General features: G+C 44.2%; 3 protein-coding genes across 5 annotated transcripts; 1 reads left to right on the top strand and 2 right to left on the bottom strand.

Moving 5' to 3' along the window:
- Nucleotides 1–62,192: 62,192 nt before the first annotated feature.
- LOC146197818 (uncharacterized) lies at nt 62,193–63,319 on the bottom strand. The gene has a single exon (XM_084593050.1). It carries the CDS (start codon nt 63,075–63,077, stop codon nt 62,496–62,498), a length of 582 nt encoding a protein of 193 aa, XP_084449176.1. The 5' UTR covers nt 63,078–63,319; the 3' UTR covers nt 62,193–62,495.
- A 362-nt stretch (nt 63,320–63,681) lies between these two features.
- Nucleotides 63,682–193,632, top strand: LOC146197819 (uncharacterized). 3 transcript variants are annotated; one of them, XM_084593053.1, is made up of 7 exons: nt 63,682–64,107; nt 64,722–64,870; nt 74,243–74,408; nt 136,080–136,234; nt 136,922–137,082; nt 139,668–140,024; nt 193,508–193,632. In XM_084593053.1, the coding sequence occupies exons 5-6, from the start codon at nt 137,007–137,009 to the stop codon at nt 139,979–139,981; spliced, it is 390 nt and encodes a 129-aa protein (XP_084449179.1). In that variant the 5' UTR covers nt 63,682–64,107; nt 64,722–64,870; nt 74,243–74,408; nt 136,080–136,234; nt 136,922–137,006; the 3' UTR covers nt 139,982–140,024; nt 193,508–193,632. The 3 variants fall into 3 exon arrangements, 2 of the variants coding, with proteins under 2 accessions (XP_084449179.1, XP_084449178.1); XM_084593052.1 differs by lacking the exon at nt 193,508–193,632 and having other exon boundaries at nt 139,668–142,844; XR_014704899.1 differs by lacking the exons at nt 139,668–140,024; nt 193,508–193,632 and adding an exon at nt 156,902–156,980 and having other exon boundaries at nt 63,684–64,107.
- On the bottom strand, nt 177,720–232,296 carry LOC146197820 (sodium-coupled monocarboxylate transporter 1-like). The gene is made up of 16 exons (XM_084593051.1): nt 232,071–232,296; nt 212,537–212,903; nt 204,924–204,989; nt 204,771–204,822; nt 204,071–204,138; nt 201,115–201,269; nt 199,961–200,101; nt 198,851–198,980; nt 198,145–198,233; nt 189,352–189,467; nt 189,130–189,197; nt 188,349–188,435; nt 186,681–186,871; nt 184,411–184,511; nt 183,261–183,373; nt 177,720–179,387 (listed from the first exon to the last, which is right to left on the bottom strand). The coding sequence occupies exons 2-16, from the start codon at nt 212,900–212,902 to the stop codon at nt 178,737–178,739; spliced, it is 2,394 nt and encodes a 797-aa protein (XP_084449177.1). The 5' UTR covers nt 212,903; nt 232,071–232,296; the 3' UTR covers nt 177,720–178,736.
- Between the last annotated feature and the right edge of the window lie 16,191 nt (nt 232,297–248,487).

Here is a 248,487-nt window from a genome sequence, read left to right on the forward strand (position 1 = left end):
ACCAAATCTCGGCGACCCTTTATTTTTTTTTTCAATCCTCGCAGCCTCTATCGTGCCATATGGGGGGCAAAAGATCGACCGAACCCCCAGTCTTCCGGAGGGAAACTGCAGGTTCTTTCCGCCAGCGGCTTTCGTTCAAGCTTCCAGAGCTATATCTGGGCTTACCGGTGAAATCTTCTGGTTTTTACCGCTCCCGGGACGGCTATAAACGAAGTGTAGTTTTTTCCCGCTTCGCAGATAACATTGCCTTTTTCTTTTTTCGACACTTTCCAGCGACACATATTATCGTTTTTGCATTCATTTGGACACGGGCCCCGAGTGTCCCTGCCTGCTGCGCCGGTTTCTCCGATGGCGCGCGCTCTGTCTTTGCGCGCTAACTGCCGACGCATGCATCGGTCGCTGGCGAAGACCACTCGATTGAGTCACCAGCATTATGCGCAACCAGGTGTTAATGTCCGCGACTGGAGCAATCTGTTTACTTGGCACAGGGCCACGACGGCGGTCGGTCATGCCTGGACGCGCTGCCTTACGCACTTCTCTAGTTGTGCGACTCCTTTCTTCATTACGCCTCCTTCTGAATAGAAACGTGCAGCGCTTTGAAAGCCACCATGCAGCTGATGCTTCAGCTAACTGTCAGCTAGCAGTTAGCACGATGGAGCGAATAATGATTCGCTGCAGGTGAAATATTGGCTGTCGTCATTGGTCTCTTCACTGCAAGCCGGAGGATCGTTGCACTGCAAGCTTAGCGAACGAAGCTGGTCGCAGGAATTCAAGTACCCTGACGTCCAGTGCAGTGCACTCTATTAATGATACGCGTGCAGGAGCGAGCCAGTGTGCCAGGCTATTTAGCCGTGCAGAGTGGCACTCGAGGAACCGATAAATTCGCGCTGAGATGGCGCCTGTTACGCATGTGCCGGAGTGCACGGCGTGTGCACATACACGCTGAAGCCGTAAACAATGACGTGCTGTCTCTGCACGTGCTCAGAAACGATAAAGTTCAGTCCGAATCGTTGGCGCAGACCTCTGTATTGCGCCAGCGCGGAAGAAATCACCGGACTTGGTTTTTGCGAACAATAAAGTTGAATCGTCTCTTTCTTAGTCAGTGGAATGTGTGTGTATATCTATTATTGGTCAGCTACCAGTGATGGAAGTATTTGTGTCGTTCCTCACATGGCAGCAGTGTCGGAGCCACGTCTTTTGCCAGAGTTTATAGATTTTTCGGCTTTTGTATGACTTAAAGATTTTGCACCAAAGAAAAGGTCAGAGTTAGCTGTTGTAAACTTTCCAGAATTTGCTCTCAATTCCACTTCTTTGAAAGCTGGTTGTATACCAACATGCTCGTTATTCGCAGCTAAACCTAGATATACCTGCATCCGCCGCGCTGATGTAGTGGTTAGGGCGCTCGACTACTGCGTCCGAGGATGCAGGATCGAATCCCAGCTGTGGCGGCCGCTTTTCAATGGAGGCAAAAAGCAAGGCGCCCGTGTGACGCGCGTTGTCAGTGCCCTTAATGAACCCCCGGTGGTCGAAAAGCCCTCCACTAAGGCGTCTCTCATAGCCTGGGTCGCTTCGAGACGTTAAACCCCATAAACCAGACTAACCTAAATATGCCTACTTTGCCATCGTTATGAGGGAATGTCTAAATATTACCGGTCTTGAAGGTGGGCTTGCCTGTATGTTGGCACAGCACTGATGAGCAGGCAAATGCACTTCTTCGACAACAGGTACGCAGAAAGGAAGACAGGCGGAAGGGTTAAAATGGCGCTGCCATTCGCGTTCGGGTTCCTGCAATAAAAATTAGCTGGGGTTTAGCTTTAGTTAAACCCATTAGGTAAGCAAAGCCAACGTAGCTTCTCTTTCTGTTCTTTCTCCTTCTTCGTTTGCTTCTTCTTCTGCGGCGCGACGTGGCTGCCAACCGGGTTTACCCGATAGGACCCCATCTGCGGTCGCTCTAAAGGTCAAACGTGGCTACCGGCCAGGTTTACGCGACGGGCTGAAACCTCGCTTACGCAATGAAACAATCTTTGCCTTTTTGTACAGTGTCCTCGATGCACTTGGCGAAAGCCCACAAGTGTTAACACATCGGTGCAGTGAGCAACATATATTTTTGTTGGTTCGTTTTAATATTATTACTGGGCAGCCAGGCATTGAAGAAAGACCATGACTTAGACAATCTTTTAATGAATTTCAGCGGACCGAGTGCAGCGCTTTTGCCTGCACCACTGCCCGCTTCTTCTTCCTCGTCCGTAACAACCTGCACCGAACTCTCCAATGCTGTTCAACTTCATCATGCAGGCGATTAATGTGTCATAGCTCGTCACGTCAAGTTACCGCCCGCACATTATTGGTTTAAAAGCCTAAACTCTGAACCTGGAGACCACCTGAGACAAGTATTATCATTTTAAACTTTTGAACGACTTAGGGCAAATTATGATTGGCTTTTATAGACAAGGTCACAAGGCTGAACGGAGGCCCGTTGCAAATAGCGTCTAGTGGCTCTCTGCAATCAGCTCAAGCTGGTGCACGTGATGTAGAGCTTACGAGACTTATCATTTCAGTGAGCTGTTACGCTCACGCTTCCCATTTCCCTATAGCTATAGTCAGGAGCCTTCGTTTTTATTGCGATAGCAATACTGCGCCAGGTTTCGGACCGTCGCGCCGTCCCAGGAAGGGCCACGTTTGACATTGAACAGAAGAAGAAGAAGAAGAAGAAGAAGAAGAAGAAGAAGAAGAAGAAGAAGAAGAAGAAGAAGAAGAAGAAGAAGAAGAAGAAGAACGCTCGGTCCCCGGCAGCTAATGCTTTCGCTCCACAGAACCCTTCTTATATGTGGGCTGGCAGCTTACGCTCTCGCGTCATGCCCTTAAAGGATGAGCTTAAGTGTCCCCAATAACGTAGCACCTTACACTGATGGAACGTGATAGGGGAATAATGTAGCAGGCAAAAGAAGCTTCCGCCGTTGCTATCGCAATACAAATAGTGTTAACCAGAGTTAAACCAACAACTCTTTTTTTTTGGTTGTCTCTCCAGACCGCAGCTGATCATTTGAAGGCACAGCTCAGTGCACGCCAAGCAGTGCGAGAACAGTTGCGTCGCTGAGCCTGCTCCCTTCGTTTTTTCTTTCCTCTCACTCTGGAATTGGCTGTCTCCGTCGCACGCACGAACAATGGCGTGTATATACCGAAAGCTGCGATGGAAGGGGCCTTGCGCGCGATGGAAATCACATCCGGCCAATGCCGAAATACTTGCGGCTATGCCAGCCGTTGTTCTGGGACGCCGTCTTGTCCTGTCTCGGACTCCCCTCCTTCTCTCAGCTCCGGGCCGCGATGTCGATGACACATGCATCTAGCGCAGATTCAGTCTGGTGCGATAGGCCAAATGAGCGAGTCTCTCGGTAGCCCGGACTCCGCGGTATGCGCTGTGATTGATGGCTGATATCGCGCGCAGGTGATGCAGTCGACTGATGCGTCTCTCGAGGCTCCCTCAGAAGAACAATGAGCGTTGTCACTGCAGCCGTGACTATATCCGCACAACCAATGGTCAGAATTACCCGCCATGCTGCTGATTCTAAGCGATACACAACGTTTTGTACGTTGTCATCTTAGGTACAAAGCGATCATGCAAACACGTCCCCCCCCCCCCCCCCCCCGCTTTCCCCAAAGAAAAACAGAAGCAAGCACAAACTGAACGAGAGAACTTAGCGAAAAGATGCAGAGAATCTCACTGCAGGCCTCAACAGCTATTTTCTTTCCTTCCCAAGGCCAGAGTGTTCTCCGTGCAGACTAAATGTCGTTATATCAGCTACCGCAGGGAGACTTCGTCATTAATAGAAAAGCAGACTGAGTGATTTATTGCTCCAAGTACACGTGTGGGCCCGCTCTGTTCTTGCTCTAAGTTTGCTGTGTGGGTGCAGTTGTGCCTGTGAGGCTTAGATAGATGCACCGGGGGAAAAGAAAAAGGAAGAGGAAATGGAACAGTTTTAGGCCGAGAGGATTCCGTAGGATAATAACGAGTTTCGTGTCAACCACCCGGTCGCTGACGGCTGTGTGCCACTCATTGAGGGGCGCGACCTTTCCAAGGACGTCTCCATCTTCGGGCCTTAGACTACAAAAAAGAAAAAAAAAAGAAAGGAAGAAAGGACGCCGCGTATTCGAAATTCGACGAGGAAGGGTGGTTGTGGATGCAGACGGCACTCCGGCTCTATATATGGTCTGCAAAGCCGTCGACAGAGGTTCTAGACGTCGTGGAGTAACTAGCAAGTTTTAGTGGTCTCGAAAGGCGGGTATTCGTGAGTAATTTTTTCTGCTTTTTCTGTCCTGTGCTTTTACTCCTTTTTTTCCTGCGCATTGCATAATTATTATCGACTGCACTACCGCTTTGGGCAATTTGTCGCTTCGCGTGTTAGTAACGTCCGAATCCTCGATGCGATTGTTCAGCATGGCTACAGCATAGCGGAAGAAAAAGAGCAAATTTATGCAGGCTTATGATCAAACACAACTGGATTCCGATATCCGCGGTTCCCATGAGGTGGTAAGCATGCATGCATGCCGGTTTTTGTTTTGTTGTTTTTTGCCAATGAGGCGCATCACCGTAGGACCCGAAGCAGCAGGCGCGCACTTTCTTTACGTTGAAATAAATGAAACTTTCAATTACTCATGTTACAAGTGCAAATTTTAAAATGTGCGTGTTTGTGAGTGTGTGCGCGCGCGCGCGCGCGCGTGTGTGTGTGTGTGTGTGTGTGTGTGTGTGTGTGTGTGTGTGTGTGTGTGTGTGTGTGTGTGTGTGTGTGTGTGTGTGTGTGTGTGTGTGTGTGTGTGTGTGTGTGTGTGTGTGTGTGTGTGTGTGTGTGTGTGTGTGTGTGTGTGTGTGTGTGTGTGTGTGTGTGTGTGTGTGTGTGTGTGTGTGTGTGTGTGTGTGTGAGGTGGCTGCCACATTTGAGCATGAAATTTTCTTTCGAATAATCATACTGCCCTCCGGATAAAGCTGAAAAAAATAGCAGGGAATCATAGTCTGGCGGACAACGACTCGTTGTGGCTTGGCAACAGTTTCGACTTCTTTACTCCTTCTCTTCGCGCTCCTAACTACATGTAAGTGTGGTTTAGAGAGCACAGATGCACCCTGTACGTTTCCTCGGATCATAAACTATTTTTATACGAGAACTATCAATGAATCGAAAACCTGGTTGAGGAAGGAGTGCAAGTGCGCTTTCATTTCAATTTTTGCGTGAATGCTTCGCTGAAGCCCGTACAGTTGACGTTGCCAGAGTCGTACGTCGATTTTCGTTACCTTCAGGTTGCGCTTTATATGCCCTTGAAAAAATAAACTTGTCGATACTCGCCTAACAACAACGACGCCTTTACGAGGCCAAGATTCGTAGAAACGAATCGCGGCGAACGAACGTACAGTCTGTACTTTACGCTAGTTGCGCAACCGTAAAAGGCCGCGCCCAGTCTTACCCGGAGAAATAATAGCTGGGACATTTTTTTTTTTTTTCCTCTAACGCTTCTGAATTAACGCCGTCTCGATCTATAGCAATGCGACAAGGGCAGTGACGCAATCGAAGCGTGATTCATGTTCCGGCGATTAAGTGTTATATACAGGGCGCACGAAGCGATTACTACGCTCTGATAGTTAGGCGGCATACTAACCTACTACTGGGTTAGTGTTTTTGCGTTTTCATTTGTATACTTGGGCCGCAATATGTATAGAAATCGACTTTTTGGTGTTGCGTGGGGGACGCTGCATTTGTCACCTGCTTTCCAGCACACACGGTTACGACGCGTTGCATCTCATCCTATGAACACGGAAGGCAATCGGCCATATAATAATCATGGCACTGAATCAGAAGCAATTGAATGGCAGCTCAGTTAATTTTGCAGTCTTTAGAAGACGCAGGTACCATGATGGTAAGAGGTAGGAGCCGTAGCCTTACACGTGGGTCATAGGCGGAAAGATTTTCTGTTTTCTGCATCTAAACATCTCCAATCTCCACCGCAAGATGCTCGTCCACCTGTAAGGAAAACTTCAGCGGTACTTCTGTTGATAGCGAATAAGCACCCGTTAAAACATTATTGCCGGCCAAAAATATTTTATCTGGACAGACGCGGTGCATAAAGCCTGTTGATTGTTGCTCGTACGGGCACGGAAAGCGTGCAACCAAGCTTTTGTAGTTCTTTGGATACGTGCGCTCTCTCCAGGTAGCGTTGGTACGCGCTGGAGTGTGCACAAAAACACGGTGTTTTCAGCCTGCTCAATCAAAGCGTAGTGCACGACACCATATTCCCGGTCCATCCTCCGGTGTCTTTGGTGTTGGCATGAAACGTAAGCGTTAAAATAAGCCACTCACTCGAAATGTAAACATCTAACGTGTAGATCTTTCTTTTCTTTAAAAATCAAGGAGCCAATTATTTTACTTCAAAAGATTCCCCAGTTCCCGTACGTTACTGCCCTGCCAGAATGCGCAGTATTTGGACCCACACCGCATGAATGTGTTCTAATCCCCTGTCATTTCCTTACTGACTTGAGCAGTTTTGTTTTATATGCATAGCTCATTATTCGTCTGATATGCTCATGCGTGCCTCCGATGACTCTGCAGTCGCGCATCATTGAGGTTGCTGCGCAGTCCGGTTGTTGTCATTTTCTTTTTCTCAATTCTGAAACTCAAACTTCACATGCAAAGGAAGAAGCGCTAACCCCTGCTTGTGCGGGCACCATAAAACGGCCGAGATGTAACAGTCAGGCAAGTATTCCAGTAGCTTCCGAGCGCTGTTGCTGCCAGCAGTGCCACATATAGCAGCGTGAGGAGACGATTGAGAGTGCGGTGCACCATGTGGCATCAAGTGAGGGCCCTTAGCTCCATCTGGCTCCGTGCGAGAGTATAGGCGACAAGGGGCCCGTGGTCCACGAACGATGGTGGATTTCGCGCTGGATAAAACAAAACCCTTCTGGTTTCAGATGCACCAATCGTATCATATACTTGTGCTCGTCCCTGTTCGAAAGCCGCGCCCAACACTGCTTTAGAGTGTTGTTCGCCACTGAGGGTGAAGGGACGATTTCAGGTTTAATCTAGTGTCACTCATACGCCTATAATTGCTCAACGAAATTGCCCGTAATAAACTTATACATCAATTCTAAGAGAGAAAGAGAAACAGTACACGAGTGCTTTCCAAACGTTACGAGAAGCGACAAGGATTAATGCGGACGCTCGGTAAGTTCATGACAGACGCAACGTATAAATGATGGTCACGGTGGTCAGATGATTTAGGGACAGTTCACGTGTAAGCAACTCTGCAATCATCAAGTTTACGTGAATGCTGCAGACCGCACCGGTGCAACAGCACAGGAGACACAGTTCAAGACTTTCCCACCACCCTGATTACGGCGGGGAGGAGGAAACATTTCGGTATTGAAAACGAAAGGTGAGTCAGTTTCATTGAAACTCGAAACAAAAGTGAGATTACATTGTTTAGCCTTTCTCGAATGCTGCTGATATCAAAACGAGCGCCCTTCAAGCTCTGCAAGGCGAGTCAGGGCGAAAAAGAAAAACAAGCAATTAATCCGAAAAGCAGCAACGCATGAGTCATTTTAATTACGTATGCTAAATGAACGGCTTCCGTACGTCAGTGTTACGGCGAAAAGGGAAAAAAGAAACTGGTACTTGACGTACTGTTTCAGCAGGACCTAACCGTAAGGAAAAAATAAAAAATCTAGTGAAACACAGCTGCGCCGCGACATAAAACAAGATATGCGAGGCATGAAACCTCCTCACTTTCAAATATTTAGCTCCTCTCACGCGGCTGCGAAACACACATCGTCCTACGTTTCAGGTTTTGTTGCATTTTTATTAGTAGGACAGGTCGTACCTGGTTTATCGAGTGCATTGGGGTGGTGACGTCAGCAGAGCGCTCACCCTCTTGCGTGAACGTTGAGAATTCCCACAGACCCCGAGAAAGGAGGCTACACGAACGCAATCTGTGAGAGCGCGTTCCTAGAGGCGTCATTTGGAGGTATGCATTTGCGTACTTGGAGTGAAGGGAAGCGCTGTCGTTTTTACCTGAAGGATCGCAATAGAGGAACCTGGACTGGTTTTGACTACTGATCGCCTCTATTCAAGTGTACGTAAATATGATGGCATCTGGGGCTCGGTTTCGTTAAGCCGAATGGAAATTCGGCTCTTGCATTGCAGCCTGCTCACCAACTCTCCTCGATTAATCAGCGTTTACATTGTTATGAATTTTCACGGGAACATATATAGTTCAACTTCTCGTTATGGGGCATACGGCAAATGCCTTTTCATGGTATATAACGGTCATATGACCGGTATATGACGATATATGACCGGTAGAGGGCGTTAATCTTAGTTAGTCACGGTGCAGTGCCCTACTTTTTGAAGTAAGATAACAGTGCCTTATAACACGCAGCTACAAAAAGAAATTTAACAATGGAGATGACGCATGTGCTGTATGTGGTAACTCCAGTGAAACAATTGACCATATTATACTGGAATGTAATGGTATCCATCCGGAAGTTGATGCAGGCGCAATCACTGTTCCTGAAGCCCTGGGGTTTAGAGATACCAGTGGCCGGGGGAATAAACCGGCGGTGGAAACTAGCAAAAAACGACTGGAAGATTGGTGGCTTAAAAGTAGAGAAGTGACATAATGTTAGTAATGTAGAAACAAAAATGTAATAAATAGAATGATGGTTTAGTGGATGCAGTTCATAGACAGTGCATGAAAGTGCGCACCTTACACAATATATATATATATATATATATATATATATATATATATATATATATATATATATTGTAGCGTGTGCAAACCCAACCTTCGACAATATATATATATATATTGTCACGTAGCCGTTTAGGCCCGTAACCAGAAGGTTGGGTTTTAACGGGGGGTTGAGCAGCTAGCAGGCGCAGAAGAGCAGATTCGGAGAACCGAGAGACGGCGGCTAACTTCAGCTTCTTCTCGAACGCCACGGGGCCACTTCTTCGAGTCCGCGCACGAGACTCTCGATGAGCAGCCGCCTAGCGGCTGCTGTTGCACACGATACATTACCCCCCTCTCTCAAAAAAAAATAAATGTCAACTTGATGAATTCGAAAGCAGAGAGAAAAAAAATAAAGCAAGAAACATGCGTTAGGCGGTGCGCTAATTTTCTCGCGAAAAGTACGGCTTCATGCGCACGACATGGACAACCTCGGATTTCTGCTGGCGACGAGTAGAAGAAAAGCCGTCCGGAAGCACTTCGTACGTGACGTCGCTCAGCTGACGACGCACTTTGTATGGCCCAAAGTACTGCTTCAAAAGTTTTTCAGATAGTCCCCGACGTCGAATCGGAGTCCAGAGCCACACTCTGTCGCCCGGTGCGAAAGTCACTATACGGTGGCGGTGATCGTAACGCTGGGCGTCTCGACCTTGCTGGTTCCGGATGCGTGCCCTCGCCAGCTGTCGCGCTTGTTCTGCGCGTTGAGTGAACTCCTCGGCGCCAACTTCGAGGTCACGGCCGTCGTGGGGCAACATGGCTTCGAGCATTGTCGAAACTTCGCGGCCATACAATAAGGAGAACGGCGTCATTTGCGTTGTTTCCTGCTGCGCCGTGTTGTACGCAAACGTGACGTACGGGAGGACGTCATCCCAAGACCGATGTTCAACATCCACGTACATGGACATCATTTCGGCGAGAGTTTTGTTCAGACGTTCTGTCAAGCCATTAGTTTGTGGATGGTAGGCGGTTGACCTGCGATGGGTAGTGCCGCTTAGCTGCATGACAGATTCCAGTAGCTTGGCAGTGAAAGCAGTGCCTCGGTCCGTTATTATAACTGTCGGGGCGCCGTGCCTCAGGACTATACGTTCGATAAAAAATTTCGCTGCCTCGATTGCCGTACCACGCTGGAGGGCCTTCGTTTCAGCGTAACGGGTGAGGTAATCTGTAGCGACAATTATCCACCTGTTGCCGGAATCAGAAATTGGAAAAGGACCCAACAGATCCATGCCAACTTGTTCGAATGGGCATCTTGGCACTTGAACAGGATGCAGTAAACCGGCTGGTTTCACAGGCGGTGTTTTCCTTCGCTGGCAATCATGGCATGTTCTCACGTAATGTCGTACTGCGGCCGCAAGGTTTGGCCAGTAATAACTCTTCGTAATTCGGGCCAGAGTTCGAGCATACCCCAGGTGACCCGCGGTGGGCTCGTCATGACATGCCTGTAAGATTTCTTCGCGAAGAGACTGTGGTACGACGAGGAGGTAATCTCTTCCCGTCGGAGCGAAGTTGATCTTGTATAAGACATTGTTTCGCATGCAAAACGATGAATGCGTTCTGGCGAAGAGACGGGGAACTTCTGTAGTGCGCGCTTCCAGAAAATCGATAAGTGGTGCGAGAGCCGGATCGTTACGTTGCTGCTGCGAAACAGTGAGCGCGTCGACGGCTGCGATAAGGGGAAAGTCTGGTTCTTCGTCTTCCCGCGCAGCCTCGACAGGTGAACGGGACAAGCAGTCAGCGTCGTTGTGCTGACGTCCAGACTTATACACGATGGTCATGTCGAACTCCTGTAGCCGTAAGCTCCATCGTGCAAGGCGTCCGGAGGGGTCTCGCAAATTCGTTAACCAGCACAAAGAATGGTGGTCACTCACAACCCGAAAGTGCCGGCCATAAAGATAGGGTCGAAATTTCATCACCGCCCATACAACAGCCAGACATTCTTTTTCGGTGGTGGAATAGTTCGATTCGGCACGGGACAAAGTCCGGCTGGCGTATGCGATAACTCGCTCGGCACCGTCTTGCCACTGGACGAGTACAGCGCCTAGACCCACGTTGCTGGCATCTGTGTGGACCAGAGTCTCGGCATTCGCATCGAAATGGGCAGCACAGGTGTTGTCTGCAAGCGGTGCCGTAATTCGTCGAATGCCTTTTGCTGTTCGTCCGTCCAGGTGAAGGTGACATCATCCCGGGTGAGACGTGTCAACGGAGCGGCAATGCGCGAAAAGTTTTCAATAAATCTGCGGTAATAGGCGCAGAGGCCCAAGAAACGGCGAACTGTCTTCTTGTTACATGGAGTAGGGAATTTGGTGACGGCTGTTGTTTTAGCGGGATCGGGACGAACTCCCCGATGGCTGACGACGTGACCCAAGAACAGGAGCTCTTCATAGCCAAAGTGACACTTTTGTGGTTTTAACGTGAGGCCCGCAGATCTGATAGCCCGTAGCACAGCGGAGAGACGTTGGAGGTGTTCCTCGAACGTTGGTGAAAACACAACAACGTCGTCCAGGTAGACTAGACACATCTGCCATTTAAGACCAGATAGAACTGCGTCCATCATTCGCTGAAATGTCGCTGGAGCGGAGCACAATCCGAAAGGTAGGACTTTGAATTCATAAAGTCCATCGGGCGTGACAAACACTGTCTTCTCGCGATCACGTTCATCGACTTCGATCTGCCAATAACCGCTCTTAAGATTAAGCGATGAAAAGTAGCGCGCATGGCGCAGCCGGTCTAATGAGTCAACAATGCGTGGCAGCGGGTAGACGTCTTTTTTTGTGACCTGATTGAGCTTACGGTAGTCCACACAGAACCTTAAACTTCCGTCTTTCTTCTTAACGAGGACAACAGGCGAAGCCCAGGGACTCCTCGATGGCTGTATGACACCGTCATTTAGCATCTCGTCTACCTGCTGGGCAATGATTTCGCGTTCCCGCGGTGACACTCGGTAGGGGTTCTGTCGGACTGGTCGGGTGCGGTCGTCGGTTATTATGCGGTGCTTAGTCAAGGGCGTCTGTTTAACCGCGGAGGCGGATGAGAAGCAGTCTTGGAACTGAAAGAGTAGCCTGACGAGTCTTTCCTTCTCTGCCGGTGATAGAGCGGGATTCACATCAGGGTCGAAGTTGGGCGTTTGGCTGGCAGACGTGTTGGTCTCAAGAACAAAGCAGTCGTGGGCAGCTTCTGCGACACCTTCAAAGTAAGCTACCGTGGTGCCTTTAGCGGTGCGTTGCCGTTCGTTTCCAAAGTTCGTAATCAGCACGTGAGCTAGACCATTAGTCAGATGAACTATACCGCGTGCAACACAGACTCCATGATGTAACAGAAGCTCTGTGTTCTGTTCGGCAACACCGGCAGCACAGGACTGGTCGTCGCACCTGACTGTGACGAGAGCAGACGAACGTGGCGGCATGGATACATCCGTGTCAACGATGCGTAAAGGTGCGTGGCGTCGTTCTGAGTCAGCGGTCATCGTTGAAGGCGTCGAAAACGTTACAGTACGGCGAGGAACATTAATAATGGCCCCATGCTCACGTAAAAAGTCCATGCCGAGTATGAGGTCCTTGCAGCAGTGCGGCAGGATAACAAAAACGGCTACAAAGGCTGAACCGGCGATGGTTACTCGGGCAGTGCATCGTCCGATCGGCGTCATAAGGTGACCGCCAGCAGTACGAATTTGCGGCCCCAGCCATTCAGTCTTCACCTTGGAGAGCCGATCTGCGAAATTCTTGCTTATTATTGAAAAGTCTGCTCCGGTGTCTACCAAAGCGGTTACTGGGTGTCCGTCGACGAGAACGGAAAGGTCGGCGCTAACAACGTGATCGGCTTGGGGTTGATTGGGAGTTTCGGGTTCATGGGGCGGTGGAGGCATCGTAGTCACAGCATCGGGCTGAGTCGTCACGGGAGGGTCTTCGGGACATCGATTCCGTTCGTCAGCAACCTGCCCTCCTGAGGTCGCCGCCTTCAGTTTCCCCGGTGTGGGCTTGGCGACCGGCGCCTCGGCACATGATTAAACTCACGGCGGCCGGGTGACGAGTAGCGCACAGGAGAAGACTGTGTACTGTCGCTCGAAGAGGTTGCACGGGTTGCCAGATATTCTTCGATTTCTGGAGGGCGTTCGCCGACCCGGGGACGCGGGGAATCACGAGCAAAACCCCAAAGACCGAGTTCACGGTATGGACAACGACGGTACAAGTGGCCGGGTTCTCCGCAGTGGTAGCACAGCGGCCGCTGGCGAGGAGTGCGCCAGACGTCTGCCTTCCGAACCGGTTGCTGCATGACGGGGCTCTGCTGGGATGGCGGCTGGTAGAACAGTGGCTGAGGAGCGGACGGCTGCATGACGAGGCTCTGCTGAGATGGCGGCTGGTAGGACGGTTGGTACAACGGTGGCTGCAAAGTGGGCGGCGGCTGTGCTTCGAAACGAAGCTGTTGCGCAGGAGGCACTGCAGGCCGACGAAGAGCCGCTGCGTAGTTCATAGAACGTGGCTCCGACAGTGACTCAGGCGGTGACAACGTTTGACGTATTTCTTCCCGCACGGCTTCGGTGACAGCCACGGCAGTCGGTTTAGGCGTTCCAAGATTGAACTTGAGGAGCTCCTCGCGAACTACCTGGCGGATCAGCTCACGCAGAGAGTGACCGTCAGTGGACCCGTTCAATGTGGCCACACTGCTGAAGGGCTGACCACAGGCAGACTCCGTGCGCCGGTATCTTTGCTGCAGGGCTCGCTCAATGAGGGTAGCTTCATTGATGAAGTCCGCGACGGTTTGAGGTGGACTCCGAACCAGACCAGCGAAGAGGGGTTCTTTTACGCCCTGCATCAAGTGGCGCAACTTCGCCGATTCCGTCATGTCGGGATCAGCCCGTCGGCAAAGACGCGTCACGTCCTCGGCGAACATGGCCACACTTTCGTTCGGTAGTTGCACACGAGCTTCTAGGAGGCGGCGTGCGCGATCACGGCGGTCGTGGTTGGCAAAGGTTTCCCGCAGCTGTTGGCGAAAGGAATCCCAGTTTTGAAGACTGGCCTCCCTATTCTCATACCAGGTTTTAGCACAGTCTTCAAGCGCGAAATATACATTGCGCAGCTTCTGAGCCGGGTTCCACTGATTAAATTGCGCCACTCACTCGAACTGGTCGATCCAGTCGTCGACATCTTCCCCAGTACCACCATGGAAACTGGGGGGCGTACGAGGCTGCTGAAGCAGCAACTGATGCTGACTTGCCTGGTCCATTGCAGAAGTCTCTAACTGCTGGTCAGCTGGCGTCGGTTCAGGTAGAGGAGCGAATTCCGGCGCCAGACCCCGGAGGCGACGGCTGCAGCGATGAACGGGTGTAGATACTAGCGGAAGCCGGTTGGGACTCGACGATCGGCTGCGAGAGGCCCGAGACATGTAGTTCAAGGCCTCACCTCCACCAGTGTCACGTAGCCGTTTAGGCCCGTAACCAGAAGGTTGGGTTTTAACGGGGGGGGGGGGGGGGGGGGGGGTTGAGCAGCTAGCAGGCGCAGAAGAGCGGCGGCTAACTTCAGCTTCTTCTCGAACGCCACGGGGCCACTTCTTCGAGTCCGCGCACGAGACTCGATGAGCAGCCGCCTAGCGGCTGCTGTTGCACACGCTGCAATATATATATATATATATATATATATATATATATATATATATATATATATATATATATATATATATATATATATATATATATATATATATATATATTGCCTCGTTAAGCGCTTGGAACAAATGTTTGTTGTCAGTGCTATATTGTTTGTGGTCAGCAAACATTTTGAATATTTCAAGTTGTCGTCTTTTCTTAAGATATTTGTTATAAGTTGTGATCTAAAAACTACGTGACGTTGGACGACGTTAGGGAGGCATGTTCTGCGTATAAAAACATCCCCATTATGGTATTGCATAATGGCGGAAAGGCTAAAGGCAGAAAATGCCTTTAGCTGTTTTTCTCAGTATACATTTTGCATATTTTGTCCTAAATAAACTTTCATGCTTCTGCTTTCTAGTTTCTGATGCCTTTTGGGTATTTAACGACGTAATAAATTTTAAAGGAATTGCGGTATTATTCTCCTATTCTCTGCTTCGCCACACAAAATAAAACTTTTCCCTGTGTGTTTACTACAGCTATAGAGTAGCTGTTAGCTGCAAGTAATTTTGTCCTTGGTTGTGTGGTTCGTAAACGCCGAGTGGTTGTTTTTGTTACTGGCAGAATATTATATCCCAAAATCTAATTCTGAAGATACCAAATGAGGAAAAGAAAGGGGACAAATCACCCTTTACAACTCGTTTAAGAGAGGTTTAACTCAGGCCTGTCTCCACAATATGTTATACATTTTATTTCCTGTCCTGCCTACATTTCTTACACTTCCCAGTCGGAAAAAACTACAGGAAATTTTCTGATGTTACGACAGAATTTCTGTGCGGTTTCTGACGGGAAACTGTTGTGACAACAGAACATTCTGTAGTAACATAAAAAATTTCTGTAGTTACAACAGAAACGTGCTACAGAACTACAAACAATAGAAATATACTACAAAAAATACAGAACTACAGAAAGGTACTACAGCACTACAGAAACGTTTGATGGTTATGACAGAACTACACGATATTTTGTTGCATTTTTGACACAGTTCTGTAGTTTTTTTCGACCGGGTTATTTCTTTTTACACTAGTGATTGTAATTTTTGTGAAGTTTCTGTCTTATTCTATGCCATAATTTGCTATTTTGTCTTTCATTACGTCTATTTAATATTTTGTCTTTCCATTTTAGCTTAGATATATTTCTGTACATTTATTTCATTGTATTTGTTTATTTATTTATTGCGGGCTGCATTAAAGCTGATGTTTTTATCCTAAGTACTACTGGTCATGTGAGACGTTATAGCTTTGCTGCTGCTTCATCAAATGAGAGTTAAGGGGTCGGAGACGGATTATGATAAGATTCACGTATTGACCCTGCCATTTTTCTTTTCCGTGCATAATACTAAGGTATAGAAACAGCTACAAAGGATATACCCAAAGGGAATAAATAAGCAAACGTAAGGTAGGCGCCGTTAACATTTTCTATTCTAAAATTCCTGCCTCGAATGGCAATCTGGGATATCGCACGATCAGTGTTTTACACGGTACGTGTGTATGCTGCAGTTTGAGCAGTTTTGTTTGTCAGCTCAGCAGTAGCGTTGGCTTTGGTTTTGTGGTGAGTTATCTTAAAACCGACATTTAGGCCTGAATAGAAAATGAAGACATAGCGAGGTCTCAGGGTTGAATTACGAATGACTAAAAAAATAAAGAAGAAAGAGTACGGCATAGCTCGGCTATAAGTCCGGCTATGCAAGCGAAAGATTTGTTATGCCTGGTTATTCTGTATTGCTAAGCCAGGTTAGACTCACACAAACTTGAACCTAGTAGAGAGAGAGAGAGGTTTTAATGGCAACAAGAGATGTCTGTCTGGTGGTGAGCCTAGCATGCTACTTCTGGTGAGGGATGAGGGTGACAAAGCGTCAGAAAGGAGGGGAAAATGAATGAAAAAAAAAAATCGTCGCACACTTTTACACACACACATAATCACACACAGGTGAGTTTTAAAGGGTCTCGATCAACCCCGTGTCCTTGAGAAAAGTTAATAAGGCCTTTGTAGCTCGCGCAGCCGAAGACCCGTCGCACCAATGACCGAGGACATGTTCAAAGCGCAAGGTTGTGTCCTAGTATAGAGAGTGGAAGCTCGATTAGGCATGGTCAGACACTGTTTGCTATGGCTGAACTCCTCCGTAGCTGCCTGCGAACGTCAAGGGAAAGTAGACGAAGCATTGATTCCAGCACGAGACTCTTCCATGGCTGTCTTCAAACCTTTAGGGCACCACAGACTGGTCTCGATGAAACGAAGGGGTCGAAGACATTTTGAAAGGGGAGATGCCAGGAGGTGAGCGAGATGGGCAGCGGTGGCGGCGGAGGGACTTGAAAGCTGCGTGGCGTTGTGTGAAACAGTTGTAGATTTGTGGGGACATGTACAGGTACAAGTGAAGTTCTCTAAGTGTGCGAAGTAGAAGAAGAAGTGAGCGCAGAAGTGCGAATAAGAAGCGCTGCGTTCGCTTCTCGCGCAGAGGTCATATTGCTGGCGCCGATGACCTTGGCTCGGAGAGGTTAGTAAACGTTTCGCTTTAAATGATGGCCTCCATTCGATGACATGGCTCTGTTCGATAGCTTATGTTCAAGAAATTGCAGAGAAGAAACCACCTGTTTAGCCTCAGTGTTTGCTGCCATACCGGTGGTCGATCATGACTATCTGGGCTAGAAAAGTTCACAGTATCAAACTGTATCGGCTTTCCAACAATACACGAACTCTATGCAGCTTGATGTACGGCTATGAACTTAATGTTTATTACGATTTTTATCCGCACCAGTCGTTTCGCGACGGGAAAAACGATTACAATGCCAACGCGGAATGTTCGCCAGATAATAGTTTATTGAGAGTTAAGACAAGAACAAATTGCAAAGTGCAGTAACGGGAAGAACAGAAACGTCAGTATTCGTACTCTCACCACTTAGATATTTCAGGGCCGTATAGCGGTATAGGGCAGTACGTCCACATGAACTAGCGTTTTCCTGACTGCTTCCTGACAATTCGTGGAGTTCTTCAGTTCTGTGCGTTATTGCTCTACTGCGCAGAGTCATTTCTTGATCGGCAGTGATGAAACAAGCGGCGCATTTTATGCTGCAACATCTTGCCGCAGAAAATGCACACGCGTGCAATGGTGAATAATCTATGTGCGCATGATAAATTTGCGCCAGCGTCTTTCGTCAAGATCGCCCATCCTTTTCGTGCATGGAAATAAAGGTGCAAGAATGTCGGTACCAATTTCAGGTCCAGTACGCAAGAGAAACATGGATGCATGAGTTCGAGGTGGTGCAAAAAGAACTTTCCCAATAACCTGCCGGCTGAGAGTTGCACTCGTCACCTGATATCAGAACTGAGAAGGAAGGAAGGAAATGGAACGAGGAAAAGATCGGACGTGCCGAAAAGCCGCGAGGCACCAAAAGCTCGAAGTCTTGAAACAAAGTATGCGTCGACATGGACTACGAGTGAGGAAGCCGGTGCTTCGAAACTGCAATGATTGCCCACTGAACAGCCAATGATGGGCATACACTATCTGACGCGATTTGAAGATGATGACGTTAAGCTTAATCTACTGCGACTACAGTGTTGTTACTGGACCTATAACTGTCTGCTTCATAAGTACCCGTCGGCTGCATATGTTGCACATATCGGTGGCGTGCGACCCCAACCCCCTTCCCATTTAACCCTTTATTCCGAGAGCGCCTGCCATATTCACGTGTCAGCTTCACCGTCAGATTTCTTTTCCAACTGAAATCAACCAAAAGGTCTCGCCCTGAGCAGCTGTTCTTTCTTTATGGAAAGAAAAGAGGCAGGGCCCTTTCAATCTGCATGAACTTCATAAGAACGTATAAGCTGCTTTTAAATGACCCATAAGAAGCAAGGCGTGCTAGAACTCTCCCTTTCCTTGACCCTTAATGCTCCCTAACCCTGAACTCTCCCTTTTCTGCCTTTTTTTTCCTTGGGGGTACTTTCAGAAACTGTGTGGCCGATCGAGCTGTATCCTTAAGTGGCTGCTACCGTCGGAATTTTGTGGCTGTTCAATACCGTGAACACATCACATAGTCAAACATTGTTCTGGCGCTCTTTGACCTTAGCTTTTCTTGCGCCATTGAACTTCCAACAACCAACCATAGAAAAATAAAACCGAAAAGAAAATTAAGTCTTTAACCCAACAATGCTCCGGAGAGAATTACTGAGATGAGGCACGACATAGTAAACGCCATGGTGAAACGAAGTCGGGATTTCTAAGATATTTTTCTAGCTGCTCAGGAAAGCATTGCCATTACAGGTAATGCCTAGTCTGCGATTCTTTTGTTTAGTGGTAAAGACACAAACATCAGCGTGAGAGAACTATACAGAACTTGTCTCGATGAAAGGCACATGCGCGGGTGCGGACTTCATTTCGGTGCTTGAAGGAGTTGAACGCACCGACTTGTAGTGGGAACAGATGGCGTGTATGGAAAAAACGACGACGCAGCATCGGTGGTCGGGAGCAGGAGCACTCTTTTTGGCCATTTGTATACGAAATGTAGTACAGGGCTCCTGGTAACCGGACATTTCGTCACCGGTCACTGAAGCTGCGCTCCTTGCACCAACATGCACTGCGCAGAATGATCATGGTATATGAAACATGCAAAGGCCATTTTGTTTGGCACAGTGAACCTCACTCGCTGAAGAAGTCATCCACTTTCAGCATTCATTTATCTTACAAGCCGCTGATAGGCGCAGGTGGGACCTATGCCACACAGTTGAAGCACGGAAAAATGCTTAATAGATGTTTCGACGCGATAGAGATAATCGACAGCTTCTTATTGAGAAAAATCAAGGAATTGCGGAGCTGTCGAATAATAGGTTTCGCTCCCTTGCATTTCTCAAATACATACGTAATCACGTGAATGTCGCTGCCACAAAGCTGTAGGGAAAAGGAAAACGCCATGACGAGAATGAGCAAGGACTCTCGCTCACTTGAGGTCAAACTACAACTCTGACAACGTCGAAGTAGCACCATTTTGCAGCTCTCACGGGCATGTTGCCCAAGAAATTTAAGATCTTTGCGCAGATTTGCACGTAATCACAAGGAAGAATTTGGAATGCAGCCTCTCCGAACAGTTCGAAAAGTTTTGTTTAGCTTTTGCTGTGGGAGTCGGCGATATTGTGTACGGGCTGCTAATGAAGCCTATATTGAACTTAATGCAAGTGCCATATTGCGGCACAGGTTTGAAGGCTTTTCTGTCCAGATGTGCTACACGTTCTATTTTTTTTTTTCATAGGGAGGGGGGAGGGGGGCATGAAGGGGGGGGGGGGGGTACGATAATTTCGTAACTTTGCGGCACTATGCGAGAAGAATCATATGTTCTATCGAAGATACATACACTTCTGAGGGTACCTTTCCTCTTGTCTAGAAGTGAATAGGTCTGCCCTTAGTTCAAGGATGACAGAGGAGAACCTCGGAGGTCAGGTGAATTATCTTCGCACAAGGGCTAACGATATTGCTTATCTTTTCGCTGCTAAGCATGGTCCAACCTCAAGGCAGCGACATGCTACGGTTAATTCGTGCGATTAAGTAAAATCTATTTTTGATGATGACAATTACTTTCGTTTAATTAGTGTTTAGTGTTTTCATCACTTTGTTCGTCGCGCAGTTGCCCCCTTTAGATGCATGTTTTTCATTCCGCGTTATCACTTGTGTCGTGTTATTTTCTTCATTTTTATGTATTTTATCACTGGCGTTCCCAGCAAGATTACTTGTCATGTCCCCCCCTGCAATAATGCCTTCGGGCGCTGCGGGAACTTGTAATAAATAAATTGTAATAAATAAAAATGTAGCCTACTGAAAGGTGCTCGCCTTTCGCAGAAAAAAAAAAAATCTCGATTGCCAGTGGGCCATTCCCCATCCCTCTTTTTTATTTTTCGGCTCCTGGCCTGCGTGAGGCAAAAGTTTCTCAATCCGGCCCGCATAGCAATACGGGTTTGAGACCCTACCCTAGACATTTAGAAGGAGTAAGTCACAATAGCACAACGAAAACAATTCACAGAACGGCTACGCGCCTGTAACGTGAATGTTAAGCCCTGGTACTATGGAGAATGGGCGAATTTCAGATATTAACGGCCTTCATTGGGGAGAGGAGGTGAGAGTATTAGTCGTTGTCATCTTCCTCATCTTATTATCGCGAAGTCACAACACCTTAAAGTGGCATGTAACATGCCTTTGTAGTGACCTTACACGTCACTACACTACATGTCACCATGGCAACGCACGGCACAGCACGCTGCGTGGTATGCATGTAGTAATATAACCCGTAATGCCACTACGCGCTGGCCAATCAACGGGGCTAGGGGTCTGAGCTATGTGGTGCGTGCGACAACAATAACGCACCGGGGTAAAAGCTAGCAATAGTTTAAGCTGTAAAATTTGCGTGCCCTGTTCGGCCGAATGATTGGACTAATTTTAGATTGTGTTACGCTGTATAGAGACTGAGGACGCGTTCATTCGCACTGAGTCGCACGAGCTGTGCTTCGCTTTCTCTCATTCACTACGAGGCTGCGCGGGGGAACGGCATGACTGGACTACAAGGCCGGAATGTGGTTCGCTTCCGAGAACACCAGGCACTCTATTATGATGCCTTTCCCATGCAGCCAAGGAGATACGAGGGACGGCGTTAACGAGAGGGTGACGCCACCTTGCGTGGGCCTGCGGCCCACGATGTTCGGCCGCTCGCCGAGGACGCACGCGGAAGAACCTCGGCAACTTGACTTCTCACCCGTGCAACTGTCGGGGCGTTCTCCCCGTTAGTTTGCGGGAAGTCAAGATCAAGTAGTGGGTGCCTGTTTGTTAACTGCCTCGTGCCCTTTCCGCACCTTTCGCTCAGAGAGTTTTTAATGGCCAACGGGCGCCAACTTAATGCTGCTCGTATTTACCCTCGTATTTATCTCTTTGCAAGACAAGACGACCACACAGAAGAAAACAGACTGACCGCTTGTGCATCTGGCGCTTGCCTTCATTAGCGCTGTAATATTATATGTGATCTATTGCATTCTTAACAGCGATGCCTTGTAAACTTTCCTTCTGAACAGAAACATTAGAAACGACCAAGATGTTCTTAGCTTTTCGTTACACTCAGTAAGAAAAGGCGCCAGTACCCTTAGTCAGAGACGCGGTATATGACTTCACAGAATGAAGAATGACGTATAAGTAAGCGAATCTAAAAACGGAAGGTGGCACTGGAAAGTGCTTCCATATAGATTCCGCTTCTTGGTCCTCGGTGTTATCTTTGTCATCTGTTGTTTCCGGTGCACTGACGCAGACGTCCAGCCCGCTCCGCAGGGGCCATTGACCGAACTGCTCATTCATGTATTTGCTACGCACCGGGAAATTTCATCTCGCGTAGCTGTGAGCATGCATCTATGAATCAGAGCACACAGAGCCGAGCCCTTTTTCGTTCAGCGCGGGCTATAAACACACTGTCACGGAAGAGGATATCTATTGTTCCCACGTAAGCTCTTATCTGCTATGATTCATAAGAAGAGCCAGCGAGGGATGCTGCATTGCCTCTAGTCGGCTAAAACTACTGGCAAGTTACTGCTGGCTCAAGGGCTCGAGTCACCATCTTATATATGTCAATAACCGGATGAGTGCCCGGAACGCTTTGCGAGAAGGGTGTGGACGGAACTTTCGCCCGGCTCTGGACCTACGCTGCGCGCAATGTAGATTTCAAGCAGACTTCATTTGATGACCCCCGATATATAAGATTTTCAGCTGTGGACATTTTGTAGGGGCGAGATTAGAGCGGCAGTGATGTTTGCAGAGCCCGGAACTCGTTACATCTATATATTGCCGCCGCGACAGAGCGATAGAGAAAAATAAATACAATCAATGTGCACGCTGACATTAGCTATTATAGGACGTGGGCTTACAGGTTCACTGGATTATCATACCCATAATAGCAGCGCAACGAAGACAACACGAAGAGAGAAACACAACACCAGCGCACATTACCAACGGTATAGTTGTTGTTAGCCTCTTGAAAAATGGCACGTACCCACAATGGGGGATTGGCCAATGTGTGGTATTTTCCACAAACCCAATTACAAACACAAGCTTGTCGCAAAGCGAGAATGTAAAGAATTATATCAATGCAGCTGTAAGAATTGCGGTTATAAAATAATAACAATCATAACACTTTTGATTAAAAAAAAAAAACAACTTAGAAGAATTTCGAGACGGGTTAACAGGTTAACCTACCAGTTGCTAATATGTAGTCATGTATAATTCCACAAATAGTGTCCAACGCAACTCCCTTGGCATTCGTACCGAACGACAGCTAGTAAAAAAGGTAGTGACAAGGGGAGCCCAAACCTAGAAAGGGGATCTCTATGTATGTCCTTCTCTAAAGTGTGAACCGCCGGCATTAGAGGAAAGATGGTTTATGGATTCCACTTCACCGCATGATGCACATAGGTTTGTTGGTTCCTCCCCACATCTGAATAGATATAAATTCAACCCCGGCATTTTGCACCGCCACAAAGTCATTGTTACCTCGCACTGCCTGGTTTTATATAAACGGATATTTCAATTATGTGATAAATGTTGATAATCCGTGGTATTCAGTAAGAGCTCCCGCAACATGGCTGATATATGCTGAACCGCTTGAACTTGGAAATCGCCATTGTACTAAAATTAGGGACTGGATATACTACAGACGCTATAAGGGCCGATCTCGCTAAGTAATCAGCCACCTAGTTTGAATGAACACTTGCATGACCTGGGACCAAGACCAAACGGACTTCTTTCAAAGTACACGTGTCATCAACCCATTGCAAAGAACTCAGGTGGACACTGTTTAGTGCTAAAATTAAGTTTCTGTATTACCGTAACTTGTGGCTGTTTATAGCGTGGTCAATGATCAGATAAGAATAAGGTCGGTTGGGATGCAAAAATGAGAGGAGGGACTTCGGAGGCCGGGTCTAACGACCCGATGAAAGTTTGTACCGTGAGTAGTCGGAAGAGGGAGGTTAGTTTGGGAATATGAGCTTCCAGATAAAGCAGAGCGGTTAAAACGAATTTTGGAAGACCAAAACACAGACCGTAGAACACGCTGCCTAATAATAGTAAATGATGAAGTTTGTAGTTTGCGCTCATAAACTTTCAGCGTCACGCAAAGACCAATAATTGTGTGGACATGATCAGTCATTATAGCAGAGATATGAACACTGACCGCATGGTGATTCGGAATAACAGCTTGTGGGGTCGAGTTGGGGTGTGATACCCAGAACAGCAGCGCAACAAAGACAACACGAAGAGGTTTGCGAGTGCGATGTACTTGGGTGTAGAGCAGGATGTTGTGCTTGGATGTGAAGGAGGAAGTTCTGGTTCCGTTTTGTGCTACAGTTGGTAATACAGTTCATATCTGTGCTACAATCACTGATCACGTCCACGCAGTTCTTCGTCTTTGCGTGACGATGGAAATGTATGAGAGCAGAGGCTACTATGAAAAAGCAAACGGCTTGACTTCATTCTCGTTGCTAAGGGCTAGTCTTGAAGCCACTAAACTTGGGGCCTTGATCGAATCACGGGCGCTTCCTCAAGGAGAATGTGCTCAACCCACGCCGCCGTATCGATTTGCTGTCGTGTTCTAGATAATGCGCAACGACTTCCGCCCTAAGCTTGACTCATACGCTTCTTTGCAGCGGCTGGCAGCACCGTCTTGATGAATCACGGGGAGATGACCGTAAAGATATCATCCGCATTAAAATAAATTAGCGTTCTTCAGGCGCTGCCGGAAAACGACTATTCAATCGTGGCAGACTAATGCGCTTCAGAAGCACTGTTTGCGTTTCTCTGGTCCGAGTACGTTCGGCGGCTGAATTGAAGCAGGATAAAAAAAAGTAATCTGCGATTCGGTGATGACATTGGCTTGCTGTATCACCCAGAGCCAAATTGCGAATGATGGTAAATGAAATTCACAAGCAAAGCAGGAGAGTGGGCCTAAACTGCAATATGCAGAGAACTAATTAATCTATGGTAAAACAACCCTGGAAAGAAACAGCAGTTTACGTTACCTAGCGAAGTGACGGTAACTATAAGAGAATGCATCTGCTTAGGACAAGTAGCAACCGCAGACCCGAACTATGAATGTGAAATAGCTAGAAAAATTCGATGCCAAGTACTATATCAGATCATGGCATCAAAAACTTGGCATCAAAAAGGCGACCGCAGTATAATAACCAATCACCGTCCCATTACTATACTACAATTTTTCAGTAAACTGATTGAAAAATTAATTGTCATTCATATAACAAATTATCTTCTTAAATTCGATCTCTTAACTCCCCACCAATTTGGATTCAGGCCGAAATACTCCGCCGAACTTGCATTAATAGGATTCACTGACCAAATTAAGCGTTCCCTTGATCGTGTTTTTTTTTTTTTTTTTTTTGTTGTTGTTGGCGCACTTTTTATTGTTTTAACAAAAGCATTTGACACAATTACCCATAACATTCTCTTTCAAACATTAGAATGCCTTGGTGTTTGTGGTCCTGCATTTAGCCAAATTCGTACTTATCTCACTGACAGACTTCAAGTTGTTGAATTTGGTGGCATATTTTCAAACCTAATGAACCGCGGTGTCCCACAGGGATCCATTTTAGGCCCTCTCCTGTTCCTTATCTATATTAATGACTTGCCAAAATGCCTCAACTACTCTAGTTCAATTTTTTAAGCTGACGATACTACCATATTTTCCTATATACTAACCGCCAATTTGAACACTGACCTTCTGAGTATTCATACCTGGTGCCATAATAATCATCTACATATTAATCCAAAAAAGACCACCTTTATAGTTTTTCATTCATGCAACAAGGAGATAGTTCCTACTCTTCAGGTGCATTTAGGCATGGACGTAATCTACCCTTTCAGAATCCACTATATTTCTTGGTGTCGTTTTAGATAATCAATTAAAGTTTCATCAGCATACAAAATTCAATAAATCTAAAGCAGCTTTTGGTATTCACGTGATAATTAAAGCCCGGCATTACTTCGACCTACCTACACTTCGCATGTTATATTTCTCCTTCGTACATAGCCACTTCTCGTATTGCATATCATATTGGGGTAACTCATACAACACTCACCTTTCATGTGTTCGCCACCTTCAAAATCAAGCGCTCCGAATGATTACTTTCAGCCGTTACCGTGCATCCGTTGTCAATTTTTATCGCACACTTAACATAATGCCATTATCGCTACAGCTTAATTTTAGGTTGGCATCAATTATCTTTAAAACGCGTAATAATCATGTCGTTCTTAGTGGTTTTGAGTCCTCCAAGCTCTTTAACAATAATAACACCAGATTTGCTGAACATCATAATCTACTATTACCCAAAATCAGGACTAATTATGGCAAACAAACTGCATACTTCTCAGGCATATCTGTGTGAAATTCACTGCCTTCCGAAATCAAATCACAGTTTACTCTTCATTCATTTCATCATTCTTTAAGGACTTACTGATTTTCTACCTTGTTTTGTTCCTCCGACTAAATATGTTTCTCTGGATCATAGGTCTCGGTGTTTAGATTATTTCATTATTTGTTTCAGCAAATTGCATTCTCAGATCTCAGCAATTAGTGGACTTTTGTTTTCAGTTCTTGATTATTTAGAAGTTTCTATACTGTTTGTAGTTTGCATTGTATTATATATTATTGTTAGTATTATAAGTTGTTCTCTGCACGGCTGTATATTCTTTTCTTATAACTGCCTAGTATGTTACCCGCGAATTTTATTCATTTTGTCATAGGAGGTCCCCCTGACAGTTTTTACTTCGGGACCTCCTTCTGTAATACTGATAACCATGTATACATGTATCTAACATTGAAAATAAATGTGATGATGATGATTGGCAGCTTGCCAGGTTCACTCAATAGGAAAGCATGTAACAGCTGTATCTCACTGGGACTAACCTATAGGGCAGAAACGTGGAGACTAACGAGAAGTGTTTAGCGCAGGACAACGCAAATACCTATCGAAAGGAAAACGGTGAATGTAACGCTAAGAGACGGGTAACAAACTCTAAATCAAAAAGAAGAAATAGACATGGACAAGCGTGAAAAGAGGTAACCGATGGTCGCTATAAGGACAACAAATTGGATTTCGAGGGAAGGAAAGCGTAGCAAAGAGAGGCAGGAAGTTAGGTGGGGCGAATGAGGTTAGGAAATTGGCATGAGCAAGTGGATACAACTAGCACAAGACTGGATTAATTAGAGGAGCAATGGGGAGGCCTTTACCTTGAAGTGGGTGTACGTATTCCGACTGATGATATGATTAAATGACATATCCTCACAAGATCATGCTGCTCGTAGGCAAATTAATCGAACGAAAAGATTTTTTTTTCTTCAGAAACACCCCACTTCAGATACAGCCACACTGGGTCCCAAGTAAGTAGTTGGTGATGAAATGCACGCATGTCTTCCAAAGATCTGATCTCATGCATACGCAAGAAGATAACGAAAAATGCGGTCACCAGAGATACATTTGCGCTCTCTTTTTATTATGCCCGGACTTGTAAGTACTCACGTGCCAGGAGTGATGACGTAGCATGTATAGCATAAATTCCTCGCCTGTTATCGGCGTCTCTGCGCAAGCGTTTGTCTTCTTTTTCTTTTTTTGCTTTTCTACAACCCGATATTGTCACTAGCTCCAGGTCATATAGGCCCCGCGGATGCAGGCAACGAGGACGCCATCGTTGGCACGTGCTTACTCCCAGACATTTTATGCACGCGACGAACCAAGCAGGCGCGCAAGGCACGTGCGAGCTCGGACAAGAACAGACGCGAGGGAGGTTACGAGCGCATGTTCGAACGCAACACGAGGGTGTTCCAGAATGTATTAAAAACCAACATTTTTGAGGCGTTTCAATTTGGTCGAGCCACGAGATTATTGTGCGGACAAACGTTATCTCCCGTATATGGCGTCTTTTTTTTTTTTTAATGAAAGTTATCCGAAGGGTTGAACCTGATTGCGTTATCGGGTCTCTCCCATTCTGATCGCGCGTTCATTAGGTGCAACTCAGATTCGACCAAGGAACCCCCGTGGCCGGCGGCGGGTAGTGTGCTCGTCTATCAGTCCGCATGTTGTGGTTTTGCATCCCGCCCCACTGAAATTGACGTTTTATTTTCAGCTAACACACTTTCCTTTGGTTAGAGGTGCGGAGTGAATGCGAATACTTTGGCCTGCCCTGAATTTACAGGACAGAGTGCATTCAGTCGTTTCTTCGCAGTGTAAACATATTTATTCATGCGGTGGTGTCATATAACCAACCGGCAAATCAGATATGTCATCTGACAGCTACCGGTAGTCAAAGACGTGCTTATGATTTTTCGAGCATAACGCCGACGCTGGAATTTTCGTTGAACATAGACCACGGCTGGCTGCGTCGAAGCGACAACGGCGTATGTCGTTTGGCCATGGTTGGAATCGGACTATACTATGTAACTCTTTGCTTGAGTTATAGAGTTTTATATAGTATAGTCCGATTCCAACCATGGCCAAACGACATACGCCGTTGTCGCTTCTAGAGTTATATAGTATATTCCCGGTTGGTTATATGACACCACCACGATACCTCTCTGTTTGCTTGAGACCCCGCCGGGGTGGTGCAGTGGTTACGGCGCTCGACTACTGTTCCCAAGGACGCGGGATCGAATCCCGACCTCGGCGGCCGCTTTTCGATGGAGGCGAAAAGCAAGGCGCCCGTGTGCTGTGCGATGTCAGTGCACGTTAAAGAACACCAGGTGGTCGAAATTTCCGGAGTCCTCCACTGCGGCGTCTCTCATAGCCTGAGTCGCTTTGGGACATTAAACCCTACAAACCAAACCAAACCAACCAATCTTTGCTTGAGCTCGGCTTTTTAGTACAAGGCTTGCGAATTCGTAAGCATGGCTTCATTACGGGCCCGCAGATGTTGCTCAAGGCACCCACGGCATAAACATTGCGGTGCGCGCGAGACATCTTGTCTGCAGGGATGTCTAGCTGGGACAAGTCGCTTCCGTTCAAAGAAAGGGCAAGAATTGGGCAAGTCCGCGAGGCGCGTGACGCTGGTTGTCGAGCTCACAACACGCGCGCCACATGCAAATCCAAAGAGGGCTGATCTCTGTTCACGCGCGGCAAGAACTCCGTTCCCAGGATCTTGCCTGGACGCCTGGTGCTATCAACGTGGAGTGTCTTCATCAGACTGCCGCAAGCATGTCTCGTGGTGGTAATTAAACTCTTATTCGGTTCCGGTGTTTCTACTAATCAGATGACTTGAGGTCGGGAATATAGCGACACTTTCGATAAAGACGCAAACACAGCTTTATATCTGCGCCTGCGACAGTATGTTATTGAGTACGTGTGGGATAATAGAGGAGCAGGTCAAGAGATTAAAGATTAAGCGAGAGGCGAATTGAATCGGCGCGGACCGGAGAACGGGAGGCGTACCATTCAAGATGTACCCCCCCCCCCCCCCCCCCCTCCTTTCCTTTTATCGCTTTATCGCTATAGCTGCTTAGACAGCACCTATAACAAAATCACGTGCTCAAGTAGTAATTAATTTAGCCCGAATGGTCAGCGGTGCCCGCAGGCATATGATTTATTAAAAGAATATGGCGCCGACTTTGTTGACACCACGTCACAAAGAACATTAGTCAAATTGCGGGCGATTCCGCGGGGCAGTACCACCGGTACCACTGCTTCCGTAATAATAAAATGACACACAAGCACGCTCACCTCACGCAAGAAACAGGGCATAATTTCCGGAAGACTGGTTACAGGCGAATAAGAGAACACACATATTAGCGTGTCAAAGCCCGCCCAAAGAACTCCAGGTCCGCCACACGTGTGGTCACATTGACTTTTTAATGCATGAAGGGGATGACAGCGGGTGACGCCGCGAAGCACGTGCGCGCCGGACAATTGGCAAAATGAAGCTGCGATAGGCTTGACGGGATTTTAACGAAGGTGTTGAGATTTGGCATGTATAGATCTCATTGTAGTGAACACCATCCTCGTTTTCAGCTTGCTCACTCCAAATCTCCCACTTTTAATAATTCGCGAAAGCAATCTTACTTGTAAGGCAGGCAATCAGAACCTGTAACTCTTCGTCTTTTTTTCTCTTCTTTCTCTCCCTGAATTATCTTAAGGGATGTCTTGCTTAGCTGAACTGTCACTTTTCCAGTCGCTAGAAATCTGTGAGTCGCCCGTTGGTCCATCTGGCGCCTGAAGTGGGCAACAAGCGCTCGCGATGAGACAGAAATAAGGCAGCCGCGTCTGCCGCAATGCCCTTGGCGCTGTTGGCGTCACAAATCACCGATGTTAGGCAATCTCGTCCCACGTCAGGAGACGCAGCTCGTCAGCGCCAATGGCCTAACTTTCGTGTATCGCTTGCGCGCCACGCGTCGGCAGCTCGCGCAACGCGACGTACATAGAAAGAGGCACCCCACAACTCTTCCTGCGTAACAAAATTCATAACGGCGCGGACTGCCTGTCACGATGCCAGCGCCATGATCGCGAAGCGTGCCACACGCGAAGTGCTTTAGGTTGAGCGGTGGCCACCACACCTCGCGCATCGAGTGACACGAAGTGAACCATTTAAGTTTGGTGGAAGACAGCGGCGTACACGTATACTCTCACTTCATTACTATACCTTCTGCTCGTTGCTATGGTGGGACTTGTTCCCGAATGAAGACGTAAACGAATTCAAGTACTGCGGGGCAAGCGTGGGTAGCAAGTGTTTACCTCTATTCGCTTGAGAACTCACGATGGACTCCATTTCACGTACACGAATGCACACTGCTAACTCGCGTGGGGCGATAGCAAATTACTTTGTCCTTCTTTCGCCGTGCTACTTGCTGCTTCGTTAATTTCCTGATTAGACGAGAAAAGAGATGAAGTGACGAAATGTGGCAGTCGTTGCCTTGCTATTAGTATAATTTTAAAAACCTGCTTTATTGCTTACGTGTCATCTGTCACCGATTGCGCGGAAGAAGGGATTTATGACTTAAGAAAAAAAAATGAAATAAAAAACTATGTCGACCTCTGACATTACGCGAAATGATCAGAGTATGTAAAGTATGTCTCGTTTTATGGACGCTCATATATTGGCGTTCGAACAGCGTTCGAACAGTGTTCAACCTAATTAGAAGTAGATTTTAAAAATGGTACAACTTACGAGGAGACAGTTTAATGTCATCATGTGTAGAATTGGTTCCTACAGAGATGTTCTATTTCCTGCCAAGTTTGTCAGATTCATCCAATCTTATTGACATCATTATAGCAAAAAACACATAAAGCGAATAAATTAAAATGTCGCAAGATGGCCAAAATAATCAATTTTCTGAAATACAATTTCATTCCGAAGCGCTTCAGCGCTTTCTTCTCTCTCGCATATATAGCGGATCGTGTCGCACGCTGACAGTGACTGCCTCCACATAGAACTCGCAACGGCAACCCAGGGTGACAAATTCCGATTAAGAAAGGTGTTAGGCAAGAAGAGCTTGCTTGGATGAAATGGAAGTTCAGCATCATGGTCGGTGGAGAATATCTCAGTAATGTGCGATTCGCTGATGACGCTGTCTTGTTAAGTCACTGAAAGGAGCAATTGCAACTGATTATTAATGATCTAGACAGGAGCAGCAGAAAGGCAGGCCTAGCGATTAATATCCAGAGGACTATAAGGTAATGTTGAACAGCAGTTTACAATAGGTAGCGAGGTGCTAGAAGTCGTAGGCGATCTGACCACGAAAGGAAAATGACTAGGATAATATGATTGGGATGGAACGCATTTAGAAGCTACTCAACATTATGACTAGCAGCTTACAGGTATATCACTCTTAGAGGAAAGTGTGTAGCAGTTGCGTCCTACCGGTACTGACCTATGCATGGGGCTGAAACATGGAGTCTAACGAAAAGGGTTCTGCTTAAGTTGAGGACCACGCAGAGGGCTATGGAACAGAAAATGGTAGGTGTGACGAGACAGGAAGCATGCGGAGAGGGTCAGAGAAATAACTCAAGCGACTAACATTCTAGCAGAAGTTAAGAAGAAATGTGCTTTGGCAGGACATATAGGGCGAAGAGAGGATAACCAATGGTCGCTTAGGGTAACAAGCTGGATTCCAGGGGAAGGAAAGCGTAGCAGGGGGCGGCCGAAAATTAGGTGGATGTATGAGCTGAAGAATTGCGCAGAGGTCAAGTGGATGCAGCTTGCACAGGGCCGGGTTAATTCGAGGAAAATGGGAGAGGCCTTTGCCCTGCAGTGGGTATAGTCGGGCTGCTGTTGATGATGCTGCCCCTGATGCAATCTCTAAAATAATGTTACTATACTTGATAACCTTGGGTTCTACCAGCCCGAGAAAATTCTCCCCTTTCGACGTACTTGAAATCGAGCGTGAAACAAATTATCGTATTTATCATCACTTTATACGGAGGCACCGTGAAACGACCTGTAAACAAGAGCGCTCAAGCGCGTGATGCTCGAGCCACGTGCTCACTTCGCAAACGTTTTAGTTGAACGCTTCGGAGCGTGAAAGAATGTTGCGCAATGAAACGGCGCTTACGAAAATTGCACCACAGCGTCTTTTTTTGTGTGTGTTTGTGTTTAACTGTCCAAGCAAGAGCGCTTGTATGCTATTCGAATTTGTTTCGCGACGAATAAAAGCGGTAGCTTAAGATGCCGCCTAGCTGCTCGAAACTACGCCACAAGAAAAGCGTCATAAAAGTGCTTGCAACACAGAGAAGAGAGAAACTTCCCGAGCGAAAGCGCCTTACTCTAATTTTGTCCACTAGGCACGATTTGTATTTTTTTTTTTTTTTATCTACATGGTCGTATTTCTGCCCAGCATTTCGCTGTGTACCTGTTTTACAGTTTGCAGTATATGTCACCTCTAGCGGAACTTGTCTTCTATGACAGGGTGGTAGTTTTTACTTTGCATCCTTTCTTCGCTTTCAGAGTTGTTTCCCTTCATAACAAGGTTCCGTGAAAGTTTTTGCTCCTACGCGGCGGTTCCTGCTTACCGCTCGAATACCATTCCAGAATTTTGAAAAAAAAAAAAAATGGCGATCTCTTTATGAAATAGATCGTCGTACAATTTATCGCGGATGCTATTTACGTAGAACTCCTTCCAGAGCCATTACACGAATAGGCCTTTAATAGCGGTTCTCGGCAACTCCCTGCCCTGCCGTCGCTTCAGCAGTGCGCACCGTTCCGAACTCCAAACGCAGTAGTCGTTCAAGCGTGTCACTTCTGAGTACATTGTGGTCGAACGGTGGAAGATGTCATTAATGAGTGCGCCTGCGCGCCGCCTTGCTCGCCTTATAATTAAGCCTGCCGTTCGCGCCCACTCAACGGCATGCGTGCACACGCAGCGCCCGAACCTGTGACGCAACGCCTGCCGTTTCAAGTTGCGTCAAGTCTGCTTTGTCAGCAATTGTTGACCTTGAATTGAAATAAACGCGCGCGTGAGCTCGCCTGCGCCCGCGGTATCGAATGTACCTGCGTATTCTTCTTTCTCTGTTCATTTACCCTTTCTTCAAAATTCACCAACGTGAACGCGATTGGGAATCGGTGTTTTTGAAAACAACGGCGTGCGCGCTTTGGGCGTTCTGCGCTCGCTCGTGATTGCGCGTTTCCGCCCGGAACCATCTTCCACAGCCGACGATTACGACGACACGCTTGTTGTTCGGCAAGAGGCCGCGTTTACAGCTGGTAAAGCAGCGAGCTCGTGTCACCGCTGCACGAGGATCCGATGGAGTGCAACGACTCGAGACTATATGTTGGCACATACTGGAGATCGGCCAGCCTTTCCCCACTGTCTGTTTATAAACACGGCGTTGCAGTCTCAAGGCGGGCTCGGCAGCGTGCAAACGACCCGGACCACTTGGATGAGCATACCAATGCCTCTCTTGCGAATGGACGCTTCCGGTCAATATTACGACCTAGGGCTTTGCCCTATACAAGCCGAGGCAACTCACTAGCTTTGCACGGCAAATGGGTTGCTGAACACGAGGCTTTCGATTCCCAAATTTTTAAGGAGATATTGAACCGCTTCATAGCAGCGAATGTTTCTGAATTTCTAATAACCTTGTGACATTTCGTCTGCTCTAATATGTTTCGGATAATTTGCACTTATGTAGCGCTTACAGCTGAAATTCACGCCCGATTCTTGAGGCGGAGTTGAGGAGCGCCGGTCATTTCAATAAGTGCCCGCTGAAGGAAGCTTAGAAGTGTCAAAGACCGACAGCATTTCATTACTTCAATACTCTACCTTGCGCACTCCGACCTCTGTTGTAACCTCTTTGCCAAACGTAACCAAGCAAAATGCTCTGTTTCTCATATATATTGTGGAGCCCTTGCGGCGAGTCTAAAAATAAAAAGTTTTGAAGTGCCAGGACATCTTATCCTACAGAGCTATGAAGCGTAAATGTGCCATATAGAAGTTGCACTACACGGCTATTAAACAGACCGCGTTGCCTGCAGGTTACTTTTGGCAAAGAAGAAACATAATGTAATGCGCACTGCTTAGCCCTTAGTTCGTTTATGACAGAAAATAATCAATACCTACATTCACTTCAACGCAATTACTGCGGCTAAGTAGACAGCCGTACGCTTCTGCAATTTATTCCCTTATTAAATAATTGCCTGTCTTCGTCCAGGGAGATGCCGCGCAAACAGGCTGTCCTGTCAGCTTAGCCAACCGATGGCACCTCGCTGAGAACTTAACAGCTAAGGCGGAAGTGATACTGGCCTAACGTATGCCGGGGGAATCCCCTGGCCAGGTAAAATTGGTTTGTAACGAGGGAGTAAGAACAGTTAACGTGTCGCCGAGCGCTGCGTATAGATTTTGAATTGCATTCTTCGTCCGCCAAGTCGCTCTTATGCAGATTCAGTTTTAGTTGTAATTCAGAGTTCCGGCTGACCGGACTTAGACTCTTATATATCCTTACTCGTGTACCGTGAACGTGCATGAAGTGACTTACCTTTCCAGCACGGTAGATGCGGATGCAGCGCGCTATCTTGCGCCTTGACAGCTGCACGTTGTCGTAAAGGAGTTTCACTAAATTAAGCATAGATTGCCCAGGATCCCATACACAAAGAAGTACAGCGAAAAATTCACTTTAATGCTGATAATATTCTTCAGGATAGCTTGAATATAAAAACAGTAGGAATCGTCCTTTAAATAACATAAGCTCGACGTATCCACTTAAATTCTCACGTTTATTAACACTTCTTTTTGGGCGAGTTGGTTCATTTTTGGAAAACTTTGAAAGAGCGCAAACACACGCTTGCGCTTGTGTCTCGTCCCTTGTCCTTAGTGGTCGTGTGTGTTTGCGCTCTTTCAAAGTTTTCTCACGTTTAATGCGGTTATATGCGAAAAAGAAAGTTTCGGTCATGTTTAAGCATCATGAGTTCGCGACTTCTCAGAGAATACAAACGTCCTAAAAACAGCGATAATTAGACGCAATATTTGTATAAACAAGCAAGCAAAGCAGATCAGAGCAGGTGAACAGAAGCAGCGGAACAGAGAACCAGCACAGATGAGCAGCACACATCAGCGGAAAAAGAAAAAAGAGGTGCCGAACGTAGCCGAAAGGGCTGCGGGCATGTTCTACTTAGCGATGTTGATGCTTTCTTTTCCTATACAGACTACTTTCAGCTGGCATTGTTTCGTGAAAAAAAAAAAAAAAAAAGGTATGTATGTATGCACTCTAATTCCTAATTATCTGATCCTTAACTTTTGCTGCTTGGTTTAGTACTGTTTAATGTTTTTATTTTTATTGATCGATATTGATAGCGTCAGTGGCTACCTTGCTTTCACGCAATGCTGATGTTGCTCCGGTATTACATTTTTGCATTTGTATCGATTATGTAATTTTTTTTTGACTTGTGCGATTTCGTTGACATTGTTTTCTTTTCTTTTTTTTTTCTTTTTGTCGTGATGCTCACAAGTAATATAATTCTGCATCACGCCGTTGTTGCTCCTATAGTAAGGAGTGAGATGCCTTGTCTAGCTGCTTAAATGCTGCTCTTTCCTTTATCACTCATATCCTCATGGATACAGGAAATAAATTATACAAGGTCACCAAAGCTTAATAATTTCAGTGGTGTCCCGCAGATATCTACAAATCGAACATAATTATTTTTTCATTACATAAATGACCTATTTGATATATAGAGCTCCCCGTGTCTACAAATACGATGGGAGCCAACCGCCGCTGACAAAAAAACAAAAACAAAATTCTCTATGCCTTCCTTGGTTGCATGATATGATGCAACCGCGTTAATGCCTTCCATCTGCCGACTCCCCCTGCTGATACTCGTTCCTGTGCATGCGGTTCGGTATTCAATGAATGATCACTCGTTTAATTTGTGCCTCCATGACCCCCGCATGCTCTTTAGCGTTCAAACGTAAGTTACCGCATTATATGAAAGATCATGAAAGTTCCGCTTTATTCAAGCCGCAAAAATGTGCCTCTTCTTTTTTTTTTCGATTTCACGCATGTCTAGCTTGAAATCAAAATGTCTTAAAAAGCTGGATTATGATCTCACCCATCTGCCTAAAATGAGAAGCCCGGGTTGGCAGCGCCTGCCAGCTTGTCATGTCATCTAGCCCGTGACGGCACACAACCCGACGACCAGTAAGTGCAGAGCCCGCTCACCTGGTAACTATTTCCCACGTGTCAGAGACATGCCCGTGATATTTTCGCCTAGAACGCAGACAACGCCGGTAACAGGATTTTTAACACCGTCGCGTTAAAGTAAGCAGAAATGGTTTAGCTATTTGGTGCGCACTCGTCGCTGTTGACGTTATGCATCCTCTTTGCGACAAAGTAATCCCATTTATAACCCCATGCCAGCTGATGACTGAACAGCAACGAAAAGTTGTTTATGCCTGGGTTTTACCGATATAGTTTACGGCACTTGACCTACCGAACGCGCGTTAAGGGGTTTTTGCTGCTAACAGGCTCTATAGTACAAATACTAGGTGAAACAGGGATGAGAGTTTCTGCAAAAATGGAAGTAATTAGTATTTATGAAGTCAAATTAATTAAATATTTTATTAAATGACGACCCACTTATTAAATAACACTGCATGCCTCACTGCCCAAGTATTGCCTTCAGATAAAAAAAAAAAAAAAAACGAAATTATTTTTTTTTTCTGCGTGCAAATTAGTGGGTGACGACATAGCGTGGGGGAGTAGTATCAGCCTAGTCGGCGGAAGGGAGCATGTTGTATGGTGTTTCTAAAGTATAGCCTTTAGCTTTCGCCATCGAGCAGATCAGGAGTTCAATCTCGTTCACAAAAACCTGGCACGAGACAAGAAAAATCTCTTGTGTCCTTCTTATCCTGAACACTCGGCTGGGAAAGCATACGAGAGCGGCCAACAAGCATTCCCTGTCTTGACCGTGGTATTATAGGATGGTGTCGTCTCTCCGCGCTGGGCTACTCGCCAAAATAGCCAGCGTTGAAGCCAATTGTCTAGTGCGGAAGGCGTACGTGCCGCTTTTGTATGCAAGCGCAAATGATGATGTAAAGGCCGAGCAACGACAAGGACAAAAAAAAAAAAAGTGAAGAAAGCATGTCACACCAACGGTTATGATTCTACCGTTGCACGAGTCGGGCTTTTCCCCCATCGTTGCACAGCGTAGAAAGAGTCAGACGAAGGTGAATCGACGACGACACCAGTTTACCCTTCAATTCGAACCTGCGTGCCTCACTGGTGGAGCCTAAGTTCGTGTGTTTTCCTGGCGATTATCTGCTGCGAACAAACAAAAAGAACTACGCTAAAAACCCAGAAGGCAATTCGCAAATAATAAAGTTTCGTCTTTCTTCTGCACACTATTATGACTACGAAAATTTGGCACGTTGCGAGGAAAGTCTCTCGCCAGAATGTCCTCATAAATATATACGTCATCTGTGTTTTGGACTTTACATTTGAAAATAAAACATAGCGTTTTGCGTCTTGCACGATGGAATGCATCGTTGGTTAGGGAGTGGGGAACGAGAAAGCAGTCAGACTATATCATTTTAAAACTTCACATTTATTTCCGATACTGATTCGATGAAAGTCACTGCGTATTAACCTCACTTAAACTGTCTCTTTGGCTGTATGGAAACGCCATACACGAAAATGTATAGTTGGTCATTCGGCGTTTTATCTCATATTTGTTTTCTCAGGACCTTATTTGTACTGCATGCTTCCTGCAAGTAAAGCTCATTTCACTTTCAATTATCTAGAAGTTCACAGTTTCGATTCACACGCATGGGTCTTGATCTCGAGTACTACGTTCAGTTTCACAAACAGCTGGCGGCACTACAGAAGGTGAGTGCGATAAGAGTGGCTCCATTTCACAAGCTTTTACAGTAGTGCAGAAAGTAAGGGCGATCTGCGCCATTAAGGGTGGCTTTATTTCCCAAGCTATTTGCAGTACTGCAGAAATTAAGGGCGAACTGCGCCAATAAGAGTGGCTTCATTTCCCAAACTTTTTGCAGTACTGCAGAAAGTAAGGGCGAACTGCGCCAGTAAGGGTAGCTTTATTTCACAAGCTGTTTGCAATGCTGCAGAAAGTAGGGACGATCTGCGCCAATAAGGGTGGCTCCATTTCGCAAGCTGTTTGCAGTACTGCACAAAGTAAGGACGATCTGCGCCAATAAGCGTGGCTCCATTTGCCAAGCTGTTTGCAGTACTGCAGAAAGTAAGGGCGATCTGCGCCAATAAGGGTGGCTCCATTTCACAAATTGTTTGCAGTACTGCAGAACGTAAGGACGATATACGCCAATAAGGGTGGCTCCATTTCGCAAGCTGTTTGCAGTACTGCAGAAAGTAAGGACGATCTGCGCCAGTAAAGGTGGCTTCATTTCCCAAGCTGTTTGCAGTACTGTAGAAAGTAAGGGCGAACTGCGCCAATACGGGTGGCTCCATTTCGCAAGCTGTTGCAGTACTGCACAAAGTAAGGACGATCTGCGCCAGTAAGGGTGGCTTCATTTCCCAAGCTGTTTGCAGTACTGTAGAAAGTAAGGGCAAACTGCGCCAATAAGGGTGGCTCCATTTCGCAAGCTGTTTGCAGTACTGCAGAAAATAAGGGCGATATACGCCAATAAGGGTGGCTCCATTTCGCAAGCTGTTTGCAGTACTGCACAAAGTAAGGACGATCTGCGCCAGTAAGGGTGGCTTCATTTCCCAAGCTGTTTGCAGTACTGTAGAAAGTAAGGGCAAACTGCGCCAATAAGGGTGGCTCCATTTCGCAAGCTGTTTGCAGTACTGCACAAAGTAAGGACGATCTGCGCCAGTAAGGGTGGCTTCATTTCCCAAGCTGTTTGCAGTACTGTAGAAAGTAAGGGCAAACTGCGCCAATAAGGGTGGCTCCATTTCGCAAGCTGTTTGCAGTACTGCAGAAAATAAGGGCGATATACGCCAATAAGGGTGGCTCCATTTCGCAAGCTGTTTGCAGTACTGCACAAAGTAAGGACGATCTGCGCCAGTAAGGGTGGCTTCATTTCCCAAGCTGTTTGCAGTACTCTAGAAAGTAAGGGCAAACTGCGCCAATAAGGGTGGCTCCATTTCGCAAGCTGTTTGCAGTACTGCACAAAGTAAGGACGATCAGCGCCAGTAAGGGTGGCTTCATTTCCAAAGCTGTTTGCAGTACTGCAGAAAATAAGGGCGATATACGCGAATAAGGGTGGCTCCATTTCGCAAGCTGTTTGCAGTACTGCACAAAGTAAGGACGATCTGCGCCAGTAAGGGTGGCTTCATTTCCCAAGCTGTTTGCAGTACTGTAGAAAGTAAGGGCAAACTGCGCCAATAAGGGTGGCTCCATTTCGCAAGCTGTTTGCAGTACTGCACAAAGTAAGGACGATCTGCGCCAGTAAGGGTGGCTTCATTTCCCAAGCTGTTTGCAGTACTGTAGAAAGTAAGGGCAAACTGCGCCAATAAGGGTGGCTCCATTTCGCAAGCTGTTTGCAGTACTGCAGAAAATAAGGGCGATATACGCCAATAAGGGTGGCTCCATTTCGCAAGCTGTTTGCAGTACTGCACAAAGTAAGGACGATCTGCGCCAGTAAGGGTGGCTTCATTTCCCAAGCTGTTTGCAGTACTGTAGAAAGTAAGGGCAAACTGCGCCAATAAGGGTGGCTCCATTTCGCAAGCTGTTTGCAGTACTGCACAAAGTAAGGACGATCAGCGCCAGTAAGGGTGGCTTCATTTCCAAAGCTGTTTGCAGTACTGCAGAAAATAAGGGCGATATACGCCAATAAGGGTGGCTCCATTTCGCAAGCTGTTTGCAGTACTGCACAAAGTAAGGACGATCTGCGCCAGTAAGGGTGGCTTCATTTCCCAAGCTGTTTGCAGTACTGTAGAAAGTAAGGGCAAACTGCGCCAATAAGGGTGGCTCCATTTCGCAAGCTGTTTGCAGTACTGCACAAAGTAAGGACGATCAGCGCCAGTAAGGGTGGCTTCATTTCCAAAGCTGTTTGCAGTACTGCAGAAAATAAGGGCGATATACGCCAATAAGGGTGGTTCCATTTCGCAAGCTGTTTGCAGTACTGCACAAAGTAAGGACGATCTGCGCCAGCAAGGGTGGCTTCATTTCCCAAGCTGTTTGCAGTAGTGTAGAAAGTAAGGGCAAACTGCGCCAATAAGGGTGGCTCCATTTCGCAAGCTGTTTGCAGTACTGCAGAAAGTAAGGACGATCAGCGCCAGTAAGGGTGGTTTCATTTCCAAAGCTGTTTGCAGTACTGCAGAAAATAAGGGCGATATACGCCAATAAGGGTGGCTCCATTTCGCAAGCTGTTTGCAGTACTGCACAAAGTAAGGACGATCAGCGCCAGTAAGGGTGGCTTCATTTCCAAAGCTGTTTGCAGTACTGCAGAAAATAAGGGCGATATGCGCCAATAAGGGTGGCTCCATTTCGCAAGCTGTTTGCAGTACTGCACAAAGTAAGGACGATCTGCGCCAGTAAGGGTGGCTTCATTTCCCAAGCTGTTTGCAGTACTGTAGAAACTAAGGGCAAACTGCGCCAATAAGGGTGGCTTCATTTCGCAAGCTGTTTGCAGTACTGCACAAAGTAAGGACGATCAGCGCCAGTAAGTGTGGCTTCATTTCCAAAGCTGTTTGCAGTACTGCAGAAAATAAGGGCGATATACGCCAATAAGGGTGGCTCCATTTCGCAAGCTGTTTGCTGTACTGCACAAAGTAAGGACGATCTGCGCTAGTAAGGGTGGCTTCATTTCCCAAGCTGTTTGCAGTACTGTAGAAAGTAAGGGCAAACTGCGCCAATAAGGGCGGCTCCATTTCGCAAGCTGTTTGCAGTACTGCACAAAGTAAGGACGATCAGCGCCAGTAAGGGTGGCTTCATTTCCAAAGCTGTTTGCAGTACTGCAGAAAATAAGGACGATATACGCCAATAAGGGTGGCTCCATTTCGCAAGCTGTTTGCAGTACTGCACAAAGTAAGGACGATCTGCGCCAGTAAGGGTGGCTTCATTTCCCAAGCTGTTTGCAGTACTGTAGAAAGTAAGGGCAAACTGCGCCAATAAGGGCGGCTCCATTTCGCAAGCTGTTTGCAGTACTGCAGAAAGTAAGGACGATCAGCGCCAGTAAGGGTGGCTTCATTTCCAAAGCTGTTTGCAGTACTGCAGAAAATAAGGGCGATATACGCCAATAAGGGTGGCTCCATTTCGCAAGCTGTTTGCAGTACTGCACAAAGTAAGGACGATCAGCGCCAGTAAGGGTGGCTTCATTTCCAAAGCTGTTTGCAGTACTGCAGAAAATAAGGGCGATATACGCCAATAAGGGTGGCTCCATTTCGCAAGCTGTTTGCAGTACTGCACAAAGTAAGGACGATCTGCGCCAGTAAGGGTGGCTTCATTTCCCAAGCTGTTTGCAGTACTGTAGAAAGTAAGGGCAAACTGCGCCAATAAGGGTGGCTCCATTTCGCAAGCTGTTTGCAGTACTGCACAAAGTAAGGACGATCTGCGCCAGTAAGGGTGGCTTCATTTCCCAAGCTGTTTGCAGTACTGTAGAAAGTAAGGGCAAACTGCGCCAATAAGGGTGGCTCCATTTCGCAAGCTGTTTGCAGTACTGCAGAAAGTAAGGACGATCAGCGCCAGTAAGGGTGGCTTCATTTCCAAAGCTGTTTGCAGTACTGCAGAAAATAAGGGCGATATACGCCAATAAGGGTGGCTCCATTTCGCAAGCTGTTTGCAGTACTGCACAAAGTAAGGACGATCAGCGCCAGTAAGGGTGGCTTCATTTCCAAAGCTGTTTGCAGTACTGCAGAAAATAAGGGCGATATACGCCAATAAGGGTGGCTCCATTTCGCAAGCTGTTTGCTGTACTGCACAAAGTAAGGACGATCTGCGCCAGTAAGGGTGGCTTCATTTCCCAAGCTGTTTGCAGTACTGTAGAAAGTAAGGGCAAACTGCGCCAATAAGGGCGGCTCCATTTCGCAAGCTGTTTGCAGTACTGCACAAAGTAAGGACGATCAGCGCCAGTAAGGGTGGCTTCATTTCCAAAGCTGTTTGCAGTACTGCAGAAAATAAGGACGATATACGCCAATAAGGGTGGCTCCATTTCGCAAGCTGTTTGCAGTACTGCACAAAGTAAGGACGATCTGCGCCAGTAAGGGTGGCTTCATTTCCCAAGCTGTTTGCAGTACTGTAGAAAGTAAGGGCAAACTGCGCCAATAAGGGCGGCTCCATTTCGCAAGCTGTTTGCAGTACTGCAGAAAGTAAGGACGATCAGCGCCAGTAAGGGTGGCTTCATTTCCAAAGCTGTTTGCAGTACTGCAGAAAATAAGGGCGATATACGCCAATAAGGGTGGCTCCATTTCGCAAGCTGTTTGCAGTACTGCACAAAGTAAGGACGATCAGCGCCAGTAAGGGTGGCTTCATTTCCAAAGCTGTTTGCAGTACTGCAGAAAATAAGGGCGATATACGCCAATAAGGGTGGCTCCATTTCGCAAGCTGTTTGCAGTACTGCACAAAGTAAGGACGATCTGCGCCAGTAAGGGTGGCTTCATTTCCCAAGCTGTTTGCAGTACTGTAGAAAGTAAGGGCAAACTGCGCCAATAAGGGTGGCTCCATTTCGCAAGCTGTTTGCAGTACTGCACAAAGTAAGGACGATCTGCGCCAGTAAGGGTGGCTTCATTTCCCAAGCTGTTTGCAGTACTGTAGAAAGTAAGGGCAAACTGCGCCAATAAGGGTGGCTCCATTTCGCAAGCTGTTTGCAGTACTGCAGAAAGTAAGGACGATCAGCGCCAGTAAGGGTGGCTTCATTTCCAAAGCTGTTTGCAGTACTGCAGAAAATAAGGGCGATATACGCCAATAAGGGTGGCTCCATTTCGCAAGCTGTTTGCAGTACTGCACAAAGTAAGGACGATCAGCGCCAGTAAGGGTGGCTTCATTTCCAAAGCTGTTTGCAGTACTGCAGAAAATAAGGGCGATATACGCCAATAAGGGTGGCTCCATTTCGCAAGCTGTTTGCAGTACTGCACAAAGTAAGGACGATCTGCACCAGTAAGGGTGGCTTCATTTCCCAAGCTGTTTGCAGTACTGTAGAAAGTAAGGGCAAACTGCGCCAAATAAGGGTGGCTCCATTTCGCAAGCTGTTTGCAGTACTGCAGAAAGTAAGGACGATCAGCGCCAGTAAGGGTGGCTTCATTTCCAAAGCTGTTTGCAGTACTGCAGAAAATAAGGGCGATATACGCCAATAAGGGTGGCTCCATTTGCCAAGCTGTTTGCAGTACTGCAGAAAGTAAGGGCGATCTGCGCCAATAAGGGTGGCTCCATTTCACAAGTTGTTTGCAGTACTGCAGAACGTAAGGGCGATTCACGCCAATAAGGGTGGCTCCATTTCACAAGCTGTTTGCAGTACTGCAGAAAGTAAGGGCGATCTGCGCCAATACGGGTGGCTCCATTCCAAAAGCTGTTTGGAGGACTGCAGAAAGTAAGGGTACCTGGGCCAGTCAGAGTGGCTCCATTGCACAAGCTGTTTGCAGGACTGCTATATAAGGGACGTCTAGGAAAATCGGGGAGCCCCGTTTCACAACCTGTTTGCACCATTGCGAAAAGGGCGATCTGGGCCAATCAGGATTGCGCGCACTCTGTGACTGCTCTATGCGCTCCTGGCCGTCGGGCCGTGGCAGTGCGAGCCACCCTGATGGACCCAGATCGCCCTGAGGTTTCGCAGTGCTGCAAGCAGCTTGCGAAACGGAATATTGTTAATGTATATGCTTTAAATGTGCGGAGGCAACTACCTGACCAAAAAAAAAGTAGGCAAGGCAATGCATGAATTTGCTTGCCTTGCTCTGTCGGTCAGGTTTTTTCACGCTGTTAAAAAGAAGGCGAGACTGTACAAAAAGAAACACTCACTGAAAAGTTTTTGTATTTCGCTTTGGTTTCGCAGTTCTGGTGGATTATTTGTCTAGTTGAAGTTTTGTGAGCTTGACTGAACTGCTTCGTAAAGTTGTAGTTAGGGTCAGCCGCACAGCCGTGTGCGGAAGCAAAGAGAGATTTCTTACGCCTTATTTTGGTAGTGAACTTTTCTATTTTGGGATCTGAGTACGGGTGAGCAACCTCATGAGGTGGCTCACGTTTATTCAGCGCTGTATCAAGGGTAGGTTTAAGTATAGCTTTAAGCATTCTTCCTTGATTCAGCGTTGAAGGCAACATAGCGCAGCAGGTTGGCAAACGTCTAGTGTCGTTCTGTTTGTCAATGTCCTGCAGCTGCAGCACCTAAGCTGGCAAACGGATGGCTTGATCTGTGGGAACCTCATGAGGTTAGGTTGAAACCTCGTATGTTGCCCTTTTTTTTTTTATGTAAGCCGGGTGGTCTGTTCTCGTAGCAGCGCTTTCTTTTCTTGGCTATTAAATTTAGCCCCGCCTTTTGTGAGTGCGCGTTCTTGTGAATGCAAGCATGCGTTCTTGGATGCCTCACCAGTTACAGTAGAACTGTTTTGCGTGACCTCGGCAACATGAGACGAACAATGAACGAACCTGAAGGTAAAGACAGGAACAGGCGAGGATCGGCTGCTTTGCTTTGAATTTGCAAAACGGCGAGCATTTACCGGGTGTCAATAGACCACTCAGAGCCTGCGCAGCGGGATTTATTTTGAGGTAAACTTACTGCTCAGTGCACTACACAGTTATAGACACATTTATTTTTATCCTTCTCTTCTCATTAAAGCTGATATTACGGCAATATCGGCTCAGTCGAACGGGCCTATTGTGTAACCACTAAAGAGGAAAAAGCTCCTGCGCATTTTTCATAAAGCACCAGCAGATGGCTCATGCATAATCTTTTTTTATTCTTTCTTTGACAACGGCCCCGCCCCTGCTCAAGTGAACCTCTGTAGTGGGTAATGGGCGCAGCCTTCAGTGCATGTGCGGTGCGCAGCATACGTTTCAAAGAGAAGGTGCAAGCTGTGTGTGGAAGGCGGTACCAGTTTCGGCGTTGCCATCTTCTTTCGACAGGCCGCGTGGCCGGTCCGGCAGGTACCCTCGCTTGGCGCCAACGTCCATGGCGATCGAGGATTCACTGGCCGTAAGAGGTTCGGGGAAGGAACACAAGAACACGTAATCACGAAGAAGACTATTCCTTTGAGTCACCGATACTTAGGTTTGCGGACTTCCTGAAGGGTAGTGGTTAGTTTCGTAAAAGAACTATGTGTCAGGCGATGTTTCTAATGCTGACACGGAGCTATATGCGATACTGAAGTGGGCATGACGCGCTTCTACGTGTTGTCCTACGCTGCAGCATTCAGGCTTACGCGTAGCATGTAGGAAATATTTTTATGTAGCCCTCTATGTGGTAGGTGAATTACTTTCAAAAAAAGAATAGCGTTCACTCGAATAAAATAGGTACTCTTCTTTCCTCTGACAGTAGTTTACAGTAGTTAACTATACTACCAGTCAAACTTGCGGTTGCTTTGCCGCAAAAAGTAGATGTATATGCATAGTTAGTATGCGACGAATTTTGTTCTTCTCCATATGAATGAACGCCATTCAGTGGACTACTATTCACTAAATTATGGAGTACTGAACAGATCTTCACTGAATAGTGTTTTCCGAGCTTTTATTTTCAGAGCTGGTTTGTGCTCTAATTGAGCGCCGCCTGTGTTCTTTATTTGTTTAACAAGCGTCAATCACTTGCTATAAAATGGAACAAAAGTTAATCGCATCGTCAATGCGACTGCGGCATCTTTATTTATTTGCGAACACTAGATCGCCACAAACAGCATCCTTGTCTATGTGGGGGTCTACTATAACAGAAAAAAAAAAAAAAAGAGCCAAATGTCAGATGTGCGTGACCTACTAGCTGCCATAACCTAATATTTTAGGTGCGGTGACGTGGTGCCATAGATGTAATAAATAAAAATAGATGTAATAAATAAGGAATAAAGTAGTCTGGAATTGGGCAGTTGAAAAAAGTATCTGCATCGATTCTTTTAGGAAACAGTATTTATAATTATCGCGCAGAGATTTTCTGACAAAGCAAAAAGTATTTTTCACAGTGTTTTGTGAGCCAACACATCTAGCTTATTAGAAAATGCACGTGCCTCTGCAGAATGTCGGATATTGGCATCCATACTTTTTGGTAATCAGCTTGAATTTAATTCGAGAATTTCATTTTCGTTGTGATCAAGCGGTGCCTTGTGATATGTGTACGCGATGCAGATATGGTCTGAACTTCTATAGCGATTACACCGCCACCATGATGCCTGATGTTATTGAACTTTACTGAGCTCTCTTTCCGCAGCTGCAACCTACGCTTCCTATTTCTGAATACTACATTTTCACCTTTACACAGCCACTCATTTCAGAGCTCCCTCTTTGTTCCCTCTTGGTATGTTTACGTGCACCTTCTTCAAACTTCTGTTAGCCCCTAATTATTCACTGTTGTAATTACAATTTTTCACGGTTCTGACTTATCTGTCGCTACTTGTCAAAATTTCGCAACCAGATATATTATTATTCCTAACTATATTCCTTCGCTTCCTCCTACGACTGCATTAATTTTTATGGCGTGCTATCGCTCTTTTGCTTTAATGCGATGAACCGAGCAGCCTGACATATTACCCTAATCTTATTCCAATCGGTATCTGAAATCAGCAGTCATTCGAAATTTTCGCTCAATTCGATTAAACATACTGTCGTTCAAATACCGATGATTTTATTACATACAAATGCAACTTTTCCAATCTGAACACTAGAAACGAAGGGGGGGGGGGGGGGGGGGGGGAGGGAAACATGAAAACCTAGTTCATTATCGTTCAAGTAAAATTAACGGTTTCTGACTCTTCCCTTTCAGCAAATCACAGTTTGTGTATTTCTGGCGTCCTGAATGTTGTCCGTGTTCGTGACGACGTGGGCGTGTAATGATGGTATCTTAACACAGGCTAGATGCTCGTACACAGAAACCCAGACAGCTAACACACAGACGTTATTGTAATCAAATTGCATTCGTGAAGTACAAACGAACAACATAACTCGTGGAATTAACAAAACACCGCAACATACAAAAATGTATCAAGAAAAACCTTTGAAGCGTTTTTGAAAGATCTGCCGAAATTCAAGCATGAGTTGTATTTCCTTAGAGCCCGATGAAGTTGCATGCGAATTTAATGAGTAATTTTAGTAGTGTTATCACGAAGAAAACATCACCTGTTCCCTTGTATTGACTGTGTCACAGCCCCGCCATGCCTAGCGTTACAATAAACGTTTGAACGGTTGTCATCGTCCTGCAGTCCCGGGCCCCACAATATCGCTACTAAGCTACTAAATATTATAAAATACATCCCTGCACAAATTCTTGCTTGCATTTTCCGACAATATCTTGATTGAATCGCATTTCCAGATGATTTGAATATTGCTTATGTGGTTCCTAATATAAGGCGGTCGATAGTAATGATAATACTAATTATAGGCTCATGTACCTCTAACAACTATAGCTTGCAAATTACCTTAGCGCATGCTATCCTCCCAAATCATGAACTTTCTCATTAACCAGAACATATTTTTGCTAACCAGAGTGTTCTTCAGCGTGGCCGGTCATGTAAGCCCAGATCTTTGAATTAACCACAGATATTCGCTACACTGTACAGAATTTACAACAGACTGATGCCATATATATTGGCTTTGAAAAAGTCTGACTGCGTTAACACAAATGAAAAATGTTTAAAATGAGATAAAATAACATTGATAGCATAGTAGTTAAGTAGGTTGAGGACTACCCAAGTATTAGGCAAGAGTCCGTTAAAATAGCCAATGCCGAATCTTCATTTCAGACATAAAATCCGAAGTACCCCGTAGCTGCGTCTTGAAGCCTACATTATTTTCTTATCTGCAAAAATGATACCTTCCTTAATATCACTTCTTTGCTCATATTATTTGCAGGCGATTGCGTCATTTACTACACTGTGACTAGCCTCAGTGACTGTTCGCCAATCGAAAAAATAAAAATTCTGAATCAATGGTGTTCTGATTGGCATATGACTATTAATAATAATAATAAAAAAAACCTGAACTTGTGCGCCTCACAGCACGTATTGTACCACACATATACGATCAATAAATCAATAATGTAGCCTTTGAGAGCACACACATTCACAAGTATCTAGGAATGTACTTCACAGTCAACTTGTCTTGGAACGCACATATTGACTACATATCATCCAATACTTACAAAGCGCTGGGCTTCTTTAACTGTTAGAAACTAAGCGGAAAGTTCATCAACTCATGTTTTATTTTTTTCTTTTGCAACCTTTACTATAACCTTTCAGGTACATCGAGAAAATAAAACTTACCGCTCAAATCTTTCCTCGCTACGATCATAATCATAAAATGGAACCTGCTTTCGCGACAGGTAGGTCACCACTGCTTGCGGTGGGGGCTAGCCTGCTACCGAATTTTTATTTGTTGTAGGCCGCCATTGCACCCGCCACCGCTTTGGTGGTGGACGACGGCTGTTGTTTCGGCGCGCGCCTTTCTCTCCCTCTTCCTTTTCTTTCTTCTTTATTTTCTCTTCTGTCTGCACGAGGCAGCGGAGGTGGCTCATCGGCAGCGCCAGTAGCAGGCCCGTGCATTTTATTTTCCTTCTTCCTACAGCCACAACAACAACAACAACAACAACAAACTTTGCATTTTAATTTCTTTATCTGGCGATTGGGAATGGAATGATCTCAGCAGAGGTACTGTTTGCATTAAGAACGACGAAAACGTTGTGGAAGCTTTGGTAATGTTACTGAGTGACCGAAATACCCCCTTGGCACATACCCCCTTCGTGGGTATGTGCCAAATATCAAGGAAGAAGAAGAAGAAGACCGAAATGAGAGCTGCGTCTCTTTCTCGTATTTTTACTCTTCCCATTTTTTTTTTCGTACTTGTGTTCTAGTACCCACTGTTAATACCATCGACCTGCATGAACACCACATTCTGTATTAGTTTTGTGGACCTCGTTTTCTATTATTTTACTGTTATTATTTGATACATGTAATGTTTGACTATGCTTTGATTATTCATAATGCCAACTTGGGCCTTTAGGGTAATAAAATAAAATTTCATGTGAGTGTAATGATGTTATCGGTACACACGCTTGATGCTCGTACTAAGAAACCCAGACAACTAAAATGCAAATGTCAGTAAAATCAAACTACATACCTGAAGTAGAAAAAAGGGGCATCACTCGTGAATTCAGCAATACACCGGAACATATGAAAGGTAATTAGACCTGCGCGTACAGCCAAATTAATGTTAACATCCCTCCCACCAAGAAAATTACGTTATAATTAATTACTATTTTCCTTTTCGAATAACCTAGTTAATCAACTGTCATTGACGCAACTGCCTGTATTTCCCATTTTTATTTATGCTTTCCTGTATTCGAATTCTTTTTGGAACATTCTTTTTTATTTTATATTTATTTGCACGTGTCTGGAACTCTTTATTTGTGGCGGAACCGGAACTTGTTTTCGTATGGGCGAAGACAAGTCCTCTCGTCGAAACGTTCGCTTTCGAGCTGAGGACCCACCCCTTGCCCCTTGTTCGGTTATCTTTCATAATGTTCGGCCTTCTTCACCTCGTTCTATCCCTTTGAGAGTAAGAACATTTGCTATACAATAGGGCTTCATGGCTTTCGCTTTAACAACATTTAAGGCACTTCGAAGGTCCTCAGTAAGATTTTCTACTCAAATTTTGTTTTTAATAAATCACCGCCATGCTAAAACCGAACATGCACTGGGCACAGAAATTACGATCAGCGCGTCAGCGCTGATGTTTGATACATGGAGCGTACATCTGGCCTGCACAGCAATCCTATACCGAGACGGGAACAGTGCAGCCAAAACGCTGCCGCGCCTACTTCCCGGCAGGTATTTTCCCGGCTAGTTAGAAATAGCGGTCTTGTGATGCGTCAGTTTCGGCAGCGAACGCTGCCCACATAATCGCGTCTCAGTCTTGTTCCTGCCGAGAGTTTCCATTTCCTTTTTTGTTTTTTTGTTTTTGATTTTTTAGAACTCGGTGAACTGTCACCGCGGTGTCTACTGCCGCCAGCTTGGGGTCGAAAGAAGCGCGCAAGGACATCGAGGTAGATTGATTGCGGTTGGCAACAACTGAATTGCGACTAGCTGCCGTCGAACCTTTCAAAGATATATCCGCCCATCAAAGACACGTAAGACTAACTTGGTGCGGACAGCCCTCGCGGATCGAAAGTTCTTCACGGACCTTAAAATACAAGCGGCTGGGCGTCGCCGCTGATAATGATTACAGTACAGCGGCACGCTTCTAACGTATCCTGTTGCTGTCCCACTGTCAGGCCAACTGAAGTCGCTTCAAGGAAGACTCTCCCGGGCCATCTCCTCCACTGTGATTCGACCGCGTAGCGCATCAAGACGATCAGTGGCCCCCTAAGTAGTACGCGCGTGATTGTTTCCGAAGAAACCGCGAACGGTTTCATTGGCTCTGATTGCACAGCAGCTATGCATCCCCTGCTTTGCATGACTTTCTAATTGCCTGTAACTGGCGGTACCGGCTACGAGGTATATTCAGGGGTTGTTTTCCTCCATTCCCCACTTCCGGTCATTGAGTCAGGCTGAATTCTGTTAGGCAAAAGTGCCTCATAGTCGTGCAGCATACCACCGGTCACATATGCTTGAAATAAGATGGAGTTCAAAGGCTGTTCGCACATTCCGTCTGCGTGAGCTTGTGCAAAGCGCAATTTTCCTCCAATAAAAGTACCCTAATTGTCCAATATGTTGGGTCTCGATTTCCTCATAGCCAGCGCTAAACCGACTTTAGCAATTCGTGGCTGCATTTTCCTCTGAAAGGCTGGCAGGCATTCTGTGCCCCAAGATGATCTCTCAGCTCTCTCTTGAGCGAAACGAACTCCTTTAAGCACGTCTGAGCACGCCTACAGGTGTCTTTATTGCGTTAGTTTTCAGAGCTTCTTTTTAGCATGTCATCTTACAAAGGGTGAGGGCCGAAAGGGCGTAAGTACACTGCGCAGAAGAGAGATGCTCAAGGGCGCTACCAAACCTATTACACTAAAATTTGTGTAATAAGGCCACCTAAAAATGCGATCTAGTCCATGCTAAACCTGGGATAACACACAGCAGGAATGCATGCGATTGGTTCAAAGCTGCAACCCCATGCATAGGAAAGGAACAACACAAAACAGGGTGTCACTAAAGGAACCTTTGTGCACTCTTCATTATGTCACTTGTAAGCACCCACATAAAAGCAGCGATGACGTAACGCGTACTTCATAGAATCCTCGAAAACAGGGTGTCACTAAAGGAACCTTTGTGGACTCTTCATTATGACACTTGTAAGCACCAACATAAAAGCAGCGATGACGTAACGCGTACTTCATAGAATCCTCGCCTGAAAACCGGCGTCTCAGTGCAAGAATATGTTTCCAGTGCGAAAGCACTATTTGTCGATGTCTCACAGGCTTGTCTTCGAAGTGACTTTGTCCGTCTGGCATAGCATAGCTGCCGAGGCCAGGACAAAAAAAAAAAAGAAAAAAAAAATCCCTGGCAGTGGAACGGATCCGAACACAGAAATTTATCGCAAGATGAGAATACGGAACTTCGTAGCTATCGCTTCTTTTTTTTCTTTATTGCAGCATAAACAGACATTCTAAAAACAACAACCACACTTTGGATATCGTTACATTACTAAAAGCGCTTGAGATTAGTCAACTCTTCTAATACAGAACACCATGATGGCGGCTCTTTTTGAGCCTTGAAAACTTCTCGAACTTCTCGACACCCTCAATAAAGTTAACTCTTACAGATCGAATATCAACATCAGCGTAGTGCACAGCCATTTGCGGTTTCCACATAGCATGTAAAGTCAAGGCCATAAACACGTCGTATGGCACGCTCCTGTCGTCATCCACGGACAGGAAACGGATACCATATGGCGTCATGAGCAGTTCTTTCATTAAAGTACGGTTTAGGAAGTCCCAGCGAAAAACGGCATTCCAACAATCGAGAAAATATGATCGGCTGTTTCTGGCTTCCGACAAAGGAGACAGTGTAACGTCCAAGGAACAAAAAACCCTTTATCCTGGAGCCAAGGTTTGAAGGGGAACGTGTCACTATGAAGTTGAAAAAAGAAAAAAAAATGATTTGATAGAGGGTCGAACAGGCATCATTTTAATACTTTTCAAAACGTCATTAGTGGCGTACACACAGTATCTCGAGCAGTATAGGCATTGGCAGCATGCTATCAACATGATCCCTGTAAAGCTTCTTTCTGGAAACAGTACACAGATACTTCCATGAAATGCGCACCCTTAGTATATTAAAAGCGCCAACCATATCACGGAGATAACCCCTCCTTAGTCTTGTCCTTTTAACGCAGTACGATGGCACGGCAAAACAGATAGGTATTCACAGAGCCTGACTTGTTTGCACTGTATACGCATGAACTCATCATTCATCATTCTGGTCTCTCAAAAAGAAAAGAAAAACGCGATACAGCCTGCCTCAAAAAGAAATTGACGACGACGAGACCACCAGCCCTTAGCGGCCGAAACAAGTTTGTGCGGCTCGTTCGCTCCCATGTTGACCCCCACGCAAACGCAGCGAAAATCATGTGTAATTTTTGCACATTTATTCTAGCCATGCATAAAGCCTGAAGTACGTATACCACACTTTGGCCACGACAAACATGTTGAAAACCTTTGCACGAGCAAACATGGACAAATTTTTGCCACCCTATATTAATGTTTTCTCACGCACTCTTTCTATCTCCTCATTCCAGTAGTGCGCAGGCTTCTCGTAATACTGAAGCGGAACATTCAGGTAATTTGTCGGTGTAAGTGACCACTGTATGCTTTAAAAACAAACTGGCTTATTGGACCAGCCTGTACACTTATCCCAATTTATGGCACTGCCTGTCATCTTACAGAAAAGTCGCGCAACTTGCACGGCTTCTCTGACGCTTTCTTTGTTCCGGAAAAATATGGCTATATCATCTGCGTAGGATAGTATATTTAATTCACTGGGCAATAGACTTAAACCTTCAATCCTTTCATTTTGCAAAGTTTTTATACAGAAGGGCCCCAGATATAGGGCAAAAAGAAGGGAAAGTGGACGTCCTTGTCAGACAGAACGGTTAATCGTAATTGTTGTGGTGAGCCTTTTATTTATTATAATCCTAGCACCGCAATCTCTATAAGCTAGGTTTATTCCATCGAAAATGATAGTGCCCACATTGGCCTGCTGCAAAGTACTAAAAAGAATGCTATGCACAACGCGATCGAATGCCTTTTCTAGGTCTAATTTCACCAAGGCTACCCGATCTCTCAGATCCTTACAGCATTCAAGAATGCTTCTTGCAACGTAGACATTTGTAGTAATAGTCCGACCTTTTATACCACCCGTCTGGTGAGGTCCAACTAAACATTTTATAACAGATTGAACTCTTTTTGCTAAAACTTTCATGAATATTTTGTAATCGACATTTGTAAGTGTTCTGGGGAGATAAGCCCGAACGGAATGAAGCTTGACAGGGCCATCACTTTTCGGGATCTGTACTATATATGTGCTCAGCGGAATGATGGTGGCCTTTCTTCTTTATTATATGCTTCGGTTATAAGGCGATGAAGAGCCTCGGCAAGTTCTAGCTTAAAAGCATTGCAAAAGGCTGCGCCTAAACCACCAGGCCCAAGTGTCTTCCCTGAACTCAGTCCATCAATAGCATCGCGTTTGTGAAATATTACAGTGAACTGTTGGGCAGAAAGGGATTGAGCTGGGATTGATACAGAGTTTTTGCCGTTGATGCCACGTTTAGACGATGATACTAAAGCGAGACTGGAAGCACTGATTAATACCACTGCAATTGCAGCTATCGCCTCAGCCGAGCACTCCGCGTGCAGACTGCAATGCACTCTCGCGCTGTGCAATGCAAGCAGTCGTCTCCATCAACTTCCATGTGTGGCGCGCAAAAGCTTTCGCACGCGCTACTCGGTTGAATTACGCTAAGTGCTAATAAATAGCCAAGATCGAGCAAGATCGCTGACGACGGCAGCGCCACCTCGATCGCCTTGCTTGTTTATAGTCATGGAGGAGGTATAGACCAACACCGTGTTTACAAACAAAGGGGGCGCTCGCGGCGTTGCAGCCGACCGGGGGTGAAAAATAGGGTTAGCGCCCATAGGAATACATGGAACCTAAATATTTCTAAGCAACTTTCTCATTTCAAAGGCACCTGTGATGTCGTTATTCAGTACAGAGCAACCATGAACCTCCTAGAACAGATCACGAAAGTATCAAATCTCATTAACGAGGCGAAGTATATTTAAAACACCGCGAAACGTATGCGGGTGCGAGTTGGGAGGGTGACCCATAGAAACACATGTAAACACAACTTAACGCAACAACTTACTCGGTTCAGCAGCGTTGAACCCTCCTCATTTTTTGGTGAACGTCTTGTATCACGCCCTGACATCATGTTGCATGGCACACTACATTCCCTTGCAAGTACTGCAAGTCTGACGACTTGCGGGACAGTTCACAGCACGATAAACTGACCGCGCACAGTTGCAGACGGCAATGCGCCACCGGAGCTGTCGCTAGCAGACGCTCCGGAGCTGGAGGCGGCCGCGGTGGGTATCGCCAGATACGCTGTCGTCTGCTGCAATGCGCGAATCTCGTTTGGTTCATATTGTCGTATGGCGTTTGACAACTGCTTTTTAAATGTAATTCTGTCTAGCACGTATCACTGGAGCGACAGTATTATCAAGCTTATTTACCCTAAGCGGCAGCATATCAGACTGTAAGCAAAACTGCGCGATTCGCTACACCCAGCTTGCCTTTTGGCGGTGTCTGGATTCATAACACAGGTTATTCGGGGAGTTTTAAAAGTAGACTGCCTCCGCAATGACGCACCCTACTTTATCACACACTTCTTCAAAGCGCTGGTCAACGTTTAACGACCGGCCACCACTTCTGATGCTCTGTGAAATGAAAAAAATGTTCCGGTAAGTTGTGTTTACATGTATTTCTACGGGTCACCCTCCCAACTTGCACCCCCATACGTTTCGCGGTATTTTAAAAATACTTCGCCTCGTTAATGAGATTTCATACTTTCGTGATCTGTTCTAGGATGTTCATAGTTGCTTTGTACTGAATAACGACATCACAGGTGCCCTGTGAAATGAGAAAACTGCTTAGAAATATTTCGGTTCCATGTATTCCTATGGGCGCTAACCCTATTTTTCACCCTCAGTCGGCTGCGACGCCGCGAGCGCCCCCTTTGTTTGTAAACACGGTGTTGGTCTATATACGGTAACAGGCTGGAAAGTTTTCACCACTACACAAAAAAACTGTCCTCATGAGAATACAGACCAACACATTTCTTAATCTTCATATTTTAAACAAAATTAGTCCCACAATATAACAAAGTTACCGCCCTTGGTGCAGAGCAAGCGCCACGTTCTACTAGACCTTCTGCGAATTTCAGGAGAAGCCCGATTAAAACTTAATAGTGCGACACCCGAAACACGAGTGGTGGTAGGCGGCGCTGACCAGCGACAGCATGGATCATCATGCATGGATCATCCAGTCAGCTAGTCCGGAAGACATCTGCCGCCAGCGGAACCCTGGACTGGGCACTATCTATGTCCTGCAAAAAATTATCTTTAATAAGTTTCCTTCCTCTCTCGGACCCTGGCGCTCCGGTGCTGGACCCGTACACGGACACCGCACCCTGCTATGTAGATTGTCATCTCGCTAAGAGATCCATCGCATCCTATTTGTTTATTTATTTGCACCTCCCAGACCCCGAAGAGCACTGAGTTTTGGGACAGCGACAATCGCAAGAAGAGGAATATAGAGAAATAGCAAACCACAAAACGACACAACCTAAATGACGAATCGAACACAAAGCTAATTCAAAAATGAAGTAAAAGTGACATAAACACGAAAATGCTAAAATAAAAAAAAATAGTGAACCGGGTGCAAATGAAACAGTGGTACACCAGAAAACCGCAATAAAAGCAGCTGGAACCACCGTACATTTGGAACGATAATGAAACGATAAAGGCATGCATAGGAGTTTATCTCTTTAGCATCATATGAGGAAATTGCGATGTCAGAAGGCTCATTCCAGAGATTAATTTCTCCATATTACGCAGAGGAATTAAATGAGAGTTTTGCCAGTGAAGCGCCATTATGGCGGTGATCGATGAGATTCCAGAGACAATAACGATGGGCGTGTGCCAACGTCTTTATGAAATAAACACAGAAGTGAAACTTTGGCGTGGTTCCGGCGCTGAAGTGGCGTACCTATGGAAGGCCACCTCGACCTGGATTCGAATACCAGGCGGGTAGAACCAAAGCATCGCTTTGAAATTAATCTTCACAGCTGAGTTAGCTACTGTATACCAGCTGGGAAGGTCTTTTTGCCCCATATTAAAAAAAAAAAAAATATGGGTGCATTGTCTACCGTCCCCCATGCGACGTTCGCTCCACGATAGAGAGGCAGCCTTGTAAGCATTCAAGCATATTGCCGTGGTCGATACGGCGGCTGCAGCTTCTAGCGTTGCTAGCGGCTCCTCGCGGCCAGTGTTCGAAAGATTAGGTTTCACCTTAAGGCCGCAAGGTGGTAGCACTCGTGAAAATACGTTTTCATGAAAAGTACGATGCAAAAGAAGAAGAAAATTCCTCCATGCTCTCAGCTCGCCTATACTATTTAGTTTCATGTTTGGTTCCTTAGTATTAAAAAAGGCGCAATTGAGGATGAAAGCCGTGAAACGATTTACGTGCTTTACAGAAGATCTGGATATCGTGCACAAGCGGTGCGAAATAATGGAACATGAAATTAAACTTCCAAATAATGGTGTGTGTGTGTGTGTGTGTGTGTGTGTGTGTGTGTGTGTGTGTGTGTGTGTGTGTGTGTGTGTGTGTGTGTGTGTGTGTGTGTGTGTGTGTGTGTGTGTGTGTGTGTGTGTGTGTGTGTGTGTGTGTGTGTGTGTGTGTGTGTGTGTGTGTGTGTGTGTGTGTGTGTGTGTGTGTGTGTGTGTGTGTGTGTGTGTGTGTGTTCTACAACTAAACAAGGATGGACTTTATTATACCTGCAACAGAAACGACACGTGTTGCAAACTACAGTTGAATCCCGCTATAACGAAATTCACGGTGCACGAAAAAAAAATCGTTCTCGCGGAACTTCGTTATCGCAAAAATTTGACGTGAAACGCAGAAAGAATTGCCCAAGCAGCAGCAAAGGCGTTTAATGCCAAAAATCTGTAAGCTTGGTTTGCTTACGCTTCACGGCGAGCAACGCCGTCACGCGATTTTCGCACTCGGTCAGCAAACCCATTGCAACATCGTCGTCTCGGACAGCAACGAAATTCCTGATGACATCAAAAGCGTCCATCACCTGTACGGCGGTTGCCGCAGCCGGCGCTTCCTGTACGTCGTCGTCTTCTTCATCGGAAGAGTCCTTATCATTCCGGGCAGCTTTTATGATCTGCTCATCACTCACATCTTCGTGAACAACAACACAAGCGTCAGCGCCGATGTATTCGTCGAGCTCGAGATTAGGCGGCACGGTTCCTATTTCTCCCAGCGTTTTCCAGGCGGCCGCGATCCCCGGAGCCGGTGACGCCACCTGCCGGGTGACGCCTCTTCGTCGTCGTCTGTAACGCCTGGTGTTAGGCCAGCAGAGTGTACGGGTCGACCTTCGGCAAATCCGGCGTGCCTGAAACAGTTCACAATTACTGAGCGCCCCAGTGTGCTCCAGGCAGCAGACATAATCTGCAGTGCCACGTACAAGTCCACCTTCGTGTCTCGGCCGGTTTCAGTGTTAAAAAGCAGCCGCTGAATTAACCTCCCGCGGTAAGCGCGCTTCAGGCTAAGAATCACGCCCTGATCGAGAGGCTGTAAGACAGACGTGCAATTGGGAGGGAAAAACCTCAGCTCCGTGTTAGTGAGCTTGACTTCGTCGGAGTGATGCGCTGAACAATTGTCCAAAAGCAAGCAAACTTTACGGCCCTGCCGCTTCATGTCGTGGTCGAATGCCATCATCCACTCGGTGAAAATAGCGCGGGTCATCCATGACTTGTTGTTCGCCTTGTACTGCACAGGTAGGCTACGAGTTCCCTTAAAACAGCGCGGCTTGGCACTTTTGCCTATGACTAACGGCGGACGCTTGTCCGAGCCATCCATGTTTGTGCAAAGCAGCACTGTGATGCGTTTTTTGCTGTGTTTGCCGCCGTGACAGCGCTGCCCCTTGAAGTCGAGCGTCCTAGCCGGCAACATCTCGTAGAATAGCCCGGTCTCGTCGGCGTTGTAAATGTCTGCAGGCGCGAAGTTGCTTAAAATTCCGGCCATGTTACTCGCCTTCCAAGCAGCTGCTCCGTCCACGTCTGCTGACATTGACTCGCCGCACAACACTTTTCCAACGATGTTATGGCGGGCCTTGAAACGGTTTAGCCAGCCAATGCTGGCTTTAAAATCATCAATGCCAAGTAGGCATGCATAGTTCAAGGCTTTCTGCTGGACGATGCTTCCGGACAGGGGGACGTTGCTGGCTCGTGCTTCCACAAACCACGCATGCACTGCTTTGTCCAACTCTTCATGGAGGGGCCGCGTCACCTTTTTGTGCTTCGAGGATGTGCCTGAAGCAAGTGCCATTCTCACGCTGTCCTTATTGCCTAGAATCGTTGACAGCGAACTTGCAGGAATTCCGAAGTCTTGAGCAATTGCCGCTTTCTTCCTTCCGCTTTCTGCTTGGACGATTATTTGAGCTTTTTGCTCAAGGGAAAGAGTTTTGCGTTTTTTCACTTGCGTTGCCATCGTGTCCTGCGGATGAAAACTCGTCGTTGTCGAAGAGAAAGGCAGCGAGTGAACAACGCGACCACGACACAAAGCCAAAATGGCGGAACTGCAATCACGTGATTTCATGCTTAATGTGGCTTTGGATTTGACTTGGACTTCTCGCCAATAAAACTAGTTTCGGTTTCGATTTTGAACGCGAAAATTTCGTTGAAGCGGAAACGCTCTGCAAAAATGGTTCGTTGTGCAGAGAAATTTAGGCCATTAATTCTTATAGGATACTCGCGGGGAATAAAAAATTATTCGTTGTCGCGGAAATTTCGTTGTGGCGGTATTCGTTGTGGCGGGATTCAACTGTATCACTAAATACAGGTAGATCTGCCGGTCAATTCGAAACTGTTGGCATCTAAACAGACCTAGTCAGTTTGTCCAACCTCGGCCAGGTGGCGTGATTCCGTATTCTTGCTTTGTTAATGCTTCGGGCTTGTCATAGCGCTCACTTTGAAAATAAACTATGCGGCTCACATTCGGATTTGTTGCGGCGCGCAGTGATCACAGTCTGTCGGTTATTCTTAATTTCTCGCCCTCGAGAGCTCAGACAAAAACAAAGTTTTCATCTAATTTCTACGTAAGCTGAGGAACTGAAAAATACGAGATTGAGAAATCCAACTTTTTTTGGCAGAAAGCTCATATATACTTTGCACGCGTCTCCCCTCAAACGCTCCTCCTCCCGTCCTCCGTGTACACGCGCCTCGCCGCGCTCGCCCGCTGCAAGCAGCTTCGTGTGAAAGTACACAGCTTCTCTCTAGAAAATAAGCGCTAACGTCGCGGAGCAAGGTATCTTCAGCTCGGATTCCCTATTCGCTAGCATTGCACGGATGGCCTTTCACATGTTCAGATGTTCGAGAGGGCTTCTTTCAATTTCTACTCTGAACGAGAAATTTTCCACGCGATTACTTTCCCACTGGCACCACTTCCATCGGGCAAATAAAACTCAAGAAATTGGTTATACAAATGGGACCCCCCCGCCGTCACCCATTCCCACCACTTCCTTCATGAGCTACTCATAAAACCATCCTTTACTTTAATGACTTCATTGAATGTCTTCTGCGGCTTAGTCAGTCTGAAATAAATGTCAGGTGAGGGCAAGTAAAGATGCATTCTATTCTACCACTATTTTCTTAGCATTTTAGCAGAACACCGTACGTAGTTTGCATTTGTGGTAATTTGTCGCAGTTAACAGTGTGTTTAAACAACGTGCTTTTAAAAACACGACTTAACGCTAATTAAGAGTGCTTTGGCCCTGGGCTCGTTGGAAAAGCTCATTAACGCTCAGTGTCGAATTTGTTACCTCGATAGCTACATTGATTAATTGTAGGTGACAATTGGTCACTTCAGCTTGCTAAATTGATCACAGCTGTCCATCCTATAGTTTCTCTTAACCACGTCTACTCTTAACTGGTTTTGGGAAACTCGTGAGCAATTCCTTCATACGCTTGCTAATGTCCTGGATGATTTCAGGCGAGATCTTGCGGAAATCTTCGATTTATTCAATATTCTTTATATCATAAAGTGAAGATTCAAAAGGAGTAAAATGGATTTATTTCTGTAAAGAAAAATATATTGATGCACAAAATTCTTAAGCTGGAGGAGGGGGACATCGTCGCTTGTACGTAAGTGCGGTTTTTGCACTTTTGGCTGCGAGTAATTGGAAATATTCAACGACGCCAAAAATTTCGCTTCTGAAATTTATCGCAACCATAGAATGCGCCGAGTTATTTGTAGATTCTAAGTTTCTTTCTCTTTTCAAATAGTCAGGATTCGAACTTGGCGCACGGAGACGCTTAATTTCTTCTTTATTTTGAAAGTTTTTGTTTGAAAGCAGAAACAAGCTACAACAGCAAGCATGTAAGGCTTCATTCCAAACAAGCGTGCCCTCCAAGTAATTTAAATTCTCCAATGCAACTTTTACGGTAAGGAAAATGCTTGCAGAAACTTGAATAAAGCAAAGACCTGCAACCACCCTAGATGACGATCTATATACTTTTAGTACATTTAATCTTATGGCCAGATTGTGCGCGCCATATGCATGTTTATTTATAAGCGTTGAAATATCTTGGGTAATATTACATGCATATAATTGAGGGAGCACGCTTAAATGCTCCCTTTGGTATAGTCACTTTCATTTTTACCGAGTTTGGTTACCAACTTGCAATGAATAACAATTAATCTAAGGACATCCTTGAACATGTGTGTTTATCTTCGTGATAATTACGTAGTGGAATGCTGTAAATTTATGAACGCTATGACTTGCGCCAAGTTATTTTTGTTCACTTAACATATAGAAAAATAACTTAGCGCCGTTCATAGCATTCATAAATTTGCGGCATTAATTTTGAAGCTTGCCTCTCCTCGTGGGATTTCTGTAGTTTGTTTTTTTAAAGCTCTATACAGTTTCATTAAAAAAAAAACACTGCAGAAGTTCCACGAGGCAAGGCAAGCTTCAAAATTAATGCTGTAAATTTATGAACGCTGTGATTTGCTCCAAGGTATTTTTGTTCACTTAAAATATAGAAAAACAACTTAGCGCCCTTTCTAGCATTCATAAATTTGCGGCATTAATTTTGAAGCTTGCCTCTCCTCGTGGGATTTCTGTAGTTGTTTTTTTATGTAACTACGGGTGCCTACATCTTCGTGATAATTACGTAGCGACGTGTGCTTTCCAGAAAAAAATAATTTCACCTTCCTTCTTTCAAATTACCGAGTAATGACATTATATAAATATTAGACTCATCAAAATTGCTGGCCGAATACTATACGATGACGCTGAAATAGCTGTTCAGCTTCTGCCAGCTCGTCCCGCAAAATTTCATCATTACAGAAGAATAGTCAAATACATTTATCTCGTCCAATTCTTGTCGCTACAGACGCCGCTGGACCCTCAGCAAACTATTTGGCATATAAATCTATGGGAAATGTTGCAAGTGATGTTGTTTCAGACCTGTTGTACGTGTATTGGATTGGTCTATTGGCAGCGACAATATTGGATGCCAGGCATATATCCTGACATAGCATTTGGTGATGGTCTTGAGAGGTGTACCAAAAAAAAGAAAAAGAAAGGAGAAATATCTATAGGAAGTAGAACAAAAAGTTTATACTAAGGACGAACCACCTAAGGCAGAGCATTGTTATTTTATGACGAAGGTCCATCAGGCTCACATTCAATCTTTGCGTCGCAATCCACTACCAATTTGAGAGCGCACGTGTCACAGCAAACCTAGCACAGTCGATCCTACTGCTTGCCGAACGCTTCGCGAGTGAATATTTCTAATAAAAACCAGTTAATTTTAATGTCCGGTAGGTACATTTTTCGAAACAACTTGCACGTAGTATATCCATTAAGTTCACTCGACTGTATAATAACGAGCTCAATTGATCAGTAAGTCATCGACTGAATGTGTAAAAGCGTAAGAACAAATTATTTTGCACGATGCCGAAACGCAGGACAAGTTTATTTATTGAACGTATGCCTTAAAATATATGCGCCATACATCATTCGTTTGCTGTAACAGTCGAACACATTCCATGCTGGTCAGGTCCGTGCAGATGAATTCGAGGAGGTAGCGGAGGCTCGATCTAATGCCCTTGTATACGCCTATCTGAGAACGTTGGTCTGGACTGCAGCGTCTCAATCTTCAATCGGCGTTTACCAGCGTCCATAAAGGTCATGTAAGAATAAGTTACAAAACATATATGATCCACCAGATTCGAAGGAGATACGTCGTTTTTAGCAGTTATTTTTTTATGCAGTCAATAAACCATATCTGGGCGCTCGCACCACCAGAGTTCCATTTTTGGTCAGCGTGGAAGTCACCGAGTCTGGCCGAACATCATTCGGCAGCGTGAAACGATGGGTGTACTCCCGCCGCACGAAGTCTGTCTCCTCCCCAGACGAAGGCTTCTCGAGGTGACCCGCATAGACTTCCAATCTGTTTCCCACCGTCTTGACGGTGATCTCTTCGGGAGCGAAACCCGAGACGTCGAGGGTGCGAGTGAACTCTGGAGACGAGCTGTGTACAGCACAGGCGGTCGAGGCTTCTGAAGGCTCTTCGTTGTTGTCGCATGCCCGCGGGTCTGCAGGCTGCATACCGCAATCACTCGGCGCGGTTTCTTCCTCCGGCGAAGCCTCACGACTTTCCGATGCTTCCGAGCAGCATGTTTGTTCTGGAGCGCACATATTAGCTTGCAGTGACACAAATGCCTCGGCGAACATGTGATTGAGAAATGAGCTCGCCAGCGGTGGTAAGCTATTCGTTATCCATGGGTTTGCCTCAGCAAAACTGAAAACATCAGGGTAACTGGGAGCAACGGGGAAGAGCAACATTTCCGGCCGATTTTCTTACAGAAGTTACACGATACAGAAACACAAAGCTCCTTCTTGCGCTGGCAGCTTCGTGCGAGCAGCGAACGGCTCCTCGCAGTAGCCGCATTTATATAGTGCGTGGATTGCCACGCATTGCGGTAGAACCGGCCTTCGAAGTGACGAATCCCATCGCAATGCAACGGTGCGCTTGCATTTAAGAGCAGGGCAAGCGGTGAATGACGCGCGACGCACGTTTGTTTCCTTTCGGCGCCTCTCGAGAACTTTCTCGAGCGCCGCAGAAAACCGGCTGGGTGGAAAGCTCCCCCACAGATTTCTTTTTTGCGTTGTTGCTAGGAGACAACATAACCATGACAGAAACCTATGGACACAGCGCGCCATCTGCCGAATGTTATGAGAACTACAATATCCGCTTCGCAGAATGCAAGTCGCTAGGAACTGTGGCACAATGCCGCTTGACTGCAGTCTAATAAGTACGCTTAATAATCTTACGTGCATCTTTCGTAATGTGGGGCCTTGGTAGACAACAAATAATTCTCGAAAACGGCGCAGTTTTCTTACTGCGCAGCAAGTACTGCAGGCAGCTGCAGGCGAAAACAACGCTGCAGAAAATGCCAGATCCTTCTGGAAATTTCGGAGAAGAGCGAACCAATGGGAGCCCAGCTCTCGCTGCGGTTACCGGGCCCTCTGCTCTGATTGGTCAGAGTTTGTAGGGCGTCGTCGATTTTTCGAGAACGACGCGGGAAGGGTATAAATGGCCAGGTCGCGCGGCTATCCTGCAGACTGCGGCGTTACTGGGCGGCCGAAAGCGACGTGGGAGCTGCATGGCTGCTACTATACGGAAGACCGGAGCATCTACACCAGGGCTTGAGTCTGGCATGCTGTTCACAGCAATGCAGGTGGAAGTAGGAGCGGCGTTCGAAAACGTAACATGATATTAGACCGCTATATTTAGCTTGCCTAATATTCAACGTGAGGTGAAACTCGGCGTACCTGCGCTGTATGCTGCTGGGTCAGGAAAACTACCTCGCAGGTAAGAAATAACTTTGTGTGTGCGTAGTCTGTGTTGTCGGGTTAATATATAAATATTTCGCTAAAGCTGTGTACCATTTTTCGAGACGCATCGACTATGATGTTGCCTGCGCTTTTGGCGCTGCATTGAGCGTCGTTTCGGGCTCCAGGAAGTGGCAAATTTTGCATTTAGTTGGCGACTTCATTCGTAGAAAAGTAAAATAGTAATGTAGCGATTCCGAGATGCGATGAACTTAGACGAAATTGAGTAATCGTAACGCTTGAGTACAAGTCGATGAAAGGAAATTTAAGACGCATATTGGGGTGGGCTTTTTCGTCCATCATCGCAGTTCGTAAATGGCCAGTGCTCAATGTGTTGAAATTCCGACCTCTGGGCCCAGGTCATAAGTCACGCAAGGCCGCGTGACTGTAACGGCCTGTGTGCAAACGCTTTTGTTCCTTAGTAGTTAGTTAACCTAATAACTGTCGCAGCTAAGTCATAAGGGTTGAGCAAACGCGTCTTATTTTATCGTGGCAGCCTCCAAGTGCGCTTGAATGTTGCCGAAACGGCAGAAGTGATTACGTCCACCACCCTTTGGTATACCAGACCTGCGTCTTTCTTTCCCCCGTCCGCAGGAGGTGCTATGTAGAGCAAGTTCCTGGTGAAATATGAGACTCCATCAATTCTCAGCACAACGACTACTGGACCTCGACATAAAGATTGCGATCCATCTTGCAATGTATAAATGAGTCTCGCATGGACTAAAAAGTCACTGTGACAAGAGGTAAAGTAATAGCAGTCTTGAGCGCAGTTTCGATAGTGTGTTTGGGGTGGGACTAAGTGGCTCAAAGGATTTAGTAGAGTATTATGTACAGGGTATATCAAAGCCTATTCGCAGCTGTGATAACTCGCATTTCTGTACAGCTAAAGCCACAAGAATTTCCCGAGTTGTAAATTTTGATGACCACGAGGATTAGTGCAGATACGAGTAAACAAAAGAACGGTTCCTTACCGCCCTGTAACTTACAAATAAGCATTAATTTTGTGCTCCCAATACTAAGGGAAGTTTTTCGCCTCGGCAGAGAATGCACCGAGCTAGCATGTGGTGACGGAGTTTACTGGTAATATTACTTTGTAAGCATAGAGATTCCTCCATGGGTGTTCTGAATTACTGTGCTATCTGTCGTAAGGATCAGTCTTGCGGTTGGTAAAAATAGCTCCGAAGAAGTGAAAGGGTGCATTGACTTAATGTATACCTACTATTAAAATTGCTTTGGCAAAGCAGCGAACGCGATGTGATGCGCAAGTTTACGTAATGAGAACCTCATGTTTGAGGCTATTGTAGGAATCTCTTTTATTTATTTTATTGAATGAATTACATCGTGATGCAAATTGTTTTGGACTGCTGGGTGCACCGGGTCCCTATATATTTATATGTGTTATATATTATATTTGACTATTACAGACAGTTACAGATATCGCTACAGCTGCTGTAAAATTAGAAAATTAGCTGGTGTAACAGAAATTCATGCTGTCGGTTATAGTGTCTAGCACAGGGTCTAATTACGGAACAGTGCCAAGCATATCCTGTCATACTCTTGAATCGCGTGAGCGAGTAGATTTAATAATATACATACAAAAAAAAACTGAACCTCGACCAGTTATAGTAGGACAAATATAGTTGGCGTTGCTATCATATAGAGCAAGAAAGGGCATATGCGAGAAAAGAAAAAATCAGGACCTGATTATTATAATCATTTTTAAGCAGATGCTTATTAATATTACGCTCACAAGACTGCACACGAATGACGACGTAAACGTTATGGAAAGTGTGCCGCGTTCTTGTGTCGTGGCTACGTGTGAGTAAACATATTTAAAAGAAAATAAAATGTGTTTATTTAGGCCTTGAATACTTGGCAAGGAATGGAGAATGTTATTGCAGGTGTAGCAATTATTCCCCGAACCTGAAATAATCTACCCGCTTTCGTGCATGTCATGACCTTAATGATACATTTACAGCATCTAAGAAATACAGCTAATCCCGGTCCTCTGCTGCCCTTACGCAGTTCTGGGCATGCGTTCGTTTTTTTTTTGCAGCAGGAAAGACTTTTTTATAGGATTCTGGAAGATTTTTGAATACTTGTGACGTTTCCAAGAGCGACTGTTGTGCCGATTTAGTAAGCGCAAGAAAACATTTCTTCCATTGTACTGCAAGTTTATTAGGTTCGCGGTTCTTTTGCAGCAGGATAAATTGCATCGCATTCCGGAATATTTCCTATTACGTTTAACCGTCAATTGCAAAAGTGTCTGTACCACGTTAATGAATGCCAAACGAATGCCATTTCTTCCGTGTCCTGCTTTGAATTATTTAGGCGCTCTATCTTCTGTGAAAGTGCATTTCATTTCACCATATACTGTTTTGCGCTTGAATTCGTTTTCTTTCAGTTGGTGCTCCTGTTGCAGATTTCTGAGGACTGTATCAGTATTTGTACTGATTATTGAGAAATTTTTCCTTGTACGATTTAGATAGACATTAAAATAAACCTCGGCATACTTTTCATGACCAGCGCCTAGTTCCTGCAATATATGCTCCAATTGTTTTGTTTTTGCCAGTGTTCTTGCTTCAGATGTGTTTTGTTCCAGTACAAGAGTATGCAGCGTATAGTTGATTTTTCAGAGATTTTGAATTCTTAAACGAGCAACGTGAAATTTATTGTGGCCGAATAAAAACACAGTTGTGGCAACAGCTTTTTTTTCTGCGTAGAATTCCTTTCTTTCTTCCCTCCGCAGCCGCCAGAGGCGTTTGCAGTGTTGGTGCTGTTTACTAGTCAGTCGCAATATTTGTACATATATGTGACTATATTCAAGTGCCTCCGAGATAGTATATAGGTTGAGGTGTATACTATTTAACGCCGCAGCTAACTTGACAAGTAGGGCCGCGTAGAAACATGCCTGAAAAATCCAATAAGGAAGAATTCATTGAGATCGCAGGATAAAGTGGATGAATCCGGGCGGGACTAAGGGGGTATTGTAATGTTGCAGTTGCGAGGCCAAAGTAATGCTTAATTTAGCAACGATGTGTTTTTATTTCAACGACACTAGTGCAAAGTTTGGCGAGGTTGGCTAAGAAAAAGGCTTTGAAATTTGACCACCGGCGAAATTTGGAGGTACATAGTCTTTCATTCTTAACATTCTTTAAAAACAGCCTTTAAATAGTTAATTCGCCATGGAGTAAACAGAGTGCAGTGTTGTTTTAATGGACATGAGGTTGACATGGCACTGAGGCACTAGCACATCTAGGGAAAAAAGGTACCACCATTAGCTTGTGGCACTGAGCTAGAAATAGTGATATGCACTTCATTGGCTAGTAACCAACCGCACCATCGTCTGCGCACACCTGTTTACCACCGCTGAAAAAAAAATATATATATATATAGTACCAGCTCCAGATGGTAAGTGGTACGATAACAGTTGAGTGTTTATTATTATTTTTTTACCATGCAATTCGCAATGTTACTCGCTCGGTTTTCAGTCCTGTATTTGAACCTCCTGTCACACAATATCTGTGCAGACCAGTGGTTTTGTCTCAGAAGAAACAGCGCATCCCTTATAACGTTTTTTTTTTTTTTCTTTAACATCGAACAAGTCACCCAATATAGTTTCGAGCAGTTATAACCCGCTGTGGAGTTCTAGCGTACAAGGCATCAATATTTGAGGCCAGGCTTCCATCGCCATTGAACACCATTTCCAATCGCTAATTTCCCGCCTGGAGGTCGGCTCTGGTCATTTAATAGCGCAGCTTGAACGAAACTAAGCGCATAGTAATGAGTAGGCGTAAAATGCCCAACTAATTAGTCTTTACTGTTATCGTATAATGTCAGGCCAATTAGCTTCCTCGCTATGCCTCCGTAATTTATGGTGGATGCCTTGATGTCTCGTCCATGGAAATTTTCTGTAATAACGGCCGCGGGTTTCGGTTAAAGGTCATACATTTTAGGAACTTTCGTCTGATTTCTCTCTGTGAAGTCTGAACTCCGGCTCAGCAACCAGCTGGCCCGCGTGAGATGCTGCATCCTTTAGCGAGTGTCCTCTAAGTGACGCGGAGTGGTTGCTTCTTGATGCACGTTGTAGAAAGAGTATTTAAATATGCAAGAACAGAATTTTCCATCGTAGTGATTTCTAGTGCCCAAATAAAGAGGAAGCGCAGTTACATGAGCTTATTCAGCTTGTCTAGATACTGCTGCCTACACATAATTTGTTCTGCACTTACGTTCGTTTGTCGCCATTTGGTAGCCGGTTTTCATTTCAAACCTGCAAAATTTTCCACTCATAGAGGTTGAATAAAGGATTGCTAGGGCTACCATCGGGATGATCTTACCATATTCGTCTGTCTGACTTGACGCATGCCCCCCCCCCCCCCCCCCCTTTTTTTTTTTTATTGCTTCGAACTAACCAGCACTATTTAGAGTCGAGTGTTTACTCCGGTACGAGCTTCACGCACAGCCGAACAGTCTCATGAAAATTCGGGCGAGCAATGGGGCTTCGTCAGATTTATTCATCATGATGAACGTTAGAAAAATGGGCTCATAATTCGCAATTATCGAATTTGAATTACGCTTCAAACCGAGGAGACAGCTTCAGGCCAACAAATAGCTGCATGGGTTTTCAGCTCGTTTCTGTTTTGAACGGAGTGACAGTGGCGAGTGTTCGACCACGCTTGTTTTTTTTTTTTAATCGTTTGGTTGCCGCTCTCTTAACTTGAACTTGCGTGCGCTGTAGAAAAGAGGGAGGAAATAATTAATTGCCTGGAATGGAATTTGGCGGTAGGACGAAAGAATATGTGGGTCGCGTCCGCACGGAGGTTGTTTTGTCTACAATGTGTCCTTGTTTTTTTTTTATGTGTGTATGGAAACCAGAAATCAAATAAAAAGCAGTTGCATTGCTCCGCAGAGGTAACCGTAATGTAATGTCATTAATTATGAGAGCGGTAATTAGGAATATAATTTATTTATAGTTTCGCGGTTTTCAGGAAAGTAATTAGTAATGTAATTCCTCCTTAAAGTAACTTTGCCATGCCTGGTATACTGTGAGACGCTTACAGTATAATGCGAATCATCAGCGAAAAAAGAAAAAAAAAAAAAAACGCCGTGAGGAATCACAGAAATTCGTTACCTATCAGTGGCGGCAGTTTTTATCAGTGCGAATAAATTATATTTGCCCAAAAAATTAATGCCGTGCTACATATAAAACAATTTCGAGGTAAATGTCCGACGTCACTGATTAAGGACGGACGTTATGGGCTAGAATACATGTTCCCTGCTTCCTTAATTATCACAGCAAGGTGATAAAGTGTCCCTTATTTTATACGCCAATCCTCAAATAGTGAATGTGGGTAGATGAAGATTAAATACCTTGAAGACGGTTTTTGACATTTGCACGACATACAACGATTTTAATGCACGAAAGTTGTAGATAGAACAATTATACCGTAATAATCGATTAAATTTTAAGTCTTTTCCTCAGTGCTCCGGAGCAGTGTCGAGAAACTCGTAATAACGTCGTTGTTGCCAAAGTTTGATTTCCGCTCGCTCCGCTCACATGCTGTCGTGAGTCGTCTGATGATGCCAAACAACTCTTAATGAGCTGTCATCTCTGAAAGCCGTTTGTTCGGAAACCTTTCTTCACATTTCTTACCCTAAATCTCATTTCTCTAGCCCGTGACATATTGATAACTTTCCATAGGAGCGGCAAACGCACCACGATTGTTATTTTCCGTTGCACTGCTAAAGCATATTGATCCGCCAAGAGAAGGAATCGAAATTTATCGCAGCTGTGATCAAACCACAAAAGCATTAGCGCTAACAGCATTGCGCTGAATCACACTCGCCCTGGTGCTTTTTTTTTTCCTTCGCCGGAATTAAACGAAGCCCGAAACCGCACAAAATGAATATATATAATTTTTCGAACAGTAGCCTTTGGAACGGGGAAAAAAAAGTTATCCGCTCAGCCGTCAGTACACTGAAGACAATCCCAACAATCATTATTAAATCGTGCTCGCAATCATGCTGTACTAGACGTACGATATTTTGAAGACGTACAATATTTCAGCACCGGTATAGAATCGCAGCGAATACGTCAGACACATAATTTATAATGCGCCACTAGCCACGGAGGAGTTTCCAGGGAGGCTCTGGCCGCTACGCATTAGCAAGTGACCAGCAGCTAGATCTATCCTTTCCACGCGAATTATACTTCTCTACGCATACACAGATGAAATTCTGGCACTGCGGGTATGGACACGCTCCTTAATACGCTGTGAGGCATGCTGGTGTAGCTTTATTTGGCGACGTCCGGGTTGGATGGGGATAGTGACGTTTCCGTGCTACAGATTCGTCAGGGTCAGGTCAACCCATCACCGAGGTCATGTGGCTGGCTTAAAGTGAAAGGCTCCGATGCTATTGCACATGGTCACGGTCAGAGAAGTCAGTGCGCCAATGACAGCGCCCTGCGTGAACAGGCGAGTCAAGTAGGATCGTAGCAATAATCAAGGAAATACGTAGTCAAGCAAACTGTTAAAAGGCTTATATTTGGCAGGAAAATTTCTTATATTCGTTTTAATTGTTCCTAGTCGTTACTTCCGAACACTGAACTATGGCGCGTGAGCATATTTTGGGAACAGAATTTAACTTCTTCCAGCGTTTATTTGTAACGGCCGTAAACACGTTTTTATGGTGCAGACTTCCCACTCAATCGCTGTGGGGTGCAAAATGTTTAACTATTATTACTTAAATCAAGCCACTAGAGTATGTCTGTAACTAATGCATCTGCAGAAAAGTCAGCTCCGCTTAATCTTGTTAGCGATGGGGAAGAATATGCCAAGGGTGAAAATGAAGGATGAAGAAAATGGGCAAAGCTGCCTGAAAGAAGTACGAAAGCACAGAAGCGTCAAGTGACATGGATGGTATTCGCGATTTGTCGTTAGCAACAAGCCTTAGAGGGAATGCTAATTTGGGTTCTTACCTTTGAAACGTTCCCCCTGATTTTTTTTTTTTTTTGTTTTTTTCTGCAGCTTAGAATAGCCCGATAGCGGCACTCCCGTATGTCGGGGCTATGAGGAAGTGAGAAAAGGGCGAATGTATTGCGCTGAGAACTATAGGTTCGCTTTTCGCAGGGGCATATTTTTCTCATCAACTTGAATCGAGACAGTGCTTGTGAGGTGACGTTTTCAACGCAACTATAAAGTGGGCTTTTCTCAGCCTAAGCAGTGAATGCAGAAATCTGATTTAGCACTGTGAACAGCGCGTGAAGCAAGCGGCAGTCAAATTCAGCCACACAGGCATTACTCTGTGAGCTTTTCTTATATTTTTCATCTGCTATGCCTTGTGTTTTTCTGCTTGTAAAAAGAAATAAAATTGCGTAAAGCTCCATTTTCTGTCAATGAAGAGCATTTTTGAAGCGAAAACATTCTGTCTGTAGCCGCTGGCTATACTCGATGCCATCCATAAAGTTGGCCTCGCAACATACGAAACAACAAGTGGAACGACGGCATGCGTAACAGATACTTTCGCAGCGGGGCGCCAATCTCTCTTCTCGTTCGGCCCGCGGTACGCTCGTAGCCACTAATAACGGGCCTTGATGTGGCGCTGCGAGTTATCATTTTTTCGTGTCAAAATTATTAGGCAGCCGCTCTCCGGACAGGGCCTTCTTGGTAGTCATATCACTTCGCTTCCTATTCAGCATACATCTACTATTCAAGTAAGAATCGGTTTGCTTTTCGCCTTCTAACCAAGGTTTGGGCTCAAAAATCAGAAAAATAGTCCTTTTTTTTTCTTTCGTTTTTTTTTTTTTTGCGAACGTTTTTTGGTTAATGTCGTATAACAGACATTCTCTGTACGGGGGCATAAATGTTCTTTAGTAATACCTGCAACTTCAACCACATCTTTTTGCACTGTACTTATGATACCATGAACCGAGCTCTGCGGAAAACAGCTTTGATGTCTGTACAATCCACAGCGCATCGTTAAGTATAACCTACCTGATAACTAAATCTTTTTTTTATTTTTTTTGTTAGAAGAGCTTGTCGGATCTGTCGGTCAAATTGCATACAAATTGGCTGATTTTCTGAAGCAATATGGATTATCTTAATGGATTGCCGTACATAATTTTTTAGTGATGAATTATTGGTCCCATACCAAGCGTGTGCGTCAGGTTGGTGGCAGTGCGGTATCGCCTGTGAACGTTGTCCACAGTAGCGTCGGCAAGTCAATTAACTTCTGCAAAGACGGCACTGTGGAGCAGAATAAATAACGAGTGATCAAAGTTGTTATCGATGTGATAGGTTACCAGAACTTCGCCTTGGCCTAGATGGTACTTAAGACGCCATATTTAGCCAAGTTTTTCCCATCTATAAGGGCTCTTCTGACCAAAATCTTGAAAATGTCGTTGAATTCTTTATGTCCGAGGTCTGCAGACATAACTCAAGCGGTAAAAATAATTACTGCCTATACGTATTTTCCTTTATTTATCTTTCTTCCACCTTTATACGTACCTCGCTTTTGTAAAGCCGCGCACTCATTCTCATGTCGGGCACAAGTCATTTTACTTCAAGGCTGCTCGCGCGCCTAAATGCGTTGCTCCAGGGACAAAACTTGTGATCTGAAGCGCTTAAACCGCTTGATTTAGGAGCAGTACAAGCGCAAGAACTCCCAGAGTCCGAATAACATTTCACCATCCCTTATATTTCTCTTTATTAAGTTAACCAAGAGCCGCAGCAGTAAAGCGTCAGAAACGGTGTACTGCATGCGAAGACTGCCGAAACACTTACTTTCCTGGAGTCATCTGGCGAGAAATAATACAGTAATTTGCCTGTTATAATGACGTAGCATGAGTAGCATTAGCCTGGTTGCACCGGCTACAGGGACGAGAACTCTCCCAATCAACGACTCGCTCCTGTGTCAAAAGCGACCCACTTTATACCCGCAATGTTCTTAATTTCATCCAACCCCTTAAATTTCTGCCGCACTCTGCTACCCTTGCCTTGTCTTAGAATCTAGTCCGTTATTGCTAATGCCTTTCCATTACATGCCGTGCAAATGTCTTTTATTTTTAAATTTCAGCTACGACGTCATTAACTCGTGTTTGTACCTGGACTAACTAAACTGTCTTCCTGTCTGCATAAACACCATATAGATCCAGTTGTTAAGTCATTTAAATTTAACTAAAACCTATACCTGCGTGTTGGATGTATTGCATTGTAGTGCCTGGCTACATTAATGGTTATGAATCTTGGGCGGACAAATCATGTGTGCAGCAGATTACAGCTGGTCTAAGAAGTGTTAGTGACCATTGTGGAATCACTGAAACCAATCATTTAAGTTCAAATGCTAAAGAATACCAAGGACACAATTTATAAGGTGGGCTGCACTCAATTTATCAGGAAGACTATGCGTAAATTAGGCACTATGCATGATGCCACGGTGCAAATAGCTGACGACACTAGCGCAGTCTTTTAAGGGGTCTTTGCAACCACGGAAGTGTCTTAATGGGGTTGTCACGGCTGTGAGGACAGTGCTGATGAGTGATATGCAGAAACAAGTATATGCGTCAAAAGACGTCTGTGAGCAAAAACCTCCGGCGTGCACACTGCACCTTAAGGATGCTTATGTAGTGTTACCATCGGCATCAGTGTTACGTCAGGTATTTTAAAGGATAATATTCTGTCAAAATGTCATAAAAGGCATGCTGATTAATTTTGACCTCATGCCAGCATTTCGCTGAAAAGGCCCAGAACGATAAGACAAGAACCCATGCATTCCCCAGGGCTTCCGTAATGTAGAATGGCAGAGGCCGCCCATAAAACGAGATGCAATATTGAAAACGCGATCATGCATGAGTTTATCCTTGACGTATTCTTGTTTATAAAGTCAGACGTAAAGACATCTGATGGCCACGAACTAATAACTGGAGAAAGCAGCACTGCAGAAACAGTTAGCGCGGTTATCTTACAGACTTCTTCAATTTTTGTTTGCCATATATAACCGGTTAGGGTACCACTGGAAAACTCATGCCTACGACCTTTCATGTCATTCAAGGAGTCAACATTTAAATGACCCTGTGGAGTTTGTTCACTTCTATAGCGCCTTTTGCTCGATTTTAGGTCTCGACGGCACATACATTTGAACCACTAGCATGGCACCATGAGACCAACATGAGCTTGAAACGCTTCACTGAACGCTAACACGAGTTGCGTCAACCGTCAGCGAGCTTTCGATGCACGATGATGAAATAGAGCGGGCCTAATCTACTCCGAGATCTTCACTTTGGTAAGTTACGTCACATCTATGTCACTTTGAGAAGTGCCTTAGCCCTATGGCTGCTCTATGCTCTCACATGCTTATAGTCTGCCAATGTGTGATGATCAACAATAAGAATGTACATAACTGTACCTACTACTGGGACGTTTGTAGCCATGGGCCACAGACGTAGTAGTGGGCCCCGCCAGAGCGCAGGTGAACATCACGAAGGGCAGGCCAGGTAGGCTGGTCCAAATATCTTTACGCGTCGAGGGCATATGACTATTTAGAATACGCCAAGAAAGATTGTAAGGCGGATATTCAGATCTGAGGACAAAGTTATTTGCAAGGCTGTTTGAGCACAGACACGGAGGAACGATGTTAAAGCTGTTTTAGTTGTAATTCAAGCGCTAAAGAGGTGGGACAGCGCTTAGCGAAGACCTGGTCCAAACTGTGGTATTGAGGGGCCGAAGAAGCTGATGACTGCGCATAAAAGGGGTGGTGTAAGGTTGGGATTAACGTATGCAGACTAGTAAAAGGAAATTGAAGATTCCTCGGTTGGTGGCGAAGAAGCAGGGTGCCAACTGTTAATTTAGAAAGCGTTATGGCAGCTGCATAGCGTTCGAGATCATGAGATATGCAAGACAGTCGCCATATAACGCAGCCGGATAGGCTGGTTACCGAAATTTGTTGCTTTCGCAGTGTAAATTAATTTACCTTAGCAACGTTTTGCGGTCAAGTATTGAGCAGAGGTAGTTCATCGAGATGATATCGCAATAGCCATTTTTTCTCGGCGTAAGCAGAAACGAAATATCATATTGAAACCAGAGCAAGCTTTATCCTTTGTAACCACAAGTCCAGCTTAGCTTTAAATCGTGTAATCATATATTTTTTTAGAGAAGCGCAATAGAGTAAACCGGCATACGAAGCTTCAGAAAAAAAAAAAAAAGAAATCGGTCATCTGCACTCCTTCTCTGTCACAATCTTATTTCAAGCAATGGACTCAGATCATGTTAAAAAAAAAAAGCATAATCTCAACGCGATGCACGCGAAATAAGATATTATTTAAAATAATTTTGCTTAAAATATATTTAAAATAAACTTATTAAAAATAAATGGTAATAAAAGAGGAAAAGAGATGTAAGCCGGAGCATTCCATTCCTTCTTCTGCGGCCACCTTTTTTGTTTTAAGGAACATTCTGCGGTCAACTAGTAAACATGATACTCCATCGAGATGCTTTCACAACAGGCATTCGTACCGACGTAACCACCAACGAAATATAGTATTCAGGTCGGAGCACTCCATCCTCTGCAACTAGGAGTACAGCTTAGCTTTAGGTCTTGTGCTAAGATATTATTTTAGCAAAGCGACATAGAGCCGGCATCGAAGCATCAGAAAATAATGGCTCATGTGCACTTCATCTTCTGTCACAATGTTTTTGGGCTCAGATCATGTTTGGAAGAGGCATATTCTTATCGTGATATAAGCACTGGAGTAATTTATTTGCAATAATTGGTAATGAAATCCCAAAACTGATGTAAGCAGGAGCACTCGATCCCCTTCTTCTACGGCCACCATTTTGGTTTAAGGAATGTTCTGCGATCAAGTATTAAATGTAGATACTCCATCGAGATGCTTTCACAACAGCCATTCGCACCCGACGTAACCACCAACGAAATATAGTATTCGGGTCGGAGCACTCCATCCTCTGCAACTAGGAGTACAGCTTAGCTTTAGGTCTTGTGCTAAGATATTATTTTAGCAAAGCGACATCGAGCCCTCATCGAAGCATCAGAAAATAATCGCTCATGTGCACTTCATCTTCTGTCACCATGTTTTTCGAGTAATGGGCTCAGATCATGTTTGGAAGAGGCATATTTCATCGTGATATAAGCACTGGAGTAATTTATTTGCAATAATTGGTAATGAAAGATCAAAACAGATGTAAGCAGGAGCACTCGATCCCCTTCTTCTACGGCCACCATTTTGGTTTAAGGAATGTTCTGCGATCAAGTATTAAATGATGATACTCCATCGAGATGCTTTCACAACAGCCATTCGCACCCGACGTAACCACCAACGAAATATAGTATTCGGGTCGGAGCACTCCATCCTCTGCAACTAGGAGTACAGCTTAGTTTTAGGTCTTGTGCTAAGATATTATTTTAGCAAAGCGACATAGAGCCGGCATCGAAGCATCAGAAAATAATCGCTCATGTGCACTTCACCTTTTGTCACGATGTTTTTCGAGTAATGGGCTCAGATCATGTTTGGAAGAGGCATATTTCATCGTGATATAAGCACTGGAGTAATTTATTTGCAATAATTGGTAATGAAAGATCAAAACAGATGTAAGCAGGAGCACTCGATCCCCTTCTTCTACGACCACTATTCTGGTTTAAGGAATGTTCTGCGATCACGTATTAAATGTAGATACTCCATCGAGATGCTTTCACAACAGCCATTCGCACCCGACGTAACCACCAACGAAATATAGTATTCGGGTCGGAGCACTCCATCCTCTGCAACTAGGAGTACAGCTTAGCTTTAGGTCTTGTGCTAGGATATTATTTTAGCAAAGCGACATAGAGCCGGCATCGAAGCATCAGAAAATAATCGCTCATGTGCACTTCATCTTCTGTCACGATGTTTTTCGAGTAATGGGCTCAGATCATGTTTGGAAGAGGCATATTTCATCGTGATATAAGCACTGGAGTAATTTATTTGCAATAATTGGTAATTAAAGATCAAAACAGATGTAAGCAGGAGCACTCGATCCCCTTCTTCTACGGCCACCATTTTGGTTTAAGGAATGTTCTGCGATCACGTATTAAATGTAGATACTCCATCGAGATGCTTTCACAACAGCCATTCGCACCCGACGTAACCACCAACGAAATATAGTATTCGGGTCGGAGCACTCCATCCTCTGCAACTAGGAGTACAGCTTAGCTTTAGGTCTTGTGCTAAGATATTATTTTAGCAAAGCGACATAGAGCCGGCATCGAAGCATCAGAAAATAATGGCTCATGTGCACTTCATCTTCTGTCACAATGTTTTTGGGCTCAGATCATGTTTGGAAGAGGCATATTCTTATCGTGATATAAGCACTGGAGTAATTTATTTGCAATAATTGGTAATGAAATCCCAAAACTGATGTAAGCAGAAGCACTCGATCCCCTTCTTCTACGGCCACCATTTTGGTTTAAGGAATGTTCTGCGATCACGTATTAAATGTAGATACTCCATCGAGATGCTTTCACAACAACCATTCGCACCCGACGTAACCACAAACGAAATATAGTATTCGGGTCGGAGCACTCCATCCTCTGCAACTAGGAGTACAGCTTAGCTTTAGGTCTTGTGCTAAGATATTATTTTAGCAAAGCGACATCCAGCCCTCATCGAAGCATCAGAAAATAATCGCTCATGTGCACTTCATCTTCTGTCACCATGTTTTTCGAGTAATGGGCTCAGATCATGTTTGGAAGAGGCATATTTCATCGTGATATAAGCACTGGAGTAATTTATTTGCAATAATTGGTAATGAAAGATCAAAACAGATGTAAGCAGGAGCACTCGATCCCCTTCTTCTACGACCACTATTCTGGTTTAGGAATGTTCTGCGATCACGTATTAAATGCAGATACTCCATCGAGATGCTTTCACAACAGCCATTCGCACCCGACGTAACCACCAACGAAATACAGTATTCGGGTCGGAGCACTCCATCCTCTGCAACTAGGAGTACAGCTTAGCTTTAGGTCTTGTGCTAAGATATTATTTTAGCAAAGCGACATAGAGCCGGCATCGAAGCATCAGAAAATAATCGCTCATGTGCACTTCATCTTCTGTCACGATGTTTTTCGAGTAATGGGCTCAGATCATGTTTGGAAGAGGCATATTTCATCGTGATATAAGCACTGGAGTAATTTATTTGCAATAATTGGTAATTAAAGATCAAAACAGATGTAAGCAGGAGCACTCGATCCCCTTCTTCTACTGCCACCATTTTGGTTTAAGGAATGTTCTGCGATCACGTATTAAATGTAGATACTCCATCGAGATGCTTTCACAACAGCCATTCGCACCCGACGTAACCACCAACGAAATATAGTATTCGGGTCGGAGCACTCCATCCTCTGCAACTAGGTGTTGCGTTGGTACTGCTCCGGTAGCGGACCAACGGGTAGCGAAAAGCCGAGTCAGACGTCGGGCTGCATGCACTTCAATATTGGGCGGTGGTCACCCAAGCAGAGACTGGCCGAGAGTTAGAGAGAACTTAACAAAGGTTTATTTACATGGTGTAATTATTTTAGCAAAGCGACATAGAGCCGGCATCGAAGCATCAGAAAATAATGGCTCATGTGCACTTCATCTTCTGTCACAATGTTTTTGGGCTCAGATCATGTTTGGAAGAGGCATATTCTTATCGTGATATAAGCACTGGAGTAATTTATTTGCAATAATTGGTAATGAAATCCCAAAACTGATGTAAGCAGGAGCACTCGATCCCCTTCTTCTACGGCCACCATTTTGGTTTAAGGAATGTTCTGCGATCAAGTATTAAATGTAGATACTCCATCGAGATGCTTTCACAACAGCCATTCGCACCCGACGTAACCACCAACGAAATATAGTATTCGGGTCGGAGCACTCCATCCTCTGCAACTAGGAGTACAGCTTAGCTTTAGGTCTTGTGCTAAGATATTATTTTAGCAAAGCGACATCGAGCCCTCATCGAAGCATCAGAAAATAATCGCTCATGTGCACTTCATCTTCTGTCACCATGTTTTTCGAGTAATGGGCTCAGATCATGTTTGGAAGAGGCATATTTCATCGTGATATAAGCACTGGAGTAATTTATTTGCAATAATTGGTAATGAAAGATCAAAACAGATGTAAGCAGGAGCACTCGATCCCCTTCTTCTACGGCCACCATTTTGGTTTAAGGAATGTTCTGCGATCAAGTATTAAATGATGATACTCCATCGAGATGCTTTCACAACAGCCATTCGCACCCGACGTAACCACCAACGAAATATAGTATTCGGGTCGGAGCACTCCATCCTCTGCAACTAGGAGTACAGCTTAGTTTTAGGTCTTGTGCTAAGATATTATTTTAGCAAAGCGACATAGAGCCGGCATCGAAGCATCAGAAAATAATCGCTCATGTGCACTTCACCTTTTGTCACGATGTTTTTCGAGTAATGGGCTCAGATCATGTTTGGAAGAGGCATATTTCATCGTGATATAAGCACTGGAGTAATTTATTTGCAATAATTGGTAATGAAAGATCAAAACAGATGTAAGCAGGAGCACTCGATCCCCTTCTTCTACGACCACTATTCTGGTTTAAGGAATGTTCTGCGATCACGTATTAAATGTAGATACTCCATCGAGATGCTTTCACAACAGCCATTCGCACCCGACGTAACCACCAACGAAATATAGTATTCGGGTCGGAGCACTCCATCCTCTGCAACTAGGAGTACAGCTTAGCTTTAGGTCTTGTGCTAGGATATTATTTTAGCAAAGCGACATAGAGCCGGCATCGAAGCATCAGAAAATAATCGCTCATGTGCACTTCATCTTCTGTCACGATGTTTTTCGAGTAATGGGCTCAGATCATGTTTGGAAGAGGCATATTTCATCGTGATATAAGCACTGGAGTAATTTATTTGCAATAATTGGTAATTAAAGATCAAAACAGATGTAAGCAGGAGCACTCGATCCCCTTCTTCTACGGCCACCATTTTGGTTTAAGGAATGTTCTGCGATCACGTATTAAATGTAGATACTCCATCGAGATGCTTTCACAACAGCCATTCGCACCCGACGTAACCACCAACGAAATATAGTATTCGGGTCGGAGCACTCCATCCTCTGCAACTAGGAGTACAGCTTAGCTTTAGGTCTTGTGCTAAGATATTATTTTAGCAAAGCGACATAGAGCCGGCATCGAAGCATCAGAAAATAATGGCTCATGTGCACTTCATCTTCTGTCACAATGTTTTTGGGCTCAGATCATGTTTGGAAGAGGCATATTCTTATCGTGATATAAGCACTGGAGTAATTTATTTGCAATAATTGGTAATGAAATCCCAAAACTGATGTAAGCAGAAGCACTCGATCCCCTTCTTCTACGGCCACCATTTTGGTTTAAGGAATGTTCTGCGATCACGTATTAAATGTAGATACTCCATCGAGATGCTTTCACAACAACCATTCGCACCCGACGTAACCACAAACGAAATATAGTATTCGGGTCGGAGCACTCCATCCTCTGCAACTAGGAGTACAGCTTAGCTTTAGGTCTTGTGCTAAGATATTATTTTAGCAAAGCGACATCCAGCCCTCATCGAAGCATCAGAAAATAATCGCTCATGTGCACTTCATCTTCTGTCACCATGTTTTTCGAGTAATGGGCTCAGATCATGTTTGGAAGAGGCATATTTCATCGTGATATAAGCACTGGAGTAATTTATTTGCAATAATTGGTAATGAAAGATCAAAACAGATGTAAGCAGGAGCACTCGATCCCCTTCTTCTACGGCCACCATTTTGGTTTAAGGAATGTTCTGCGATCAAGTATTAAATGATGATACTCTATCGAGATGCTTTCACAACAGCCATTCGCACCCGACGTAACCACCAACGAAATATAGTATTCGGGTCGGAGCACTCCATCCTCTGCAACTAGGAGTACAGCTTAGCTTTAGGTCTAGTGCTAAGATATTATTTTAGCAAAGCGACATAGAGCCGGCATCGAAGCATCAGAAAATAATCGCTCATGTGCACTTCACCTTCTGTCACGATGTTTTTCGAGTAATGGGCTCAGATCATGTTTGGAAGAGGCATATTTCATCGTGATATAAGAACTGGAGTAATTTATTTGCAATAATTGGTAATGAAAGATCAAAACAGATGTAAGCAGGAGCACTCGATCCCCTTCTTCTACGGCCACCATTTTGGTTTAAGGAATGTTCTGCGATCAAGTATTAAATGTAGATACTCCATCGAGATGCTTTCACAACAGCCATTCGCACCCGACGTAACCACCAACGAAATATAGTATTCGGGTCGGAGCACTCGATCCTCTGCAACTAGGAGCACAACTTAGCTTTAGGTCTTGTGCTAAGATATTATTTTAGCAAAGCGACATAGAGCCGGCATCGAAGCATCAGAAAATAATCGCTCATGTGCACTTCATCTTCTGTCACGATGTTTTTTCGAGTAATGGGCTCAGATCATGTTTGGAAGAGGCATATTTCATCGTGATATAAGCACTGGAGTAATTTATTTGCAATAATTGGTAATGAAAGATCAAAACAGATGTAAGCAGGAGCACTCGATCCCCTTCTTCTACGGCCACCATTTTGGTTAAGGAATGTTCTGCGATCAAGTATTAAATGTAGATACTCCATCGAGATGCTTTCACAACAACCATTCGCACCTGACGTAACCACAAACGAAATATAGTATTCGGGTCGGAGCACTCCATCCTCTGCAACTAGGAGTACAGCTTAGCTTTAGGTCTTGTGCTAAGATATTATTTTAGCAAAGCGACATAGAGCCGGCATCGAAGCATCAGAAAATAATCGCTCATGTGCACTTCATCTTCTGTCACGATGTTTTTCGAGTAATGGGCTCAGATCATGTTTGGAAGAGGCATATTTCATCGTGATATAAGCACTAGAGTAATTTATTTGCAATAATTGGTAATGAAAGATCAAAACAGATGTAAGCAGGAGCACTCAATCCCTTTCTTCTACGGCCACCATTTTGGTTTAAGGAATGTTCTGCGATCACGTATTAAATGTAGATACTCCATCGAGATGCTTTCACAACAGCCATTCGCACCCGACGTAACCACCAACGAAATATAGTATTCGGGTCGGAGCACTCCATCCTCTGCAACTAGGAGTACAGCTTAGCTTTAGGTCTTGTGCTAAGATATTATTTTAGCAAAGCGACATAGAGCCGGCATCGAAGCATCAGAAAATAATCGCTCATGTGCACTTCATCTTCTGTCACGATGTTTTTCGAGTAATGGGCTCAGATCATGTTTGGAAGAGGCATATTTCATCGTGATATAAGCACTGGAGTAATTTATTTGCAATAATTGGTAATGAAAGATCAAAACAGATGTAAGCAGGAGCACTCGATCCCTTTCTTCTACGGCCACCATTTTGGTTTAAGGAATGTTCTGCGATCACGTATTAAATGTAGATACTCCATTGAGATGCTTTCACAACAGCCATTCGCACCCGACGTAACCACCAACGAAATATAGTATTCGGGTTTGAGCACTCCATCCTCTGCAACTAGGAGTACAGCTTAGCTTTAGGTCTTGTGCTAAGATATTATTTTAGCAAAGCGACATAGAGCCGGCATCGAAGCATCAGAAAATAATCGCTCATGTGCACTTCATCTTCTGTCACGATGTTTTTCGAGTAATGGGCTCAGATCATGTTTGGAAGAGGCATATTTCATCGTGATATAAGCACTGGAGTAATTTATTTGCAAAAATTGGTAATGAAAGATCAAAACAGATGTAAGCAGGAGCACTCGATCCCTTTCTTCTACGGCCACCATTTTGGTTTAAGGAATGTTCTGCGATCACGTATTAAATGTAGATACTCCATCGAGATGCTTTCACAACAACCATTCGCACCCGACGTAACCACAAACGAAATATAGTATTCGGGTCGGAGCACTCCATCCTCTGCAACTAGGAGTACAGCTTAGCTTTAGGTCTTGTGCTAAGATATTATTTTAGCAAAGCGACATAGAGCCGCCATCGAAGCATCAGAAAATAATCGCTCATGTGCACTTCATCTTCTGTCACGATGTTTTTCGAGTAATGGGCTCAGATCATGTTTGGAAGAGGCATATTTCATCTTATATAAGCACTGGAGTAATTTATTTGCAATAATTGGTAATGAAAGATCAAAACAGATGTAAGCAGGAGCACTCGATCCCTTTCTTCTACGGCCACCATTTTGGTTTAAGGAATGTTCTGCGATCACGTATTAAATGTAGATACTCCATCGAGATGCTTTCACAACAGCCATTCGCACCCGACGTAACCACCAACGAAATATAGTATTCGGGTCGGAGCACTCCATCCTCTGCAACTAGGAGTACAGCTTAGCTTTAGGTCTTGTGCTAAGATATTATTTTAGCAAAGCGACATAGAGCCGGCATCGAAGCATCAGAAAATAATCGCTCATGTGCACTTCATCTTCTGTCACGATGTTTTTCGAGTAACGGGCTCAGATCATGTTTGGAAGAGGCATATTTCATCGTGATATAAGCATTGGAGTAATTTATTTGCAGTAATTGGTAATGAAAGATCAAAACAGATGTAAGCAGGAGCACTCGATCCCCTTCTTCTACGGCCACCATTTTGGTTTAAGGAATGTTCTGCGATCAAGTATTAAATGTAGATACTCCATCGAGATGCTTTCACAACAACCATTCGCACCCGACGTAACCACCAACGAAATATAGTATTCGGGTCGGAGCACTCCATCCTCTACAACTAGGAGTACAGCTTAGCTTTAGGTCTTGTGCTAAGATATTATTTTAGCAAAGCGACATAGAGCCGGCATCGAAGCATCAGAAAATAATCGCTCATGTGCACTTCATCTTCTGTCACGATGTTTTTCGAGTAAAGGGCTCAGATCATGTTTGGAAGAGGCATATTTCATCGTGATATAAGCACTGGAGTAATTTATTTGCAGTAATTGGTAATGAAAGATCAAAACAGATGTAAGCAGAGCACTCGATCCCCTTCTTCTACGGCCACCATTTTGGTTGAAGGAATGTTCTGCGATCACGTATTAAATGTAGATAATCCATCGAGATGCTTTCACAACAACCATTCGCACCCGACGCAACCACCAACGAAATATAGTATTCGGGTCGGAGCACTCCATCCTCTGCAACTAGGAGTACAGCTTAGCTTTAGGTCTTGTGCTAAGATATTATTTTAGCAAAGCGACATATAAAGCCGGCATCGAAGCATCAGAAAATAATCGCTCATGTGCACTTCATCTTCTGTCACGATGTTTTTCGAGTAATGGGCTCAGATCATGTTTGGAAGAGGCATATTTCATCGTGATATAGCACTGGAGTAATTTATTTGCAGTAATTGGTAATGAAAGATCAAAACAGATGTAAGCAGGAGCACTCGATCCCCTTCTTCTACGGGCACCATTTTGGTTTAAGGAATGTTCTGCGATCAAGTATTAAATGTAGATACTCCATCGAGATGCTTTCACAACAGCCATTCGCACCCGACGCAACCACCAACGAAATATAGTATTCGGGTCGGAGCACTCCATCCTCTACAACTAGGAGTACAGCTTAGCTTTAGGTCTTGTGCTAAGATATTATTTTAGCAAAGCGACATATAAAGCCGGCATCGAAGCATCAGAAAATAATCGCTCATGTGCACTTCATCTTCTGTCACGATGTTTTTCGAGTAATGGGCTCAGATCATGTTTGGAAGAGGCATATTTCATCGTGATATAGCACTGGAGTAATTTATTTGCAGTAATTGGTAATGAAAGATCAAAACAGATGTAAGCAGGAGCACTCGATCCCCTTCTTCTACGGGCACCATTTTGGTTTAAGGAATGTTCTGCGATCAAGTATTAAATGTAGATACTCCATCGAGATGCTTTCACAACAGCCATTCGCACCCGACGTAACCACCAACGAAATATAGTATTCGGGTCGGAGCACTCCATCCTCTGCAACTAGGAGTACAGCTTAGCTTTAGGTCTTGTGCTAAGATATTATTTTAGCAAAGCGACATAGAGCCGGCATCGAAGCATCAGAAAATAATCGCTCATGTGCACTTCATCTTCTGTCACGATGTTTTTCGAGTAATGGGCTCAGATCATGTTTGGAAGAGGCATATTTCATCGTGATATAAGCACTAGAGTAATTTATTTGCAATAATTGGTAATGAAAGATCAAAACAGATGTAAGCAGGAGCACTCAATCCCTTTCTTCTACGGCCACCATTTTGGTTTAAGGAATGTTCTGCGATCACGTATTAAATGTAGATACTCCATCGAGATGCTTTCACAACAGCCATTCGCACCCGACGTAACCACCAACGAAATATAGTATTCGGGTCGGAGCACTCCATCCTCTGCAACTAGGAGTACAGCTTAGCTTTAGGTCTTGTGCTAAGATATTATTTTAGCAAAGCGACATAGAGCCGGCATCGAAGCATCAGAAAATAATCGCTCATGTGCACTTCATCTTCTGTCACGATGTTTTTCGAGTAATGGGCTCAGATCATGTTTGGAAGAGGCATATTTCATCGTGATATAAGCACTGGAGTAATTTATTTGCAATAATTGGTAATGAAAGATCAAAACAGATGTAAGCAGGAGCACTCGATCCCTTTCTTCTACGGCCACCATTTTGGTTTAAGGAATGTTCTGCGATCACGTATTAAATGTAGATACTCCATTGAGATGCTTTCACAACAGCCATTCGCACCCGACGTAACCACCAACGAAATATAGTATTCGGGTTTGAGCACTCCATCCTCTGCAACTAGGAGTACAGCTTAGCTTTAGGTCTTGTGCTAAGATATTATTTTAGCAAAGCGACATAGAGCCGGCATCGAAGCATCAGAAAATAATCGCTCATGTGCACTTCATCTTCTGTCACGATGTTTTTCGAGTAATGGGCTCAGATCATGTTTGGAAGAGGCATATTTCATCGTGATATAAGCACTGGAGTAATTTATTTGCAAAAATTGGTAATGAAAGATCAAAACAGATGTAAGCAGGAGCACTCGATCCCTTTCTTCTACGGCCACCATTTTGGTTTAAGGAATGTTCTGCGATCACGTATTAAATGTAGATACTCCATCGAGATGCTTTCACAACAACCATTCGCACCCGACGTAACCACAAACGAAATATAGTATTCGGGTCGGAGCACTCCATCCTCTGCAACTAGGAGTACAGCTTAGCTTTAGGTCTTGTGCTAAGATATTATTTTAGCAAAGCGACATAGAGCCGCCATCGAAGCATCAGAAAATAATCGCTCATGTGCACTTCATCTTCTGTCACGATGTTTTTCGAGTAATGGGCTCAGATCATGTTTGGAAGAGGCATATTTCATCTTATATAAGCACTGGAGTAATTTATTTGCAATAATTGGTAATGAAAGATCAAAACAGATGTAAGCAGGAGCACTCGATCCCTTTCTTCTACGGCCACCATTTTGGTTTAAGGAATGTTCTGCGATCACGTATTAAATGTAGATACTCCATCGAGATGCTTTCACAACAGCCATTCGCACCCGACGTAACCACCAACGAAATATAGTATTCGGGTCGGAGCACTCCATCCTCTGCAACTAGGAGTACAGCTTAGCTTTAGGTCTTGTGCTAAGATATTATTTTAGCAAAGCGACATAGAGCCGGCATCGAAGCATCAGAAAATAATCGCTCATGTGCACTTCATCTTCTGTCACGATGTTTTTCGAGTAACGGGCTCAGATCATGTTTGGAAGAGGCATATTTCATCGTGATATAAGCATTGGAGTAATTTATTTGCAGTAATTGGTAATGAAAGATCAAAACAGATGTAAGCAGGAGCACTCGATCCCCTTCTTCTACGGCCACCATTTTGGTTTAAGGAATGTTCTGCGATCAAGTATTAAATGTAGATACTCCATCGAGATGCTTTCACAACAACCATTCGCACCCGACGTAACCACCAACGAAATATAGTATTCGGGTCGGAGCACTCCATCCTCTACACTAGGAGTACAGCTTAGCTTTAGGTCTTGTGCTAAGATATTATTTTAGCAAAGCGACATAGAGCCGGCATCGAAGCATCAGAAAATAATCGCTCATGTGCACTTCATCTTCTGTCACGATGTTTTTCGAGTAAAGGGCTCAGATCATGTTTGGAAGAGGCATATTTCATCGTGATATAAGCACTGGAGTAATTTATTTGCAGTAATTGGTAATGAAAGATCAAAACAGATGTAAGCAGAGCACTCGATCCCCTTCTTCTACGGCCACCATTTTGGTTGAAGGAATGTTCTGCGATCACGTATTAAATGTAGATAATCCATCGAGATGCTTTCACAACAACCATTCGCACCCGACGCAACCACCAACGAAATATAGTATTCGGGTCGGAGCACTCCATCCTCTGCAACTAGGAGTACAGCTTAGCTTTAGGTCTTGTGCTAAGATATTATTTTAGCAAAGCGACATATAAAGCCGGCATCGAAGCATCAGAAAATAATCGCTCATGTGCACTTCATCTTCTGTCACGATGTTTTTCGAGTAATGGGCTCAGATCATGTTTGGAAGAGGCATATTTCATCGTGATATAGCACTGGAGTAATTTATTTGCAGTAATTGGTAATGAAAGATCAAAACAGATGTAAGCAGGAGCACTCGATCCCCTTCTTCTACGGGCACCATTTTGGTTTAAGGAATGTTCTGCGATCAAGTATTAAATGTAGATACTCCATCGAGATGCTTTCACAACAGCCATTCGCACCCGACGCAACCACCAACGAAATATAGTATTCGGGTCGGAGCACTCCATCCTCTACAACTAGGAGTACAGCTTAGCTTTAGGTCTTGTGCTAAGATATTATTTTAGCAAAGCGACATATAAAGCCGGCATCGAAGCATCAGAAAATAATCGCTCATGTGCACTTCATCTTCTGTCACGATGTTTTTCGAGTAATGGGCTCAGATCATGTTTGGAAGAGGCATATTTCATCGTGATATAGCACTGGAGTAATTTATTTGCAGTAATTGGTAATGAAAGATCAAAACAGATGTAAGCAGGAGCACTCGATCCCCTTCTTCTACGGGCACCATTTTGGTTTAAGGAATGTTCTGCGATCAAGTATTAAATGTAGATACTCCATCGAGATGCTTTCACAACAGCCATTCGCACCCGACGTAACCACCAACGAAATATAGTATTCGGGTCGGAGCACTCCATCCTCTGCAACTAGGAGTACAGCTTAGCTTTAGGTCTTGTGCTAAGATATTATTTTAGCAAAGCGACATAGAGCCGGCATCGAAGCATCAGAAAATAATGCCTCATGTGCACTTCATCTTCTGTCACAATGTTTTTGGGCTCAGATCATGTTTGGAAGAGGCATATTCTTATCGTGATGTAAGCAGTGGAGTAATTTATTTGCAATAATTGGTAATGAAATCTCAAAACTGATGTAAGCAGGAGCACTCGATCCCTTTCTTCTACGGCCACCATTTTGGTTTAAGGAATGTTCTGCGATCACGTATTAAATGTAGATACTCCATCGAGATGCTTTCACAACAACCATTCGCACCCGACGTAACCACAAACGAAATATAGTATTCGGGTCGGAGCACTCCATCCTCTGCAACTAGGAGTACAGCTTAGCTTTAGGTCTTGTGCTAAGATATTATTTTAGCAAAGCGACATAGAGCCGGCATCGAAGCATCAGAAAATAATCGCTCATGTGCACTTCATCTTCTGTCACGATGTTTTTCGAGTAATGGGCTCAGATCATGTTTGGAAGAGGCATATTTCATCGTGATATAAGCACTGGAGTAATTTATTTGCAATAATTGGTAATGAAAGATCAAAACAGATGTAAGCAGGAGCACTCGATCCCTTTCTTCTACGGCCACCATTTTGGTTTAAGGAATGTTCTGCGATCACGTATTAAATGTAGATACTCCATTGAGATGCTTTCACAACAGCCATTCGCACCCGACGTAACCACCAACGAAATATAGTATTCGGGTTTGAGCACTCCATCCTCTGCAACTAGGAGTACAGCTTAGCTTTAGGTCTTGTGCTAAGATATTATTTTAGCAAAGCGACATAGAGCCGGCATCGAAGCATCAGAAAATAATCGCTCATGTGCACTTCATCTTCTGTCACGATGTTTTTCGAGTAATGGGCTCAGATCATGTTTGGAAGAGGCATATTTCATCGTGATATAAGCACTGGAGTAATTTATTTGCAAAAATTGGTAATGAAAGATCAAAACAGATGTAAGCAGGAGCACTCGATCCCTTTCTTCTACGGCCACCATTTTGGTTTAAGGAATGTTCTGCGATCACGTATTAAATGTAGATACTCCATCGAGATGCTTTCACAACAACCATTCGCACCCGACGTAACCACAAACGAAATATAGTATTCGGGTCGGAGCACTCCATCCTCTGCAACTAGGAGTACAGCTTAGCTTTAGGTCTTGTGCTAAGATATTATTTTAGCAAAGCGACATAGAGCCGCCATCGAAGCATCAGAAAATAATCGCTCATGTGCACTTCATCTTCTGTCACGATGTTTTTCGAGTAATGGGCTCAGATCATGTTTGGAAGAGGCATATTTCATCTTATATAAGCACTGGAGTAATTTATTTGCAATAATTGGTAATGAAAGATCAAAACAGATGTAAGCAGGAGCACTCGATCCCTTTCTTCTACGGCCACCATTTTGGTTTAAGGAATGTTCTGCGATCACGTATTAAATGTAGATACTCCATCGAGATGCTTTCACAACAGCCATTCGCACCCGACGTAACCACCAACGAAATATAGTATTCGGGTCGGAGCACTCCATCCTCTGCAACTAGGAGTACAGCTTAGCTTTAGGTCTTGTGCTAAGATATTATTTTAGCAAAGCGACATAGAGCCGGCATCGAAGCATCAGAAAATAATCGCTCATGTGCACTTCATCTTCTGTCACGATGTTTTTCGAGTAACGGGCTCAGATCATGTTTGGAAGAGGCATATTTCATCGTGATATAAGCATTGGAGTAATTTATTTGCAGTAATTGGTAATGAAAGATCAAAACAGATGTAAGCAGGAGCACTCGATCCCCTTCTTCTACGGCCACCATTTTGGTTTAAGGAATGTTCTGCGATCAAGTATTAAATGTAGATACTCCATCGAGATGCTTTCACAACAACCATTCGCACCCGACGTAACCACCAACGAAATATAGTATTCGGGTCGGAGCACTCCATCCTCTACAACTAGGAGTACAGCTTAGCTTTAGGTCTTGTGCTAAGATATTATTTTAGCAAAGCGACATAGAGCCGGCATCGAAGCATCAGAAAATAATCGCTCATGTGCACTTCATCTTCTGTCACGATGTTTTTCGAGTAAAGGGCTCAGATCATGTTTGGAAGAGGCATATTTCATCGTGATATAAGCACTGGAGTAATTTATTTGCAGTAATTGGTAATGAAAGATCAAAACAGATGTAAGCAGAGCACTCGATCCCCTTCTTCTACGGCCACCATTTTGGTTGAAGGAATGTTCTGCGATCACGTATTAAATGTAGATAATCCATCGAGATGCTTTCACAACAACCATTCGCACCCGACGCAACCACCAACGAAATATAGTATTCGGGTCGGAGCACTCCATCCTCTGCAACTAGGAGTACAGCTTAGCTTTAGGTCTTGTGCTAAGATATTATTTTAGCAAAGCGACATATAAAGCCGGCATCGAAGCATCAGAAAATAATCGCTCATGTGCACTTCATCTTCTGTCACGATGTTTTTCGAGTAATGGGCTCAGATCATGTTTGGAAGAGGCATATTTCATCGTGATATAGCACTGGAGTAATTTATTTGCAGTAATTGGTAATGAAAGATCAAAACAGATGTAAGCAGGAGCACTCGATCCCCTTCTTCTACGGGCACCATTTTGGTTTAAGGAATGTTCTGCGATCAAGTATTAAATGTAGATACTCCATCGAGATGCTTTCACAACAGCCATTCGCACCCGACGCAACCACCAACGAAATATAGTATTCGGGTCGGAGCACTCCATCCTCTACAACTAGGAGTACAGCTTAGCTTTAGGTCTTGTGCTAAGATATTATTTTAGCAAAGCGACATATAAAGCCGGCATCGAAGCATCAGAAAATAATCGCTCATGTGCACTTCATCTTCTGTCACGATGTTTTTCGAGTAATGGGCTCAGATCATGTTTGGAAGAGGCATATTTCATCGTGATATAGCACTGGAGTAATTTATTTGCAGTAATTGGTAATGAAAGATCAAAACAGATGTAAGCAGGAGCACTCGATCCCCTTCTTCTACGGGCACCATTTTGGTTTAAGGAATGTTCTGCGATCAAGTATTAAATGTAGATACTCCATCGAGATGCTTTCACAACAGCCATTCGCACCCGACGTAACCACCAACGAAATATAGTATTCGGGTCGGAGCACTCCATCCTCTGCAACTAGGAGTACAGCTTAGCTTTAGGTCTTGTGCTAAGATATTATTTTAGCAAAGCGACATAGAGCCGGCATCGAAGCATCAGAAAATAATGCCTCATGTGCACTTCATCTTCTGTCACAATGTTTTTGGGCTCAGATCATGTTTGGAAGAGGCATATTCTTATCGTGATGTAAGCAGTGGAGTAATTTATTTGCAATAATTGGTAATGAAATCTCAAAACTGATGTAAGCAGGAGCACTCGATCCCTTTCTTCTACGGCCACCATTTTGGTTTAAGGAATGTTCTGCGATCACGTATTAAATGTAGATACTCCATCGAGATGCTTTCACAACAACCATTCGCACCCGACGTAACCACAAACGAAATATAGTATTCGGGTCGGAGCACTCCATCCTCTGCAACTAGGAGTACAGCTTAGCTTTAGGTCTTGTGCTAAGATATTATTTTAGCAAAGCGACATAGAGCCGGCATCGAAGCATCAGAAAATAATGGCTCATGAGCACTTCATCTTCTGTCACAATGTTTTTGGGCTCAGATCATGTTTGGAAGAGGCATATTCTTATCGTGATATAAGCACTGGAGTAATTTATTCGCAATAATTGGTAATGAAATCTCAAAATTGATGTAGGCAGGAGCACTCGATCCCTTTCTTCTACGGCCACCATTTTGGTTTAAGGAATGTTCTGCGATCACGTATTAAATGTAGATACTCCATCGAGATGCTTTCACAACAACCATTCGCACCCGACGTAACCACGAACGAAATATAGTATTCGGGTCGGAGCACTCCATCCTCTGCAACTAGGAGTACAGCTTAGCTTTAGGTCTTGTGCTAAGATATTATTTTAGCAAACCGACATAGAGCCGGCATCGAAGCATCAGAAAATAATGCCTCATGTGCACTTCATCTTCTGTCACAATGTTTTTGGGCTCAGATCATGTTTGGAAGAGGCATATTCTTATCGTGATATAAGCACTGGAGTAATTTATTTGCAATAATTGGTAATGAAATCTCAAAACTGATGTAAGCAGGAGCACTCGATCCCTTTCTTCTACGGCCACCATTTTGGTTTAAGGAATGTTCTGCGATCACGTATTAAATGTAGATACTCCATCGAGATGCTTTCACAACAACCATTCGCACCCGACGTAACCACAAACGAAATATAGTATTCGGGTCGGAGCACTCCATCCTCTGCAACTAGGAGTACAGCTTAGCTTTAGGTCTTGTGCTAAGATATTATTTTAGCAAAGCGACATAGAGCCGGCATCGAAGCATCAGAAAATAATGGCTCATGTGCACTTCATCTTCTGTCACAATGTTTTTGGGCTCAGATCATGTTTGGAAGAGGCATATTCTTATCGTGATATAAGCACTGGAGTAATTTATTTGCAATAATTGGTAATGAAATCCCAAAACTGATGTAAGCAGGAGCACTCGATCCCCTTCTTCTATGGCCACCATTTTGGTTTAAGGAATGTTCTGCGATCAAGTATTAAATGTAGATACTCCATCGAGATGTTTTCACAACAGCCATTCGCACCCGACGTAACCACCAACGAAATATAGTATTCGGGTCGGAGCACTCCATCCTCTGCAACTAGGAGTACAGCTTAGCTTTAGGTCTTGTGCTAAGATATTATTTTAGCAAAGCGACATCGAGCCTTCATCGAAGCATCAGAAAATAATCGCTCATGTGCACTTCATCTTCTGTCACCATGTTTTTCGAGTAATGGGCTCAGATCATGTTTGGAAGAGGCATATTTCATCGTGATATAAGCACTGGAGTAATTTATTTGCAATAATTGGTAATGAAAGATCAAAACAGATGTAAGCAGGAGCACTCGATCCCCTTCTTCTACGGCCACCGTTTTGGTTTAAGGAATGTTCTGCGATCAAGTATTAAATGTAGATACTCCATCGAGATGCTTTCACAACAGCCATTCGCACCCGACGTAACCACCAACGAAATATAGTATTCGGGTCGGAGCACTCGATCCTCTGCAACTAGGCGCACAACTTAGCTTTAGGTCTTGTGCTAAGATATTATTTTAGCAAAGCGACATAGAGCCGGCATCGAAGCATCAGAAAATAATTGCTCATGTGCACTTCATCTTCTGTCACGATGTTTTTCGAGTAATGGGCTCAGATCATGTTTGGAAGAGGCATATTTCATCGTGATATAAGCACTAGAGTAATTTATTTGCAATAATTGGTAATGAAAGATCAAAACAGATGTAAGCAGGAGCACTCAATCCCTTTCTTCTACGGCCACCATTTTGGTTTAAGGAATGTTCTGCGATCACGTATTAAATGTAGATACTCCATCGAGATGCTTTCACAACAGCCATTCGCACCCGACGTAACCACCAACGAAATATAGTATTCGGGTCGGAGCACTCCATCCTCTGCAACTAGGAGTACAGCTTAGCTTTAGGTCTTGTGCTAAGATATTATTTTAGCAAAGCGACATAGAGCCGGCATCGAAGCATCAGAAAATAATCGCTCATGTGCACTTCATCTTCTGTCACGATGTTTTTCGAGTAATGGGCTCAGATCATGTTTGGAAGAGGCATATTTCATCGTGATATAAGCACTGGAGTAATTTATTTGCAATAATGGGTAATGAAAGATCAAAACAGATGTAAGCAGGAGCACTCGATCCCTTTCTTCTACGGCCACCATTTTGGTTTAAGGAATGTTCTGCGATCACGTATTAAATGTAGATACTCCATTGAGATGCTTTCACAACAGCCATTCGCACCCGACGCAACCACCAACGAAATATAGTATTCGGGTCGGAGCACTCCATCCTCTGCAACTAGGAGTACAGCTTAGCTTTAGGTCTTGTGCTAAGATATTATTTTAGCAAAGCGACATAGAGCCGCCATCGAAGCATCAGAAAATAATCGCTCATGTGCACTTCATCTTCTGTCACGATGTTTTTCGAGTAATGGGCTCAGATCATGTTTGGAAGAGGCATATTTCATCGTGATATAAGCACTGGAGTAATTTATTTGCAATAATTGGTAATGAAATATCAAAACAGATGTAAGCAGGAGCACTCGATCCCTTTCTTCTACGGCCACCATTTTGGTTTAAGGAATGTTCTGCGATCACGTATTAAATGTAGATACTCCATCGAGATGCTTTCACAACAACCATTCGCACCCGACGTAACCACAAACGAAATATAGTATTCTGGTCGGAGCACTCCATCCTCTGCAACTAGGAGTACAGCTTAGCTTTAGGTCTTGTGCTAAGATATTATTTTAGCAAAGCGACATAGAGCCGGCATCGAAGCATCAGAAAATAATCGCTCATGTACACTTCATCTTCTGTCACGATGTTTTTCGAGTAATGGGCTCAGATCATGTTTGGAAGAGGCATATTTCATCGTGATATAAGCACTAGAGTAATTTATTTGCAATAATTGGTAATGAAAGATCAAAACAGATGTAAGCAGGAGCACTCAATCCCTTTCTTCTACGGCCACCATTTTGGTTTAAGGAATGTTCTGCGATCACGTATTAAATGTAGATACTCCATCGAGATGCTTTCACAACAACCATTCGCACCCGACGTAACCACAAACGAAATATAGTATTCGGGTCGGAGCACTCCATCCTCTGCAACTAGGAGTACAGCTTAGCTTTAGGTCTTGTGCTAAGATATTATTTTAGCAAAGCGACATAGAGCCGGCATCGAAGCATCAGAAAATAATCGCTCATGTACACTTCATCTGCTGTCACGATGTTTTTCGAGTAATGGGCTCAGATAATGTTTGGAAGAGGCATATTTCATCTTATATAAGCACTGGAGTAATTTATTTGCAATAATTGGTAAGAAATCCCAAAACTGATGCAAGCAGGAGCACTCGATCCCCTTCTTCTACGGCCACCATTTTGGTTTAAGGAATGTTCTGCGATCAAGTATTAAATGTAGATACTCCATCGAGATGCTTTCACAACAACCATTCGCACCCGACGTAACCACAAACGAAATATAGTATTCGGGTCGGAGCACTCCATCCTCTGCAACTAGGAGTACAGCTTAGCTTTAGGTCTTGTGCTAAGATATTATTTTAGCAAAGCGACATAGAGCCGGCATCGAAGCATCAGAAAATAATGGCTCATGTGCACTTCATCTTCTGTCACAATGTTTTTGGGCTCAGATCATGTTTGGAAGAGGCATATTCTTATCGTGATATAAGCACTGGAGTAATTTATTTGCAATAATTGGTAATGAAATCCCAAAACTGATGTAAGCAGGAGCACTCGATCCCCTTCTTCTACGGCCACCATTTTGGTTTAAGGAATGTTCTGCGATCACGTATTAAATGTAGATACTCCATCGAGATGCTTTCACAACAGCCATTCGCACCCGACGTAACCACCGACGAAATATAGTATTCGGATCGGAGCACTCCATCGTCTGCAACTAGGAGCACAACTTAGCTTTAAGCCTTGTGATGAGATATTATTTTAGCAAAGCGACATAGAGCCGGCATCGAAGCATCAGAAAATAATTGCTCACGCGCACTTCATCTTCTGTCACCATGTTTTTCAAGTAATGGGCTCAGATCATGTTTGGAAGTGGCATATTCTCATCGTGATGTACGCAATAGAGTAATTTATATTTGAAATATTGGTAATGAAAGATCAAAACAGATGTAAGCAGGAGCACTCGATCCCCTTCTTCTACGGCCACCATTTTGGTTTAAGGAATGTTCTGCGATCACGTATTAAATGTAGATACTCCATCGAGATGCTTTCACAACAGCCATTCGCACCCGACGTAACCACCAACGAAATATAGTATTCGGGTCGGAGCACTCCATCCTCTGCAACTAGGTGTTGCGTTGGTACTGCTCCGGTAGCGGACCAACGGGTAGCGAAAAGCCGAGTCAGACGTCGGGCTGCATGCACTTCAATATTGGGCGGTGGTCACCCAAGCAGAGACTGGCCGAGAGTTAGAGAGAACTTAACAAAGGTTTATTTACATGGTGTAATTATTTTAGCAAAGCGACATAGAGCCGGCATCGAAGCATCAGAAAATAACGGCTCATGTGCACTTCATCTTCTGTCACAATGTTTTTGGGCTCAGATCATGTTTGGAAGAGGCATATTCTTATCGTGATATAAGCACTGGAGTAATTTATTCGCAATAATTGGTAATGAAATCTCAAAACTGATGTAGGCAGGAGCACTCGATCCCTTTCTTCTACGGCCACCATTTTGGTTTAAGGAATGTTCTGCGATCACGTATTAAATGTAGATACTCCATCGAGATGCTTTCACAACAACCATTCGCACCCGACGTAACCACAAACGAAATATAGTATTCGGGTCGGAGCACTCCATCCTCTGCAACTAGGAGTACAGCTTAGCTTTAGGTCTTGTGCTAAGATATTATTTTAGCAAAGCGACATAGAGCCGGCATCGAAGCATCAGAAAATAATGCCTCATGTGCACTTCATCTTCTGTCACAATGTTTTTGGGCTCAGATCATGTTTGGAAGAGGCATATTCTTATCGTGATATAAGCACTGGAGTAATTTATTTGCAATAATTGGTAATGAAATCTCAAAACTGATGTAAGCAGGAGCACTCGATCCCTTTCTTCTACGGCCACCATTTTGGTTTAAGGAATGTTCTGCGATCACGTATTAAATGTAGATACTCCATCGAGATGCTTTCACAACAGCCATTCGCACCCGACGTAACCACCAACGAAATATAGTATTCGGGTCGGAGCACTCCATCCTCTGCAACTAGGAGTAAAGCTTAGCTTTAGGTCTTGTGCTAAGATATTATTTTAGCAAAGCGACATAGAGCCGGCATCGAAGCATCCGAAAATAATCGCTCATGTGCACTTCATCTTCTGTCACGATGTTTTTCGAGTAATGGGCTCAGATCATGTTTGGAAGAGGCATATTTCATCGTGATATAAGCACTGGAGTAATTTATTTGCAATAATTGGTAATGAAAGATCAAAACAGATGTAAGCAGGAGCACTCGATCCCTTTCTTCTACGGCCACCATTTTGGTTTAAGGAATGTTCTGCGATCACGTATTAAATGTAGATACTCCATTGAGATGCTTTCACAACAGCCATTCGCACCCGACGTAACCACCAACGAAATATAGTATTCGGGTCGGAGCACTCCATCCTCTGCAACTAGGAGTACAGCTTAGCTTTAGGTCTTGTGCTTAGATATTATTTTAGCAAAGCGACATAGAGCCGGCATCGAAGCATCAGAAAATAATCGCTCATGTGCACTTCATCTTCTGTCACGATGTTTTTCGAGTAATGGGCTCAGATCATGTTTGGAAGAGGCATATTTCATCGTGATATAAGCACTGGAGTAATTTATTTGCAATAATTGGTAATGAAAGATCAAAACAGATGTAAGCAGGAGCACTCGATCCCTTTCTTCTACGGCCACCATTTTGGTTTAAGGAATGTTCTGCGATCACGTATTAAATGTAGATACTCCATCGAGATGCTTTCACAACAACCATTCGCACCCGACGTAACCACAAACGAAATATAGTATTCGGGTCGGAGCACTCCATCCTCTGCAACTAGGAGTACAGCTTAGCTTTAGGTCTTGTGCTAAGATATTATTTTAGCAAAGCGACATAGAGCCGGCATCGAAGCATCAGAAAATAATCGCTCATGTGCACTTCATCTTCTGTCACGATGTTTTTCGAGTAACGGGCTCAGATCATGTTTGGAAGAGGCATATTTCATCGTGATATAAGCACTGGAGTAATTTATTTGCAGTAATTGGTAATGAAAGATCAAAACAGATGTAAGCAGGAGCACTCGATCCCCTTCTTCTGCGGCCACCATTTTGGTTTAAGGAATGTTCTGCGATCAAGTATTAAATGTAGATACTCCATCGAGATGCTTTCACAACAACCATTCGCACCCGACGTAACCACCAACGAAATATAGCATTCGGGTCGGAGCACTCCATCCTCTGCAACTAGGAGTACAGCTTAGCTTTAGGTCTTGTGCTAAGATATTATTTTAGCAAAGCGACATAGAGCCGGCATCGAAGCATCAGAAAATAATGCCTCATGTGCACTTCATCTTCTGTCACAATGTTTTTGGGCTCAGATCATGTTTGGAAGAGGCATATTCTTATCGTGATATAAGCACTGGAGTAATTTATTTGCAATAATTGGTAATGAAATCTCAAAACTGATGTAAGCAGGAGCACTCGATCCCTTTCTTCTACGGCCACCATTTTGGTTTAAGGAATGTTCTGCGATCACGTATTAAATGTAGATACTCCATCGAGATGCTTTCACAACAACCATTCGCACCCGACGTAACCACAAACGAAATATAGTATTCGGGTCGGAGCACTCCATCCTCTGCAAGTAGGAGTACAGCTTAGCTTTAGGTCTTGTGCTAAGATATTATTTTAGCAAAGCGACATGGAGCCGGCATCGAAGCATCAGAAAATAATCGCTCATGTGCACTTCACCTTCTGTCACGATGTTTTTCGAGTAATGGGCTCAGATCATGTTTGGAAGAGGCATATTTCATCGTGATATAAGCACTGGAGTAATTTATTTGCAATAATTGGTAATGAAAGATCAAAACAGATGTAAGCAGGAGCACTCGATCCCCTTCTTCTACGGCCACCATTTTGGTTAAGGAATGTTCTGCGATCAAGTATTAAATGTAGATACTCCATCGAGATGCTTTCACAACAACCATTCGCACCCGACGTAACCACAAACGAAATATAGTATTCGGGTCGGAGCACTCCATCCTCTGCAACTAGGAGTACAGCTTAGCTTTAGGTCTTGTGCTAAGATATTATTTTAGCAAAGCGACATAGAGCCGGCATCGAAGCACCAGAAAATAATGCCTCATGTGCACTTCATCTTCTGTCACAATGTTTTTGGGCTCAGATCATGTTTGGAAGAGGCATATTCTTATCGTGATATAAGCACTGGAGTAATTTATTTGCAATAATTGGTAATGAAATCTCAAAACTGATGTAAGCAGGAGCACTCGATCCCTTTCTTCTACGGCCACCATTTTGGTTTAAGGAATGTTCTGCGATCAAGTATTAAATGTAGATACTCCATCGAGATGCTTTCACAACAGCCATTCGCACCCGACGTAACCACCAACGAAATATAGTATTCGGGTCGGAGCACTCCATCCTCTGCAAGTAGGAGTACAGCTTAGCTTTAGGTCTTGTGCTAAGATATTATTTTAGCAAAGCGACATGGAGCCGGCATCGAAGCATCAGAAAATAATCGCTCATGTGCACTTCACCTTCTGTCACGATGTTTTTCGAGTAATGGGCTCAGAACATGTTTGGAAGAGGCATATTTCATCGTGATATAAGCACTGGAGTAATTTATTTGCAATAATTGGTAATGAAAGATCAAAACAGATTTAAGCAGGAGCACTCGATCCCCTTCTTCTACGGCCACCATTTTGGTTAAGGAATGTTCTGCGATCAAGTATTAAATGTAGATACTCCATCGAGATGCTTTCACAACAACCATTCGCACCTGACGTAACCACAAACGAAATATAGTATTCGGGTCGGAGCACTCCATCCTCTGCAACTAGGAGTACAGCTTAGCTTTAGGTCTTGTGCTAAGATATTATTTTAGCAAAGCGACATAGAGCCGGCATCGACGCATCAGAAAATAATGGCTCATGTGCACTTCATCTTCTGTCACAATGTTTTTGGGCTCAGATCATGTTTGGAAGAGGCATATTCTTATCCTGATATAAGCACTGGAGTAATTTATTTGCAATAATTGGTAATGAAATCCCAAAACTGATGCAAGCAGGAGCACTCGATCCCCTTCTTCTACGGCCACCATTTTGGTTTAAGGAATGTTCTGCGATCAAGTATTAAATGTAGATACTCCATCGAGATGCTTTCACAACAGCCATTCGCACCCGACGTAACCACCAACGAAATATAGTATTCGGGTCGGAGCACTCCATCCTCTGCAACTAGGAGTACAGCTTAGCTTTAGGTCTTGTGCTAAGATATTATTTTAGCAAAGCGACATAGAGCCGGCATCGAAGCATCAGAAAATAATCGCTCATGTGCACTTCACCTTCTGTCACGATGTTTTTCGAGTAATGGGCTCAGATCATGTTTGGAAGAGGCATATTTCATCGTGATATAAGCACTGGAGTAATTTATTTGCAATAATTGGTAATGAAAGATCAAAACAGATGTAAGCAGGAGCACTCGATCCCCTTCTTCTACGGCCACCATTTTGGTTGAAGGAATGTTCTGCGATCACGTATTAAATGTAGATACTCCATCGAGATGCTTTCACAACAGCCATTCGCACCCCACGTAACCACCAACGAAATATAGTATTCGGGTCGGAGCACTCCATCCTCTGCAACTAGGAGTACAGCTTAGCTTTAGGTCTTGTGCTCAGATATTATTTTAGCAAAGCGACATAGAGCCGGCATCGAAGCATCAGAAAATAATGCCTCATGTGCACTTCATCTTCTGTCACAATGTTTTTGGGCTCAGATCATGTTTGGAAGAGGCATATTCTTATCGTGATATAAGCACTGGAGTAATTTATTTGCAATAATTGGTAATGAAATCTCAAAACTGATGTAAGCAGGAGCACTCGATCCCTTTCTTCTACGGCCACCATTTTGGTTTAAGGAATGTTCTGCGATCACGTATTAAATGTAGATACTCCATCGAGATGCTTTCACAACAACCATTCGCACCCGACGTAACCACAAACGAAATATAGTATTCGGGTCGGAGCACTCCATCCTCTGCAACTAGGAGTACAGCTTAGCTTTAGGTCTTGTGCTAAGATATTATTTTAGCAAAGCGACATAGAGCCGGCATCGAAGCATCAGAAAATAATGGCTCATGAGCACTTCATCTTCTGTCACAATGTTTTTGGGCTCAGATCATGTTTGGAAGAGGCATATTCTTATCGTGATATAAGCACTGGAGTAATTTATTCGCAATAATTGGTAATGAAATCTCAAAACTGATGTAGGCAGGAGCACTCGATCCCTTTCTTCTACGGCCACCATTTTGGTTTAAGGAATGTTCTGCGATCACGTATTAAATGTAGATACTCCATCGAGATGCTTTCACAACAACCATTCGCACCCGACGTAACCACAAACGAAATATAGTATTCGGGTCGGAGCACTCCATCCTCTGCAACTAGGAGTACAGCTTAGCTTTAGGTCTTGTGCTAAGATATTATTTTAGCAAAGCGACATAGAGCCGGCATCGAAGCATCAGAAAATAATGCCTCATGTGCACTTCATCATCTGTCACAATGTTTTTGGGCTCAGATCATGTTTGGAAGAGGCATATTCTTATCGTGATATAAGCACTGGAGTAATTTATTTGCAATAATTGGTAATGAAATCTCAAAACTGATGTAAGCAGGAGCACTCGATCCCTTTCTTCTACGGCCACCATTTTGGTTTAAGGAATGTTCTGCGATCAAGTATTAAATGTAGATACTCCATCGATATGCTTTCACAACAGCCATTCGCACCCGACGTAACCACCAACGAAATATAGTATTCGGGTCGGAGCACTCCATCCTCTGCAAGTAGGAGTACAGCTTAGCTTTAGGTCTTGTGCTAAGATATTATTTTAGCAAAGCGACATGGAGCCGGCATCGAAGCATCAGAAAATAATCGCTCATGTGCACTTCACCTTCTGTCACGATGTTTTTCGAGTAATGGGCTCAGATCATGTTTGGAAGAGGCATATTTCATCGTGATATAAGCACTGGAGTAATTTATTTGCAATAATTGGTAATGAAAGATCAAAACAGATGTAAGCAGGGGCACTCGATCCCCTTCTTCTACGGCCACCATTTTGGTTAAGGAATGTTCTGCGATCAAGTATTAAATGTAGATACTCCATCGAGATGCTTTCACAACAACCATTCGCACCTGACGTAACCACAAACGAAATATAGTATTCGGGTCGGAGCACTCCATCCTCTGCAACTAGGAGTACAGCGTAGCTTTAGGTCTTGTGCTAAAATATTATTTTAGCAAAGCGACATAGAGCCGGCATCGAAGCACCAGAAAATAATGGCTCATGTGCACTTCATCTTCTGTCACAATGTTTTTGGGCTCAGATCATGTTTGGAAGAGGCATATTCTTATCCTGATATAAGCACTGGAGTAATTTATTTGCAATAATTGGTAATGAAATCCCAAAACTGATGCAAGCAGGAGCACTCGATCCCCTTCTTCTACGGCCACCATTTTGGTTTAAGGAATGTTCTGCGATCAAGTATTAAATGTAGATACTCCATCGAGATGCTTTCACAACAGCCATTCGCACCCGACGTAACCACCAACGAAATATAGTATTCGGGTCGGAGCACTCCATCCTCTGCAACTAGGAGTACAGCTTAGCTTTAGGTCTTGTGCTAAGATATTATTTTAGCAAAGCGACATAGAGCCGGCATCGAAGCATCAGAAAATAATCGCTCATGTGCACTTCACCTTCTGTCACGATGTTTTTCGAGTAATGGGCTCAGATCATGTTTGGAAGAGGCATATTTCATCGTGATATAAGCACTGGAGTAATTTATTTGCAATAATTGGTAATGAAAGATCAAAACAGATGTAAGCAGGAGCACTCGATCCCCTTCTTCTACGGCCACCATTTTGGTTTAAGGAATGTTCTGCGATCAAGTATTAAATGTAGATACTCCATCGAGATGCTTTCACAACAGCCATTCGCACCCGACGTAACCACCAACGAAATATAGTATTCGGGTCGGAGCACTCGATCCTCTGCAACTAGGAGCACAACTTAGCTTTAGGTCTTGTGCTAAGATATTATTTTAGCAAAGCGACATAGAGCCGGCATCGAAGCATCAGAAAATAATCGCTCATGTGCACTTCATCTTCTGTCACGATGTTTTTCGAGTAATGGGCTCAGATCATGTTTGGAAGAGGCATATTTCATCGTGATATAAGCACTGGAGTAATTTATTTGCAATAATTGGTAATGAAAGATCAAAACAGATGTAAGCAGGAGCACTCGATCCCCTTCTTCTACGGCCACCATTTTGGTTAAGGAATGTTCTGCGATCAAGTATTAAATGTAGATACTCCATCGAGATGCTTTCATAACAACCATTCGCACCTGACGTAACCACAAACGAAATATAGTATTCGGGTCGGAGCACTCCATCCTCTGCAACTAGGAGTACAGCTTAGCTTTAGGACTTGTGCTAAGATATTATTTTAGCAAAGCGACATAGAGCCGGCATCGAAGCATCAGAAAATAATGCCTCATGTGCACTTCATCATCTGTCACAATGTTTTTGGGCTCAGATCATGTTTGGAAGAGGCATATTCTTATCGTGATATAAGCACTGGAGTAATTTATTTGCAATAATTGGTAATGAAATCTCAAAACTGATGTAAGCAGGAGCACTCGATCCCTTTCTTCTACGGCCACCATTTTGGTTTAAGGAATGTTCTGCGATCACGTATTAAATGTAGATACTCCATCGAGATGCTTTCACAACAACCATTCGCACCCGACGTAACCACAAACGAAATATAGTATTCGGATCGGAGCACTCCATCCTCTGCAACTAGGAGTACAGCTTAGCTTTAGGTCTTGTGCTAAGATATTATTTTAGCAAAGCGACATACAGCCGGCATCGAAGCATCAGAAAATAATGGCTCATGTGCACTTCATCTTCTGTCACAATGTTTTTGGGCTCAGATCATGTTTGGAAGAGGCATATTCTTATCGTGATATAAGCACTGGAGTAATTTATTTGCAATAATTGGTTTTGAAATCCCAAAACTGATGCAAGCAGGAGCACTCGATCCCCTTCTTCTACGGCCACCATTTTGGTTTAAGGAATGTTCTGCGATCAAGTATTAAATGTAGATACTCCATCGAGATGCGTTCACAACAGCCATCCGCACCCGACGTAACCACCAACGAAATATAGTATTCGGGTCGGAGCACTCCATCCTCTGCAACTAGGAGTACAGCTTAGCTTTAGGTCTTGTGCTAAGATATTATTTTAGCAAAGCGACATAGAGCCGGCATCGAAGCATCAGAAAATAATCGCTCATGTGCACTTCATCTTCTGTCACGATGTTTTTCGAGTAATGGGCTCAGATCATGTTTGGAAGAGGCATATTTCATCGTGATATAAGCACTGGAGTAATATATTTGCAATAATTGGTAATGAAAGATCAAAACAGATGTAAGCAGGAGCACTCGATCCCTTTCTTCTACGGCCACCATTTTGGTTTAAGGAATGTTCTGCGATCACGTATTAAATGTAGATACTCCATCGAGATGCTTTCACAACAGCCATTCGCACCCGACGTAACCACCAACGAAATAAAGTATTCGGGTCGCAGCACTCCATCCTCTGCAACTAGGAGTACAGCTTAGCTTTAGGTCTTGTGCTAAGATATTATTTTAGCAAAGCGACATAGAGCCGGCATCGAAGCATCAGAAAATAATCGCTCATGTGCACTTCATCTTCTGTCACGATGTTTTTCGAGTAATGGGCTCAGATCATGTTTGGAAGAGGCATATTTCATCGTGATATAAGCACTGGAGTAATTTATTTGCAATAATTGGTAATGAAAGATCAAAACAGATGTAAGCAGGAGCACTCGATCCCTTTCTTCTACGGCCACCATTTTGGTTTAAGGAATGTTCTGCGATCACGTATTAAATGTAGATACTCCATCGAGATGCTTTCACAACAACCATTCGCACCCGACGTAACCACAAACGAAATATAGTATTCGGATCGGAGCACTCCATCCTCTGCAACTAGGAGTACAGCTTAGCTTTAGGTCTTGTGCTAAGATATTATTTTAGCAAAGCGACATAGAGCCGGCATCGAAGCATTAGAAAATAATGGCTCATGTGCACTTCATCTTCTGTCACAATGTTTTTGGGCTCAGATCATGTTTGGAAGAGGCATATTCTTATCGTGATATAAGCACTGGAGTAATTTATTTGCAATAATTGGTAATGAAATCCCAAAACTGATGCAAGCAGGAGCACTCGATCCCCTTCTTCTACGGCCACCATTTTGGTTTAAGGAATGTTCTGCGATCAAGTATTAAATGTAGATACTCCATCGAGATGCGTTCACAACAGCCATCCGCACCCGACGTAACCACCAACGAAATATAGTATTCGGGTCGGAGCACTCCATCCTCTGCAACTAGGAGTACAGCTTAGCTTTAGGTCTTGTGCTAAGATATTATTTTAGCAAAGCGACATAGAGCCGGCATCGAAGCATCAGAAAATAATCGCTCATGTGCACTTCATCTTCTGTCACGATGTTTTTCGAGTAATGGGCTCAGATCATGTTTGGAAGAGGCATATTTCATCGTGATATAAGCACTGGAGTAATTTATTTGCAATAATTGGTAATGAAAGATCAAAACAGATGTAAGCAGGAGCACTCGATCCCTTTCTTCTACGGCCACCATTTTGGTTTAAGGAATGTTCTGCGATCACGTATTAAATGTAGATACTCCATCGAGATGCTTTCACAACAGCCATTCGCACCCGACGTAACCACCAACGAAATAAAGTATTCGGGTCGCAGCACTCCATCCTCTGCAACTAGGAGTACAGCTTAGCTTTAGGTCTTGTGCTAAGATATTATTTTAGCAAAGCGACATAGAGCCGGCATCGAAGCATCAGAAAATAATCGCTCATGTGCACTTCATCTTCTGTCACGATGTTTTTCGAGTAATGGGCTCAGATCATGTTTGGAAGAGGCATATTTCATCGTGATATAAGCACTGGAGTAATTTATTTGCAATAATTGGTAATGAAAGATCAAAACAGATGTAAGCAGGAGCACTCGATCCCTTTCTTCTACGGCCACCATTTTGGTTTAAGGAATGTTCTGCGATCACGTATTAAATGTAGATACTCCATCGAGATGCTTTCACAACAACCATTCGCACCCGACGTAACCACAAACGAAATATAGTATTCGGGTCGGAGCACTCCATCCTCTGCAACTAGGAGTACAGCTTAGCTTTAGGTCTTGTGCTAAGATATTATTTTAGCAAAGCGACATATAGAGCCGGCATCGAAGCATCAGAAAATAATCGCTCATGTGCACTTCATCTTCTGTCACGATGTTTTTCGAGTAATGGGCTCAGATCATGTTTGGAAGAGGCATATTTCATCGTGATATAGCACTGGAGTAATTTATTTGCAGTAATTGGTAATGAAAGATCAAAACAGATGTAAGCAGGAGCACTCGATCCCCTTCTTCTACGGCCACCATTTTGGTTTAAGGAATGTTCTGCGATCACGTATTAAATGTAGATACTCCATCGAGATGCTTTCACAACAACCATTCGCACCCGACGTAACCACAAACGAAATATAGTATTCGGGTCGGAGCACTCCATCCTCTGCAACTAGGAGTACAGCTTAGCTTTAGGTCTTGTGCTAAGATATTATTTTAGCAAAGCGACATAGAGCCGGCATCGAAGCATCAGAAAATAATGCCTCATGTGCACTTCATCATCTGTCACAATGTTTTTGGGCTCAGATCATGTTTGGAAGAGGCATATTCTTATCGTGATATAAGCACTGGAGTAATTTATTTGCAATAATTGGTAATGAAATCTCAAAACTGATGTAAGCAGGAGCACTCGATCCCTTTCTTCTACGGCCACCATTTTGGTTTAAGGAATGTTCTGCGATCACGTATTAAATGTAGATACTCCATCGAGATGCTTTCACAACAACCATTCGCACCCGACGTAACCACAAACGAAATATAGTATTCGGATCGGAGCACTCCATCCTCTGCAACTAGGAGTACAGCTTAGCTTTAGGTCTTGTGCTAAGATATTATTTTAGCAAAGCGACATACAGCCGGCATCGAAGCATCAGAAAATAATGCCTCATGTGCACTTCATCTTCTGTCACAATGTTTTTGGGCTCAGATCATGTTTGGAAGAGGCATATTCTTATCGTGATATAAGCACTGGAGTAATTTATTTGCAATAATTGGTAATGAAATCTCAAAACTGATGTAAGCAGGAGCACTCGATCCCTTTCTTCTACGGCCACCATTTTGGTTTAAGGAATGTTCTGCGATCACGCAATAAATGTAGATACTCCATCGAGATGCTTTCACAACAACCATTCGCACCCGACGTAACCACAAACGAAATATAGTATTCGGGTCGGAGCACTCCATCCTCTGCAACTAGGAGTACAGCTTAGCTTTAGGTCTTGTGCTAAGATATTATTTTAGCAAAGCGACATAGAGCCGGCATCGAAGCATCAGAAAATAATGGCTCATGTGCACTTCATCTTCTGTCACAATGTTTTTGGGCTCAGATCATGTTTGGAAGAGGCATATTCTTATCGTGATATAAGCACTGGAGTAATTTATTTGCAATAATTGGTAATGAAATCCCAAAACTGATGCAAGCAGGAGCACTCGATCCCCTTCTTCTACGGCCACCATTTTGGTTTAAGGAATGTTCTGCGATCAAGTATTAAATGTAGATACTCCATCGAGATGCTTTCACAACAGCCATTCGCACCCGACGTAACCACCAACGAAATATAGTATTCGGGTCGGAGCACTCCATCCTCTGCAACTAGGAGTACAGCTTAGTTTTAGGTCTTGTGCTAAGATATTATTTTAGCAAAGCGACATAGAGCCGGCATCGAAGCATCAGAAAATAGTCGCTCATGTGCACTTCACCTTCTGTCACGATGTTTTTCGAGTAATGGGCTCAGATCATGTTTGGAAGAGGCATATTTCATCGTGATATAAGCACTGGAGTAATTTATTTGCAATAATTGGTAATGAAAGATCAAAACAGATGTAAGCAGGAGCACTCGATCCCCTTCTTCTACGGCCACCATTTTGGTTTAAGGAATGTTCTGCGATCAAGTATTAAATGTAGATACTCCATCGAGATGCTTTCACAACAGCCATTCGCACCCGACGTAACCACCAACGAAATATAGTATTCGGGTCGGAGCACTCGATCCTCTGCAACTAGGAGCACAACTTAGCTTTAGGTCTCGTGCTAAGATATTATTTTAGCAAAGCGACATAGAGCCGGCATCGAAGCATCAGAAAATAATCGGTCATGTGCACTTCATCTTCTGTCACGATGTTTTTCGAGTAATGGGCTCAGATCATGTTTGGAAGAGGCATATTTCATCGTGATATAAGCACTGGAGTAATTTATTTGCAATAATTGGTAATGAAAGATCAAAACAGATGTAAGCAGGAGCACTCGATTCCCTTCTTCTACGGCCACCATTTTGGTTAAGGAATGTTCTGCGATCAAGTATTAAATGTAGATACTCCATCGAGATGCTTTCACAACAACCATTCGCACCTGACGTAACCACAAACGAAATATAGTATTCGGGTCGGAGCACTCCATCCTCTGCAACTAGGAGTACAGCTTAGCTTTAGGTCTTGTGCTAAGATATTATTTTAGCAAAGCGACATAGAGCCGGCATCGAAGCATCAGAAAATAATCGCTCATGTGCACTTCATCTTCTGTCACGATGTTTTTCGAGTAATGGGCTCAGATCATGTTTGGAAGAGGCATATTTCATCGTGATATAAGCACTGGAGTAATTTATTTGCAATAATTGGTAATGAAAGATCAAAACAGATGTAAGCAGGAGCACTCGATCCCTTTCTTCTACGGCCACCATTTTGGTTTAAGGAATGTTTTGCGATCACGTATTATATGTAGATACTCCATCGAGATGCTTTCACAACAGCCATTCGCACCCGACGTAACCACCAACGAAATATAGTATTCGGGTCGGAGCACTCCATCCTCTGCAACTAGGAGTACAGCTTAGCTTTAGGTCTTGTGCTAAGATATTATTTTAGCAAAGCGACATAGAGCCGGCATCGAAGCATCAGAAAATAATCGCTCATGTGCACTTCATCTTCTGTCACGATGTTTTTCGAGTAATGGGCTCAGATCATGTTTGGAAGAGGCATATTTCATCGTGATATAAGCACTGGAGTAATTTATTTGCAATAATTGGTAATGAAATCTCAAAACTGATGTAAGCAGGAGTACTCGATCCCCTTCTTCTACGGCCTCCATTTTGGTTTAAGGAATGTTCTGCGATCACGTATTAAATGTAGATACTCCATCGAGATGCGTTCACAACAGCCATCCGCACCCGACGTAACCACCAACGAAATATAGTATTCGGGTCGGAGCACTCCATCCTCTGCAACTAGGAGTACAGCTTAGCTTTAGGTCTTGTGCTAAGATATTATTTTAGCAAAGCGACATAGAGCCGGCATCGAAGCATCAGAAAATAATCGCTCATGTGCACTTCATCTTCTGTCACGATGTTTTTCGAGTAATGGGCTCAGATCATGTTTGGAAGAGGCATATTTCATCGTGATATAAGCACTGGAGTAATTTATTTGCAATAATTGGTAATGAAAGATCAAAACAGATGTAAGCAGGAGCACTCGATCCCTTTCTTCTACGGCCACCATTTTGGTTTAAGGAATGTTCTGCGATCACGTATTAAATGTAGATACTCCATCGAGATGCTTTCACAACAGCCATTCGCACCCGACGTAACCACCAACGAAATAAAGTATTCGGGTCGCAGCACTCCATCCTCTGCAACTAGGAGTACAGCTTAGCTTTAGGTCTTGTGCTAAGATATTATTTTAGCAAAGCGACATAGAGCCGGCATCGAAGCATCAGAAAATAATCGCTCATGTGCACTTCATCTTCTGTCACGATGTTTTTCGAGTAATGGGCTCAGATCATGTTTGGAAGAGGCATATTTCATCGTGATATAAGCACTGGAGTAATTTATTTGCAATAATTGGTAATGAAAGATCAAAACTGATGTAAGCAGGAGCACTCGATCCCTTTCTTCTACGGCCACCATTTTGGTTTAAGGAATGTTCTGCGATCACGCATTAAATGTAGATACTCCATCGAGATGCTTTCACAACAACCATTCGCACCCGACGTAACCACAAACGAAATATAGTATTCGGGTCGGAGCACTCCATCCTCTGCAACTAGGAGTACAGCTTAGCTTTAGGTCTTGTGCTAAGATATTATTTTAGCAAAGCGACATAGAGCCGGCATCGAAGCATCAGAAAATAATGGCTCATGTGCACTTCATCTTCTGTCACCATGTTTTTGGGCTCAGATCATGTTTGGAAGAGGCATATTCTTATCGTGATATAAGCACTGGAGTAATTTATTTGCAATAATTGGTAATGAAATCTCAAAACTGATGTAAGCAGGAGCACTCGATCCCTTTCTTCTACGGCCACCATTTTGGTTTAAGGAATGTTCTGCGATCACGCATTAAATGTAGATACTCCATCGAGATGCTTTCACAACAACCATTCGCACCCGACGTAACCACAAACGAAATATAGTATTCGGGTCGGAGCACTCCATCCTCTGCAACTAGGAGTACAGCTTAGCTTTAGGTCTTGTGCTAAGATATTATTTTAGCAAAGCGACATAGAGCCGGCATCGAAGCATCAGAAAATAATGGCTCATGTGCACTTCATCTTCTGTCACAATGTTTTTGGGCTCAGATCATGTTTGGAAGAGGCATATTCTTATCGTGATATAAGCACTGGAGTAATTTATTTGCAATAATTGGTAATGAAATCTCAAAACTGATGTAAGCAGGAGCACTCGATCCCTTTCTTCTACGGCCACCATTTTGGTTTAAGGAATGTTCTGCGATCAAGTATTAAATGTAGATACTCCATCGAGATGCTTTCACAACAGCCATTCGCACCCGACGTAACCACCAACGAAATATAGTATTCGGGTCGGAGCACTCCATCCTCTGCAACTAGGAGTACAGCTTAGTTTTAGGTCTTGTGCTAAGATATTATTTTAGCAAAGCGACATACAGCCGGCATCGAAGCATCAGAAAATAATGCCTCATGTGCACTTCATCTTCTGTCACAATGTTTTTGGGCTCAGATCATGTTTGGAAGAGGCATATTCTTATCGTGATATAAGCACTGGAGTAATTTATTTGCAATAATTGGTAATGAAATCCCAAAACTGATGCAAGCAGGAGCACTCGATCCCCTTCTTCTACGGCCACCATTTTGGTTTAAGGAATGTTCTGCGATCAAGTATTAAATGTAGATACTCCATCGAGATGCTTTCACAACAGCCATTCGCACCCGACGTAACCACCAACGAAATATAGTATTCGGGTCGGAGAACTCCATCCTCTGCAACTAGGAGTACAGCTTAGCTTTAGGTCTTGTGCTAAGATATTATTTTAGCAAAGCGACATAGAGCCGGCATCGAAGCATCAGAAAATAATCGCTCATGTGCACTTCACCTTCTGTCACGATGTTTTTCGAGTAATGGGCTCAGATCATGTTTGGAAGAGGCATATTTCATCGTGATATAAGCACTGGAGTAATTTATTTGCAATAATTGGTAATGAAAGATCAAAACAGATGTAAGCAGGAGCACTCGATCCCCTTCTTCTACGGCCACCATTTTGGTTTAAGGAATGTTCTGCGATCAAGTATTAAATGTAGATACTCAATCGAGATGCTTTCACAACAGCCATTCGCACCCGACGTAACCACCAACGAAATATAGTATTCGGGTCGGAGCACTCGATCCTCTGCAACTAGGAGCACAACTTAGCTTTAGGTCTTGTGCTAAGATATTATTTTAGCAAAGCGACATAGAGCCGGCATCGAAGCATCAGAAAATAATGCCTCATGTGCACTTCATCTTCTGTCACAATGTTTTTGGGCTCAGATCATGTTTGGAAGAGGCATATTCTTATCGTGATATAAGCACTGGAGTAATTTATTTGCAATAATTGGTAATGAAAGATCAAAACAGATGTAAGCAGGAGCACTCGATCCTCTTCTTCTACGGCCACCATTTTGGTTTAAGGAATGTTCTGCGATCAAGTATTAAATGTAGATACTCCATCGAGATGCTTTCACAACAGCCATTCGCACCCGACGTAACCACCAACGAAATATAGTATTCTGGTCGGAGCACTCCATCCTCTGCAACTAGGAGTACAGCTTAGCTTTAGGTCTTGTGCTAAGATATTATTTTAGCAAAGCGACATAGAGCCGGCATCGAAGCATCAGAAAATAATGGCTCATGTGCACTTCATCTTCTGTCAGAATGTTTTTGGGCTCAGATCATGTTTGGAAGAGGCATATTTCATCGTGATATAAGCACTGGAGTAATTTATTTGCAATAATTGGTAATGAAATCTCAAAACTGATGTAAGCAGGAGTACTCGATCCCCTTCTTCTACGGCCTCCATTTTGGTTTAAGGAATGTTCTGCGATCACGTATTAAAGTAGATACTCCATCGAGATGCTTTCACAACAGCCATTCGCACCCGACGTAACCACCGACGAAATATAGTATTCGGATCGGAGCACTCCATCGTCTGCAACTAGGAGCACAACTTAGCTTTAAGTCTTGTGATGAGATATTATTTTAGCAAAGCGACATAGAGCCGGCATCGAAGCATCAGAAAATAATTGCTCACGCGCACTTCATCTTCTGTCACCATGTTTTTCAAGTAATGGGCTCAGATCATGTTTGGAAGTGGCATATTCTCATCGTGATGTACGCAATAGAGTAATTTATATTTGAAATATTGGTAATGAAAGATCAAAACTGATGTAAGCAGGAGCACTCGATCCCCTTCTTCTACGGCCACTATTCTGGTTTGAGGAATGTTCTGCGATCACGCATTAAATGTAGATACTCCATCGAGATGCTTTCACAACAACCATTCGCACCCGACGTAACCACAAACGAAATATAGTATTCGGGTCGGAGCACTCCATCCTCTGCAACTAGGAGTACAGCTTAGCTTTAGGTCTTGTGCTAAGATATTATTTTAGCAAAGCGACATAGAGCCGGCATCGAAGCATCAGAAAATAATGGCTCATGTGCACTTCATCTTCTGTCACAATGTTTTTGGGCTCAGATCATGTTTGGAAGAGGCATATTCTTATCGTGATATAAGCACTGGAGTAATTTATTTGCAATAATTGGTAATGAAATCCCAAAACTGATGCAAGCAGGAGCACTCGATCCCCTTCTTCTACGGCCACCATTTTGGTTTAAGGAATGTTCTGCGATCAAGTATTAAATGTAGATACTCCATCGAGATGCTTTCACAACAGCCATTCGCACCCGACGTAACCACCAACGAAATATAGTATTCGGGTCGGAGAACTCCATCCTCTGCAACTAGGAGTACAGCTTAGCTTTAGGTCTTGTGCTAAGATATTATTTTAGCAAAGCGACATAGAGCCGGCATCGAAGCATCAGAAAATAATCGCTCATGTGCACTTCACCTTCTGTCACGATGTTTTTCGAGTAATGGGCTCAGATCATGTTTGGAAGAGGCATATTTCATCGTGATATAAGCACTGGAGTAATTTATTTGCAATAATTGGTAATGAAAGATCAAAACAGATGTAAGCAGGAGCACTCGATCCCCTTCTTCTACGGCCACCATTTTGGTTTAAGGAATGTTCTGCGATCAAGTATTAAATGTAGATACTCCATCGAGATGCTTTCACAACAGCCATTCGCACCCGACGTAACCACCAACGAAATATAGTATTCGGGTCGGAGCACTCGATCCTCTGCAACTAGGAGCACAACTTAGCTTTAGGTCTTGTGCTAAGATATTATTTTAGCAAAGCGACATAGAGCCGGCATCGAAGCATCAGAAAATAATGCCTCATGTGCACTTCATCTTCTGTCACAATGTTTTTGGGCTCAGATCATGTTTGGAAGAGGCATATTCTTATCGTGATATAAGCACTGGAGTAATTTATTTGCAATAATTGGTAATGAAAGATCAAAACAGATGTAAGCAGGAGCACTCGATCCTCTTCTTCTACGGCCACCATTTTGGTTTAAGGAATGTTCTGCGATCAAGTATTAAATGTAGATACTCCATCGAGATGCTTTCACAACAGCCATTCGCACCCGACGTAACCACCAACGAAATATAGTATTCTGGTCGGAGCACTCCATCCTCTGCAACTAGGAGTACAGCTTAGCTTTAGGTCTTGTGCTAAGATATTATTTTAGCAAAGCGACATAGAGCCGGCATCGAAGCATCAGAAAATAATGGCTCATGTGCACTTCATCTTCTGTCAGAATGTTTTTGGGCTCAGATCATGTTTGGAAGAGGCATATTTCATCGTGATATAAGCACTGGAGTAATTTATTTGCAATAATTGGTAATGAAATCTCAAAACTGATGTAAGCAGGAGTACTCGATCCCCTTCTTCTACGGCCTCCATTTTGGTTTAAGGAATGTTCTGCGATCACGTATTAAATGTAGATACTCCATCGAGATGCTTTCACAACAGCCATTCGCACCCGACGTAACCACCGACGAAATATAGTATTCGGATCGGAGCACTCCATCGTCTGCAACTAGGAGCACAACTTAGCTTTAAGCCTTGTGATGAGATATTATTTTAGCAAAGCGACATAGAGCCGGCATCGAAGCATCAGAAAATAATTGCTCACGCGCACTTCATCTTCTGTCACCATGTTTTTCAAGTAATGGGCTCAGATCATGTTTGGAAGTGGCATATTCTCATCGTGATGTACGCAATAGAGTAATTTATATTTGAAATATTGGTAATGAAAGATCAAAACTGATGTAAGCAGGAGCACTCGATCCCCTTCTTCTACGGCCACTATTCTGGTTTGAGGAATGTTCTGCGATCACGCATTAAATGTAGATACTCCATCGAGATGCTTTCACAACAACCATTCGCACCCGACGTAACCACAAACGAAATATAGTATTCGGGTCGGAGCACTCCATCCTCTGCAACTAGGAGTACAGCTTAGCTTTAGGTCTTGTGCTAAGATATTATTTTAGCAAAGCGACATAGAGCCGGAATCGAAGCATCAGAAAATAATGGCTCATGTGCACTTCATCTTCTGTCACAATGTTTTTGGGCTCAGATCATGTTTGGAAGAGGCATATTCTTATCGTGATATAAGCACTGGAGTAATTTATTTGCAATAATTGGTAATGAAAGATCAAAACAGATGTAAGCAGGAGCACTCGATCCTCTTCTTCTACGGCCACCATTTTGGTTTAAGGAATGTTCTGCGATCAAGTATTAAATGTAGATACTCCATCGAGATGCTTTCACAACAGCCATTCGCACCCGACGTAACCACCAACGAAATATAGTATTCTGGTCGGAGCACTCCATCCTCTGCAACTAGGAGTACAGCTTAGCTTTAGGTCTTGTGCTAAGATATTATTTTAGCAAAGCGACATAGAGCCGGCATCGAAGCATCAGAAAATAATGGCTCATGTGCACTTCATCTTCTGTCAGAATGTTTTTGGGCTCAGATCATGTTTGGAAGAGGCATATTTCATCGTGATATAAGCACTGGAGTAATTTATTTGCAATAATTGGTAATGAAATCTCAAAACTGATGTAAGCAGGAGTACTCGATCCCCTTCTTCTACGGCCTCCATTTTGGTTTAAGGAATGTTCTGCGATCACGTATTAAATGTAGATACTCCATCGAGATGCTTTCACAACAGCCATTCGCACCCGACGTAACCACCGACGAAATATAGTATTCGGATCGGAGCACTCCATCGTCTGCAACTAGGAGCACAACTTAGCTTTAAGTCTTGTGATGAGATATTATTTTAGCAAAGCGACATAGAGCCGGCATCGAAGCATCAGAAAATAATTGCTCACGCGCACTTCATCTTCTGTCACCATGTTTTTCAAGTAATGGGCTCAGATCATGTTTGGAAGTGGCATATTCTCATCGTGATGTACGCAATAGAGTAATTTATATTTGAAATATTGGTAATGAAAGATCAAAACTGATGTAAGCAGGAGCACTCGATCCCCTTCTTCTACGGCCACTATTCTGGTTTGAGGAATGTTCTGCGATCACGTATTAAATGTAGATTCTCCATCTTGATGCTTTCACAACAGCCATTCGCACCCGACCTAACCACCAACAAAATATAGTATTCGGGTCGGAGCACTCCATCCTCTTCAACTATGAGTACAGCTTAGCTTTAGGTTTTGTGCTAAGATATTATTTTAGCAAAGCGACATAGAGCCGGCATCGAAGCATCAGAAAATAATCGCGCACGTGCGCTTCATTTAAGTAATGGGCTCAGATCATGTTTTGAAGATGCATATTCTCATCGTGACATAAGCACTGGAGTAATGTATTTGCAATAATTGGTAATGAAATATCAAAACAGATATAAGCAGGAGCACTCGATCCCCTTCTTCTACGGCCACCATTTTGGTTTAGGAATGTTCTGCGATCACATATTAAACGTAGATACCCCATGAACATGCTTTCACAACAGCCAATCGTACCCGATGTAACCACCGACGAAATTTAGTATTCGGATCGGCGCACTCCATCGTCTGCAACTAGGAGCACAACTTAGCTTTAAGTCTTGTGATGAGATATTATTTTAGCAGAGCTACATAGATAGAGCCGGCATCGAAGCACCAGAAAAGAATCGCTCACGCGCACTTCATCTACTGTCACCATGTTTTTCAAGTAATGGGCTCAGATCTTGTTTGGAAGAGGTATATTCTCATCGTGATGTACGTGCGAGAGTAATTTTTTGAAATATTTGGTAATGAAAGATCAGAACAGATGTATGCAGAAGCACTTGATCCCCTTCTTTGACGGCCACCATTTTGGTTTAAGGAATGTTCTGCGATCACGTATTAAACATAGAGACTGCATTGAGATGCTTTCACAACAGCCGTTCGTTCCCGACGGCACCAGCAACGAAATATAGTATTCGGATCGGAGCACTCCATCCTCTGCAACTAGGAGTACAGCTTAGCTTTAGGTCTTGTGTTGAAATATTATTTTAGCAGAGCGACATAGAGTAAGCAGGCATCGAAGCATCGGAAAAGAATCGCTCATGGGCACTTCATCTTCTGTCGCCATGTTTTGTCAAGTAATGGGCTCAGATCATGTTTGGAAGAGATATATTCTCATCGTGATGTACGTGCGAGAGTAATGTTTTTGAAATATTTGGTAATGAAAGATCAAAACAGATCTAAGCAGGCGCACTTGATCCCCTTCTTCTTCGACGATCATTTTGGTTCAAGAAATGTTCTGCGATCACGTATTAAATGTGGATACTCCATCGAGATGCTTTCACAACAGCCATTCGCAACCGACGTAACCACCAACGAAATATAGTATTCGGGTCGGAGCACTCATTCGTCTGCAACTAGGAGCTCAACTTAGCTTTAAGTCTTTTGATGAGATATTATTTTAACAGAGCTACATAGAGAGAGCCGGCATCGAAGCACCAGAAAAGAATTGCTCACGCGCACTTCATCTTCTGTCACCATGTTTTTCAAGTAATGGGCTCAGATCATGTTTGGAAGTGGCATATTCTCATCGTGATGTACGCAATAGAGTAATTTATATTTGAAATATTGGTAAAGAAAGATCAAAACAGATGTAAGCAGCAGCACTCGATCCCCTTCTTCTACGGCCACTATTCCGGTTTAAGCAATGTCCTGCGATCACGTATTAAATGTAGATTCTCCATCTTGATGCTTTCACAACAACCATCCGCACCCGACGTAACCACCAACGAAATATAGTATTCGGGTCGGAGCACTCTATCCTCTGCAACTAGGAGTACAGCTGAGCTTTAGGTCTTGTGCTAAGATATTATTTTAGGAAAGCGACATAGAGTAAGCCGGCATCGAAGCATCATAAAAGAAACGCTCATAGGCACTTCATCTTCTGTCACTATGTTCTTTCAGGTATTGGGCTCAGATCATGCTAGAAGAGGCATATTCTCATCGTGATGTGCGCACTAGAGTAATTTGCTTGGAATAATTGGAAACGAAAGATCAAAACAGATGTAAGCAGGAGCATTGGATCCCCTTCTTTGACGGCCACCATTTTGGTTTAAGGAATGTTCGGCGATCACGTATTAAACATAGAGACTGCATTGAGATGCTTTCACAACAGCCGTTCGTACCCAACGGAACCAGCAACGAAATGTAGTATTCGGATCGGAGCACTCCATCCTCTGCAACTAGGAGTACAGCTTACCTTTAAGTCTTGTGCTTAGGTATTATTTGATTAAAGCGACATAGAGTAAGCCGGCATCGAAGCATCATAAAAGAAACGCTCATAGGCACTTCATCTTCTGTCACCATGTTTTTCGAGTAATGGGCTCAGATCATGTTTAGAAGTGGCATATTCTCATCGTGATGTACGCAATAGAGCCATTTATATTTGAAATAATTGGTAATGAAAGATCACAACAGATTTAAGCAGGAGCACTCGATCCCCTTCTTCTACAGCCACTATTTTGGCTTAAGCAATGTCCTGCGATCACGTATTAAATGTAGATACTCCATCAAGATGCTTTCACAACAGCCGATCGTACCAGACGTAACCACTAATGAAATGTAGTATTCGGATCGGAGCACTCCATCCTCTGCAACTAGGAGTACAGCAGAGCTTTAAGTCTTGTGCTGAGATATTATTTTAGGAAAGCGACACAGAGTAAGCCGGCATCGAAACATCAGAAAGGAATCGCTCATGGGCACTTCATCTTCTGTCACCATGTTTTTTCAGGTAATCGGCTCAGATCATGCTAGAAGAGGCATATTCTCATCGTGATGTGCGCACTAGAGTAATTTATGTTTAATAATTGGTAGTGAAAGATAAAAACAGATGTAAGCAGCAGCACTCGATCCCCTTCTTCTACGGCCACTATTCTGGTTTAAGCAATGTCCCGCGATCACGTATTAAATGTAGATACTCCATCAAGATTCTTTCACAACAGCCGATCGTACCAGACGTAACCACTAATGAAATGTAGTATTCGGATCGGAGCACTCCATCCTCGGCAACTAATGAGTACAGTTTAGCTTTAAGTGTTGTGCTTAGGTGCTTTCGTTTGGAAGAGCGACATAGTATAAACCGGCAGCGAAGCTTCCGAAAATAATCGGTCATATGCACTCCATCTTCTGCCACCATGTTGTTTCAAGTAATGGGCTGAGATCATGTTGATATAAAAGCATAATTTCATCGTGATGCAAGGAAAATAGGAATTTATTTAAAATAATTTCCAATGAAAGATCAAAAGAGATGTAAGCAGGAGCACTCCATGCACGTCTTCTACGGCTGCCGTTTTCTTTGAGGCACCGTTTTGCGGTCAAGCGATAAACGCAGGTACTCCATTGAGATGATATCGCAACAGCCACTCATACCCGACGAAACAGCGACGGAATATAATGTTCGCATCGGAGCACTCCATCCTCTGCAACTAGGAGTACAGCTTAGCTTTAGGTCCTCTGCTCAGATATTATTTTAGCAGAGCGACATCGAATGAGCCGGCATCGAAGCTTCAGAAAAGAATCAGTCATGTGCTCTGTATCTTCTGCCACCATGTTGTTTCAAGTAATGGGCTCAAATTATGTATATATAAAGGCATACTCTCATCGTGATGGACGTGAAATAGGCATTTATTTAAAGTAACTGTTAATGCGAAATCAAAAGAGATGCAAGTTGAAGCACTCTGTCCCCCTTTTCTACGGCCACAATTATTTTTAAAGGAACGTTGTGCGGTCAAGTATTAAACTCACGTACTTCTTCGAGATGATTTTAGCACAGCCACTCATTCCCGACGAACCAGCAACGAAATATAATTTTTGGACCGAAACGCTCTTTCCTCTGCCTCTACGAGAACAGTTTTGCTTGTCTTGTGCTCAGATGTTGTCGTTTGGAAAAGCGACATAGTGTAAACCTGCATCGAAGCTTCTGAAAAGAATCCGTCATGTGCACTCCATCTTCTGCCACCATGTAGTTCAAGTAATGGGCTCAAATCGTGTTTAGGTAAAAGCATATTCTCATCCTGATGCACGCAAAATAAAATTTATTTAATGTAACTGGTAACGAATGATCAAAAGAAATGTAAGCAGGAACAATCCATCCCTTTCTTCTACGGCCGCACTTTCGTTCTAAGCAACGGTCTGCGGTCAAGTATTAATTGCAGATACTCCGTCGAGATGATTTCAGCACAGCCATTCGTACCCGACATATCCAGCAACGAAATGTCATATTTGTACGGAGCACCCCATCCTCTGCAACCTTGAGTACAACTTAGCTTTGTGTCTTGTGTTCAGATGTTTTCTTTGAAGAAGCGACATGAAGTAGACCGGTATGGAAGCTTCAGAAAAGAAACAAGCCGTAGCCCACAATTTCTTTAATCGCCGCCATCATGTTGTTTTAAGTAACGTAATGTAATAAAGTTTGAGAAAAGGGATACTGAATTGTGGAGACGAAATAATGCGGCATTCATACTAAAAATAATATAAGCTTCAAAAGCAAATCAAACAGGACGGTGTTCTGCAACCATGTATACCACATATGCTTAATTAATGCACTGGTTAAATTTTTCGAAAACAGGTGCCGAATGAGATGAACACACAGGAGGAGCTCATACTTAGTAAAACAGGAGCCGGCATTAATAATTGAAAGGAAATCTTGTGGAAGCTTCTGAAAGTGCAGTCACGTTATCGTTTTAAATATTCTGAGATAGCTTTTAGATAAAAGATGCTTACATCTAGATAATATTACAGGAGTTATTTTTAATAATTGAAAGAATAATGTGCATCGAATGTGAAGTATTAAATTAAAAAGAATTAAATAAATCAGGCAGGTGCATTACTTCTGTAAAGAAAGCAATATGCAATATTCATGTTTCAATGTGATCAGATAACATCTTAGAAAAATGCAGTGGCATAGAGATGAACACAGCAGTGTAATGCATTTTCAAAAGTTCGTGACTAGTATTAATGTGTCCAACTTTCGCGACCACTGATACCTTAGACTTCCAATAACGAGCTCATATTACTATTAGATAAAACTTGTGTCGAGATGGGTGCATAGCAGGAACCGACATCTAAGCATCGAAAACAATTCAGGCTTTACAGCATGGAGTTTAAGGCGAACATGTTCGTATGAAGATTTCGAACAGAGAATTTGCCATCGATATGAATAGGCTTGAGGAAATCATTGTTGAGAGAATCAGTATCGAAATCAAATAGTGGAGGAGTAACTTATTTTCTGCTACTACGGACAGTGTGCAATATTAAGTAATGTGCAAGTTCTAGAAAAGAGAAAGCGTGTCGATTGGAATCGGACTAGTGGGACCTACCTTCCTAAGCAAATGTAACCAGCACCAACCTCCGAATACAAAAATATACAGCGGCATCTCATCATCTGCTGCTGCAGGGACTGGCTTCCAAACATTATTGAGATTGATGTTTAGGAAACAAGATAATTGAGAACAATGTTGCTGAACGAATACAGTTCTTCGACTGTCTGTTTAGAGCTGTTTGAAACGAATAGAATGGAGTTTGACTTTTCCTCAGTCAGTGATATCGCGAAGTACCAAACTCGATTAAATCCTTTCAAACTAGACAAATGTAGCGGCGTCACCGCTTTCATGCCAGCCAAGTATTCTGCAGCCAACGTGCATTTCGTAGATTCAAAGTGTCGTGTTTTTTTTTTTAGATGAAAAAAAGGCGCTAGTTTGCTTGACGCCAAACGACCCGGCCTTACTCTGGCCAGAAACTTAGTTTGCAAGAAGAGCTCATGATGGCAGTGGTAAACCGAAGAAAACGCACGCTCTCGCACGTTATAGAGCAAGGGATAAGCGAAGAGGACTGAATAGTCGATGACTTGTTGACAAAGCCTAGTTGAAAGTAGGCACGCATCCGCGATTGTCCCAAGTTCATACTGAAGAATTTCATTGTCAGACTAAATAAGCACGCTTATTTAAATTGAGAGTTGGAACAATCTATTTTTTGCAGAGGAAGGATTGAACCGGCTCCTCGTATGGTTTCTACCATTTAAGAAAGTATAGGCGAAATGATAAACACAATGTTTGTGACAAAAGCCTGGCATAACCTAGCTAACTATAGACTTCAGGCAGCTTGCGAATCATAGTCGTCTAATGTTGAGAAACTACCCTTAAAATATACATGCGGTACATATCGAAATATAGGGCCTTGTATGAAGCAAGCATTGCACTGATTTGTGTCCGGACACAACCGTTATATGAGAGGGCTATAGACGGCAATTTAATTGGTAAAAAAGTAATTAATAGACGCAAGGTTTAAAGTCGACTTTGATCATCTTTGCTGTGTTCATCGCGAGCTGAAAGTTTCCCCGTTGACTAAATATACTTCTCCTGTGCAAGCAGCAGTGCCCATCTCCCCCTCCCCCGCCCCCCTAAAAAAAAAAAAAATGCTTCCTGACGACTACCGCATACTCTTACTTCCCTTGAAATCAAAATCGCGCCTAATTTGCATAAGCGAAGCAGAGATCATGGTGGAGGATGCTCGGCGTGTAAAATCGGTGTTGCAAAGAAAACAAAAACACTGAAGCTTGCTTGCCTGCTCCGAATTTTTGGTGGCCATACGTTCCTCTTGCCTCATCCCCCTTAGGCCACAATCTTCGCTCACTGAATATTTCTTACTACCGCTTACATTTTGCTTCCCTTGGAATCGACATCAAGAGAACTTTGTAATAAGAATAAGCTTACAACAGATCATAGGGGAGGATGATCGGTGTGTAAAATTGACGCCGAAAGGTGAACAAAATCCTTCAAGCTTGCCTGTTTGGTGCCCTTTAGTCCATTCCCAAAGGCCTCAATCTTTCCCTTTGACTATCTCCCACCTGCGCCTATATCTTTCTTCCCTTGGAGTTCACATCACGGGTACTTTGGAGCAAGTGTAGTAGAGATAATAGAGGAGGATGATGGGTGTGTAAAATTGGTGCTGAAAATGAAACAAAACCACTGAAGTTTATGTGCGTTCTCAGAATTATTCGTGACCATAAGTTCAGCATCTAAAATTTCACAATGTCTCTTTCCTCATCCCACATAAGGTCATCACAATATTCGCCCCCTGACCCACTCTCAACACCGAATACATTTCCCTTCCACTAGTGTGTAGTACATCACGGCCACTTTGGAATACGTTTAATAATGATCATAATGGAGTATTATCGGCGTGCAAAAGCGGTGCTCAAGAGGAAACAAGAACACTGAAGTTTAAATGTCTAGTCCGAGACTTTGGTGCCTAAAAATTTGGTATCTAAAATTTTATAATGCCCCTTTCTCCATCTACTTGAAGTTTAAATCTTAGCCCTTCGCCCTCTGACCAACTCTTACAACCGCTTCCATTTTCCTTCCAATGGAGGCCACAGGACGGCAACTTTGGAATAAATGTAGTCAGGATTACAGTGGAGAATGATTAATTTGTAAAATCGGTGCGGAAAAGAAATACAGTGAATTTCTTCGAACCATTGGTGCCCATAAGTTCGGTACCTAAATATCGTAACGCCCCTTTCTCCATCTCTATATCCCCTAAGGTCTCAATCTTCGTCCCTTGGCTATTTCCCACCATCTCCTACATTTTCCTTCCCTTGGAGTGCAGATCAGGTCAGCTGGAACAAACGGAATACAGATCATAGTGGAGAATGATCGGCGTGTAAAACTGGGTCTGAAAGGAATCAAATCGTTGAACCTTATCTGTCCCCAGACTCTTTGGTGCCCACAAGTGTGTTAACAGAAATTTCACAGCGCCCATCCTCCATCTTTGAGAAGTCTTCACCTTCGCCTCCTGTCTACCTCCAACCACCGTTCACATTTTCCTTCCTTTGAAGTGCAAATCACGGCAAACGTCTGAATAAGCATAGAAGAAATCATAGTGGAGATGTTAGGACAGTAAAAATGATGCTGAAAATGAACCAAAACCACGAAAGCTCACATGTGCTCTCCCAATCTCTGCTGACCATATGTAGGGTATCTAAAATTCTATACTGCATCTTTGCCCATCCTCCATAAGGTCACTCTTCGCTTCCCCCCTCCGCCTTATTATCTCATTGCCTACTTTCTCCTCCCTTGTAGTGGACATCGCGGCAACTTTGAAATAAGCCTAGTGTTCAGAAAAGGCAACAAATCCACTGAAGCATACGTGTTGTCTCCGGATCTTTAGTGCCCATAAGTTCGGTATCTAAAATTTCATAGCTCCCATCCTCTATACCCCAAATATCTTGACCTTTGCTCCCTGACCCACTTTCACCACCGGCTACAATTTCCTTCCATTGGAGTGCAAATGATAGGAAGTTTAAAATATATGTAGTGCAGATCATAGTGGAGGATGATTGGCGTGCAAAATCGGGGCGGAAAAGGAAACTAGAACACTGAAGCATACGTGTTGTCTCCGGATCTTTAGTGCCCATAAGATTGGTATCTAAAATTTCATAGCTCCCTTTCCTCAATCCCCCATCATTTGCCCCCTGACCCACTCTCACTACGTCAACAATTTCCTTCCATTGGAGTGCACATCACAGGAACTTTGAAATAAGTGTAGTTCAGATCATAGTGGAGGATGATTGGCGGGCAAAATTGGTGCTGAAAAACAAACAATAACACTGAAGCATACGTATTTTCTTCCCCGGAATTTTGGTGACTATAAGGTCGGCATCTAAAATTTTGTAGCTCCCTTTCCTCCATCCCCCAAATCTCTAAACCTTAGCCCCCTGACCCACTCTAATCATCGTCTACAATTTCCTCCAATTGGAGAGCACATCACATGAACTTTGGAATAAGTGTAGTACAGATCATAGTGGTGGATGATTGGTTTGCGAAATCGGGGCTGCACAAGAAACAAGAACACTGAAGCATACGTGTTGTTTCCGGATATTTAGTGCCCATAAGTTCGGTATAAACATCTCATTGCTCTCCTTCCTCAATCCCTCAAATCTCTAATCTTCGACCCTGGCCCACTCTCACCACAGTCTACTCCTTCCATTGGAGTGCACATCACAGGCACGTTGGAATACGTGTAGTGGAGATCATAGTGAGGATGATTGGCGTGCAAAACACGACTAAAAAGGAAACTACAACACTGATGCATAAGTGTTGTCTCTGGATCTTTAGTGCCCATGAGCTCGGTATCTAAAATCAAATAGATCCCCTTCCTCAATCCCCCAAATCCCTAAACATTTGCCCCCTGACCCACTTTCACCACCGTCTACAATTTCCTTCCATTGGAGTGCACATCACAGGAACTTTTGGAATACGTGTAGTGCAGATCATAGTGAGGATGATTGGCGTGCAAAACACGACTGAAAAGGAAACTACAACACTGATGCATAAGTGTTGTCTCTGGATCTTTAGTGCCCATGAACTCGGTATCTAAAATTTTATAGATCCCCTTCCTCAATCCCCCGAATCTCTAAACATTTGCCCCCCCCCCCCCCCCCCCCACTTTCACTACCATCAACAATGTCCTTCCATTGCAGAGCACATCACATGAATTTCGGAATAAGTGTAGTGCGTGCAAAATCGGGGATGTGCAAGAAACAAGATCACTGAAGCATACGTGTTGTTTCCGGATCTTTAGTGCCCATAAGTTCGGTATAAACATCTCATTGCGCTCCTTCCTCAATCCCTCAAATCTCTAAATCTTCGACCCTGCCCCACACTCACCACAGTTTACATTTTCCTCCCATTGGAGTGCACATCACTGCAACTTTGGATTAAGTGTAGCACACTGCAGGATGACCAATGTGTAAAACTTTGGCTCAAAAGGAAACCCAACACGGTAACTTAAGTGCCCTCCGAATCTTCGAATGTTTGGTGTTTACAATTTCCTAATGCCCATTTCCCCATTCACCAAAAGTCTCAGTCTTCGTCCGCTGGCTATCTCGCACCGTCGCCTATATTTTTTATCGCTCGAAGTCCATATCCATGTACTCTAGAACAATAGCAGTAAATATCATTGTGGAGGAAGATTAGCAGATAAAATCGGTGCCGAAGAGAAAACAAAATCACTTTAGCTTACAAAGTTTCTCCGGATATTTGGTACCTATAAGTTGGGCATTGAAAATTTCTTCCCATCCCCCCAAAGGTTCCGATCGTTGCCCCTTGGCTTGAGTCTCTCATCACCGCCTATATTTTTATTCCCTCGGACTCTACATCACTGATGCAATAGAGTAAGAGTAGTACAGCTAATGATGGACGATGATCAGCATGTAAAATCGGCACTGAAGAGAAAATGAAATTACTTTTTCTCCTGATATTTATTGCCTATCAGTTCAGCATTAGAAACTTTCATAGCGACCCATCCCCCAATAGTTTCCAATCGTTGCCCGTCGGCCTTCACCCACCACTTCCTATAATTCTTTTCCCTCGGACTCTACATAATTGGCACGTTAAAACAAGAGTAGTACAGATAGTATAGTGGAGGACGATCGCCGGGGGTAAGATTGCTTCTGAAAAGGAAACAAAAACACTGAAGCATATGTTTTTTTTTTTTTTCGAATATTTGGTGCTTAAAAGTTCAGTGCCTAAAATTTTATAGCGCCTTTTCTTCCGTCCTCCCAAAATCTCAGTCTTCTCCCCTTGACTACCTCTTGCCACTGTCGTTATCTTTTCGTTGTGGTACACATCATTGTAACTTTGGAATAGGCGTATTACAGATCTTAGCGGAGGAGAATCGGGGTGTAAAATCGCCGCTGAAAAGAAAGCAGCAACACTGAAGCTTACGTCTTTTCTCCGGATCTTTGACTGCCATAAATTCGGTATCTAAAATTTCTTAGCACCCCCCCCCCCCCCCCCCCGCCCCCTCCCATTTTCTCATTATTGTGAATATTTGCCCTTTGTCTCCAACCACCGTTTACATTTTCTTTCATTTTCAGTCCATGTCTCGATATAATGTCCTAATGTTAACTGACATTATCCTATTAATTTACCTGATTACTGATTACGCCACCTCATTAAAGTCACTCGAACCGGCGCGCAGCCTCTCGCCTTCGCCATCTCTCTTGGACTACTAAACCGATTACAATACCTCCGAATGACTGCGCACATAGCGCACCTACGCGAGTGATCGGCAGTCATTGCAGCGATCGTAATGCGAATCAGGCACAAAAGCTTGTCATATTCAAGTGCATCAAGTGAGTCTTGGTGGTCATACTTAAATGACTGCATTTTCGTTCCATTATATTCCAGGAGTCCCCCTTTTTTTTTTTTTTTCTCGCAATTTTTTATTAACGTCACAACTAGTGGTGTCGAAAGAATTCAGCTCAGTGTTATGCCGTCTTTACCATGAACGCGGGGACACAACTACGCTTAGTTCTTGGTATTCATGAGTACCATCGATGCCTGCAACAGAACTCCGTTTACATTGATGAGGTACCGTGACATCGATACGCTGCTTCAGGCGGTTTTGAATGCTCAACAGTGGCATGTCAAAAACTATCCTGTCGTTTTGGCAGGGACGTCTGCTTTAGATTGAGTGATCTTCAACTTCGAAAATCTCTCTTCATAACTGTGGGCACCTGTCTCGTCTCGAGATTTCAATGTAGTCTCAGCACCCTGATCTTTTTATTTTATCATGTAGACTTCACAATGCGAACTGCGTTAGCTCGCACCTGACATCTAGCTTACCCAACTTCAGTTGAACTCCCCCTAGAATGAAGCTGGGGCCGGCGCCATCAAGATCAGACGAAATCTATGCAATCATTAGCAGATCTGCAGTTATCCTCTGGCAGCTCGTGCAGGTAATGCATCCGACGTCTCGTATCGAAGATGCAATCAATGGACGGTCTCAACTAACAAAGATTGTAAATGCTTGATCATTTGCTGATCTGTAATGAATTTCTTGTAACTGGCCCTGAAGATCATTCTTTCTGATTACACGTCGTTAACAGCCTCTCGGAGTAGAAAGAGTTGGGATCGCCGTGGAAGAGCAACCGCTTCACTGAAATACGTCCAGCGTTGTCGTGTCTCTGCCCACGGATTTCAGCAGGGGTTAAATTGCAGTCCGGCGGAGCGGCATGACCGACATGTGAAACGTGATTACTCTAGGTCGATTATGACACCGGCCGCATCACTGGTTAGCCTCAGCGAAATAATTTTTTTGGTCAGCTAACAAATACAGTTTCTTGTCACCACTTAGGGAACTGGCGAGCACTTCACAGCAGGGGATCGAGTGACATTCGCGGCAACATCCGACTTCGATGCACTGTAACAACGATCCTGATACAGAATCTGCCCTTTCGAAAACGGCTGGTATATGATGATTCGTCGATGGTTCTTGTGCATCGAGGCCGCTATTACTATCATGAACATTAAACCAACATCGGTAACTAAGGGAACGCGGCTCTAATCAAGCTTTTCAACGGCCACTATGAACACCTAGTCGTTTTTCTATTGAAGAACGGAACGGATGCTTACTCACAGTAAGCGTGAACTGTCAGCCCATTACAACACTTTAAACGTTGCGTTTCGGCCAGAAGACAATGAACTCAGAACTGTTCTCTAATGCTTTCAAGAACTTGGGCGAATACTATTCGGAAGGTGACAGCTGCCGGAAATGTCGGCGACGTCGAGTGACTCCAGTTTCCAGCAAAGCGGCATTAGTTATAACTTTATACGTCCGACCAAAGGAGAGAGTGCAGACGTACGCAGCCGGCTGAAAACACCGTACGCGCCGAGATCACCTACTTTAAGTAAACCTGGATTAGAGGTGTCGTGTCGTAGTCCAGCAACCGGGAAAGCCAAGTACCAGCCGCAATATTCAACTACGTCGCGACGGCGCATGCTTCTAAGCGTTGCAGAATGTGGCGCCCTTGCTGACTAATGAGCCACGTTAGAAGTGTCGGCACGGCAACGGTAGTGAGACAGGTGCAAGACACAAACGTACCAGTGGACTTCAGTGAGATCACAACTGCAATGATTTCAATCCACTCTAAAAAATATCCGCTTCCTCTGCTCTCAGTGCGCCGACCATGGTTTCTTCCTACATTTATCCGCTTGCTCATGACGTGTTCTCGAAACAACAACAAAAAACATCCTACACCTAAATTTGGGAGGAGGAGGTGAAGGACAAAAAAAAAAAAAGAAGAAGGCTTCCGTCGTTTTGGGATCGACTTTTTCTTGCAAATTATTGGTAGACTCGTTAAAAGGGAAGCTCAAAACGTCCTACTCACCATTTCGCAGACAGCTTTAGGCCATTGCGAGAGTACGTCCTAATGTTGTGACAATTTTGTGCCGGCAGCAATACTTTTCAGCTTTAAGAAAGTTTTGAAGAATCAGTGTGCGGGTGTTCTTGCAGGCATCCTGTTGCTACACTGCTAGAAAGGTAGCGGAGCCCGCGGTAGATTTTCACGAATGGAGGTTGCAGCATCGCATTCGAACAGCTACAGTATAGTGCATGTTCAAGCTAAGTCCGCACCCCGAACAACGGTAGGAGCTGCGCGACTTTAAGGAGAAAGGTGCAACGAAAGTCGCAGGTTGTCATCTCGGGCTTGATAGTTTTATACCTTTCCGGCTTGTGTTATTGTGGTCGCCGTCTTTTTTGTCTTCACATCATCTCGGACCATTCCATTTTATCCCATTCAATACGATGTTTTCATAGGAGATATGGGTATGAATGGAAAGTACAAGGTTTCCATTCGAGTATCGTAATTTAAAATCTAAATGAAGTATCCGTCCCGATGGCTCAGTGTTAGGGCGCTCCCAAAGGCTCTGGTTTGATTCCACCTGCAGCGGCCGCATTTCGATGGTAGGGTCCCGTGCAATGTAAATGCAAGTTAAAGAACCCCAGACTAAAAATTTACTGAGCCCTCCGCGTCCTTCATAAACGACTACCTTAAAGCTATGAATGAAAGCAAGTGATGCAAACGTCAGGCCAGTGGAATATTTGTCATGAATTACCTTTGATGCCTACCGATACCTGTGAGGTCGCCGACATCTACCACGTCAGCAGAATACCGTTAACAGGCGATATGAGCATTAGTCGTTTTTAATCTTTAGGAGAATGTAATGTCATCAATCGAACGACTCATGCGCTTAGGGGACATAGGCCAAGCACCCTGTTCTGATATAAAATGTGAAAGCTTTCAGGAGCTGTGGATGCTCAGAGTACTAACTGTGCGCCACGGTTACTAAACGCTAGTGGCTTCTTGAATACGTTCAAGACATCAAGAAAGGCGTGTCCCATTTAAGCATTGGTAATAATGTAGCATTTTGTCTCTGCAGAGATCATTTTTCCAGCGTGCACCTACAACAATGGCGCCACTTAATAGGGCAATTTTCATTGTTATCGTCATGAGCATCAGACGTGCTGCATGAGTCGCATTTTTTTGAAGTGTCGTTAACCAGAAGCATTTATTAGAAATTCTTTTTTTTTTTTTTTGACGCCTTTGATCTTTTACCCTGCGTCCAGACTGTTTCTTCAAAGCCGTTGGTCTTGGGTATCAGATGTCGTATCATCAGGAGTGATAGCACTCAAACAGTTGAGCCACCTTTGTATTATAGTAATACGCGCTAGTAATTATTTTTCTACGAACTTTGAGAAACGTTGCTGCATTACAATGTCTACAAAATTGTTCAGAATATCAATGATATACCCTCATTAATTACTGGATATTCATAATTTCTTCCGAAACATCTGTGCCTTTCTGCACAGCATACAAGAGCTTGATACGCAGAGCAGTGGGGCTTTGAAGTACTTTGGCAGCAAGCTAACGGTCACTAATAAGATTAGTGGGGCAGCTATTGTCAGGCCGTTGTCTGTCCGTCTGTCCGTCCTCCCGCTCACCTGTCTGTATGTCGAATTCATGTGTGTGTGTGTCTGTGTACATGCGCGCAAGTGAGTGTGATTAGTTTATAAAGCACAGTTTTAAAGATATAAATTTCTAACGAGATAAGCGTCACGCTTCCTCAATCCTCCACCATTTTCTTCGTGAACACGCAATAGGCAGAAGCTAGAAATGGTTGCCCAGCTAATCTAAAACGCACAATAGAACACGAGGACAACGCTTATTTACCGTATGTGACTGGTGATATCGTTTTTAAAATGCATTTCGTCTTAATACCTGTAATTGTAAGGTCAACGTTCCCAGCTTGTATTAATGGATAGCGTTTGCATTCTCAAGGCCTACAGTTCAAATTACTGGCCGTATTATTTCATTGGTTATTCATAGTACTAGTGAAACGTGCGTATTAAATATTCGAACAGTATACTTAAGATTCCGGTGATATTAACATAGTCAGGCGTTCTTTTCACATTTCTACGCTTACTCTATGCGCTTAGTTTGTGCGCCTATTTCTTTATTTGGTCTCAATAGATTTGAAGCAAGCTTCAATCGTTATAGATGTTTGCACCCTGTCGATAAAGACATCTTTGTTATCTCCACGGAGTATAACACTGGTCGAATGCTTCATTGATAAAATCCACGCTCACACTGAAAGCAAGAAGGATCTCGTGCGGAGATGGAAGTTGAGTGCTCAGTTCAAAGCGCTTTCGATGATAAGAGATCGGTTGTAAAGCTTATTTTTCGCCTCTGCCCAGCTTCACAAACTGATGCAAAGTATTCAGATCAAACACTGCCGAGCTGCACTATTTACAACAATTCAAGAGTTGCCATATTTATAGAACGAGACTTGGCGTTATGGGGCTTACAATGTCTGATGTATAAAGGTTTGACCGTTTATATTTGATCTCATCGCATTTTAGACATTCACCATAGTTTCGAAAAACTTCGTGCTGGAGGAAGAACCTACAAACAAGGCTATCCAGAGTCAAATAGAACATATATCCCTGCCTCGTTTTACATGTGCTGCCAGCTGATAGCACATATCAGAACCCCTTTGTCTGTGTGTGTGTGTGGGGGGGGGGGGGGGGGGCGTGCGTGTGCGTGCGTGCGTGTGCGTGTGCGTGTGTGGGCGCGTGCGTGCGTGTGCGTGTGCGTGTGTGTGTGTGTGTGTGTGTGTGTGTGTGTGTGTGTGTGTGTGTGTGTGTGTGTGTGTGTGTGTGTGTGTGTGTGTGTGTGTGTGTGTGTGTGTGTGTGTGTGTGTGTGTGTGTGTGTGTGTGTGTGTGTGTGTGTGTGTGTGAGATATGACTTTCCGTTTGCCAGTAAAGCAGTACGCCTATCATATGATGCGCTTTAAGCCAAGTCATAGTCGGCAGCATAAACAGGAATAGTAGAAGCAACATACCACTGCCTTGCGATCACTTAAATGCATTAGTGTAAAATTTTCAAATCAATTTACGCTACATTACAGTCGGCACGCCTAAAACTGTACACTTCCAGTAACATATATGTCATGTTTTAGGGGTGGCAATAAACGGTCCTGTAGGTAGCAATAGTGACACGATCCAGATGGTTGCTTCATCTGATGTAGGCAGCAAAAATAAACCAGTATAATGTCTGGCATATTGAAGCTGTAGTATGTGTGGTTTCGATGGAATACCGCATTATATAACATCTTCGCAGCCTAATAATGTTCTGTTGTGGTAAGATAATATTGACAATAATGGTAATTATTAGAACTCACTGGGACCTGTGCACTCGACTTTATTAAGGCACATCTAAATCAATGACAGCGACGGAGCGAAATATCTTCAGCTTCATCTATCCCACTCGCTTGGTACTTAGCTAGTTGTATAGGGCGTCGTGCATTTGCTGTTCTCATAGATCTCCTGTGGCGCTTACTCCCCAAATCAATCTCTGCCAGTTCTCTTGGTCTTCTTTCTGGTTTTCCCCGTACCCTCTTCGTTTAGGTTCCCACCTCAAACGCCCTTCCACTGACATCTTCATTTCGACCTGATCCAACGCAGTCATATTTTCAGTGGCTTCGCTCCTGTATTTGCCTCCCTAACCGCGGCCCTTATGTGATCATTCCGTACCGTATTCATCCTGGTCACTCTGTCAGCTGCTGTTTACGTTGTGTAAATAAGAGCTGGTCCATTCACAGTCCTACGAACGTCTCCTTTTAGCCGGAAAGACAACCATCTTTCAAGTAATACGCCTACGCAATTTTTCCATTCTACCTGCATTCTGCATACATCCGTTACAGTTTTGGAACAAATATGTTAAAACTTTCCTCATACTCAAAATATTCTAGATTTTATTGCCAAAATATAAGTGAAGAAACCATCATCTGTACGATCTAGGCATCTCTCACTGAACTCCAGTACGCAATATGCAACCAGCTGCGGGTATCTTGATCAGCGAATTGTAATTAAAGCCCCAACCTGCCCTTCAAGAGCCTGCAGTCATGTTTTATTGCATCCAACACTAATATTTTTAGAGCGGTAATTTCGGCGCATATACGTCCCGACAAAATCCTTTCCCTCCACTTCATTTCGGTCAGGGCCGACGGACACTTCTTAATTTGCGTAGTACTTGAATGGTTCCCGACTTAAGGCATGCGGCTTGACATATATCCTTCGTTCTCCCGTACCTTAGCTTTGTTTTTACGCGATAGCGCGATGTCCCCGTGTCGTAAAGAAGGCGGCGTTGGCGAAGTGCGGTGGTTGTGACGCGAAAATAAACCCTATTAAATACACGCGATTTCATTTCTATATTATGACGCAACAGTTTTCTGCACAGCATTCAGAGTGGTGTCTTATCATCGCTCCCCATTTAGAATTCATCGATTGGTCAAGTTGGAGGTTAGTGTTTGCGATAGGGATTCGATCCGACGACATGTTTACCTCCAAATGTACCTCCAATTGCATGGCGTTAATTGTAAGCGTTAGTGCCCACCGAAGAGTGAGCAGATACTGCGCTATTCTTCCCCAAACCCTACTGAAACAAATATATAAGAAAGGGCGCCGTGGTTAAAGACCTTTAATGTGAAGCCTGAGTGTCCCAATGCTTTTATGGATGTGGACCCTTGAATGTATATAAAAATGCTTTGATGCGAATATACTATGGAGCTATTTATGTAACTGAATTGTAAAGATTTTTGTCATTCGAGCTTCTCATACATTATAAGAGTTGCAGCTCTTTAAAAAGTTGATACAGATTTACACTTTTAATTCCCTTGAAATGCATCTTACGTTTCAAGATAGCCGCTCGAAAGCTTGCGTCTCCGATTTTCCAATCGTACGGATCGCACCTACATCGGCTAATAATGATCTTGAAGAGCATGTAGCTATTAACCTCAATCGCACTACTTCTCTGTGCATTCTTCATTTAAGGCAGCCTACTCAAGACCGCCTAAAGAATCTTAAAAATCAAGGATATGATGGGCACTGCTTTGTGCATTTATTTTTCATTTTACGAGAGCTCCACATAGTTACTCATTTTCAGTGTGTTTTGAAGAAGCCTTTGAAGGCCTGCGCATTTGAACTTGCATAGATTTTCAAACTTCCCGCTATTAACTTCATTTTCCGCTCCTCGTACTTCATCCTGCTTAGTCAAGTGACTGTTTTAAGGGGAATGCAAAAACTAATGGAGTAACTTTAATACGAAAACAAAATGCACTGCATGTATGGAGGTTTCCCTGGAGTTCCTGTTGCGACGAAGCACCTGCACTCAAGGATCCTGCCATAAATTTGCCCTTGAAAGCATCGTCTCTCAAAGGATGATCGACTGGCGTCGCAATACTTTAACGAGATATGGACTGTGCTGGTGTGGATAAGGCGGAAGCTCGCATATCTCGTGCGCTTTGAATGGTAGGTATGATAATGTGGCGCTGCACCGTGCTCTGGTTCACGTCGTACGCTGACATCGAAGTGAAGAAGGAGCCATTGCTGATGCAGAGTGCCTTGTGGCGCTTGGTCGGACTCGGATTTATGCTGCACGCACAGTGAAATGCATGCGTAGACGAGCCCATGCTTGACTCTTTATTGGGTGCTACTTGCTGCGGAGGTTAAGCTGGGCGAGGTGTGCTAAGTCGCTCGCTAAAGGTTCGTGCCACTAAATACATTTAGCCAGCCCCCTGTGCTTATGTTGGTGGCTATAAACTGAAAAAATATCTTGCTTTTATGATTAAAACAGCTTTCAGTAAGAGTGAACGTTGTTTTTAAGATGAACTGAAATCGCTTACACGTGCCTCAATATTTCTGAGGTCTCTTGGCATTCCGCTGACATCAGGTTGACTCCGTAAATAGCAGCACCCATAGCGCTACTGTACGACTTAAGGCCAATAAACACGTAAGGTCTTCTTAAAACGGATATTTAATGGCCTCCAAACAAGAGATGCTTCGAGAGCAACTCCTTCTTCAGTTGTGCTTCAGCTTAAAATTTCTTCGAGGACGACGACGTTAACACAAGGTGAAACCGATGTTGGTATTTTGAAAGGACAAAGCTTTTAATAGCGGCCGTGTAAACTTATATGCTCGGAACACGTTAAAGGCAGCGTTTTGCTCAGTGTTTGAATGTGAGTGATTTTTATTTCGTTTATAGATTTTTGCGCACATTGACGGCTTCTCATTTGAAAAATTCTAGACGTCTACCTTCGGACGTCCTGGCAAAAGACGTAGCCGAGCCCACCGAGGCCTGTGGTTCCTCGGATGGCGAGAATGATCATGGATTCATACATTAGCGTGATTTGGAACATATCTGCCCACACAACAGCCTCTATGTCGCCTGCACAAAGCATGGTAAGAAAGCCCCCAATAAAAAATTAAAAGGATCCTGCAACAAGAATGCAATGATCGTAGGTAATCAAAAACTGCGGATAGGACTAAAATGACTTCTTGTAAAAAGTGAAAAATCGAGGGAAGCTGAGACTGTGGTGAAAGATTTGGTGCGATATTAATCGTACGTTACGTCTTGGTCCTTGTGCTTTCCACTTGCGGCCTCTAGTTGCGGTAATGATAGTAGTAATCGCGGTGCGTTTTTCATAAATAGGCTATTTATCTAACCTTTTCATGTAAGCGAAGCTCTAACCGACAATATCTTTAGTATCTACAAATATGCTGTTGCTTTGTAAACCTGCGCTAAACTAGATAGATAATCGGCTACACACCGATTGCTTCCGTGATGCTGCCAGCAATCATAATTGTGACAAGTTTTTCAGATACTGTTGCAGAAGCTCAAAATCTGTCAGCATTTTTGTTATGCACGACTATCCAGCCCGTATGGTGCTGACGCATTGTATAAAGCGGGCACAAATTTTCGTCCTGATCAGACTACGCTTACTTTTTTCTGTGGCTTCGGTTATCTACCATGGTGGCCTGCACTATTCGCACGGCTTGTCGCCATAGGAGCTAACAATGATGACCGTGTCTTGAAAATTTGCATAACGGAATGAGCGAAGTCAGGCAATGGTTTATTTCTGATTACAGCTATGTCAACATTGCTGAAGCGAATCGTCCATGGAATTCTTGACGGGGCAATTATTGCACCTATCTGAACATGTTACATGACTGAATGGACTTAATTTGGAACGCTACAATGAAGAGAACCAAAGCATTCAAGCAATTAGGTCATCGGGAAGATGAAAAAGGTGAGGAAGCCGCTCTGCAAATTGCGTCTATATAAATATACTGTGACAAGTACGACAAGAATTCAATCAGGAGCGCGTTGCACAAGGTCCATAATTATATAAATCTCTCTCTCTCTCTCTCTCTCTCTCTCTCTCTCTCTCTATATATATATATATATATATATATATATATATATATATATATATATATATATATATATATATATATATATATATATATATATACATATATATATATATATATATATATATATATATATATAGGGAGGGGGTTGAAGCTCGAATGGGTCCGGTAGGGCATAAACTTAAAGTAGGTGACACACGGTGGAAAAAACAACACTTTATTGGAATAAAGTGTTTTTTCCACCGTGTGTCACCTACTTTAGGTTTATATATATATATATATATATATATATATATATATATATATATATATATATATATATCAGTGTCTTGAACATTCCAGATAACACGTGGTAGTAGATATTTTAGCATAATAAATGCAGTACTAAAGGTAAAGCCGAATACATGTTTGCAGTATCACTGTGTATTTAAATATGACGAAAAGTAATTCAGCACACATTGGATGAATAAATATAAGGAACAGGGTACAAGTCGGAGAAAGAGCTCAGAATAAAATCCTCATCAAAACTGATCTAGCCCAGCGTAATGTGGTTCACGTAGTTGTCTTTGGCATAATAAAATTAAGAGCTTTAAACAGGTGTCAAAAATCGTCCAAAGCAAGAGGCAATAGGGTTCAAAAATATCTTGATAAAAAATGTGACACAGACAAAGCATTGTTCGCTTTGCAACTGCCACTTGACAGTCAGAAATATTAAGGATAAAGATTAAAGCTGTAAAATATGAAGGGGCAGACGGAGAGCCAACGGAACAAACGGATGTTATGTGCCTTTAATGTAAATATTAAGTTAATCGGGCGTGTTGATTTCTATTCCGTAGTCGTAAACAGGATGAATTATTAATCTCTAAGTGTGCAGGCAAAACAAAATCAGAGCAACTATTCATAATTGTATTGTTACGGACTATGAGTAAGAATATATTCAGGAAGTAGCTCTTACTATAGAAATATTTTAGTAAAAACCAGTAATATTGCTTGATCAGAATTCAATGAAAGTGCAATATCTAAACGCAATAAGAAGAGTGAAACGTGCTTAGAATCCGACTGTAATGAAAATAAGGCTGTGATGTAATGAAAAGGTTGCATTTATGCGAAAATGTCGCCCAAATGAAAGAAAACACAAATCGTCTGCCAAGTTATAACTAGAGCCATAAGGCTCGGCGCCGCAGAATTCAAAGAACGAAAAAATCAAATCATTGACCTCATCACAATTGAAGGAAGCGGAGGAGGGTGGGACAACAGGCTATGCAGATGTAAGAGGATGGTGTCGGCACTAAATAACAGATTGACAGTCAGAGCTGCTTAAGGGAAATGAAGGCAAATGTAGGAGATGCGGTCTCTGTCAGTGTAGTGATTACTGTCAGCAATGCAATACCTATCTGGCCGGGCACTCAGAAAAGGCGCTAAGCGCGTCTATATTGTTTGACGTCAGTGACCTCGCAGGAGTAATACCAGTGCTCGTTAACATCGTCATGCTAGTTACTGCCTCTAACTCGTATTTCCTTTTTCTTCTTTTTCACAATGGGCGTTTTTCGTATAGAAAGGGCTCGGCTTCTTGAGCTTAATGCTTTCATATATTTGTAAACGTAAAAATAGCCACATATGTAAAGTGAAGCATCCAGTTGCATTGGGACAGCGCCAGCGCTGGAGCATGAGCATGATTACCATGTATATCAACTGCAAAGCAGAACGAAACATTGAATTGCTACATGAAGCTGTCGTTCACTACGCCAAATTTTTTTAACTGTTTTCAATGCGAATATCACAATTCTCATGGATCATGTGACCTGGTTGAACCGTATTTCGAGATATTGCGTTAGAAACAAACTTAAGACGAAATTAGGCCCTGATAAATGTGAGCATCAATAGGACAACCATTTGTGCAGATGTCCTCGTATGGACATTAACTGTATTGTTATGGAACGCGGAAAGGTTTGTTAGAAGGTTGCTTAAGTAACTCTCAAAACTCTGCACAGGCACGTTTAAAGGACACTGGGGTAAATCTGTTTTCGCTGTGGACAAATGATGTGGCTTCGTTGGACTATCAGAATATGTGCACTGTTAACGTACATAATGTGCTATGATGCGATAGGTCTTTATTTGAATTTACCCTCAAAACGCGTCATTACTATCGAGGCGTTCACTATAGTACTTAGCACTTCGTCATGTAGCCCTATCCTTGGCAACCCATATAATTAAATCATGACATGTTGAGACACCCTGCGTCATGGGGCGTGTAAATATTGGGCGAGGACACCGGTTCATTAACAGAAAGTTTGACGGCATGTTTTCACGATATTATCAGGACTGATAGAAATACTGGCCGCCGCAGCGCGTAAGAGAACAGTAGCGCACTCGTAACGTCCATAGCGTCGCAATCGGCGCAAGTTCACTGCGCGATGCGTTTTTATTGGCCAGATGCAAATGCGTACGGCTTACCTCGTAGGCGCTGGGCAGCTGCGAGTGACGGAAGACGGTCATGTAGAAGTAGGCCGTGGCGAGGATGACGAAGCAGTAGGAGACGCAGCTCACGACGTACTGCGTGCCGTAGATGAACATCTCGGAGTCCGTGCCGGGCACAGTGATGGCCGACATGAAGCTGGCCAGGACGGACAGGAATCGGAGAACACGGTAATGATATGGCCGTCCTTGAGGACGTCGTCGCTGGACTCTTGCGCGTGCGGCAGAAGGCTTGACAAGAGCCAACGGACGCTGAGACCAGCAACGTGCCGAAGAACGCCAGTTAGTCCCTCACCGTGAACTGGCTCACCACCGAGGACATCACCAGGATGCTGCGGATACAGTGAGAACCAAACTGTGTATAGCGCTAATTACATCCCCCCGTTTACTCCCTGCTCGTCCCCAGCATGCACTCTAATGGAGTTACACCAGACCCGCCCCTGAATTTTTTTTAAGCACGCTGTCCATTGAGTTCTATGTTCGCCTCTCTGCCGCACTTCCCCAGCCCGCATGAATGTCGCCCACAACCGCAATACTCCGTAAACTCCGATAGCGAGTACTGTGTTATGCTGTGCAATGTCATCAGTTCGCACTAGACGTGATATGATGACCCCCTGTACTTGGTTTTCGAAAAAGGCGGTTATGTGTTATGCAAAACGTACAGAGTACTGCTGGTAGACGTTAATTACCGAAAGGTACTGGAGGATAATCGGAAAAAATGAATGTTCAAATATGTACTTTTGGGGTTATTTTAGTTGAAATTTAGTTTTAAAACTATTATGCTGATCATTCCCTTTCTATGGTGCTGTCTTGCATGCTTATGAGTGCTTAGCTCTTTTATATATTTTATTTCTTTTTAGCTTGTCTCCCCTTACCGACGCCCATTGCCCCACTCGTAAAGCTTGCATTCTCATTCGTTTCCTTTGATTTGTTCATTTCAAGGGAGATAGTGGGTTTTACATATACGTCGGCTTAGTTCGTTTTATCTAGCGAATTGTAGAACTCGTTGAACACTTCTCTAACTTGGCTCCAAAGTATTCAGAAAATGAGGTGTTTCTGGTTACAGTGACATTTCCTTTCCTGACATTTCCACAATCCGCCGCTGCTCTTGCGTAAACACAGGTAACACGCTCTTCTGTAATGTAACCAATAATGACACATAAATGGTTACATATCTGCTGTGCTCTAAACGGCCAAATATAATAGCAGTGTTATATTTGCGTACCATATTTTCGTGCGAAGCGAAAGCGCATAGGTTTTTCCTAGCGTTTCATTCATTAAAGTTAAACTACTCAATATTTTAAAGAGATGTCATTTGTAACGAAAATGCAAGTATTTCGCTTAAGTTGCAGTGGTTCTTTTTTTGCAGTATTAATTCTTCACAACATTAGCCAGGAACATCGGCTACTTTAAGGAGATATGCTGCTGTTCAATATTGCGTCGGCTATTTGTTCCGGCATTCATTATGTAAGCGTTTATATGTAAAGCCAGATTCCATTGCTGATTCCGAATCACAGTTTACTTTTTAACATACTGGTACAATTTCGTCATAGCAAATATGTTCAAAACTAAACACGAAGAAAAATAGCTGTAATATAATTTACGCCGATATTGCTTGAAGAAACAGCGGTGCTGGTATACAGTAACGCAAGCACAAATATTGTTGATTATGTTTTACCGAAGTCTAGTGGCATCTCTTTTGAAAAGAACATATTAATACAATTATCTTTACGCTTGTTCCGACAGCACTTTCCCCGCGATTATGTATACATTCGCTAAGAAACGCAAGATAAACAAATATAGTCTTTGGAGGTCTGTGGGAAGACCTCTGTCCCAAGGAATTCAAAAATACTGCGCTTACATTTGTTAGTTTTATTGCGAGGCTGGAAATACTGACAAGCGGAAGCGTTATTAGTTATAGGGCCGTCATTACTTTAAACACCTTAGATTTCTTTGAGGTTAAAATCTGATCTGGTAAGTGGTGAGCGATCGTCGCATCAGGCCGGCTGAATTAGTGAAATAAGCGGCCGTGTAGCTGTATGTTTATCTTCAATAACAACAACGGCTAAAAAAAAAAAAAAAAAATCACGGGTTATAATTTTGGTTCCTGCCTCGACTCTGCTCATACGGGGCTACAAAGAAAGGTTGACGTCGAAATCAAAGGGCATAGATTTCATTTGTTATGGTTGGGTTTATTTTTGTAGGTCAAAAGAGTTTGTAGGGGCGCGCTTGTGTTTCCAAGTCACGTTCAAAACAGAGTAACAGCTCTGCACTTCACAGTTTACGTTAATGCCTTTTTATTTTTTGAAGCCTCGAAGTGGTAAAGACAGCACCAGACACAATTTGCATAGTATTCTTTTACATTGATCCAGTCCGTGTTAGCAAGTTAACATACGCTGCTACACAATACCCCATCGTTAAATTATGCTGCACTGCATGGAGCTTAGTATTGCAAGAGTTCCGCTCCTTCAGTGGCTCAAAAATGCTGCAAAAAGCAGCGGTAACGCTTGAAAAGGAAAAGCTAATGGCTGTTAAATTGATTTCTGTTTTCAAGCGTTACCGATGCTGTTTGCACCATACTAGCTTTCTTCGCCCGGAAATACTGCCGAGCGAAACGTGGTTTGGCTGAAGTGAGCTGGCTGCAGTTTTCAACTTATCTTTTTATCAAGTGAAGCAAGGCGACGAAAGAGCATTGGTGAAGTAAAGATACACCTCACCAAATGACTTTGGTTTCTAGTTTGCTAATGAGCACTTCCTGTGTGGTTTTGTAGAATGTTACAGTTAGCGCGAGGCTTGAATTTTTGTGTTTTTTTTTTTTATGCTCATCTCGTCCATTGAAAGCTAGTGAGAAAGCGAAGTAGATGTGCAGTTTATGGTGGTAAATCCCAAGAAAGTCGAGTTGGGGGAATTGTCTGAGCGGGAAGTGTTGCTTTGTACTCTTATATTCCGCTGATGAATGCACTTTCAATGCCCTTTCCTCATGTTCAGACCCTTTTGCTTTCCCTTCCTCTCATAGAATGCCTCCCATGCCCATCTTGATTTAATGTGTTAATAGTCCGCTTCAGGGACCACTGTTCTCCGAGCAGCTCCAGAGAATACGATATGAATACGATGCTGTGAAAATTTGTATCAAAGATCACCAAAAATAAAGCTGGCATTTCTTTTCCTGTACTAAGTTTAATCGTGTAGCCTTAAGGGCGGTGTAACTGCGCTGATCATTGCTTGGCAAGCAGCGTAGAATTGCAAGAAGCTCGAGGCTCGCACTTCTGCTCACATTGATATGCAATACTAGCTTTTGACTCATGAAGACCGAGTTACCCTTTATCGTCTCCTGAGAGGTCATGACTAAGGGCAACGAAAGATGAAGAATAAACTTCTACATTTTCTCTGATCATACTGGCTTGTGCGTAACCAGAGATTTCGCATAGTTTTGAATGCGTCAAGGCTATGAGCACTTCACACTGCTCTGAGTGCCCCAACCTCTGAGCGCCCTCTCATTTTTTTGTACCCACTATATCGGCCATTTGGACATCTCGCATTCGAAAATGTCTAATGTAAATCATACGCCTTCATTAGGGCTCAACAAACTTGTAAGGGGGCTGGATTGTTCATATAGTTTAGAAACTTGTATGACGCATTGCGGTAACAAACACCAAGATGAAAAAAACTGATCGCTTAAGCTGTCCTTGGGCCATCTAGATTCAAGCGTACAATAATTCAGTAATGTTGCGTTGTTGGGGATCGAAGGGCTAGAATGCAGCGTCCATTATGTGTTTCAGCTAGGTAGGACGCAGTACAAGCTGAGGTGATAATCGAGGGTGAGTGCCTCTAAGCAGCCATCATTTGGAACCTGAGCTGCGACGCAGGCCGTGAAAAACGAGCGCTGGAACTAGCTGATTCATAGTGTACTCATCCGCCCTTCTTCTGCACCGCGCGCGACGTGCTCGCGGACCATGACGGCGCCCTTCAAGCGGGAGCCGTTCGCTCAATTGCTCAATTGAATAAGAAATGACTGCTGTGCTGTTTGACACTTTTATCGATGCTCACTCTGTTCCTGCCAGAAGACCAAGATGAGGCTGTTATTCTTTAAAGCTTTGTCGCTGCATTCGCGATTCTGGCCCAACAAAGTCTACAAGTGGGGCCTCCGTTTACCATCTATTTTACCATCTGCAATTGACCAGATCCAAGGCGTTTTACCAGATCGGTGTACAACTGATAGGGACAATACAGAAATTGGTGTCGAGCTTTGTAACATTGTTTTATTTATGTCTACAATTTAATACGCCAGTCAAGATGAATGAATGGAAATATTTCCAACACTGCATGTCATCTGAAAATAAAAACGAGTATACTACCCCTAGCGGCCTGTAATTTGCCTGTAATTGTAACTGTATGGCGCCACTATGCTTACGTTTCTTGTAGCACATGATTTCAGTTTACAAGGCACATTGCTTGGGTGTTTCGTGGCGAAAATAAGTGTTGCTGTATTAATCGTCTCTAAAAGATACTAATATCAGTCAAGAAAGAAGTAACAATCAATGTTAAAGTACATTTCGCCTCCATGCAAAGTGCAGCATATTTAACGGTGTCGGAACGCTATGTAAAACTCTATTAAACCTCTCTATAGTTCATACTAAAACAGCTCCCATAGTTTTTAACTGTTTTAGATAAGCGTCTGTCTGGTGACGTCTAAATTAGTAACTATGTTCGACCACCGACAACAACCCACCTAATGAATAGTTAAGGCTAAGTGAGGAAAACAGAGCAAATGGAAGAGCTGAAGAGTGGGGTTCCAAACGAATAAATTTTCGAATGACTTACAAGCCAAGTGAAGGCTGCATTCTTGAAAATACTCTAAATGGAAATAAATAAAAAGAAAATTACAAAACAAATTATCATGTTCTCAACAGTGTTAACAGTAAAGTCGGCGGCGTAGCGAACATATGCACTTGCAAGAAGCACCAGAACAATGCAGTTTTAATGAATGAAGTTTTAATTATAACTAAGTTTATTAACCAGAAAACAGGGCCGGTGCAGCTCCAGTGCATAAATGAGTAAAATTGGAGGTATGAACGAAAATGCCGGAGTAATCGATAGTGGCGGAGGGTGGGAAAATAATATCGAAATGAACTAAATACAAAAGCGAGATAAGCAATCAGTGCCCAGGGCTTCGCTAAATGGTGAAAAGTAAAAATAGAATTTTATTATTCGCCATGATTGTGAGCCTCTCATCATTACTGATTATAAGGGCTTCATTACGAATGAATGAATGCTTAATGTAGTGTAAATGTGTAGAACAAAATAAACAGTGAATAAACCAGGGAATTGCTAAATGAAGGAAAACAATGTTAGCGCTGCAGAGATGATCGGGTTTTGGAAACTGTCAACAACATAAAAAGACTTAAGAAAGTGATGGTAATGGTTGGGGCTATGGAACTGTGTGCCTATGTATCTGTTAGAAGCACATCAAAGCATTTTGTCTTATTTCACACATGAAAAGAACTTTGCGTGCAGAAATTAAGAAAGAATAAAGAGAAGTGAAGACGAATGGGACAGGCAGTGCGGAACTGCAGAACATCAAGTAGCACTGACGTCACATAATACAGTGGAAACGCGCCTCCTCACCGACAAGAAAAACTGTAGCGATAAAGATTCATGCGGAGTTGTAATGGTAACTAGGCTTCATAAAGAGAAAAAAAGACTTTCAGCTCTGCTGACTGTAAGAAAGTCATATTAAGTTACGAAAATTATAATACAAAAGTGTATAGAAGGGTAGACCTGTATTTTAAAAATATGGAATCTGCGGCAGATTTAAAACGAAAGCGCAATGCATCCAGAAGAACTTCCTAAATTATGTTGGGCCTGTAGTAAACACCAGTTCTACGAACCTCTCAAAAGTGCCGAAAATAAGGACTGCATAGGCAGTAGGAAAAGCTCTTGTAATGGAACTGTATATCTGCACAGCTGTAAGGAACACCTGAACTGATCTGCTTAGGATGAGAGTTTAATGATAACAAGGCTTCGTAAAGAGAGGACACTTTCAGTTGGAATGTAAATAATGAAATAGTATAAATTGACTCTCGTTATTGATCATCGCCGATTGATAGTTTCGAAGTTCAAATGTAGCCCAATCGGCGCTGTTGCGGTTGCTGCGATAAATGTAAAGTAACGGACAATGACGGAAGTTAGTAAAACATAAAAGATTTGCAAAATAATTGAGCAGACTAAATAATGATTAGGCATAAATTTACAGTAAGCAGAGAAATCGCATAAGTGATACGGTAAAGGGCTCTGTTGTGCACCTCTCAACTGCGTCTAATACAAGGACTCCATTAAATGGGGGCAGGTCTAATGCTGTCTAGCAATGTACCGCCTCAATTGCTTGTAATATCTCAACAGGAAGCTTCGGACGCTTCATTCCAATGACAACTGAGTTTGCAAGAAAAACTTGTCTGCCACCTTGAACATAAAAGGAAAATATTATGAAGCAGTGACAACAGTAGTTAAAAGGAAAGTGGAGAAGCATAGAAGAATATTAATGCAGAATTCGCGAATGTCACAGCAGAGCACAACGAAGAATACAAATAATTTACTGGAGTCGCGTAAATATAGCGGTGTGATTAAGGTCCTGAGCGGAAGCCTCACAGCGGTGTCAAAAATATATACTGCATCGTGTAATGCCAAAACCTAACAGGCTGGAAACGTGTGTCTTTGCATGTGCAAGAAAGATGTCAGTAATAAAGCTTGGGATTATGTTTTAAGGAGAATAAGATGTTCTTTGGCAGGGAAGGAACCACTTTGAGCTGTGGATGGAATAAGAGCACTTGTACCTATGAATACATGAAAACCAGAATAATAAACAACAGTGAATGAGGGTGTAATAATAATAATTAAGGAACTGTCGAGATATAAGAAAGCAAATGAAAGAGTTTTCTGCCAGGTATTTATTAATTGGAGTACACTAAAACTAGTTCCAAAGTAAAGGCTGGTGTTTTAGACCTCTTTGCAGCATCGAAAATTAGGGCTGCATTAAGCAATGGCAAAACTAGTAAAATTAGATAATTGTCTAAATACTATAAATAGTTAATGATGCATAGGATTGAAACTTTAATGTTAATTCAATATTTGTGAGGTGGAGTACCCTTTTATTTCAGGCTGAAATATAATTATTCTGTCGATTAACACCAGAATAATTAATTTTTTTAATAAATATGGATAGTGGTGGAGGGTGGGGCAATCATTTAAAATAATATGCCAACTTTTCAAAAGTGAAATGAACAGTAAATAACTTAGGATTCGCTGAATAGATTAAAAGATAACGCAACAGTAACAGACGTTGTTAAGATTTTTAAAGTGTCGAAAAGGAAGACTACATTAAAAAATATCAACCTCCAATATTGTGCAATTGTGTGTATTCTTGGCCACATTAATGCAAACCACACTGGACTGAGTGACCTCTTCTCATGTCTTAATGAAAATTGGGAATAGATATGTTCGCAGATTCCGCTAGTTCGATCGCTGTGAGCCCTAGTAGTCATCACATCGTCTCTCCGGAATGCGTAAAATAATCCTAAATAGCAAAGCCGGCCTCGTAATATTCGTCATTCAGACATTGACGTACTTAGGGTTACTAAAAGCGAAAGCAATCCTTCCAGTTCATTTGAAAATAACTAAAGTATATGAAGGATTAAAAACTGAACGCATGAGTATTAGAGGAAGGTAGAGTACTATAAAAAAGAAAGAAACCGCGAATACTCTCTAATTCAATATTGCAACGTGAATTTGGCCCTTGGTGAAGCCCATCTGGTGAATCTCTCAAAGGAATTGAAATTACAGCTGCATCAAGTAATGGCAGTGCCCTGGTGCAGTGGACCTACTAGCCTGCTGAACATTGAGAATCAATTGAGTAGGGAAGTTTCGGATGCCGAGATTTTAGGAAAACTGTTATCTATCACCTCACGCAAACAAAACTTGCAATGAAGCAATGGTTAACAGCAGAACAAAGGAAAGTAAAAAACAATGGGGAAAACAAAAACAGCAAGATTGGTGAGCATTAAAGCGCAGTAAGCGGCGAATACGGTTTAAATTATTGAACTGGTAAGATTGCAGAGCAGTCAAGATGCATGTTGTAATCCTGTCTAGAGGGTAAGAAAAAAAAAAGGGGTCAACTAATGGCGACGCCTAATACTCTGCAAATAATAATCTGCGCACCCGTAAGAAAAACCACAGTAGTGATGCTTCAGGGGAAGTTTCTGAAGGTAACATACTTTTTTTGTGTGTGAAGATATTCCTTACAATTGAAACGAACGCAGAAGTTAAGGGTGAAATTAGGATAGTGAACGAGGGCGGGACATTAATATAGCAGTGGATTAGCGACACACATAATATAAAGGTAGACAGCAACTAGAGATGAAATTGCTGAATTGAGTAAAGTTAAATTAGAAGTATAGTGAAGAGTAACGTTTCGACCTTCTTGGACCAAGTAGTGGCAACACCTTATAGTACAATATTCCGGCGCCGATTTAAGAAGCACATTAACAGTGAAGCTTCGGATACTGACATCTTTAAAAACTGTTCTTTACAAAAGGGTTGTCTGCCACCTTAGGCATCAGTCTATTATATAAAGTTGATAAGAATAAGACAGAATATAATCCAGGTTGGTGAACGCCAGTGCGAAGTAAACGTTGAACACATAACAATTCAATAGGGTGATTTGAAAATATCCCTGTAATTGAGATTAATGTTCACATGCTCTGAACAGCCTCAGAAATAATGATTTCATTATATAATGACCTGTGCACCACTAAAAAGTACTTCGGTACTTAGATTTCGGCTCATAAGGTCTTAAGGGAGAGCCTCATAAATATTTTTCTCTCTATTTGTAAAACAAATGAAAATGATATAGTGCATTGACAACAGTAGAATATTATATGAAAGGGAAGGAGAATAGTACGAGAAAACAATGCACAATTGCAATATGTCAATGCGAAATAAAAGTTGTAGAAATAGCAATCCATTGGAATAATGTAAAAAATAGTGACACAATCAAGGCGATATTAGGATATCTTGGATCCAAAATTAGGACCAGTTCAAGGAATGGCAACACTAATTACTCTGGAAATATCTATAGGCTTCATAAAGAGCGAAGTCGCCTAGAATCGAAACGGAAATAAGAAATTTTTCCGTTTCATTAAAAGATCAATAACGGGCAGGGATGGAGGATGGGACAACATTAAAATATAGACGATTGGTGTAAGCGAAATAAAATTGACTGCTCTGGGATGTGACAAGTAGAATGAATTAATATAGCGCTGTACTAATACGTATGCGAACTGGTCAACAGCGACAAAATTAATGCTTGCATCAGTAAATGCGAAATATGTACAGTGCAATGAAATGAGCAAACTGGGGGAAATTAAAGAAGACGGTGCACAAAAATGCGACAAAAGAAAATGCAGCAATGATCGTCAAATAGCAGAAAATAGTGAATGCATTAACATTTACTTGACTGATGTAAAACATTGTGGTGCGGACAAATGAGCGCTGAGACTATCTCGCGACTGGGAGTTAGGTCTACATCATGTAAGGGCAACACTAAAGAAATCCCTGGAAATACGTCTATGCGCATTCACGAGAAGCACCTCTACAGTGAAGCTTGGAATGAAGATCTTAAGATTCGTAAAAACGGAAAGTACCTTTTCCAGGAAATATAAAATAAGATATATGGGATAATTTTAATATTCAGCACATAGTAAGGAAGTGTGGTACAATAATAAAATATAAACATTTGGTGGGAGCCATGAAAGAGAAATAAAAGTAATTAGTCCATGTAGTAATTCTCATGCCTAATACTGAGGAACTATGCGCCTGCGCACATGCTAGAAGGGAAGAGGGATAATAAAGGTCGGATGGCCGAGATTTTAATTGTAACTAAGCTACATGCAAAGAATTGTTTGTATTTCGCGCATGCCATGAAAGTTGCACGACGTCTCGGCTCCTAGAATATTAAGGATAATTAAGATTCAGAAAAAAATATTTGAGTGAATTGTCGCATCAAATGAAAGTTGCGTGGAGTTTCTGATTTTGAGCTTTTAAGGATAAGGTTCACAAAAGTGTATTGCCTGTCACTCCACACATCAAAATTGTGTAGAAGAATTAAAACAGTAGAATAAAGAAAACTGAAGAAGTGTTGAGTCAAAATAATTTAGAGTTGACGCACGTGGAAGTGTAGCCTCATACGAATAAAAGTACGTGCCTGATGAAAAATACTGTATCAAACTAAGGATTACAGGTGCGGTCCTCTCAGGCATCAAAGATAAAGAGTGCGTCATGCAATGGCACTACCTAAAAGCGTACAATTATACACCTGCGCATATGGAAGTAGCGCCATAATAGCGGAGTGTATGATAACGAAATAATAATGAACTACAAGCTTAATAAACAAAATTGTCTTCGACTCTACACATACCGGAAGAAAATCGTAAAAATGTCGGGAGCGGTGAATGCAAGAACATTTACTGGACAGATAAAATTAGTGCTATATTGAAGATAACTGTCCGAATCCTCTGAATACTCACAAATATGAGCTGCATCAAGTAATGACAACGCCTAATGCTCTGAAAATACGTGTGTGTGAACCTGCAAGGTTTCGGGTCATGTTTTTAAGAGTAGCTAGGCTTCAAAAAAAGATGTCCCTTTGTGCTGAAATGGAAATAGGCAAATGATTGGAATAACTTAGATGCCTCTTTGTGCTGAAATGGAAATAGGCAATTGATTCGAATAACTTTAAAAAAAAAAAGGATGCTACAGTGATATAAAATAAACATAAATCTGTAGTAAAATCTCATGTTGTGCACCTCTCAACAGCATCAAAGCTAAGGATGCTATTAAGCAATGGCAATACCTAACACTGTTAAACTCAGCGGCTGTGGTCGTGCAAGAGGACCAAAGAGAAATTTCAGCTGCTGAGTGTTTTAGGGAGATTAAACTTCATAAAAACGTAGTGCTTTTCACATCATGCGTTGAAGGCGCAATGAGAATAGGACAAGGGGATGAAAAATAATATTGAACTGAATGTGAAAGCGGTCTAAAGGGGCGAATACAAAATAATTTGCCGGAATGATGCAAAAATATATACCATTACAAAACAACCTTGGATGCTTTCGACACACAACAATGTGTGCTGCATTAAATAACGGGACCACCTAAAACTCTTAAAATATGTTAGCCCACCTGCAAGAAGTAGTCTTTTTCAGAAGTTTAGAGCCCAACAGGTTTTGCTTGAGATACGTCGTATGCCTCTTAATGCATTCGCAGTGTCCCAAATCACCTGCAGGTCTCTAAACCTTTGACGGCAACTCTAGTTAAAAAGTAACGTTACGAGGGAAGTGTCGAAAGAAAATTAGGTATCGTAAAGAGTAGAGATGGCACTTAATTAAAAGGAAATATGAATGTCGTGAATTAAAAGGAAATAATGGATAGTGGTGGAGGATGGGACAAAAATAATATACACCAAAATAAATAGTAATCCTCCAGAATTTGCTGGGCAGAGTAAAGTGGAAATTGTGTTAAGTAAACACGAGTGTTGTGAACTTCTCAACAGAATCAGAATGCAAGTAATGGCAAAGCAAAATACTTTGAAACTAATCGCCTGTGCGCCTATAAATGGATTATCAATGAGAGATATGAGCCTGATCAATAGACTTGTTTCTCACCCTGCAAGTAAGCGAAAGAAAAACTGAATATGAAACTGTGAAAACAGTATTTGAGATGATAGATGAGTGAGATAAAATAGATTGTATATTGGTGACCGTCGAAGTAGCGTAAACTACGAATGCATTCTAGGACTGATGTAAACATAATCAACATCAGAGTGTAGATCTTCTGAAGAGTGTCAAAACTAAGTGCTGCACAGCTTCAAATAATGGAAGCGCCTATTAGAAATGAGCGTCTACGTACCTACAAGAAGCAGTTCAGTATTTATTGTTTAGGGGAGATTTTTCAAATGTAGGAGAGGCTTCCAAAGAAATTCAGGGTACTTTGAATTAAAACGGAAATAGAAAAATCGTATGGGTCACTAAAAACTGCAAAACGATGGATCATGGAGGAGGGTGGGAAACTAGAGAAGTATTGTCCAAGTTCACAAAAGCGAAATAAACAGTAAATGTCTTGAAGTTTTCTGCATAAAGTAAAGTAAAAATAACGTAAAGCATTGATGAGTTTTGTGATCCTTTCGACCGCGTCGAAAGTATAAAACACATTAAGAAATGTGATTACTTAATTTAGTGCAATTATGTACATTGTCGACCATGTGATTACTTTCCACACACCGGCCATCAAATTGTTCTAATGCGTTACTTATCGAAAATTAAGTACATTATACATATTTGCTCGAGATCATTGAGGCTGTCGCTGTAAATCTTATAAACTATCACATTTTCTCTTCAGAGTGCCTAATACTTCAAAATATGGACTGCATAAACTAATGGCAACACTAATAATCTCAGTACGCCTGTCTGCGCACCTGGATGAGGCGGCTCAATAGTGATATTTGCGGTGACGATTTAAGAGTAACTAGGCTTCTTAAAGGGAGAAGGGATTTTTTAGTTGAAATACAAATAGGAAAAGTACATGCAATAATTAAGAGTATAATTGAAACTGCAGGGTGGCCAACAGATCGCATAAAAAATTTGTGAAAAATATAAAGTAAAATTAGAGAGAAAACTCTGGAGTTTGCCATAAGAAGTGAAGTAAACATAGTGCTGTGATAGTAAAAAAGAAAAAAAAAAGCGTCTGTGTTGTGAACAGTTCAACCGCGTCGTATGTTGGGACTCCAGGAAATGAAAGCTCCTGGTGTATTGAGGATGAATGCGTAAGATACAGCTTCTGGGATCTTAAGTCTAACTGAATTAAACAATAAAGTATTACCTGTCACTTCGCACACCAAAGGAAAATTGTACTGAGCATTGAAAACAATGGAAGAAAGGAAAATGAACAAGGGTGGGACGAAATATAATGCGGAATCGGTGAACTGCAAAGTGAAGTAAACGGGGAATTACAGAATAATTTACTGGAGTGATGTGAAAATACCCATAATTAAGATAAATGTTGGGAGGCTGTCTAAACGTGAAAATAACTACTGTAAAATAATGGCAATACCTGGCACCCTTGAAATGCGTGTTTGTACACCTGGAGGAAATACTTCAAAAGTAACGTTATAAGTGCAGTGTTAAGGATAGCTAGACATCGCAAATAATAAAGGTGACACATTCACTTCAAGCAGAAATTGAAATTTTGTGAATCAATTTAAAGTAAAATAATGGATAGCGGAGGAGGGTGGGACAATAATTAAGTATAAAGTATTGGTGAAAGCCAAACAAAAAAAAAAGTTAAAACCTTGCAGTTCCCTAAATAAAGTATGGTGAAAATAGTACTTTGCTAAAGATCGGTATTGCAACAAAAAATGACTGCATCGATTTACGGCAACAATAAATAGCCTAGAAATGCTTGTCTGCATACAAGGTTATACTGAAATGATTCTACACAGAAAGAAGGAATCTCTGTTGCAGCGGAAATCGAAAAAAAAGAATCAAAATGATGGATAGTGGAGGAAGGTCGAACAATTATAAAAAATAATTTCCAAATCTGAAAAAAAAAAAAGAACAGCAAATATCATGCAGTTTTGTGCATGGAATAACGTACAGAATACGCGATAGCTACCATGAGCGTTGTGAACCTTCAACAGCCTAGAAAGCGAGGTCAGTATCAAGTAATGTCACCACCATATTTAATACAATTGTGAAGATCCCCAGCGACGTGAATACTGATGCTCTCGCTGCTAACCATGAAAACCACCATATCTTCTTTCCGGAACGCCTGAAATAATTTCAAATGAAGAAACGTGCTTCGTAATATTGCAGCCTGTCAGGCATTGAAGGACTTTAAAAATTTTATGGCCTCACCTTCTTTTGCGCACTTGCAAGAAGCACCTAAACAGCGAAAGTTTTAAGGATAATAGAGCATCATGGACAGAGAGAAGGGCCCTTGCCAAAACCCGATATGTTAAGGCAGCTGAATGAACTTGTAAAAGCGACACAATAACGGGCGCAGGACAGGGTGGGACAATAATAATGCGGAATCGGTGAACTATGTTAAAGAAAATAAAACAAGGAAAACCTACGTGTTTTAGACATGATTTAAGCTATGACTATAATTCACACTACGGTTGCAATCCCCTGAGAAGTGTTATAGAGACTTATCGCAACGCCTGTTCGAATTTAGACATCTTCCAGCGCACTTGCAAGAAGCCTATCAGCAGCGAAGTTTACGACGGCGTAATTGTAAGCATAACTAGCGTTCAGCATTACCCCTCGATTTCAAGCGGAAATAACGAAAATATACCAATAATGAAAACTGGAAATGGGCATTGAGAGTTGGATAATATAAAATGGGAGAATTGAAATTGAAATGGAATGAATGAATGAATGAATGAATGAATGAATGAATGAATGAATGAATGAATGAATGAATGAATGAATGAATGAATGAATGAATGAATGAATGAATGGACAGTGAAAGCCATGTAAATTTCAAAGTACAATAATGTGATACTACTCCATGGTTAAAATCAAAGTTAATCTCAACAGTATCGAAATTCCAAATGGCGCAAGTGATGGTAATGACTATACATTGCAACGATGTGCCCGTGAAACTTCAGGAACCACAGGAACCACAGGAACAGGGAAGTTTCGGATCACACGATGTTAAGAATAAAGATAAGATAGTAATAAATTATTATTGAGAGGTGCAGAAAGAAAATAGACAGGAATTAGCGAATTGGGGTAAAGTAAATAATATGGATGTAGCGAAAAGCGGAACTTTTAACTTTCAGTCTCGACAAAAACAAAGACTGTATGAAACTGTTGCAGCATCTAATGCGGTACATACATGTGCGTGCGCACCCGCAATAAGTACAATAATTGTAAAGTATCAGTAATTTACAAGGGCGGCAATCAAGAAATAGCTTTGGTATCAAGGTCTGGAACTTCTCCATGGTCTCAAAAATAACGACTGTTTTAAGTATTGGCCACACTTAGTACTGTGGAACTACGTGTCTGCGTAGTTCCACTTCAATAGCGAAGTTTCGGGTGTAGTTATTGAGTACAATTGGGCCTCTTGAAAAGAACATGATTATGAAGTATTTAAACTTACTGTAGAGGAAAGTTACGGATAACGCTACGATAAAAGAATATAAGGGCTGTCTTAAGGTATAAAAGCCTAATTGAATACTAACAGTCTCGTTTTTCCAAAGTAGACTACAATAAAGATTTTGCCGTTGTAAAGACCGGTGTTGTGAACCTCTCAGCAGCATAGGTTATGAGGGCAACATCAAGTATAGGCGACGCTTTGTACTCTGCAGAAGCGTGTCAAGTGTAATTCTGTCTTCTGACGTTATGAAGGATAACTAAACTTCATAAAAAGCGTTAAATATCATTGCACACATCACAGAAAAAGTGTACGGAGCAATGTAAGCAGTATTGAAGGAGAATGAAGAACGGCAACAAAACGAGTGCAGAATCGGGCAACCTGAAAGCGCAGTAAGCGATGAATATAGAAGTTTGCTCGACTGGTGTAAAGAAAATATTGTGGTACAATCAAAATAAGTGTCAGGATCCCCTCAAGACTCAAAAATAAGGATTGAATCAAGTAATGGCTGCACTCCTTTGCTTGAAAATAATTCGCGCATGCGAGGGACATACACTTCAAAAACTGTGTTTCAGGAAGTTGATAAGGATAACTAGGCTTCCTAAAGAGCAAAAATGACACTTTAAGTTTTTTTCGCGGAATTGAAAAAAAAAAAAAAAAGAAAATCTTTGGAGCAAATTAAAGTGATATAACCAATGAGGGAGAATAGGAAAGTAATAAATAATAAAATGTATTGGTGCAAGCGAGTAAATATGAATACTATGAGATTTTTAAATAGTAAAGCGTAAATAGCGCTGTTATAAAGACGAGTCTTCTGAGCATTTCTGCAGCGACAAGTATGATGTCTGTATCATGTAAAAGGAATTTCCAGTACAGAACTATTCCTGTGCACCTACAGTAATTATCTGAGTAGTGAAGTGTAAGATGCTGAGATTATAGGGAAACTAAGTCTAAGGAAAAAACGTGTTGCAGTAGTGGAGTTCCAGCTAATGCGGTTTTAAAGATAACTACATTTCACAGACGTCTGCCACATCATTCGTCAAAGGAAAATTGAATAGGGCGGTGAAGACAGTAAATTAAAAACAAACAAAAAAAAAAACCGGGAACAAAACGAATTCCGAGTTGGCCAAAATAAAAGCATAGTGAGCGGTGACTAAACTGGAATGATTTGATAATGCTTTTATGTAGTATAAATAGCTGAAGGGATCCTGCTAAAAATAAGGATAGCATCAAATAATGTATCTCCGCACCTGAAAGGAGATCTCAGTTGTAACGACTAGGATGAAGGTCTCCACTGTAACTGGAGTTCGTAAGAGAAAAGAGCCCTGTAAATTGAAATGAAAATGTATGAACAGATAGGGGAGGAGGTTAGTACAAAGATAAAAATATTACAGCCAGTTTAGCTTAGTTGGCCATATGCCCACTAACATGGTTTGTTCAGACATGACGTGAGGTATGTGCGCTGGCACGGGGTGTTTACCTTCGCTCTCAGCTCCGGGCTAGGTTTCCAGATGAGGCTTCAGGCACAGATCGATGAAATCGATGACTGCGGGCCTAAATGGCTGCGTGATATAAAATTTCGAGATCGCTAAATCAGCATAAGAAAACACCCTGAAAGGGCACTGCGATACATCTGTGCTCTCAATCTATTTTGCTCAGGTGGAAGCTGTTGCCAAAGGCGGCAAACAAAAAAAGTAAATAAATGCACAGCACGGGAAAGTGACATTTAAACACGCGGGATGATCAGTTGCGACGGGAACATAACGCTTTTGTGCAGGGGCTAGTGAAGCTGATCTTTTTGCCTCGTAGAGTGATGGAACCACAGTCGCTACAATATTCATTTTGTTCCTTCTAATGTTCGAGGCTTCAGACACCCAAACAATAGAGTTTTTTTAAGATTGAAAGCTTTAGTGTTGGCGCACTAATATTCAAAGATATTATTAAATTTATGAAACCGAAATTAATATAAATACTCTGCAATTTACAAAAAACAAAATTTGTTTAACCCCTCAACAGCGTCGAGCGTAAGGACTGAATCGAGCAAATCCAACCCCTATGCAAAAAGTTGCAAGAAGAGTATCAATAGCTGTGGCCGTGCTGGTAAGTATGTGACAATAACATGGTGGTCAGAGCAAGAAGACAGTGGTTTATTGGAACGTGTTGCGTATATAGCCCACAGTGATGCCGCACTGCGCATGTCAGTGACACAGAAGCACGCTTATACACGTGCCTGATACAATAGTAAGGTTTGAAAGTTTTCGAAGAAACTAAGGTTTACATAAAGGGGGCTTCTCTGCCACTCTACGCACCAAATACAATTTAACATGAAGCTATAAAAAACAGTGTTTGAAAGGAAAGGCCAGCAAGACAAAATGCATGCAGGCTGTTAAACATCACTAAGTGAGCTATAGATGCTGGTGTGATGTGGACTTATCGGTGTTATTTAAGATCAGACTGGGGATCCTCTCAACAGTTTCATAAATGAATACCGCATCACCTGACAATGTGAAAATACGTGTCTGCGCATCTGCAAGAAGTGCTTCAGTAGCGAACTTTTGGGTGAATTCTTTAGGTATTTAGGCTTCGTACAAACGGAAGAGGACCTTTCATTTGAAGAAGGATAAGGAAGATTGTATCGAATAACCAGAAGCACATTAATGGAGAGTAGAGGAGGGTAGAATAACAATACAAACAAATCTGTGATGATGCGAGAGCGAAGTGTACGTTGTGGAATTTACTACATGCCGTGTAGTAGGAATTTATGCCGTATTTACTACATAGTGTTATAAGAACCGTATCAATTGATGGCAACGCCCATTAGTATATAGGTTTCGGCCTGCCTCCTCCAAACTGCAGAGAAGAAGTGAAGTTCTAGCTGCGGCCTTAGTAATAACTTTACATAAAGCATTTTGTCACAATAACCATTAAATGACAATTGTATTGAGCAATGAGAACAGTAGAGCAGATAATTGGGATAAAAACTAATGCGGAATCGGTGAGTGCAAAGGCGTGGTAAACGGTGAACAGGGACGAGCAGATTTAAATGAACTATAAAATATTAGTATAATTAAAATCAATCTTTAAATAGCCTTAACTGTCAACAATAAGGGCTGCATCAAGTAAGGGGAATGTCTGCTATTTGTGAAATATGGGTTTGTGTGTTATTCCTGGAAGGAATAACTCCAAAACTAATGTCGTGCATAAGTTCGTGAAGCTTCTAACGTTCCTATTTCAGGAACTATTTTCGGTTGCTATTCGGCGAAAACTAAAGAGCCGAAATCCGCCAGCCCCCTCCGCAACAAAATATAGTCGATCCAAAAATGTCGCTGATCTTGGTCTGGAATTGCTGAACTTATCATGTTATTGAATTAAGCTTACACTGCCGTATTGGCCAGTACAGCATGGCTATAATACCCGTCGGGCGCTTATTGACAGCTGGGCTGCCTGTCTGCAATGCCGCGAAGCGTAGTCAGGCCGCGTCTCCCCGCCGGTTTCGGTGCGTTTTCGCAATCGCGCTTGATTTCGCATCGTACTTTGCCTTGACACTGGATCAATCTCGAATTTGGCAGCTCGAATATTGATTTTTCAGCGTCAAGGCAGAACTATAAATCCGAAACCGTAACAAAGGCCACATGTGGCTGAACTATTTCGTATCAGAACACACCACTCCCGTAGCCTTGTGTGCAAATCTACGGGACGCTGTCCCCGAGCACAGACACGGTAAAAGGTCCAGATAAGCCTTCGAATTGAAGCGGAATTAAGAAAAAAATTCAGAATTTCTTTAAAATATTGGACATTGCAGGATGGTGTGAGAACAACATTGTAGAAAGCGAAACAAAAGCAAATACTTGAAAATGAAAAGAGCATCAGGGCAAATACCGGAGTCATAAGCCTCTATACAGCTATAGGTTAGGATTTGACCGAGTAATGGCAGCGCCTAATGAAGGATCATGTACCTGCGCATGGCAACAACAATTTGATGAAAGATCTGTTTAATTGTCAAAGGAATATTATATGGATTATTGCATTGAGGCAAAAGAAGGAAGGAAGATAAGAAGAGGGCGAAAAAGAATGCAGAATTGATTAATTCAGATCGAAGTGCACTTGGTGAATCTAGAGCATTTTTCTGCATTAGTGCAAAACATCGCCATAATCGAGGTCTGTGTTGGGATCCTGGAATCCTCCCATTAGTGGCGAAATAAGGACTGCATCAAACAATTGAACTAATTTCTTGATGGGAGCTATGTGCCTGCGCAACTGCAAAAAGCACCTCAATATAGAAGATTCTTGTGAATTGTTTATTGGTACAAATATCTAGGCTTCGTGAAGAGAGTCAGAGCCTTCACTTGAAATTAAACTATAGATGCTTGAATAAGATATAAGTGCAGCAATCGATATTTGAAGATCACAGGCCACTAACGAAAAAAGTTGTGCGGAAGACATGAAACCAAATTAATCGGTGAGTATACAGTAATGCGCGGAGTGGAGTAGAATACCAAAATTCTACAATAAACGAGTATAAACGAATGTGTTGTGGCTTCTCGACGGCGTTAAACGAAGAACGTGTACTTCAAACATCACAGCAAATCGGTAGGAAGCAGTAGATGTGATTAAGAGAAGCGCTGAAAGGAAAAAGTGGAATTGGCGAACATTAAAGCGAAATAAATGGTGGGTAGACAGCTTTGCTGGTGTCATGTAAAAATTACCCTTTTTGGGATCAGGTTTTCAGAACTAATCAACAATGTCAGTTCTAACGACTTCGATCAAGTGGAAGTACCACCGGAAATACCAGTCGGCGCCTCTTCAAGACAATCCTCAACAATGAAATTTTTTACTGTTTTTAAAAGTCGCCCAGCTTAATAGAGACAGGTCAGCCCCCTTCCTTTTGAAATGACAATAGGAATATCGTACAGAGTAATTGATGGTGCAATAATGAATAGTGTTAGTGTAATGAATAGTCAAACACCGAGGAAAAGTAAACGATTGGCGAAACTGTGCAAACGAAATTAAAGTGCATACTCCGTTTTCTGACGAACAGGTCCTACAACAAGAACATTGCTTTTGTAAAAACCGGTGTTATGAAGCTCTCAGCGGCTTCGGTAGAAAGGGCGCGGCATAAAGTAATTTTGTAAAGCAAAGGCGCTGCATCAAAACCACATAATATTGTGGAACCATTATTCTGCGCATGCGCAAGACTATAATTAATATTCATTACTAATTTAAATAGCGCGAATACGAAGACACAGGACAAGATAAAAGAAAGCCACAGTACAAGCGCTATTGTATTATTCTTTTATTTATTTTTGGCGGCTGACGTTTTTAAAAGGAGCTAAGCTTGATAAAAATATTTATAGATCATTTCACACATCAGAGGAAATTTGCAAGAAGCTATGCAAATAACAGAATATAGTAAAGAGTAGAAGAATGAAACCAAAAATTGTATGAAAGTGGTGAGTATGAAAGCACAACAAGCGGTTCATACCGAACAAGCTGCCGCTCGATCCCTCGTCGTACTGTGGAGTCTGCAAGGGCCATCCTGCAGCCTTCCAGGTTGGCGACGGAAACATCCAGCATCCCTAACGCAACCTCCGGCCGCCCGTGCGCTGACCTTTGGGCGCATGCGGCCGCCTCATGGACCGCGAGTGGCTCCCCGGGATCCGTGCACACCTGGGCGCATGGGCCGCCTACGCGCCGCCAGAAACGGCGGTTCCCAACGCAGTGCTGCATCGCAGTAGCTGCCAGCGGTCACCTAAGTTGCCGCTAGATCCCTCGTCGCACGGTGGAGTCTGCAAGGGCCATCCTGCAGCCTTCCCGGTCGGCGACGGAAACATCCAGCATCTCCGACGCAACCTTCGGCCGCCTGTGGGCTGACCCTTGCGCGCATGCGGCCGCCTCATGGACCAAGGGGGGCTCCCCGGATCCGTGCACACCTGATGGGCGCATGGGCCGCCTACGCGCCGCCGGAAACGGCGGTTCCCAACGCAGTGCTGCATCGCAGTAGCTACCAGCGGTCACCTCAGTTGTCGCTAGATCCCTCGTCGCACGGTGAACCTGCAAGGGTTGTCCTGCAGCCTTCCCGGTCGGCGACGGAAACATCCAGCATCTCCGACGCAACCTTCGGCCGCCTGTGGGCTGACCCTTCCGCGCATGCGGCCGCCTCATGGACCAAGGGGGGCTCCCCGGATCCGTGCACACCTGATGGGCGCATGGGCCGCCTACGCGCCGCCGGAAACGGCGGTTCCCAAGGCAGTGCTGCATCGCAGTAGCTGCCAGCAGTCACCTCAGTTGTCGCTAGATCCCTCGTCGCACGGTGAACCTGCAAGGGTTGTCCTGCAGCCTTCCCGGTCGGCGACGGAAACATCCAGCATCCCCGACGCAACCTTCGGCCGCCTGTGGGCTGACCCTTGCGCGCATGCGGCCGCCTCATGGACCAAGGGGGGCTCTCCGGATCCGTGCACACCTGATGGGCGCATGGGCCGCCTACGCGCCGCCGGAAACGGCGGTTCCCAACGCAGTGCTGCATCGCAGTAGCTACCAGCGGTCACCTCAGTTGTCGCTAGATCCCTCGTCGCACGGTGAACCTGCAAGGGTTGTCCTGCAGCCTTCCCGGTCGGCGACGGAAACATCCAGCATCTCCGACGCAACCTTCGGCCGCCTGTGGGCTGACCCATGCGCGCATGCGGCCGCCTCATGGACCAAGGGGGCCTCTCCGGATCCGTGCACACCTGATGGGCGCATGGGCCGCCTACGCGCCGCCGGAAACGGCGGTTCCCAACGCAGTGCTGCATCGCAGTAGCTACCAGCGGTCACCTCAGTTGTCGCTAGATCCCTCGTCGCACGGTGAACCTGCAAGGGTTGTCCTGCAGCCTTCCCGGTCGCGTATTAGCAAACCATATCCCGTAGGAGCACTCGAGCAGACGACGCTTTGGCGCGGATGGATGGATGGATGGATAAGGCTGAACCCTTTGAATCGGGCGGCGGCGCCACAGGCCGCCTAGCCGTGAATAGTAATATATAGTGTGGACCTATTCTTGCCTTCCTTCCACCAATCAGCTAACCTTCGTTTGGTTATTTCTACCCTTTTAAAGTATATTTTCCCTTCATTATCCTTAAACCCCAATGCTTTGGCTAAATCTGGCCCATTGCCTTGAACTATAGGGCGGAGCCCTTTACAGGAAATTGTTAAGTGTTCAGGCGTTTCCTCATCCTCCCCACACACCCTGCACAGCGTGTCTATATCTTGGTACTTGACTTGGTACGTCTTAGTCCGCAATACTCCTGTCCTAGCCTCGAACAACAATGGGCTGCCCCTAGAATTATCGTAAATGTTTTCTTTGGCTATTTCCTGCTTGAAAGTTCGGTACATTTCTAATGCTGATTTAGTCTCCATCTCTGTTTTCCACAGACCCCTCTCTGTTTCCTTAACCTTTTTCTTAATTGATAATTCCTGGCTGGTCCTCCTACTGCTGTCCAAATATTTGCTTGCCAATTTTCTTGTCCGCCTTCTCCATCTTGTGTCAACATTCCTCATGTAGAGGTAGCTGAAGACTTTCCTAGCCCACCGCTTTTCTCCCACTTTTCTCAATCGTTGCTCAAACGCTATCTTGCTGCCAGCTTCCCTGCTCTCAAAAGAAGACCATCCCATGTCACCTTGCACGTGCACCCTGGTTTGGCGTATTCCCATGAGCTCCTAAAGCAAGCCTACCCACCCCACGCTGCTTAATTTCCAACCGTGCTCGGACCTCTGATCTCATACACAGGACTGCATTGGCAAAAGTCAGACTAGGAACCATCACCCCTTTCCAATTCCACAGCGCCCTGTTTTTCATGACGGCTGCGTTTCTACTTCCCTTAGCTGCCACATATTTTTCATGCTCCGTTAGGTATTCAGCTCCAGTATTTATCCACACCCCAAGATACATGTACTTATTCACTACTTCCAGCATGTCCTCCTGTATCCTATGTTCGCCGGCCTCATTAACATTAAAAATCATGACTGCCGATTTTTCCTTGCTAAACTGCAGACCTAACTTATCTCCCTCTGTACCGCAGATATCCGTCAACTCCTGCAAATCTACCCTGTTGTCAGCCATCAGTACTATATCATCTGCACACATTAGTCCTGGTAATGACTGTGGAATAAATTCTCCTTGCTTGAATAAAGAATGGTTGAAGCCGAGTCCACTCCCCGCTAGTTTAGCCTCTAATCCTTGCAGGTACAGCATGAACAACAAAGGTGACAGGGGACATCCTTGTCTAAGCCCCTTCTTTACCTCTACAGGCTTCGACACCTTTTTTTCCCATTTTATTAGCACCTGGTTATCCTTATAAATATCTTTTAAAAGATTGGTTACTCCGTTTTCCACACCCACCACATCCAGAATACTCCATAAGTCTGCTTGAAGTACTGTCATAGGCTCCTTTGATATCTAGAACCATAGGGGTCTGTGTTCCTTTTCTGCTACCTCGATACACTGTGTCAATGAGAACAGATTGTCCTCTAACCTCCTTTGCTTCCGGAAGCCATTCTGCAGCTCTCCGAGCACCCCCTTGCTCTCTACCCATGTCTGCAGTCTGTCCTTTATAATCTGCATCACCACCCTGTAGACCACTGATGTTTCTGTTATGTGACGGTAGTTGCCTATGTCAGCTTTGTCCCCCTTTCCCTTATATATCATGCTCATTCTACTTAGTCTCCATTCATCAGGAACTTTGCCATCCATTAACATTTTGCTCACCACCTCTCTTAACGTTTCCTTAGACTTTGGGCCCAACATCTTTATTAACCTAATAGGGATACCATCTGGGCCTGCTGATGTGCTACTTGGTACTCTCTTCTCAGCCCTTTCCCACTCTCTTTATCCAATTGGAACAATTGCACTAACCGGTCTATCGTCCTCTACTAAGGCACCTACGACATTTCTTTGTTCTTTAAACTTTTCTGACATCGTTAGTCGTATATGCTCTATTGCCTTTTCCCCTTCTAGCCGAATACCTTGATCTGTAACAATAGACCTCTGCTCTAGGCTAGTCTTATTACTAAGGGAATTCAGGTGTTGCCAGAATTTCTTAGCTGCATTTTTATCCCTTTTGTTTACGTCTGACAGCCACTGGGACCCTTGTCTTCTAATTTTCTCATTGATTAAGTAGGATGCCTCCCTTCTACATTTTATGTATTTATCCCATTTTCTCTCAACGTCTGCATCTGGGTCTCCCCTATGCTTAGAATATGTGTGTTCCCTGGAGGCTTCCTGACGTTTCTCTATGGCCTTCTTCACCTCTCCATCCCACCAGCTCTTTGGTTTTCGTCTTGTTCTTTTTTTCCTGACTCGCACCTTAGCCAACTCTAGCCCAAACAGTCCCATTAACTTTGTGTATGTCCACTCTGCTTTATTATCCTTAGAGATTACTGCTTCAATTTGGGTGCTTGCGGTTTCTATTTGCTGCTCCGAGTAAAAGATCCCATCTGGCTGGTCATCATGTTTCATTCCCGAATTAGTTTTTATTCCAAAACTCATCTTGATACGTTTATGATCACTGCCTAGACTCCTGGCACCATGTTCATCTATGTTCATGACCCTTAGCCTATCGTACATCCTGTGTGACATTATCACATAATCTATTGTCGAATGCAGACTCCCTACCTCCCACGTTATGACCCCGTCACACTTCTCAGTACTGTTACAGACAACTAAGTCGTGTCTTTCACACATATCCAGCAGCATGGCACCTGTCGAGTCTGTGTATCCATCTATATATCTTCTATATGAGCATTCATGTCCCCTACTATAATTATTTCGCATCCTTTTCCTAGCTCATCAATGTCACCTACTATACGTTCTACCATTTTTTGTTTTCCTCTTTGGCAGTTGCTCCTGTCCACAGGTATACAAAGCCAAGGAGTGTTTGCTCCCCTGCCACTTTTCCTTTTAGCCATAAATGTTCCTTACATTCCTGTTTGACTCTTTGCCAATTTGTACTTTTATGGATGAATGCCCCAATTCCCCCTCCCTTTCTGCTGCCCTCTGTTCTGTTGCAGTATTCCCATGCATAATCAGGGTTACAGGGTGGTTGCTCCATGTCCCAAAGATGAGTCTCCACAAATCCGTAAACCATTGACTTCTGCCTAAGCTGCTCTTCTATTTCCTCCCATTTTAGCCTATTCCTGCCTCCTTGCATGTTAATATACCCTATGTCTGAATTAATCTGGCTCTTGCGCTTATGCCTGTTGCTTCTCCTATGGCTTCTATGTTTGTTCGTCCCCTTGGTCGCCTTTGTTTACATTGGTGGCTTCAGGGCCCTGGGCCCTCCTAAAAAAGCTGTTGCCTGGCGGCCTATCCTGCCACCTACCCTCCTACCGGTGGCCCGGCTGTAGTGGATGCCTTCTCGTGCAAACGGGTGGAGGCCGACCTCGTACACATCCCTGTTAACCTCCATTGTGGTGTACCCAAGTCGTCGGTTGTTGTTGTTGTTGAAAACTTTTTATTTCCACCGAGAAGAAGCTCCGTTTCGGACTCCCCGGCACGCAGGCCTGATGGAGCCTTACTCAGGAGCCTCGTGAACTAAGGTCTGTTGAAGATACATTGTTGCTTCACGGCCTCAGCCGCCAGGCGGATGGCTTGCTGCTGCTGAGCGGGGTCCTCGCTTCGCAGCAGGGTCTCCCAGGCGTCTCTATCTATATTTTCTTTAGCTCCTGGGCTGTTGTTACATTCCCAAATAATATGATCTAGAGTGCCCCATCTCCCACATGTTATGCAATGTAGATCCTTTTCATCTTTTGAAATTGTTGCATATACCCAAAAGGGACTAATATGATTGCCCCCTTGTAGCCTCCTCCATGCAATTTCCTCCCCGTTTTCGAGGGAACGGTCTGGCGGCGGATAGACCCTTCTGCTTAGTTTATAGTGCTCTGTAACCTCTTTATACGAGATTAGGCTATCTTTTATATTAGGCTCCTAATGACGCGTGATTCCTCTGAGAAGCGCCGCCTGGCGACAAATAGTGTATATATTGCCTAAACCAAATAAGAGCGCATTTCAAGGCCACCGTTCCCGTTGTTTTGGTGGGCGCAATGGATCAACATCACCCATCTATGCACTGATGCCATTGAAGCATATCTGTTCGACTCCTGTGTTGTAATTTGTTCTCTGATTTTTTTTTTTTTTGCAATTGCCTTTACCACAATTATATCCTGTCTTCAGTGAGTTTTGTTACCTTTAGGTTGCGTTCAGAGAGACGTTCAGCAACAATCGGCATGACAGCAGTTACACTAAGCAATTACATTTCCCCATTATAATTTCCTGCGTCAGTGAGTGTATGCTACCTTCAGGTTGCGTTCAGAGATATCTTTCAGCAACAATCGCCGTTTACAGTGATTTATGTTACCTTTAGGTAGCGTTCCGAGAGACCTTTAAGCAACAATCGCTGTTTAACTCGCTGAGAGCGTCGCCAGCTACAGTGCGCCTACGGGATATGGTTTGGCAATACGCTTCCCGGTCGGCGACGGAAACATCCAGCATCTCCGACGCAACCTTCGGCCGCCTGTGGGCTGACCCTTGCGCGCATGCGGCCGCCTCATGGACCACGGGGGGCTCCCCGGATCCGCGCACACCTGATGGGCGCATGGGCCGTCTACGCGCCGCCGGAAACGGCGGTTCCCAACTCAGTGCTGCATCGCAGTAGCTGCCAGCAGTCACCTCAGTTGCCGCTAGATCCCTCGTCGCACGGTGAACCTGCAAGGGTTGCCCTGCAGCCTTCCCGGTCGGCGACGGAAACATCCAGCATCCCCGACGCAACCTTTGGCCGCCTGTGGGCTGACCCTTGCGCGCATGCGGCCGCCTCATGGACCACGGGGGGCTCCCCGGATCCGTGCACACCTGATGGGCGCATGGGCCATCTACGCGCCGCCGGAAACGGCGGTTCCCAACGCAGTGCTGCATCGCAGTAGCTGCCAGCAGTCACCTCAGTTGCCGCTAGATCCCTCGTCGCACGGTGAACCTGCAAGGGTTGTCCTGCAGCCTTCCCGGTCGGCGACGGAAACATCCAGCATCCCCGACGCAACCTTCGGCCGCCTGTGTGCTGACCCTTGCGCGCATGCGGCCGCCTCATGGACCACGGAGGGCTCCCCGGATCCGTGCACACCTGATGGGCGCATGGGCCATCTACGCGCCGCCGGGATTGGCGGTTCCCAACGCAGTGCTGCCTCGCAGTAGCTGCCAGCGGTCACCTCAGTTTCCGCTAGATCCCTCGTCGCACGGTGAACCTGCAAGGGTCGTCCTGCAGCTTTCCCGGTCGGCGACGGAAACATCCAGCATCCCCGACGCAACCTTCGGCCGCCTGTGTGCTGACCCTTGCGCGCATGCGGCCGCCTCATGGACCACGGGGGGCTCCCCGGATCCGTGCACACCTGATGGGCGCATGAACCGTCTACGAGCCGTCGGAAACGGCGGTTCCCAGCGCAATGCTGCATCGCAGTAGCTACCAGCGGTCACCTAAGTTGCGGCTCGATCCCTTGTCGAACGGTGGAGTTTGCAAGGGCTGTCCTGCAGCCTTCTCGGTCGGCGACGGAAACATCCGGCATCCCCGACGCAACCTTCGGCCGCCTGTGCGCTGACCCTTGCACGCATGTGGCTGCCTCATGGACCACGGGGGGCTCCCTAGACACGTGCACACCCTGGCGCATGGGGCGTCTACGCGCCGCTGGAAACGGTGGTTCCCAACGCAATGCTGCATCGCAGTAGCTACCAGTGGTCACCTAACCTGCCGCGCAATCCCTCGTCACATGGTGGAGTCTGCAAGGCCCGTCCTGCAGCATACCTGGTTGGCGACGGAAACTTCCGGTGGCTTGTGCGCTGGCCCTTGCGCTCGTGCGGCCGCCTCATGGATCACGGGGTCTCAGTAGACCCGTGCGCTCCCGGGCATATGGTCCCACTACGTGCCGCCGTTAACCGAGGTTCCCAAAGTAACGCCGTACGGCAACAGCTACCAGAGGTCACCAAAGGTGCTGCATGATATTTCATCGCATGACGGTTGCTTCAAGGACATTCCGGTTATGCTACCGCCTGTTTGCCATCCCGGTAGTTGACGATGCCATTCGGTATCCTTGGTACTTGGGCAGCAATCTCCTGGACCACTTGGGGCTCCTAGAAGGCCTGCTGCTCTACATGTGCGCCTCTGGGTGCAAGGCCGGGCATTCTGCTCGCCGTTTGTAACGACAGTAGCCAGCGTAACCCGCCGCGCTGCTGAATCGCTGTAGTTTCCAGTGGCCTCCTCATTCACCTGCGCCCCACCGTGGAAGCCTTGTGCTCACAGGCTGTCCCACCCTTCCTCAGACATCGGGCGGCCACCTTCGCGTCATGATAGGCCTTACCATCGGATATGCCGTAGCGATGCGCCTGTACTGAGCCCTCGTATTAGTCAGAGGCCCTCCCATAACTTTGTACTTAGCTTGATTACCGTCATGTAGTCACTGCATGCACTGCCGGTCTCTTTCGCGCGGTTTTCTTGGTGCCCACTGCCAACTTCCTTTTTCCCATTAGACGTTAAGGGCACCGCCACAAGATGGTAGATATAAGCTGTGTTCAGTGTCCCGTCCCTAGAATATTTCAACAACAGTTGTGAGGGTGATAAGTGATCACTGCAATTTTGCTAAATGAAAGAAATTGAGAATAGCACTAAATACCAGCGTTTTGGTTTAAAGAAGTTGTTTGCTTGGATGGCTAGTATAGCATAATAAATTTAGAAGCGCTCAGAAAACGAGGGACGAGAGAATTTATAGGACAAACGCTACCTGCAACAAATAAGCGTTGTGAATCTCTATTCAGCGTCGAACATGAGAACCGGACCAAATGATGGTAACGCTTAATTCAGAACTATATCTGCACATCTACGACAATATACCTATATAATGAAGTTAGAAGAAGCTTAATTGTTGTGGACTATATAAAACTTCGTTTAAGAAGATTATTTGTCACTTCACTCAATAATGGAAAACTGTATGTATATATGAAAGCACTACATAAATGAGGAATCATGTAAATGGGACCAAGCAAGCGCTGAATTCATTAACTTTAAAGCATAGTGAATGCCAAATATAGAGTAATTTGCTAAGAAGAGGAAAAAAATGATGCTATAACAAAGAAGAGTTTTCGAAACATATCAATAGGGTAAAAGTAAGAACTGCAATATCTGGTGACCACACCTATTACAGTAGAACTGTGCGCTGCAGACCTCCAATGACTAGCTCAATATTGAACTTTCAGATGCTGAAACAGCAATGACAACTAGACGTCATCAAAAGCGGTTGTCTCCTGCTTTATACTTTGAAGAAATATGATGTGAAGCAATAAAAAGAGTACGTGAAAATAAAATTGGAGGATGATAAAAAAAAAGGAAAATGCAGAGCACATCGATGAATTCAAAACAAAACCGCGATGGTGGCTAGTTATGGTTAAATATTTCGAAACAATTACGCGCTAAGCTATAGATAGACCAACAAGGAAGCAGGGCGTTAGTTGACTTGCTTCCTTGCGTGTTTGTTTATAGCGTAGTGCGTAATATTCTCAAAGGAGATCGATGAATGGCAATCCTATGTAAACGGTGAGTGCCGGAAAACTTTCTGAAAGTATGCGAAAATAGGATTATACTCAAGCGCCTCGTTAGGAACCACTCAGTGGTTCTAGAAATGAGGACTGCACCAAGTAACTGTAAAAACTGATACTTCATCTAGTGTGCTGTGCGATGTCAGTGTACGTTTGAGCCCCAGGGGTTCGGATAATCCGGAGCCCTCTACTACGGCGCCTCCCGTAGCCAGCCTGAATCGCTTAATGGTATTGAACCCTGTAAACCATACCGAAACCTAGAATATGCGTCTACACACCTACAAAAGTATCCCAAATTCACAATAGTGATGTTTGGAATTACATGTTTAGGGTACCTTTGCTTCGCAAAAAGGGAAGACTGTTCTTTCACGTCAAACGAAGATATGAATATGGCATGAAATATCGAAATGTAGAATAACGGATTGTGTAGGAGGGTAGGAAAGTAAAGAACAGCTAGGAAAAGTGCTTTAAAATGACGTAATCTAGTGGATATTCTTGAATTTTCAAAATGGAGCAAAAGAAATGAAATATCGTAAAAAAAAAAATTCTCGTGAATTTTATTACAGAGATGATATTAAATATCACGTCAAATGGCAGCGCCTGTAGAGTGGAAGTATTTAGCTAAGTACCTGACAGAATTACGATGCTGAGATATTGAAGAAAAACATTTTTTGAATGGTCTAGCTGTCACTTTGGTTATCGCAATTACATAATTATCGGCACTTTTCGTATATTTGCGAATAATTGCATAACATAGAAACAAATCAGTAGCCAACAAGGTCAACTCATGTTGAACAATCTACTCGAATAGGTATGAAATTGGTGCTAAGAATGGCAGATCGCTCTTAATTTAGACAAAACAGCAGCAATGACTGCATCAAGGAAAAAGAAAATTGGCTGCGGTTTAGCTCGGTTTAGCTCTGGTTAAACCGGGTTGAATTGCGTTAGCAATACTTGGGCCTCTAGTTTGGGGCGGTTATGTCAGAATCAGCCTGCCAGGACCCTGACATTCACGTTACCCCTATAGGCCACTAAGGCACGTTCATACGGGTTGGTTAAAGCCGTTCTCGGCTCAGCGGCTCAAGGTCAAACGTGGCCCTTCCCGGGACGACGCGACGGGCTGAAACCTGGTGCAACAACAGCTGATATTTCCCTACAAAATTGCAGACCACACAGTAAATGTTGTTAATGGATAATTGTATTTAGGTATAATTATATCATCCGATTTAAAATGGGACAAGCATGTTTCATATGTGACGTAAAAAGTATTTTTCTGCTCTTTGCTCGCTAAAACGTTCCTTACAGTTCGCCTCTTTTGAAACTAAACTGTTTGGATATACATCCCTCGTGCAATCAATCACTGAGTACAACATAGCATGCTGGTTCCTGCACACAAATAATTTAATTACCAAACTTGAGAACAATGAATGCAGAGCCATTAGTTTATCTACAACAGGTATCGGCGAGTTGATTCTCCCTCCGAGCTTCTTATAGACAGGCTGGTCTTCGCACTATTGAAAGAATGCACGGCTCAGGTTTATTTATCTTCTTTTAACTGGAGCACTTAGAACTGACCGCAAGAGATACGTTTTACTGTAAACACATAGAACCGAAAGAATGCAACATACCGAGCATTTAGTGGAGTATTGAGCACACAGTCAACGCTAAGAGGTAGTGAGCTGGGAATTATAGCTGTAACAGTAAGAGACAGGAAGAGCGTAACGTGTTTCAGGGAACAAACAGGAGTTAATGACATTCTAGCCGAAATAAAGAAGAGAAAATTACCGCGGGCAAGCCATATATTCGAAGGCAAGTCAGTCGGTGGCATATAAGATTAACATAGTGTATTTCAAGGAAATGATGTGGAAGTTAACGAAAATACAGTTAAAGACTTTTTATCCAAATGCAGCCAGCAGTGCTGGAAAAAGGAGCTTAAATATATTACACAATACGAGAAAAGGAAAATATAACAAGGGTAGGCTAGAAAACACTGAATACTTGGGGACGCCAAGGCGAAATTGAGACTATTTGAGATGCCGTTGTGAGAACGGTTGGTAATACGAAAATAATACAGATAAAAAAGGCTACATTCGCAAATAACTAAAAATTGTATTCGTTTATTCTATGGACAATAATTAAATATGAAATATTTAACTAAGTCATGAGAGTGTGACCTCTCACAGTGAATATTACTTTTTCTCTACTGTATACATGCTGGCCCGTGAAGTGTTTAACGGCCATCAAGAAACAGAGTAATCATAAAGTTTTAAATGCTTAAACCTTACGACGACGGCGCTTCACTGAAGTATTGTATGTTTGAGCATTATAAAACTATAACGATTAGTTGAATTAATATATGAATTAATGAAGAATGAAAAATAAGCGGAAGGGAGGGGAGCGAAAAAAATATAAAACATGTGATTGACAAAACACGCTGAGGCAAAAGAAACAAAACGAATTCACACATTATATAAGTCCTTAACCAGGATGTATATTAGGGACTCATTTTGGAAACATCTCAGTAATCAAGGTTTGCAAAGTGAGATGTACTGCCATAAAGGCTTCAAGAAAGAAAAATAGTAGTGATCCGTATCGAATAGAATTGTTGAAAAAAAAAAAAATAGAATCAAGAAGTGTGCTCGATATAATCAAATGAGAGAAAGCTTTCAACAAACTCTTCGTTTACAGATGTTACGCTGTAGTTTCGTCGAAAACCTTAATTACGATGCTAAAAAAGTAGACCATATGGAGCTATAATTACCAGAAGCAGGAAGCACGACGATCGATGTGCCCAGAATTTTTCATTAATATTTGAGCGTCCTTCAAAATTAAACTATGGTCGACTACTGAAGGAATATTAATTATAAAGATTCTAGTGGTGAAGAGTAAAGACAAGCTTGAAAAAGCGCTGGAAGGTGTCAGCGCTATTGAGCAGCATAGTATAATAGTCAATGTAATGGGGACAAGAGTGACATAAGGGGAAGGAGGGAAGGAGCGCATACAATGCGATATAAAATACTTAGACGTATTAGTGGTGTTCAAGGAATAAATAAAAAGAAAAGAAATACAACTGATATAAGAAAGCTGGTATGAGGTACGAAATGTAGCGAAGAAAAATTGATTATTTCGGGCGGCTGAATCCAACGCCGTAGAAAAGGGCGGGATGACGATATAACGTTGGCACCTCGGACGCCGGATTTATTGCATAATGTTTATGCATACAACCTGGCAGAAAACCTGAGTAAACCGGTTTTTAAGGCAGGATAGGCAGGACAACGGAGCCGGAAGCTTGACTGGGTTAGCTGTTTTTATGTGTCTAGAAAACCGCCAGAGTCGGAAGCGCGTCACAGATGGCGGGATTAGCGCTAAAATTTGCAACGTGATTTTGGAAGAAGCCACCACGCCGATTATATAGAATGCGAGCAACCACAATCAGCGCGCATGAAAATGACGCACACAGTTTGAAGAAATCAAGAAACGAAATCACCCGCCAACGCTGACGATGGTATAAATAACTCAGGTGCAGGAAGAGAGAAAAAAAGAAAGATTTTTTTTTTTTCTATTACTGTCTGTGTCACCCTTTTCTTATCATAGAGAATGAAGACTTGAAGTCTTCGTTTTCTGTGGTTTGGTTATCAAGGTCGAGAGATCTGTTCTCACGTGGAGAGAAACAGCAACAGAACAGCCTGGAGACCGTGAATTTGGGACACCTAATGTCGGTATTACCCTGTGTCGCATTTGGAGGCAAGCCCTTGATTTAGAGTGGTCCTTTTTCCGCAAGAAAAATAATAGCAGTCTATAAATAACTATAAATAACTGTCTGGGGGATCCAGGGTAGAACGAGAGAAAGAAGGTGGCTACGCGGTATGAAAGAGCACTGAACAAGGATAGAGGGGAAGCCTCAGTTCGCAAGCCGAACCAGCGTTTCGACAAGGGGACTGGTCTTCGTCTAGCTGGGCAGCGCGATCATTACTAGCAGGGTTTAAATACGTTTTTGATTCCGAAGCCAGGGAGAGGTGGGACAGAGTGGGAATAAGGACGAAGCAGGGGAAAGGGGTGAACGAATGTTTCCTTGGGTATGAATTTTTCCTTGGGGTAGAAATTCGTACCCTAGAAAACATTTTCACTCCTTACCCTGCCCACTACTTTTCTTCGTAAGCAAAAGTGTATTTAAGCCCCAGTGATGATCGCGCTACCCGCACAAAGACAAGCCATCTCGTCGAAACGTCGGCTCAGCTTTGCGAACTGAGGCTCGCCCTCAACCCTTGTTCAGTGCAAGTTACTAAGTCTGAAGGAGAATATTCTCTATTTTATTTAAATTTAATATCACCACAACTGGCCCTATTTTACTCACGCAAACGCCATAGTTTTGGGGCAAGTATTTTCAAAGATGGGCTGCCGTATAGTTTTTGAGTGAACTTAAATAACACCAGTCGGCAAGTGAGCTGAATTTCTGGATTTGTGAAAGATCGCAGGCCTCTCCGCCTGCTTGAGGCAAACATTGTCATATTGTCCCAAGAACAAATTATCCGGCAGTAGTTTTCATACAGACGCGTGGATAGCGATGACACATCTGCACTTTGTCTTCAACGCTATCAGACACATGCGTAGTAAGTTATCATTTTTTAATGCACAACCATTCCTACCCGTCTTCTTGCATATCGCCTGAATGGCGTGAAGCCTCCTTCGAGCAACCTCTTGGCTATGAGGTCACAGCTAAGAACAACATTGCATAGCTGCGCATGTTTATACTAAAATTACTCATTATTAAGATACGCGAGACTACTTGACAATAATTAAAACTAATCAAGATTAATTAAAACAGCCATGACTGATTAGAACTTGTCTTGTCTACTTAAGGCTAAGTAAGATTAGGCATTAGTAAATAGACCTCATTATAGACTTATTAAACCCAATAAACATCAAGAACGAATCTAATTAGAGTGAAATCTAAAAACGTACAATAAACGTTAGGACTAATTAGGCCTACTAATAAATAATTAGGGCTAATCATGTGCAAATGCAAGATTTGGGCATAGTTAGGCATGCTCAAGCCTACATCGGTAAAGCCTACTTCTACTTTTTTTTTTTTTTTGAAGGGGGGGGGGGGGGGGTTACACGTGGTTTCTCGTGAAGGGGTGATGGTCACGTGACTTCTGACGTTAAATTCTGGCTTTGCCTTGACTTGCTGTCCTGACTAAACAGCCTCATCTTTTGTCTTGCCATAGGAACATTACGGTTGAGTGAGCTGCAGGAACACCACGCGATACGGTTTTATGTAAAGATTGGTTGTATTCCCCGCCCATGCAGCCAGAAACTTCGTCGTCGCTATGCTGCTGCTTATACTACTGGTGGTGGTTGTGATGGCCACAAAGCTGTTAGAGAAAGTTAAACAAATTGCAAAGCTTGGCTGGACGTGGCAAGACGTGGCAAAGCACAGCTGAGCGAAGCAAACATTCGTTAAACGAGTGCTAAATAACTGCCTCCGCATGTTTATCCGTGCTTAGCCAAGCTAAGCAAGGCGCCCGTGTGCTGTGCGATGTCAGTGCACGTTAAAGAACCCCAGGTGGTTGAAATTTCTGGAGCCCTCCACTACGGCGTCTCTCATAGCCTGAGTTGCTTTGGGACGTCAACCCCACAAACCAACCAACCAAATCACCGCTTACTTTCTTTCTTGCCTTTTAAGAGGCGCAGTAAATAACGAAGCAAAAAAAAAAAAAAAAGGTGGTGAACGATGCGAACGGCGCACCACATGTAGATTGATTCTCTGTAATCTGTAAACTTCAGTGAAACAGATTTTTAAAACATATCATAGGTATGCAAATGAAATTCGCCCCTGCCCATAAGCTATGCGGCCACGGGAGGACAAAATGCTATGACCATTGTCATCGACAGGCAGCCCATTAACTACATAAACTGACAACTTCTTAGCTATTGCAGCTAACATGAATGTTTATATCAGAAACGTATACGAAGCGGTCACATTTATAGACCGCCCCATTAGCTTGACTATAGAGCGCGCGCGTTTCCACATATTAACTTCCAAACGTTATACTGCGTTCGCGTAATTACGCATGCAAGGCGGTGGCAATCAGCACGCGGGACGTTGCGTCGGGTGTATACGTACTTTTTGTTTTCTTTCATTCTGATAGCTGAAAGTGAAAGGGAAGGAGTCAAAGAGTTTCGTCGGTCACTCGATGCCGCTAGCCGACGAAGTGCCCCTTCATAAGGCTGAATCTCGCGCCTAATACCACTGCCTTGCATGCACAATAACAAATGAAGTTGAAAATTTGGAACCGAAAATTTCAAAACGCACGTATGCTAGGAGAACCCTATTATATTGTGTAGAGATGCGACCGCATCTAAATATTTAATATGAACAAGCCCGATAATGGCAGTCGATAAAAAGTTCATTACTCGAATTTAGGTAATTGGTTTTCCGACGGTGGCAATTATCACCTCAATCCGCGTCTGCCTAGCAGCTTTAATTTTGGCACGGGGAGATTTTGCGCACTCTCAGCGTTTAATTTCAAGAGATATGTAAAGCTCAAGTTTGGTCTCTCTGCGTGTAGGGAGAAAACTAAGTCAGGCAGTATATCATCGTTAATTCGAGCGAATGTGCACAAGCATTGCTTCATTTTCTCATTCTCGTGGTCGATTACCAGAGATAACTCTGAAATGAACTACTTATTATCTCAAAAACTTAGTGCACTTCCCGAAGTTGACATTCATAGGAGGATATAAATTAGAAGTCGCTTGACGTTAGAAGTCACGGACGGAGCCCTCTCCACCCATCTTCCTCCTCTCACGGCGCCCGGTTCACTAGGTTGAGGTGTGGCAAGGTGATTAAGGTACGCAAATAGAGGTGCAGCCTTTGTCAAAAGTTTAGAGTCCAGATGGTTTGTTTTTAAGCCGCATATTATGACTTCGTTAATTGCTAGGCTCAAGTTCCTTTACCAGCTTTATAACAATAAATTCAATTTGGATTAGGGCTTGTAGTTGCGGCCAACCAGGAGACTGTCATCTCGTACTAATCATCCCCTTGCAGTGACGGCCTATGTGCCAAGAGTTGACGTGTTTAATTTTCGTTTCTTCCTAAAACAGTCATTGAATGGAATAACCTTGACCGACGCGTATTTGAAAAAGCTTGTTCCTCGGAAACTTTTGAGAAAGAGTTTGAAATTTGTTGCACTGTTTAAATGTACTCTCTATGCAATCCGCGATGCTATGGAGGCCATAAATAAAACAGATTCCATAACAGAAGCCCACATCTATACAGACTCCTTAGCCACCATAAAACATCTGAAGAAAGTGACGAAGACGCTATGTGTTGCCCAGGAAATCCACGCACTCAATAAAAAAAATAAAAAAGAGATAAGCATCCAGATACATTGGACACAAGACGATGCTGAGAACGCTGAGCAGAGAAAAGTTGACCATCTCACACACGAAGTTCCACACACTAATGCGCCCCCCACCAGGCTCCCTTTCGATGCCCGCTCCGCTGTTCCCATCTTAGCATCCTCTTTAAGGAAAAGTACACGTGCCCTCATTCCCCCGTGTACATTCCCACTCCCTCGTAACTTAACGAGATTGAAGGAGGTTTCCCTTAAAAGGATAAGAGCTGGGGCGGCCCTTACCCCGTCGGTAACATGCCGATGGGAATCGCAAGCAGACATCGGACCAACCACATGCCCGAAGTGTTCCACACCAGCTGCAGAAGTGGATGCTCGCCACCTGCTATGGACTTGTGCAGGGACAAGGGCATCAAGGACACAGATTCTGCGCGAAGTGGGACTAACCACAACAAGGGAAGAGCACTTTTCTAAATGGCTCACCGACAACGCTATGAGCGGGAGCCTGCTCCGGTTCCTCACGGAAAATCATTTACATGAGTTTCTATAATATGCCTTATGGCAAGCTTGCGTACAAAAAAAAGAAAAAAGTTTAAATGTACCTTGCCCATCCTGTAACAGCCCAGAAGGGCTAACAGTATTTACAAATAAAAAATCGTGCGCGTCCTAGCCAATGGAGGGGCAGGAAAAAAAAACTTTTTGGCCTCGGTAAGTTTGGAAACCTTGGAATGCATTACCAGCCACATAGTATGGCTGGTAATGCATTCGTAATGAATGCATTTGTCGTTCATTACCAATTGGTAATGAACGACAAATTAAAAACGAAGCAAATTCAAATGTAACAAGATTTAAATGTTTTGGTGTTCAACGTGGACAAACATCAAGTATGATATGAACGGTTCAATTAGATGCTTAATTTCTATGACCTCTAATATATAGTGAAGAAGTCTTCACCTTTACAGACAGCTTACTGTGCATCCAGCTCTGAGTGACTCCAGGCCATGGGGGTTCAGCAAGAATATAAATTGAAGAGAAGGCGTTCATAACAGACAAACAGCGTGAATAATTCGCTTTAATAATAATTTGGTATGAATGGCTTCATTGAAAATCTTCAACACTTACATAACTTGTGTAGCGTTATGTTGTGACATTTATGGACGATATTGTGTATTCCGCAACAAAGCTTAGAAGTAAAGGAACAATAAAAATAAGAGGTAGTCTTATCTACAATAAATCAAGTACTAGGAAAATTGTGCATCCAGTAATACATTCGCTGCATTCTGCACAATGTAGTCCGAAACATGGACAGCAACATCAACATCGACCCGTAAGAGCATTCAGTGCCATTAAAGGTTGTTAGAAAAGCAAATAATGCTAGTTAGTTTCCACTACAGTTATCACTAATGAGAATGGTACAGAACATTGTGTCGCACATAAAATCTCTACAGTATTCTACAGAACTGCTACTTAAGCGCGAATCTTGTCCTGTCAGCCTATTGTGCATGACAGTACTTGTCACCGCCCATCTAAGTACAACGAAAACAGCGCCATGACAAAATGCAGCGGCGCATGTAAAGAAAAAAATGTTATGTGATGTAAAGCGTTTACACAATATCCGTCCTTTTGTAGATCCTTGATACATTCGTGAAAATCACACCGCACACTTATGCTATTCACGACAACGTCATAATAGCCACTGGAGAGGACGTCGAAGTCACGCACACAGTAACGATACTATCTAGGCGCGAGATTCACAGTCTGTCGTCCACCCCTTTTTCATCATTTCAGCATCAAAATAACAACGTGCAGGCAGTTCGCAGTCACCGGTGTATGATGATGGGGCTAAGGCTAGCGATTTATGACGCCTGCGAAGAAAAAGACAGCTCTGAAAAGAGTTCAGAGTGCAGTCGCTACCTCGCCGTCAGCCGCGTTACTCGACCTCCTTTTCCTAACTTCAGCTGGCGAGGAAGACTTTCCCCGGGCACGCTCCTCTCTCTTGAAGAACTTAGAACGCCGCGACTTCCGGCCGGAGCGAACGGCAGAGGGCGAATCACAAGACCCCATCTCCCTACTCGTGTGGGACGGACTCTTGTCCGGATCGTCCGATTCGCCCTTTGTCCCACGTCCTTTGTGCGCTTCGCGACTCGCCGACTGTGGCGATGCGCCTGCCGCGTCCATTTTGGTTGGTTCTTTCGAGGCATCCTCAGCGCTGCGTGTCGGTGTCTCCGCATTAGGTGTCTTCTGGTCAACAAGGCGAAGTCCTCCCGCTGTCCCCGAGTTCTCGTACGAGGCTTCGCCTTTTGCGACAGCCACCTGTTTGTGTCTGGCGTCGACCTGCTGAGAGCCCACAGAGTTGACTCCTACCGGGCTGGGGCTGAAGCCGTTCGCGACCGCCTTTCGGTTTTCAGCTGCCACAGCATAGACACCGTTCACAGCGGGCTTCTCGTCTCCAGACACGAAGCCGGCGTTGACGTTCCCATCAGTTGGAGAGTCACGGGGCATCTTTGACCGTCCAAGTTCGATCATGTGCTCGAGATCGTAATCGCTCTGAAGATTAGTGGATAAAGAAAAATCGGAATACATCTTATTATAAAGGCAAAAAGCGATTTACGGACCAACGAAGCGAATTTAGGAAATGCGTGTGAATAAAATGACCATGTAACACTTAAAACCTCACTAACGTTCATACAAGCGTGTGTGCCAATAGCTGTGCTAGCAATATGTCCCATAGAAATTGTGGGGCGCAAAGCTCTGCATTTAAAGATATACAGCGACAGCCTTATTGACGCCGGTTTGCAGCCCCCTTTGTGGATTCTCGTTCGCCCGCCTAGACTTTGCTTCTCGCGTACGTAGTAGCGTGTCTGACTTGGGATCCTATGGTGCCTATGCATCGATTTCCATCTCAAAAGGAACTACGCTAGTTGGTAGCGCCTACCATGTCATGTGTTCTTGTTACATCCCACAAGTTAACAAACAGTCAGTGCCCTGCCATGTCACCTGCCAAACTCCAGAGCCATTTCTCCTACTTTTCCGCTCAGAACGCCAACACCGGATTTCGGGGAGACCGGGACCATTAACGCTGTAGGGTAAAATGTTTTGTATTATTGCGGTAGAAATACTACGCCAGTTTTCGGCCCGTCGCGTAGTCCCGGGAAGGGCCACGTTTGACCTTGAACAGCCGCGAAGACGAAGACGAGGAAGACTAAGAAGACTAAGACGAAGAAAGAGAAGACTAAGAAAGAGAACACTAAGAAGACGAAGAAAAAGTCGAAGACGAAAAAGAAGTCTAAGAAGACGAACAATACGAAGGAGAAGAAGACTAAGAAGAAGACGAAGAACTCTCGGTCACCCGCAGCTAATGCTTTCGCTCCACATTCGGTTAAAGCAGCATTGAACCCTTCTCATTTATACGTGGGCTGGTAGCTTACGCTCTCGCGTCATACTCTTCAAGGATGAGCTTAAGTGTCCTCCATAATGTAGCAGCTTACACTGATAGGGTGTGATATAGGAATAATGTTGCTATCTAAATTCAACTAGGGTTAACCAGCGTTAAACCACAACTAACTTTTTATTTTCATATGTAACAAACACGGTTATACTATATAGGCGCTCATATCGCCTTTAAGAACAAAACTGCCTCCCGCTGTTATGCCGAAAATGATGTTCCTGGCAAGTAAATGGAGAAACAGAGAAAACTCAAAATTGCAAAAGCGCTAGGAAATTAGGAGCGCATAGTACAGACGGCATTTAGCGAGCGGCATTAGTGCCTAAAATGACGCAGAAGGGGAAAAACAAGGCGCACGTGTGTTGTGCGGTCAGTGGACGTTACAGAACACCAGGGGGTTGAAATTTGTGGAGCGCTCCACCATGGCGTCTCTTCTAGCCTGAGTCGCTTTGGCACATGAAACTTCACAAACCCATCTAAACCTTCTTAAATTCAGCTTGACCGAAACAGAAAAATGAGGTACCATTGAACTTCTTCGATGTTTACATCTTCGGAAGGTAACATCAATAATGGTATCGGTTTCAAAATTTTAATTTTCACCTACTCTGGGACGATAGTTTCCGGCGTTATCTCCAAAAACAAAACTAATTCTTTTTTTTTTTTCCGATAAGGCTTTTATACCGACCTGCTTCTTTCGGTCATAATAAGGTCATTGTAGTCTAAGCCAAGTTTAGTCTAGACATATGTGGTACTATCCTGCTGTGTTGTGAATTTACAGCCGAGGATGATAGCTCAGGAGTTTTCACGACAAAGTACCGCTATAGTTCCTACCCTCGTCACCGCCTTTCCCTAAATTGGCCCCGTTTGGGACAAACAGTAAGCCGCTGTCAGCACCTCGTACTCTGTGCCTTCTTTTGCCCGCTGCCAACGTGCCTTATTATTATAGTGCCTAGAAATTTACTATTTCTAGGCACTATAGTATTATTATTACTACAAATAGCTCAACCACGCAGTGTTGCCAAGCCTACTTATTTTGCTCATTAAACGTGCCGCTGTGTTAAACATCTTCAAATAGCGTCATAAAGGGACAATGAGAGCAGGCTGATGTCGGCCTGTATCGTTACCGCATTTTGACTACGAAGATGCCACTAATTGAAAAAAAGTGGGGTTTAAACATGGCTTGAACCTATTGATAGAGCGAAAGCAGTGTTACTGGCCAGTAGCAGTGATACTGCGACTGGCTCTGAAGCTGAGCTACCTCCGCTGCCTCGTGCGTACACAAGAGAGAAAGTAGAGAAGAAAGAAAAAAGAGAGCGAGAGAAAGACGCGCGTCTTTAGAGCCGTTGTAAACCACCGAGGCGATGGCGGGTGCAATGACGGCCTACAATATATATAATAATCCGGTGGCAGGCTAACCCCCTCCGCAAGCGGCGGCGACCTACCAGTCCCATGCTCCCAGCCCCGTAGGGCTAGGAGCAGCATTAACGTGCACTGACATCGCACAGAATTACGGGCGCCGTGGTTTATTAAAATACCCACTAGCCACAGCTGATCAACACTTGGTCTTCTTCCCACGACACGATGACTGATGATGATTACGCTGTTTGCAATAATAATAATTGGTTTATAGGAAAGGGATGGCGTAGTACGTCGAACTTGTTCTGTGGACGCCTGCCGCAAGAGAAGGGAGGAAGGAAAGAGAAAGGGGGGTGCCGTAATAATGTGCGTTCACATCAAAGAGCGCACGGACGCCTCTTCGTTTCGCCTCCATCGCAGCCGCCGACGGTCGGGATCGAATCTGGGTATACTCCAGCACAATAGTCGGGCATCTTAACCACCGCTGCGGGGCTCTTAGTCAAGTTAGATTTTGGGAAAAGGCGCAGTATACATTTGGATGGACACAACGGAAGACATATATGGGTCAAGGTCACTTGAATGGCAAATTTAGCGTTACAAGACCTGCTATGCTTTCCCACCTTCCTTCCTTCCTTTACGGCGCGGTTCAGGTGTCCACAGAAAAAAGTGTGACGGATACTGCGCCTTTCTCTTTTTGTGAACCAATTATTATTTTGGGAAGCTTTCAGGTGGGAGTGGGTTGCTGCTCCTGGCCTTACGGGACTGGGACTGGTAGGTCACTGCCACTTGCGGCGGGAGCTAGCCTGCCACTGGATTTGTATTTGTTGTAGGCCGTCATTGCACCCGCCACCACTTCGGTGGTGGACAATGGCTGTTGCAACGTGCGTCTGTCTCCCTCTTCTTTCTCTCCCTTTTTTATTTTCTTTTCTGTCCGCACGAGGCAGCGGAAGTGGCTCAGCTACAGAGCCAGTAGCAGGCCCGTGCACTTTCTTTTCCTTTCTACTCCCCTTTACCCCCATTCATGGCCTTGAGCCTTCCCATTCAATAAAGGAAATTCAATCAATCTATCCTCCTACATCCGCAACAACAGCAACAATAAGCTCTCGCGTCCATTGTAAATTGGTTTATAAGGAAAGGCGCAGTATCTGTCAAGGACACTTGAAGGTGAAAATCTCCGTGACGCTGATGGCTCAAAAAGCTAGAGTAGAAAGAGGCTTTTATTCCATTAAACTGCCACCGTCACCAATGAATTTTGCCAGTAAACTGCAGTGCGTAAACAGAATTTTCTTGGCGCAGACACGCATTATTAAAAACTGCATTTGTAAAATTTACCCCTCCTCGTTTCGAATTCGTGAAGTCTGCAGTGAACTCCCAATTATCGTTCACTGCAGACTTCACGAATTCGAAACGAGGAGGGGTAAATTTTACAAATGCAGTTTTTAATAATGCGTGTCTTTTGCTGCCTCATAAAAACACATCCAGAAAGAGTTATAATATAATCTCTTCTCACTCGCAACAAAAATTGGCTAATTTTGTCATACTGTTTTCCTTTCAATAACCTGTACCTCTGGTGTCTGAGCTGAAAGCGAATCGCGATTCTCCACATGCTGTGAACTCACCTGCTTCTTCACCATAAATTTGTCATGCAGAGAGGAGGGCAGCAGCACTCTGCACAGAAAGTTGTAGATGGGGTGGATCGCTTTAGGGTTCACAGTGGACGGCTTCGTACATCCTGGAACAAGGAGGAGCACAAGAGCGTTTAGCAATTATTTTCGCACGCATCCTGTGGTAGTGCAAATGCGGGGCCACTCGAACGAATCATTAAGAAACTCTGTGCACCCGCTACGCCCGCTTATTGTAAGTTGCAATGACTGCAGTGCGAAATGGAAACAGCCTGCTGCATCGTACCATGGCATGCACTTACTGTTGCTCCGTAAACCTAAAACATAACCACCACGCAGCTGGCGATTACAGTATTTTTCTGACAAAAAGGGGCGAAGCAAAATAGTTTGCATGTTCGAATTCAGCCACAATTCTGGAGAAAAATAAATTAGAAGGGAAGCATTGAAAAACTTCTGCGTCTGTTTAATCCATTAAGGTTAGAACACAGAGTATGTCAAACAGTGGTCGGCGTTTCAGGCGCCGTGTGAAGCATCGGTGGAGGGAGGCAAAATGGAGAGAAATAAATCTCCTCTTCCCACATTAGGAGGGTTTGAGGTGGCAGATGGCGAGATGAAAACTGCGTTTGCAATGCGAGTCTTCTAGTGGGTGAAAAAAGAGGCACAGAGCGTCTCGCTGACTGCTGGGTTTGATCTGAATAGTGGAGTGGGGGCATGCCGTGTCACAAGTTGATTGGGAAACTGCATGATGCCGACCACTCGTATGATTTACACACGTCAGTGACAGCAAGGCAGTGGAAGGCGACAAGTGCAGCAAGATAACTCGCGGCCGGCAGTCAAGCGGAGCCGAAAAGCGAAATAGTGATGCGAGGGGGCCTATCACGCTGTGAGGAAGGATTTGGATAAACGTATCTGAGAGGGGATGGCGGGGGCACACTAGGTGGATGGACTGGGCCACACTACCCGCTCGCATTTGTGAAGAGGTGGAAATGCGGAGACTACGAGCAGAAATAAGGAAATTTCGGTAACCAGTCAAAGTCGAAAGATGGGAAAAGTGGAGACAGGCAGAGCGAGACAGAAAGGGCAATGCTGACGCATAAAGGAGAGCATGAATCGCACTAATCGTCTGTGCACTTTTTGTTGAGCTTACCTGTAAATAGACTCACGATCAGACCAATGACAATGACCAAGACGCATCCGATCATGCTGTACCAGACGTAAGATATCCGGTAGACGAAGAAAATATCTTTACTGAAAAACAAAGGGAAAAAGGGAAGGGTTACTGGAAACACAAATTATTTTCGTGGCTCTTGATCATGGCAGAATATCAAAACAAACATTTCTGCTCTATATCTGCGTGTAACGTTTAACTTTCGCCAAAATTAATGAAATTAATAATTTCTTCATTAAATGAAATACATTTGCGTTGAAAAGAACGCGTGCATTGCATTCGTTCCCAGAACTATAGGCACCTCTTTTCTGCATTAGGACAGCGGCACAACTTCTATTGTTTCCTCGTTGCTGGGAGAGAGGGATGAGTGATATTTTTTCTTTCTTTTCGGGAAAGAGAAGCCGCAAGCCGACTGTGGCCTTTGGGGGTTTACCCTCCCAAAACACAAAATGTAGAGACAAGTCGTTTGAAGTGTAGCACAAGTATAAATATATAATTTTAACCGTCACTGCGCAAAGATTGAAGAAGAGCAGAGAAGAACAGAGAAGACAAGAGAAGGAGAGAAGAGAAGAAGACAAGAGAAAGAAAGCGAAGAGAAGAGTAAGAGGAGAGGAAGATAACAAAAGAGAAGAAAGAAGAGAGAAGAGAAGAGAAGAGGAGAAAAAAGAAGAGATCGGGCTATTCTAGCTTGTCGTCATCGTGAAAGAAGCAGTTAAAATTGTATCACAAGTCATAATGATACACAAATATTTACGCCCTGATAAGCGATGTCTTGCTCATCTCTGATGCCGCTCCCGATAAGTACCATGTTGTTCCACTAAGGTTATCATATTGCGCCAGTTAAGTATATTTAAAGAAGCTTAAACAGCTGCACACCGAAGTGTGTATTCAATATTAGATGGGGTTTAGCTCTGGTTAAACATGGATAGAAGCGGAAGCTTCTTTTGCCTGCTGCATTATTCCCCTATCACGCCCTATCAGGGTAGGGCGCTACATTATTGGGGACACTTAGGCTCACCATTTAAGGGTATGACGCGAGAGCGTAAGCTAGCAGCCCACATATAAAGTCACGCAAGCCGTATGGACGTTGCTGCGTGCCGTAGGGGTAACGAGAATGCAAGCGGTTCTGGCAGGCTGATTATGATATCACCCTCCCATATGAAAGGAGCAACCCGAGTTCGCAGCTCCTGCCCGTGGCATAAGGGTAACGTGAATTCAAATGTCGGGGCAGGCTGATTTTAATGTCACCCACCTACATGAAAGGAGAGCGTCTAGTTGGCACTGTTTCAGGCACCCACCAACACTGACTCTGAAGGCTTGAGTTGGCTGCTGTAGGGAAGCTACCGCTGCAAACCTGGTAGATATAATATTGGTGACTTAGTGTATCAATCAGCATGAGCTAAGAAAGAACCCCGAACGCTGCTGCAATAGCGACAGCAGTACGTTGACTCGAACTTTACACTCGCTGACCGAATGCATCGAGTGCTGGTGCGCTTTTGTGACGGGCTTTTGGCTACATTGCGTGGTACCATCGTTTCAACGAAGGAATGCAGCTGCTTCTCCTTCTATCCCGTTTAGGTAAGGCTGTATTGCGACTCGAATGTTCCTCTCGCATCACACAATGAACCTCCGAGTGGCGCATAATTAACAGTTGACGTAGCTTTGACGAAACCACGCGTCTTTGTGGTCGCTTTGTGACCACCACAATTTTTTTCTGTTCTTGACACCATTCCATGACTTAATTTTAACTCAGTAGCGTTGAAGGCCGCGTCCAGAGCAAAAATCTGGACCGGCGCTGGCGTTGTGAGCGAAATATGGCTAGCATGGCTATGGCAGGCGGTAGCTGGCAGCCGACATGGCCGAGCACTGACTGGAAATTAAGGTTGCCTAACATTACATTTGGTAGGACCTGCCAACCCGGCTCTCACCCTTCCCTTTGGAGGATGATATCAGATTCAGCCTTCCAGAACTCTTGCATTCAGGTTACGTTCATAGAGCTTGGTCAAAGTGAAGCTTTGTGTGTGGCATACGCTATCGCGGCATACACCTAAGTGTCCCCGTAATATTTCTTGCCTCACTATTTGCCTCAGCAGGTCCTTTTAAACCTTAAGAGATGCAGCTTCACGCTGCTAAAACCCCTACTAAAGCTGTTGTGCGCAGACTGAGGCAAACCGGCTTACTTGCTGGATCATTTTTAGCTTACTAATTTACGTTTTAGCTTTACTGTAGGTTATTTTTAGCTGGCTTACTTGGCGTCAGCGATGTCGACGGGCCTGGGATAAGTGATGTTGCTCAAGTCCTGGCCCGTGGCGTTGAGGTATTCGTGGAGGCATCCTTGCACAGAAACCGGGGCCTTGCGCACAGCCGGCTTGTAAGCGAACGCACCGAAGCCGATCCAGAAGCATGCTGCGAGTGATGTTACGGTGCCCACACCGGCGCCCTGCGCACGAGGAGTGCTGGGATGAGCGTCGCCCATTTCGTCAAGGTTGGGTCACGTGCCCAGTATTGCTGCACAGATGTTTAAGACAGAGGCTGCCAAGTTTACGTTGCCGGACGTAAATCCGAGAACTATTTCGCATGCGACTCCTCATTCTTTTCTGCTTTGATGTGAGACTATAAAGAATTCTTTCATAATTCAAGAAACCCCCTTGTCGTCAGCTTACCGCAGCTCATTTAACGGCGAAAGAGCACACCTCTTTCGCTATCTTTTATAACCGATTGCCAAATAGCTCTCATATACGCCATCACACCTAGGACTCGTCTAGCCACACTTCAGAGGCAACGTTACGTACTGGCATACAGTGCACGAATGCCCAGAAAAGTTGTAAAGAAGGCGGCCATCGCCATAGCTCAGTCTGAATAGAGCAACACGTATAAGTTCCTCACATCCTTTAGATCATTCGCGTGAGCAGCTCGTCGTATTCATCTTGCTAACAAGTCTCTAATCCTTAATCTTCTGAGCTCACCTCAGATTACGTCGAGCTTGAATAGCGAACTGTTTTGAAGGTGTACGCTCGTACAAAGAAATATCTCTCATTTCAAACTTACGGTGCTTCCTGGACATCCTACGACTGGAAATTAAAAACCGCAGCATACACAAGCCCGAGGGAGGCGGCGACACAGGGCTCTGTCCTGTGTCTGCTGCGGTTTTTAATTTCCAAATGTATCTCCAACTGGCCTACATATCTACCCCTGTGTTGTGGAAAATCATTTTCTCATTGGTATAAAAGCTAAGCTAAGTTGATCATTTCAGAAATAGACAAAGAAATTTGTCTGGAATAAATTTTAGCTCGAAGTCCTACTCCTGGATGGTAGCAAAATTGAAGCCAGGAAAAGAAAAACAAGGATATGTTCTCAACATAGCGAACACAATAGCACTGCATACTAGGACAAGAAAGAACACGGACAAGTGCTTGTCTCTATTCTTTTTTTTTTTCGTGTCTTCAGCGCTATTGTGTTCGCTATGTTTTCCCAAATAGCCTAAACCCACACCAACTAAGCTATATTTTCAACGTTGTGGGGTATAGACGCATTGCCAGTAGTTTATCGCATCTCCACACGATGTAGGCCCATATGCTGAGATGGGTGGAAGCTTAAACGCAAAATCATCCGTGTTCTCGTAATTACAAACAGTTCACATTTCCTTCAGATCAAATAATACATACGATACATAGATGTACTTCGATGTCGTACGTAACTTATTCCGTCTTTTCGTTTCTACGTATTTCGGCCAAGTTTGCTTGCCTTGCCGCAGGTTAGGTAAACCTCAATTGCAGATAAATTATCTCGTCAAAAGCGTCTAAAAGGTTAACTCCAACTTAACTGCGATAAGTAACAATATAATTTTTAACGTGTTCATGAAAGTCGCTTGTATTTAATTTCTTCCATGCCGCCACACAAACAGACCCCATACTCACAATGCTGTTAGCACAAGGGAAGAACATTCCTAGTGTGAAGACACCCAGAAGCGGTCCACCGACGATTCCGAAGATGGAAAGGGCAGCCTGAAAAGCATAAGTTAGCCGTCTTAGGCGCACGAGTTTCGAAAGATATAAATAACAGGTATGCATGACTGGGTAGTGATCTACTCAGTAGATTGGTAAATATTTTCCTTGAAAGTCTAGTTATGTTTTCACAATATCTCAAAAAGAAAGGGGGAAGTTATCGAGCCACGTTGCGAGTTCCTTCTTAACATGGAGGCAACTTCTTGTCTAGAATTTCACATATCCCAAACGCTAAATTAAGGAAAACTCTAAATTTGCATAATAGAGCTGGGCTGTTATGAGGGTTTTGAGGCTGTCATGGGAGCTTCGGATTAAATTCGACGATCAAAGGTTCCTCAAGCAATGCTAAAATCTCAATCGCATGACGTTTTTGACGTATTGTGCTTCCATCTAAATTCAACCTATATGGCCGCATACCGGAGCTATGACTGCGTTAAAACGCCACAGACAGTTAGTGGTAATGGTAGGGGCTGTAATTAATGCACTGTCTTCTGAAATCACCATGCTTACAAAGGTGGAACCAGCGAAAACAGAAGCCGAACAAGACAGAGGGGTACACACACAACACACCGCTGGTGTACCTCCTCTGTCTTGTCCTGCGTATGGCTCCGCTTGCTCCACCTTCGTAAGCAATTGTGAACCAACCTGTCCAGTATTTATGCTCCTAAAATCACCATGTAAGAGCACGGCTTACTTGAAGGACGTTCCCCATGTTCTGGGCTCCGTAGACGAGGCCTATGGCGACCAAGCCGAAGGCCATGGCTGCGCAGAAAAAGAAAATGGAAAAATGAAGAACAATGGGAGAAGGTGTGAGCTCGAGGGGCCGCAAATGCGTGAAACCCGTTGCGGCAGCACAAACAGTACACGCAAAGCTCAATGCTTTTACACGCAGTGCGGCCGGTGAAAGGGCACGTACCGATCATCTTTGTGAGATTTGTAGCGTAGCGGTCGGACATGTCTTTCTTTATATACCTCTTGATGATGTCTTCGAGTGTGACGGCAGCCAGGGAATTGACTCCAGATGATACCGTGCTATTCCGATTGGAATAAAAGAGACAGGACTTCAGAGGATGACGATAACGGTCACAAGAAACGAAGATCTAATGCTGTTAAATGAGTCAAGTAGTACATATTTAAGCAATTCCTTATAAATGTACAGTCTTTGTCAAAAATATACACCTCTAGAGGTTTTTTATTTTATTTTTATTTTATTTAGTACATACTGCAGGCCTACAGTAGGCCCAAGCAGGAGGGGCGAATACATAATACATGCAAAAAGAACAGGATTAGCAAAATTGAAAAATGTTAAATACAAGTTGTAACACAAAATACAACAATAAATACAAGGCTCAGATGCAAAATACAAAAAGTAAACGTAGAAATAAGTGGCTCTCAAATTAAATGCTGTGAAGAAAACATTGAGTCAAAAGAATCAGCTCTGGTTAAAAGATCTGGCGGACACCTGTTCCACTCCTCAATGGTGCGTGGAAAAAATGAGTATTTAAAGGCGTTAATCCTAGCACTGTAAGGGGTTAATGATTGTGCATGATGATTTCGTGTTTGACGCGTAGTGTTAGGTTTAAGGAAGGGGTCTGCATTCATAGACAGTTTATGGTGTTTTAGTAAGAAAAGTAGTTTCAGTCTTTGAATTTTCCGGCGCAGCTGTAATGTTTCAATACCGTGAGTTCTCATGAGGGTCGTTGGTGAGTCAGTTACACGATACATTGAAAAAATAAAACGCAGGGCTTTGCGTTGAATCATTTCAAGGGTATCTATGTTACGTTTAGTGTAGGGATCCCAGACGGTGCACGCATATTCTAGTGATGGCCTTATTATTGAAAAGTAGGTTAATTTTTTAAGTTCAGGTGGGGCAAGTTTTAGTTTATGTCTAAGAAAGCAGAGTTTACCAAAGGCAGAGGAGCATACGTTTGATACATGTTTATTCCAGCTAAGGTTTTTCGTTATTGCAACTCCTAGATACTTGTACTCGCTGACTTCGGTCAGAAGGTGAGATGAAATATTGTAAGGAAATGAGAAGGAAGCTTTTTTGTTAGTTATCTTCATGTATACTGTTTTCTCTAAATTTAGCTTCATGTCCCATTTATTACACCATGTATGTATGTTCTGAAGATTGGAGTTTAGTAAAACTTGATCATCTTGTCAAGTAATTTGGTGAAATAAAACGCAGTCATCTGCAAATAATCTAATTTGAACAGGGGTAGTTATAACGTTAGTAATGTCACTGATATATATCAAAAAGAGGAGAGGTCCGAGGACGCTTCCCTGTGGGACGCCTGAAGTGACCGGCAGGTGGTTTGAATAGCAATCATCAATACAAACAAATTGTGTGCGGTGAGAAAGGTATGAGGAAATCCAACGAATTATGAAATTAGGAAGACCAATAAGTTCAAGTTTGTAAATTAGTTTGGCATGAGAAATAACATCAAACGCTTTGATGAAGCCTAACAAAAAAACATCCATTTGACCAGCGCTATTTAGTACACTTGCAAAAGTATGAATGACAGAAGTTAGCTGAGTGACAGTGGAAAAACCTTTTCGAAACCCGTGCTGATGGGGGGTAAGCTCCTTATTATCGTTTAGAAATGTAGTTATGTAGTTAGCTATGATATGCTCAGCAAGTTTGCAACATGTGGAAGTTATTGATATGGGACGATAATTAGCAATCAAGGCAGGATCACCCTTTTTCAGCACGGGCACAATCCGCGCTTTCCTCCAGTCGGAGGGAATGTTTCCTGTTTCAAATGATTTGCGGAAAATAACAACCAGGAACTCTGTGATGGCTTCTGCATAACGGCGCAAAAAAATATTTAGTATCCCGTCAGGTCCAGCGGACGCTTTAGTTTTGAGGTTGAGTAGCATGGAGAATACACCAGATGAAGAAACAATGTCAGGGGTCGAGTTGGGAGACATGGTACTGGGTTGAACAAATAAACCATGATGGGAAAACACACTCTGAAAATACTTATTGAATGCCTCAGAGATTTGCGATTTATCAGCAAGCTGCACACCTTGACATGAAATGCGCGTAATTGTTTTTTTTTTTCTTTTTCAATAAAAATTTCCAGAACTTATGTGGTGAGTCACGAAGGAAATTTGGCAGGCTATACTGAAAGTAATTTTGTTTAGCCTGCCGCAAAGCGCTTGTGAAGTTAGCCTGATGTATTTTAACTATGTTTCGACAGGCACCCCCACGCTTCAGCCGTTTGATTTTTCTTTTCAAATGTATTATTTCTCGCGTGATCCAAGGAGTGTTTTTACACGTTTTCTTTGTTCTATTAGGAATGTAGTTATCAATGCAGTACGTACAGATTTCTTTAAGTTTATTCCAGAGTTCATCAACATTAGTTCCTCGAAACATGTCAAGGCGTAAGCTGAAGTAATCTAACACACTTTCATCATTAGCTCTGGAGAAGTTTTTCACGGAAATAATTTTAGCTGGTTCACTATCGACATTTTGTTGAATGGGACAAGTAAAAACCACCATGCAGTGATCAGATAACCCAGTTTCAACTGAAACAGTAAAACGTTCTGTTTCTTGGCTGAGAAAGACGAGGTCGAGAATAGATGCAGCTTCACCGTGTATGCGCGTTGGGTGCTGAGTTATTAAATTACTCTACTGAGTAATTAAATTACTTTTAAATTGCTTTCTTGTTTCCATCCATGCAAAAACTAAGCAAAGCTAGTAAGCAAAACAACAACGTGTTCTCCAGACGCGAAGCACACACAATCTTTCGTCTTCCCGCCAAATTCCGTGCCAGAGAGCTATTCCTTCTCTCTCTCCTACAGTACGTGCCATTACAAAAGCAAGACTACCGAAAAAAAAAAAAGAAAAACACGGTCGAACGGTTCTGAAATGATCGGCGAACCCAGCGTCTTGCTGGCCCGAAGCTGTCTCCGCCATTTGAAGGGCCCGAAGAAGCTGGCTTATTTATTGCTTCCGCAGTTCCAAGAATCGATGTCGGCACATTTGTGCTCCCTGCTCAGTAATGTTCAAGCTCCGGTGCCTCACGTCATGGACCCTTCTTGTCTATCTCCCCCAACCCCAATCCTTCTTCGCCCCGTGGTGTTGAGTGTAACCAGGCACCACTGTGCCCTAGCCGACGCAACAGGGAGTGCTACGCCGCGCTCCAAACTAGTTTTCAGCTCCAACCTTCTGGCACCATCTCTCCCTTCAGCATTCCCTTGACGCCTTGTATCCTGCTGCTTGGAGAATGGTTGAGGTCTCAGACGCACTGTTCTGCTCAACTCTGTCCCCCTTTGCCGATCCGTTACGCTGGCTTCGCTTGCCGCACGCCGTTCCTGCTTTCGCGGCACTCTACTTCGTCATCTATTGAAGGAGTAGTGGCGCATTTTAGTAAAAGTAATTTCGAAAGGAATTAATTACTTTTGCTGCGAAATTACTGCCAAAAATAATCATTACATTACTAAATTACCAACCCGAAAAAGGAATTCATTACATTAAAAATTACCGAGAAAAATAATTAAATTACAGTAATTCCATTACTGTAATTCAATTACTGCCATGTATGTGCATCATACTGCGAGCTTCGCGAAAGAGCATGGAAGAATTCAGACCATTTCAAGTTTTTCTGCTTTTATATTCCCACTTCCATCTGGGCCAAATACAAATGTTGGTTAATTCTGTTTGTTGCCACCTTGATATCTTCCGAAGCTCGCACTCTTCATTTTTACTGTACGTTCGTGGCGTCATATTCTGAACATAGCCTCCACTTTCAAGCCTTCCCTTACTTCAATTACGCTTTTTCTCCTCTTTAATTTTTTCTATGTCTGTTAACTGTTTTTGACTGTTTTTATTCATAATTTAACTTTGAAATATGTATTTGTATTTGATTTTACCGCATTGTACGATTGTAATTTTTTATTGTATTTGATTATATCTGACATATTTCCAATTTCTATGTGTGGTACAACATAATTATTGCACTTGACATGGTTGGTTATTGCCTGTATATTTCTGTGTTGTTGTAGTAACGACTGTTCCTTGTTCTTTTTTCTCTGTTGACTTTTTTTTTTTATAGTGTGTTCTGCAGGACATGTCCCTCATCGAAGTGGCGCAGCACGGGGCCCGACGCCAGAAGAAACTTCAGAGATATTACAGCATTTGCGCCTTAAAAGGAAGACACTACCGAGGAACGCTAAGGGTCTTAATAAATCAGAAGAGTGTCGCCTTCAAAGGCTACAAACCATGCCATTCAATAATCCAGCTACGCTTCACGCCATTGAGCCCGAGTCCTTTTCGGCGCAGTGCACATTTTGTGGCCAGAAGGCAAACTTACACCATATGGTATGGGCTTGCCAGCAATACAACAGTCTAGATATAATAAATCAGCCAACGTGGGAGTACAGGGAGGCGGCTCTGTCCAGCTCGGACCTCGAGGACCACCGAGCCCTCGTCGAAAGAGCACGGGCGGCGGCTTTTACCAACGGTGTCCCGGACTAGGGATCCGATCAGCCTTCCCTTAACCTAAGTCCTAAACCTAATAAGTCAATAAACGTTTTCATCATCATTAGACGGCGGAAGGCAGTCACAGTCAGCAGTCCAGTTTAATGATGTATCCTTGTGCAAAAGGCATGTAAGAGGATATAGGCAATACCAGCGAACTGGGAGATACGGAGAAAATATGGACATAGTCCTAAAAAGCTCCGAAGTTCCTTCACTGATTTCGGTGCTGTGAAGCTGGTTACAGCCTCAATCTTCTGGGGATCCGGCCGAACACCATCCTTATCAACCAAGTGGCCAAGGACAAGTAGCTGACGTTCGCGGAAATGACACTTGGCATTTCTTCGAGTTTAGTACGAGGCCGGCTCTTTCAGTGCAATCAAGAACGATGGCTTGGTGGTTGTTATGCTTATGAAATTTCTTGCCAAATATCACAACATCATCCAGATAGCGTAAACAAATTTGCCACTTTAGTCCACGCAAAATGGTGTCCATGAAACGTCCAAATATGGCAGGCGCATTGCATAATCCAAATGGCATTACGTTAAACTCATAAAGACCGTCGGGTGTCACAAATGCTGTCTTTTCATTGTCGGTCAGGTGCTTTGGTATCCGCCAGTAGCCTGATCTCAAATCATCCGAGGAGAAGTATGAAGCTACGTGAAGGCAGTCGATGGCATCGTTTATGCGTGGAATGGGATACGCGTCGTTTTTTAGTCACAGCATCAAGTCGACGATAATTAACACACGAGACTCTGCACCGGGGAGGCCTTCTCTTAATGAGCACGGGTACTTAGTGTAGCGACAGAAATCGACAAACCTTCCTCAAAATGGGCTAGTTTCATGCCACGAGGTAACAAGGCTGGCTCATCTGAATAGTTTATTGTCCACAGCAAGGTGTGGCCTCTAGTCACTGAAACGATGCAACGGGGAACCACGACACTCTTCTTTGCGCAGTTGATTGCAGTAGGTTCAATTACGGTGCCAAATCGTAGCACGAGTTTTTAGATGACACAACCTGGATGAACTCAGCAGACATCGCAGGCACAAATGTGTCCGCCGATACAGAAAATACTCCAAATCAGAAGACGAGCCCTCCACAAGAGCTGCCATTAACGTAGTGTAGTGAAATTTGTCCAGTTCGGCAAGCTAAAGGTGCACCAAACCGTTGCAAGAAGTCTATGCCAAGAATTACCTCATCTGTAGAACGAGACAACACTATGAACTCTGATCGACACACTTGACCACCAAACAACGTTCGCCCAGCACACCAAGTAGCGCCAAAGATTCACCGCCAACACCCCGAAATACGACCGCTTGATTCACGCTGAAGGTCACTTTGTGTCCCTGGCGATTCTTAAAAGCTAAGCTCATAACAGCAACCGTTGCCCCAGTATCCATCAAAGCCATATTGCGAATGCCATCAATGAGTACTTCAAGTCTGTTCTTCAACATAAACATAGGCAGAGGTATTGACAAGTCTGACTCTCCGGCGGCCTCACCTCCATCCGCCGCATCGACTGGTTTCCCAGGGGTAGAGAACGGCGCCGAGGAGATAGTGAGCGTCGCTGCCATTGGAGTGATGGTGTCATACTACGGTCAGAAGCAGGCGAGGCGTTGCGCAACTGTACTGGGTAGTAGTCGCCCCAAGTTGACGAAGGCTTTGGGTGATTAATTTCAGTGTCGAGCCGATTAAAAGTGTTGTTCCAGGGGCGGTGATCTTGCGGCCGCATGCCTCGTCAACGGCAGTAGCGATATATATATATATATATATATATATATATATGTGTGTGTGTGTGTGTGTGTGTGTGTGTGTGTGTGTGTGTGTGTGTGTGTGTGTGTGTGTGTGTGTGTGTGTGTGTGTGTGTGTGTGTGTGTGCGTGTGCGTGTGCGTGTGCGTGTGTGTGTGTGTGTGTGTGTGTGTGTGTGTGTGTGTGTGTGTGTGTGTGTGTGTGTGTGTGTGTGTGTGTGTGTGTGTGTGTGTGTGTGTGTGTGTGTGTGTGTGTGTGTCCGGTCATTCCACTGCTGTAGCACACAGGCAGCGGGCGCCTCCGGTCAGCGGTAAATTGCATAAAAACTTGATTAGGGCGGCAATTGTAGTCAGGCCTGCGTTGCTGGCGAACGACTCCATCTGTGTCGGTGGTCCCTCGTCCAAGTCGCTGCTGGGAAGAAAGAGTACCATAGTGTTTGCTGTTGTCGAAGTTGGGTGCAGTGCGAGCTGGAGTCAAAGAAGCAGATGGGGTCACAAAATCTTGACGCAGCGCGTAACCCTCATATTGGTTTTCATCTCGGAAGAAAGTGTCCTAGTTTCGAAGCAGTTCTTCTCGGACGATCCGGTGTGTCCACTCAGTCATTGACTCGAGAGCACCAACATCTGCACTTGCCACGGAAGTGGCGTTGGCCAATCGACCAAATTTAGGGGCGATACGACGAATCTTAAGGGTTTCGAAAGTACAGCAGTGCCTGATCACGTCAGCGGTAGGGTTCAAATGATCTTTGCTGATTAGGAATGTATATTTATCTTCAGCGATGCCTTTCAGCAAATGCCCGGCTTCATCTTCTTCAGACATTCTTGAGTCCACTACTTTGCAAAGCTTCAACACTTCCTCAGTGTACGTGGTGCAAGTCTTACCAGATACTCGGGCTCGCTGAAGCAACGTTTGCTCTGCGCGTTTCTTTTTTGCAGCTCCATCGCCAAGCACTTCTTTACTTCATCCGTGGAACTATCCCAGCTAGTCAGTGTGTCTTCATGGCTGCCGAACCAAATTAGTGATGTGGCTTTCAGAAAGAATACAACATTAGATAGTTTCACAGTGGGGGCGCCATCCATCGTAATGTGTGAACCACTCATCGACATCTTCTTCCGATTTCCCAGTGAACGTCCGCGGCTCGCGATGATGCTGCCAGTTGCTCATCGTTAGTAGCGTTAGCTGAGCATTGCCTTCTTGAGCAATACTAAAGAGCAGAGGTAAGCCAGCGCGTCGGCAGCTGCATTGAAGGTCAGAGGGATCCGTCTTAGGCTACCTCGCACGCTCCACAAAATGGTTACGTCCAGAGTACGTAACAAAGCGTTTATTTTCGGTTGCAGGAGCCGGCAGTCCAAGGCTCAACAGCTTCCGCTTCTTCCTTTTCTTCTGCCTTTTTCTCGCATTTTGCGCTTCCGATCCTTACCACGGGTATATATATATATATATATATATATATATATATATATATATATATATATATATATATATATATATATATGGGGGAAATGAGGGTGCTTGTTATAATACATGAATACATGATGGAAAGAAGGCAACAGTCGGCGAGGCCAAGGAAAGCGTTGGGGATGGTACTTTATGTCTTTTTTTTTTTAATGTTTACTTGGACAATCACAGAAATTAGTAATGTAATATGTTTAGGGGAAAGATAATAAACACAAAGTAGAAGAAAAAACAACGTGCCGATGGTGGGAACCGAACCCACGACCTCCGAATATCGCGTCCGGTGCTCTTCCAACTGATCTACATCGGCCGCTGTCCCCCCTGCTACTTGCTTGGGTATTTATGTTGTCTGTATACGAACCTTCAGAGTGTTCACCAGCGCCACCCTCAGCCATAGCGGCGGACGTGGAACGTCCTTTGTTACCGCCATCGTCACATAGAACGTGATCAAGAGCGAGGGCGAAAGCTGTGCTAGAACCCTCTTACGCTACCTATGGCTGCAATACTGCCAGAAGCGAGACCCCCGTATGCTACAAGCAGATCAGTTGCCTTCTTTCTTTATATATATATATATATATATATATATATATATATATATATATATATATATATATATATATATATATATATATATATATATATATATATATATATATATATATATATATATATATATATATCTGTTTGTGTATGTCGTTATGTTACTGTGCTTACATCACTATATCTAAAACTAACTATAGTTCGTGTGGACACGCTTGCCGACACATATTTGGCCGACACTTCCGTCCACGCCACCCATGAACCAAGAAATTATTTCGCCATAATATGACGGTGTGTGCATGATGACCTTGATGCTTTCGTCGCCTGAATCTTCTGACAGTAGTAACTATGAATCCGCTTCCGTTTACTGTCCCCTGTTGAACGCTCATACAGCTCAGTTAGAGGATAGGAGACGAAGCGACCAAAAGCATCCTGTCTCTGAATGTTTACACGAACGCGCTAAAGACTATAATTGCCTTACCTCAAGGCGCCGCTGAATATCCCGGACACAAAGAGGCCAGGAATTCCATGCAAGCTTCCCAAGATGTCCATTACGTACAGTGGGAGCAGCTGCGACAGAGAGACGAATAACATGTTGCCAATAGGTGGAGCCATTTTCGTTTTCCACGACTGAAATAATTGAGCTAGCAGCGACAACTTAGCCGAAACACGTCCTCATAAAGAGGAGTATGCAGGCAGATGACTCGTACTGAATAGCAAGATGTCACTATACTCGCAGTACTTCATACGTCAAGCGGCTGCACAGCGAGTTTTAACTTGCACTAGCCATGTGGCTCTGAGTGGGACACTGTAAGGCTGAATTAAATACGCGTGGAGAATGTAAGTCAGCGACTGTGGGAAGACTGCATGCGGCAGTTGCGCCAGCGGCTCTTGTTTTTGCGCTGCATTTCGTGATCAATTATCGCGAACTTGTGTCGACTGTCCTATCAGGGTATCGACAGACCAATGTCATCGTTGTGCGAACACTGGCGTGAGAGCTGAGCATTTTGATGCAGCGGTGCAAACGTAGGCTTTAGAGCTTGACCTCTATAGTGAGCTTGACATTGGTTGGTTGGTTTTAGGAGTTTAACGTCATAAAGCGACTCAGGCTATGAAAGACGCTGTAGTGGAGGATTTCGGAAATTTCGACCACCTGGGGTTCTTTTACGTGATAGCGCTACGCTTACCTGGTCAGGGGCAGTTGCCTTCTTTGTTAGCAGTGGGTCGCAGTCTTGGTACCGTGCATACATGACAAGTCCAGCCAGAGCACAAATCAACATAAGAAACGTCAGGCCGGGAAGATTCATCCAGATAGCACTGCAACAAGAATCGGCAAGTTAAAAATATCCGTATAGTACGCGTACACAGGCTGCATGCGGTCGGCTTTCCCATGAGTCTGCTAGGCAAGTTTCCAGCTTGTATTCCAGAAAATTCCTTTTTTCCCCGCGCAGCTGCGGACTGGAACGGCCTTCCAGGTGACATCGCTGTTATCACCTGCTCATCCAAGTTCCTTGAAAGTGTCAAAAATTATGTACAATAACAATGTTTTTATAATGTTTCCCACCCCTTATGTAACACCCCTTCCTGGGGCCTTTAAGGAAATAAAATGAAAAAATGAAAAAAAAATGTGTAATTGCCATGTTTACTAAAAACACATGAATTTGGGGTTCGGAATTTTTAAATGTTTAGTGACTGTGAGAATAGTTTTGTTCATGTTTTCTTTCTTCTTTTATAACAGACAGTCATGAAAGTAGGCGACTAGCGGAAATAGTGCATTTAGCTTCTATCAGTGATGCATCGTTTCTTTCTTCAGTTGTTTTCCCGTCTAAAAACGAGCGACCAGCATTTGCAAAACCTACTAAATACGCTCCACACTTTTTATACTTTTATTCTAGGGCAGGTAACTTTTCTAGTACATTCATTTTAGAAGGCCGTCAATGTCGCAACACTTTTTTTTTTTTTTAACATTTGCAATTACAATGGAAATAAGCCCGCAAATAGCATAATGCAGTAACTGTGACTGTGTCTTGTGCTGATTTTTGCTTCCGTAGCATGTGCTTCTCTCAATAAATGTAGGTTGATACACATGTTTATTTGTCTCGTTGTTTGTTCTTCCATACAGAGGTCAACCTGCGTCACCGCCCGCCTTGTGGTAAGAGAAAAACCACGTGGCTGTCTTATAGTACTCAAAAAGATAAGCAATAAAAAAAGAGCGCACAACCAGGAAATGTGCATAGTGAAAGAGACATATATAGGCGCAAGTAATCAATGCTTGCGTAGTAATTACTGGGACTCACATTCGAGCGCCCTTAATGTTGGAAACCGTGAGATATCGCTGGACCATCGCTTGGCTCACTGCATAGATCGACATCCACGTGAAGAAACAGCCTATGATGAGACCCCACACGGTGTGCCTCTCGGTCGGGTCCAGGTCGAAGCTAAGGCAAAGGGAAAAAGTACAGAAAACAATTAATTTATCGAAGCAGCTGTATTTAGATATAGTATTAAGCATTAGTTACCCTTCATTAATGCATGAACCGTGAGTTCCGCAGCAAGCTAGAAGCCTGTTGAGAAGGCTTGTTAGATGCCGAGTCAGCTGCCTCAAGATTTCACTGTCGTTGTTGACGGTTTAAAAAACGGGTTGCGGTTTCAAGTGCTGCTAGTGGAAGAACGTTTAATCGAGCATTCTTTTCTCTGCTCAAATAATTGCGAATTAATTGGTCTGTTCTAAAAAATGTGTAAAACGTACATGTACTTGTATGTTCTTTCGCTTTCAAGCTTATTACATCCATACGAGATATCGCACTAAGCCTTTATGGAACGGAACACATTCAAAGACTTCTTTCATATCATGAAGCTTTCTCGGTGTGCAGAGGTTCGAAATAAAGAAATGCTAAAGAGAACCGAATAAAGCTATAATTGTGCTCAAATGGGGAGTAAAACTACAATTTGACAAGATGACTAATTCCGAAAAGGGCATTTCACTCGAAGTCCATAGTGAGCCACATCTAAAGTTACTGTATATGGGAGCCTACAAAGTTACCCTGAATCAAATTGAGCAAAGGGTTCAATTAAATGTACACTGAAGATGACTCCATCCGAATATAAATTTCAGCAAAGATGGTTTTGTTTCTTTCTGACTGTAGCGATCTCTGTTAACGGTCGCAAAATGCACATTTGAACCGAGGACCATAAGGAACTCGGTGATCGGCGGTTGAGGTGGGCGGCGATGTAAAGCGGATTCAGGGGTGCGCGCTGATAACCCTCCGCCGTCATCGAAGTACGCTTGCGAATCAGTCTAGGTTGGCGACACCCGCGTAATTAATGTATTGGTCTATTTATTCAGTAATATTATACTCTGCTATAAGAAAGCGACAGTTATTGACAAAGTCGAACTTCAGATTTGCCCTCCGTGCCTCTTTAAGGAATATTGGGCTGAACGCCGTCTCACTTGAAGAACTCGACTCTGTCGCCGTCGTAGGCCCTCTTGAACACCACCTTCATGCCACCGATGTCGTATGCTCCGCGGATGGCGATCATCAGCATGGAGCCGAACATGAGGATTATTTGGAACACGTCCGTCCAGATAACAGCCTTCATACCGCCCTGCGAATGGTAGTTGTGCGGCCTTTAGGTGTGTGCGATGTGGCTACCTCTTATAAAGGCTCCCGATAATGCACAGACGATAGTGGGAACCGTTTCATTATCGGATTTTAGATTTGACGTAGTATACAACGCGCCGTCAAAGCTGTTAGGCAGTAGTTTTTACGAACGCATTAACCTTTTACAGAGCTGTGTAGACATGGATTTACAAGTGATAGATTGCTTGCCCAGGTGAAGCCAAATATAGGTATGCTAATGCAGCCACAGCCTAGAAAAAGGAACCTTCTGTATTGCTCTATGCTACGATGTCGGAGTACTTTTTCAAAGATGATAACAGTGTATACTCTTATGCCACGAAGGATAAATTAACTAAATGAGAGCATACACTTTTTTCTTCTATAAAACGCACTAAAACCCACCTACTTTTTCTTTTATAAAACCCAGTCATAAAAGTGGTGAAAATATACCTTCGTTTAAAAAATGCTCTTTTCTTATGAGGTTTTACGCTTTTAAACTCTTAGTAACACAATCCAAAATCAGTTAGCGTAATTAGTTAAATGTGTTCGTTCATCTCCCAGCTTGATAACTCTTTCCTCGTAGTAATTAACGGTTACTTTGCATGATTGTGACCCCCCCACACACACACAAGAAAAACGCAACAATGCAAGCATTGAATCTCATAATGCCATCAAAATATTACAGAAAGCCTACGGCACAGAGTTTTGGGTAGATAATAATGGGACTTAAGGCTCTTTCTCCTAAACTTTAGATTTTTTAATCCGAAAAACGTCTCTAGTTAAGCCATCGGCAAAAAGCGTGCGGTAGCTAAGGTCATTAGAAAAGTGGAGAAAGCTTATCCATAGCATGTCAAAAGGCTATTTGGTGTAACTCTTTAGATGTGGTGACTTGGTGCGAAATGACATACGTATAGGGAACGGTGTATCTGATGAGCACAGTCGTTTTGTGTGTATTCTTTCGCGCAACCTTATAATGTCAGAAGGAAGCTAACTTAAGAGTACAATCGTGCACAATAATTTGTGGAATGCAAATTCGCAGAAAAAAAAAATACCTGCGTGTAGAGGCAAATTAAAAGCCTAGGGACATGCAGACACTTGCGCCCTGCATACGCTGGAACAAAAATTAAGTGACTTTTGTACCAGATAGCGCAGAAATAATGTCTCCCCGCAACTTCGCACCCCGTAAACGCTCTTCCATAATGTACACTGGCGAGCAAAAATGGTGTACATCAAGCAGCCGGCGGCAGAGCTCGGGAAAACTGCATTGCAGCACTATCTAGCAAACAGCTAATTGTAATCGAGAAAATCGTCGTGGTGCCCCATTTTATGGGCATGCATGCGCCGCTGTTGCTGCCCCTGTCGATAGGCAGACGGTGTTTCGATGTAGTTTCCCCCAAAACTCTTCAATACGACCAGTTTCGAAACTTCCCATAGGACCCATGTATCAATAAACGGTGATTGTGATCGGTCAAAATTTGAGTGTTTATGGCTAGTGGCGGCACCTGCGGCCATTAAAGAAAACTGCGTTTAAGATGCAAATTTCCAGATTGTTCACAAATGCATACCCATCTGGCAATTCAAATCCACAGAAGAAATGCAGTATAGCAAAAGTTATTAAACCTAACAGCCGAAGAGATAATTAAGAAGGAAAATAGAATTCAAGCGATTAAGGCAATGACGGCAATTAGTTTTTTTTTTTTTTTTTTGCCTCTTCTAGGTGGCGCTACAATTCTAGGCACCTAGGGTACCTCAATGTGGCGTTGGCCTTCGCGGCATCCCATAGGCACACGAAAATGCATACTGAAGACAGTCACTTTTTAACGAAGTTTCCCAACTGGTCTGATCAAAAAGCTCTGGTTTTCCCGAGCTTCGCCACCGACTGGATACCACTTTTGCTCTCGACTATACATCAACAGAACTTGCATACCGGCTAGATGCATTTTCATAGTATCAGATAGCTTGTGTAGTATTTTGCTGCGTTTTATGGCATATAAACAACAAAGGCCATCATGCGTCATCAAACGCCAGTGTCAGGTACTCGCGCGCTCTGGACACGTGTGTCGCCCTGTGAGGCACCCTATTCCAATTATTCCGGAGAAAGGAGACATGCCACGTTCCTGTAACTAGCCATGATGCAAGCTGTGATAGACTAGCCTAAGATCTCCGCGACAGACATCTAGACAAAAATATGCACCTTTTCTTGTCTTTGTGTGTGTGTGTGTGTGTGTGTGTGTGTGTGTGTGTGTGTGTGTGTGTGTGTGTGTGTGTGTGTGTGTGTGTGTGTGTGTGTGTGTGTGTGTGTGTGTGTGTGTGTGTGTGTGTGTGTGTGTGTGTGTGTGTGTGTGTGTGTGTGTGTGTGTGTGTGTGTGTGTGTGTGTGTGTGTGTGTGTGTGTGTGTGTGTGTGTGTGTGTGTGTGTGTGTGTGTGTGTGTGTGTGTGTGTGTGTGTGTGTGTGTGTGTGTGTGTGTGTGTGTGTGTGTGTGTGTGTGTGTGTGTGTGTGTGTGCGTGCGTGCGTGCGTGCGTGCGTGCGTGCGTGCGTGCGTGCGTGCGTGCGTGCGTGTGTGTGTGTGTGTGTGTGTGTGTGTGTGTGTGTGTGTGTGTGTGTGTGTGTGTGTGTGTGTGTGTGTGTGTGTGTGTGTGTGTGTGTGTGTGTGTGTGTGTGTGTGTGTGTGTGTGTGTGTGTGTGTGTGTGTGTGTGTGTGTGTGTGTGTGTTTGTGAAGCGCTCTCTCAAGGCTCGCGCGCAAGCCTTTCATCGCACGCGAATTACCTCGGTAGCAATACTCACAAGGCTCGTATAAAAAGTGCAGACAATGCCTATGGAAAGTACCGACGTCCACACGGTAATGCCCGTCACTGAAAATGGAAAAAGAGACGATTCGTCAAGCGAGCAAGGTCTAGTTCACGGTCGTAAGTAAAGCGGCTGCTGCGACACAGCTGACCAAGCGCTGCGCTCAAACATCCTGTACGCGGCTACTCCATCGCTGAATCAAGCTATTTGGGGATGCACCGTTAAGCTCATCTGTCACGATGTTGACCGCGGCTCGCGTGACAGGTATCAATCAGCCGCTCGGGAATGAACGAGCTGCGAGCGTCGTTCGGAATCCGGTTCCAGATCTTTATCGCTCTGGTTGCATGTATCGAGGAAAGTCTCGGGTAAACGAGTCCTCAAGGCGAACGAATGCAATCGACATGGCACAAAGGACAAAGACTGTGGTATGACAGAACGGAAAGCTGTGTACGACCTAATGCACGCAACTGATCGCGGTCCAGTGCTTTCGCAGGAAGCTTGAAAAGAAAGCCTCGATCCTTTTTATTTTTGTAACGGCATATGCATAAAAGCTAGAAAGAATGTCTGCGTGCTGTACTTCATGGCACCTCAGCAAAAAGAAAAATCAGGCCGCTCAAGCACTTTCTCTAAAAACTTGTTTGCCGCTTTCCTGCGTAACTGCCCATATACTCGTTCTTGTTATTCTAACGAAACTTACCTTGGGAAAGCGCCAGTGCTGGCGCGTAAAGCACGATGGCCATGTAGATTAACTGCGGGAAATGAGACAATAAATGGGGCAACTTAATTCAAGTGCGAGGTGTCTTTCAGTAGACGCGCTCTGAACTACAAAGAGACAATACCATGTACTCACCATTTGAATTGAGAATGTTATGCACCCCAAGGCTCGGATAACATGGTTGAAGCGCAATTCCAGATACTGCATTAATAAAGAACAAAATAGGCAATTAGTTAACCTCGCGCAAAAATGGCATAATGTTACGGTAAGCCCGTAAAGCAAGGAAACGTTCTGACCCGCAAACGTCACGTTCTGCTTGGCCGACTGTATCCTAGTGCTGCAGAGCATATCTTAAAACTGTTTGTAAGCGTAATTTGAGCGTACTACAAAATAATTAAAAAGTATTTACAAAACCAAACCACCGTTCACACAACTACTAACTTCGTAAGTGGTTCGTAACATGCATTCGACTCATTTTTATAGCATCCTCGTCCCTTGTATTTGAGCAGATTCATGCAAACACTGATCTCAAATGATGAAAAAATTTGTAGAAAGCCTAGGGCACGTACTGCCCTCATACTGATTTGTCTCGCCATTTCTGGTCTGGCATACGGCCACAACCAGCTTTCTCTGGCTATGACGAAGACGGCGGAGAATATCTGAACGCAATGTGATGTAGTTCAAAATTGAGCAATAATGGGACTTAGAATGCTCTCATTGCGTGAAAATGCGATGCAAACAATCCTCAGAATGATCTGAAGCACCAATGTCAATAATGCAATCAAATTGAAACTGAAACTATTGTTTGTATTTTTTCACTAAAACATCCTTCAATATCAATCTGCTGAGAACTGAAATTATGGGGAATAGTACGCTTGATCAAGTTTGTGACATTAAGCAGCATTACTTTGAATGCACATTTCTACCTGTACGAACAAACTGCATTGATGTACCCTAGGAGATAAGCGGTGCAGATCTTGAAGTGGCTTTTGACTATCTATATACTGCCAAGGCCAGGTCCTGGGCAAGCCTATAAATAAATTAAATATGCATCAAGCAGCTGGAGGCACACTGCCGCAATGTCGAGTTGTCCCGTACTTTAGCAAGGCTGACTGCTGATAGTGCATTGAGGCGACTACTGGACGTCACTGCGTCTCCTCTTTGACACAGACTTAGAGCCGCTAAGAATGATTGTGTCTCAGAATTCACGGGGGGGGGGGGGGGGGGGGGGGGGGGGGCGTAGTGTCGTCATGCACGCGGGAGTACGGATTGAAGGAAATCACTTATGTATTTCAGCAAGGAGTGACATCCGGCAAGCTTCTTTATATATAGAAGACAGCGCGCAAGAACGTCGCGGACTCGCTTATTCGCGCGCAAAAAGGCCCATTTCAGCCTTGCTGGCAATGTGCGGAGTGGCCCAGGCACTCGACCCGACACGCGCGTGAGCAAGCTAGCGAAACTGAAGAAAACAAGAGGCCGGATCTGGCGGTGCAAGGTCTCCAGTGCCGCCGGCCTCAGGAGTTAACTCTCGTGGCTTTCGTATCTGCTTTGTTATTTCAAGCGTCTTCGTTCTTGCGTACCACGCGTGTGACCGGTTTTATTTCTTTACGCGACTAGTGCACCCTTCTCCCGTATGCTTCCGCGCCCCCATGCGCATTCAGCGTACAACCGGTTCAGCGCACGTGCTCCAATCCAGAGACGACGACGACCGTCGGCCAGACGCGGCTAGATTGGCATGCAGCCAGCGAGCTCGGGCCAATTATAATGTTGCGGCCACCGACTGGATTGGCTTTGTTGGGAAGTCTCATCGTCTCGGATGCCTTCAGCCAGATTTCTTGTTTGGGCGATTTTCGTCATTGTTATTACGTAAAAAAAAAAAGCGGCAGGAAGTCACATCAAGCCTATCACAGCAAATGGTCGCCACCGACGATAACAAACGGTGTGTCAGGAAGCTACGCAGACGACTTTGTCGGCCTGCTGATGTCAGTGTAGTCCCCCTTCTCTAGTGGCGGCAAGATAGAGGCAGCTACGTGCAGCTTACGGCTACTGTTCTAGCAGAAGTGAATTCCGTCGTGAGACGCAATGGACCAGAAGAGACACATGATATAAGGCCTAACTTTGAGTGGTGGATACTGCACCGATCCTCCCCTTGTTAGCGAGAAGAACGGAATGGCATCCGGCACGGGTGCGTTAGCACGCGCCTAACGTGGCCTTGCCACGGTTTATAACAGCGAGATCGTTCTTGGCTGTTCCGGCCACCCATTTACCGTTATGACGCGCGCGTGCCTTTCTTTTTCCCTTTTGTTTTAATGCAAGCGTCCTTAATCTGTTCCTTCTCACTTCTTTGTCATTTTTGTTTTGGCCTAGAAACTGGTGCTACATCATCTGAGCCCCAACGTATGACTCACTGAAAAAGCTGCATTACGCCAACGAAAGGGACTGTCGAAACATATGTGGCCAACTAATGCATGTTTAGGCTCCATCGCTATCTGTAACTTTCTTTGTTCCATTTTTCTGCCAACTGTGTGAAGGAGCGCAGTTTCTGGTTCGCCTTATTCATTCCACCAAGAGTTCAGCAAAATTACATCTGCAGCAAGAATAAAGAGCATGTTGGGTCCATTTATGAGCCAGCTGGACAGAGAACCTTCTGCGTGAGAAAGGCCCGCCATGTGGGTCTACACATAGAGGTCCAACTACTTCATATCCACGAAGCGAAAAAAGAAAAGAAAGCACAGGCCTGGACAGCACAGACCGTAGAAAACATAACTGCGAGCACATTTATTTAACTAATACAGTTTCTCAGGCAACAAATTAACCAAGCTGCCGGTGCATCCTAACTCCTCACAGTCCAAAGTGAGGCATGCCACGAGAGCAAGGAATTATCATGCAGCAACTCTCGTTGACATTCAGTTAGTTTGATTGGCACGACGGCTGGCTGCGCACGGTTGCTCAATGGCCGATCACCGCGCTGGCTGTCTGCGACGCCCGTAATTACGATAAAAGCTAATTACCACATGCGCAGAGGGTTCGTTGAAGAGTCGATCACCATTTTCGATTGCTAATGGCAAGGCGTCACATGAAGAAATGCAAAAGGAAGACCAAGAAATGATTGCTTAGCTAGAAATTGTACTAAAGAAATGACATCCGGAACAATCGGAGCTGGCTCCACAAGCTGTTATTTTGAGAAAATGACCATTTATTTTTTCTGAGGCGCAAAAAAGTCATCTATAACATATTTGTTGAACACGTGCGGATGTAATGTGGGAGTCTTCGTTTTTTCATCATTATACCGAGCGCCGAAACAGAATAAAGAAAGACGGTATCGATGCATCCAAGTAGTTTTGTAGTAATTTTTTCTGCGCTTGTGCAATGATGAAAATATCAGAGTGAATTTTTTTTCACTATCCCTAAGGGGGAAATAGTATCCCTCTAGTATGCAGCGGTCACAGCTCGCTTGGGATCGCCAAAGGATGTGCACGCAATGAAAAGAACGAACTGCTTGGGTCGTGCATAAGAAAATTATTCACATGCTAGCTCTTGGGAACCACTTTCGGCATCTGAAGAAAACTAGTAAATATTTTAAACCGTGGTGTTTGATGCCGCTTTGAGGAACATGGTAGGGATGGAGAGCTCCAGGCAATACGGGTCTTGTTTATTTCAGGCGTGCATGCTGTCGGGCTATTTGGCGTTACGTGATATGTAGAATTCAGTGCAAATATTGGAAAACGGAAGTAAGATGGGACACATAGGACGTTGAGTAGCGCTAAGCGGAATACACGCATTAAGATAAACTTACTGCACTAGACACGCAGTTCAGGAGGCGGGACATGCTGCCGGCCTAGAGTATCTCTTTCCTTAGCGTAAATGAAAGGCTTATGTGTCCTCTCTTTCGTCCGTTGCCCAGATTGCTCACTGAATTCTTCACATCGCATTTATTTACCTCTCAAGAACAAATTTTTAAATCTGAGCTTGAGAAATAGAATGAAGCTTAATGGTCCGACACAAAAAATATTTCAGAAACAGTAATGTGTGGCTCGCACTTTCTTTCGAGTAGTTTCTTTTACTTGCATAATACCAAAACTTCATTGTAATTCTCATGTTCAGGTTAGAATCTTTGTTTTTAAAGGAGAAACTAACGTGGGGGGGCTGCAGGTATTATCCGCACCTGTTCACTACGATGTCCCACGAAGCCCATTGTCAGCTCGGCACGCCAAGCTTCACAATTTACAGTTTAAGGTGTGTACTAATTGCACTTGAGACGGTGAAAATGACGCAACAGAGAAGAGAGGCAGCATATGAAGTTTTTCTTTTCTTTTTTTTTCTTTTTTTGCCGTTGTGCACGAGCGATGCAGCTTTTTACGCCCCCTCGAGTGTACTGCCGTTGACGAAGTGACTACTTGCAAGAGAACAGTGTGCTCTACACCAAGGAGGCGCATTATTTCACCCTTCACTGGTAAACAGATTATGATTGCCAGTTTTACTAACGTTGCACGCTGTCATAACAAAGCTAACAATCAACAACGAAGACACTCAGCTTCCTCGGGCGCTTATACAGCACATATATGTTATCGCGCATTCTTCTGCGACCCCACGGAAAACAAAATGTCCATTCAGTCGGCAGCTCAACGATCACCTTTTCTTTTTCTTGTTGACGCATTTGATTTATGTGATGCATTACCATTAGCATCCGCGAACGGTCGTCCAATGGCACACGCGGTAATTCAATTCTAAGGGAAATTGCGCAGAAGAGTTCCTCATACGCAAATGTACACAGCTCAACAAGGTGTTTTCGTGGGTCAGATGATATGGTGGATGTACATCCCTTTGCTAGATTTTGTGTTATTGGGCCTTTAACAAAGCAACGTTGCTTTCGGACTATAATAATCGGCGCTTCCTTTGAAAACTGCTAAAAACTAAGGCTGCCAGGTGCTTGTGTGCCTTGTGATGCATCGATCCCGTTTGCGCCAAGCTTTGAGCATAACGTTGCATTCCTCCCCGTACTCGGAAGCGCAGACACCTGCGCGCACCATGTGACTGTCGTTCGTTAGTAGAAAAAGAAAAGAAACACTTTCGGACAGCTTTTGTTTCCGAAAGAGTGCGCGAGCGGAAGTGCGTCACTTCATATTCATCGCGCGTTCCACTGGAAGTGGAGGCACGCCGTCGCGAGCGCATAGAAGTGGGCCGAACGGAAACGTTCAACGCAGTTCTTCAGCACGCAGCGGGATCGTGTTTGACGCGGCGGATCTAACGAACGACCTTGTTTCGCAAGCCACCTATGCCTGTGGCGTGCGGGAGCCACTTGCGCTCGTTTTGTGGCTCACCGCCGCTTACTGCCTTTCGCTTGACAGGTAGTGAACGTTAGCGGCTGAGCAGCTATGGCTTATCATTGCTAGGCACGAGGTCCCAAGTTGGACACTCAGCCACGGCAACAATATTCCGACAGCGGTTCAAGAACCGAAATCTTTGCGTACTGCAACTTTGGCTTATGCCAGAAAGCTGCCATATTAACCCCTTATTAATGCGTCTAAATATATAATCCCCTTTCTACGCTGCATTCGCATAGTAAATATTTCTCTAAGACTACGGAACGCTATAATGCGGTATTATGCTGAGCTAGTTGGTGCACATATGTCCCGTTTTGCAGCTAAAAATCAGCACAAATGAAAGAACAAGCCAGAGCGCCGCAAACAAATTGCAGTTTTCCGCCATATTCTGTTGTAATCCCTCCCGTGTTCACCTATGGAATTTCCATTAGCCGTGTCAGGGTCAAAGACAAAGCTTTTCGTCGCGAAGGGCCAGCAATACACGGTAGCACCAAGCAAGGAAAGCTCTTTCGGTTTGCGTTATTACTTGTTCCGGCAAAGGGGGCAAAGGTGACCCCATCTGAAAAGAGAGCATCCGTGCATAGTAAGCTGGGCCCCGCCTGCAAGCTGCCAGTGAATGCACGCGTCAGACCGACGGAAGCGGTATCTCATCTCTCAGAGGTTACGCGAACGCTGGCGCTGCTTGGGACAGCGCTCTTATTCGGTGTTAATGCTACCGACCCGTGATGCAAGGGCTGGGAAGAAGCGCACGCTGACAAAACTCAGCATCGCACAATAGACCTTGCATTTAATGCTTAACACTGGTCGTGCTTAGAGCTCAGTTTTCATTTCCATTGTACAGGTAAAAAAAAATATATAAGAGAATTCAAAACGGAATTCTGACAGCTCAAGGCAGGCTTTGACGTCATTAGAGAATTGCCTCGCGGTGGAAGCACGTCTGCAACGTGATATGCTTTGCTTTGCTAGCTGTCGCCTAGGCATGATGCAGAAGAGTAAACGGGAAACTCTCCGCTCTAGAGTTACCGCTTCCTAGCAGCTTAAGGAATCTGCCGGGGTACTTACGCGTAGAGCGTATAACCTTCGTCACCGGATAGCAGGCATGAGAGATTTTATTGGAGAATAAAGCTTCATACTGTCATGGAGCAAGCAATATTGAACACTCATTTTGGGAAAATTCACCCAACACTACGGGCTGTAAACAATTTCTTCCATCGTATATTCACTTTACGTTGACAGTATCATAACCAGAAGGCGGAAAGTATTGCATTGCACCATAAAAAAAAAAGCATAGAACTTGCAAATTCTCACATAATTATAAGTGCCAATCATCGCAGTCTTCTCTGTACGTTCTACCCAAGTAACAGTGTCCCCATTTTCATTCAAGAACAAATACACGCTGTCTGCGCTTTTTGGATAACTCATGCACTGTACTCCATCCCATAACTAACTTTCAGCAGTACGGAAGGTAGGAGACCTTTTCAGCTGACCGCGAGAGTGCATTGAGCGTGTTTCTCATTGCCGCGTCGTCCTCAAGTCGTCTTCTCGCAGTATACACATATATGGCTGTAAAATAGTACAAATAGACGTTATCTACCTGCCAAGCCGTTCGGAAGTTTAGTATAACATATTGTTGACATTACGCTGTTTGTCACATCCGTATGCAAACGAGGTCATGGAGATAGCTTTAGCCTAGTGTCGGCACCTGCGTGTACCTGGTTTCCCGGACAAACAATTATTTCTTCAGCAGGCCGACTACTTAGGCATAGAAAAACAGAATCATGACTCAAATAAAAAAACATGCTAATGTATGCTGCTCTGAGATATAAGACCAAACCGAAGCCCCATGCGCCGTTTGTGATCAAAGAACGTGCTGAAACATTCAGTAAGTACGACGGGTATACACTATGAAGCGAGACGTCCTGCTTCGAAGCGCGCCGCCATATTGAAAAAAAAAAGCGAATCGTACGCGTAAGTTGCGAACACTAAACTGAAGAAGTACCCTATGTAACATAAACATACGCTAAAAACCAATTTGAAATAACGCTTCACAAATGCGCGCTTGCGCACATGTCATCCCATATGCTCGTATGGCCATCTTGTAGCTGCACTACATTCCGCAGCGTAACAACGTAGCCTCTGCACTCATCGTAGCTTTGGTAGGGTTGAGAGGAACTACTGGGATGGAGTACACAACGTGAAGCACAAATAAGTATTGAAGCTCTGTTTTAAAAGATGAACACTGCTGTTCTTCTGTATACGAAAGGAATGTTTACATCGGTATTCTTCCCTCGACAGAATATGCACGCAAGTCCTACATGTACTGAACGTTTTTCTGTGATTCTTGCTATAAGCAGGAGAGCAGTTCCGAATGGTCTCAGTTGACAAAGCGCTGAAGAAAGGGCATGCACTTATGGGTTGTCTCACCTCGTATGCGCTCGTGACCTGCAGGCTGTAGAAGACAGGCATGTACAGGTAGGCCGTGGCGGGGATGACGAGGCAGTAGGAGAAGATGATGAACAGGTACTGCGTCCCGTAGATATACATCTCGGAGGCCGTGCCGAGGAGCGTGATGGCCGACATGAAGCTGGCCAAGATAGACAGGGCCACAGGGAACACGCTCATGCTACGGCCGCCCATGAGGAAGTCGTCGGTGGTGGCGCGCTTGCGGACACCCATGACGGCATAGTAGATGCCGATGGACGCGGAGACGCACAGCATGCCCCCGAACACCAGGTAGTCCCACACCGTGAACCGGCTGATCAGGTGCGAAGGTGCCCCATCGGATGACATGCTGCGAAGCCCCAGGACGTAGAGAACATCAATAAGCAAGAGGATAAAAAAAAAAAAAAAAAAAAAAAAAAACAGAGCGATATAAACGTCTGAAGTTGTGAAGCATATGTTGTGCAAAGCCCAATGTTGCACAAAAGGTGCCCACAAGATTTTTTTATTAGTGATGACATATTTGTGCACACGAGTAAGCAAGTGTAAAAGTATGGCAAAACCGACGGAATGATGAGGGAGTATTTCGAATGGGAATTAAGTAAATCATACACTTGTATGGGGCATTTCAGTGCGATAGCACTAATTCAGAGCTTCAAAGCCTAGCAAGAACATCTAACGTTTGCATGTCCGAGAAAGGTAGCGAAACATGAACAATAGAAAACGTGAATGCCAGACGTCTGATTGACTTAACTGGCTCTAATTAACTAATCGTTCTGCATGCACCACATTTTTTACCCAGCGAGATTTTTCATCATCCATCTAGTGCACCCATTGTTTTCTTATCACTCATTTCGTTCGAAAGTAGTCCTGCCGCTGGTTGCGCGACATACCCGACGTTTGATCGACTTAATTGGCTGTAATTAATTAATTGTTCTGCATACAACAATGTTTTTTCTTTCCTAATGATATTTTTCATCTTCTATCTAATGCAACCATTCGTTTTATTATCACTCGTTTTGTTCGAACGTAATCCTGCCGACAAACTTCTTGCGACACGACCTTGAAAACATGCCCACTTAATGCTTGCGCATCAAAAAACGACATGACGTGAGTGTTTTGTCGCCGTGGCGCAGTGGCTAACACTCTTCACTACTGATACCAAGGATGCGGGTGCAGTCTCGACTGCGCAGTCAGCGCTTCGATGGAAGCGAAATTCAAAGCGCGCTGCAGACAACAGTTCATTTGCGCACAAGTGGCATCATTAGAACTGTCATCATTTCGAGCCTCTGAGCTGCGAACCGCTTCTGCACTGCTTGTGCCGCATGCGGCACATTTCTCTGGACATTTTTCGAAACGCACTTGACATGCATGTCAAGTGCGTTTCGAAAAATGTCCAGAGATTATGTTGTCTTTTACTGGTGCTGTGACCACCAGCAGGAACTGGTTGTGCCGCCTAGCTAGGCGCAGTGCTGCGTGGCAAGAAAAATAAAAAGAAGAAAACAAAAATGACTTCATCGATGGGCTGCAGGGGCTCGCGCTCTTATCGCGTTTTCAAAAACACGCTGTTACCTTAGTGTCTTAAAAAAAAAAAAAACTTCCGAACGGTGCAATCGCGGATACGATAGGAAAGCGCCGATATCATCCAGACTCCCACAGCGCATACACGGAACTCCATGAGACACAGTAAAGAGTTTGATTCGGGATCCTGAAATTGACTCGTAATGGTGCCTACGCATGTGTTTCACTGTCCACTTAACAACACAGACGGAGTTCTACTGTTCATATAATACTTCATGGCTGAATTTGGATTATGAACACCATCGCTTCCTTGTAAATGATAGGGCAGGACATAAAGGATGTTTATCGTTACCGATAACTATAACAGCTTGCTTGTTTCAGTTATTTTTAAAGCAAAGCGTATTTAAGACGAGGAAAATGTTCTCGGCTCGGACTTCGGAAACATTTGACAGCAGCTCGCGTGCATGGATTTTTGGGGGTCACACTTGTTTTTTCGCGTTGTTTTCTGTCTTCCCTAATGTTCATGTTTCTGTGAAGACAGTACGCTGGCAAGTTCTTAGCGCCGGTAAAAAAAAAAAAAAAAAAAAAAAAAAAAAAAAAAAAAAAACGTAGAAATGTCATAATACCTATACCTACCCAGTGACACTCGCATGATCAGAGAGATCGGCGGAGTCGCTAAACATGCTAGCAGTAGAAACTCTTTCGTATACTCCGTTGTCGAGCTGTTGCAAATAACTTGCTTTTCCCAATACCTTGCAAGCGAAGTGAAATTATGCGATCAATGCTCTAAGTGCTTTTTCGGAAGGGGCGCAAGGTATTAGGTTGCCTCAATGGGCTCGAGCTCACTTTTTGATCTAGTTGTGGGCTAGTCTGGAATCTACGACGAAGGATTGTAGTTCAACAATCACACGAAGCTGATTCCAACGACTATATTTGAGGCATGAAATTTTGTCCCCCTTTTTTTTTTAATCTATCGCAGCAGCCGAGCTCTTAGCCGTGAAATAAAACAGCGCAACGAACGGGACGAAACACGAAGAAAGGGAGACAAAGACACAGGCGCTCCCTTTCTTCGTGTTTCGTCCCGTTCGTTGCGCTGTTTTATTTCATTATGCAGTACCAACTAGCCCGGCATCTTGCACTCTTAGCCGTCTTTTGAAAAACTTTTTTATTTTGGAAACTGTTTAGGACGTTAATAACGAAAGTTGAAATGCTATAGTATGACCACACGTGTATGCTTATTTAGTTGAAAGTTTATACAAAGTTAAGCTGCTCAAAAATTCCGCCTACATTTCTGCTAGCGGCTAAAATACAGAGTTCAGGAAAGGAAGCGTTTAGACTGCGATGCGCTTACAGATTACGAAACTTTAAAATTAATTTTTTTGCTATAGAAATCTCATGAACTAAAAAAAAAATTAAGAATATATGCTCACAGACGGCTGCGAGTTTGTCGCCATATTAAAACCGAACAAAGGTAGTCACAAGGAAACGAGTAAAGATAAGTAAAACTTGGTAAAATGTCAGAAAAATCCTGCCTGCCTCGCTGCCCAAAATCATTTCCTCGTATGTTATCTGTAGCCGGTAATTGGCGCCGAGATCGAAGGATAACAATCGCCGCGTCAAGGCCACAAAGAAAGAAAGAATAGTGCCCCATTGGCCGACCGCGCTGCGGGGAGATGCAGCCACTCCTGACGCAGTTAGTGGCAGGAAGGCGCCATACTTTCCGTTGATTATGCTGGCGTTCCTAACCATAACGCGCGCAGAAACCACGCTACCTTTGTCAGCAATAAAGCGCAGTAGCATTGAAGTGAGCCTCTTTTATTAAGTTAGGCGTCTAATTCTAAGCAAGTAAAACATTTCGCGCCGGTTCTTACCGTCCAAATCACTTCATTTCCGATGGTCGACAGGCGCATTCTCTTCAATTGAAACTGCAGATGATTGTCTCTATCCGCTTTCTTGAATATTTTCGCATTTCGATACAACAAGAAGAGCATAATTATGTGCTCACTAAGAAGTGCTTTCTCCGTCGCTGCAGTCGCGGCTACGCACCTGGAGGGGAAGGTACTGTTTTTAAGCGCCCTTGAAGACTGATTTCGAAATTCAGGGTTATAAACGGACTTGCTTCAAGCCTAGAAGAATAAAATTAAAAAAAAAACACTCGAACACGATATATGCGTCGAAATTAAGCGCTGGTGCCAAGCGCCACCGTAGCAAAAAGTCCAGCACTAGTGCTGCTCCAGTGGTGATGCCTGAACACAACTTCGCTTTCCTGATAGTTACAAGATAATTAGGCGCCAAAGGCTGCTGACATCTCGCTTTTTCGCCGCGTTGACTGCAGCCGGTGATGATTGGCTCGGAGCTTCGTATGTTTTCCATGCCCCGGTCATTAATTCCTGCGCGGTAGTTAAAAATTGTTATCTAAAAAATGTCCTGGTTTCGAGACACGACAGAAACTATAGAGCTCGCCGCAATGAAGTGATTTTCCTGCAAAGAAGCGCTCGCATCGCAAGACTCCCGTTTCATGCGCTGCGATTCTACCAGCGTGGTAATATGCGCTTGCGACTCTTGACATGTGATGCGTCTGCCTCGTCGCGGAGAAACGCCTTAATAAAGTTTATTCATTGCAGCGAGCATCTAGTTTTGTAGCTCGATGGAAAGTAGTGCTTGCAACCTGGCCACCCACATACCCGCTCGGGCTGCCTAACGCTCGGTGGAAGAAGCGATCCATAGCTCCGCGAGGCTCATTCAGTCAGCTTTCTACGCACGGCGCGGCCGCAAGGAGCAGCATTTGGAGTGTTTTGAATGACTTCTTTTAGGCACGTATACCTATTGCTTCGATTTCCGTATTCATGATTGCTGGAAAACGATACCTTCTTGTAGGGTAGCCGCGACTGCAGCAACGCAAAAGTAACTTCTGCCCAGTAGGTGCACAATTATGCTTTTCTTGCCGTAGCCAAATGCTTCAAACATTCAAGACAGCGGATCACGGTATTAATATGCAGTTTCAATAGAGAATGCGCGGGTCGATCCTGCACATACTACGCCTTTGTCAGCTAAGTTGACGATTGTGCAAACACAAGATTATTCTTGAAGACATAAAATTACTGAAATGTTCTTTGTCAGAACCTACTTTCTGAAGTCTCATGTGGTACCGACTGTATCGCTGCTCGAGCAGACGACTCATGTCTTTGTGTTCTTCCTTGTCTAGAATTAGACGTTTAACTAGGTAAAAGAGATGTATTTCAATGTTTCAGTGTTTCAATACTTTCACAGGTCAGGCAATTTCAGTTCATAGGCCAATTCTTCATAGAAACGCCAACACAATCAGCGGAAACTACAGCTCCCAAAGCAATGTGCTTCCACTAGCGGCGCACACGAGTGGCTGCTAACTGGCAAAGACGCACCAACGCAGCACTATCCTTTCTTCCACCACCACCTTTAACTCGACGGTCGACTTCCTTTCATCTCGGCTCATTTGGAATGGATAATATAGGAGGCTATTGCTCGAAGCCAGCAATAACGCAAAACGTCGTTGCGGACAGTGCAGAAGGCGCACATTCGCCGGTGTTAACCATGTTGCGGATGAGCGGTTAAACTGCGGTAGTTTTGGGCGCCCAGAGCACGCTAGTGGTCGAGTTTAAACTTCGCGGGATTTCGTTTCTGCCTAATAAAATACCTACGTTAAGACCTTGGATGTACGTAGGTTAAACTATTTTTGTCGGTCTTGACAAGTCTCCTTTTCTCAACTGAACGTTTATTACAGCCATATTTAGCAATTCAATTTCTTAACAGTATCTACTGATCAAGTAGGTGGAATGAAAGAAAAACACATACTTGTCAGTACTTAGATAACGTTAACAATGTTCTCTTTGGTTCATCTCTGCATATGCCGACACCCTTTCTTCACCGTGAGTCAATGAAATGCGTGTTATTCGATATGTTTTCCCAGATGTCCTGTCAACAGTGCAACCCTTAACATTTCGGTATGCTTCAGAGCAAAGCAGAACAGCGAAATGGCGACTAAACATCATTGTTCTCCAAACCCATGCCCGCTTGTTCTCCTTATAACCACGGTACCTAACAATCCCTCTCGCGATAACACGAGGAAGCGCTCCTCAAGACTAGTGCATTTTCAGAAGGACGTTCTGCAGGCGCCATGATAAATAGCCCCTTTTTATGCATGCAAAGATTATTGCTGTCTCGCAATTATCTTGCCATTGAAGATTGATGTCTGAGGCCAGAGTAACGTAACACATGCAGCTGTGTGCAGTAGTCTGTGACCGTAACGACAAATTGCAGTTGTGTTCAAACTATAGATGAAACAATATAGGCAGTCTGTTACAGCGCCACCCACAGGCTTGCTTATCCCCAAGCGTAAAGCGCGCGGTTGCCTGGGATTGGCTCGCGGTCCACTGTTACAGTTCCGGAAACCAAGACCGACAATTGTGTTATGTTATCCCCGCATCTCGCTACGCGTACTATGCTCGCGCGTTCTTGCAACAACGATTGCGTTCCATGGCTAGAGACATTGCGCTAAGAGAGCCGTGCGAAAGTCCCGTATCTGACACGCATTCAGCCGAGGTGGTGTAAACAAGGGAAACGACCCATTACACCGGCCCGAAGTAATAATTTCTTTTTATCGGCAGCCATGAACGTCCTTACGCAGGAACAAGGCTCGCAAGCGAGGTATTCCACAGAAGGCCGCTGTGTTTTGTGTGTACCATGTAGAGATAGACAGCGGCGATTTTTAAGATGCTGGAAGAAGAGACAGGATGGACGAGCACACTTGAGAGTTCAGTATTAGACGCACCAGTAACTCTAGAACTAGCAAGGCTGGGCGGCGTTGTGTTAGCTCTAGCTAGCGTGTCCCAACAGACCTCCTGGTATCATATTTACACCTAGCTTTCATCCGCCCCTTAGCTTGCACGTTTCATTTCCCTCCACGTTGCTCTGACGAGCTAACATCTCTTCGAATGCGCCATCTGACATGCTGCGAAGTCTTTGGGAGTCTAGAGGATCTCACGATAGTTCGATATACCCCTTAAGCTGTGTGCGTACGATCATATACTACAGTAATAGATGGCAGAGATGTAATCTAGGTATTTAAGCATCCCTTATTCAATCTTCGAGCAGCATGTTCTAACTCTCGAATGGCCTAGCGCAGATTTGGAAACAAATCCGCGTCGCTGTTGCAGCGGATTCGCGATCAGTCGCCGCTATATTATCCTCATGCAGGAAACAACGTACCTGCGGCGCCGCTGACTGCGAACTCTCGTTGGCGCCATGTCCGCGCCCGACGCCAGGCAGCGAAAATGCACTACGGCTCCGTCTTCTTTCGTAGATGCGAAGCAAAATGACATCAGAGCGAAGCTTTGTTGTTGTTGTTGCTGACCTCAACTTTGCTTCGACCGAGCTCAGTGCGTCTTCTTCATCTCGTATAGCTGCAAACGGGTGCACGTTCCCAAATCGAATGGTGATGATGATTGTGGCGGTCACGTAGGTGGCCAATCATTGCAGCATTGCAGCATTGCTGTCCGATACAGTTAAATATTTTCTCACGCTTCGCTTACCTAAAGCTATTATCCTGAACTCGCATTTCATACATGGGCCGCCATGCTGCATGTGCGGGTGTTAACGCTACTCTGTGGTCTGCATATATCCCGCGAGCGTAACGTATCTTTTCTCTGGGCTCACTTCAGATTGCGACTAAATGCGTTAGGAGAAAGCCTTTCTAGGCTCATGGGCTACGGAAATATTCGCACGAATTGGCCGTTAAGAAAAATATCTGTCTCCACGGGAAATACAACTACTATATCCCTCCGATTCCCAACCGAACGCGCAAACCCCTACTCTATGCTGGGCTCGTGAGAAACCGATAGTAATTATCCTTGCCTAGCGTGAGAATGATAGAAGAGATGACAGTGACGATGCAGTTAGCGATAACGATAATGATGATGGTAGCGAAGCGGTAGCGAAGCTGCAACTAGTGATAATGAAAATGATAGTAGTAGCGATGACAATAACGGTGCATTTAGTTGATAATGATGATAGCAGCGATATCGATGATGATATTAGGGATGACAATGACGATGCAGTCAGTGAAAATATCCCTGTAAAGTGGCTTTCGGCATTTCCGCACTAAGCAGACTTCAGCGCAATCCTTCAATACCTTTTTTTTTTTTTAATTTTTAGTACCTCAAAGAGCAACACTGGCGTCAAGTTGTCAATTCCGACCTCTTTACAACTATGTGTGGTCGGAATGCTTAGAATTCCATTCGGCCCCTTTTTTCGCGCCGCCTGATCCGCAATAGGCCAGAGTACCAACTCGCCCAGGTATATTCTGCGCATAATTATTAAAGATCGATGAGTAGAAGCGCATTTGTTGACGATGTGTGTTAGCATTACTCTAAGTTCCTGATCAAGTACTTTTGTTCTACAACAGGCAGTTTTTAATCATTCCGATTCTATCTTTATGTACGAGCGTTGAATATTTACTATACTCCTGGATAAATGCTCTTTTCTTGGAGTTCTGCGCTGTACGTAATCGCAACACGTACAGATATACTCCGCATCTCCACAGGTTGACAAGTTTGCCGTAATGTGACCTAGTTTTCTCAAACATATCCACTTGCGCAAAGGGGGGAAATGGGGGAGCAACAGCTGGCTGGTTAGTGCGCTTGACGACATACTTCGCCCGGACCGGAAAAGGGGACACTGCTTGGATTACCGCCAGTGGTCAGAGAATATTTGTCATTTTTGGTGTTATTTGTTCTATATTCTTTATTAAATGTCATTCATCGCATTTTAATATCCGGGGTACAAGGAGAGGAAGAAGATGGCTACGCAGTATGAAATAAAACTAAACTGTTCAGCTGTCTTCGATATCGTATATTATGGATCGGTATACGTCACGTGTTGCCACGCCTGGGGCTGCAATTTCAAGGGGTCACTCTTGGGCGAATAAGCCATGTAAGTACGTTTAGGAGCTATGTAATGGTATCGGGTGGTCGCAATAAATACGGAATCCACAGGTTGTCTCAGTGGCGCTATCGAAAGCACAGAGCGTCTTCGTGTACCATTTGTTAGGCTGTTAGGCTCATAGGCTCATAGCTGTTTAAGCGCATAAAAAAAACCTCCCCTGTTTGTGAATAAAAATTCGTTCATTCACTAAATCTTCACAAAAGCAACTACAGGAGCTGCATTTTATGAAGAAGGGACCATCCTAACGTCGTCCGTGAACTACATTTCTGATCGCGATTCGGCTTCCTCCGGCCGCCTGGTATTCGCGCACAATGCACCGCTTCGCTGAGCCTTGACTAAGGTAGCATATGCGCAAACGCTCAGAGAAGCCTGTATACAAAGCAATGTAAGTAAGCTCTGTTTTGTCGACGTAGCTGGTTTCACTAGCCTTCGCGTAGAGACCTTTGGCACACGAGTGTACGTAACCATAGGGCGCGCGAAGGGAACAAATGACTAACGCTGCAGGAGAAGGAGGAGGAGGAAAAACAAGTAATATTTCGAAATGAGTGTAATCTTCATCCTCCTTCTCCCGTTTTAGTGTTCTAACGCCGTTCTGCGACCAGCATGGAAGCAACCAACCACCTCAATAATCACTCATCTCCATCTTATAGATATTGCTGAACTTGTTCGGCAACATATCTGACTAGCCATTATTTCGGGAAAATATGCCTGGAACAGTGCATGCTACATTTCTCGGCTGCTGAGCACGAGTTTTCTCGTTGCAACCAGATTGCATTTCGATGGAGGTGAAATGCATAAACGTATTAAGGTTCCGGATCACGCTAATACAATCCAGAGCACTCGCCTGCGATGAGCATAAGACTATCCGATAACCAAATAACCTGAAACAAGCAAAGATGCTGTGCCGACGAAGAGCTAGGAAGCTGTGTCGCGATAACGCGCTTCGCAATCTCACTTACCAAGTAAATGCCTGCTGACGCCTACGCTGTGCGCGCACTGCACCAGAGCCACATTCGTTTGCTCTCTACGTGCATAAGACCGTGCGGATTTGCTTCTGCGGAGCATGTTAGGTCTACAATGGACTTCTGTGCGGTGAAGAAAGCAGATCGCCCAAACTTCAGCCGAGGGAGTAATAAATGAAAATGCGTCTGGGATATGCTCCTGTCGGACTACATTTTCGGACTGTATAACCTTGAACTCGAGACTGCGTGCGTTGTAGTTAACGCCGGCTGTCTTATGCAGTAAGACTTTATACGCTTGACTAGCGTTACTCTATCTCCACCTTACCCTCAAAAATATGTCGCGCCTTATAATTCAGCACCTTTTGCAGCTAGGTTTTCACGCGAACTAAGCAAAAAGGACAGAACTCACTAAATTCGCTTACACACATCCCGGCGCCTCGCCTTGCCGGTTTCCGGCCTTATTTGCAACTATGCGGTCAGGGACCTGCTCGTCAGGTCCATGGCATGCACGTCAAAGGCATACGCGAAACCAAGCAGGATGCGACGATGCAAAGGTTAAATAGCCTGGCTGAACGTCATTGACCACGACAGGTCTTTCATTCTCTTGACGGCGAAGTCAGAGAAGCAGAACTACTGACTTTGTCTCTTTACATTCGACTTGCAGCCGTCGAAGCTAGTGATACCCTCTCCAAGATTTATTATCCTCACTGTCTCACTTTTATTGGGTCAGCAGTACACTCTCCTTTTTAGGAGAAAAAAAAAATTTGGTATCTCTGCGTGCGTGTGTGCGTTTACGTGGTCGGGAAGGGGGGTCTGTGCCTGAGATTTCAAATCCGAACATGTCGACAAAAACCGCACAGGAAGTTCTTTTCCGCATTGCATGTACATCATCACAGGATTGTCACTGATGCATTGATCGGCTTTTTCCTTTTAAAAACTCACTGACTACTTTGTATTTGCTCCTTCACCAAATATTAATAAGCTTGAGCCAACCTTCAGTTACAATGAAATGAGCAGGTAAGTTCGTTCCTTCTCCGAACTGACCGAGCGAGTTCATTCACGCAGTGCCCTGCATGGTCAACATACACGCATCCGCGCCTCAGCGGAATTTTGTAAACTTGTAAACTACGCCCGTGGCACATTCCACTAAAGTTTTGGCATATTCTATATTACAACTCTTTCGTTTCTAATCCCCCGCTGATCCTCGGTTATAACCCTACAAGTGGCGCTAAATAAATTACGGGACTCCACGCCTGTTTGCCACTTTCTTCATGTTGTGGGTGACTTTGTGCATATACAGTACCACCGTGGCCTTCCTTTCTGAGCATGTGCTCATTTTTATGGCCACTTTTTCCACCTTTTCCATCTTTTACTTTCTTTCGAAGGTTCGCAGCTATAACTGATATGACCACATTGGGGAAGCCGACTGAGAGAAGAATATCAACTTGATGATTGAAGCTGGTGTGCATTGTATATAGGCATGACTTTTCAGAGCAGATTCCAGGCACGAGCTAACGAGCTAGCTATATACCTCTTAGCTATTTTCGTGTGCGCAGAATCACAAAGCAGCTCTTTCTGCGCTCGCGGAGCATAGTGCCAGCAGATATATGATTCATGCTAAAACTGCAGTTCGAAATCTAAAACCTGCAACGAACCGTTAGGTAGAAGTTAATGCCAAACTATTTTCATATTGGCTAAAAAGAGTTAAAATTGTCTAAAGGTTTAAATTTTAAAAAATTTGTCAACGTAGTTAAAAGCCTTAAGTACAATCTGGTTAGTGCACTCATGGTTCAGGGCGTGGTTAATAGCAGCTAAGAATATATTACGCAGGATCGGGCGATACAGGGGCCTGTGTAAATTTCCTGTTGTTGAATGTAAAATTCCCCGTTGAGTTCTTCCTGTCCTCTCCGTTTTCTTCCTATGACTGTGTTTAGGATGACACTAGGCAATTCCCTTCCTCTTTTTATCCGCTTTTTTTTTTAAGCTCTTTAGTTTGCGGAGTGTTTAAAGAGCCTGTAAATCACGGAAAGTTTTTAAGGAAAATGTAAGCATCATCTAGTAGTAACGTCGAAACTAGGGCTCGTTGGTTCATGTTCCCAACAGCAGCACATAAAAGATAAAGGACAGGTAAATCTTTCTACGATATGAGCCCTGTGTTCCATGACCCACATTTCCTCGTCCTGCACATTCTTGATGTGCCAGAATATAGACGGTGATAAGGTGAGAAGGCCTGCTGAGAGTAATTAAACACGTCTGCTCAATTTTCGTTTCATGGTTTCCCCATGAAAACAAATCTTCTATTTACTGTATCAAGCGCTGTGCAGCGAAGAAGTTTGCGCGCGATTGATTGGTAAGTTTGACGTTCGATGTTTATACTGTGCATGTTGAGAGACCGGGCTGCTGGAAGGTATGCATAATATACGCATAATATGTGCCAGCGTCTCGCCCAATCACTGTAATCACAGGTCGGTGGCCCGCGCTGCGGACCCCTTCAAGGCCTCGACGCTTTGCCGAGGTGCAAACCAGGCACCCACAAGAGCACTACACCGAAGAGAAAGCAAAAAAAAAAAAAAAAAAAAGCAATATAGGCACATGTTGCAAATTGCGTTGCAGCTGCGGAGTTGTTTCCTAACCTTATCATTACCGGTTGCTTCATCTCTCGTGTAGCGGGCCGCGGCTGCAATTAACCACCGCATAGCCCCATTGTAACACACGTCCTTCCGCTTGCTCTATGCAATTGACCACGTTTCAACGCTCTGACGGACAGGCCATCAAGTGTAGAAACGAAGTGTTTCATCGAAGTCAACTGCGCGTCATATTAAAGTGCCCTGTTGAGACGCCAGTGCACTTGTCACAAGTAACACTAACAGTTTCAAAACACGAGAGTCACCCTCGAAAGCAGCACGCGTTCTTTGTAAGGTTGCCACACTCGTATTGCCCGGTGGATGCGCTGACATATATTATTCAGGCTTGCAGCAAAATGCTTAAAGTGCACTAGAACACTGCTTTAAGCGTCTAACATGAACGAATATGCTTTGGGAGCCAATACTGGGGACGGGAGGATAAGGTTAAGAAGTTCACAGGGGTCAAGTGGATGCAGCTCGCACAGGACCGGGTTAATTGGAGAAATATGGGAGAGGCATTCGCCCTGCAGTGGGTATAGTCATGCTGAGGATGATGATGATGAACGCATTATCTGTCATGTATACGCGGCCAACTCCAATACTTTTGAGTTTCGATACGCAGAGTTATTGTCATTACCAAAGGCTTTTTTTTTCTTTAGGATTAGGATTAGTGGCGAAGTTATCTGAGTGGAGAAAAGCGAAGTAATGAAATATCATGCTCACTATACCCCCGCTATTTTTATATAAGATGCATATATTTCTCCAATCTGCGTTGTGAACTTGTCCAAAACATTTACTCTTGAATGCGGTTTGTTCCGTTGGCCGCCAGCGCACGTTAAAAAAACGGAGATATACCCTACAAATCTGGATGCAATAAATATGATTGATTTTCCTGGCACACACCAAGTAGCGATGGATGGTTAAGGACAATGGAAAATTCGGAGAGCACTGCGGAATCTGCAGTTGAGAAATGCAAAAACCTGAGTATAGTGCCTATAGCCTGAGTGTTGCTGCTGCACACGGTACATCGCGTGCCCCTTGTCAAACATCCAGCGTTCCGTTGAACGCATCGAAGTTCACCGGCATTTCATAATTGGTTTACAGGAAGGAAAGGAGCAGTATCTGTCACTCGCGGAATCTCGCTGACACATCTCGCTAACACGTCTCGCGGACAAATTTTGCCGACGTGAGATTTTCACAATAAGCCTGAAAAACTTTCGCCTTAATAAGCTCAAACTTATGCTCATATGCAATTATAAGTGCGTTATACGAGCAGACAGAACCGCCCAAATGCGGAACGAAGCATATCACTACCTAGGCTTAAGGTAACATGTTTTGCTAACAAGAAAAACAGTAGTCACATGGACGCCCAACGATGCTCTCGGGTGCCGTCGTAGAGAGAGAGAGAGAGAGAGAGAGAGAGAGTGTGTGTGTGTGTGTGTGTGTGTGTGTGTGTGTGTGTGTGTGTGTGTGTGTGTGTGTGTGTGTGTGTGTGTGTGTGTGTGTGTGTGTGTGTGTGTGTGTGTGTGTGTGTGTGTGTGTGTGTGTGTGTGTGTGTGTGTGTGTGTGTGTGTGTGTGTGTGTGTGTGTGTGTGTGTGTGTGTGTGTGTGTGTGTGTGTGTGTGTGTGTGTGTGTGTGTGTGTGTGTGTGTGTGTGTGTGTGTGTGTGTGTGTGTGTGTGTGTGTGTGTGTGTGTGTGTGTGTGTGTGTGTGTGTGTGTGTGTGTGTGTGTGTGTGTGTGTGTGTGTGTGTGTGTGTGTGTGTGTGTGTGTGTGTGTGTGTGTGTGTGTGTGTGTGTGTGTGTGTGTGTGTGTGTGTGTGTGTGTGTGTGTGTGTGTGTGTGTGTGTGTGTGTGCGTTAAAAAAATATTTACGTCATTAGTAGATCTAGCGGCAAAAAACACTACCATTTGTCGACAGCGTCGTGTGTGCCACAGCAAAAGCGGCTGCTATTCAATTAACGTGAAAACATTTCAACGACAAGCGATGCTTAATAAGTACGCGTCTTCAAAGTATGTCTTTCCTGAGTCGCTGCTGACTACTGCGCCGTCGTGACGAGGCAAAGAAAAAAAGCTAATTTCATATCTGCTCTTAAGCAAGACATACATGTCTCAGAGGTAGCACATAAAAGAAATATTAGGTTTTTGTATCAGGTGCGGGCTCCTTTATATGCGTGGGCGCGCGCACATAAACATGTTATGAACGCCGCATACAGCGCATTGTATTATGAAATCATGTTCCCCACTTCTTGGCAAGGTTGATCATCGCTATGTTAAAGAGTATTGGCGAGATTACTGAGCCCTGCGGAGTGCCCTTGCATGGCGTCTGAAAGGTGTCACTCCGCAGGTCTCCTAGGCCTAATGTCGCTGTTCTGTCCGTGAGGAAGCTTCTAATGTAGTCGTGGATCTTCTTTCCGCAGTTGGTGGTGTTGAGTCCCTCCATGATGGCGGCGTGGGATACGTTGACCACGTCTGTCCATGAGGAAGCTTCTAACGTAGTCGTGGATATTCTTTCCGCAGTTGGTGGTGTCGAGTCCCTCCATGATGGCGGCGTGGGATACGTTTAATGTCGATGGCCATGACCACGTTCTCCCCGTTCCTTGGCATTGTTTCGAGTACCTCGTCTTTTAGTTGTAGCAATATGTCTTGAGTTGATAAGTTTGCCCTGAATCCCAACATGGTGTTGGGGTACCACTCTCTGTCTTCTAGATGCGTTTGAATTCGTCGGGTAACTATCCTCTCGTACAGTTTGCCTAGACATGATGTTAGCGAAATCGGTCTGAGGTTTTCAATTTGGAGTTTCTTGCCGGGCTTGGGGATCATTACGACTACGGCGTGTTTCCACTCCGCTGGGACTGTCCCTTCTTCCCATTGTTTGTTTAGGTAGAGAGTGAGGTGGTTGATTGCTTCGTCGCTTAGGTTTCGGATTAACGAATTTTGGATCTTGTCCGCCCCTGCTGCCGTATTTTTCGTTGTTGCCCTTATGGCCTCGACGACCTCTTCTTTTGTGATAGGTCTGTCGGTGGTTGGGTTTTCTTCGCCCTGGTAGTGGCCTTGGTAGCCCTCTGCCTGGTCTTTCCCGTAGCATTTCTCTCGTACTGCCTGAAGTAGCTGTTCTTCTGTACCTTCGTACTGATGAATTAGCCTTTGGATAGATTTGTTGCTTTACGCCTTGCTTTTGCTCGGATCCATGAGTTTTCTGAGTATCTGCCACGTTCTAGCCGTGTCGAGGGTGCCCTGGAGGAACCCCAGATTAACTGCGGGGACAGCTATTCGGAATTACTAAACCTATATAAGGGGCTAAGATTCCAGTACCCCCCACCACATAAACATTTATCTAAGGAGGAAGCCCCAGGATGGCGAAGACTGCAAACAGGCTCCTTCCCAAATTTATATATATTAAATAAGATGTTCCCAACACAGTATAGCGCCAACTGTCCGTGGTGCGGAGCAAAACCAACACTATACCATGTCACATGGGAGTGCGGAAAGAATCAAGCATTTCACAAACACAACCCAGTCGGAAAAAACTACAGACAATGTTCTGATGTTACGACAGAATTTCTGTGCGGTTCTTGACGAGAAATCTGTTGCGACAACAGAAATATCTGTAGTTGCAAAAGAAAAGTGCTACAGAACTACAGACAACAGAAATATACTACAGAAAAACTACAAAACTACAGAAAAGTACTACAGAACTACAGAAAAACCTGATGGGTACGATAGAACTACAGGATATTTCGTCGTATTTTTGACATAGTTCTATAGTTTTTTCGACTGGGAAAACCCCAAGTGCGGAGCAATGGAAGAGCCGGCTCACCAGCTGCGAACTAGAGGCCCAAAGGGCACTCATGGCACACGTAAGCGAGGTGGCTCGACTCAGTGGAGCCCTGGACTAGGGGCCCGCCCACGGCCAAGGAGAACACAGACTTCAAGACGAAGACTCCGTCCTCTACCGCTGCTACTTCTTAAAGAACCAATAAAGTTTTCATTCATTCATTCATTCATTCATTCATTCATTCATTCATTCATTCCCCACTTCTTGGCACTCTCCCCTCCTTTCAACTTCTGCAATGCGGAGTAGAGACCAGTCCTCCTGGACGACAACCTACGACGCTATTTCTCTGTTGCAGCTAGCAATGAGTATTCTAAAAGGAATCCCGCGACAAGCACCTTCGAAAAAAAAAAAAATGCGGGAAATGAGGTAGAATATTTTTGCAAACAATTAAGCTACGAAAGCTTGCAGTCAAGGGAGTATACATTCCGTCCTAATGAATCGCATCGATCTTGCGATCTGACAACTACTTCGCGTCGTGCAGCTGCCGAGCAAGGTAAAGCGCCTAATCAAGAAGAGCACGACTTGCGATAGTGAGTTAACTGTTTTGGCTACTTTCTTCCTTTCTGTGAACTCTTTGATGAATTGGGTGGCTTCGTTTTATTGGCATGACGTCAGGGTTTGCGCCTGCATTGACCTTTCGACGCCTCCTCCAATGCTATTTCTCTCTATGCTCTCAGAAAGCAGCTGTTAAGTTCGCTGCATTTCTAGAACTATAACTGCTAAGTATAAGGTACTTGTCAAACAGAAAATAAAGCTGCAAGGCACCGCTGTCAACATGCCAACAGCGAAAATAACACTGTGATAATTATGGTTCAGTATAAACTGCATTGAATTCAGCTTATGCATACAAGAGAGTAATTAAGTTACCGATTAAAAATTAAAGCGCTCACATGCACATGGTTTGAAGCTGCTGTTGTCCTTTCTACTTCTGGCACCTGTCATGAAAACCTTTTAAAACTTGCTGCTTCACCGATCTAAATGACTGTACTCTTCTCTAACACCGTCATCCTCGCCAGTCTCCTTGTCTCCTAGGAAGAGTTGCACACCGACTGAAGCACCTGCATTACGGAGCTCTCTCTAACTGTGTGCATGTCTTTCGCGCCTTATGTGGAGATCCCCGCTTTCCTCAGCCCTGAATTGCGGGAGTAACATCCCCCATTGCAATTTGCTGAGCGCCTTATGATCTTCGGAAGTGCCTGTAACACCACCTGTGGTCTGCAGTCGGTTTATCGCTTATGGCAGAGAATATGCGCTATAGCTTTACTTGTGGTAGGCGTACTGTAAAAGTGATGGAAGGAATGGGGAATAGCTTTAAAGCGAGAACCTTTCTAGGCTTATAGGAGGAGGAGGAAACAACTTTATTTAACGCATTGCATTAAGCGTTAAGAATGTCCTGGGCCAGGGTCACCAAGGCCAACTGAACTTGCAGCTGGTCAGAGGCTAACCAAGCCCGCCACGTATAGTGAAAATCTCGCGTCGGTGATATTTGTCCTCGAGGTGTCCGCTTTTGGTGTCTGCGAAGTGTCAGAGATTTGTCTGCGAGTGACAGATACTGTGCCTTTTCTTTACTCTCCAATGCCATACCATACCATACCATACCATACCATACCATACCATACCATACCATACCATACCATACCATACCATACCATACCATACCATACCATACCATACCATACCATACCATACCATACCATACTATACCATACCATACCACGCAATGGCATTATACAATAGCACGCTATATGTCAATATTGGTCATCGCACTATAGGATAGTGTTTGTGCGGCTAGTGTAAGTTGTGAAAAGGCAATGTACCTTCTCTCACTCTTACATAGGGCAATCACGTAGCTCTACAAGGGCAGTAGCTTGAACTACGCAGAACAAACTCTCTTTGTATAAAAAAATAAACTCATTTCTTTTCGCCCTAAAAAAAAGGCCATCTGGTTTTGTTCGTTCTTCCATCTTTTTCCGGCCTTGTCGCTTTTGTGCGTAGACCGTTGCAATAGGTTCTCGGAAAGCCACGAAATGTCGTGAGCGCGCCGCGCGAAATGTCATGCGCGAGCTAAAAAGCCCTTGCCCAGGGCTCAACGGTGTGTCGCTTGCGAGCAGTAGCGCAGAGGGAAATAACCCGTTACGCTCAAATGTCCTTCGCTGCACCGCTAAAGGAACACAGCGGCATATTAGTGAGCAGAAAGAACAGAAAAACGAGCATGCTTATACGGCTTCATTCTGGCAATTCGTCTTTTAATATCGACGAGTAGTCAGGCGTATTTATATGCTTGTCACCGTGGTTCAGTTGGTGCTGACTTATGCGAACCTGTGCAGCCAATAATCAATTAATCATTATTATTCTTCGCGTCAGGACATTATCACTGAGTAAAACAAAATTGTAATAGCATAAAGGGAAGTGTAACTTAGCGAACAGAACTTGTAACGATGCTTGAGTACACGTCCAAAGCTAAGAAGCTGTTGAGTGCAATAGCATTGAGCGCTGTAGCGAGGCTTGCTGGGACCAAGAGCACATCGCAACGCATGAGACTTTTATTAAGTGACCGCAAGAAGAATGATTCTGCAATACGCACGGGAGCTGGCTTTATCACCTATATTGTGCGACTATACGGCATTGAGCAAATACAAGGCAATCCCCGCTAAAGCCCTTTCAGAAGCTGATTTTTTGTGCGCTGAATATTCGAGGTTATTTCGTACTGCCATTCACTTCGAATGAGCGTCGCCATATACAAAAACTGCAAAGGGGTATCCACTTTCTTCTTAGTGTTTTTTTTTTTTACTTTAGGGTTGCAACAGTCGATGCCCTTTCACTTAAAAAAAAAAATAAGACGTTTCTATTAAATGATAACTTGGGCAATAGTCGGATGGCCTCCGTACTAAGGTTTTTCAAGAACGCCACTATCGTACTGGTGCTCTTGTTAATCCTCAACGGAGGGCGAGGGCAGTGCAGTGAGAGAGGCGTCATTGTTAGTTTACCACCTGCTACAACAAATAAAGATAAGTCTTAGCGCAGTTCGTGTACGGCTCTGAAAACGCATCAGCAGATTCGCTTTTAGGTGGCCCAGAATATAAGTGGAGTTGGTTTATATCGGTACTCCACAGCATTCTAAAGAGAAAAAAAAAACACAATCTGCTCGATAACGATGCTTTAGTAAGATAGAAAAGAATAAAAAAATTGAGATACAGGTGCTGTCACCATCGGCCGACTTCGCAAATAAATTGTGCGCGCCCACACTGAAGTTTGCGTGCGGACCCTGGAGTCCGTATCACGCGACCATTCACTTCGCAGTACATAAAGGGTTAGATTATATATATATATTGTATGGAATCATTGAAACGAGATTGTGTTGAAATAACATACGTATTGCAAGTCGCTCGTGTGAGTGATCTATGGACTTCGCATTTGAAGTCCAGTATGACAGCATATATCTAGGGGTTACAGGATGAAACACGAAGGACGAAGACGACAAATGAGCACAGCGAATCGAAGTCGCTTAAGAGCAACCAGCAACATCTAACCCGCATCCAACGCCGCTGTTCACAAAAACGCTAAACAAAAGTAATGCGTAATCGCAGTGTGCACTCACATTCTCCGGTGTGTCGTGTAACTATTTCTCACGAGAACGAGCGGCTCGCCACCTCCGGCTAGTTGGCACGCGGAACTGGCGCTATCCACTGGGCTTCACCGCTGTGCTCGCAACTCGCACCGGTTCAGAGCGACGCCGATGATAATATCGGCGACCCACGGTGCATCTGACTCGGCCACGCGGCGAGCAGCTAGTGACGCTCGACTTGCTGCTGCTGGGCTTCCCGCAGCAACATTGCCGGCATCCCCCGTCAGCCGCCGGCAACGCGAGACACGAAGAGGGAGAGAAGCCAACAGGTCTCACTGTCGGCATTTCTCCTCCGCCGGGAGACCTTGCACGTGGAGAAGCGCAGTCAGGTGTTGCCGCCGATGCCGCCCTGAGCACTGCGCTCTTTCCGCAACCCTCTCCCAAATCCTTCGCTTCCAGAGGGATTCTCGTTCTGGGGAAGGCGTGGTACGTGCGCGCACCTTCCGTGCAGGCTCTCGCTTAGTCGCGCTTTCTTGAGGACACTAAGTTCATCAAAATGCCTGCCCGTGAAGGCATGCATGCGACAGCGACATTTGTACCCTGAAACCGTCGGTTTCGCTCCCTACATTTCTGAAAGTAATGACAGGCGCGGACGCGTTGCTTCCCGCCTCACGTCACACTTATTTGGCCCGGGATTCCCTCGCCTACTTTCCTGCGACAATTATTTATTTACTTCTTCCTTTTTTTGATATTTCCCTCTCAGAATGGTACCATTTTGTTGCGTTCGGCTACTAGCAGTGCAATCAACGGTCGACGGTTCCTCCGATTTGAAAAAAACTCGTTCGAAAACGAAAGGGAGCACGGCTCCCGATGAGAGGCTGCATTCGCTCTCTTCAGGAATTCACTTCCACGTTGCCGTCGGGGGTTCGTGTTCTAGTCGTCATTCTCTCTCTCTCTCTCTCTCTTCGCTCTTTCAGTTTCCTCTATCACGACGCATCCATTGTTAACTCCGCCCTTGGCTTGTGAAATCGTTTAAGGTTTGAAGCACCCGTACGAATACTCCTGCTTGAAAGGTCACCTCACAACGTGGTTGTGTAAGCGCTACAAAAATGAATGAGTTTATGCGAGTGAGTGAGTGAATTATGTGAGGTACATTCTATACTGGGATGGTTTTAGCATAACTTTTGCATTTTGAATCCATTTCATTTTTTGTTTCAGGGAAAGGGGGGGGGGGGGGGGGGGGGGGGCTTTGTGACCAGCTCAGTCGATGCGAATCCCTTCGTTCACTCCTTTGCACTGGTTCAAGCCCAGCAATTCCAGTGGCGTGTCGTCCCTTCAACCACTGCAATAAGTAAGAGTGAACAACAACAAATAAAGTGCACGCAATCAAACGGGACACGCTGCATAGCGTCGACCCTGGACACGACATTGCAGAGCGCACTGACTACTACCGTTCAAAACAGTGCACGTTGTCATGCATATGAACTCCTTAAAAGGTGCATGAAAGCATTACAACAATTCTGAAAGGTCGAGATCCCAGTAAGGCCACTGCGTTCATATAAATTATTCTGGGCATCGTAAATTCTTTCGTGCCTTCGTCGACGGTATGTCAAGGACCGAACGATTTTCTAAAGGGCATTGAATTCAGACGCCTGCAGTTTTACACCCTTAGGCTTTGTAGTCATGAACTGCAGCTTACTGATGCCGCTCAGAAAGAAATAATTTCATAGTTCAGTTACGTCTACACTCACATACGGGTTGAAGTTTCGGCGCTAAAGAAAAGGTTACCAGAAAAGGGCGCTGAGGACACACTGAAGCTGGCCTCTGTCGATTGATTGTCGAATCATGAAGAGGCTACTTTAACTGCAAACGGAAGATTTAAAAGAGGAAAAACCCAGTACTAAAAGACAGGTACCCCGCCAGCAGTCATTTTCACTAGAAAACCGTGGTGACGTACGTAAAACCCTATTTTTGATTGATATGTGGGATTGATACATGTCAGGGTGCCATGAGGCAAAGGACATTTAGAACCCCTGTTCTAGCAAATATAGGATCATTATATTACTCTCGTTTAGCCTAAAATACACCCCGCACAAAAGAAACGAAGCCACAAGACAGAACACAGGCCAGGGTCTGTGCTTTTCGTCCTGTGTATTCCTTCTTTTTTTCTAATTTTGTGTCTTGCGCTAAATGAGATTATCATAATAGCTGAAAGCAAACAAGTCTATTCGTTAATTCGTCTCAACTGCAGGGCCCGGAGCGGCATTTAGGCACTCTACGAAAAGATTGCCCATGTCGGTGAAACACCCACCGGAAAAACAACTATACAAGATAGTGCCGCTGTTCGAGATGATACCCGCCTTCACCACGCATGTTTAATGGTGTGTATTTTTTATATGACGTAGGTATACCTTGTCAAATTGTTCTTGAATGCAAGCATGAACTGTTAACGATTAAGAAGTTAGTGCAAGTACCTACTTAGACAAAGATAATAAAGAGACACGTACGAGCGCTCTTCTTACATGTGTCCCTTCTTTGTCTTTGTCTACACCGTCTAAGTACTTTAGCTTAATAGCAAAACCAACTAATCAAACAGCATGCTCTTTGGAGTTGTTAACAGGCAGCAGCCTCAAGGAGTACTATGTGAAAACCGAAACATTTTTCGAGAAATTTTGCTTACGTGTGTTTTCATGAGTCGCCCTCTTGATTCGTTCCCACGGCGAGTGGGAGGGATTAGGGGTATGATTCCTACAGGCCTGTAGCAGGGTGTAATAAAATGAACTGCCTTCGAAATGGAGTTTCGTAGGGGCAATGTCGTACACGCACTGAGAAATCAGAAATCTGGTTTGAAGGCGTTTGTTCACATGTATCCCTATAGGCGCTAATCATATAGTTTACACCCACGGCCAGCTACGGCGTCTGCGAGCACCCCATGTATTTGCAAACATGATGTTGGTCATAATGAACCGGATAATCATTTTTTTATCTCTTGTAAGCCGTCATTGCACCCGCCGCCGCTTTGGTGGTGGACGACGGCTGTTGTTGCGGCGCGCGTCTTTCTCTCCCTCTTCCTTTTCTTTCTCCTCTATTTTCTCTTCTGTCTGCACGAGGCAGCGGAGGTGGCTCAGCTACAGAGCCAGTAGCAGGCCCGTGCATTTTCGTTTCCTTCTTCCTACAGCCACATCAACAACAACATACCGGGAACGAGAATTCAATGGAGTTGCCAAAGGGGCACTGAGGACAAATTGAAGTTGGCAAGCTGTATTGGAATGTTGCTGCATTTTCATTACAAAGGTTAACAGAAACGTCTAATTACACTGTATGCTGGCAATGCGATGAGATTAGAAGCCCTTGATGTCTCTGCATGGAGTGCTATGCAATTCTATCGCTAGTGCTTCTGCGGACCCCTGCACGTCTGTCAGCACACAGCCAGACGTCTCTCCGAGTCACCTAGCTGATGACTATGCGTTTCCAGGCAGGTATCTTGAGATGATGGTGGCACGGATGCAGTGAAGATACAGCCAAACGCACAGCTGTCACTTCCGCTCTTGCAAAATGTGGGAACGACCGCGCTTATTCTTCCCCGATGAGATTTCTAAAGCTGGAGCAATAAAAACATATACTTGCACTGAAAACGGAGTTTGTATAAGCCACCAAGCTTTAAAAGCATAAGCTGTGGTGTTGCTCTGTTTAAACCTGGATGGAATCGGAAGCTTTTTTTTGCCTTCTACATTATTCCCCTATCACGCACTATCAGTGCAATGTGCTACATTATTGAAGACATTTAAACTCATCCTTTAAGGGTGTGATGCGTGAGCGTAAGCTACCAGCTAGCGTATAAAGTCCCGCTTTAAACAAACCGTATGGACGTGCCTGCATGCCCTAGGGGTAACGCGTATGCAAAGGATTCTGGCATCTGGCAGACTGATTGTGATACCACCCTCCCGTATGAAAGGAGCGACTCGAATTGGCAGCTCCTGCCCGTTGCATAGTGGTAACGTGAATTCAAATGACAGGGCAGGCTGATTTTAATGTCACCCTCACACATGAAAGGAGAAACACAAATTGATGCTCTTTCAGAAGGCTCGAGCTGGATGGCATGGCATAGTGAAGCTTCCGCTACAAAAAAAAAAAAAAAAAAGAAACAAGAATTAGAGGTAGGTGCCGCCATACCCGGACGATTCGCAAGTAAGCTATATAGTGCGTCAAGACAGTTTACCGCGTGGTTTTTTGGTCTTCGCACCAGAAAATTAAATCGTGCTGAGTTGATATGATCTGCAAGACATGCGTATTTAGCTGCCGGAAAACCGGGAACATAGCCGAAAAGAGCCACTGTACAAACTTTTGCTAAGAACGGAATGTGATGCAGTCGGGCCCCTTCAAGAACAGCACAGATCTCTATGGAAATAATATTGATATGACAACGTTGACAGCAAGCTCTTAACCATGAGGCAGCCGGCATAAGTAGTAAAACCGCAAGGAAAAGACCGCTGGAGTATAAAAACGTTTTGCAACCCATCAAGCAGCGCCCTCTTCACGATTCCGTTTTTTATTTTGGAGTCAGAAGCGTGAACGTGAAACGTTCAACAAAGAATGAACGCCGACTGTGGCCTCGTCGTGCCATGACACAGTATTCAAATGAACAGGAGTCGAAGTACCTTCTGGTGTGTAGGCGGGATCTGAGTGCTGCCCGCCACTGCAGGCGACGCTGCGGGCACGTGTATGTCCCACTGCGTCACGCGCCAGCGCCTTATTGTCGTAAATCTTCGCACGTGTCTACCGGCGACTGCGCGACAGAAAAAGAAAAAGGAACTGCGAGAAAAGGCGAAAAGGAGGTGGAGGTTGTACGAAATCGCTCTCCTTGGGGGTAGTGGTGTGCAAGTTTATATTTAAAAGCAGTTCTAGGAGACAGCTCGGAAATCAAACCAAGATCAAGTTTGTCTTACGAAGGCTGCAGAGGATCGTCGTTAACACATGATACCTTACGAGCTGCAAATCCTGAATTAAAAGCAGGAACTATAGGTAATCAGTCTATTTATGACCGCTGAAATCGTTGTGGCCGCATCGCCACGCTGATCGAACTCCATATAGCTGCTAACTGACTTGTCAGCAGCTACCAGTCGCAGCCCCGTAGGGCTAGGAACAGCAACCCTTCGCCACCTCCAACCCTCAGTATCTGTCACACTTTCTCCATCAAATGCTATAAAGTGCGAGTTTGCACGTACACCATTGGCGTGCATTCAAGTGTGGGATTGTAGATGACAAGAACGCTAGACAAGGAGAACACCTCACGGAATCTCGTGCACAGATCCAACGCCTCAGAATAGGAGGTTGGTTGGTTGGTTGGTTGGTTCACAGGAAGGAAAAGGCGCAGTATCTGTCACACTTGCTCTGTGGACACCTGAACCGCGCCGTAAGGGAAGGGAGGAAGGTGGCAGTGAAAGTGGCATGAGAGAAAGGGGAGCCGTAGTGGAGGGCTACGGAGTAATTTCGACCACCTGGCGATCTTTACCGTGCGCTGACATCGCACAGCACACGGACGCCACTTCGTTTCGCCTCCATCGAAACGCAGCCGCCGTGGTCGGGTTCGAACCCGGGTACTCCGGCACAGTAGTCGGGCGTCTTACCACTGAGCCACCCCGGCGTTGACAGATCTAGCGTACAGATTTCGCACACACTTCTCGCGCATAACTCTCGCTCACGGGATTTCGTTCCATGAGCCTAGAAAGGCTTTCGCCTTAAAGGTTTTTCCATACAGTTTTGGGCAATATGGAAAAAGGACGATTATCAGGCATCGTTAATGCACATCAAAGGCCAGTTAACTGCGCCCACGCACTTAACTTGTTTTGCCTAAACGTATACAGCAAGTGGCGTTGCAATAAGCAAAAAAGGTAAAATTAGAAATAAAATACATACTTAGCTCATTTAATGTCTGCTGACTCTGCAATGCACGTGAGTGTTATTACGTTCTTCTACTTGACGGGCTTTCTAGTCAGTAGCTACTATTTATAAAAAAAAAAGAAAAAAAAAAGAAGTGCCCTGATATTTCCGGGACCAGAAAATAATGCGCGGTATATATATATATATATATATTTTTTTTTTTGGGGGGGGGGGGGAACAAATTTTGATGCATAGATGAGCTGTTTGCAAGGAACGCAAGCTAGCTTAAAAATCATAGTTAACTTTTTTTCTTACCATGACCAAGTGGCTTCTTATGCAGAACAAGTGCGCAGAGCGCTGTTGATACCGTCTTGGTTCAGCAAGATACGGACAGACAAGAGTACAGCAGGAGTTGCTTAAGCCTGAAATGACAAATAATCGTGACGTCATTGTAAATACTGTATTTTTTCTGAAATAATCTGAACAATAAATGATGAATAAAAGGGCGCAGACGAAACGTGGACACAGAGAAGAATACAAGACAAGCGCCGTCTCTGTGTCCACGTTCCGTCTGCGCCCTTTTATTCATCATGAACAGCTTTCAACTAGCCCAACTTTCCATTCTGCTGAACAATAAATGAAATGCCCTTTTTCAGCTTTTTTCTTCCTTTTTTCTTTCTTTTGCACTTTGCCGCACTCTCAATGTTGACAGGAATAATTGCTTATTTTGCTGGTTAAGGGCTACTAGGTAATGCCATCATTTCTTACATATTTTTTCGAGCCCTCCCATCACTACCTGACGAGTGCTTGATTTCTAGAGAAAAGTATTCAGCACTGTGAAAGCTGCAATGCCGTAATCAGCAAATCGCGGATATAATTCGCCAAGGAATATGTTTCCCTGAGAAAGAGGCTTATGAGAAGCCGGCGCCATCAGTGCGCTGTCAAATCCGTCACAAGACGCTCTCATATGAAAGCGTCTTGCCAAATGCCATTTCTTACTTTCTCACGTAAGCAATATGGCTCCAGAAGTGACACACGGCTTACCCGAAGTCAGCAGACGTGGCGCAGTACATTCCTATACGCCTGTTTGCAACGCTGTTCACTCCTGTGTGTTTTGCAACTTCACGGGCTCCTGGCGTCGAGGAATTAGCTGTCGCCTTTTCCTCGCTTCTGGTCTTTGTCATAGGACATTGTTTTCGCTCTGCGAGTCGCTCACACAATGCCGCGACGGTTGTTGTGACTGAAGGAAGAATGAAGAGGCAAATGCACTCGTTTGTCGACTGAAAGCAGTCGACAAACGCTTTTAGGTGAGCCACTGTCCATTCCGCGTGCAAACCAAAGAGAATAGGGAGAAGGAAAAGAGAGGATACTCATCGCTACTAGTCGTAGTAACACCTCTCCCGTAGTGACAGTCGCTGCCTGAACAACAGGTGCCCAGCTCATCGATCAAGACCAATAGACTACATAGAAGATGCAGAGGAAGTTGCAATCGCCCTTGCAGTTAAACACGCCAGCAGCCAAGGTAGAAAACACGTAATACTGAGCGATTCCCAAAAAGCCTGCCGTGCCTTCCTCCTGGGGCGCGTATGCAAACAGGCACACCAAATAATGCAGCAGGAAAAAAAGACGGGCAACATGAAGCACACAATCCTGTGGATACCGGCACACGATGGAATCGACGGCAACAAGGCTGCCGACAGGGTAGCCCGAGGGCATACTTTCCGGGCACCTGCGCCAGCTGCCCCAGAGCCTTCAACCCCTCTCACATACGGGGAACTAATAGAATACTTCTAATAGAATACAGGAGGCAGTAATCTGAAGGAACATACAGGCTAGAACATTCCCAAACCTAGCAAAGTACCACAAAATCTGGCCCGAGAAATTCAAAAATAACACATGCACATGCATGCGGTGAAGTCTCGGACATCCTTCACATGATATGAAACTGCAAAGAGCAATTAGAGAACTCTAAATCTCGAGCGCTCAACCAGGCGGAGTGGGAGGCAGAGCTGGCCCACACGGGTCTCTCTGAGCAGCGCAGACTGCTCACCAGGGCCTGGGATACAGCCCAGGAAAATGGTATCCTGGACTGAGGAAACCACCCACGCTATTCCGTTAAACAATTAAAGTTTACTCTCTCTCTCTATTCCCCTCCAATGTCGCGGTAAAAATAGGGCCCTGCATTGGCTCCAGAGGGCTTGCTTCTGGGCGCTCTTTAAGGTTTAAGACGTTCACAGGAGAATTCAAGGTTATGGCGGGCTCTGGCAAGGCATCTTTTAAACTCTTTACCACGAGACATTCTATCGATAGTCGTATCGGCCGACGAAAAGACAGCAGTGCCCCTTGAATACGAAACTACCACTCCGCGGTTTGAGTCAACACCGCCAGCACGCGTTCTCAGAAAGTATGATCAAGGGCGTATATATGGCGATGCATATATGGGATATGGCAGAATGGAAACTAGCCTTGTGACTTCGCTCGGTCAGTAAGCACTGCAACAATGTTGGCGACGAGCACGTAACGAAGTTGTGCATTCAATTACGCATCCTTCGGTAAGATTAGCCGGGTTAGTGCTTCTACGGGTGCACAAATTTTTAGAGAATTTCCGAATATTCGAAAAAATACCGACAATTCGACAATGAATAACAGCGCGTCCCCTTACATAAATACCGCCGAGGCAGAAACAGCGCCTTGGCAGTTTACGCGAAGATCGAATTAAATGGGTCAAAAATCCAGCACAATTTTACATCCCCTTTGCTTTCTTCTCCGTCTTTTACCGCCAAGGCCACGTATATATACGTATGCTGCTAGTCTTGAAACAGACTAAATTCCGTAAGGGGGCTCTTTCACTTGGCACATTTATAAAAACACTTCCCTAGATTTAGGCCAGAATGCTAGCCTCGTGGGGTTTGATATCGCATCAAAAGTTCCAGGAACATGTGAGCAACGAAATTAATTAATTCCTCTATAAATACAGTCGCTTAATTAAGGATAAGTGGCGATCGATATTATGTTCCCTGTGTCGCGAACCCAGAGCTCTACCTGCGTTCCACAGTGATAAAGGGAGAACAGCGAGGTTGGCCTGAGTTGGGTTGGTTCATGGGGTTTAACGTCCCAAAGCGACTGAGGCTACCAGAGCCGCCGTAGTGGAGGGCTCCGTAAGCCGCCGTAGTGGAGGGCTCCGTAAATATTGGCCACCTGGGGCTCTTTAACGTGCATTAACATTGCACAGCACATAGGCACCTTGCATTCCACCTCCATCGAAAAGCGGTCGCCGCGGCCTGGATTCAATCCCGCATCCTTGAGTGCAGCAGTCGAGAGCCCTAACCACTGAGCCACCGCGGCGGGAAAGCACCTGAAGTCATGATAATGATAGATGTTTGGACGTTTCTTTGCTTTAGCACTGCGCCATAGCTGCCGAAAGTAGTGGATTACTATAGATCCTTCTCGACAAGTGATACTCAGGGGCTCTATGGTGCAAGTAGCGGCAGCCAGGGCGCCTTACAGCAGCCAGATAAATTTTACAAAAGGTTTCAAGCACAGAGATCCCCGCACGCTATCGCGTTCACCTCAGTGAGGTCTTCTAATGCGTTTTCATACTTCTAAAACTGGATACCTCGATGCATTGGCTTGCAGACGCCAGTTCTTACGCCGTCATGTGTTTGATCTCCTTCAAGCCAAGCTAATTTTAATCCAAAGCCAGGCAAGCTGTTCCACCAGACTTGTCTTCGGCCTATCTCCCCTCATGCGTAGTCACTCTTCGAGCATGTTGTTCATGTTCCCGACACAATACAGAGCCACCTGCCCTTGGTGCGATGCCACACCTACACTTTATCATATCACGTGGGAATGCGAACGCAACAAAGCATTCCACCAACACGAAGACCCGAGTGCGGAGCAATGGGAGAGTCGGCTCACCAGCGGCGAGCTCGCGACCCAAAGGGCCTTAGTGCAGCACGCGACTGATGCAGCACGACTCAGTGGAGCCTTGGAATAGCGGCCCACCCTTGCTGACGAGAAGTCTCAAGTCGCCAGCGCCAGAGAAGACGACGGAGACTTCACAACCGCGAAACCCTTAAAATATTCAATAAAGTTTTCACTCACTCACTCACTCAGAGGCTACTGAGAAACTACTTGGAGGATAATGAGCTCCTGCCTACCAATGTGTTCGGTTTCAGACCAGCCTTGCTGAACAGGACATATACGAAGACACCAAAGCCATATTGGGGTGAACCTCAATACGTCATTTGATTAAGTTATTCATGCGGCTTTCTTAACGAGCCTTCAATGACTTGGTGTTGGAACACGAATGTACTACGTTCGTAATTTTTTCAGTCACCGCATCGCTCATCTCTCATTCGGCCCGTACTCCCTCAGCGACATTTATCTCGGTGCACGAGGCACTCCAAAGGGAGCGGCCTTTTCCCCGACTCTCTTTAATATAGCCATGATGGGGCTACCCAAATTACTTGTTTCTATACAAACAATCAGGCTTATCAAACGTGCGGTACCCATGAAAACGCGCTTACGGGAATCAAACACGCGTCGACTTACACAGGCTTACATTACTAGCAGAATCACATACGCACTGCCATGCCTTCCCCACTTTAGCGAAAGAAAGGGAATGTTTAGACGGCCTGATTAGAATCAGCACGCTACCGCTTTACGCCTTCCTCCGAGCGCTGCCACAGAGTGCCTCCTTCGACTATGAATGCATAACACTTTCGAGAAACTATGTGAAGCGACCAAAATGGCAAAACTAGCCAGACTCGCACCAACCCTGCGGGACGAGCTTTTATGCAGTCGCTTTACCAGTCACTCGTCGGTGGAATACCTGGAACTGTCCCAATTTCTACTCCCGCACGAACTGCACCCCAGATACCCCCTCCCAAAACGCATGAATCCACAACGCAATCAAAAACGCGGGAAGGTCCGGGATCTAGTACTGCACAGACTATATATGAAGATGATCTCAATGTGGTACACACTGATGGATCGCTATATGCATCAGGCGCACAAGCAGTGGTAGTGGCCGTTCGCAGCGACAGCTGCCCGGTCACGGCAGGACCATATACACCTCATCTATAATAACGGCTGAGGAGGCTGCTATCGCTCTAGCCATCTCTTCCTCGGTCGCCATCAAAATTATATCTGAATCTCAAACAGACATCCTAAATTTTAGCTCTGGGCGCATCTCTCAGCAATCCAGCACTATAATCAGGCGCTGGACCCCAACCAGAAACGTAACGCTCACCCGGACGCCAGTCCATGCGGGACTACCCGGAAACGAGGAGGCACACAACCTCGCGCGAGATCTTGCCCTCCGAGCGGGAGAGTACCACGTCGATTACGTCGACGCGGAGTGTCTGATAACCTTCAGAGACATTCTTGAATACTATCGCTCCTTTAGACAGATATACGCACCTCCTCACTCCTAGCTGTCCAACATGCAATCAACTTTATGGCGGTGGCTACAAACTCGTACGCTCCGGTAGCCGAAAGTCATGCACTGACGTTTCCTTGACCTTTTCTTCGCCTCCTGTCGACTATGCGGCAAACCAGCCGATTTCCTTCATTTATTACTCACCTGTTCCACTTATCCCCATTCTCTCTCACCAGAGATGGCACTCACTGGGAACAGCTCAAGTCGAGCTCATCACTACAAGATCGGCGGCTCACTATCACCGCGGTGCCACTCCAGGGGCTGCCACGCCACTTTAAAGGACCCAGTGCACGGGCCCCTCCCATAGACCATGAATAGGGCCCTTCCCCCACCTACATTTTTTAAGGCAAATTAAGTTTACACCACCACCCCCACGACTTCCGGTGGCTAGTCAGCCACCGAATTTTTATCTGTTGTAGGCCGTCATTGCACCCGGCACCGCTTAGGTCGTGCACGACGGCTATTGTTGCAGCGCGCGTCTTTTTCTCCCTCTTCTTTTTCTTCGTTCTCTATTTTTCCTTCTGTCCGCACGAGGCAGCGGAGGTGGCTCAGCTACAGAGCCAGTAGCAGGCCCGTGCATTTTCATTTCCTTCTTCCTACAGCCACAACAACATGTATGGTGTACCCTCTTAAAAATAAAGCCCTTGGAAAACTACCCGAGCGAGAGCGCATGTAATGATCTTGCGCTGGTCTTTATAGGAGGTACTGGTGAGTAGTTTCTCCCAGTAATCTAGGGCCACCTCTGGTGAAGGAGGATGAGGGAATGAGGGGCAGGTGTCGCCGGGTTTGCCACAGAGCTTGCAGGAAGAAGAAACTGGTCAGGAAATCGAGCGTGGAGAAGGATGGGCCATTATACCGAGGGAGAAGAAGAAGAAGAAGAAGAAGGTATGGGGCTCTGCGCGTTTGTAGCTTGCGCCAATGGGCAGCTTGTGTTATTGTGATATTCGGGGCAGGGGATGCGTAAGTCCTCCTATTTTCGCTGGGGATATCTTTAACGAGCGCTGACATCGCACAGCACACGGACGCCTTTTCGTTTCGCCTCCACCGAAACGCAGCCGCCGACGGTTGGGATCGAATCCGGGAACTCCGGCACAGCAGTCGCGCATTTTAACCACTGCACCGACGCAGCGGGGTACTCTAGTTTGCAATATAGGGATTCAAACTAACCATATATGTACAGCCTTTTTCAAGTGTAGAGCCCGGGGGTCTGCTTCTGAGACGTGTAGTGGCGCTGATTTAACACTAATGGAGGTCTTTCTCATTCGAGATAGTATAGGACAAAACATCCTACCATCAAGAGATTCAGAACAGCAGAAATGCATTACAAGTCACACGAAGTGACTCAGAAGCAGATCCCCTGGGCTCCGCACTTTTGAAAAAGACTACCTCCAGCTATATGCCTCAATCATCTCGCTACACAACGGGACCTAGATTAGCGAGCATTGTCAGGAGAGCAGAACCTGGAGATACCTAGCGCCAATTACAAACTCGCTCCTTTACCTGCCCCAAAATATATTCGTTTCAAAGAGCAGGTTGACTACAAAGAGTGTGGCGTCGAAACCATTTAGACCACATTACATGGGGCTGCGCGGCCTATCCGCCACGCGCCGATTTACTGCCAGCTTTATCTCTAGAGGAGTGAGCGGCCATGCTGCGCTTCTAAGACCCGGACATCCAGGCTCGGGTCACTGAATGGGCTGAAGAGATTGCCGCCAGGACGCAAGGGGCGGCCATCTGGCACTGCCAACAATCCCACTAAACCCTCTCAAAGCCGATGAAAATAAAAGTTTTAAGGCGAAAGCCTTTAATGCCTCATCGTCAGCAGGAGCTGTCGGCAGAGGCTTTTATGCGAAGCATACTAGCCGCACAACCGAGCTCTTCCTTGCTGCGCCGCGCGCGGACGCGTAGCTACCACTTGACCTACATCGGCGCACCACGTGATATGACGTCACAACAGCTGTGAAAGCTGGGGCTCAACTCGTACGCTCGCTTGCGGACGCGCAGCCTCCGCCTGCGGCCTAACTCCCGCTCCTACCGCTAGGAGATACTGACGTCATGATATTGTATAAAAGGCGACGCACTCGTTCAGTCAGTTGAGCAGCGAGATGTCGGCCAGGGAGAGGGCGGCTCGCCAGACCGCAAAGCGCAAATTACTAACTTTGCCGGAGGTGTTGAATGGGTGATGATGGGCTGATGAGTTATGTGTGACTCTGGGGCACGGCACCTCCGGGTGTCAATCCCCCTCCCCATCTGACAACGGCAAACAGCCGCGGAAACGGGAGAACGAGATGTACGGCTTGCCAAGCGACGTGCACAGTATGCAGCTAGACGGCAGCGTTCGACAACCGATGCCGAGGTGAAGGATGAAGCTTCGAGTACTTCTACTCGGCTCGAGCGACGAAATGCTACCAAACGGAAAATGCGTGCTGAAGAAACTCCTGAACAGCGGGAACAGCGCCTTGTAAAGGAGCGTGCTTACCGGAAGAAGCAAAGTGAGGAGCAGCGCGCAGAAGAAATGGTTTTACTGCACACTCCCGTGATTATAGATGGGTTTCATCATGTCGGCTCAGCTAGTCGCCTTGACCAAACTAGGAATGCCGGAGTGGCAATTTATGTGAGAAAACCTCTTCAAGCATCAGTCGTTACACCTCCAGTGCCAATGGAACAAGGAGAGGCATTGTGTATAGAGATACGGGCTCTGGAGTTGGCTGTAGCCGGAGTGCATATATCACCGCAGACCAGCAATGAAGATTCCATCAATGTACTTGCAAATGGATTGCCTGAACGGACTGACAAGAGAATGCTTATTTGCACCGGGGATTTCAACAAAGATCCAAAGAGAGATCCTACATTTGTGGAAGCTCTGGAAGCCAGATATTCCCTTGTGTCACAAACCCCCGCCTTTACGGTCAAAAGAGGTGCGGGATCCCCTTTACGATTACTCGTCGTTCCTCTATGAGGGTTGTGAACACATTTAAAAGTTAGGCCGGTCAACCCGTGAAGCACGTGTGTCGGTGTGTGATTGAGGAATAAGTACAAATAGGTCGCTTTCTTTTACAAACAATTGAAGGTTTATAAATAGCAGACCAAAATTACACTGATAATAATAGAGTACAATGAAAGAGAATACAACGCCACGACAAGATATTGATAAAGACGAAGAAATAAATGATAAGAGAAAAAAAAATTAACCCGACAATGAACAAAACACTGTGATAAAAATGTGAAGACTATAAAGATAATAAAGCAGGTATTTCAGATATTATAAGTATGAGCAAAAGTTACATAAGAACACAGCGTAAAATACTACTAAGTCAGGTCAAAAGTTAACAAAGCGAAAATAATGTTCGATTGAACAACAGTCCGTGGCGAATGAAATTCTCACGTCTTCTTGTTTGCTGAGGCGTCGAAGGCTGTGTTGCTCGGTAGCGGCGGCCGTACAGGTGCAGAGGACGATGCGTCGATCGCGGGCCCGAAGAACACAATACGCTTTCGGAGCACCGCGGAGTGGCCGGAAGTTTGAATCTTCCCAAACGCACTGGTGAGGGCGTGCTGCTGTCGGTTATTTTATACCCTCGGCCGACTATGCAGCAGCCGCGTCAAGGACAGGCGGTCGCTGCCCCATCGGCTTGTCGAATCTTGTCCAGAGGAGCGACGGAGTCCCGTGAATTTCGCTCTATTGGCCTCGAGATCGAGCAGAGTCGCCACCTTGCGGCTCAGCGGCGAAACCTACTCAGTGTGGATGCGTTTTCGCGTCGCGTGCCAGCCTGCAGTGATTTACGCGCGCGTGCGGCGTGTACAGGAGTGTTTTTGTTTGTTTCGCGGTTCCTGTGAGCTTTTGCTTACCTATATGCCTCTTGCAAAATAAATATGAACAGTCTATAACCCCACGCTTCATTAAAAAATATACTTGTCCGTATCGAGCATGTCATGCTTGGATAAGGACGTCATCCATCGCGGACTTCGGCGCTTGAGATCCTTTGACATGCAATGTCTCAAACGAAGTGGTACTGCCGTTACCGCCGTGTCAAAGCAAAACAGGTCTCTGCCGTCAATAAAAGTTAATGCATACGCTCAGAAATCGCATATTCCCGTTTCTGTTTGGAATACCGCAGCTACTGAAACATATGCCACCGCGGACTGCTTCATATAGCAGAATGCAGTTTGAACAGACCACTCTATGCCTACTATGCCTTCTGTATTCACGATAGAGTTGTGTGAGTACGTGTTTGTTTGTTTTTTTATTTTTTATTTTTTATTTTTTTTTTAACTTTTAAACCTCTGTCGCGGTGTCTCAATGGTAAGGGCGCTCGACTGCTGGTTTCGAGAACGGGGATTCAATCACAACCGTTTCGAAAGGCGCTCCTCTGCTGTGGGATTTGACTGCACAATAAACAATCCCACGTGGTAAATGTGGTGTTAATAATGAAAAAAAAAAAAACGACACCAAAACCAGCCTCTGCAATCATCCGTCATAACCGATGCCGCTTTCTTGCGTTAAACCCGGGCCAATATGCATTTCTTTTCTTTATTATTTTTTTTTTATTGTCGAAGGCTTGCATCCGTAAAAGTTTTAGTGAGCACATTAGACAAATGCTCGAATGTTTGAGAAGCATATTCTCTGCTCCTAATTGTTACCCTAAATATTACATAATACACCTAGATTAATGTACTTTACTGGTAGCTTATTATAATCATTATCATCCCTTTTGGTCCAAGTGCTGTCTTCCGAGCAAACTCGTCGTTACTGACGAGGGGAGTAAAACAGCTTCATGCGGGCTTAAATATCAGTGTTTAGTTCGGGAATAAATACATATTTATAGTCGCATGATAAGATGACCTCCATTTCTTTCGGAATAGTTTTATATCCGGAATCTGTTTTGGAAGCAACCCTAATATTTCACTTCGCATAAGATTTAGTCACTGCTAAATTATTAGTGATAAAGAAATTTTCAGCCTGTAAAATTGCTTCCCAGAACATGACAGTGCCCATGCGCAGTTTATAACGATGTCTTCGCAGCGAGTAATTCGTAGCTTGCACTTTAACGTTACTGAAAATTAATCACTGATTATTGTAACTTTTGTCAAGTGTGTAAAAGTTATCTCACGCGGGGAAATTTATTGGCA

Source organism: Amblyomma maculatum, chromosome 2 (assembly GCF_055883805.1).
Source record: "Amblyomma maculatum isolate TAMU_Amacu chromosome 2, ASM5588380v1, whole genome shotgun sequence".
Lineage (NCBI taxonomy): Eukaryota > Metazoa > Arthropoda > Arachnida > Ixodida > Ixodidae > Amblyomma > Amblyomma maculatum.

Bases quoted from the DNA above. Each gene is read 5' to 3' on its own strand.
- LOC146197820 (XM_084593051.1), bottom strand. From the start codon at position 212,902: ATGTCATCCGATGGGGCACCTTCGCACCTGATCAGCCGGTTCACGGTG. The intron at 200,102-201,114 runs GTGAGACGGCGT...CCTTTGCCTTAG, and splicing joins GACAGAGTCGAGTTCTTCAA to CTTCGACCTGGACCCGACCG. The intron at 189,198-189,351 runs GTACGTGCCCTT...TTTTCTGCGCAG, and splicing joins AAATCTCACAAAGATGATCG to CCATGGCCTTCGGCTTGGTC.
- LOC146197819 (XM_084593053.1), top strand. From the start codon at position 137,007: ATGGACTTAATTTGGAACGCTACAATGAAGAGAACCAAAGCATTCAAG. The intron at 137,083-139,667 runs GTGAGGAAGCCG...CTTACCTCGTAG, and splicing joins TCATCGGGAAGATGAAAAAG to GCGCTGGGCAGCTGCGAGTG.
- LOC146197818 (XM_084593050.1), bottom strand. From the start codon at position 63,077: ATGTTGCTCTTCCCCGTTGCTCCCAGTTACCCTGATGTTTTCAGTTTT.